Source organism: Dama dama, chromosome 11 (assembly GCF_033118175.1).
Source record: "Dama dama isolate Ldn47 chromosome 11, ASM3311817v1, whole genome shotgun sequence".
Classification (NCBI taxonomy): domain Eukaryota; kingdom Metazoa; phylum Chordata; class Mammalia; order Artiodactyla; family Cervidae; genus Dama; species Dama dama.
The window spans coordinates 42817052-43105409 of NC_083691.1; the positions used below are offsets into that span (position 1 = coordinate 42817052).

The following is a 288358-nucleotide window of genomic DNA, read 5'->3' on the forward strand; positions in this document are numbered from 1 at the left end:
AACAATAGACATTTATTTCTAGCAGTTATGAGATCTGGGAAGTCCCAGATCAAGGTGCTGGTAGATTGAGTTCCTGGTGAGAGCCTTCTTCCTGGCCTACAGACAGCCACCTTCTCACTGTATCCTCACATGATGGAGAGACAGTGGTATCGCACACTCTTCCTCTTCTAATAAGGGCACTCTTCCCATCATGGGGATTTCACCCTCACAACCTCATTCAAACTTAATTACCCCCCCCCCCCAAATTCCCACCTCCAAATACCATCACAATGGGGGATGAAGGCTTCAACATATGCATTTGGGTGGGGGGGCCACAAACATTTATTCCCTAACAGATAGCTTTCCAGTTGCTAGTTCCACATGTTTTCTTGGTTATGTCCACTAACTCATTCTCCACAGAATGATCAAACTGGTCTTTTAAAAACATGTTTGTGTCATCCCTTTCCACAGAGTCCTGTAAAAATTTATAATCAAGTTCAAATTCTACCATGACCTATAACTCCCTGAGTGGTCTGACTTAGGCCTACTTTGGCCTTTTCACTGTTCCTTCTGCTTACCTAGCTGCTTCATGTCCTGGAGTTTCTTTCTGTTGGCTATTTCCACTGCCTGTGAGCCGTCCACCACTATTGTTCCACTACCACTATTCCCTTTCCTTGGCCAATTCCTATTTATTTTTCAGTTTAAACGCTGCTTCCATGGGCAAGGATTCCTTGTTCACCCACCTTAAATTACACTCACCTTTACAAGCTCTCACAGCTTCTTTTCTTTTCCATGACAATGTATCCCACCTGTTCTTGGACAGTTCTGTAATGCTTTGTTGAATGTCTCTTTTCTGTATTCCCTCTTCAACCCACCCCAGATTGTGAGTGCTTTGAGAGCATGAACTGAATCAGTCTTGTTTACCGTTAGCATCTAGGACCCAGAAATATGTTTGATAAATATACACTGAGTCTGAATGGATGTTTTGTCTATTGGAAAAGTAGGATTAGGGGTTAACCTAAAAGGGGGTTAGGGAGTGTCGGTATACGAAAATTTTCCCTATCTCTTCATTCTAATAAGAGATTTAGAATCAGAATATTTCCTTCACACTAACAGGGATCATGATTTTGACAAAAATTAACCTCATTCTGAGGAAAAGTACTGAGATAGCCTCTAGCGTACTGGGGCAAAAGGCAGGCAGCTCAGGCAGGCAGTAAAGAATTTCCCTCTGATGCCATTAACTAGAGAGATGTGCTGACCACCTGGAATAGAAGCAGTGCCCACTGGCATGCATCAGCAAGCCAGTTTAATCATAATGACAGAGCCACTAGACAAGCTTTTTGTTTGCTCACTGATTTGATATATGCTTGTTTTAGGGATCTGTGGGGAAAAAAACTATCACCAGTCTGACTTTCAATTTGTGATAGCCACAAAAATACTTATTTGGTAAATGGGACCTGTATGCTCTCTTTACCATTTCTTTTGCTATGTATACTGAACTGTAAAATAAAGTTGGGATAAACATCAGTTCAGTTCAGTCACTCAGTCATTTCTGACTCATTGCGACCCCATGAACTGCAGCACACCAGGCTTCCCTGTACATCACCAACTCCCAGAGCCTATTCAAACTCATGTCCATCGAGTCAGTGATGCCATTCAACCATCTCATCCTCGTCGTCCCCTTCTCCTCCTGCCTTCAATCTTTCCCAGCATCAGGGTCTTTTCCAATGAGTTGGTTCTTTGCATCAGATGACCAACATATTGGAGTTTCAGCTTCAGCATCAGTCCTTCCAATGAATATTCAGGACTGATTTCCTTTAGGATGGACTGGTTGGATCTCCTTGCAGTCCAAGGGACTCTCAAAAATCTTCTCCAGTATCACAGTTCAAAAGCATCAGTTCTTCAGTGCTCAGCTTTCTTTATAGTCCAACTCTCACATCCATACATGACTACTAGAAAAACCATAGCTTTGACTAGACAGATCTTTGTTGGTAAAGTGATGCCTCTGCTTTTTAATATGCTGTCTAGGTTGGTCATAGCTTTTCTTTCAAAGAGCAAGCATCTTTTAATTTCGTGGCTACAGTCACCATCTGCAGTGATTTTGGAGCCCAAGAAAATAAAGTCTCTCACTGTTTCCATTGTTTCCCCATCTATTTGCCACGAAGTGATGGGACCAGATGCCATGATCTTAGTTTTCTGAATGTTGAGCTTTAAGCCAACTTTTTCACTCTCCTCTTTCACTTTCATCAAGAGGCTCTTTAGTTCTTCTTCACTTTCTGCCATAAGGGTGGTGTCATCTGCATATCTGAAGTTATTGATATTTCTCCTGGCAATCTTGATTCCAACTTGTGCTTCATCCAGCCCAGCATTTCACATGATGTACTCTGCATATAAGTTAAATAAGCAGGGTGACAATATACACAGCCTTGATGTACTCCTTTCCTGATTTGGAACCAGTCTGTTATTACATGTTCTAAGTGTTGCTCTTGACCTGCATACAGATTTCTTCAGGAGGCAGGTAAGGTGGTCTGGTATTCCATCTCTTTAAGAATTTTCCACAGTTTATTGTGATCCACACAGTCAAAAGCTTTGGCATAGGCAATAAAGCAGAAATAGATGTTTTTCTGGAACTCTCTTGCTTTTTTGATGATCCAGCAGATGTTGGCAATTTGATCTCTGGTTCCTCTGCCTTTTCTAAATCCAGCTTGAACATCTGAAAGTTCATGGTTCATGTATTGTTGAAGCCTGGCTTGGAGAATTTTGAGTATCTGCTAGTGTGTGAGACGAGTGCAATTGTGCATTAGTTTGAACATTCTTTGGCATTGCCTTTCTTAGGGATTGGAATGAAAACTGACCTTTTCCAGTCCTGTGGCCACTGCTGAGGGAGTCATGAAGGAGGAGAAGTTTCCCTCCTTCATGGAGAGGAGACCCTCTCATAGGTGGGTTTGTGGGGGAGTTTTGGAATCTCAGAAGGCAGCATAACTGGGAGAAAAAAAAAAAAAAAACTCCCACAGAATACACACCTGATCGCAACTGCCGGAAGAGAACTTTCCATTAAAGGCTCTAACCTAACAACCTAAGGTGCAGCCTGGCCCACTCACAGAACAAAGGATTGAGCAAATACCAAAAGACAGCTACCCTGCTCTCAAATACCAAAAGAGACCCTCCCTGCCCCAGAGGCAGAGAAGCAGGCTTTCGACAGCCAGAGCCTGAAGGCAAGGGGCTGCTACAATCTCAGCCCCAGAAAGGGCATCTTCCACCAAACTGTGAGCAGGCTCCCAGCTGCTAACCACATTTTCATGAGATCCTGGATGGTTGACATCCACCAGGAGGGTCTCGGCCTGAGATCAGCTCTTCAGAGGAGACATATGGCACATCTGAGATAGTGCTCTTGTGGCACAACCAGGAAACCAAGCGGCCAGGACTGGGGAGGTGATTAAGAAACATAGCCCACCTGGAACAGTGCTCACCAAGCACCTGGTCGCCTGAGCTGCTCAGACCTGAGAAGGGCACAAAATGCACACCCAACCCACAGAGACTGAGGCAGAACTGTGTCTGAGTGTCTCCTGTGGAGGTACGGGTTAGCAGTGGCCTGCCACAGGGGCTCTGGGTGTAGCAGACCTGGGTTTGGCACAGGCCCTCTTGGATGAGGTCGCCATTAACCCCACCATAGAATCACCAGAACTTACACAGGACTGGGGAAATAGACTCTTGGAGGGCACAAACAAAACCTTATGTGCACCAAGACCCAGGAGAAAGGAGGAGTGAGCCCACAAGAGACTGACCCAGACATGCCCATGAGCATCCAGGAGTCCCTGGCGGAGGCATGGGCCGGTGGTGGCCTGCTGCAGGGCTGGAGACACTGAGTGCGGCAGTGCATGCCTGGGGCCTTTAGAAGGTGGTCGCCATTATCTTCATTACCTCCACCAGAGTTTGGTCTCAGGTCAAGCAATGGGAGGGAACCCAGCCCTGCCTATCAACAGAAAATTGGATTCAAGATTTACTGAACATGGCCCCACCCATCAGCTCAAGACCCAGTTTCCCCCTCAGTCTCTCTCATCAGGAAGCTTCCATAAGCCTCTTATCCTTATCCATCAGAGGGCACACAGAATGAAAACCACAATCAGAGAAAACTAACCAAACTGATCACATGGACCACAGTCTTGTCTAGCTCAATGAAACTATGAGCCATGCCATGTAGGGCTACCCAAGACAGATGGGTCATCACAGAGAGTTCTGACAAAACGTGGTCCACTGGAGAAGGGAATGGCAAACCACTTCAGTATTCTTGCTTTGAGAACCCCATGAACAGTATGAAAAGGGATAAACTTAGAAGAGTGGAAATAGGCTTCTTCTTTATAAAGGAGGAATACACAAAAATAAGCTACACGTTTTGTAAAATGCTTCATTCTTACAACAAAATATGGGAACAGTTTCTTGGATTTGTGAACTGGTCTAGGAGTATGATTCTCGCTTAGGGTGCGAGAGGTCCCAGGTTCAAATCCCAAATGAGCCCACCTTTGTTTGGACTTCGCTGGCGGCTCAGACGGTAAAGCATCTGCCTACAATGTGGGAGAGCCAGGTTCGACCCCTGGGTCAGGAAGATTCCCCTGGAGAAGGAAATGGCAACCCAATCCAGTACCCTTGCCTGGAAAATCCCATGGATGGAGGAGCCTGGTAGGCTACAGTTCATGGGGTCACAAAGAGTTGGACACAACTGAGCGATTTCATTTAAAGAATACCTAAAATATTAAATTCATCTCATTGATTATTTCCTAAGTTATTAGACATCTATTACCAAGCAAAATCTTCTCTACATGTTTCTTTTCTTACAAGTAATGAGAACCTTCAAATTCCATACTTTAGAGAAAGTCTTAGCTTTTCTTTGGAGAAGGGGAATCTGCTATTTTTTGGATTCAAATAATAAGTAATTCCACTTAACACAATTCTTTGCTTTTCAGTAGTTTGTTGCTGTAGCATTCCAACGTGACAATATAATATGGGACAAAGGGCATGGGACAGAAAGTGGAAGTCCTTAAACCTGGTTTCTGATTGGAAACCAGCTCCTGCCACTAACATGTTATTTGTCTCAGCCCTTTGGACCTCCATTTCCTCATCTGCAAGCGAAAAGCCTCTTCTGTCCAAAAGTCATCAATTTCAATGATTTTTTTTTTTTTTAGTTTTTCATTTTTTTCATTTTACATAGCTCCCTAAAAGTTAATAAATAAAAGTATGGAAGGAGAAAATACTGTTTTAAATCTAAAATGAGATTTTTGGAAATAAGACTTCTAGATTGAAATAAAATTCTGACTGAGAACTTGGTAACACTCAGGAATTCACACAAATAGAAAGAATAAGGCAAGAAGAAAACACAGATATTTTACTTCCTGGTAGATGGGAACCAAAATGACCAGACAGTTGCATGAGAACAAAATGTATTTTGGTATCCAGGGAAAATCCATTATATAATTGCAATCTATTGTTATACTAATCTTTTACTTTGGATTATGTTGTGAGATTGTCCTGTTTTTATGATACCAAGTGGGGTTTTTTGGTCTCTGTTTATTTTGCTTCCAAAATATTTCCTGTTTGATTTTTTTTTCTCTGTTTAAAACTATTACATTGTGGTATAAGAATTTGTATTCCTGCTGCTGAGGGGGTTCTTTCTGAGTGATGGCTGGTATTGAGTCATGTACCCAGTTGAAGTAGAAGGCGGTTCTTGAAGCAATCCATTGAGAGGCCAACCATGGCTTCTGTTTCTCTGAAAAATGTATGGTTTCTAAATCACCCATAATTTTTCCTTGAAAAGTCTTAAAGAAATTTCTCCTTAACCTAGGAAACTTTTAAGTGAAAAACTTTTTTTTTTCTTATAAATGTTTATCCATTCTTTCTTTTCACTATAGAATTGCATATTTAAAAAATTATTCCATATAATTATTACTTAAAATACTCCAATTGTAAAATAAGGCAAGACTGTCATTATCTAATAAATTAATAGTGACTTACAAATATCCTGAGCCTTATAACATATCAGTTGCTGCTGCTGCTGCTTCTAAGTTGCTTCAGTTGTGTCTGACTCTGTGCGAACCCATAGACGGCAGCCCACCAGGTTCCTCCGTCCCTGGGATTCTCCAGGCAAGAATACTGGAGTGGGTTGCCATTTCCTTCTCCAATGCATGTATGCATGCTAAGTAGCTTCAGCTGTGTCCGACTCTGTGTGACCCTATGGACAGCAGCTCACCAGGCTCCTCTGTCCACAGGATTCTCCAGGCAAGAATACTGGAATGAGGTGCCATTTCCTTCTCCAAACATATCAGTGGCAAGCCTTGAAAAAACATTTGATTAATTGGTTACAAATTCTGCTTAATGTATGGAAAAAAGTGGTTTATAAGCACTAGTCTGCCTTTATCTTCTGTTCATTATTTCAACAAGTATTTATTGAACTCTCAACTAGCACCAGGCATTGTTCCAGGTATGGGGAGGGGTAAAGTGATAAGCAAAACAGATAAAACTCTCTGTCGTCATGGGGGAAGATAATAAATAAGTAAAATATATGGGTGGGTTATATGATAATAAAGACTAAGGAGAAAAAGTGGAAAAACACATAGGGCATGGTGTTGCAATAAGAGATATGGGTGTCATAGACTGTCTCACTGAGAAGGTAAGATCTGAATAAAGACCTAAAGGAGGTGAGCAAATTAACCATTTGGATATCTGGGGGAAAAGATATCCAGGCAGATGGAAGAGTAAGTGTAAATGCTCTGAGGCAGGGTAATGCCTGGCATCCCAGGAACAGTGAGGAGCCCAATATGACTAGAGCAGAGTGGGAAATGGGGGGAGCAGGAGGAGATAAAGTTAGAGAGCTAAGAGTGGGATGAGATCAACTAGGAGCTTGTCAGGACTTTATCTTTTACTGTGAATAAGATAGAGCCACTGTTCTAAGCAGAGGAATGACATGACATGACCTGATTTAAGTTTTAGCAAGGTCAAACTTGGAAGAAAAGTTATGACTAACCTAGACAACATATTAAAAAGCAGAGACATCACTTTGCCAACAGAGGTCCATCTAGTCAAAGCTATGGTTTTTCCAGTAGTCATGTATGGATGTGAGAGTTGGACCACAAAGAAAGCTGAGCGCTGAAAATTGATGGGTTTGAACTATGGAGTTGGAGAAGACTCTTGAGAGTCCCTTGGACTGCAAAGAGATCCAACCAGTCCATCCTAAAGGAAATCAGTCCTGAATATTCATGGGAAGGACTGATGCTGAAGTTGAAGCTCCAATAATTTGGCCATCTGATGTGAAGAACCGACTCATTTGAAAAGACCCTGATGCTGGGAAAGATTGAAGGTGGGAGGAGAAGGGGACGACAGAGGATGAGATGGTTGGATGGCATCACCAACTCAATGGATATGAGTTTGAGTAAGCTCCTGGAGTTGGTGATGGACAGGGAGGCACGGTGTGCTGCAGTCCATGGGGCCACAAAGAGTCAGACACAACTGAGCGACTGAACTGAACTGAACTCAAGGTCAAACTGATTATTATGTTGACAATAAGCTGGTGGGGGACAAAGGCTAGGAGACTTTTGCAGTAATCCAGGCAAGTAGGATCATTGCACTACATAACTCCAAGAAGCATCATTCACCTGTTATGCCTGTGAATGGTGCTTCCTGTAATTAGCAGCATATAGCACAACAGCTGTAGTTTGTGGCCCATAGGCAAGATGGCTTGGACCAGGGTGGATGCAATGTGAGTGGTGAGAAGTGTTCAGTCAAGATATATTTTGAAGATAGAACTAATAGGATTTTTTGACATGGTAGATGTGGAATATGAAAGAATCAAGTATGATTTCAAGGTCATCCATTAATTTCATCAATTATTATTATTCATTAAACTAAATGCCATTTACTAAGGGGGAATAATTCATATTTATTTTTTAATTCAACAAACATTTATTGAAAGTCTACTTTGTAGTACATTGTTCTAGATTCTGTAGGATATTTGAAAAGTACAACAGCAGCAACAACAGAAAATCCTGTCCTGGAGACTTTTATAACTAGTTTGTTACACAAAGCCTCCATAGAGAAAAGAACCAGTACTGAATAGAGCAACATAAGAAAAAAAAATATTATAATGGGATGGATTAGATACTATATATATAACTACTTCTCTAGGGAAATGGTCCAATTTGAAAATAATTTTACATTTGTCAGGATATGGCCATATTTTTTATTGCTATATTCTACTGGGGCTTCCCTGGTGGTTCAAACAGTAAAGAATCTGCCTGCAATGCAGGAAACCTGGGTTCAACCCCTGGGTTGGGAAGATCCCCTGGAGAAGGAAATGGCAACCCACTCCAGTATTCTTGCCTGGAAAATTCCATGGACAGAGGTGCCTGGTGGGTTACAGTCCATTGGGTTGCAGAGTCAGACACAACTGAGCAAGTTTCACTTTCATTGCTACATTGCTATTCAACAATTTACTAACTATTTTCTGATATTAAAGGACTCATGTGTTTCCTGTTCCAAATGCAAATAGATATGCTCTATGGTTGACTCCTGCTCCAGGAGGAAGTATAATATATAAAAGACTTCATGTCTGAGGTAGGAATTATCTGTTTCACATGCCCTTCTCTTGTTGATGTCTTAGATTACATTCCTCACAGGTTGGTTGAGAATTCACAGTCTTACCTTGGCCCCTAGTTCCTACTTGTCCAATTTCTGACTTGCAAATTTTCATACTTCTGACCACCTATCTTTCTTGTAGCCCTTTGGTTTACAAGCAGTTCTGAGATCTTTTGACTTTTCATGCCTTACTTCACCCACTTCATTCATAGTCAAGTCTTGCTGCTTCCTGTTCTGTGGTTTTCATTAACACAGCTTTCCTAATAAGGATGAGATAGTAAAGATTATAATAATGGGTAGGATATCTAACGTTTTCAAGTACTGACTATGGGCTAGCCACTATGTGATGCTATTTAAATATATTTTAAATATACTTAAGGAGGTCTGTGAAGTGGGTACTATCATTATTACAATAAGGACCTGAGCTTTAGAGAGCTTAACATGCCTGAAGTAACTCAGCCAGAAAGTGGCAGAGCTAAGATGCAAACTCCAAGTGCATGAAGACTACTATGTAAACATGTCCTTCTGTACCACATGCATATTTAATATGATTCGGGGCGGGCGGGAGGAAGCCAGTCCCAACAAAGTTCTCTAAAATCTCAAAGCCTCCATGTTTAATAATTATCTTTCTAATATCATGGATTTATCCATTTTAAATTTTGCTTAGTTGAAGTTAGGAGATAACATTTTGCAATATAGTCCTATTTTTAAAGGTATTGATACTAGAGTTAGTTTTGTATGCCCCTAAACACAGGTACAGATTTTATTTTCTTGGGCTCCAAAATCACTGTGGATGGTGACTGTAGCCATGAAATTAAAAGATGCTTGCTCCTTGGAAGGAAAGCTATGACAAACCTAGACAGTGTTATTAAAAAGCAGAAACATCACTTTGCCAACAAAGGTCTGTATAGTCAAAGCTATGGTTTTTCTAGTAGTCATGTATGGATGTGAGAGTTGGATCATAAGGAAGGTTGAGCACTGAAGAATTGATGCTTTTGAATTATGGTGCTGGAGAAAACTCTTCAGAGTCTCTTGGACAGCAAGGAGATCCAACCAGTCCATCCTAAAGGAAATTAGTCCTGAATATTCATTGGAAGGACTAATGCTGAAGCTGAAACTCCAATACTTTGGCCACCTGACGCAAAGAGCCAACTTGCTGGAAAAGACCTTGATGCTGGGAAAGACTGAAGGCAAAAGGAGAAGAGGGTGGCAGAGGATGAGATGGTTAGATAGCATCACTGATTCACTGGACATGAACTGGAGCAAACTCAGGGAGACAGTGAAGGACAGGGAAGCCTGGAGTGCTGCTGTCCATGGAGTCGCAAAGAATTGGACATGACTTTGTGACTGAACAACAGCAACAAACACAGATACACACACACACACACACACACACACACACACACACACACTCTGAACATAGGCTAACAAAGTAGCAACTGAAAGTAGAAATAACAATGGGAACTTCTAGTAGACCAAGTTCAAAATTTAAAAAAGGAGGGAAGAGGAAGAAAACTAGCAAGTGTGTTTTGAGTCTTTCATGTTATCAGTTACTGTGTTAAAATGCTCATTTAATCCTTACGACTTTATTATTATCCTCACTTTACTCAGGAGAAAAATAGAAACAAACAAACAAAAAAAACGAAAAATAAACTGCCAAGAAAATATTACTCCTAACTGGCAGATGAAGAAATAAAGGATGAGAAACTGAGATCAAAATCACATAAAGTGTCAAAGCAGAGCTGAAAACCCAGACTTAAATTACAAATTGTTGAATTAATCACTGCAGGTGGTAGACAGATTCCAGGGTAGCCCCATGATTCCCACTTCCTGATGGTCACAACTTTGTGTAATCCCCTCTTTTTGAGTGTAAGCAAAACTTGTGACTTGCTTCTAACCCATAAAACATGGTGAAGATAGAATATCATCATGGTGAAGATAGAATATGATGCTAGGTGACTCTCTTTAGAGAGTTTAGAGACCCTCCTTGCTGGTTGGATGAAGTAATCAGCTATAGTGAGAAAACCTATATGGCAGGGAATTGCAAGAGGCCTCTTAGGAGCTGAGGGCAGTCCCCAGCCTGCAAGAAACTATGATTCTCATACAATCGCAAGAAAAGTAATTCTGCCAACAACATGTATCACCTTGGAAGCAGATTCTTCCCCCAGTCAAAGCTCCAAATGAGAACACAGCCTGACTGATATTTTGATTGCACTCTTATGAGACCATGAGCACCAGACTAAGCTAGGCTGTGCCCAGACTCCTGATTCACAGAAACTATAACATAATAAGTATGTGTTATTTTAAACTACTAACTTTGTGGTAATTTGTACACAGTAACAGAAGACTAATATACCATGCTACCTTGGTTTTCCCTATCTTGGAGCACAGTAAATTCTTAGTAAATGGTAGTTGCTATTTTTATGGTAATCAAATGAAAATTGGAATATCAGCATGAAAGATAAATGTAACAGGGCAGTTTAACAGAGTTAAATAATAGTTTCCAAAGTAATCAAGCAGCTGACTTAGAAGATACAAGCAATGATGATATATTGAAAAATTATGAGTCCCAACAATTATTGAGTGTATTATTATCACATGAGCTATCATAAGAGTTCTGTTGCTTATCCACACATTTAGTTTTAACATCTTATACCATACTCAAAGTAAACTGGAAAGTTTTCCAATAGTCCCACATTAGATATGAAGAGATATTAAAACATAGTTTCAAGTTTTATCATGCTATAAATTGTGACTTTAAAACACTGTTACATCTTAGAATAGCTGAAACATGATGGATCAAATAATTCAGGGCATTGGATAAAAAAATAAAGCCTTGATGAAATTACTACCAGCATAATACTTTTAGTGCTTGAATGCATGTTGACTTTGTACCAATGGTAATTTATATTCATAGAAAAACACACAATGTAATTATACACATTTAGGGGCTTCCTAGGTGGCACGGTAGTAAAGAATCCACCTGCCAATGCAGGAGACACAAGAGACCAAGAGACGCAGGTTTGATCCTTGGGTTGGGAGATCCCCTGGACTAGGAAATGGCAACCTACTCCAGTATTCGTGCCTGGAGAATTCTACACAGGCACAGAGGATCCTGGTGGGCTACAGTCCATGGTGTAGCAAATAGTTGGACATGACTGAGTGACAGCATGCACACAAGTATGAGCTATAGAGTAAGTTAGAAAACTTGAATGGGTTTCCATTTGATAGGTTTAAGGTTTGCTGTTTAGAAAAAGAGCTTCCCAGGTGGCTCAGTGGTAAAGAATCTGCCCCAATGCAGGAACCTGGTGGGCTACAGTCCATGGGGTCGCAGAGTCGGACGTGACTGAGTGTGCACACACATTGTAGAGAAAAGAGGGGCTGGTGCTCATATCTAACTAAACTGAAAAATTATTTTTCTGATTGTTCCTACAACTATGTTCCCTTCCCCTTCTGTATTTATATTGGCATATGAAAGTATAGTTTCTGTCAAGTCATTAAACATGGTATTCACTGGTTGAGAAACATGTTAGTCTCACAATTGCCCCATACACAAATACGTGCTGAACATATAGCAAACATAACAGGCCTTTCATAGGTGTTGCAGCATTAGAAAATTTGCCCGTTCTCCACCTAATGAGAATATCTGACCCTGGGGACTATCACCATTCACAATTCTCAACAGGTTTAATAAAGATAATGCCAGATACACTGTTAGTAATAGGGTAGCTAAATATCACCTTGATATTTGCTTCATTTGAGGGCAATAATGGTTTGTATCAGTTTTTCTTAATTTTCTGTGATCTGTGCTTTCTGGAAATTAATATTAATTACATACCTTTACACATTTGTTTTCAACTTGGCTTTTCTTTTTAATACTGCAATGATTTAAGGGATAACAAGTGAACGTATTAATCTGAAATATACCTACTTCTAAATTAAATTCCTTATCCAGTTAATAGTCTTTTGTTATGTTTTTGGCAAACCTGATTATCAGCATTTAGTTTTAGATTTAGATTCATGATTACGAACTGTTCTGTGGATTAGTGAAAATAAAACCATGCTGGATCCCTGAAAGAACTAAGTGCAATACTCAACATGTATTTTCTTCCTATGGTTTGTTATCTACAAATGGATGATGAGGAAAGCAAACCTGTGTGTCTTGTGCTACTGTCTGAGAGATACTTCATAGCTATTCTCTAACCCAAGTGCCAACTACGGCAACTTGGAATCTTTTTTGGAGCAAGGCCGGGTATAAGTGCAAGTATTTTTTAAAAGGCCAAACCACTGGGTATAAGGCAGCTTTGAACTACCGTTGGTTTCCTGATGTGGTTTCAAAATATAGGAACCTGTTGCATCCATTTCATAGTATAATCTATGAACTGATTCTAAATTTAAAGTGAATTATTTTCCTTTCTGGCCTTTGGTGAAATTTGGTGAGTCCTTCCTTGTGTAATGTATGTAATGTGTGTAATGTAAACTCATCTGGTTTTATCCAGGATTTAGGAGGGTTTCTTTATTATTTTTATAGCTAAATTTAGTTCATATTGGAGATTATTGTTCTCATTCTCATTACAAAACTGTAGAAAATTGAATTTAGAACAATATAAAGTTAAGAATTTCCTCTCAACTATTTTTGTTGCTTTCTTCTCTATTGTCCTTCCCCTCCCCCAACTTTAGCTCTTTAGTGGGTAAAATACTATTTCACAAAGAGTTATGTTTGCAGTTTTCAAAATGACTTCTTAGAAGTGAAATTGAAAACTTTTTTTTCAGTTTCCAACGGTAAGAGTTACATTTTCATTTTTGATTTGATAAAACACACAGAACACACTATGTGATAAAATAAGCATTCAAAAGGCCCTTTTCTCTCTTTTAAAAAGTATCCTAACACATTCTCTTTCTTGTGGATTCTATTAACTGGATTAAGATCACCAGCCCTCCAAAACCAGGCTAAATTGGGTAACTGTTGAGAATCATAGTGAGGAGGTATTAATAATACACACATACACTCTTCAAGTATTTCAGTCAAAGAGCTGGAAGAACTGATTTCACGGCTAGAGAAGTGTGATGGGTACCTGAGAGAAGGCCTGCAACTAGGGCAAAACCTGGGATTTGGTGGGAGAAGGCCTCCATAGGGAGCGCACTGTTTCGAGTCCAGTGGATTGTTGGGGAGGGGGTGACCTTAAACCTTTCAAAGGACACTTAACCGGGAAACTCTGAACAGCCTTCACTTTAAAAGGGGTGAAAGGAGAGGTGGAAATATTGTGGAAGTACCTACTTTAATAGGTGCTGGGTGACTGAGGGATGTTTGGTGTCTGTTGGTCTAGGGGTTGGGCGAGGGCCACCCTGAGGGGTCGCATACCGACCCGGGAAGGCGGCGAGCGGCACCTGGCTGCAGCCGAGAGCACCTGGGGGTGGGGGAGGGGTCGCAGGGAAAAGTCGAGTTCAGCTTGGGTTTCTGTATCTGCCTGGGGGTTATTAGAGATTAGAGGAGGCGCCGAGCAGCCGCGCGGGGTATTCCCCGCTCCGGGGTAACGCCGGCGGCGCCCGCGCCAGGCCCGGCCCTCTCCCGAGACGGCAAGCGCTCCCCCCGGCCCGGGCCGCGGCCTCCCGCCCCGGTGGAGCCGCGCGGTGGATTGTGGGCTGGGGGCTGCGGAGGCCTCGCGGCGGCCTCCGGCGCTGTCTCCCCGGACCTAGCCAGACCGAGGCGGGCGGGCGGGGTGAGGAGAAGCAGTAGAGCGGGGAGCAGAATCGCTAGGGGTAGTGGTCGCGGCGCGGCGGCGGCGGCGGCGGCGGCGGCTCCTCTGGAGGCCGGGGATGTGGGAGAGGCGGTGGCAGCAGCGGCGGAGGCGGCGCTGCGGACCCGGGGGAAACTGCTGGCTGACAGGACACCCGGGAGAGACGTGAAGGAGCCGCCGCTGCCGCCTCTCACCCCCGAGCGGAGCTGGGCTCCAGAGGGCGGCCCTGTGCTCCCCCGGCCGACGGGCCAGCCGGCGCGGGTCGGGGGCGGGAAGCCGGGCTCGGGCCCAGCCGGGCTCCGGGCGGCGGCGGCCGCGGAGCGGCAGCCTCGGCGCGACGTGGAGGCTTGGAGGCGGCGGCGATGCACTAGGCCTCGCTCTGGGGCGGCTGCCCGGGACCCGCAGGTAGGTGTCGGGCCGGCCCCACGCGGCCCCCAGCGTTTCGCGGCCCACCCTCGCCCCGACTTCCCGCGGAGGGAGGACCGAGACCCCACCCCCTCTGTCTCCTCCCAGGCCCGAGCCGGCGGAGTTTCGGTCACAACTGACCAGCGCCGAAGCTTCCATTCCTCCCGGCCAGCACCTCCTCCTCTTCCTTCTCAATCTCCCGCCGGGATCCGGGCCGGCAGCTGTACTCTTCTCCCCTAGCCGGCGGCTGCGACGCCGCTCTCGCCCCTCTCGCCCCTCTCGCCCCTCTTGGGATTTCGGCTGTGGAACTTCCACCACCCTTCTTAGACGCTACCCCCAAACTTTCCCTTTCTTTTTCTAGCCGGGCCCTTAAGCCGCTTTTTGATCCTACTGGAATAATTTAAATTTAAAAAGTCATTTTTCTTCCTGGAGATGGCCAGCCCAGAAAATAACTCGGTGTTTTGCAGTTTGGCAGTTTAGCTCGCAGTCATTTTGCTCAATAATTAATTTTCTTCAGTTATACGTCTTTCCGTCTCTGCATTGATCAGGCCTTGCCTGCCCTCCTGTCGTTGACAGGGGAACTTTTGCCTGCCCATTACAATTAACACTTGGCCTGTTCGTGTGCTCAGTTTGGGATGGTATTTTTAGAATTTTGGCTGACCCGGGTTGCAGTTTGTTTTTAAGAGTTCCCCATTAACTAGCTTTATTTTGGTCTTTATTGAGGCTTTCTTCACTTTCGAAGAATTCAGTTGGAATGTTTTTGTGTTTTGTTTTTAATTGGTTCTGTGTCTGATTTGTCAAACCCCAGGGCAGTCTTAATAGTAAATGCTTTAAAATGGCAAGTGATGTCATGATAGTGTACTGAGAAATGTTACTGTGGTAACTTAAATTGCAGATTTTGACGGACATTCAGGTTGACTTTTATATCTGATGAAGTGTTCTATTTGGAAAAGTAGCTTGAAGAGCCTTAATGACTTGTAAGATGGAATGATGGGATTTGTTTGATTGCAGTCAGATTCTGATTTCCTTGAAATAGGTATTATTGATTGTTCATCGTTGTCATCATTGCTTATGATAGGTTTTGGTAAAAATCAATGTGTGCAAATTTTGGGTGCTTGATAGTTGTGGTCTAAGGGATTAGATGTTTGCGATTTTATTGTGATTTGGCTATTTTAAAATGATAATCTGTTAATTTCAGAATTATTGTGTTATCAGGACAGATATTACAACCTGAGGATCACTTTTAAAAGAAGTTAAAAATATCTCTGTGGTTTTCTTTATAGTGAGTGCACTACAACAAAACTATAAAGACTGTCCCTGTTTCGTTGTCAATGATGATATTAATATATTTTGGTCTTAGAGAGGTTTTGTTACCCTAACATTTGGCTTTCTGAAATGTTTTTCATTGCGTTTAAGGTATCCAAAGTTTATTAGGAAAAGATGATTAAATTTGTATTTGTTTATTTTCTGGAAAAGTTAATTTCTGGATAGGTATTAAGTTTTTATGTCAATTAAAATCAAATCTTACACAACTCTTGAAATGGGAAACTTTGCAGAATTTGTTCTTAATGACATTCTTTTTGTATCAATAAGAGTTAATTAAAATTCTTTTTCTGCTTTAAGCTTTTTACAAACTATTGAGTAAACTGCACTTACTTAAAGTATTAAATTCACCCATTTTTAGGTTATTTACATAGTTGTGCAACCATTACCATAATCTAATTTTAGAACATTTTCATCACCCCAAAAAGAAACCTCTGCCCATTAGCAGTTACTCCTCATTCTCACCACTCCACCCTACCCCCGGACCTAGGCAACCACTAATCTACTTTCCATCTCAATATTTGCCTGTTATGGTTCACTCATATATACAGTATCACTCCCTGAAAAGTTTTTCTTTTAAAATTAATTTCCATATTTAAAATAGTTTAAGTCAGGAAATAATCAACTGATCACTGGTATTAAAAAGTGATATTTTAAACAGTTGCCATCCTGTTTGATTGTATTCATCATAGATTACTACTGGAGAAAGAAAAAAGTTAGCATGAATGACTTCAGTGATCTGAGGGAGGTGGTTTAGTCAGCTGGGAATCAGTAGGTAAAAGTTGAAGGAGTGTTTTTGCCATTGGATGTTAGAGTTGAAAAGATCTTAAAGGTCATCTGCATACTTTCTACTTCCTTCACAAATAGATGGCAGGAACCAGATGAGGAAATCTGGAGTGGAAGCTTGAATCTCTAGGACACATGACTCAAGAACCACAGTGTGACCATGTAAAGCAAGAAATGGGGATTTGCAAGTTAGAACTGTTAAGATCTTATGTGTATATAAGTATGTACGTATATATGGATGTATGTATTTGACATTTTACTAGCAGAGTAGTGAGAGAACTGGACATTTCCATATCTTTGGGATGGAGGGAGGAAGGGGACAATACATGTGATTCATGTTACAAAATCCTATAAAAGGCTTTAAACTAAAGGAGGATGGCATATACATTATTTAGGTATCTTTTTGTACTGTTACCATCTTAATTTTTAAAAAATCCATATTTTAGAAACACAATTTAAAAAAAATTAGACAGGGCTGGTTGGAGTTCTCCTGTTTCAAGACCTAGGGCCCTAACTTTTAAATCAGAGGGGCAGTTTTGCCCTCCAAGGGATATTTGGAAATGTCCAGAGACATTTTTTCTTGTCACAACTGAGGGTTGGGTGCTGTTGGCTTCTATCCAGGAATGTTGCTAAATATCCTATAATGTGCATGACATATCCTACTCCACCCTGCCCCCCTCAACCTACTGACACACACAACAAAGAATTATCCGACCCTAAATATCAGTAATGTTCTAAATCTGTGGTTTGCATGATTCTGGAAAGGGCCTGAGCTAATGTTCCTGACTTCCATCAGATGGGAAAATATTCTCTGGGCATTGTTTGGTGGGTAAGATTAAACTTTAGGTCCTCTGGCAATTCTCTCTTTTTGCAGGAGGAGGCAGTGAGGGGAAAATCTGTGACATAATGCAGATATCTTTTTAGTTTGCTTAGTAGTCTTCAAATCTGAAGTAAAAGAATTGATTTCTTTCTGAAAATGGCAGCCTTATTTTATTGCAGATTTGAGCTATTATGTTTTGACTTGTTCATTACTGGTACATAGGTTTTTGAATTGAAAATAAATAGTATTTTCTTTACTTAGATAATTTTTTTTCTGGTAGCTTCAACTGCCAAGAAGAGAAGTAAGCTGTGTTTTAATTAATTAATAATGTATATTATGATGCAGAAAAATTCAAAGCTTACTCATGAATCTCATCTTTTTTTTCTTATTGGCCCCACTTTAAAAAAAAAAGTATTTCTTATTGGTTGTGCTTGTCTTGATTGCTGCATGCAGGCTTTCTCTAGTTGCAGTGAGCAGTTCTACTCTTCATTGTGGTTCTCAGGCTTTTCATTGCAATGGCTTCTCTTATTGTGGAGCATAGGCTCTAGGCGAACAGGCTTCAGTAGTTGCAGAATATGGGCTCATTAGTTGTGGAGCATGGGCTTAGTTGCCCCAACGGCATGTGGGACTGGACCAGGGATGGAACTGGTGACCCCTGCATTGGCAGGCAGTTTCTTTACCACAGTGAGAGTGAAAGTGAAAGTGTTAGTCATAAGTCTTGTCTGACTCTTTGCGACCCGGTGGACTGTAGCCTGCCAGGCTTCTGTGTCCATGGGATTCTGCTGGCAAGAATACTAGAGTGGATAGCCATTCCCTTCTCCAGGGTTCTTCCGGACTTAGGGCTCGAACCTGGATCTCCTGCATTGCAGGTAGGTTCTTTAACGTCTGAGCCACTGGGGAAGCCCCCTTTGCCACAGTACCACCAGGGAAGTCCTAGGCCTCACTTTTGACTCTTATTTAATTTCTTTATAGCAAGCTTAATTTGGTGATGAAAGGAGATTGAAAAGTTGGAATCACTTCTGTTATTTACCAACCTTATGACTTTATTAGATAAATTACTCAATCTTTCTGAGCCTTAGTTGTCTCATATATAAGGTAGGAATAGTGATAATTTTTGTGTTTTAAAGTTATTGTGAGAATTAAATGAGGTAATGTGTTAAGATGCTATGTCAGCTATAAAATACTATATGAGTTAGTTACTGTACCTGAAACTAATATAATGTTATATGTTAATTATGTTTCAATTAATTTAAAAAAGTTACTTGTTTCAGAAGATTCAAATTAGAAAGGGATATAGATGGTGCTGAAGCAGGAATATAGAAAGCAAGGCAGAGAAGTAACTGCTGAAAACGTCTTTAGGGAGAAGAGAGTTCTAAAAATATATTGATAACAAACTAGTGAAAGAACTAGTCAGTTCAGTTCAGTCACAGTTGTGTCTGACTCTTGGCAAGCCCATGGACTGCAGCTCGCCAGGCTTCCCTGTCCATTACCTACTCCCTGAGTTTGCTCAGACCCATGTCCATCGATTTGGTGATGCTATCCAACCATCTCATCCTCTGTCATCCCCTTCTCTTCCTGCTTTCAGTCTTTCCCAGCATCAGGGTCTTTGCCAAAGAGTCAGTTCTTCACATCAGGTGGCCAAAATATTGGCACTAGTATTATCACCATAATTTGAAGCTCTTTCACCTAGGGGCAGACTGACTTCCTTCAGGTGATACCTGAGGGTATCACCATAATATAAAACAGATTATTAAAATGGTGAAATTGAGTTATCAAGGAAAGATTACCTTGTTTTCAAAATATGCTGTTTGAAAAGCCATTAAAAATGTATGATTTAAGAATTAAAAATTTCAGAAGTGCCTTATACAAAAAGTTTTGACCTTACCAAGAGTAAACAATAGTTATCCTGGATCATTTCCCTTATTGGGAATAATTCCTTCTGCCTTCATTTATTATTCGTGCCTTTCTTTTTTCTAGAAGAATTTTTCTACCACTGGTAATTGCTCTTCACATGTGAGGATTTAATTGAAGACATAGGGGTTTTAAACCTATCCACTATTTGTAAAATCTCATTTATTTCTAGATTTGTTTCTTTATTATTTTTCAACATCCTTTTGTATACAATAAAGAGATGTTTTGATTTTTCTATATGTTTAGTAATCCATGTTGTACATTTAGAGTTGGATTAACTGAAATACTTGAAATAGATGGGAGAAATGTAATCTTAGAATTTTGTTAAACTGGTCAGTTTTCCTTCACAATCATACAAAAGTAAAACTGAAGATGAAACAGTGTTCCAGCTATCCAGTGAGATTTTTTTGGACAGCATGAGGGTAGAATGGTTGGAGACAGTATTCAAAATAAGTCACGTTGTGGTATTGGTAGGATTTTTAAAAAAGTATGGTGAACTTTAATGGCAACCCATTTCAGTATTCTTGCCTGGAAAATCCCATGGATAGAAGAGCCTGGCAGGCTACAGTCCATGGGGTCGCAAAGAGTCGGACACGACTGAGCGATTTCGCTCTCAATTTCACTTCATGGTGAACTTAAAAAATAATCAGATTGTAGGGACTTCCCTGGTGGTCTAGTGGTTAGAATTCCAGGCTTTCACTGCTGTGACCCAGGTTAAGTTGTTGGGGAACTGAGATCCTGCAAGCCACAGCTGGCGTGGCCAAAAAAAAAAATCAGATTGTAGAAAGTGGGGGTAAATTTTCATGTCATAAATGCTACTGATTTGAATAATTTATGTTCAATTAGTTAGCTTTTTGATTAAAACTAAGTTCAGAGATTGGGTGTTTGTATATGAATATTCTAATACATCATGTTTTATAATGTTTTTCTCCTATGGAGTGAATAATTTTGAAATCATATTAGTTATCAATAAAGTTTGTGACCTGGTTTGTTTTGTTTTGTTTTTCAGTTTGGCTAAATAAAATGCTAAGCTATAGCAGTGTCAGTTGGAATGGAGAGCAAGGACTGGATTTGTGATTAAGAGTGGAGTGCATAGGACAGTTAAAGTTGGTGTAGAAATTGAAGAATGTAGAGAGGTCAAAGAGTTAAGTTGGCCCTATTTGTCTTTAGCTTGGCAAGCTACATCAGTTCAGTTCAGTTGCTCAGTCGTGTCCGACTCTTTGCGACCCCATGAACCACAGCATGCCAGGCCTCCCTGTCCATCACCACCTCCCGGAGTCCACCCAAACCCTTGTGCATCGAGTTGGTGATGCCATCCAACCGTCTCATCCTCTGTCGTCCCCTTCTCCTCCTGCCCTCAGTCTTTCCCACCATCAGGGTCTTTTCCAATGAGTCAGCTCTTCGCATCATGTGGCCAAAGTATTGGAGTTTCAACTTCAACATTAGTCCTTCCAATGAATACCCAGGACTGATCTCCTTTAGGATGGACTGGTTGAATCTCCTTGCAGTCCAAGGGACTCTCAAGAGTCTTCTCCAACACCACAGTTCAAAACCATCAATTCGGCGCTCAGCTTTCTTTATAGTCCAACTCTCACATCCATACATGACCACTGGAAAAACCATAGCCTTGACTAGACGGACCTTTGTTGGCAAAGTAATGTCTCTGCTTTTTAATATGCTGTCTAGGTTGGTCATAACTTTGCTTCCAAGGAGTAAGCGTCTTTTAATTTCATTGCTGCAATCACCATCTGCAGTGATTTTGGTAAGCTACATAGATGGTGTTATTTACTGAGCTAGATAGAGAAGGAAGGTAGAGAAGGTTGGATAAAGATAGTGAATTTAAGTTTTGGATATCTTGAATTTTAGGTGTCTCTGAGACTTGCGGGTAAAGATAAACCCAGTAAGCAGTTACAAATTTGGGTATGGAATGCTCACAAGCAGTTAGAAATAGAGAAAGATATAAAATCCATCCAGTTTTCTCCATCTTCTCTACTATTATCTGAGTTTAGGCTGTTGTCATCTCTTACTATTTCTCTCACTAACTATTCCTATTTCATCTCTTTTAGTCTTCTCTCCAGTCCATTCTCAGTGTTACAATCAGTGATCTTTCTTAGGGAAAATTTGATTATATCATTCCTCAGTTTATTTCTGTGATTTTCTTTTATCCTATTGATGAAACTCATATTCCTTATTGCTTTAGCAGATTTATAAATTCATTTAAGTTCTTTTCCCAATTTATCTCTCTAGGCCAGTGACTCTCCACAACTCCCTGCTCCCCTTAAATAAACAGATTGAATTACTTGTGGTTTCTGACACTTGGCTCTCTCTTCCCTCCAAACCCTTGTACTTATTATTCCCTGTTCCTTAAGGGTTCTCCTTATCACACTCTTTCTCCCCTTCATCTAACTGACTCATTTCTGCTTATCTTCAGTTTTTAGTAAGCCTTCGTTGGTCCATTGATTCATATTATTATTACTGAAAAGTTTTAAACTCACAAAAAAGTCAAAAGAATAGTAGAATGAACACACACACCTTTTGCCAAACCTGGTAACAGGATATGGATATTACAGTGCTTCATTCTTAATACTTAAGCGTGTATCTCCCAGTTACAGAGAATGTCCCTGTAATGTCTCTTATATAACCACAATACGATCATGATACCTAATAATATCAACAATTGCTCAATAACATTATTCAACATATAGTCCATACTTAAATTCTCCGATTTGTTCCAAAATTCTTTACAGATTTTTTTCTCCCTTTAGTGCAAGATTCAGTCAAGTGTCATGTGTTGCATTTGGCTTCTATGTCTCTTTAGTTTTTCTCAGTCTGGACTAGTCTCATTGTCTCCCTTTCTTGGGTTTAGCATTTGAAAAGTAGAGGTGTTTGTCCTCAGGTATATTGCATATTCTGAATTAGTCTTTTTTTTTTTTTATTCAATTCTGGTAGAATATTCCTGATGATAATATAAAACAGGTGATATATATATATATATATATATATATATATATATATATATATATATATATATATATATATATATATATATATACACCTATCACTTTATCATATTAGGAGACACCTAATACCAGGCTGTCCTCTGTTGGTGACTCCAGCTTAATCACTTGGTAAGCACTGACAGATCTCTACTATTTAATACATGATTGACTTTGTGCTATTTTGTGGCCATGTAAATATCATGTTCCTAACAATCTTTTAAACTTATGGTTTTAGCATCCCCATTAATCACCTTTGCTTGAATCAGCCATTGCATTGGAGAATTATAAATAGTGATATTTCTATTTTTTCATTCTGTCTATATTTATTATCTTTGCTGACTTTTGAGAGCAGTGAGAGCAGGAAGGCTGAATATTAGCAACTGCATTTAGAAATCAAGGCATTTCTCACCTTTTCTAGAGCCAAGTAAGTGGTGAAGATGAAAGGTGGATTGCTAAGGAGGTAGACAAGAAAGAGAATAGAGGTTTGCCAGTGAAGAGATAAGACAAGTTAGCTTGAATAGATAGAGCTGAAGGAAAGAACTTTAGTACTTGACTTTTTATTTTTTAATGAATTGGTGAAATTGACAATAGGAGAGTCAGGAAATAATTCATAGAACAAGGTCTTGGAGTGGAGAAAGATGAGATCAAGAACAGCAGGTTGGGGGATTAGCTCTGGAAAAGAGCAGACATCTTATAATGTACTCAGAAGGTTTAGGAGTTGTGTATAGGTGAGAATTAGGTATATTAGGGTATGAATGGAAGAAGTCATATCTGAGGGCCTTATTTTATTGATATGTGGTAGATAGTTACTTTTTGAGCATGAGATTGGAGGTAAGCTAGGGAACATGAAAGTAATGAAATTTGTTATAAATACTGTGGGAATTGGGAAAGAGAAGTGCTTGAGGATAAAGAAGTGAAAGGACTGCTGAGCAGAGCCTCATTTGAGATTGGAACTCATAAATATATAATCTGCATGTTTTACATACATTTTCTCTGACAGTATTCTGCAGCCAGAAACAAAAGCAAAGACAGATTGTACTGAAGATGGATGAGCAAGGAGAAAATTAAACATGTTATTGACCATGAGATCCAAGCTAAGTAGAGAAGCTTGTAAGTCAGAACTGGTCTAAGAGACCCAAACAGTGGGGAGAGGTATAGAGGTAATACCAAGCAGTAATTCATTAAAATGCTATTTCATTGTTGGTTTGGGGTTATAGTACTAATGAACTTCATAGTTACAGTTACGTACTTTATACCTCAAACTAACATTTAAATATTTTCATTCTTGAATCACTTACTGACTCACTGCAGATGAGTTTCTAGCTATTTTGCTTTTTTTTCTCTCTAAAAATTTTTTTTAACAGCATCATCTTTATTATGTTTTATAGAGTACATACTTGTTTAGATTATTTGAAGAACCTTCCCTTCACGGACCTAGATGAAATATATAGTTTATTAAAAAAGATAGACTTAACACTAGATTATTTTTACTGTAGAAAAAAGGCAGGGTAACCCAAACAATGGATAAAGCCTAGTGTCATTTTTGTCCTTCTTGAGAATACATTAATATGTAATTTTCTTTTAGCAACTACTTTCAAGGTAGGGTAGATTATATAGATTTTGTTTTAATTTTACTGTTTTTTTAGATATGTCAATAAGTGTCTACTGATTTACATATTTAAGATATTTGTATTCTCCAGTAACTTTGAATGAGTGATTTTAGGATTTGTTACTCTTTGGCTAAGACACCAGGAATAGAATACCATGTTCTTATCTGATTCACTCTGACAAAATTTCACTAGTAATACAGTAATATCAATGCTCTAAAGGAGTAGAATAAAGCATCCAAATTATATTTTGTTTACATTCAACTTTTTACATGTTAGAGACAGATTTTTCACAGTACAGTTATATCATTCAGTTCCAGGCTTATGAACCTTAATTTCAGTGACTATTATAGTATGTTTTTTTAGCATATTGTGTGATAGATGCTGGGGAAAAAAGACATTATTTTTATTTTTAATAACATCTAGATTTTTAAAATGTATTTATGCTGTATTTTGAGGATATTTGTAATTTTATTCCTAATAAGAATGTCACACATTTAATGTTACTTATTTCATAGCTATTTAAGAATATGTAAATTTAATATTATAATATTTAAAAATATTATAATATTTATATTTCTTATCCTTCCAGACAAGATTCTCTCTTATTGTTCCTTTTTGTCACTAAATCAAAAGTAAATAAGGAACTTAAGGAAACACATGTATTTAGAATTTCCTGCAAGGCAGAGGGTCTCATAAATGTCAAATGGGAATGTAAGGAAAAAGCAAATTAGATTAGCGTAACTCTGTTCTTATTTTCTGTGTTTCTTTAGGTTCAACTTGATTTCCCTCAATTTAGAAACACTGATATATGCAAGAAAAAAAAATACTTTAATGTCCAACCAAAGATAGATTTGAAAAAAATTATTAGAGATTATTTTTTAATCATAGTAAATTTAAAATATCTCAAATATGTAGTATTCTAAGAAACACTTGGCTCAACACTTTTGGAATTTTAAGAGCCAATTTCTGGCTAGTGGTGTAGTTAAGCTTCTTTCCTTCAGCTAGAACCAAAATAATATACTTCTCTACTATGTAAGATTTATCATCTGACAGAGTCTGGTTTAATCATAATTTTTAAAGTAGCTCAGTTATAAAATATTATATATCATATATATTATTGCTTACAGTGATCTCAATAATGAAGCTAACTATTAAGCATAAAGATTTGAGCTTTCAAAAAATACTAGCAAATTAATGCTGTCATATAAATAAGTACTTGTCTTCTCATGTTGGTGACCCATTGTAGCATATTTATCCCTCATTGCCGCTCAGGAATTACCCTTTTGCTAAGAAAAATGGTAAATTATACTAATGAAAATGTATAGTGTCTTTTTCTTTAAGTAATAGTTTTCTACCCATTTCAGTCTTATAAAATTATTTGAACCTAAAACTGCCCTAAAAAAAATCCTTAAAAAATTATCAAAGATATTAATTATTGTTGCCATTTATTTTTAATATAAGTGGACTTAAATAATAATTGTTCTTCTAAATAATTGGATCGGTGATTGATGAGAAAAAGAAGACAGAAAAGTAAAGCACTGGGTGCCTGACATGGATGGGAGGCAAAGTGAAAAACTTAGATTTGTTTTTTTTTATTTTCTTTCCAGAGAGCTAATGTGCTTTGGGGACAGAGATATGGAATTTCGAATCAGAAGATCTGAGTGCAAATCACATCTTCACAACTAACTAGCTAAATGGTGTGAAGCCAAGTTACTCTTGAACTTGTTTCTTTATCACAGAGTAGGGATCACTGTTTCATTCATTTATGGATTCATTCAGAAATGTTTTTCTTAGAAGGTTGTTAGTAGGACCAGCAAAATCACATAAATGAAACTAAGCAATTATGTACCATATAGTGTTTAGTAATTATTATTGTTATTATTATTGTTTTTCTGTTGCTTCCCTCTCCCTTGCCATCCTTTATTTCATGGATAACATATTTTCATTGCCCTTTTGATCTTAGGACTTCAGATAATTTTCAGAACTTGTGGTGGGAGTGAGGCAGTCCAGGTTCACCCAAGTCCCAGCTGATCTCCCTGCACATGATGAATAAGGGTATTAGGCAGGAGAGTAGTATGGAAGGCAACTTTTCTGGATCAGCTTGCTAATTTTTTTACTGTTGCTTGATAAAGTCCTGTTTTTCTCAAAGTGGGGCATAGCCCAAGGTGCCTCATAGTCTCTGGGTATAACTATTCAGTATCTTTTCTGCTTCCTCCTCTCCATCCATCCCATTCCATCCCCCGGAGAATCTAATTCTTCCTTCTCTCTCATCTCCTTTTTCCACCATTTTTTCTTATTTCTTTTAATCTCACCCCCAGTTGATTTCTTGCTGTTTGCCTATAAATGTGCTCAGGTCTCCCATGGCCTAAAAAATTCTTGCTCAACTCTTAATTGCTTTTCTTTCATCACCAAAACTATGTTGATATTGTTGCATTGTTACTTCATCATTTACTTAACCTCTTGTGGTATGGCTTCTGCCCCAAACATTGTCCTAAAACTTCTAATCCAGTTTCCTTTCTGAAGTTTAAAAACCTCCTTGACCTCTCTCTCTGCAGCATGTTAACACTACTGTTCATACTTTCCTTCTGGATCATTCTCCCTTGGCTTCTGTAGGATGATTTTTCTGACTGCTTTCTTCCTTACCTTTTATGTATATTTGCCCCACTCCTTGCTCTGAGTTCTCATTAGCTCTCTTTTTCGGCACTTTCTTCCTTTGTAATGTTACTGTCCTGTGACTAGAATTATTTATTATTCCTGTAATGTGATTGAACTAGGAATGGTGATGCAAAATTCAGGGAAGCAGGATTCTGTTTACTACAAGAGATAATTTTTTTTCCTAAAGTAATTATAGTTGCTTTATAGTAATAATCTGCTTCTGAAGCAGTCACTTCATTACTGACAGTTTTCAAATGGAGGCAGAGAGACCCCGAGTAGAAAGGATTCATATATTGATAAACAGTTGATACAGATGATCTTTTAAAGTCTCGTCCAACTGTCTCATCCACTCCACTTTCATGGACTGAATTTTGACCATTATTAAGTGTCTTCCAAAAATAGTTTTTCTAGCTTCTGTGCCTCATCATCCCTCTTCTTTCTCACAAACAGTTTTGCTTTTATTTTTTCAAAAATTGCTAAAGTTTCATCATTATTTTCCACTACTCTCTTTTTCTTCCCTTTGACTGGCATGGCTTTGAGGACCACTGTTGCTTTGACCACTTTTCTGATAGTAAATTCTATCTGCCTATATTGGTTTGCTTCCTCCACCTCAAACTAGAGGCACTGAAGCAATGGAGGAAGTTTAGAATTCTAAACTTTAATTTTAAAACTTTGTATGGCACAGTCCAAATGTTAAGGCTTAAGATGTTTATAATGATAAATAGTAGTAGTGCAATTATTTGTTGAATGTCTACCATGTGCCAAGATTTACATAGATTATGTAAGTTATATTTCATTTAAATGTTACAACATTGCTACGAGGAAGACACTGTTGCTGTTGTATTTTACAAATGAGGAAACTGAGAGCAAGGTAAGAAAGTTGTCAAAGGTCACACTACTAATAAATGATAGAGATCTAACTCACTTTATGGTCAGTTTTCTTAACCAATATATTATACTGTGTTACAGGAAAGATAAAAATCTAGAATCAAATTTTAGGATGTCAGGTAATGTTATACAAACAAGGTAACGTATTTTTGACTTAGGTTTTTAGATTGTTGGAACATGAACTTATAAGAAACATTATTAGTGGCTTGTTCGTGCTTACCTCTTTTTCCATTATAGTCATTCATTTGTTCATTCATTCATTGAACATTCATCCGTGCTAGGTGTGGTATAGAAAGATGAATGAAACAAGTATAATTTTATGATGTAGTGAGAAAGACAGGAAATAAGCAGGTAAATAATCAGTTACAATTTGAGAAAGTACTATAAAGATCACAAACCATAAGGCTGGTAGTAGAGAGTAACCAGGATATGTGTGTTGGACGGGGGATAAGGTAAGAGGAGGAAGTACTTAAATACTGTGGTCAGGAAAAACCTGTTATTTACCATCATTAACATTTTGTCATATACCTTTTCATACATTATATATAGCTATATAAAGTTTTTATATCAAAATGAGATTGTACTATGTATTCTGTTTTGTAATCTTATAATTGAGTCTCTTGAAACAATAATCATTGTATGTTAATTTCCTCACCTATTTCACTCCAACCTCTGCATTCTGCTTCCACCCCCACTATTGGACTTGACATTGCTTCCCAATGTGATGCGGTTACTTCCTAACTGCCAAATGTAAAGGAGGTTTTTTCCCTTAGTATTAATATTTTATTTGTGAGTTCTGAGCTGATTTTTCTTCCCTTTTTTCTTCTGCCTTCTTTGATATTCCTTCTCTTCTTTATCACAAGTTTTTCTTTATATCTTTCTTTCTTCAGAAATGTTGTTGGAGTCCTCTTAGATACTATACTTGGCTCTCTTTACTAATACTCTTCTGGAATGATGTGTCATCAATTCAACACTAGTGTCTTAAGTCTATAACGGCTCACCACAGTCTTGTGGATTAAGTCTAAACTCCATTGTCAGATTGCATGCAGCTTAAGGAATATTCATTTTTTATCTAAAGAAAAAAAAAGTGGACTTTTACTAATATTTGTTATGAAGTTTGATACCAACATCTTCAATCAGTCCACATGTTTATTTATCAGATAGTCACATTATATTGATAAATGAGTAAGCTCAAGGGATTAACAGTAGTTTCCTTCACTTAGTTTATCCTTGTGATGCCTTTTATGAGTAGTTAATTAGGTTTACAAATTATGTTATATAGTTTTAAATAAACCAACTCTTACAAAATGTTCAATAACTCCTATAGAGAAGTCACATCTTGGATAAATACTAATAATGGAACCACAGTAAATAACAAAGCACAGAGTTGGATTCTCCTACTCTTAATACAAGCTTTTCCATAGCCATATATTAAAAGTACAAAAGAGCTGTCAAACTCAAGAATATGTTATGTATGTTTTTATTAACAAGAAGAAAAAGCATTTATTAACAAGAAGAAATTAGCAAACTTGCTAATTTTTTTTTCTTTTTCAGAAGTGGCATGTGACTTGACAGTAATATGTAACCAGACAGAATGAAATACACAGACACAGACAGGCAGACATATTAAATCTGTCCCCACAGGCTATTTTTGTTTGTTTTTAAATAAAAAAAGTTTTATATATAAAATTTTATATGTAAAGTATAGTGAAAAATAGAGTAGTTGATTTTTTAGAAACACTCAAGCTATTGTAAATCTGTTTTAAAAATGGATGTTTAAAAAAAAAATGGATGTTTGGAAATCTTCCGTCATTGTCGTATTTTGTTAAATGATGATCTCTTTAAAAGTCCAGAGTGGAGTTTTCTTCCTTGTTTTAAAAATCTCAAAATAGAGAGTTTAGACAGTGTGATCAGTGATTTCTTCCATTTGGTTCTACATCCATATGTGAGATACTTCCCCCTGCCCCAATAACAAGCATTAAAAGCCAGGTATAAAAATAAGTTGAACTCAGAGCCAAACCTTTGAATCACCATTTCATGAAGTTTAAATCAAGATTTTTAATAATAATGAATCACAGTGAAATCACATTACTATCTATTAAAAATAGAGTAAAAAGTTACTTTTTTGCCAGCAATTAACAGATTATTTTAAATGTTTTTCCTCTCTTAAAAAATTTCCATTTAGCATAATTTTATATTGTATGCATTAATATAATGCATGCTGTACCCTATATAATTTATAAATGATGATTTTTTAAAAGTTTTTTTAACTGATGGGCTATAGGATCAAAAAAGTTTGTAAATTGCTGATATAGATCATAAGTATCCCAGATCAAAGGAAGGCTAGTTTTCTCAGGGTTATTGTTGTTGTTTAGTCACTAAGTCGTATCCAACTCTTTTCGTGACCTCATGGACTATATAGCCCACCTGTTTTCTCTGTCTATGAGGTTTCCCAGGCAAGAATACTAGAGTGGGTTGCCATTTCCTTCTCCAAGGTATCTTCCCGACCAAGGGATTGAACTCGCTTCTCTGGCACTGGCAGACAGATTCTTTACCACTGAATCACCATGGAAGCCCTCTGAGGGTTAATAGCCATTAAAAAAGATTTATAGTGGAGGTAGATGTAAGGCTGAAGCTGAACTTTTGCTGTTTAATAATAGCATTGTTCCTGATTAATGAAGCGTCATAGTTAATCTTGTGTGTCAGTTTGACTGAGCTAAAGGATACCCATATTGATGGTAAAACATTATTTCCAAGTGTGTCTTTGAGGGTGTTCTGGAAGAAATTAGCACTTGATTCAGTGGACTGAGTAAAGATACCTGCCTTTGCCAGTGTGGGCGGGCATCATCATTTAATCCTTTGAGGGCCTGAATAAAACGGAAAGGCAAAGGAGGGTGAATTTGTTCTTTCCTCTTGAGCTGGGATGTTTATCTTCTCTGGCCCTCACACATCTGAGTTCTTGGTTCATGGCCTTTGGACTCGGGTCCTAATGCCAGTGGCCTCCTGGATTTCAGGCCTTTGACCTCAGACTGAATTATACCTTTGGCTTTCATGGTTCTCTAGTTTGCAGAAATCAGTGGTGGGACTTCTCTTGCCCTCCATATCAGGTTGGTGAGCCAATTCCTTGAATAACTATCTTGTAAATATCCTATTGAGTCTGTTTCTCTGGAGACCCTGACTAATATATACACAGTAATAAGTTTTCATAGGAAAACATTTGGAAAATTCCCAAAAGCACAAATGAATAAAAATTTCTTGTAACTTTGTGTTTGGAGGTAACCATTTTTAAAATTGTGGTATATGTCTGTGCATTTTTTTTGGAAATGCGTATGCTTATTTTAAATTAGAAAATTGGGATCATACTGACATACTACTTTATTTATTTATTTCATTTATTTTTATTAGTTGGAGGCTAATTACTTCACAACATTGCAGTGGGTTTTGTCATACATTGACATGCATCAGCCATGGAGTTACATGTATTCCCCATCCTGATCCCCCCTCCCACCTCCCTCTCCACCCGATTCCTCTGGGTCTTCCCAGTGCACCAGGCCTGAGCACTTGTCTCATGCATCCCACCTGGGCTGGTGATCTGTTTCACTATAGATAATATACATGCTGTTCTTTCGAAACATCCCACCCTCGCCTTCTCCCACAGAGTCCAAAAGTCTGTTCTGTACATCTGTGTCTCTTTTTCTGTTTTGCATATAGGGTTATCATTACCATCTTTCTAAATTCCATATATATGTGTTAGTATGCTGTAATGTTCTTTATCTTTCTGGCTTACTTCACTCTGTTTAATGGGCTCCAGTTTCATCCATCTCATTAGGACTGGTTCAAATGAATTCTTTTTAACGGCTGAGTAATATTCCATGGTGTATATATACCAATATGAAGCAACTGACATACTACTTTAAAACCTGTTTCCACTTAACAATATATGTTAAACATTTTTATGTCATTCAGTATTTTGCAATTCTATTAGACTTTTTTTAAATTGTAAAAATATGTGTAACATAACATTTACCATCTTAATAATTTTTAGGTATGCAGTTCAGTAGTGTTAAGTATATTCATGTTGTTGTGGAGCCAATCTCCAGAACTTTTTCATCTTGCAAAACTGAAACACTATAACATATTAAACAACTCTTTATTTTCCCACCCTGGCCCTTGACAACCACATACTTTCTGTCTCAGTGAATTTCACTGTTTCTATACTCTGTGTAAGTGGAATCATACAGCATTTATCTTTTTGTGATTGGCTTATTTCACTTCGCATAGTGTTGTCAAGGTTCATCCACGCTATAGCAAACATCAGAATTTCTTTTTTAAGGCTGAATAATAATAAAACATAGTATAATAATAGTATATATAATATACTATATATAGAATATACTAGTGTTTATATACTTATATATAAGTATTATATAATTAAATATATAATTATACTATTTATAATTATACATATAATATAATTATAGTATAATAATACTCAATGAACTGACTTGATAGACATGAGTTTGAGTGAACTCCGGGTGTTGGTGATGGACAGGGAGGCCTGGTGTGCTGCAGTCTATGGGGTCGCAAAGAGTCAGACACGACTGAGCAACTGAACTGAACTGAATAATACTCTATTATGTATATATATCACATTTGTTTATCCATTCATCTGTCAGTAAAAACTTGGGTTGCTTCCACCTCTTGGCTATTATGAATAATGTTGCAGTTACATGAGTATACAAATAACTCCTCAAGATACTGCTTTCTGTTCTTCTGGGGATATACATAGAAGTGGAATTGCTTTATCATATGGTAGTTCTATTTTTACTGTTGAAGGAATTGCCTTGCTGTTTTCTGAAATGGCTGCACCATTTTTCTTCCTACCGACAGTGCATGAGGCTTCTAGTACCTCCACATCCTTGCCAACACTTTTTGTTGTTTGATTGGTTGGTTTTCTTTTTCTTGGATAGTAACCATCCCAATGGATGTAAAGTTTGCAATCCTATTTTTAATGATAGTGTAATCCACTGGTTGTACTGTAGCTTATTAAATAACCAGTTTCTTCTTATTTAGGAGTTTGGTTGTTTCAACTTTTTTGCTTTTGAAAATAATGTTGAGATTATTTTTGTTCATATTTTAGAATGTGTGTATATTTTTCTTAACATATGTAATCTAGAAATGAAATTTGAAATGAACTTTGAAGGGAGAAGAGGCAATGAATAGGTAGAAAGATGGTATGAATATTCCAGGAAGGCATAGCCTTAACAAAGACAAGGAAGCCTTAGTAGCCTGATGGATTAAAGCGACATTTAGACCACCCTATCTAGAACAGAGATTATCCATGGGTAATAGGAAATAAGGGTAGAAAGGAAGGTAAGCATCAGGTTGTGGGATTCCTTGAGTACCAACTTGTAGAGCTTGGCATTTGTTTGGAAAATAATAAATAATTTTAAAGGTTTTTGATCTGAAGTATGGCAGAATGAAAACATTCTAGAAGGTTAATCCTGAAGCAATGTGCACAATGGTTTAAACTGGAAGCAGAGAGACCAATTAGAGGACCACAGTATGATAGAAGGTCAGTAGAGGGCAAGCAAGTTTAGATTTTATAAAGTAGGGTATATTATAAAGTAGAGTAATCACTTTTGAAAAATAGAAGGGAAGTAAAATGATTAATTAGTATATCTGTGTTAACCACTTTGGTGAAATGTTTTGTATACATTGAAATGGTAGAGGGGAAAAAAAAGTCTGGCTATTGCTTTACCTGTAATAGGCAATTCCATAGATGGTTCAGAGTTGGCTGTGAGTGATTTTGTAATATCAATGTTCTCTCTAAGCAGCTATTACTTTAATATAGAAGCAAGGGAGATTTTTGCATAGTACCTGGGTAATGCATCTGGTAAATGTTTCTCTGTCTCAGCTTCCTTCTCATTCAGCTTTTAAGGAATTCCAGATTCTGTGTATGGTATTACTCTTCTACAACATTAAAACCTAATTGAAATTTATTTATTTTTCTTCCATTTTTGAAGTTGTACAACAATGCCATCTTCAGGGCAGATTAGCAATTACAAATTTAATGTTTTTCTTTCTCTCTGATACTTATATTTCACATTATTTATTTAATGTTTAAAAAATATGAAAAGTTTCTTTCCCCTAACTTTTTATTGTGAAAACTAAAAAACACAGAAAAGTGAAAGAATAGAACATGCTATAATCATATGTACTTGACTTAAACCATTTTTAACCTTTTTGCCATTTTATCTGTGTGTATTTTTTTACTGAATCATTTGAAAATAAGTTGTAGGTGACATATTTCACTCCTGAATACTGTAGTGTTCATGTCCTGAATATAGGATAATTTTCCCATAATTTCAATATCATTAATCCACCTAAGAAAATTAATAGTAATTCCAAAATCTCCTACAACATCCAGTCCACATTCAAAATTCTCCAGTTGTTCCTATAGTGTATTAGAGCAGAATTTTTTTGAGCCAGCCTCCAATCAAGGCTCACAATTGCCTTTAGTTGTCTTTATTTTAATATAGAATACTTGCCCACCTTTCAAAAATGACATTGATCTAAATGTCCAGGCTAGTTTTCTTTTAGATTATCTCATAGTCTCAGTTTGTTTCCCCATGTTTGTTCTAAATCCCAATATCCTATTTCCATCTATTTTCTTAGACTGGAAGGTAGGTGTAGAGCAAAAGTACTTAAACTGCAGTTCACATATTCTTTAGGGTCTGTGAATAGAATTCAGGGAGTCTAAATTTTGGATGGGGAAAAAATTACATCTTTATTTTAATTCAGTGGTTCTCAACTGGGGTGATTTGTCCTCTCACCTCTCTTTCCCCACATAGGAATGTTTGGCTGTGTCTGAAGACATTTTAGTTGTCACAGCTGAGTGGAAGGCTGCTATTGGAATCAAGTGGATAGAGACTAGGGACGCATCTAAAGATCCTACAATGTACAGGGGGAGAACCCCCAACATCAAAGAATTATGTAAATCAAAATGTCAGTGTGAATGGTGCCATGGTTGAGAAACCCTGCTTTAACTGAATTTTAGCATTTCCTTTAATTGTGAATGTAAGAAACCCCCCTGCTGCTGCTGCTAAGTCACTTCAGTCATGTCCGACTCTGTGCGACCCCATAGACGGCAGCCCACCAGGCTACCCCGTCCCTGGGATTCTCCAGGCAAGAACACTGGAGTGGGTTGCTATTTCCTTCTCCAGTGCGTGAAAGTGAAAAGTGAAAGTGAAGTCGCTCAGTCGTGTCTGACTCTTAGCAACCTCATGGACTGCAGCCTACCAGGCTCCTCCATCCATGGGATTTTCCAGGCAAGAGTACTGGAGTGGGGTGCCATTGCCTTCTCCGAAGAAACCCCTCACATGGATATTAATGCTACCTATAACTTTGTTACCATGTGAAATTTCACATATTTTCATATCATATTAAATCGTTGCAAGGATCTCAAAATATTTATGCTCATTTATTGCTTAAGAATTAGATGTTGTTGTTGTAGTTCAATCACTAGGTCATGTCTGACTCTGCGACCCCATGGACTGTAGCACATCAGGCTCCTCTGTCTTCCACTGTCTTCTGGAATTTGCTCAAATTCATATCTGTTAAGTTGACGATGCTATCTAACCATCTCATTCTCTGCTGCCCTCTTCTCCTACCCTTAATCTTTCCCAGCCTCAGGGTCTTTTCCATTGAGTCAGCTCTTCACATCATGTGGCAAAGTATTGGAGCTTCATCTTCAGCAACAGTCCTTCCAGTGAATAGTCACGATTGATTTCCCCAGTCAGTCCTAAAGGAATTAGATAGATTTGCATAATCAAAAAGCAAAAATAGAGGCAGTTCAAGAGGGTGGAGTAGAAGGACATACACTCATTTCCTCCTGTGAGAGAGCACTGAAATCGCAACTAGCTATTGACAAACCATCAACAAGATGATGCCGGATCCTATTTAAAAAAGATATCCCACATTCAAAGACCCAGGAAAAAAAATAAATAAAAAAATAAACAGAAGAAAACCCCAAAATTATTACTGTATTATAATTTTAAAAGATATTTTGATAGCTATATTTAAGTGTAATTTTGTAATCTTACGTATTTTATGTATTGTAGACATCATTCTGCTAGGGTTCTATAGACTTCACCAGAGTGCTGAAGGAATCCACAGAACAAAGAGTCTTGACCCTTAGTCTAGAGGGTTGATTCGATTGGGTTAAACATTTTTGGTGAGAGTACTTCATAGGTGATGATATTTATCTCATACTGTCATTTCATGAATAACATAATATCAAATTGTCTTACTATTATGAATGATGCCAAGTTTGATGACTTGGTTAATTAAGGTGGTGACAGCCAGATTTTTCCATTTAGAGATACATTTTCCCCTTTGCATTGCAAGATCATCTGTTAAGGGGATATTAATTCTTAGTTATTAGGTGAATTTTCTGTTTTTGAGCAGCCTTTCACCTAATAGCTTTAGCGTACATTGATGATTTTTACATTGGGGTTTACAAAATGTTGATTTTCTGTTTCAGTCATTTCTTCATACTTACTGGCATTCCTCTGTAAAGAAGAGACTTCCTTTACCTATCCCACCCCACCCCTCTTCCTCATTGCTCTTCCTCCAAGTATCATGATAGATTCATTTTTTGTTTGTTCAATATGTTACACTCAGTTAGGGTTGTTTGTTTGTTTAGAGTTCTCAACTTGTCATAAATGTGACCAGTGGGAGCCCTTTTAACTTGATCCTTGGTCCTTTTGATAAATCCTACTGGTCTTAGAGGATTTCCTTGCTTTCTGACACAAGAGTTCTCATGATCGACTTGTTCTTTCTATGCTCCAGGTTTGGAGTCAACTATTTCTTTAAAGAATCATTATTTCTTCATAGGGAATGGTGTTTAGAAACCAGGGTCTGAGCACTTAGTGTGCTCACTGCTTCTGGCCCTTTTTAATAGAACATCTTAACTAAACTTCTAGCATAAAAAGATAATTTGATCTTTATCTTTCTGGCTTACTTCACTCTGTATAGTGGGCTCCAGTTTCATCCATCTCATTAGAACTGATTCAAATGAATTCTTTTTAATGGCTGAGTAATATTCCATGGTGTATATGTACCACAGCTTCCTTATCCATTCGTCTGCTGATGGGCATCTAGGTTGCTTGCTGCGATGAATTTAGAAAGATGGTAGTGATAACCCTATATGCAAAACAGAAAAAGAGACACAGATGTACAGAACAGACTTTGGGATTCTGTGGGAGAAGGCGAGGGTGGGATGTTTCGAGAGAACAGCATCAAAACATGTATATTGTTTAGGGTGAAACAGATCACCAGCCCAGGTGGAATGCATGAGACAAGTGCTCAGGCCTGGTGCACTGGGAAGACCCAGAGGGATCGGGTAGAGAGGGAGGTGGGAGGGGGAATCGGGATGGGGAATACATTTAAATCCATGGCTGATTCATGTCAATATATGACAAAAACCACTACAATATTGTAAAGTAATTAGCCTCCAACTAATAAAGATAAATGAAAAAAAAAAAGATAATTTGAATTACAGGAAAGAAAATCAAATGTTTTTGACTTATTCATCCTTACAGTTTCTTGCTTTTGAAATAATGAGCCTGTTTATTCCTTTCTTTATTAGCCCAGACCTATGCTTTTATCTGTTTACTGAAGGATTATTGTTAATTGTCTAATGTTTCTCTCTTCTCATCTGTCCTACATAACACCCATTTCATTCTTCGGTAGAATGTTATATACTGCCTATGTGGCAGGAACTGTATTAGGCGTGTAGAATACACAGGAAAATGGAAACATCAAGTTCACAGTCTAGTAGGAAAGATCTATATGAAAACCAAAATTTCAGTATGATTGGTGCAAAATAGAAATGCATAAACAGTGATTAAGTGTAAGAAATCAAAGAAGGCTTTAATAGAAGATATTTGAATATGGTATTGATGTAATTAGGATTACCATGTGAAGAAGGGTAGATCTATTTATAGATTCTCATTGTTTGGTGACCACTGGTTAAGTGCCCAGTTTGCATCTAGGTGGCAGTTACAAGTGCAAGTGTTATTAATAGAAATCAGGAGTTGCCTGCATTTAGTGCTGAGAGCTTTCCTTTTTCATGTATTCTGTGGTTTTTGTTTGTTTGTTTTTCTGAGTAGACTATTCTTAGCTTACATTAAAACTTTCTTACTATGATGCCTCATCATTTCTGTTCTTTAGCCTTTCAGTGAAAGATTATTTCTTTGAAAGATTATTCTCCTGAAATTGTTTGGTTTAGAGTCCATGTAGGTGTACTGTATTTGTTTATACATCCATGCTTTTTGAATAAATCCAGTGTGTTTTATTACCAATGATTGCATGTATTAAATGTCTGTATCATACTTGTTATGTGGTTATTAATACAAAGTTTGGTTCTTACTGTGTCTTAATAAAAACAGGGTGGTGAGAGGATTTGAGAGATGGTTAAAAATTGGGGCTCACTCAAGTAAATAGTACTCTGATTTTACATAATCTCTTTATAGCTAGAGATTGTCCCTCTTTTCATAGGAATTAGGAAGGATGTAGGGGAAAAAACCCCCAGAAACTTGTGTATGTTAACCAATTCAAAAACTTTAAGAGTAAATAAGATATCTTTATTTCTCCACCCAGGAGTCAGAAGTAACTTATAGGATCTAGAAATGTTTTTTTAAGTCCCCATCTTCCCAGGTATTTCTAGATCCCTAAGATGGCAATTAGACTTTCTTTTCACTGTAAAAACAATGTGATGGTAAATAGAATACATTGAAATGGTAATGTGCTATTGTTGGAATCAATGTTTAATTTATCTGACATCAAGCAATGGGTGTTTGACATAAATACATTTTCTATGTATTTGTAGCCTACATCTTTAAGTGTCAAAACATGTTTATTTTAGCTGTTTTATTTGTTGAAAGTAACAAAAATGTTAAACAGACTTAATGTTACATTTACAATTGTCTTTACCAAACACTTAATGTATGGGATTCTTTGTTATCACTGTTTCCTATCTTTTGGATATTTCTTTTCTCTTAAACATACAAATGCTTTTATACAGAAGTAACAGTGGTCATGTATGGATGTGAGAATTGGAACTGTGAAGAAAGCTGAGGGCCAAAAAATTGATGCTTTTGAACTGTGGTGTTGGAGAAGACTCTTGAGAGTCCCTTGGACTGCAAGGAGATCCAACCAGTCCGCCCTAGAAGAGATCAGTCCTGGGTATTCATTGGAAGGACTGATGCTGAAGCTGAAACTCCAGTACTTTGGCCACCTCATGCGAAGAGTTGACTCATTGGAAAAGACCCTGATGCTAGGAGGGATTGGGGGCAGGAGGAGAAGGGGATGACAGAGGATGAGATGGCTGGATGGCATCACAGCTTACTCAAGTAAGCTCTGGGAGTTGGTGATGGATAGGGAGGCCTGGCGTGCTGCGATTCATGGGGTCGCAAAGAGTCAGACACGACTGAGCGACTCAACTGAACAGAACTGTATACCTAATGTTCAGTTCAGTTCAGTCGCTCGGTCGTATCCAACTCTTTGCGACCCCATGGACTGCAGCGCACCAGGCTTCCCTGTCCATCACCAATTCCTGGAACCTACTCAAACTCATGTCCATCGCCTCAGTGATGCCATACAACCATCTCATCCCCTGTCATCCCCTTCTCCTCCTGCCTTCAATCTTTCCCAGCATCAGGGTCTTTTCCAATGAGTCAGTTCTTTGCATTAGGTAGCCAAAGTATTGGAGTTTCAGCTTCAGCATCAGTCCTTCCAATGAATATTCAGGACTGATTTCCTTTAGGATTGACTGGTTGGATCTCCTTGCAAAACGGTATAAATGCAATGGGCCAGTGGTGCCTTTCAAATCAAGACCCTGATTAATTTTCCCAGATATTTTCATCATCATACTCTTTTCCCCCTAAACTTCTAATGGCTCCTGTAGTCTGGCCATATTGTCTTTGTGTGTGTGTGTAAATATGGTTTACTTGTCAGTACTTTTGGTAGCATTTTTGTCAGCAAACATTTGTCTCTAGCCAAGTCAGTTTCCATACAGTCTTATGATTATTTCATGTCTCTCAACCTTTGTTCACGCTGTTTTTGCTTTCTGTTCAGGAACTTTGAGGAAATTATTTATCTCTGTTCTTTTCTTAGCAGCTTGTTTCTACTAGTCTCAGGAAATAGCATAATTGAATGTGTTTCCTTGTGTTAGCAGGACTGAAACAGGTATCCTGGGATGTCTGGGATATGTAATTTTAAACTTACTATGAAACTACAGAGGAGTTAGAGTGGATAACTTTTTTTGTCACCAGTCTTACCCTTATATCGCTGCTTTTTATATCTTACTCTTGTTTTTCTATTCACTTCATTTCCTGAATTGACTTTGCAAAAAACTTGTTAAACCACATGTATTTTTATAAACTACCTAGTCCTTCTGGGCCTTGCTATACTTATCTCTAGTACTGGGAAACTTAGACAAGGTGATCTCTTAAGTGCCTTTTCAAATAAAGGCTTCTGATTATTTTCATTTATTTATTCCTTCATTAAAAATATTTATCAAATGCCTAGTGTTTGGTTCATATGATCAGCAATGTAACAGTTTCTACTGTCCGATAATAAAATAATACATATTCTTCATTATCCAGGTTATGTATCGCTTCATTTGTAAAGTCCTACCTGACGTTGTAGCCTTTATTATGTTGTCTTCCCCACAAATTCTTTCTGTACTTTTTAAAAAGTGTAGACATAGATTAACTTGTGTTTTGTTTAAGGATTTGATTATTTTGATTACCTAAAATAATTGTGAGTACCTTGAAGAATGATACTTCTTTTATAAACATTTAATATAGTGACTGTCACATAGTAATTGTAATCATAATGATTACTGACATTTGTGAACACTAACTTTGAGGTAGGCATTGTTTTAAATGCTTTACATACATCTGGTCCTTTAATTCTTACAAAATGTTTATGAGATGAATGCTTTTCATCTCCATTTTTACAGATGAAGTAAAGCATACAAAGGTTAAGTAAATTTCCTCAAGGTTATATTGCTGGTAAGTGAAGCTGGAATATGAGTTCAGTCAGATTTCAAAACTCCATGCATTTACCCATTTTGCTGTAATGCTGAATTATATACTTGTTGACTGAATGGACTGTTTTTAATTTTAATATATATTGGTTACAGTTTTGGTATCTAGTTTCACTTTGGATAAAAGGCTAAGGATATTGCACTTTGAGGAGAATATTTTTTAAACAAGGACCAATAACTTTCCTAGCAAACTAAATATAATGAATGACTCCCACAATTAATAGTATTCAAATTATGTGCTTACACCTTGATGGATTTTAAATAGTCTGTTTTGAAAGAAAATTTATGACATGCATAATACTTTTAGGTGAATTATGATTTGTATTGTGTCTTGATTATTGTTTGTTGCTCATTTTCAGTTGAGTGGTGATTTTATGCAATGGCTTCAAGCCACAGTTCTTCACCAGTGCCTCAAGGAAGCAGCAGTGATGTTTTCTTTAAAAAAGAGGTAGACCCGACAAAACACGTTCGACCTGTGCAGTCACTGCCAGATGTGTGTCCCAAGGAACCCACAGGTAATGCTTTTCTTTTTTTTAAGGAATTTTATTGAGAATTTGTTTTATCTTTAAATGAATAGTTAGATTCCATATACTTAAAAGAGTAAATGTGAAAACTAGGATGACATATAACTTGGAAATAAATTGATTGGGAAATTGGAATATAGTTCTTTTTATATGTTTCCATAAAAGAAGTCACTTAGAGAAATTGAAAAAAAAAATTGAAGACGAGGGTACAGATTGAAAGCTCTTCAGTTAAACGTAGTACAGTTAGTCCTCATTATTTGCAGAGTCTACATTTGCAAATTTACCTAATTCCTAAATCTTAGTTGTAACCCTCAAATCACTATTTGTGGCACTTTCGTGGTCATTTGCAGATGTGCACAAAGGAGTGAAAAATTTGAATTGCCTGATGTACACGTTCCCACCTGAAATTGAACAAAGCAGCACTCTGCCTTCTTTCAGCCTTTAAGCTGTAAACACATGTCCCTTTTGTGGTCTGTTTAGTGCCACACTTTTTTGTATTCTTGCTCATGATTTTGCTATTCAAAATGGTTTCCAAACATAGCACTGAAGTGCTTTCTAGTGATTCTACGCACAGGAGGGCTACATGAGGGAAATATGTTGTGTAAGATTTATTCAGGTATAAGTAACCATGAGTACAGTGTTAAAGACTGAACAATATATATTAAATAAGGTGTCTTTAAACAGAAACACACACAAAATAAGATTATATGTTGATTGGATGATGAAAGTTCCAGAGATTTGTAGGAGCATAACCCAGTATTATGCATAACCCTATTTAGAAGTGAAGAAGAACTAAAGAGCCTCTGGATGAAAGTGAAAGAGGCAAGTGAAAAAGTTGGCTTAAAGCTCAACATTCAGAAAACAAAGATCCTGGCCTCTGGTCCCATCACTTCATGGCAAATAGATGGGGAAACAGTGGAAACAATGACAGACTTTATTTTGGGGGGCTCCAAAAATCACTGCAGATGGTGATTGCAGCCATGAAATTAAAAGACGCTTACTCCTTGAAAGAAAAGTTATGACGAACCTAGACAACCTAGACAGCATATTAAAAAGCAGAGACAGAGGTCCATTTAGTCAAGGCTGTGGTTTTTCGAGTAGTCATGAATGGATGTGAGAGTTGGACTATAAAGAAAGCTGAGCGCTGAAGAATTGATGCTTTTGAACTGTGGTGTTGGAGAAGACTCTTGAGAGTCCCTTGGACTACAAGGAGATCCAACCAGTGCATCCTAAAGGAGATCAGTCCTGAACATTCATTGGAAGGACTGACGTTGAAGCTGAAACTCCAATACTTTGGCCACCTGATGCGAAGAGCTGACTCATTGGAAAAGACCCTGATGCTGGGAAAGATTGAAGGAGAGAGGAGAAGGGGACGACAGAGGATGAGATGGTTGGATGGCATCACTGACTCAATGGACATGAGTTTGAGTAGACTCTGGGAGTTGGTGATGGACAGGGAGACCTGGCATGCTGCAGTCCACGGGGTCACAAGGAGTCGGACACAACTGAGTGACTGAACTGAACTGAACTGAACCTTGTATATCCCATGGGGACAAAGGTTCATTATTTGCTTATTATGTGTTCTAGTGACTTTATAGAACATACCGAGTAACGAGAACCAACTGCATGTTTTTCTTTCCTCTATGGTTAATGTTACAGCAGCATTTCAGTTGTTTAATTATAAGCTGAAAAAAAGGATATTGGAACCAGGTCTGCCATAAAACAAAAGAGAAATATGCCTACCCATGAAAAAATCTGGAGTAATAAAGAATAGAAGATATACAATAGAAGGTAGAAGAGTTTTGATGTTGAAAAATGTTTTTATTTTGAAAAAAAAATTTCCTTAATTGTACATTAAAGAAAGAGATAATGAAAGACTTTCTTCACCCCACTGTTCAATTATAACCCTCAAATTTTGTATATCTGTTATCTTGTACATTTTTTTCGTCCCCTTTGGCAGTTGATATTGAAAGCTGACAGTTAAGACAATTGCTATAGAAGGGAGAGTTTAGTTGCTTTGTATAACCTAAACATCTGTTTTTCTAGAATGTACTTTCAAACATAAAACTTACTTTACAAAGTTCTCTTGTTTACTTTTTGCAGGTGATTCAAATAGTTTATGTGTTGCCCCATCTCTAGTTACAGATCAACATAGATGGACTATATATCATTCCAAAGTAAATCTCCCAGCAGCATTAAATGATCCTAGATTAGCAAAAAGAGAATCTGACTTCTTCACAAAAACATGGGGATTGGACTTTGTGGACACTGAAGTCATACCTTCATTCTACCTCCCACAGATCAGCAAGGAACATTTTACAGTATATCAACAGGAAATCTCTCAGGTAATATCTAATCTTGAAGTAATAGGTCAAAAGTGAAAGAAACGTTTCTTGTTTGATTTATTCTGACAGGTGTGAGGTGGTATCTCACTGTGGTTTTAATTTGCTTTTCCCTGATGATTACTGATGTGAACATCTTTTCATGTGTCTGTTGACCATTTGTGTGTCTTCTTCACATGGCCCCTGTGGGGTTGTGACTCAGGCAGTGGCTACGGGCCTACTGGAGGGGTGGCGCTGAGTCCCCGTGTGGCTGTCTGCTCAACCTGGGGTGGGCTCAGGGCTGCGTTCCCAGTGCTAATAGACTAGAGGGAGGATTCCAAAATGGTGCTTACCAGCACTGGTGTCATTGCAGTACGGCATGCTCCCAAAATGTCTGCTCCCATTATCTCCATTCCCTGGAGGCATCCCAGTTGCCTCTTGCCTCTTCCAAGTTTATCCAATGGGTTTCAAGCAAACTCCTTTCAGATAGCTGTCTATGGCTGTGTTGGGTCTTTGTTGAGGCATTCGGGATCTTCCTTTGCAGTACGTGGACACTTCAGGGAGGCACGCAGGCTTGAGCTTCTCTTTAGTTGTGGGTGGGTGCCAGAGTGTGGGGGTTTCAGTAGTTGCAGCTCACAGGCTTAGGTGCTCCAAGGCATATGGGATCTTAGTTCCTCCACAGGGATTGAACCCATGTTCCCTGCATTAGAAGGCAGATTCTTAACCATTGGGCCACCAGGGAAGTCCCCCGAAAGTTGTTTTCTTCATTGATTTCTGTTATAAAAATAAGGGTTTTTTTAATTGACTTTCCCACTTCATTCCAAGTTTATGGAGATTTTGCTATAACTGTATAAAATGGGTAAGTATATAGACATTCATTTATCTAAGTGATATTTGGTTTATTAAGCATACTTGTTACTTGTATTTAAGAGGCTAGTGATTTCATATTAGAAAATTTTAGAACTTATTTGGTATATTCTGATATTCTGTTGTTAAATATTTTAATGCTTTGAATACTTATATTGCCACATAGCATTGATAACATTTGTCTTTTTAATAGAGAGAGAAGATTCATGAGAGATGCAAGAATATTTGTCCCCCTAAAGATACCTTTGACAGAACTCTCTTACATACTCATGGTAAGAATATGTGCTGTTTGTAGCACAGAATCTTAATTTGGGGACCTTGTTAACTGTAATATCTTAATTTTTATTTCTAGCAAAACTTGTGTAGCCTACAATCATAATCTTTTGTAAAACATAATCTTTTGTAAATCTTTTGTTAAAAAGAAAAACCATGGATCTGATGGTAGTGTTATCCTTCAGTTCAACAAATACTTATTTAATATTCAGATGCTTTGTACTTTGCTTGTTACCTAAAAATACATGTGGATAGTAAATTTATAGGCGATGATAAAACTGGAGGCAAGAATACAGTTGAAGGCTATTGCCATAATACAACTGAGGAATCATGTGTCCCTAATAGCAGTTATAATGAAGATGGAGAGGAAATCAGATCTTTAAGATATGCCTCAGAAATGGAGACACAAGTTTTGGTTGTCAGTTGTTCGTTAGTAATGGAGCAAGATGGTTAAAGGATGATTCCCAGATTTTTTACTTGGACAGCTGGCTAGGTGAGAGGTACAGTTTGGTGAGAGAGGTAATACTGGAAGAGGAGGAATTCTGGAGGAGATGGAGGGTGGTTTAATTGAAGTTTTGCAAGGAAGGAGAAGTCTGGTATATAACCCAAAACTCAGCAAAGAAATCTAGGCTGGAGGTAGCAAGTATGATAGATGTTATCATAGACCACATGCTGGCCAATAGAATGGTAGTTGAATCCAAGGGCCTAGGTGGGATCACCTAGGAAGATGTGAGTAGTAAGGAGAAAAGAACTAATGATAGAACACTAGAAAGCTGTCACATTTAAATGGCAGTAGAAAATGAGGTACTTGGAGACTAAAAAGTAGTAGTCAGAGAGTAGGAGAGTCAGCCAAGAGAGAGTTCCACCTTAGAAATAAAAGATAGCTAGAATTTCAAAGAAATGTGAATGATTAGTCCACAGTGTCAGAATACTTCAGGGATAGAGCAGGTTGGCACACTGAGATGTCTCTATGGATTTGGCAATTTGGGAGATCTTAGGGAGAACATGTAGACTGGAGTAGTGGTTACAGAAACGTCAATACTGTGTGCTAAGGAGCAAGTATAAAAGTAAGAAGTGGAGACTGCCAGTGTGAATGTGTCTTGAAGATCTGAGATGTAAAGTTTTGACTAGAGGGAACAGAATCCCTCTAGTTTGTTTCTACAAGTAGTTGTGGTAGGAGGATGTTTTTGCAAGGCCAGGATTAGATGAGGCAAGAGAGATGTTTCCATAATCCCGAGAGTGAGTGCTTCCTGAAATTTTGCACCTGAGATTCTCCTTTGCCTTAGTCTACTCTAGGCCCAGGGTTTTATCTTTTCATCGTCATCTTTTTTTTTTTTTTTTTTGATGGAAGAGAACTGAGCATGTTTGTATACCAAGAGGAAAGGGCTTCTAAAGGTTAAAAGTATGGAGAGGCAGGGTAGTTGATGAAGTGAGCTCAGAGAAGAGGCAGAAGGGGATGGAGTCCAAGTACAGAAAGCTTAGTTTGGAAAGGAGGGCGCCTTATCTTGAGATCTGATTGGTGAGACAAAGGAGGTTCATTTTCAAGAAGCTTGTAGATGATACAAATTAAGATGTCTAAGAAGAAAACTAATATGGTATTAAAAAAAACTTTGATCAAAGAAATTCTGGATGGGATGGTGAATATTTTGAACAATAAAAAGAGTATTTCTATAAGATAGTACCAAGCTTTCTGTGTCCATTTTAAAAAGATTTGAAATATATTTAGTTGTTTTATTGCTACTATACAATTGATAAAAATTATTTGAAACATGTCTTATTCAGCACTTTGCCTACTGCTAGACATAAGGAAGTGTTTATTTATTGAAGAAAGAAACTTAAGTGGTTATTTAGTTGTGACCTAGTATAGTGTTGAATCTGTCAAAATATATTTTATGGAAATAAAGTGAAAACAAGTTTTAAAAAATCATATTTTTCCTTTTCTTTTTAAAAATAGATAAATCCAGGACAGATCTGGAGCAAGTACCTAAGGTAACAAAGCTTGAAAAATGAGAATACAGCTTTTTAATATTTGATCTTTAATTTTGTCTTGAAAGAAACCCTCATTGGGCTGTTTTCTGACACTTTGACCACTTTGATTTTTCTGGGACTTTGTTGCATCACTTGATTCGCTCTCTTTTCCATTATCAGTATCTTCTTTATCACCAAAACCTACAAATACGTTTAAATCTCTTCATTAAAAAAAAAATATTTGATCTTAATGCATCCTCAGTTACTCAGTTGTATCTAACTCTTTGCAATCCCATGGACTGTAGTCTGCCAGGCTCCTCTGTGGGATTTTTCAGGCAAGAATACTGGAGCGGGTTGCCATTTCCTCCTCCAGGGGATCTTCCAGCCCAGAGACTGAACCCACATCTCCTGCATCTCCTTCATTGGCAGGCCGATTCTTTACCACTAAGCCACCTGGGAAGCCCCCATTGATCTTATTACCCCACCAAATTATTAGAGATATTTCTTTGTATGAAAATTTGTGTAGAGGCGTGTAATAGATGAATGTGTTTTTGTTTTCTGGGGAAAGAGTCCATTGCATTCATCAGATTCTCAAAGGTCTATGATAATTGCTTTTTAGGGTGAGAAGAGACAGAAAGATGAAAGAAACAGGAAAGGGCAGTCATGTTTAAAGTTCTTTGATTTCTACAAAACAAAATTCAAACTCTTGTCATTTAAGGCCCTTAATTATTTGTTTCCTTCATAGTCATACTCTTAACTTTTGCCTGCTAATCTTAGACATTCTTTATTTTTTATTTTTTACACATTTTTTACTTCAAACTTTTTTGCTGGCTCCATGCTTTATTTGCACTGTTCCTTTAGCCTGAAAGACTTTTACCTCTCCGTATCTAATCTTGTATAGTTTCTTGCTTAAATGGCAACTTGTATGAATACATTTCTCCCAAATGAAGATCATTAGACCCTTTGCCAAACTCTAATAGCATTTTATCTAGATCCCTACTGTCCCTTTTAAGACATTTGTCACTCTTTTCCTTATAAAATATTTATGTATATGTTTTATCACATCTCTGTGGCAAAAAGATCCTTGAAATTAGGATCTCTGTAATAATCTAGCTTTGTTTCCACCTTAGTGCCTAGCATAAGAATAAATCATAATCATAAACATGTATTGAATTAATCAATCCTTTTAGTTATACTAGAGGGATTAGAAAGTATACTCATGTCCCTAGTTCCTAGGGAGGAACATGAGTTCCTAGGGAAATTTCCTAATCATCAGTCAGTTCAGTTCAGTTGCTCAGTTGTGTCCGACTCTTTGCAGCCCCATGGGCTGCAGCACGCGAGGCTTCCCTGTCCATCACCAACTCCTGGAGCTTGCTCAAACTCATGTCCATTGAGTTGGTGATGCCATCCAACCATATCATCCTCTGTTTTCTCCTTCTCTTCCTGCCTTCAATCTTTTCCCAATCATATTCATACTAATTTTGGATATGGGTCATATGAATCAGTAAATATAGTAAAATACAGAAATTAATTAAGAAATTAATTGATTAAAACATGTTTCAAGCCTTATTCTGTGTGCTGGAATACAAAGATTAATAATCTGTAAATCCAGTCTTACAGAAACATATCGTCTCTGGGGAGAGATGTAGATATTAAGTAATATTTATGAAGTATGAGATAAATAAGTATACATGGTATACTTGTGTTTAGAAAAGTGAAAGTAAAAGTCACTGAGTCATGTCTGACTCTTTGCGGCCCCATGGACTGTATAGTCCATAGAATTCTCTAGGCCAGAATACTGGAGTGGGTAGCCTTTCCCTTCTCCAGGGGATCTTCCCAACCCAGAGATCAAACCCAGGTCTCCCGCATTGCAGGTGGATTCTTTACCAGCTGAGCCACAAGGGAAGCCCCTTGTGTTCAGAGATGGGGTTAAGTAAATTTTGTAAAGTATGAGGTAAATAAAGCTCTTTATACCTTTCTAAGAGAGTGTGGTCTGTCAGTCATGGGAATTCACTGAGAAATTTAAAAAGAGAATTTGATTATAATAGTTACAGTTGCCTTTTAATGGTAAATCTGACAGTAGTATAGAGCATAGATTAGGGAAGGATATCAGTAAGTAGCCATTTGCTGTAATCCAGAGATAGATTTTTGTATACATAGCTTGTTATTACTGCTTTTTTCTGTATATGTCTGAGATTCAAGTTAATTATTTTAGTGAAGGGGATATTAGATGTAAAGAAAATGTTTATCTAATTGAGGGAAATGCATTTTTTTATTAGATTTTTATGAAACCAGATTTTGCCTTGGACGATTCCTTAACTTTTAATTCAGTTTTACCATGGTCTCATTTTAATACTGCTGGTGGAAAAGGAAATCGTGATGCAGCTTCCTCAAAGTTGCTACAAGAAAAGGTAATTTTTATTTTTTCCATGTAGAAAACTATTTTAATTAAATGATACAATTGGGTTGGCCAAAAAATTCATTCAGATTTTTTGTAATATCATACAGAAAAACCTGAATGAATATTTTGGCCAACCCAATGTTTGTGTGTTTTCATATTAGTTACTTAGTAGGCACTAATTCCTTTAATTTCATCTTTATTGTTACTGAAAATCTGAACCCTTTAAATCTTAACTGATAAAGTAAACAGTATTTTGTTTCAATGCAGTATACCAGTTGTGCTGTTGAAAAGGAAAAGCTCATTGTTTGAGTGCTTCTTATCTGAATCAGCAGTTGACAGAAATTCAGATGAAAGGATGTAGTAGATAATGCAATTGTTTTACATTTATTCCAAACAATATATTGGCTAATTTTGTATTCTTTATGACTTAAATCACAGAAAATGAGCTTTTCCTAAGAAACTATTTTTCCTCCTTTACACATAGTAATGATTATTTTGAAGCAAAAATATCATAGTTAAAAATTACAGTGTTCATTTAGCTTTGCAAAGCCTAGCCTTTTGCATGTCTGCAGTTTTTCAAAATTTTATAATGGTCTATATTTGAGAAGTCAACACCTGAAAGTCATTTAAAATGTAAAACTTTAAACAGAACTCACATATCAAGACTCTTAAAACTGGAATAGGAAGTAAAGACCTTTGATCTCTGTTCTTTCCTAGCACTCAATTTAGAACATTCCTGAAACTGACTGTGGTTCCTAAACTGAGATGAAGCATTCTGTTGTAGTCTAATGACAGCTCTTGGCAGTCTGAAAGCTTGTCTCATGTGAGCTATTCAATAAGTTGGGTCTAGTCCTCTTCAACTGAAGAAAGGGAGAGGAGAAGAAATGTGAGGAAAGAATTATGAGTATGCCTTCCTCATAGTTGAAAATGAGTCCCCCCCCCCCTTTTTTTTTGGGCAACATTTTCATCTATGAAATGGTTTTCCTTGAGTAAAAATAAATTCATAAATCTTAGGAGAAGGATAGATTTATGGACATAGGCTCACTCCCAGACTGCTTTTTTACATTCCAAGTATATCTCCTTGTATACCTTAAAAGAGAAAAACAACAGAAGCCAATAAAAATTTCATCAATCTATACAAATACTTTTATGAATACTTTAAAAAATTGTTCCTTTTATAGAATTTTAATAGGAAATGAATTATGAAAATATTATGTCTTTGAAAAGAATATATCAATGGAATATTGATAAATTGCAAAAATCTTTGAAACTCAAATGAAACACTTTTCTCATGCTAAATGTTAGAGTGACTAATGGAATTTTTTTTTTTTGTTTGGTAAGTTGCAAAATCAGCTTTGTTACTTTTACATTTTGTTTCCTTCTCACTCTGCTCTATTCTTAGAAAAGGAATGGAAAACAGGATTCCAAGACAGGATTCAGACTCACTATATGATTGATGATACTTCTTTTATCTTGCTAGCTTTAAAGAGGGGATGCTAGCAAGGATTAGAGAAATTTATATCTTATTGTAGTTCTGCTATCCAAAGTTGTGTTCTGCAATGAGATTAACGAGTTTGGTTTAGAATGTAAATCATTGCACTGCTTCCTTCATTAAGGAAGTCTTTCTATGAAAAATTCTAGCAAAGTTCCTTATTTCGTCATGGACCTCTGAACGGTTCGCAAACTGGCAGCAGCGTATGAACTGCATCCCGAGTAGCACTGTCCTAAAGGAGTTCCTTGTTCTCTGTTTCCTGAAAATTGAGTTACTTTAGCTTGTGATGTACCTAAGTACTTTCATCCCTAATTGCTTTTTAGGTAAATAAATGAGCAGTCATTGAAGATAAAAAGAACAACAGCAAGAGAGTATAAATCAAGAGATTTAAACTATAAAGGAATGTCTTGTTTGTAACCTATTTATGAATAGACTGTTGAAGGAGTCTTATTGGAGATATGCATCATCCTGCATAGTTTTAAGGAAACAAGCTTGGTGACCAAATAATCTCCTAATTTTATGAGTCCTAAATGTAGAAAACCCATTAACCCTTTAACTGTGAATTCTTCTGAGATGTTCAGAGACAATTCTTAAAGTTTAAGCTATGGGTTGAAGACTCTAAAAGTAAAAAAGTGGGAGAGAAATAGAAAGATAATGTAGCCAAAAAAAGACATATGCAGTTTTGAAGGAAGAAAAGACAACTCAAGTTTTAGGAGTCCATATTTGAAATTAGAAAGCATTTTTAATATATGTTACTCTAGGAATTAATTTTGATCGTGTTACCAATAAAATATATATGAATTAATTGTTTTAGGCATCTATCAATCATTTAAGAGGAAAGCACATTGGAAATAACCTGGATTTTACAAATTGATAAAAGAATAATTGCTGAAATGTAAAATAAACAGCCCTGAAAAAAAAAGATCCAAATGAATTCTGGTACATTCTACAATTGGTGACTTGATCGCCAGTCTTTCATGAATTCTGTAGTGTTTTGAGGCAGCATGGTGCAGTAGAAAGAACTTCAGTTTTTGAGTTAGACAAACTTGAGCTTAAATTTCAGTTTTTCTGCTTACTAATTATGTGACTTTATTCAAGTAATTTAATGTTTCTGAGCCTTAGTATCTTCATCTGTAAAAGAAAATAATAATAAAACCTGTATTCTAAGACTGTTAAATTAGTAAATTATATATATATATATGTATATATATATATAAAATACCAGTGCCTGATGCATAGAAGGAAGCAGTCAATAAATGATAACCTATAACTATCTTTCAGTCAGATAAATGACTTGATATTGGTGATAGTGATGATGTGTAGAGGTAAAGGAAATCAATCTTCTCTCTCTCAGATCTTGGAACTTCTGAAACTAGGTTATACTCTGAGGTGACTGTGGGGTACTTTTACTTTCTAGAAAGTAGTTGGTGTTTAGAGGGCAGTAATGGCAGGAGCAGAGGAAGAAGGTAAATCACCTTCTATGATTTTGTCTTACATTTATTAATCTTTGGGCTCTACCTTTCATCGCCTTTCTATTTTGTGTGCCTAGTATCAAGCATCATATAATCTAATGGTTCACAAAATGGGATTTAAAATACATGTGGAAATATTGTATCATTTTCAGAAAACATTTGGATAGTTAAGGTATACTTATAATTCTGTGATTTTTTTTTTCTTTCCTCTTAAGCTGAGCCATTATCTGGATATTGTGGAAGTAAACATTGCTCACCAGATCTCTCTACGTTCAGAAGCATTTTTTCATGCAATGACCTCTCAACATGAATTGCAGGACTACCTCAAGAAAACTTCCCAGGCTGTAAAAATGCTTCGAGATAAAATTGCACAGATTGATAAAGTAATGTGTGAAGGATCACTACACATTTTAAGACTGGCACTTACCAGAAATAATTGTGTTAAAGTATATAATAAACTGAAATTAATGGCCACTGTACACCAGACTCAGCCTACAGTACAGGTGTTGTTATCTACTTCTGAATTTGTTGGAGCATTGGACTTAATAGCAACAACACAAGAGGTTCTACAGCAGGAACTTCAGGGCATTCATAGCTTCCGGTATGTCCATTAAGTAAGCCATTAGAAATAATGTTAAATTTTCAAAGGATAAATTTTAGTGTGTAATGAAAACTGAAAAAGTATGAATGTATTTAGAGTTACGTGGGTATTTTTTCTTCTAGATTGACCTGTTTAATATTATCATTCTGAAATTTTAGTCTTACTAAAATAAAAAAAAAATCATAAGGACCAATATTTACAGAGATATTTAAATCAGTTCAGTTTATTTGCTCAGTTGTGTCCGACTCCTTGCGACCCCATGAACCACAGCACACCAGGCCTCCCTGTCTATCACCAACTCCCAGAGTTTACCCAAACTCACATCCATTGAGTCGGTGATGCCATCCAACCATCTCATCCTCTGTCGTCCCCTTCTCCTCCCACCTTCAATCTTTCCCAGCATCAGGGTCTTTTCCAGTGAGTCAGCTGTTCGCATCAGGTGGCCAAAATATTGGAGTTTGAGCTTCAACATCTGTCCTTCCAAAGAACACCCAGGACTGATCTCCTTTAGGATGCACTGGTTGGCTCTCCTTGGAGTCCAAGGGACTCTCAAGAGTCTTCTCCAACACCACAGTTCAAAAGCATCGATTCTTCGATGCTCAGCTTTCTTTATAGTCCAATTCTCACATCCATACATGACTACTGGAAAAACCATAGCCTTGACTAGACAGACCTTTGTTGGCAAAGTAATGTCTCTGCTTTTTAATATGCTTTTTAAGTTGGTCATGACTTTCCTTCCAAAGAGTAAGTGTCTTTTAATTTCATGGCTGCAGTCACCATCTGCAGTGATTTTGGAGCCCCCAAACATAAAGTCAGACACTGTTTCCACTGTTTCACCATCTATTTGCCATGAAGTGATGGGACCAGATGCCATGATCTTTGTTTCCTGAATGTTGAGCTTTAAGCCAACTTTTTCACTCTCCTCTTTCACTTTCATCAAGAGGCTCTTTAGTTCTTCTTCACTTTCTGCTATAAGGGTGGTGTCTTCTGCATATCTGAGGTTATTGATATTTCTCCCAGCAATCTTGATTCCAGCTTGTGCTTCCTCCAGCCCAGCATTTCTTATGATGTACTCTGCATATAAGTTAAATAAGCAGGGTGACAATAAACAGCTTTGATGTACTCCTTTTCCTATTTGGAAACAGTTGTTCCATGTCCAGTTCTAACTGTTGCTTCCTGACCTGCATACAGGTTTCTCAAGAGGCAGGTCAGGTGGTCTGATGAACTATGGACGGAGGTTCGTGACATTGTACAGGAGACGGGGATCAAGACCATCCCCAAGAAAAAGAAATGCAAAAAAGCAAAATGACTGTCTGAGGAGGCCTTGCAAATAGCTGTGAAAAGAAGAGAAGCGAAAAGCAAAGGAGAAAAGGAAAGATATACCCATTTGAATGCAGAGTTCCAAAGAATAGCAAGGAGAGACAGGCAAGCCTTCCTCAGTGATCAATGCAAAGAAATAGAGGAAAGCAGTAGAATGGGAAAGACTAGGGATCTCTTCAAGAAAATTAGAGATACCAAGGAAACATTTCATGCAAAGATGGGCTCAATAAAGGACAGAGGACAGAAATGGTGTGGACCTAACAGAAGCAGAAGATATTAAGAAGAGGTGGCAAGAATACACAGAGCTGTACAAAAAAGATCTTCATGACCCAGATAATCACGATGGTGTGATCACTTACCTAGAGCCAGACATCCTGGAATGTGAAGTCAAGTGGGCCTTAGGAAGCATCACTATGGACAAAGCTAGTGGAGGTGATGGAATTCCAGTTGAGCTATTTCAAATCCTGAAAGATGATGCTGTGAAAGTGCTGCACTCAATATGTCAGCACATTTGGAAAACTCAACAGTGGCCACAGGACTGGAAAAGGTCAGTTTTCATTCCAATCCCAAAGAATGCTCAAACTACCACACAATTGTACTCATCTCACACTCTGGTAAAGTAATGCTCAAAATTCTCCAAGCCAGGCTTCAGCAATACATGAACCGTGAACTTCCAGATGTTCAAGCTGGTTTTAGAAAAAGCAGAGGAACCAGAGATCAAATTACCAACATCCGCTGGATCATTGAAAAAGCAAGAGAGTTCCAGAAAAACATCTATTTCTGGTTTATTGACTCTGCCAAAACCTTCGACTGTGTAGATCACAATAAACTGTGGAAAATTCTGAAAGAGATATTTGGATAAAGAAGTAAAATTAAATTCTCTAGTAGATAAAATTGATAAAGGGCCAGTCACAACTTTGATAACATTTTGAAAATGTTGAAACGGCTTTATGTCAAAGTAGCGAAAGTAGAGAAAGGAATACCACTTCATTTTAAAAGCTATTGAATAAGTTTTGAATTTGATAATTATTGAAATTCATTTCTCTTTTGCAGTCTATCACATTGCAAAAAATTTCACATGATGATGGAAGAGACCAAATGTCTTTTGAGGCTCTATTTTGAAAATACCTTTAAAATTAGGGTTTTAGTTATTTTATGTGTGATCATGTCAAATGATCAGATCAGACCAGTTGTAAGACATCAAAATTTCTTAATAAATTCTGAAAAACTTCAGAATGTATTATGTTACAGAGCACATCTTCCATTAAACCTCTCTGTAGTCACTCCGTAGTAAAAGATTTAGAAGGGTTTTCCAGCAGGTAGAACTTCAACAAGGACTTTGCAGGCCTGCTTAACTGAATGAAATCTTCAATATGGGCTTTCTTGGTGGCTTAGCTGGTAAAGAATCCGCCTGCAGTGCAGGAGACCATGGTTTGATTCCTGGGAGGGATAGGCTACCTACTCCAGTATTCTTGGGCTTCCCTGATGTCTCAGACGGTAAAGAATCTGCCTGCAATGTGGGAGACCTGGGTTCGATCCCTGGGTTGGGAAGACCCCCTGGAGAAGGGAACGGCTACCCACTCCAGTATTCTGACCTGGAGAATTCCATGGACAGAGGTGCCTGGCAGGCTAAAGTCCATGGTGTCAGAGTCAGACACGACTGAGCGACTTTCACTTTATCTTAAATATAAAATTATTTTAATTGAATTATAAGTTCTTACTAAGAGTATGTAATTGGAATATTTATTTAGAAAGCACTTTAAAAAAATTGGCCCAAATTTAATTATGCAAGTGAATGATTGATTCATTTATTTTAGAAATGGTAATTGATCATCTGTTACATGAGAGACACCTGGCAGAATACTGGGACTATAGCCATGAACATAGCAGAGTTGCTTCCTGCTCTATTTCTGCAATTTATTTGTCAGTAGGGATACAGAAATTGCGATGTAGTTATGATACAGCGCAGTACAGTATGATGATGAATGTACAGATTGCTATGGAGTTTAACCTTAGGGGAAAAACCTTCTTCAGACATTTATGTTTACAGAAGTTTGGATTACAAATCTCTTTGAAAATCTATTTTAAGCTGTGGTTGGACCTTCTTTCCATAAAAATATACCTGTACATAAAATTTTACCATCAATTTTGGGTGGTTGGTAGTCCTTTGGAGTCTACTTTGATTTTCTCAGCATGGGAACCCAGGGTGACGAAATGGTTTTTAGTTTACCCTTTACCTCTGAAATTTTAAATATTTCTCTTTTAAATGTGTGCATGGAATATATTTTTTAAATAAAAATTTTGTCAGTATTTTAGCAAAATGGACTTCTGTAATAACAGAAGCTGTTTTTCACTTGTCACTACTATATAATTAAAATGTTGATGAATATTAGCAACTGATTCTACAAAGTAGAATGCTTTATCCTCTGAACAGAGAAATAGAAACAGAGATTAAATGCTTGCCTGCTGAAAAGCGCAAATTCTGAAACTATTCTAATTTTTACTCCAAAGGTCATGCAGTTTATTTCATTTTCTTGACTCATTAGTTTATGCCCAATAATATTGATTAAGAGTATAGTTATCCAAAGCCATCTGGAAAATGTTTAAGAACAAGGTTGAATATTTATTCCTAGTAGATTATGATTTATTGGAAGGTGAAGTGAAAATTTTATAATCTTGTAATCATCTTGAGCTGGAATGCAAAGAAGAGTTTACCTTATTTTCTGGCTCACTTTTTTTGTTTGTATCTTAACTCAGAGGACAAAATGTTCTTCATGAAAAAGGGCATATAATTTTTTAAAGACTTTCAAATATTCTAGTTGTCTACCTTTTGCTCATGTATCTTTCTAATATTTTTTAGGACGTGCACATTTATAAAGAGCATTTATTCTTCACATAAAATATATATGAAAATATATTTGATCCTTGATATATTGCAGATTTCATGTAGAAAAGATTGAGTTATGTTGAAATTCAGGGGTATAATGTCATTTGCTGTGTCTTATTGTAAAGGTTTATGTAGAACCTCTTCTCAGTTTTCACCATTGTTAGTTTTTTTTGTTACTGCTTACTGCCACCACCACTATAAAATCCAAGAACATTTTTTGAATACTTTGGTATTCTGTACAAGATACTATGCTAAGAATATTGTATGTATTGATATTATTTGACCCCACTCGCCACTCCAGAAAACCCCTCTGAGATGGTCTTGCCTCATTTTAATAGATAAGAAAGATAAAGCATTGAAAATCTTAGATAACTTGTTGCAAGTTATACAAATAACTTGCTCCAAGTCATAGAGCACATTATAAAACAGTAGAGTCAAAATTCAGTCAAGATCTCATTGGGCCCAAGAGTTATGTATACTTTTTAATATATTTCTTTGAGGTTTTATAGGATTTCAAATAGATCACTCTGAACATCAGTGCTAATTTTCTGGTGCAGGAGGTGTTAACCTGTGGGCAATTTACAGATTTGCTGAGCGAGAAACCTACCATAGTAATAGATTTTAGGATAAAAATTAATGCAACTAGTTTTTCTACTTGTTTGCCTTCTTCTTTGTCTTTTTGAAAGAAAAGGTGGAAACCATTCAGAGTTAATTACAGGTTCCAGTTTACTGTAATATGATTCTATTGATCAGAGAGGCCACCTTAGGATTCCACTTAAGGGATTTTTATTGTTGGAAGTATTAAAAGGTATTTAATATCTTGTTTGCTCCTGATATGGTCTTCCATAATTTAGTTTTTCAAAACAGTATAATATGAAAACATCCACATTTTAGGCTCTGAGATGAAGTCAAAACAACAATTTTTCTGCTATTTGATGAAAATAGTATTACTGTTGGGTTTATTGATATGTAAGTTTCTCTGATAAAAGCAGCACAAAGTCATTGTTGTGAACCCACAGCTTAGAAGAGTTGAATTCATGTACAAATTGAGGCATATTAAAGCAGCAAGTATTAGAATCGTCAGATATATGGACCTGTGTATGTTTTTAGAAAGCTGTTTTTAGTTATTGTCATTCAGTATATGTCGTTCGCCGCTCTTATTACTGCACGTGGTTATTAGGGTGGTGTTGCTTTTGTTGTTCAGTTGTGTTCAACCCTGTGATCTCACGGACTGCGTCATGCCAGGCTCCTCTGTCTTCCACTGTCGCCTGGAGTTTGCTCAGATTCATGTCCATTAAGTTGGTGATGCTATCTAACCATCTCATCCTCTGCTGCCCACTTCTCGTACTTTTAAAATGAACTGTTAATGGATCTATCTATTAAATATTTTTGGTAAGGTTAATTAGTTCAGTGTAATTGCATCTATTGTTAAAGTAGTCAAAAATATTGTAAACAGAGCAAAGACGAAAAGGTGAATCTTATAAAACCTTATAACTCTAGAAGTTTTGTTTAAGGATTCACTTAAATCTTTTAATATATGTTATCTGATACCTGTGAGTACATAATAAATATTATTTGATAGTAGTATTGAAATTAATATCTGTTCTTTATCAGACTTTAAAATTACTTTAAGATGCATAGAAATGAAAGTACTCAGTTATTTTCAATAGTATCTGAGGTTGAATAGAACCTGACCTTTAAATTATTATGCTGACTATTGCTAGATACAGTCCTGTGGACTTCCTACCATAATTATTTGTTAGGATATGCTGAGGACTGCTTATACCTGAAGGTAACACATATTTGAGTGGTAACTTCTAGTCAACATTAAAAAGGAATTTATGATATTTATAAAAATTAATTGAGAACCAAGCATTGTTAAAGTTCTTTGTGGATTTATATCCTACCCTATTACTGCTTTTTAAAAAGCTTGTTGAAAACTGAACATATACAAAAATAGAGGAAATTATATGAAGAGAGTTGTATGAAGCTGGGTAAACTGCATATCACCTGTGAATTATCAACTCGAGACCAACTTTGTTTTCTCCATATTCCTCCCCCTAATTCTTGGATTATTTTGAAACAAATCCAAAATATCGTTTCATTTCATCCATAAGTATTTCATTATGTATCTTTGAAAGATAAGGATCTTTAAAAACATAATGCTAATATCATTTATAGTTTCAAATAGCTAGTCAGTGTTCAAATTTTCCTACTTCTCAAAATTCTTTTCATTGTTTGTTGAAATAGGTTCTAAATATAACTATATATTACAATTGGTTGACATATTTCAAGGGTTTCTTGATATATTGTTCTCCATTTCTCATTTTTCCCCTTTCAAAATATTTATTGAAGAAATTAAATTATCTTTGTAGTGCTTCTCACAGTCTGGATTTTGCCAACTTCATCCACATGCTTATTAGCAGGTTTCCTTTTGCCTATATTTTCTATAAACGTGTAGTTAGATTTAAAGGCTTGATCAGGTTTAAGTTTTTCTTAGAGATCATATATCTGGTTGTCTCTTTTTATGATATTAGCAACCATTTGATGATCATTGCCTAGATTTATCATCTCATTGTGGGTTGCAAGTCATGATATTCTAATTTTCAACTTCCTTATTCATTTATTAATGGAATATTTCTGTAAAGCCATATTTCTCCATAATAATTATTTGGTAATTCTGAAGGACAGTTCTTACAAGGATAGGCAAGATAAATTCTAGGTTCTTTTCCTTTATCTGGTAGTTTTTGAAATAATGAATTGAAAATCTAGCATCTTCCAAGTGTTTTATAAGCACATGGTTTTATATGTGTTTGAAGTGTTACTTTTTTATCTTTTTTAAAACTTTATTTATTGGCTGTGCTGAGTCTTTGTTACTGAGTGGGCTTTCTCTAGTTGTGAGTGGGTACTGCTCTTCATTGTGGTATGTGAGCTTCTCATTGCGGTGACTTCTCTTTTGAAGCACAGGATCTAGGACTCATGGGCTTCAGTAGCTGTTGCTCCCAGGCTCTAGAGCACAGGCTCATAGTTGTGGCTTATGGGCTTAGTTCCTCTGTGGCCTGTGGGATCCTCCTGGATCAGGGATTAAACCCGTGTCTCCTGCATTGGGAGAAGGGTCCTTTACCACTTGAGACACCAAGGAAGCCCCAAGTTTTTTGCTTTTAGAAATTTTCAGTGGTATTCATTTTGTTCTTTTATAGGAACCTCCTCAAATCCTTTTGATTCTTTGAGTAGTTGTTGATGGTTTTCTTACTTCATGTTATGACGGGATATTCATGTTACACTTTTTCTGTTCCAGGTTTGCAAATTGCCATTTCTCTAAGGAGCCCTAGTTTCTTTTAGTAGGAAATGGTACTTAGAAATTATAGTCTAGGTGTTCCTTGTAGCAAGGTGTTCCTTGCTATACCTTTGGTCAAAGGCTGATTGGTCATGATCTCCAAGCCTTTTTAGTGGGTAGAGCTAGAAAATAAAATATCCTTTTTAAAGAAAACATAGGAGTTTGTTCCAGGAATGTTCCAGGATAGTTCCACTGTATACTGATAAATTTAGGACTGTAGAGTTTTTATTTCTTCAATTTTGCATATATATTTACCTTTCCAGCAGGCTGAAAACTGTGCTTCCTAATGACACCAACATAATTACTCATTTGTTTTATCCAACAATATATATAGAATTGGGCTTCCCAGGTGATGCTAGTGGTAAAGAACCTGCCTGCCAATGTAGGAGATGTAAGAAGCGCAGGTTTGATCCCTGAGTTGGGAAGATCCCCTGGAGGAGGGCATGGCAACCCACTCTGGTATTCTTGCCTGGATAATCCCATGGACAGAGGAGCCTGGAGGGCTACGGTCCATAGGGTCGCAGAGCCGGACATGACTGAAGTGACTTAGCACACACATACATTGAGTGCTGTCAGAACTAACAATATTATTACTACAAACACATAGGATTTCTTTTTCTTTTTCTTAAGGTGTTTCCCTTGTGGGATGATTGGATAAATTGCTGTGTTTTAAAGTCACTTGAAATAATTTCCTCTTTTGTAGATTTGCCTCTAGTTTGATACATAGTTAAATTCATTTATTTCATTTGCTTTTGATATTTAAGGGTTGCTGTTTTTAGGTATAACAGTGTTTTACAACTATGTTAAGTTACATGGTTACATGGTTCCAAAGTCAACACTATGAAAAAGAAGATAATTGAGAGAAATTTAACTTCTGACTTGATCCCCTTCCTCTCTATCTACTCCTGTTAGTCATCATTTTAAAAAGTTTTAGTTTATATTTATCCATCTATCTGTCCTTCATCTTAGATAAGTGATTGCATACTGTACATAGTTTTCTCCACCTTACTGTTTTTACCTTACGTATACCCTGTAGATCATGCTATAGTACACATTCTCAATGGAGAATATCACCTCAGGGAGGGGAAATTGGTTCTTGAAGGGTGAAAAAAAAGTCTTGAATTTTACAATGGTTTGTTGTGCTCCAAAGGCCATGGTACCTAAACGGATATACAGTATATCTGTGATATTAAAATTTCATGGGGGATGATTAGGAATAAAAATGTCTAAAAGGATGTTTTGGGGAGGCAGTAATGACAAAAAGGTTGAGAAACTACTCTGTAGCAGTATATAGTATATTAATTGCAGGTTAATAGGGTCTTGCACGGAGAAGGCAATGCAACCCACTCCAGTACTCTTGCTTGGAAAATCCCATGGACGGAGGAGCCTGGTAGTCTGCAGTCCATGGGGTTGCAAAGAGTTGGGACATGACTGAGCGACTTCACTTTTACTTTTCACTTTCATGCATTGGAGGAGGAAATGGCAACCCACTCCAGTGTTCTTGCCTTGAGAATCCCTGGGACGGTGGAGCCTGGTAGGCTGCCGTCTATGGGGTCGCACAGAGTCGGACACAACTGAAGTGACTTAGTAGCAGCAGCAGCAGCAGGGTCTTGCAGATTGTATTTAGCAGATATATAGTGTCTGTTATGATATAACTAGCCTTCTGTTCATCAGCATTTAGGTTGTTTCCATTCCTTTGCCATTATCAACAGTGATGCAATGAATGTACATTCTTTTGTATTTTTACCTATGTATTTTTGAGACAGATTCTGAAAGTGAGATTCTTAGGTCAAAAGCTAATTGCCTATGTAATTTTGCAATACACTGTCAAATTCCTTTTATGGTAGTATTTTAGTTGATATTAGTGGATATGTTATAAATTAGTTCATTATGAGATGTCACCATTTATGAGAACCTTATTAGACTTCTAATTAGCTGTAAGAAATATAATTTTCATATTATAAAATGCAAATTTATATTATTTCACTTATAATACTTTTCCAAATTATCACTATACTACTTACCATATGTTGTTCATAAATGAAAAGCAATGGATCTGTCTAAAAGGCTACATGCTTTAGACTAGTTTTTTTTTTTTATTAGTTGGAGGCCAATCACTTCACAACATTTCAGTGGGTTTTGTCATACATTGATATGAATCAGCCATGGATTTACACGTATTCCCCATCCCGATCCCCGCTCCCACCTCCCTCTCCACCCGATTCCTCTGGGTCTTCCCAGTGCACCAGGCCTGAGCACTTGTCTCATGCATCCCACCTGGGCTGGTGATCTGTTTCACCATAGATAGTATACATGCTGTTCTTTTGAAATATCCCACCCTCACATTCTCCCACAGAGTTCAAAAGTCTGTTCTGTATTTCTGTGTCTCTTTTTCTGTTTTGCATATAGGGTTATTGTTACCATCTTTCTAAATTCCATATATATGTGTTAGTATGCTGTAATGTTCTTTATCTTTCTGGCTTACTTCACTCTGTATAAGGGGCTCCAGCTTCATCCATCTCATTAGGACTGGTTCAAATGAATTCTTTTTAATGGCTGAGTAATATTCCATGGTGTATATGTACCACAGCTTCCTTATCCATTCATCTGCTGATGGACATCTAGGTTGCTTCCATGTCCTGGCTATTATAAACAGTGCTGCGATGAACATTGGGGTGCACGTGTCTCTTTCAGATCTGGTTTCCTCAGTGTGTATGCCTAGAAGTGGGATTGCTGGGTCATATGGCAGTTCTATTTCCAGTTTTTTAAGAAATCTCCACACTGTTTTCCATAGCGGCTGTACTAGTTTGCATTCGCACCAACAGTGTAAGAGGGTTCCCTTTTCTCCACACCCTCTCCAGCATCCATTGCTTGTAGACTTTTGGATAGCAGCCATCCTGACTGGCGTGTAATGGTACTTCATTGTGGTTTTGATCTGCATTTCTCTAATAATGAGTGATGTTGAGCATCTTTTCATGTGTTTGTTAGCCATCTGTATGTCTTCTTTGGAGAAATGTCTGTTTTAGACTAGTTTTTTTAAATGTGCTGTATCTATCTGGTCAGGGTCAGGACAGTAGCTAATGTAGAGTTTGTTTTTCAAGTAAATGTAGCATAAGATTTTAAAATGTCTTTTATTTAATTATAAATGTTTAAATTTAAGAGAAATTTCACTTAAGTTTTGAAATGCTCTGTACCAATTAGACTACCTGGTTTTTTTCAACCCATTGTTTTCATGAAACTATTCAATTGTATGGCAAAAACCCCTTTGGATATGAAGATATTCATCCTTAGTTCCCTTCAGAGCAGGGATTAACTACATGGAACCCTTCTTGTCATTTGGACCATATGTGTTTTTCCCAAGGAAAAGGTTCCACATTTTTTTAGTAATACTTCCCCTTATCACCCCCAGAACTCTGCTGAAGTTAGAGCCCCTCTCACTTAAACCCTAACTAGGATCTGCAAATATTAAAGAGATAGGTTAAAAAGGAACATTATATTTTATGAGAACAAGTTCCAGGGATAGATTGTAGCTCAGTATTTTTATTTTTTCATTTTTGTATTCTGATGACTTTCAGTTTAATGGCCTGAGGGATATTGCACAGTAACTCAAACTGATTGTGACAGAGATTAATCGAATCAGTCTCTCCTTATAGTTCTTCAGATATTTATATGTACCCAGAACAGGGCCTGGTACACAGTGCGCTTGTATTTATTGCATAAATAAATGACTGAAGAGCTACTGACATTTATATTCAGTAAGTGGTTAATGAGGAAAGGACTTTAGAATAGCTGATTATTTTGTCTGTGCAAAGAGGACTGAAAGAAACATCATGAAGTTTTGTAGAACCAGGTTTCCTATAGCATAATTAACTGTTTGGAGGTTAAAGATATAAAGGGAAAAATAGAATTTGGGAGACAATGTGAAACTGTCACAGTTATTTTTGTTAAGTTAAAAGACTTCATTTTATTAAAATGTCACCTTCTTGCACAAGTACTATCAGCTAGAAACATATTGCTGCCTAGTTGATCCCTTGATTGTGGAGTAAATTTGGGTTTTTAGTAAATGTAGGTAACATTTCCCTCTTCCTTTGTAGGCATTTGGGATCACAGCTTTGTGAATTAGAAAAACTGATAGATAAAATGATGATTGCAGAATTTTCTACTTATTCTCACAGTGACTTAAATAGACCATTGGAAGATGACTGTCAAATTTTAGAAGAGGTATGTCCTTTGAATTCTATAATGAAATTGATCTCATTGCTTAGTGTTATTTCCTAACAGCCTTAGTATAGAACATTCTTCTTAGGTTATAGTGGGCAAAAATATCTTCAGTATCAATCTGTGTGAGACCTATGAAATCTTTCACTATGTGACTTTAGAAAGCACCATACTTTTTTATTAACCTTTGAAATTAGAGAATAAATAATTTTACAGCTTAATTAGAAATGGAAATTAAAATAAAGTCTTTATATAGCTTATAACCCAAGTTCCAAATGTGGATATAGGATGATTAACTTTATATCCTTGTGTATGCATGTAGTGGAGTATGTCTTATATAAAAAGTGATTGTTATTGTATGGTATTTTACCTGTCATTCACATTCACTGAGCACCTGTTAGGAACATGTTTTATGCATGTGCATGCACAAATGCATTATATTTGGTAATTTATCTGGTAACTTCTTAATGCTGATTATTGCCAAGAACTATTAATAGTAAAGAATCCAAAAAGCCCTAATAGCAGCCTAATCAGTTAAAGAGATTTTTGTGTTAGCAGTTAATTTACACAAATAATCCAGGTCATCATTCCAGTGTTGTAGACCACTAATTTAAAAGCACAGGGCTTATAGAGTATTTATTCGTCATCAGGGTTTGAGAAGAATACTTTCTAGCTTCTTATTGAAACTAGACTAAAATATATTGTTCTGCCCCCAAACCAGCTTTATTTGATCTACTGTAGTAGGATGGGATTTGCCTGTTTTAGAATAATGACTGCAAAAATCTGATGACAAGATTGCTTTGGAAAGGGGGTTTTAAGGCTTCTAGGAAATACCATATGCAATATAGAGATTTCAGGGTTAAACAGTTGATTATTTCTACTTCTAAGTGTCCGTGAGATTATTTTGTACTTAAATTGTAACATTGTATACCCTTTTGTTTTAATAGGAAAGACTAATCTCTCTTGTATTTGGACTTTTAAAACAAAGAAAACTTAATTTTTTAGAAATATATAGTGAAGAAATGATTATTACAGCAAAGAATATCATTAAACAGGTAATTGTACTTTTTTATTTTATAAATTTTGGTCTAGACTCTTTTGGGAAGTTTATTTTTACATGATCAATATATGCAGTATCATAATATTTTCTCATTTATTTAAAAATTTTAAATATAGAAAACTAGAACAAAGAAAAATATAGCCCAGCTAGTCAAAAAGATTATCCCTTGAGTGTTTAAAAGTGTAAGTTGTTACTAGTGTTTTTCATTGGTGCTGTCATACTGTATATGTAATTTTGAATTGTACAAATATTTCAGTTTGAATCATAACATAAACATTTCCTCATAAGCCTTCAGAAAGATCGCTTTTAAAGGTTATATAAAATTCCATCAACATCCTGTTACTTAAACCTGTTTAACCTTTCCTCTTTGTTACATATTTAGGTCATTTTCTGTATGGTAGTATAAAGATCACTGTGACAAACAACTTTGGTATAAAGTTTTGTTTAGTTTTTCCATATTTAAGACTGTTTTTTTTTAATAACTGATTCCTGAAGTAGAATTGTTGGTTAGAGAGTGTAGAGTATTCTTAAATTGTTTGATGCATGAAGTTGAATTGCTTTTTTTTTTTTTACTAAAAAAGAGTTTACCAATAGTTTATACTTTCACCAGCATTTCTTTGTATCCTGAGCTCTTAGAAATTATCATTGTAAACTAAAATCTATTGGGTTTTTTTTTAGTATTCTCTGATTTTTGTTTTGATTTTTCAAATAAATCTCATTCACTGAACTTTAGTTTTTCTGTATTTGAGAAAGAACAATTTTGAATGTATTTGTTAGGCTTAACTGATCATCATCATTAGGTTAAATGTACATTTTTTAGTTTTTAGTGTTTAAATAAAACAAGAACTAAATATACACATATCTTATGACTTAGCATTTCTATTTCTAGGTAAGGTAATTTACCCATCAGAAATTTGTACATAGACCACCAAAACAGCAGAAGCATTTCATGGCAGCATATTTGTAATAAAAAAAAAAAAACCCTGGAAAAACCCAAATTTTTTCATCAGTAGGAAAGGTAAATAAAATTGTAGCATATTTACATCACTGAATACTATAACAGCAATGAGAATGAATAATTACGTGGAACAAACAAGATGGATATTCACATACATAATGTGGAGCCAAGGAAGCCAGACATAGAAGAGTACACACTGTATATTCCACTGACCTAAAAATTCAAACATGGGCCAACTTAGTCCCTAACAAATTAGTCAATGTTAGAAATCAGGATAGTAATGTCTTTGGGGAGGAAGTAGTGACAGGAGGGGAACAAGAGAAGGGATAACTGGTAATGTTCAATTTCATAATCTGAGTTCTGTTTAAATAGGTGTATTCCCCTTCTAAAATAAATATTGAGCTATAAATATAATTTGTTCAGTTTTCTGTATGTATATTTTAAACAGTTTTTAAAAACTGCTGTGTTTTAATTGCTAGACTTCTTCTAAGTCTGAACATTTATTTTTTTAAAACTTGAAACTTTTGCATGTATTACGAGGAAATGTGACCTCCAAAGTGAATTTCTTTTGGAATTTTAGTATGAGGCTTAAACCATGTTCCTAAGAATTATAGCTCTATGGGGATTTTTTGTGTGCATGTGTTGTGTGTTTGTTTATGTGTGTAACTGAACAGTTTTAAGTGGTAGGAAATTTTAATTAGTACAGTTTAAGCATTCCCTGGAATAATTATTTAATAGGGTAAGGGTACTGCTGGAATTTGTAAGAGACAAAAGAGAGGTTTGGTAAAATGATTATCATAGTCATTGAGGCACTTATTAATAAACAAATGAACATGTAGTACTTACAATTCTAAAGATGTTAATCAAATTTTTTTCCTTAAATTTTGCAGTGTGTGATTAATAAAGTTTCACAAATAGAAGATATAGACACAGATGTTGTTTTGAAGTAAGTATAAATATTAAGTTGGGGTTACCAGTCAGGGAAATGATAATACATTAGAATAAGGAGGATTTAGTTAAGGAATTATTTGCTAAAGTGTGGGCAGAGTACAGGAAAATCACAAGTGATAGTGCAGTACCTTTAAGGGACGAAGAGAGCCATTAATAGAATTCAGAAGGAGAAAACAATGTAAGTAGTTAGAATAATCTTGTAGTAATTGAATTGATGTTCAGTGGAGGGAGCCAGTCATCCTGAGGTAACCACTCCAGGGCAGAGACGGCACTTTCAGCACCTCTCCCCCTTTCAGCCTTTTGCAAGGGCTCCTCACTGGCCAAGTCCACAGGTCAGCCTCCCAGGGCTGAGAGAGGGTGGAGACGTACATAAATATGGAGGGTGGAAATTGAGGAAGAACAGTGCTAAATTTGTTTAGCCATATAATTAAAACGCAGTTAGCTTTGAGAAGTTTGAATGCATGACTTAGAATTGCCCATGTCTGTAATTTTTTGTTTTCCCTTGAAATTCCTATTCTGATACTTTGAGAAAAATAGTGATAAGTATTTTATGACTATGAGTTTCTTGTTCATATACATATATAAATTTTATTAACTGCTCTAAGATATGAATAGTAATATGGACAACTGTAAATCTTCTCTGGGCTAAGTTCATAGAATGAGAATTGTGGAGTTTTAATTTATACACTTACCTAAGCTCAGGTTCAGAATTAGTTGAAGCAATCCTAATAAAGCAAGGATCACTAGTAGTTGGAAAAATTAAATTATTGAACCTTTGCTAAAGGTCCTATATACATGGAGAGTCAGTTTTTAATTTTTTTCTTCCATATGGAATTTTCTTAACTTAGAGAACATCCTATATCTCAAATATATAGGAGTACCTTTGAGAATAAAGTCCTAAGTGTAGCATCATTAATTAAACATTTAGAGTAATAAGTTATTACAGTGCTCTGAAATATCTTTATGGAATTCTGTTTTTTATTTTAAAAATTGATTGATGTCAGCTATAAAAATATTGGCTATACTTTTATGTATTACACTAATATAATATTTGGTGTATATATGTAAAAACATTATAGATCTAAATATTGGCTAATACATAGCATTTTTTTATTCACTGTGCATTGTCCTGAGTACTTATTGACTCAATGCTCACATCTACCATATGTGGTAGCTTCTATCACTTTTTCCATATGGGCTTCCCTGGTGGCTCAGTGGTAAAGAATTTGCCTGTAATGCAAGAGACGTGAATTCAATCCCTGGGTTGGGAAGATACCCTGGAGAAGGAAATGGCAACCCACTCCAGTATTCTTGCCTGGAAAATCCCCATGGACAGAGGAGCCTGGCAGGCTGTCGTCCATGGGGTTGGAAAAGAGTTGGACATGACTGAGAGACTTTCACTCACTAAGTCACTTGGCCAGAGTCACACAACTAGTTAAGTGGCAGGGCTGGATCTTGAACCAAGACACTGTGGCTCAAGAGCCCATACTCTTAGCCACTGTGCCATGTTACCCTTCATATATAGAAAAGTACTTTTAGTTTGTAGTTAGAAAGATAGGTTATTACGTTTTTTAGGGGAGCTGTTTCTCATTTTTATTCCAGCATGTCTTTTCCACATTTAACCTAGTTTATTTCTCTATCCCTTTACATTGAATGATCATAAGGCATGTTCACGTGGAATTAATACATGATAAAGATGTCTTAGAGATGTTTAAAAAAGGAGTTGTTTAGTAATTGACTTCATCTCTATTGTATAATTCGAGGTTAAATTGCATTATATTCTTATGTTACTAGATAGTATTCAGTGTAGTTTCCTCCAACTTGTAGATAACATCATACTGGCCCCAAGACAGTCATTATTTTTGTTTGAATTTTTTTCTAGGCTTGCAGATCAGATGAGAATGTTGAATTTTCCTCAGTGGTTTGATTTACTAACAGATATTTTCTCCAAGTTTACAATTTTCCTACAGAGAGTTAAGGTAAGCTTATGTGATTTATCAGTTTGTCCAGAATATTCCTAAAATTGTTGGCTTTCTAGACACAAAAATTTGAATAAAACAAAATTTTTTATTTTTGAAATTTTTCTAAAGGAGCTTTGTTTTAAATAAGATTTGAAGTGCTTCAGAGTATTTGGATAACTTTTTTTTTATAATTCTGGATGATTTATTTCATTTTAAAAAGAAATATGCTTACTTGGCATTAAATATTATACAGTAATATTTCCTTTTGTGATTTTGTGATGCTTGAATCTATCTAGATTATCTATAGTTAAAATATTGTGAAACTCAAAAATCTATCCCATAACACTTAATTTTTCTAGGAATTTAATATTAATATTATGCTGATACCATAATATTTTTAACGTATGGTTCATATTTACATTATTTCACTAATGTTCTTTATTGCAGATTTTTATTTCATTTTTAAACCTGGGATCCAATCATGTATCATGCATTACATTTAATTACTTTGTGGTCAAGCCAGTTAATTTTAATCCAATCATTATAAGGAAAAGAACTCATGTCACACAGCATTTTTCAGAAGAAAAGATGTCATAGACTCTAATATATGTTTGTTGGGATTACCAACATGTTATTACTTTTTTAGTAAGACAGTCCTTAGGAATTACTGAATATAAGAGGCTGTTAGCGAAATGTGATATTCTTTGAATTATCAGGTGTCAATATTGCGTTTATGTTCTAGTCAAGATCCCTGGCACCTCCTGAATTTCATATTAAAAATGATCCGGGGTACTTAGGTATTTATCTATAAAATGACTTTCTTATTAAAATTGGGATGATGCTCTACATCACATATACAAACTTTCTGGTTGAAATGGGAAAAGTTTTTATAAAATGTGATTCATTGCATTTAATTTAGACTCCTGCCAAAATGTTGATCTTATCTATTGATAGTGATAGATATCAAACCTGTATCTGTGAATTGTACAGTATAAGGCCATGTTTTCACTTTTTCTTACATTCCCACCATGACTTCATCACACACTTCTGGATATATAGAACTCCTACATTGCATAGTTGGAGTTGGCCAACTTTTTGCCAGTAATTTTTAAAATAGCCATCTTACTTTTAGATTCTATATCAGTTAAACTAAGCCAAATTACTATTTGATGTATGTGCTATATGAAAACAGTGATTTGTCCTAATTGTAGCTTCTCATTTTCACATTTAGGCCACTTAAACTAATATTGTTGTAAAACATCTTTGAAGATGATGGTTGATTTTTAAATACAGTAGTTTTTCTTTGGAAAAGTTTGTGATTCATTGTAGGGCATGATTTCACTGAAACATAATATTAGAAACTTCGTCTTTAATGAAGATTTTTAAATAACTACAAATTGGAAAGAACTCTGATGTCTAGCATAGAAATAGTAAAATTAGTTATGCCTAGTATACTCACTAGCACAGAATGTCATGCAGGCAAAGATTTTTAATGATTGAAGAAAATGCATACGTTATAACATTAAGTGAAGAAGCAAGACAGAGACCTATTTATGTAGTATGCTCTTAGCTGTTAAAAACATTTTGGTTTTTTTTTTTTTTTTAATCTCTTCATCTGCATAGACCAAAGATAGCTTGTCTTTTTGTGGTTATCTTTAGATGGTAGAATTATGTGTAATTTAAACTTGTTATTCATTCTTTTCTTTTTTCCCTAAGTTTTCTACAAAAAGAGTCATTACATTTTTGTAATTGAAGTATAGCTGACTTACAGTGTTGTATTAGTTTCTGGTATACAGAAAAGTGATTCAGTTATTCAGTTACATGTATTTGTTTCATAGTCTTTTCCATGATAGTTTATTACAGGATGTTGAATATAGTTCCCTGTGCTATACAGTAGGACCATTGTTTACCTGTTTTATATAGTTCGTATCTGCTAATCCCAAACTCCTAATTTATCCACCCCCTGCCCTGCCCTTTCCCCTTTGGTAACCATAAGTTTGTTTTCTACAAAGGGCATGGGACAGAAAGTGGAAGTCCTTAAACCTGGTTTCTGATTGGAAACCAGCTCCTGCCACTAACATGTTATTTGTCTCAGCCCTTTGGACCTCCATTTCCTCATCTGCAAGCGAAAAGCCTCTTCTGTCCAAAAGTCATCAATTTCAATGATTTTTTTTTTTTTTAGTTTTTCATTTTTTTCATTTTACATAGCTCCCTAAAAGTTAATAAATAAAAGTATGGAAGGAGAAAATACTGTTTTAAATCTAAAATGAGATTTTTGGAAATAAGACTTCTAGATTGAAATAAAATTCTGACTGAGAACTTGGTAACACTCAGGAATTCACACAAATAGAAAGAATAAGGCAAGAAGAAAACACAGATATTTTACTTCCTGGTAGATGGGAACCAAAATGACCAGACAGTTGCATGAGAACAAAATGTATTTTGGTATCCAGGGAAAATCCATTATATAATTGCAATCTATTGTTATACTAATCTTTTACTTTGGATTATGTTGTGAGATTGTCCTGTTTTTATGATACCAAGTGGGGTTTTTTGGTCTCTGTTTATTTTGCTTCCAAAATATTTCCTGTTTGATTTTTTTTTCTCTGTTTAAAACTATTACATTGTGGTATAAGAATTTGTATTCCTGCTGCTGAGGGGGTTCTTTCTGAGTGATGGCTGGTATTGAGTCATGTACCCAGTTGAAGTAGAAGGCGGTTCTTGAAGCAATCCATTGAGAGGCCAACCATGGCTTCTGTTTCTCTGAAAAATGTATGGTTTCTAAATCACCCATAATTTTTCCTTGAAAAGTCTTAAAGAAATTTCTCCTTAACCTAGGAAACTTTTAAGTGAAAAACTTTTTTTTTTCTTATAAATGTTTATCCATTCTTTCTTTTCACTATAGAATTGCATATTTAAAAAATTATTCCATATAATTATTACTTAAAATACTCCAATTGTAAAATAAGGCAAGACTGTCATTATCTAATAAATTAATAGTGACTTACAAATATCCTGAGCCTTATAACATATCAGTTGCTGCTGCTGCTGCTTCTAAGTTGCTTCAGTTGTGTCTGACTCTGTGCGAACCCATAGACGGCAGCCCACCAGGTTCCTCCGTCCCTGGGATTCTCCAGGCAAGAATACTGGAGTGGGTTGCCATTTCCTTCTCCAATGCATGTATGCATGCTAAGTAGCTTCAGCTGTGTCCGACTCTGTGTGACCCTATGGACAGCAGCTCACCAGGCTCCTCTGTCCACAGGATTCTCCAGGCAAGAATACTGGAATGAGGTGCCATTTCCTTCTCCAAACATATCAGTGGCAAGCCTTGAAAAAACATTTGATTAATTGGTTACAAATTCTGCTTAATGTATGGAAAAAAGTGGTTTATAAGCACTAGTCTGCCTTTATCTTCTGTTCATTATTTCAACAAGTATTTATTGAACTCTCAACTAGCACCAGGCATTGTTCCAGGTATGGGGAGGGGTAAAGTGATAAGCAAAACAGATAAAACTCTCTGTCGTCATGGGGGAAGATAATAAATAAGTAAAATATATGGGTGGGTTATATGATAATAAAGACTAAGGAGAAAAAGTGGAAAAACACATAGGGCATGGTGTTGCAATAAGAGATATGGGTGTCATAGACTGTCTCACTGAGAAGGTAAGATCTGAATAAAGACCTAAAGGAGGTGAGCAAATTAACCATTTGGATATCTGGGGGAAAAGATATCCAGGCAGATGGAAGAGTAAGTGTAAATGCTCTGAGGCAGGGTAATGCCTGGCATCCCAGGAACAGTGAGGAGCCCAATATGACTAGAGCAGAGTGGGAAATGGGGGGAGCAGGAGGAGATAAAGTTAGAGAGCTAAGAGTGGGATGAGATCAACTAGGAGCTTGTCAGGACTTTATCTTTTACTGTGAATAAGATAGAGCCACTGTTCTAAGCAGAGGAATGACATGACATGACCTGATTTAAGTTTTAGCAAGGTCAAACTTGGAAGAAAAGTTATGACTAACCTAGACAACATATTAAAAAGCAGAGACATCACTTTGCCAACAGAGGTCCATCTAGTCAAAGCTATGGTTTTTCCAGTAGTCATGTATGGATGTGAGAGTTGGACCACAAAGAAAGCTGAGCGCTGAAAATTGATGGGTTTGAACTATGGAGTTGGAGAAGACTCTTGAGAGTCCCTTGGACTGCAAAGAGATCCAACCAGTCCATCCTAAAGGAAATCAGTCCTGAATATTCATGGGAAGGACTGATGCTGAAGTTGAAGCTCCAATAATTTGGCCATCTGATGTGAAGAACCGACTCATTTGAAAAGACCCTGATGCTGGGAAAGATTGAAGGTGGGAGGAGAAGGGGACGACAGAGGATGAGATGGTTGGATGGCATCACCAACTCAATGGATATGAGTTTGAGTAAGCTCCTGGAGTTGGTGATGGACAGGGAGGCACGGTGTGCTGCAGTCCATGGGGCCACAAAGAGTCAGACACAACTGAGCGACTGAACTGAACTGAACTCAAGGTCAAACTGATTATTATGTTGACAATAAGCTGGTGGGGGACAAAGGCTAGGAGACTTTTGCAGTAATCCAGGCAAGTAGGATCATTGCACTACATAACTCCAAGAAGCATCATTCACCTGTTATGCCTGTGAATGGTGCTTCCTGTAATTAGCAGCATATAGCACAACAGCTGTAGTTTGTGGCCCATAGGCAAGATGGCTTGGACCAGGGTGGATGCAATGTGAGTGGTGAGAAGTGTTCAGTCAAGATATATTTTGAAGATAGAACTAATAGGATTTTTTGACATGGTAGATGTGGAATATGAAAGAATCAAGTATGATTTCAAGGTCATCCATTAATTTCATCAATTATTATTATTCATTAAACTAAATGCCATTTACTAAGGGGGAATAATTCATATTTATTTTTTAATTCAACAAACATTTATTGAAAGTCTACTTTGTAGTACATTGTTCTAGATTCTGTAGGATATTTGAAAAGTACAACAGCAGCAACAACAGAAAATCCTGTCCTGGAGACTTTTATAACTAGTTTGTTACACAAAGCCTCCATAGAGAAAAGAACCAGTACTGAATAGAGCAACATAAGAAAAAAAAATATTATAATGGGATGGATTAGATACTATATATATAACTACTTCTCTAGGGAAATGGTCCAATTTGAAAATAATTTTACATTTGTCAGGATATGGCCATATTTTTTATTGCTATATTCTACTGGGGCTTCCCTGGTGGTTCAAACAGTAAAGAATCTGCCTGCAATGCAGGAAACCTGGGTTCAACCCCTGGGTTGGGAAGATCCCCTGGAGAAGGAAATGGCAACCCACTCCAGTATTCTTGCCTGGAAAATTCCATGGACAGAGGTGCCTGGTGGGTTACAGTCCATTGGGTTGCAGAGTCAGACACAACTGAGCAAGTTTCACTTTCATTGCTACATTGCTATTCAACAATTTACTAACTATTTTCTGATATTAAAGGACTCATGTGTTTCCTGTTCCAAATGCAAATAGATATGCTCTATGGTTGACTCCTGCTCCAGGAGGAAGTATAATATATAAAAGACTTCATGTCTGAGGTAGGAATTATCTGTTTCACATGCCCTTCTCTTGTTGATGTCTTAGATTACATTCCTCACAGGTTGGTTGAGAATTCACAGTCTTACCTTGGCCCCTAGTTCCTACTTGTCCAATTTCTGACTTGCAAATTTTCATACTTCTGACCACCTATCTTTCTTGTAGCCCTTTGGTTTACAAGCAGTTCTGAGATCTTTTGACTTTTCATGCCTTACTTCACCCACTTCATTCATAGTCAAGTCTTGCTGCTTCCTGTTCTGTGGTTTTCATTAACACAGCTTTCCTAATAAGGATGAGATAGTAAAGATTATAATAATGGGTAGGATATCTAACGTTTTCAAGTACTGACTATGGGCTAGCCACTATGTGATGCTATTTAAATATATTTTAAATATACTTAAGGAGGTCTGTGAAGTGGGTACTATCATTATTACAATAAGGACCTGAGCTTTAGAGAGCTTAACATGCCTGAAGTAACTCAGCCAGAAAGTGGCAGAGCTAAGATGCAAACTCCAAGTGCATGAAGACTACTATGTAAACATGTCCTTCTGTACCACATGCATATTTAATATGATTCGGGGCGGGCGGGAGGAAGCCAGTCCCAACAAAGTTCTCTAAAATCTCAAAGCCTCCATGTTTAATAATTATCTTTCTAATATCATGGATTTATCCATTTTAAATTTTGCTTAGTTGAAGTTAGGAGATAACATTTTGCAATATAGTCCTATTTTTAAAGGTATTGATACTAGAGTTAGTTTTGTATGCCCCTAAACACAGGTACAGATTTTATTTTCTTGGGCTCCAAAATCACTGTGGATGGTGACTGTAGCCATGAAATTAAAAGATGCTTGCTCCTTGGAAGGAAAGCTATGACAAACCTAGACAGTGTTATTAAAAAGCAGAAACATCACTTTGCCAACAAAGGTCTGTATAGTCAAAGCTATGGTTTTTCTAGTAGTCATGTATGGATGTGAGAGTTGGATCATAAGGAAGGTTGAGCACTGAAGAATTGATGCTTTTGAATTATGGTGCTGGAGAAAACTCTTCAGAGTCTCTTGGACAGCAAGGAGATCCAACCAGTCCATCCTAAAGGAAATTAGTCCTGAATATTCATTGGAAGGACTAATGCTGAAGCTGAAACTCCAATACTTTGGCCACCTGACGCAAAGAGCCAACTTGCTGGAAAAGACCTTGATGCTGGGAAAGACTGAAGGCAAAAGGAGAAGAGGGTGGCAGAGGATGAGATGGTTAGATAGCATCACTGATTCACTGGACATGAACTGGAGCAAACTCAGGGAGACAGTGAAGGACAGGGAAGCCTGGAGTGCTGCTGTCCATGGAGTCGCAAAGAATTGGACATGACTTTGTGACTGAACAACAGCAACAAACACAGATACACACACACACACACACACACACACACACACACACACACTCTGAACATAGGCTAACAAAGTAGCAACTGAAAGTAGAAATAACAATGGGAACTTCTAGTAGACCAAGTTCAAAATTTAAAAAAGGAGGGAAGAGGAAGAAAACTAGCAAGTGTGTTTTGAGTCTTTCATGTTATCAGTTACTGTGTTAAAATGCTCATTTAATCCTTACGACTTTATTATTATCCTCACTTTACTCAGGAGAAAAATAGAAACAAACAAACAAAAAAAACGAAAAATAAACTGCCAAGAAAATATTACTCCTAACTGGCAGATGAAGAAATAAAGGATGAGAAACTGAGATCAAAATCACATAAAGTGTCAAAGCAGAGCTGAAAACCCAGACTTAAATTACAAATTGTTGAATTAATCACTGCAGGTGGTAGACAGATTCCAGGGTAGCCCCATGATTCCCACTTCCTGATGGTCACAACTTTGTGTAATCCCCTCTTTTTGAGTGTAAGCAAAACTTGTGACTTGCTTCTAACCCATAAAACATGGTGAAGATAGAATATCATCATGGTGAAGATAGAATATGATGCTAGGTGACTCTCTTTAGAGAGTTTAGAGACCCTCCTTGCTGGTTGGATGAAGTAATCAGCTATAGTGAGAAAACCTATATGGCAGGGAATTGCAAGAGGCCTCTTAGGAGCTGAGGGCAGTCCCCAGCCTGCAAGAAACTATGATTCTCATACAATCGCAAGAAAAGTAATTCTGCCAACAACATGTATCACCTTGGAAGCAGATTCTTCCCCCAGTCAAAGCTCCAAATGAGAACACAGCCTGACTGATATTTTGATTGCACTCTTATGAGACCATGAGCACCAGACTAAGCTAGGCTGTGCCCAGACTCCTGATTCACAGAAACTATAACATAATAAGTATGTGTTATTTTAAACTACTAACTTTGTGGTAATTTGTACACAGTAACAGAAGACTAATATACCATGCTACCTTGGTTTTCCCTATCTTGGAGCACAGTAAATTCTTAGTAAATGGTAGTTGCTATTTTTATGGTAATCAAATGAAAATTGGAATATCAGCATGAAAGATAAATGTAACAGGGCAGTTTAACAGAGTTAAATAATAGTTTCCAAAGTAATCAAGCAGCTGACTTAGAAGATACAAGCAATGATGATATATTGAAAAATTATGAGTCCCAACAATTATTGAGTGTATTATTATCACATGAGCTATCATAAGAGTTCTGTTGCTTATCCACACATTTAGTTTTAACATCTTATACCATACTCAAAGTAAACTGGAAAGTTTTCCAATAGTCCCACATTAGATATGAAGAGATATTAAAACATAGTTTCAAGTTTTATCATGCTATAAATTGTGACTTTAAAACACTGTTACATCTTAGAATAGCTGAAACATGATGGATCAAATAATTCAGGGCATTGGATAAAAAAATAAAGCCTTGATGAAATTACTACCAGCATAATACTTTTAGTGCTTGAATGCATGTTGACTTTGTACCAATGGTAATTTATATTCATAGAAAAACACACAATGTAATTATACACATTTAGGGGCTTCCTAGGTGGCACGGTAGTAAAGAATCCACCTGCCAATGCAGGAGACACAAGAGACCAAGAGACGCAGGTTTGATCCTTGGGTTGGGAGATCCCCTGGACTAGGAAATGGCAACCTACTCCAGTATTCGTGCCTGGAGAATTCTACACAGGCACAGAGGATCCTGGTGGGCTACAGTCCATGGTGTAGCAAATAGTTGGACATGACTGAGTGACAGCATGCACACAAGTATGAGCTATAGAGTAAGTTAGAAAACTTGAATGGGTTTCCATTTGATAGGTTTAAGGTTTGCTGTTTAGAAAAAGAGCTTCCCAGGTGGCTCAGTGGTAAAGAATCTGCCCCAATGCAGGAACCTGGTGGGCTACAGTCCATGGGGTCGCAGAGTCGGACGTGACTGAGTGTGCACACACATTGTAGAGAAAAGAGGGGCTGGTGCTCATATCTAACTAAACTGAAAAATTATTTTTCTGATTGTTCCTACAACTATGTTCCCTTCCCCTTCTGTATTTATATTGGCATATGAAAGTATAGTTTCTGTCAAGTCATTAAACATGGTATTCACTGGTTGAGAAACATGTTAGTCTCACAATTGCCCCATACACAAATACGTGCTGAACATATAGCAAACATAACAGGCCTTTCATAGGTGTTGCAGCATTAGAAAATTTGCCCGTTCTCCACCTAATGAGAATATCTGACCCTGGGGACTATCACCATTCACAATTCTCAACAGGTTTAATAAAGATAATGCCAGATACACTGTTAGTAATAGGGTAGCTAAATATCACCTTGATATTTGCTTCATTTGAGGGCAATAATGGTTTGTATCAGTTTTTCTTAATTTTCTGTGATCTGTGCTTTCTGGAAATTAATATTAATTACATACCTTTACACATTTGTTTTCAACTTGGCTTTTCTTTTTAATACTGCAATGATTTAAGGGATAACAAGTGAACGTATTAATCTGAAATATACCTACTTCTAAATTAAATTCCTTATCCAGTTAATAGTCTTTTGTTATGTTTTTGGCAAACCTGATTATCAGCATTTAGTTTTAGATTTAGATTCATGATTACGAACTGTTCTGTGGATTAGTGAAAATAAAACCATGCTGGATCCCTGAAAGAACTAAGTGCAATACTCAACATGTATTTTCTTCCTATGGTTTGTTATCTACAAATGGATGATGAGGAAAGCAAACCTGTGTGTCTTGTGCTACTGTCTGAGAGATACTTCATAGCTATTCTCTAACCCAAGTGCCAACTACGGCAACTTGGAATCTTTTTTGGAGCAAGGCCGGGTATAAGTGCAAGTATTTTTTAAAAGGCCAAACCACTGGGTATAAGGCAGCTTTGAACTACCGTTGGTTTCCTGATGTGGTTTCAAAATATAGGAACCTGTTGCATCCATTTCATAGTATAATCTATGAACTGATTCTAAATTTAAAGTGAATTATTTTCCTTTCTGGCCTTTGGTGAAATTTGGTGAGTCCTTCCTTGTGTAATGTATGTAATGTGTGTAATGTAAACTCATCTGGTTTTATCCAGGATTTAGGAGGGTTTCTTTATTATTTTTATAGCTAAATTTAGTTCATATTGGAGATTATTGTTCTCATTCTCATTACAAAACTGTAGAAAATTGAATTTAGAACAATATAAAGTTAAGAATTTCCTCTCAACTATTTTTGTTGCTTTCTTCTCTATTGTCCTTCCCCTCCCCCAACTTTAGCTCTTTAGTGGGTAAAATACTATTTCACAAAGAGTTATGTTTGCAGTTTTCAAAATGACTTCTTAGAAGTGAAATTGAAAACTTTTTTTTCAGTTTCCAACGGTAAGAGTTACATTTTCATTTTTGATTTGATAAAACACACAGAACACACTATGTGATAAAATAAGCATTCAAAAGGCCCTTTTCTCTCTTTTAAAAAGTATCCTAACACATTCTCTTTCTTGTGGATTCTATTAACTGGATTAAGATCACCAGCCCTCCAAAACCAGGCTAAATTGGGTAACTGTTGAGAATCATAGTGAGGAGGTATTAATAATACACACATACACTCTTCAAGTATTTCAGTCAAAGAGCTGGAAGAACTGATTTCACGGCTAGAGAAGTGTGATGGGTACCTGAGAGAAGGCCTGCAACTAGGGCAAAACCTGGGATTTGGTGGGAGAAGGCCTCCATAGGGAGCGCACTGTTTCGAGTCCAGTGGATTGTTGGGGAGGGGGTGACCTTAAACCTTTCAAAGGACACTTAACCGGGAAACTCTGAACAGCCTTCACTTTAAAAGGGGTGAAAGGAGAGGTGGAAATATTGTGGAAGTACCTACTTTAATAGGTGCTGGGTGACTGAGGGATGTTTGGTGTCTGTTGGTCTAGGGGTTGGGCGAGGGCCACCCTGAGGGGTCGCATACCGACCCGGGAAGGCGGCGAGCGGCACCTGGCTGCAGCCGAGAGCACCTGGGGGTGGGGGAGGGGTCGCAGGGAAAAGTCGAGTTCAGCTTGGGTTTCTGTCTCTGCCTGGGGGTTATTAGAGATTAGAGGAGGCGCCGAGCAGCCGCGCGGGGTATTCCCCGCTCCGGGGTAACGCCGGCGGCGCCCGCGCCAGGCCCGGCCCTCTCCCGAGACGGCAAGCGCTCCCCCCGGCCCGGGCCGCGGCCTCCCGCCCCGGTGGAGCCGCGCGGTGGATTGTGGGCTGGGGGCTGCGGAGGCCTCGCGGCGGCCTCCGGCGCTGTCTCCCCGGACCTAGCCAGACCGAGGCGGGCGGGCGGGGTGAGGAGAAGCAGTAGAGCGGGGAGCAGAATCGCTAGGGGTAGTGGTCGCGGCGCGGCGGCGGCGGCGGCGGCGGCGGCTCCTCTGGAGGCCGGGGATGTGGGAGAGGCGGTGGCAGCAGCGGCGGAGGCGGCGCTGCGGACCCGGGGGAAACTGCTGGCTGACAGGACACCCGGGAGAGACGTGAAGGAGCCGCCGCTGCCGCCTCTCACCCCCGAGCGGAGCTGGGCTCCAGAGGGCGGCCCTGTGCTCCCCCGGCCGACGGGCCAGCCGGCGCGGGTCGGGGGCGGGAAGCCGGGCTCGGGCCCAGCCGGGCTCCGGGCGGCGGCGGCCGCGGAGCGGCAGCCTCGGCGCGACGTGGAGGCTTGGAGGCGGCGGCGATGCACTAGGCCTCGCTCTGGGGCGGCTGCCCGGGACCCGCAGGTAGGTGTCGGGCCGGCCCCACGCGGCCCCCAGCGTTTCGCGGCCCACCCTCGCCCCGACTTCCCGCGGAGGGAGGACCGAGACCCCACCCCCTCTGTCTCCTCCCAGGCCCGAGCCGGCGGAGTTTCGGTCACAACTGACCAGCGCCGAAGCTTCCATTCCTCCCGGCCAGCACCTCCTCCTCTTCCTTCTCAATCTCCCGCCGGGATCCGGGCCGGCAGCTGTACTCTTCTCCCCTAGCCGGCGGCTGCGACGCCGCTCTCGCCCCTCTCGCCCCTCTCGCCCCTCTTGGGATTTCGGCTGTGGAACTTCCACCACCCTTCTTAGACGCTACCCCCAAACTTTCCCTTTCTTTTTCTAGCCGGGCCCTTAAGCCGCTTTTTGATCCTACTGGAATAATTTAAATTTAAAAAGTCATTTTTCTTCCTGGAGATGGCCAGCCCAGAAAATAACTCGGTGTTTTGCAGTTTGGCAGTTTAGCTCGCAGTCATTTTGCTCAATAATTAATTTTCTTCAGTTATACGTCTTTCCGTCTCTGCATTGATCAGGCCTTGCCTGCCCTCCTGTCGTTGACAGGGGAACTTTTGCCTGCCCATTACAATTAACACTTGGCCTGTTCGTGTGCTCAGTTTGGGATGGTATTTTTAGAATTTTGGCTGACCCGGGTTGCAGTTTGTTTTTAAGAGTTCCCCATTAACTAGCTTTATTTTGGTCTTTATTGAGGCTTTCTTCACTTTCGAAGAATTCAGTTGGAATGTTTTTGTGTTTTGTTTTTAATTGGTTCTGTGTCTGATTTGTCAAACCCCAGGGCAGTCTTAATAGTAAATGCTTTAAAATGGCAAGTGATGTCATGATAGTGTACTGAGAAATGTTACTGTGGTAACTTAAATTGCAGATTTTGACGGACATTCAGGTTGACTTTTATATCTGATGAAGTGTTCTATTTGGAAAAGTAGCTTGAAGAGCCTTAATGACTTGTAAGATGGAATGATGGGATTTGTTTGATTGCAGTCAGATTCTGATTTCCTTGAAATAGGTATTATTGATTGTTCATCGTTGTCATCATTGCTTATGATAGGTTTTGGTAAAAATCAATGTGTGCAAATTTTGGGTGCTTGATAGTTGTGGTCTAAGGGATTAGATGTTTGCGATTTTATTGTGATTTGGCTATTTTAAAATGATAATCTGTTAATTTCAGAATTATTGTGTTATCAGGACAGATATTACAACCTGAGGATCACTTTTAAAAGAAGTTAAAAATATCTCTGTGGTTTTCTTTATAGTGAGTGCACTACAACAAAACTATAAAGACTGTCCCTGTTTCGTTGTCAATGATGATATTAATATATTTTGGTCTTAGAGAGGTTTTGTTACCCTAACATTTGGCTTTCTGAAATGTTTTTCATTGCGTTTAAGGTATCCAAAGTTTATTAGGAAAAGATGATTAAATTTGTATTTGTTTATTTTCTGGAAAAGTTAATTTCTGGATAGGTATTAAGTTTTTATGTCAATTAAAATCAAATCTTACACAACTCTTGAAATGGGAAACTTTGCAGAATTTGTTCTTAATGACATTCTTTTTGTATCAATAAGAGTTAATTAAAATTCTTTTTCTGCTTTAAGCTTTTTACAAACTATTGAGTAAACTGCACTTACTTAAAGTATTAAATTCACCCATTTTTAGGTTATTTACATAGTTGTGCAACCATTACCATAATCTAATTTTAGAACATTTTCATCACCCCAAAAAGAAACCTCTGCCCATTAGCAGTTACTCCTCATTCTCACCACTCCACCCTACCCCCGGACCTAGGCAACCACTAATCTACTTTCCATCTCAATATTTGCCTGTTATGGTTCACTCATATATACAGTATCACTCCCTGAAAAGTTTTTCTTTTAAAATTAATTTCCATATTTAAAATAGTTTAAGTCAGGAAATAATCAACTGATCACTGGTATTAAAAAGTGATATTTTAAACAGTTGCCATCCTGTTTGATTGTATTCATCATAGATTACTACTGGAGAAAGAAAAAAGTTAGCATGAATGACTTCAGTGATCTGAGGGAGGTGGTTTAGTCAGCTGGGAATCAGTAGGTAAAAGTTGAAGGAGTGTTTTTGCCATTGGATGTTAGAGTTGAAAAGATCTTAAAGGTCATCTGCATACTTTCTACTTCCTTCACAAATAGATGGCAGGAACCAGATGAGGAAATCTGGAGTGGAAGCTTGAATCTCTAGGACACATGACTCAAGAACCACAGTGTGACCATGTAAAGCAAGAAATGGGGATTTGCAAGTTAGAACTGTTAAGATCTTATGTGTATATAAGTATGTACGTATATATGGATGTATGTATTTGACATTTTACTAGCAGAGTAGTGAGAGAACTGGACATTTCCATATCTTTGGGATGGAGGGAGGAAGGGGACAATACATGTGATTCATGTTACAAAATCCTATAAAAGGCTTTAAACTAAAGGAGGATGGCATATACATTATTTAGGTATCTTTTTGTACTGTTACCATCTTAATTTTTAAAAAATCCATATTTTAGAAACACAATTTAAAAAAAATTAGACAGGGCTGGTTGGAGTTCTCCTGTTTCAAGACCTAGGGCCCTAACTTTTAAATCAGAGGGGCAGTTTTGCCCTCCAAGGGATATTTGGAAATGTCCAGAGACATTTTTTCTTGTCACAACTGAGGGTTGGGTGCTGTTGGCTTCTATCCAGGAATGTTGCTAAATATCCTATAATGTGCATGACATATCCTACTCCACCCTGCCCCCCTCAACCTACTGACACACACAACAAAGAATTATCCGACCCTAAATATCAGTAATGTTCTAAATCTGTGGTTTGCATGATTCTGGAAAGGGCCTGAGCTAATGTTCCTGACTTCCATCAGATGGGAAAATATTCTCTGGGCATTGTTTGGTGGGTAAGATTAAACTTTAGGTCCTCTGGCAATTCTCTCTTTTTGCAGGAGGAGGCAGTGAGGGGAAAATCTGTGACATAATGCAGATATCTTTTTAGTTTGCTTAGTAGTCTTCAAATCTGAAGTAAAAGAATTGATTTCTTTCTGAAAATGGCAGCCTTATTTTATTGCAGATTTGAGCTATTATGTTTTGACTTGTTCATTACTGGTACATAGGTTTTTGAATTGAAAATAAATAGTATTTTCTTTACTTAGATAATTTTTTTTCTGGTAGCTTCAACTGCCAAGAAGAGAAGTAAGCTGTGTTTTAATTAATTAATAATGTATATTATGATGCAGAAAAATTCAAAGCTTACTCATGAATCTCATCTTTTTTTTCTTATTGGCCCCACTTTAAAAAAAAAAGTATTTCTTATTGGTTGTGCTTGTCTTGATTGCTGCATGCAGGCTTTCTCTAGTTGCAGTGAGCAGTTCTACTCTTCATTGTGGTTCTCAGGCTTTTCATTGCAATGGCTTCTCTTATTGTGGAGCATAGGCTCTAGGCGAACAGGCTTCAGTAGTTGCAGAATATGGGCTCATTAGTTGTGGAGCATGGGCTTAGTTGCCCCAACGGCATGTGGGACTGGACCAGGGATGGAACTGGTGACCCCTGCATTGGCAGGCAGTTTCTTTACCACAGTGAGAGTGAAAGTGAAAGTGTTAGTCATAAGTCTTGTCTGACTCTTTGCGACCCGGTGGACTGTAGCCTGCCAGGCTTCTGTGTCCATGGGATTCTGCTGGCAAGAATACTAGAGTGGATAGCCATTCCCTTCTCCAGGGTTCTTCCGGACTTAGGGCTCGAACCTGGATCTCCTGCATTGCAGGTAGGTTCTTTAACGTCTGAGCCACTGGGGAAGCCCCCTTTGCCACAGTACCACCAGGGAAGTCCTAGGCCTCACTTTTGACTCTTATTTAATTTCTTTATAGCAAGCTTAATTTGGTGATGAAAGGAGATTGAAAAGTTGGAATCACTTCTGTTATTTACCAACCTTATGACTTTATTAGATAAATTACTCAATCTTTCTGAGCCTTAGTTGTCTCATATATAAGGTAGGAATAGTGATAATTTTTGTGTTTTAAAGTTATTGTGAGAATTAAATGAGGTAATGTGTTAAGATGCTATGTCAGCTATAAAATACTATATGAGTTAGTTACTGTACCTGAAACTAATATAATGTTATATGTTAATTATGTTTCAATTAATTTAAAAAAGTTACTTGTTTCAGAAGATTCAAATTAGAAAGGGATATAGATGGTGCTGAAGCAGGAATATAGAAAGCAAGGCAGAGAAGTAACTGCTGAAAACGTCTTTAGGGAGAAGAGAGTTCTAAAAATATATTGATAACAAACTAGTGAAAGAACTAGTCAGTTCAGTTCAGTCACAGTTGTGTCTGACTCTTGGCAAGCCCATGGACTGCAGCTCGCCAGGCTTCCCTGTCCATTACCTACTCCCTGAGTTTGCTCAGACCCATGTCCATCGATTTGGTGATGCTATCCAACCATCTCATCCTCTGTCATCCCCTTCTCTTCCTGCTTTCAGTCTTTCCCAGCATCAGGGTCTTTGCCAAAGAGTCAGTTCTTCACATCAGGTGGCCAAAATATTGGCACTAGTATTATCACCATAATTTGAAGCTCTTTCACCTAGGGGCAGACTGACTTCCTTCAGGTGATACCTGAGGGTATCACCATAATATAAAACAGATTATTAAAATGGTGAAATTGAGTTATCAAGGAAAGATTACCTTGTTTTCAAAATATGCTGTTTGAAAAGCCATTAAAAATGTATGATTTAAGAATTAAAAATTTCAGAAGTGCCTTATACAAAAAGTTTTGACCTTACCAAGAGTAAACAATAGTTATCCTGGATCATTTCCCTTATTGGGAATAATTCCTTCTGCCTTCATTTATTATTCGTGCCTTTCTTTTTTCTAGAAGAATTTTTCTACCACTGGTAATTGCTCTTCACATGTGAGGATTTAATTGAAGACATAGGGGTTTTAAACCTATCCACTATTTGTAAAATCTCATTTATTTCTAGATTTGTTTCTTTATTATTTTTCAACATCCTTTTGTATACAATAAAGAGATGTTTTGATTTTTCTATATGTTTAGTAATCCATGTTGTACATTTAGAGTTGGATTAACTGAAATACTTGAAATAGATGGGAGAAATGTAATCTTAGAATTTTGTTAAACTGGTCAGTTTTCCTTCACAATCATACAAAAGTAAAACTGAAGATGAAACAGTGTTCCAGCTATCCAGTGAGATTTTTTTGGACAGCATGAGGGTAGAATGGTTGGAGACAGTATTCAAAATAAGTCACGTTGTGGTATTGGTAGGATTTTTAAAAAAGTATGGTGAACTTTAATGGCAACCCATTTCAGTATTCTTGCCTGGAAAATCCCATGGATAGAAGAGCCTGGCAGGCTACAGTCCATGGGGTCGCAAAGAGTCGGACACGACTGAGCGATTTCGCTCTCAATTTCACTTCATGGTGAACTTAAAAAATAATCAGATTGTAGGGACTTCCCTGGTGGTCTAGTGGTTAGAATTCCAGGCTTTCACTGCTGTGACCCAGGTTAAGTTGTTGGGGAACTGAGATCCTGCAAGCCACAGCTGGCGTGGCCAAAAAAAAAAATCAGATTGTAGAAAGTGGGGGTAAATTTTCATGTCATAAATGCTACTGATTTGAATAATTTATGTTCAATTAGTTAGCTTTTTGATTAAAACTAAGTTCAGAGATTGGGTGTTTGTATATGAATATTCTAATACATCATGTTTTATAATGTTTTTCTCCTATGGAGTGAATAATTTTGAAATCATATTAGTTATCAATAAAGTTTGTGACCTGGTTTGTTTTGTTTTGTTTTTCAGTTTGGCTAAATAAAATGCTAAGCTATAGCAGTGTCAGTTGGAATGGAGAGCAAGGACTGGATTTGTGATTAAGAGTGGAGTGCATAGGACAGTTAAAGTTGGTGTAGAAATTGAAGAATGTAGAGAGGTCAAAGAGTTAAGTTGGCCCTATTTGTCTTTAGCTTGGCAAGCTACATCAGTTCAGTTCAGTTGCTCAGTCGTGTCCGACTCTTTGCGACCCCATGAACCACAGCATGCCAGGCCTCCCTGTCCATCACCACCTCCCGGAGTCCACCCAAACCCTTGTGCATCGAGTTGGTGATGCCATCCAACCGTCTCATCCTCTGTCGTCCCCTTCTCCTCCTGCCCTCAGTCTTTCCCACCATCAGGGTCTTTTCCAATGAGTCAGCTCTTCGCATCATGTGGCCAAAGTATTGGAGTTTCAACTTCAACATTAGTCCTTCCAATGAATACCCAGGACTGATCTCCTTTAGGATGGACTGGTTGAATCTCCTTGCAGTCCAAGGGACTCTCAAGAGTCTTCTCCAACACCACAGTTCAAAACCATCAATTCGGCGCTCAGCTTTCTTTATAGTCCAACTCTCACATCCATACATGACCACTGGAAAAACCATAGCCTTGACTAGACGGACCTTTGTTGGCAAAGTAATGTCTCTGCTTTTTAATATGCTGTCTAGGTTGGTCATAACTTTGCTTCCAAGGAGTAAGCGTCTTTTAATTTCATTGCTGCAATCACCATCTGCAGTGATTTTGGTAAGCTACATAGATGGTGTTATTTACTGAGCTAGATAGAGAAGGAAGGTAGAGAAGGTTGGATAAAGATAGTGAATTTAAGTTTTGGATATCTTGAATTTTAGGTGTCTCTGAGACTTGCGGGTAAAGATAAACCCAGTAAGCAGTTACAAATTTGGGTATGGAATGCTCACAAGCAGTTAGAAATAGAGAAAGATATAAAATCCATCCAGTTTTCTCCATCTTCTCTACTATTATCTGAGTTTAGGCTGTTGTCATCTCTTACTATTTCTCTCACTAACTATTCCTATTTCATCTCTTTTAGTCTTCTCTCCAGTCCATTCTCAGTGTTACAATCAGTGATCTTTCTTAGGGAAAATTTGATTATATCATTCCTCAGTTTATTTCTGTGATTTTCTTTTATCCTATTGATGAAACTCATATTCCTTATTGCTTTAGCAGATTTATAAATTCATTTAAGTTCTTTTCCCAATTTATCTCTCTAGGCCAGTGACTCTCCACAACTCCCTGCTCCCCTTAAATAAACAGATTGAATTACTTGTGGTTTCTGACACTTGGCTCTCTCTTCCCTCCAAACCCTTGTACTTATTATTCCCTGTTCCTTAAGGGTTCTCCTTATCACACTCTTTCTCCCCTTCATCTAACTGACTCATTTCTGCTTATCTTCAGTTTTTAGTAAGCCTTCGTTGGTCCATTGATTCATATTATTATTACTGAAAAGTTTTAAACTCACAAAAAAGTCAAAAGAATAGTAGAATGAACACACACACCTTTTGCCAAACCTGGTAACAGGATATGGATATTACAGTGCTTCATTCTTAATACTTAAGCGTGTATCTCCCAGTTACAGAGAATGTCCCTGTAATGTCTCTTATATAACCACAATACGATCATGATACCTAATAATATCAACAATTGCTCAATAACATTATTCAACATATAGTCCATACTTAAATTCTCCGATTTGTTCCAAAATTCTTTACAGATTTTTTTCTCCCTTTAGTGCAAGATTCAGTCAAGTGTCATGTGTTGCATTTGGCTTCTATGTCTCTTTAGTTTTTCTCAGTCTGGACTAGTCTCATTGTCTCCCTTTCTTGGGTTTAGCATTTGAAAAGTAGAGGTGTTTGTCCTCAGGTATATTGCATATTCTGAATTAGTCTTTTTTTTTTTTTAATTCAATTCTGGTAGAATATTCCTGATGATAATATAAAACAGGTGATATATATATATATATATATATATATATATATATATATATACCTATCACTTTATCATATTAGGAGACACCTAATACCAGGCTGTCCTCTGTTGGTGACTCCAGCTTAATCACTTGGTAAGCACTGACAGATCTCTACTATTTAATACATGATTGACTTTGTGCTATTTTGTGGCCATGTAAATATCATGTTCCTAACAATCTTTTAAACTTATGGTTTTAGCATCCCCATTAATCACCTTTGCTTGAATCAGCCATTGCATTGGAGAATTATAAATAGTGATATTTCTATTTTTTCATTCTGTCTATATTTATTATCTTTGCTGACTTTTGAGAGCAGTGAGAGCAGGAAGGCTGAATATTAGCAACTGCATTTAGAAATCAAGGCATTTCTCACCTTTTCTAGAGCCAAGTAAGTGGTGAAGATGAAAGGTGGATTGCTAAGGAGGTAGACAAGAAAGAGAATAGAGGTTTGCCAGTGAAGAGATAAGACAAGTTAGCTTGAATAGATAGAGCTGAAGGAAAGAACTTTAGTACTTGACTTTTTATTTTTTAATGAATTGGTGAAATTGACAATAGGAGAGTCAGGAAATAATTCATAGAACAAGGTCTTGGAGTGGAGAAAGATGAGATCAAGAACAGCAGGTTGGGGGATTAGCTCTGGAAAAGAGCAGACATCTTATAATGTACTCAGAAGGTTTAGGAGTTGTGTATAGGTGAGAATTAGGTATATTAGGGTATGAATGGAAGAAGTCATATCTGAGGGCCTTATTTTATTGATATGTGGTAGATAGTTACTTTTTGAGCATGAGATTGGAGGTAAGCTAGGGAACATGAAAGTAATGAAATTTGTTATAAATACTGTGGGAATTGGGAAAGAGAAGTGCTTGAGGATAAAGAAGTGAAAGGACTGCTGAGCAGAGCCTCATTTGAGATTGGAACTCATAAATATATAATCTGCATGTTTTACATACATTTTCTCTGACAGTATTCTGCAGCCAGAAACAAAAGCAAAGACAGATTGTACTGAAGATGGATGAGCAAGGAGAAAATTAAACATGTTATTGACCATGAGATCCAAGCTAAGTAGAGAAGCTTGTAAGTCAGAACTGGTCTAAGAGACCCAAACAGTGGGGAGAGGTATAGAGGTAATACCAAGCAGTAATTCATTAAAATGCTATTTCATTGTTGGTTTGGGGTTATAGTACTAATGAACTTCATAGTTACAGTTACGTACTTTATACCTCAAACTAACATTTAAATATTTTCATTCTTGAATCACTTACTGACTCACTGCAGATGAGTTTCTAGCTATTTTGCTTTTTTTTCTCTCTAAAAATTTTTTTTAACAGCATCATCTTTATTATGTTTTATAGAGTACATACTTGTTTAGATTATTTGAAGAACCTTCCCTTCACGGACCTAGATGAAATATATAGTTTATTAAAAAAGATAGACTTAACACTAGATTATTTTTACTGTAGAAAAAAGGCAGGGTAACCCAAACAATGGATAAAGCCTAGTGTCATTTTTGTCCTTCTTGAGAATACATTAATATGTAATTTTCTTTTAGCAACTACTTTCAAGGTAGGGTAGATTATATAGATTTTGTTTTAATTTTACTGTTTTTTTAGATATGTCAATAAGTGTCTACTGATTTACATATTTAAGATATTTGTATTCTCCAGTAACTTTGAATGAGTGATTTTAGGATTTGTTACTCTTTGGCTAAGACACCAGGAATAGAATACCATGTTCTTATCTGATTCACTCTGACAAAATTTCACTAGTAATACAGTAATATCAATGCTCTAAAGGAGTAGAATAAAGCATCCAAATTATATTTTGTTTACATTCAACTTTTTACATGTTAGAGACAGATTTTTCACAGTACAGTTATATCATTCAGTTCCAGGCTTATGAACCTTAATTTCAGTGACTATTATAGTATGTTTTTTTAGCATATTGTGTGATAGATGCTGGGGAAAAAAGACATTATTTTTATTTTTAATAACATCTAGATTTTTAAAATGTATTTATGCTGTATTTTGAGGATATTTGTAATTTTATTCCTAATAAGAATGTCACACATTTAATGTTACTTATTTCATAGCTATTTAAGAATATGTAAATTTAATATTATAATATTTAAAAATATTATAATATTTATATTTCTTATCCTTCCAGACAAGATTCTCTCTTATTGTTCCTTTTTGTCACTAAATCAAAAGTAAATAAGGAACTTAAGGAAACACATGTATTTAGAATTTCCTGCAAGGCAGAGGGTCTCATAAATGTCAAATGGGAATGTAAGGAAAAAGCAAATTAGATTAGCGTAACTCTGTTCTTATTTTCTGTGTTTCTTTAGGTTCAACTTGATTTCCCTCAATTTAGAAACACTGATATATGCAAGAAAAAAAAATACTTTAATGTCCAACCAAAGATAGATTTGAAAAAAATTATTAGAGATTATTTTTTAATCATAGTAAATTTAAAATATCTCAAATATGTAGTATTCTAAGAAACACTTGGCTCAACACTTTTGGAATTTTAAGAGCCAATTTCTGGCTAGTGGTGTAGTTAAGCTTCTTTCCTTCAGCTAGAACCAAAATAATATACTTCTCTACTATGTAAGATTTATCATCTGACAGAGTCTGGTTTAATCATAATTTTTAAAGTAGCTCAGTTATAAAATATTATATATCATATATATTATTGCTTACAGTGATCTCAATAATGAAGCTAACTATTAAGCATAAAGATTTGAGCTTTCAAAAAATACTAGCAAATTAATGCTGTCATATAAATAAGTACTTGTCTTCTCATGTTGGTGACCCATTGTAGCATATTTATCCCTCATTGCCGCTCAGGAATTACCCTTTTGCTAAGAAAAATGGTAAATTATACTAATGAAAATGTATAGTGTCTTTTTCTTTAAGTAATAGTTTTCTACCCATTTCAGTCTTATAAAATTATTTGAACCTAAAACTGCCCTAAAAAAAATCCTTAAAAAATTATCAAAGATATTAATTATTGTTGCCATTTATTTTTAATATAAGTGGACTTAAATAATAATTGTTCTTCTAAATAATTGGATCGGTGATTGATGAGAAAAAGAAGACAGAAAAGTAAAGCACTGGGTGCCTGACATGGATGGGAGGCAAAGTGAAAAACTTAGATTTGTTTTTTTTTATTTTCTTTCCAGAGAGCTAATGTGCTTTGGGGACAGAGATATGGAATTTCGAATCAGAAGATCTGAGTGCAAATCACATCTTCACAACTAACTAGCTAAATGGTGTGAAGCCAAGTTACTCTTGAACTTGTTTCTTTATCACAGAGTAGGGATCACTGTTTCATTCATTTATGGATTCATTCAGAAATGTTTTTCTTAGAAGGTTGTTAGTAGGACCAGCAAAATCACATAAATGAAACTAAGCAATTATGTACCATATAGTGTTTAGTAATTATTATTGTTATTATTATTGTTTTTCTGTTGCTTCCCTCTCCCTTGCCATCCTTTATTTCATGGATAACATATTTTCATTGCCCTTTTGATCTTAGGACTTCAGATAATTTTCAGAACTTGTGGTGGGAGTGAGGCAGTCCAGGTTCACCCAAGTCCCAGCTGATCTCCCTGCACATGATGAATAAGGGTATTAGGCAGGAGAGTAGTATGGAAGGCAACTTTTCTGGATCAGCTTGCTAATTTTTTTACTGTTGCTTGATAAAGTCCTGTTTTTCTCAAAGTGGGGCATAGCCCAAGGTGCCTCATAGTCTCTGGGTATAACTATTCAGTATCTTTTCTGCTTCCTCCTCTCCATCCATCCCATTCCATCCCCCGGAGAATCTAATTCTTCCTTCTCTCTCATCTCCTTTTTCCACCATTTTTTCTTATTTCTTTTAATCTCACCCCCAGTTGATTTCTTGCTGTTTGCCTATAAATGTGCTCAGGTCTCCCATGGCCTAAAAAATTCTTGCTCAACTCTTAATTGCTTTTCTTTCATCACCAAAACTATGTTGATATTGTTGCATTGTTACTTCATCATTTACTTAACCTCTTGTGGTATGGCTTCTGCCCCAAACATTGTCCTAAAACTTCTAATCCAGTTTCCTTTCTGAAGTTTAAAAACCTCCTTGACCTCTCTCTCTGCAGCATGTTAACACTACTGTTCATACTTTCCTTCTGGATCATTCTCCCTTGGCTTCTGTAGGATGATTTTTCTGACTGCTTTCTTCCTTACCTTTTATGTATATTTGCCCCACTCCTTGCTCTGAGTTCTCATTAGCTCTCTTTTTCGGCACTTTCTTCCTTTGTAATGTTACTGTCCTGTGACTAGAATTATTTATTATTCCTGTAATGTGATTGAACTAGGAATGGTGATGCAAAATTCAGGGAAGCAGGATTCTGTTTACTACAAGAGATAATTTTTTTTCCTAAAGTAATTATAGTTGCTTTATAGTAATAATCTGCTTCTGAAGCAGTCACTTCATTACTGACAGTTTTCAAATGGAGGCAGAGAGACCCCGAGTAGAAAGGATTCATATATTGATAAACAGTTGATACAGATGATCTTTTAAAGTCTCGTCCAACTGTCTCATCCACTCCACTTTCATGGACTGAATTTTGACCATTATTAAGTGTCTTCCAAAAATAGTTTTTCTAGCTTCTGTGCCTCATCATCCCTCTTCTTTCTCACAAACAGTTTTGCTTTTATTTTTTCAAAAATTGCTAAAGTTTCATCATTATTTTCCACTACTCTCTTTTTCTTCCCTTTGACTGGCATGGCTTTGAGGACCACTGTTGCTTTGACCACTTTTCTGATAGTAAATTCTATCTGCCTATATTGGTTTGCTTCCTCCACCTCAAACTAGAGGCACTGAAGCAATGGAGGAAGTTTAGAATTCTAAACTTTAATTTTAAAACTTTGTATGGCACAGTCCAAATGTTAAGGCTTAAGATGTTTATAATGATAAATAGTAGTAGTGCAATTATTTGTTGAATGTCTACCATGTGCCAAGATTTACATAGATTATGTAAGTTATATTTCATTTAAATGTTACAACATTGCTACGAGGAAGACACTGTTGCTGTTGTATTTTACAAATGAGGAAACTGAGAGCAAGGTAAGAAAGTTGTCAAAGGTCACACTACTAATAAATGATAGAGATCTAACTCACTTTATGGTCAGTTTTCTTAACCAATATATTATACTGTGTTACAGGAAAGATAAAAATCTAGAATCAAATTTTAGGATGTCAGGTAATGTTATACAAACAAGGTAACGTATTTTTGACTTAGGTTTTTAGATTGTTGGAACATGAACTTATAAGAAACATTATTAGTGGCTTGTTCGTGCTTACCTCTTTTTCCATTATAGTCATTCATTTGTTCATTCATTCATTGAACATTCATCCGTGCTAGGTGTGGTATAGAAAGATGAATGAAACAAGTATAATTTTATGATGTAGTGAGAAAGACAGGAAATAAGCAGGTAAATAATCAGTTACAATTTGAGAAAGTACTATAAAGATCACAAACCATAAGGCTGGTAGTAGAGAGTAACCAGGATATGTGTGTTGGACGGGGGATAAGGTAAGAGGAGGAAGTACTTAAATACTGTGGTCAGGAAAAACCTGTTATTTACCATCATTAACATTTTGTCATATACCTTTTCATACATTATATATAGCTATATAAAGTTTTTATATCAAAATGAGATTGTACTATGTATTCTGTTTTGTAATCTTATAATTGAGTCTCTTGAAACAATAATCATTGTATGTTAATTTCCTCACCTATTTCACTCCAACCTCTGCATTCTGCTTCCACCCCCACTATTGGACTTGACATTGCTTCCCAATGTGATGCGGTTACTTCCTAACTGCCAAATGTAAAGGAGGTTTTTTCCCTTAGTATTAATATTTTATTTGTGAGTTCTGAGCTGATTTTTCTTCCCTTTTTTCTTCTGCCTTCTTTGATATTCCTTCTCTTCTTTATCACAAGTTTTTCTTTATATCTTTCTTTCTTCAGAAATGTTGTTGGAGTCCTCTTAGATACTATACTTGGCTCTCTTTACTAATACTCTTCTGGAATGATGTGTCATCAATTCAACACTAGTGTCTTAAGTCTATAACGGCTCACCACAGTCTTGTGGATTAAGTCTAAACTCCATTGTCAGATTGCATGCAGCTTAAGGAATATTCATTTTTTATCTAAAGAAAAAAAAAGTGGACTTTTACTAATATTTGTTATGAAGTTTGATACCAACATCTTCAATCAGTCCACATGTTTATTTATCAGATAGTCACATTATATTGATAAATGAGTAAGCTCAAGGGATTAACAGTAGTTTCCTTCACTTAGTTTATCCTTGTGATGCCTTTTATGAGTAGTTAATTAGGTTTACAAATTATGTTATATAGTTTTAAATAAACCAACTCTTACAAAATGTTCAATAACTCCTATAGAGAAGTCACATCTTGGATAAATACTAATAATGGAACCACAGTAAATAACAAAGCACAGAGTTGGATTCTCCTACTCTTAATACAAGCTTTTCCATAGCCATATATTAAAAGTACAAAAGAGCTGTCAAACTCAAGAATATGTTATGTATGTTTTTATTAACAAGAAGAAAAAGCATTTATTAACAAGAAGAAATTAGCAAACTTGCTAATTTTTTTTTCTTTTTCAGAAGTGGCATGTGACTTGACAGTAATATGTAACCAGACAGAATGAAATACACAGACACAGACAGGCAGACATATTAAATCTGTCCCCACAGGCTATTTTTGTTTGTTTTTAAATAAAAAAAGTTTTATATATAAAATTTTATATGTAAAGTATAGTGAAAAATAGAGTAGTTGATTTTTTAGAAACACTCAAGCTATTGTAAATCTGTTTTAAAAATGGATGTTTAAAAAAAAAATGGATGTTTGGAAATCTTCCGTCATTGTCGTATTTTGTTAAATGATGATCTCTTTAAAAGTCCAGAGTGGAGTTTTCTTCCTTGTTTTAAAAATCTCAAAATAGAGAGTTTAGACAGTGTGATCAGTGATTTCTTCCATTTGGTTCTACATCCATATGTGAGATACTTCCCCCTGCCCCAATAACAAGCATTAAAAGCCAGGTATAAAAATAAGTTGAACTCAGAGCCAAACCTTTGAATCACCATTTCATGAAGTTTAAATCAAGATTTTTAATAATAATGAATCACAGTGAAATCACATTACTATCTATTAAAAATAGAGTAAAAAGTTACTTTTTTGCCAGCAATTAACAGATTATTTTAAATGTTTTTCCTCTCTTAAAAAATTTCCATTTAGCATAATTTTATATTGTATGCATTAATATAATGCATGCTGTACCCTATATAATTTATAAATGATGATTTTTTAAAAGTTTTTTTAACTGATGGGCTATAGGATCAAAAAAGTTTGTAAATTGCTGATATAGATCATAAGTATCCCAGATCAAAGGAAGGCTAGTTTTCTCAGGGTTATTGTTGTTGTTTAGTCACTAAGTCGTATCCAACTCTTTTCGTGACCTCATGGACTATATAGCCCACCTGTTTTCTCTGTCTATGAGGTTTCCCAGGCAAGAATACTAGAGTGGGTTGCCATTTCCTTCTCCAAGGTATCTTCCCGACCAAGGGATTGAACTCGCTTCTCTGGCACTGGCAGACAGATTCTTTACCACTGAATCACCATGGAAGCCCTCTGAGGGTTAATAGCCATTAAAAAAGATTTATAGTGGAGGTAGATGTAAGGCTGAAGCTGAACTTTTGCTGTTTAATAATAGCATTGTTCCTGATTAATGAAGCGTCATAGTTAATCTTGTGTGTCAGTTTGACTGAGCTAAAGGATACCCATATTGATGGTAAAACATTATTTCCAAGTGTGTCTTTGAGGGTGTTCTGGAAGAAATTAGCACTTGATTCAGTGGACTGAGTAAAGATACCTGCCTTTGCCAGTGTGGGCGGGCATCATCATTTAATCCTTTGAGGGCCTGAATAAAACGGAAAGGCAAAGGAGGGTGAATTTGTTCTTTCCTCTTGAGCTGGGATGTTTATCTTCTCTGGCCCTCACACATCTGAGTTCTTGGTTCATGGCCTTTGGACTCGGGTCCTAATGCCAGTGGCCTCCTGGATTTCAGGCCTTTGACCTCAGACTGAATTATACCTTTGGCTTTCATGGTTCTCTAGTTTGCAGAAATCAGTGGTGGGACTTCTCTTGCCCTCCATATCAGGTTGGTGAGCCAATTCCTTGAATAACTATCTTGTAAATATCCTATTGAGTCTGTTTCTCTGGAGACCCTGACTAATATATACACAGTAATAAGTTTTCATAGGAAAACATTTGGAAAATTCCCAAAAGCACAAATGAATAAAAATTTCTTGTAACTTTGTGTTTGGAGGTAACCATTTTTAAAATTGTGGTATATGTCTGTGCATTTTTTTTGGAAATGCGTATGCTTATTTTAAATTAGAAAATTGGGATCATACTGACATACTACTTTATTTATTTATTTCATTTATTTTTATTAGTTGGAGGCTAATTACTTCACAACATTGCAGTGGGTTTTGTCATACATTGACATGCATCAGCCATGGAGTTACATGTATTCCCCATCCCGATCCCCCCTCCCACCTCCCTCTCCACCCGATTCCTCTGGGTCTTCCCAGTGCACCAGGCCTGAGCACTTGTCTCATGCATCCCACCTGGGCTGGTGATCTGTTTCACTATAGATAATATACATGCTGTTCTTTCGAAACATCCCACCCTCGCCTTCTCCCACAGAGTCCAAAAGTCTGTTCTGTACATCTGTGTCTCTTTTTCTGTTTTGCATATAGGGTTATCATTACCATCTTTCTAAATTCCATATATATGTGTTAGTATGCTGTAATGTTCTTTATCTTTCTGGCTTACTTCACTCTGTTTAATGGGCTCCAGTTTCATCCATCTCATTAGGACTGGTTCAAATGAATTCTTTTTAACGGCTGAGTAATATTCCATGGTGTATATATACCAATATGAAGCAACTGACATACTACTTTAAAACCTGTTTCCACTTAACAATATATGTTAAACATTTTTATGTCATTCAGTATTTTGCAATTCTATTAGACTTTTTTTAAATTGTAAAAATATGTGTAACATAACATTTACCATCTTAATAATTTTTAGGTATGCAGTTCAGTAGTGTTAAGTATATTCATGTTGTTGTGGAGCCAATCTCCAGAACTTTTTCATCTTGCAAAACTGAAACACTATAACATATTAAACAACTCTTTATTTTCCCACCCTGGCCCTTGACAACCACATACTTTCTGTCTCAGTGAATTTCACTGTTTCTATACTCTGTGTAAGTGGAATCATACAGCATTTATCTTTTTGTGATTGGCTTATTTCACTTCGCATAGTGTTGTCAAGGTTCATCCACGCTATAGCAAACATCAGAATTTCTTTTTTAAGGCTGAATAATAATAAAACATAGTATAATAATAGTATATATAATATACTATATATAGAATATACTAGTGTTTATATACTTATATATAAGTATTATATAATTAAATATATAATTATACTATTTATAATTATACATATAATATAATTATAGTATAATAATACTCAATGAACTGACTTGATAGACATGAGTTTGAGTGAACTCCGGGTGTTGGTGATGGACAGGGAGGCCTGGTGTGCTGCAGTCTATGGGGTCGCAAAGAGTCAGACACGACTGAGCAACTGAACTGAACTGAATAATACTCTATTATGTATATATATCACATTTGTTTATCCATTCATCTGTCAGTAAAAACTTGGGTTGCTTCCACCTCTTGGCTATTATGAATAATGTTGCAGTTACATGAGTATACAAATAACTCCTCAAGATACTGCTTTCTGTTCTTCTGGGGATATACATAGAAGTGGAATTGCTTTATCATATGGTAGTTCTATTTTTACTGTTGAAGGAATTGCCTTGCTGTTTTCTGAAATGGCTGCACCATTTTTCTTCCTACCGACAGTGCATGAGGCTTCTAGTACCTCCACATCCTTGCCAACACTTTTTGTTGTTTGATTGGTTGGTTTTCTTTTTCTTGGATAGTAACCATCCCAATGGATGTAAAGTTTGCAATCCTATTTTTAATGATAGTGTAATCCACTGGTTGTACTGTAGCTTATTAAATAACCAGTTTCTTCTTATTTAGGAGTTTGGTTGTTTCAACTTTTTTGCTTTTGAAAATAATGTTGAGATTATTTTTGTTCATATTTTAGAATGTGTGTATATTTTTCTTAACATATGTAATCTAGAAATGAAATTTGAAATGAACTTTGAAGGGAGAAGAGGCAATGAATAGGTAGAAAGATGGTATGAATATTCCAGGAAGGCATAGCCTTAACAAAGACAAGGAAGCCTTAGTAGCCTGATGGATTAAAGCGACATTTAGACCACCCTATCTAGAACAGAGATTATCCATGGGTAATAGGAAATAAGGGTAGAAAGGAAGGTAAGCATCAGGTTGTGGGATTCCTTGAGTACCAACTTGTAGAGCTTGGCATTTGTTTGGAAAATAATAAATAATTTTAAAGGTTTTTGATCTGAAGTATGGCAGAATGAAAACATTCTAGAAGGTTAATCCTGAAGCAATGTGCACAATGGTTTAAACTGGAAGCAGAGAGACCAATTAGAGGACCACAGTATGATAGAAGGTCAGTAGAGGGCAAGCAAGTTTAGATTTTATAAAGTAGGGTATATTATAAAGTAGAGTAATCACTTTTGAAAAATAGAAGGGAAGTAAAATGATTAATTAGTATATCTGTGTTAACCACTTTGGTGAAATGTTTTGTATACATTGAAATGGTAGAGGGGAAAAAAAAGTCTGGCTATTGCTTTACCTGTAATAGGCAATTCCATAGATGGTTCAGAGTTGGCTGTGAGTGATTTTGTAATATCAATGTTCTCTCTAAGCAGCTATTACTTTAATATAGAAGCAAGGGAGATTTTTGCATAGTACCTGGGTAATGCATCTGGTAAATGTTTCTCTGTCTCAGCTTCCTTCTCATTCAGCTTTTAAGGAATTCCAGATTCTGTGTATGGTATTACTCTTCTACAACATTAAAACCTAATTGAAATTTATTTATTTTTCTTCCATTTTTGAAGTTGTACAACAATGCCATCTTCAGGGCAGATTAGCAATTACAAATTTAATGTTTTTCTTTCTCTCTGATACTTATATTTCACATTATTTATTTAATGTTTAAAAAATATGAAAAGTTTCTTTCCCCTAACTTTTTATTGTGAAAACTAAAAAACACAGAAAAGTGAAAGAATAGAACATGCTATAATCATATGTACTTGACTTAAACCATTTTTAACCTTTTTGCCATTTTATCTGTGTGTATTTTTTTACTGAATCATTTGAAAATAAGTTGTAGGTGACATATTTCACTCCTGAATACTGTAGTGTTCATGTCCTGAATATAGGATAATTTTCCCATAATTTCAATATCATTAATCCACCTAAGAAAATTAATAGTAATTCCAAAATCTCCTACAACATCCAGTCCACATTCAAAATTCTCCAGTTGTTCCTATAGTGTATTAGAGCAGAATTTTTTTGAGCCAGCCTCCAATCAAGGCTCACAATTGCCTTTAGTTGTCTTTATTTTAATATAGAATACTTGCCCACCTTTCAAAAATGACATTGATCTAAATGTCCAGGCTAGTTTTCTTTTAGATTATCTCATAGTCTCAGTTTGTTTCCCCATGTTTGTTCTAAATCCCAATATCCTATTTCCATCTATTTTCTTAGACTGGAAGGTAGGTGTAGAGCAAAAGTACTTAAACTGCAGTTCACATATTCTTTAGGGTCTGTGAATAGAATTCAGGGAGTCTAAATTTTGGATGGGGAAAAAATTACATCTTTATTTTAATTCAGTGGTTCTCAACTGGGGTGATTTGTCCTCTCACCTCTCTTTCCCCACATAGGAATGTTTGGCTGTGTCTGAAGACATTTTAGTTGTCACAGCTGAGTGGAAGGCTGCTATTGGAATCAAGTGGATAGAGACTAGGGACGCATCTAAAGATCCTACAATGTACAGGGGGAGAACCCCCAACATCAAAGAATTATGTAAATCAAAATGTCAGTGTGAATGGTGCCATGGTTGAGAAACCCTGCTTTAACTGAATTTTAGCATTTCCTTTAATTGTGAATGTAAGAAACCCCCCTGCTGCTGCTGCTAAGTCACTTCAGTCATGTCCGACTCTGTGCGACCCCATAGACGGCAGCCCACCAGGCTACCCCGTCCCTGGGATTCTCCAGGCAAGAACACTGGAGTGGGTTGCTATTTCCTTCTCCAGTGCGTGAAAGTGAAAAGTGAAAGTGAAGTCGCTCAGTCGTGTCTGACTCTTAGCAACCTCATGGACTGCAGCCTACCAGGCTCCTCCATCCATGGGATTTTCCAGGCAAGAGTACTGGAGTGGGGTGCCATTGCCTTCTCCGAAGAAACCCCTCACATGGATATTAATGCTACCTATAACTTTGTTACCATGTGAAATTTCACATATTTTCATATCATATTAAATCGTTGCAAGGATCTCAAAATATTTATGCTCATTTATTGCTTAAGAATTAGATGTTGTTGTTGTAGTTCAATCACTAGGTCATGTCTGACTCTGCGACCCCATGGACTGTAGCACATCAGGCTCCTCTGTCTTCCACTGTCTTCTGGAATTTGCTCAAATTCATATCTGTTAAGTTGACGATGCTATCTAACCATCTCATTCTCTGCTGCCCTCTTCTCCTACCCTTAATCTTTCCCAGCCTCAGGGTCTTTTCCATTGAGTCAGCTCTTCACATCATGTGGCAAAGTATTGGAGCTTCATCTTCAGCAACAGTCCTTCCAGTGAATAGTCACGATTGATTTCCCCAGTCAGTCCTAAAGGAATTAGATAGATTTGCATAATCAAAAAGCAAAAATAGAGGCAGTTCAAGAGGGTGGAGTAGAAGGACATACACTCATTTCCTCCTGTGAGAGAGCACTGAAATCGCAACTAGCTATTGACAAACCATCAACAAGATGATGCCGGATCCTATTTAAAAAAGATATCCCACATTCAAAGACCCAGGAAAAAAAATAAATAAAAAAATAAACAGAAGAAAACCCCAAAATTATTACTGTATTATAATTTTAAAAGATATTTTGATAGCTATATTTAAGTGTAATTTTGTAATCTTACGTATTTTATGTATTGTAGACATCATTCTGCTAGGGTTCTATAGACTTCACCAGAGTGCTGAAGGAATCCACAGAACAAAGAGTCTTGACCCTTAGTCTAGAGGGTTGATTCGATTGGGTTAAACATTTTTGGTGAGAGTACTTCATAGGTGATGATATTTATCTCATACTGTCATTTCATGAATAACATAATATCAAATTGTCTTACTATTATGAATGATGCCAAGTTTGATGACTTGGTTAATTAAGGTGGTGACAGCCAGATTTTTCCATTTAGAGATACATTTTCCCCTTTGCATTGCAAGATCATCTGTTAAGGGGATATTAATTCTTAGTTATTAGGTGAATTTTCTGTTTTTGAGCAGCCTTTCACCTAATAGCTTTAGCGTACATTGATGATTTTTACATTGGGGTTTACAAAATGTTGATTTTCTGTTTCAGTCATTTCTTCATACTTACTGGCATTCCTCTGTAAAGAAGAGACTTCCTTTACCTATCCCACCCCACCCCTCTTCCTCATTGCTCTTCCTCCAAGTATCATGATAGATTCATTTTTTGTTTGTTCAATATGTTACACTCAGTTAGGGTTGTTTGTTTGTTTAGAGTTCTCAACTTGTCATAAATGTGACCAGTGGGAGCCCTTTTAACTTGATCCTTGGTCCTTTTGATAAATCCTACTGGTCTTAGAGGATTTCCTTGCTTTCTGACACAAGAGTTCTCATGATCGACTTGTTCTTTCTATGCTCCAGGTTTGGAGTCAACTATTTCTTTAAAGAATCATTATTTCTTCATAGGGAATGGTGTTTAGAAACCAGGGTCTGAGCACTTAGTGTGCTCACTGCTTCTGGCCCTTTTTAATAGAACATCTTAACTAAACTTCTAGCATAAAAAGATAATTTGATCTTTATCTTTCTGGCTTACTTCACTCTGTATAGTGGGCTCCAGTTTCATCCATCTCATTAGAACTGATTCAAATGAATTCTTTTTAATGGCTGAGTAATATTCCATGGTGTATATGTACCACAGCTTCCTTATCCATTCGTCTGCTGATGGGCATCTAGGTTGCTTGCTGCGATGAATTTAGAAAGATGGTAGTGATAACCCTATATGCAAAACAGAAAAAGAGACACAGATGTACAGAACAGACTTTGGGATTCTGTGGGAGAAGGCGAGGGTGGGATGTTTCGAGAGAACAGCATCAAAACATGTATATTGTTTAGGGTGAAACAGATCACCAGCCCAGGTGGAATGCATGAGACAAGTGCTCAGGCCTGGTGCACTGGGAAGACCCAGAGGGATCGGGTAGAGAGGGAGGTGGGAGGGGGAATCGGGATGGGGAATACATTTAAATCCATGGCTGATTCATGTCAATATATGACAAAAACCACTACAATATTGTAAAGTAATTAGCCTCCAACTAATAAAGATAAATGAAAAAAAAAAAGATAATTTGAATTACAGGAAAGAAAATCAAATGTTTTTGACTTATTCATCCTTACAGTTTCTTGCTTTTGAAATAATGAGCCTGTTTATTCCTTTCTTTATTAGCCCAGACCTATGCTTTTATCTGTTTACTGAAGGATTATTGTTAATTGTCTAATGTTTCTCTCTTCTCATCTGTCCTACATAACACCCATTTCATTCTTCGGTAGAATGTTATATACTGCCTATGTGGCAGGAACTGTATTAGGCGTGTAGAATACACAGGAAAATGGAAACATCAAGTTCACAGTCTAGTAGGAAAGATCTATATGAAAACCAAAATTTCAGTATGATTGGTGCAAAATAGAAATGCATAAACAGTGATTAAGTGTAAGAAATCAAAGAAGGCTTTAATAGAAGATATTTGAATATGGTATTGATGTAATTAGGATTACCATGTGAAGAAGGGTAGATCTATTTATAGATTCTCATTGTTTGGTGACCACTGGTTAAGTGCCCAGTTTGCATCTAGGTGGCAGTTACAAGTGCAAGTGTTATTAATAGAAATCAGGAGTTGCCTGCATTTAGTGCTGAGAGCTTTCCTTTTTCATGTATTCTGTGGTTTTTGTTTGTTTGTTTTTCTGAGTAGACTATTCTTAGCTTACATTAAAACTTTCTTACTATGATGCCTCATCATTTCTGTTCTTTAGCCTTTCAGTGAAAGATTATTTCTTTGAAAGATTATTCTCCTGAAATTGTTTGGTTTAGAGTCCATGTAGGTGTACTGTATTTGTTTATACATCCATGCTTTTTGAATAAATCCAGTGTGTTTTATTACCAATGATTGCATGTATTAAATGTCTGTATCATACTTGTTATGTGGTTATTAATACAAAGTTTGGTTCTTACTGTGTCTTAATAAAAACAGGGTGGTGAGAGGATTTGAGAGATGGTTAAAAATTGGGGCTCACTCAAGTAAATAGTACTCTGATTTTACATAATCTCTTTATAGCTAGAGATTGTCCCTCTTTTCATAGGAATTAGGAAGGATGTAGGGGAAAAAACCCCCAGAAACTTGTGTATGTTAACCAATTCAAAAACTTTAAGAGTAAATAAGATATCTTTATTTCTCCACCCAGGAGTCAGAAGTAACTTATAGGATCTAGAAATGTTTTTTTAAGTCCCCATCTTCCCAGGTATTTCTAGATCCCTAAGATGGCAATTAGACTTTCTTTTCACTGTAAAAACAATGTGATGGTAAATAGAATACATTGAAATGGTAATGTGCTATTGTTGGAATCAATGTTTAATTTATCTGACATCAAGCAATGGGTGTTTGACATAAATACATTTTCTATGTATTTGTAGCCTACATCTTTAAGTGTCAAAACATGTTTATTTTAGCTGTTTTATTTGTTGAAAGTAACAAAAATGTTAAACAGACTTAATGTTACATTTACAATTGTCTTTACCAAACACTTAATGTATGGGATTCTTTGTTATCACTGTTTCCTATCTTTTGGATATTTCTTTTCTCTTAAACATACAAATGCTTTTATACAGAAGTAACAGTGGTCATGTATGGATGTGAGAATTGGAACTGTGAAGAAAGCTGAGGGCCAAAAAATTGATGCTTTTGAACTGTGGTGTTGGAGAAGACTCTTGAGAGTCCCTTGGACTGCAAGGAGATCCAACCAGTCCGCCCTAGAAGAGATCAGTCCTGGGTATTCATTGGAAGGACTGATGCTGAAGCTGAAACTCCAGTACTTTGGCCACCTCATGCGAAGAGTTGACTCATTGGAAAAGACCCTGATGCTAGGAGGGATTGGGGGCAGGAGGAGAAGGGGATGACAGAGGATGAGATGGCTGGATGGCATCACAGCTTACTCAAGTAAGCTCTGGGAGTTGGTGATGGATAGGGAGGCCTGGCGTGCTGCGATTCATGGGGTCGCAAAGAGTCAGACACGACTGAGCGACTCAACTGAACAGAACTGTATACCTAATGTTCAGTTCAGTTCAGTCGCTCGGTCGTATCCAACTCTTTGCGACCCCATGGACTGCAGCGCACCAGGCTTCCCTGTCCATCACCAATTCCTGGAACCTACTCAAACTCATGTCCATCGCCTCAGTGATGCCATACAACCATCTCATCCCCTGTCATCCCCTTCTCCTCCTGCCTTCAATCTTTCCCAGCATCAGGGTCTTTTCCAATGAGTCAGTTCTTTGCATTAGGTAGCCAAAGTATTGGAGTTTCAGCTTCAGCATCAGTCCTTCCAATGAATATTCAGGACTGATTTCCTTTAGGATTGACTGGTTGGATCTCCTTGCAAAACGGTATAAATGCAATGGGCCAGTGGTGCCTTTCAAATCAAGACCCTGATTAATTTTCCCAGATATTTTCATCATCATACTCTTTTCCCCCTAAACTTCTAATGGCTCCTGTAGTCTGGCCATATTGTCTTTGTGTGTGTGTGTAAATATGGTTTACTTGTCAGTACTTTTGGTAGCATTTTTGTCAGCAAACATTTGTCTCTAGCCAAGTCAGTTTCCATACAGTCTTATGATTATTTCATGTCTCTCAACCTTTGTTCACGCTGTTTTTGCTTTCTGTTCAGGAACTTTGAGGAAATTATTTATCTCTGTTCTTTTCTTAGCAGCTTGTTTCTACTAGTCTCAGGAAATAGCATAATTGAATGTGTTTCCTTGTGTTAGCAGGACTGAAACAGGTATCCTGGGATGTCTGGGATATGTAATTTTAAACTTACTATGAAACTACAGAGGAGTTAGAGTGGATAACTTTTTTTGTCACCAGTCTTACCCTTATATCGCTGCTTTTTATATCTTACTCTTGTTTTTCTATTCACTTCATTTCCTGAATTGACTTTGCAAAAAACTTGTTAAACCACATGTATTTTTATAAACTACCTAGTCCTTCTGGGCCTTGCTATACTTATCTCTAGTACTGGGAAACTTAGACAAGGTGATCTCTTAAGTGCCTTTTCAAATAAAGGCTTCTGATTATTTTCATTTATTTATTCCTTCATTAAAAATATTTATCAAATGCCTAGTGTTTGGTTCATATGATCAGCAATGTAACAGTTTCTACTGTCCGATAATAAAATAATACATATTCTTCATTATCCAGGTTATGTATCGCTTCATTTGTAAAGTCCTACCTGACGTTGTAGCCTTTATTATGTTGTCTTCCCCACAAATTCTTTCTGTACTTTTTAAAAAGTGTAGACATAGATTAACTTGTGTTTTGTTTAAGGATTTGATTATTTTGATTACCTAAAATAATTGTGAGTACCTTGAAGAATGATACTTCTTTTATAAACATTTAATATAGTGACTGTCACATAGTAATTGTAATCATAATGATTACTGACATTTGTGAACACTAACTTTGAGGTAGGCATTGTTTTAAATGCTTTACATACATCTGGTCCTTTAATTCTTACAAAATGTTTATGAGATGAATGCTTTTCATCTCCATTTTTACAGATGAAGTAAAGCATACAAAGGTTAAGTAAATTTCCTCAAGGTTATATTGCTGGTAAGTGAAGCTGGAATATGAGTTCAGTCAGATTTCAAAACTCCATGCATTTACCCATTTTGCTGTAATGCTGAATTATATACTTGTTGACTGAATGGACTGTTTTTAATTTTAATATATATTGGTTACAGTTTTGGTATCTAGTTTCACTTTGGATAAAAGGCTAAGGATATTGCACTTTGAGGAGAATATTTTTTAAACAAGGACCAATAACTTTCCTAGCAAACTAAATATAATGAATGACTCCCACAATTAATAGTATTCAAATTATGTGCTTACACCTTGATGGATTTTAAATAGTCTGTTTTGAAAGAAAATTTATGACATGCATAATACTTTTAGGTGAATTATGATTTGTATTGTGTCTTGATTATTGTTTGTTGCTCATTTTCAGTTGAGTGGTGATTTTATGCAATGGCTTCAAGCCACAGTTCTTCACCAGTGCCTCAAGGAAGCAGCAGTGATGTTTTCTTTAAAAAAGAGGTAGACCCGACAAAACACGTTCGACCTGTGCAGTCACTGCCAGATGTGTGTCCCAAGGAACCCACAGGTAATGCTTTTCTTTTTTTTAAGGAATTTTATTGAGAATTTGTTTTATCTTTAAATGAATAGTTAGATTCCATATACTTAAAAGAGTAAATGTGAAAACTAGGATGACATATAACTTGGAAATAAATTGATTGGGAAATTGGAATATAGTTCTTTTTATATGTTTCCATAAAAGAAGTCACTTAGAGAAATTGAAAAAAAAAATTGAAGACGAGGGTACAGATTGAAAGCTCTTCAGTTAAACGTAGTACAGTTAGTCCTCATTATTTGCAGAGTCTACATTTGCAAATTTACCTAATTCCTAAATCTTAGTTGTAACCCTCAAATCACTATTTGTGGCACTTTCGTGGTCATTTGCAGATGTGCACAAAGGAGTGAAAAATTTGAATTGCCTGATGTACACGTTCCCACCTGAAATTGAACAAAGCAGCACTCTGCCTTCTTTCAGCCTTTAAGCTGTAAACACATGTCCCTTTTGTGGTCTGTTTAGTGCCACACTTTTTTGTATTCTTGCTCATGATTTTGCTATTCAAAATGGTTTCCAAACATAGCACTGAAGTGCTTTCTAGTGATTCTACGCACAGGAGGGCTACATGAGGGAAATATGTTGTGTAAGATTTATTCAGGTATAAGTAACCATGAGTACAGTGTTAAAGACTGAACAATATATATTAAATAAGGTGTCTTTAAACAGAAACACACACAAAATAAGATTATATGTTGATTGGATGATGAAAGTTCCAGAGATTTGTAGGAGCATAACCCAGTATTATGCATAACCCTATTTAGAAGTGAAGAAGAACTAAAGAGCCTCTGGATGAAAGTGAAAGAGGCAAGTGAAAAAGTTGGCTTAAAGCTCAACATTCAGAAAACAAAGATCCTGGCCTCTGGTCCCATCACTTCATGGCAAATAGATGGGGAAACAGTGGAAACAATGACAGACTTTATTTTGGGGGGCTCCAAAAATCACTGCAGATGGTGATTGCAGCCATGAAATTAAAAGACGCTTACTCCTTGAAAGAAAAGTTATGACGAACCTAGACAACCTAGACAGCATATTAAAAAGCAGAGACAGAGGTCCATTTAGTCAAGGCTGTGGTTTTTCGAGTAGTCATGAATGGATGTGAGAGTTGGACTATAAAGAAAGCTGAGCGCTGAAGAATTGATGCTTTTGAACTGTGGTGTTGGAGAAGACTCTTGAGAGTCCCTTGGACTACAAGGAGATCCAACCAGTGCATCCTAAAGGAGATCAGTCCTGAACATTCATTGGAAGGACTGACGTTGAAGCTGAAACTCCAATACTTTGGCCACCTGATGCGAAGAGCTGACTCATTGGAAAAGACCCTGATGCTGGGAAAGATTGAAGGAGAGAGGAGAAGGGGACGACAGAGGATGAGATGGTTGGATGGCATCACTGACTCAATGGACATGAGTTTGAGTAGACTCTGGGAGTTGGTGATGGACAGGGAGACCTGGCATGCTGCAGTCCACGGGGTCACAAGGAGTCGGACACAACTGAGTGACTGAACTGAACTGAACTGAACCTTGTATATCCCATGGGGACAAAGGTTCATTATTTGCTTATTATGTGTTCTAGTGACTTTATAGAACATACCGAGTAACGAGAACCAACTGCATGTTTTTCTTTCCTCTATGGTTAATGTTACAGCAGCATTTCAGTTGTTTAATTATAAGCTGAAAAAAAGGATATTGGAACCAGGTCTGCCATAAAACAAAAGAGAAATATGCCTACCCATGAAAAAATCTGGAGTAATAAAGAATAGAAGATATACAATAGAAGGTAGAAGAGTTTTGATGTTGAAAAATGTTTTTATTTTGAAAAAAAAATTTCCTTAATTGTACATTAAAGAAAGAGATAATGAAAGACTTTCTTCACCCCACTGTTCAATTATAACCCTCAAATTTTGTATATCTGTTATCTTGTACATTTTTTTCGTCCCCTTTGGCAGTTGATATTGAAAGCTGACAGTTAAGACAATTGCTATAGAAGGGAGAGTTTAGTTGCTTTGTATAACCTAAACATCTGTTTTTCTAGAATGTACTTTCAAACATAAAACTTACTTTACAAAGTTCTCTTGTTTACTTTTTGCAGGTGATTCAAATAGTTTATGTGTTGCCCCATCTCTAGTTACAGATCAACATAGATGGACTATATATCATTCCAAAGTAAATCTCCCAGCAGCATTAAATGATCCTAGATTAGCAAAAAGAGAATCTGACTTCTTCACAAAAACATGGGGATTGGACTTTGTGGACACTGAAGTCATACCTTCATTCTACCTCCCACAGATCAGCAAGGAACATTTTACAGTATATCAACAGGAAATCTCTCAGGTAATATCTAATCTTGAAGTAATAGGTCAAAAGTGAAAGAAACGTTTCTTGTTTGATTTATTCTGACAGGTGTGAGGTGGTATCTCACTGTGGTTTTAATTTGCTTTTCCCTGATGATTACTGATGTGAACATCTTTTCATGTGTCTGTTGACCATTTGTGTGTCTTCTTCACATGGCCCCTGTGGGGTTGTGACTCAGGCAGTGGCTACGGGCCTACTGGAGGGGTGGCGCTGAGTCCCCGTGTGGCTGTCTGCTCAACCTGGGGTGGGCTCAGGGCTGCGTTCCCAGTGCTAATAGACTAGAGGGAGGATTCCAAAATGGTGCTTACCAGCACTGGTGTCATTGCAGTACGGCATGCTCCCAAAATGTCTGCTCCCATTATCTCCATTCCCTGGAGGCATCCCAGTTGCCTCTTGCCTCTTCCAAGTTTATCCAATGGGTTTCAAGCAAACTCCTTTCAGATAGCTGTCTATGGCTGTGTTGGGTCTTTGTTGAGGCATTCGGGATCTTCCTTTGCAGTACGTGGACACTTCAGGGAGGCACGCAGGCTTGAGCTTCTCTTTAGTTGTGGGTGGGTGCCAGAGTGTGGGGGTTTCAGTAGTTGCAGCTCACAGGCTTAGGTGCTCCAAGGCATATGGGATCTTAGTTCCTCCACAGGGATTGAACCCATGTTCCCTGCATTAGAAGGCAGATTCTTAACCATTGGGCCACCAGGGAAGTCCCCCGAAAGTTGTTTTCTTCATTGATTTCTGTTATAAAAATAAGGGTTTTTTTAATTGACTTTCCCACTTCATTCCAAGTTTATGGAGATTTTGCTATAACTGTATAAAATGGGTAAGTATATAGACATTCATTTATCTAAGTGATATTTGGTTTATTAAGCATACTTGTTACTTGTATTTAAGAGGCTAGTGATTTCATATTAGAAAATTTTAGAACTTATTTGGTATATTCTGATATTCTGTTGTTAAATATTTTAATGCTTTGAATACTTATATTGCCACATAGCATTGATAACATTTGTCTTTTTAATAGAGAGAGAAGATTCATGAGAGATGCAAGAATATTTGTCCCCCTAAAGATACCTTTGACAGAACTCTCTTACATACTCATGGTAAGAATATGTGCTGTTTGTAGCACAGAATCTTAATTTGGGGACCTTGTTAACTGTAATATCTTAATTTTTATTTCTAGCAAAACTTGTGTAGCCTACAATCATAATCTTTTGTAAAACATAATCTTTTGTAAATCTTTTGTTAAAAAGAAAAACCATGGATCTGATGGTAGTGTTATCCTTCAGTTCAACAAATACTTATTTAATATTCAGATGCTTTGTACTTTGCTTGTTACCTAAAAATACATGTGGATAGTAAATTTATAGGCGATGATAAAACTGGAGGCAAGAATACAGTTGAAGGCTATTGCCATAATACAACTGAGGAATCATGTGTCCCTAATAGCAGTTATAATGAAGATGGAGAGGAAATCAGATCTTTAAGATATGCCTCAGAAATGGAGACACAAGTTTTGGTTGTCAGTTGTTCGTTAGTAATGGAGCAAGATGGTTAAAGGATGATTCCCAGATTTTTTACTTGGACAGCTGGCTAGGTGAGAGGTACAGTTTGGTGAGAGAGGTAATACTGGAAGAGGAGGAATTCTGGAGGAGATGGAGGGTGGTTTAATTGAAGTTTTGCAAGGAAGGAGAAGTCTGGTATATAACCCAAAACTCAGCAAAGAAATCTAGGCTGGAGGTAGCAAGTATGATAGATGTTATCATAGACCACATGCTGGCCAATAGAATGGTAGTTGAATCCAAGGGCCTAGGTGGGATCACCTAGGAAGATGTGAGTAGTAAGGAGAAAAGAACTAATGATAGAACACTAGAAAGCTGTCACATTTAAATGGCAGTAGAAAATGAGGTACTTGGAGACTAAAAAGTAGTAGTCAGAGAGTAGGAGAGTCAGCCAAGAGAGAGTTCCACCTTAGAAATAAAAGATAGCTAGAATTTCAAAGAAATGTGAATGATTAGTCCACAGTGTCAGAATACTTCAGGGATAGAGCAGGTTGGCACACTGAGATGTCTCTATGGATTTGGCAATTTGGGAGATCTTAGGGAGAACATGTAGACTGGAGTAGTGGTTACAGAAACGTCAATACTGTGTGCTAAGGAGCAAGTATAAAAGTAAGAAGTGGAGACTGCCAGTGTGAATGTGTCTTGAAGATCTGAGATGTAAAGTTTTGACTAGAGGGAACAGAATCCCTCTAGTTTGTTTCTACAAGTAGTTGTGGTAGGAGGATGTTTTTGCAAGGCCAGGATTAGATGAGGCAAGAGAGATGTTTCCATAATCCCGAGAGTGAGTGCTTCCTGAAATTTTGCACCTGAGATTCTCCTTTGCCTTAGTCTACTCTAGGCCCAGGGTTTTATCTTTTCATCGTCATCTTTTTTTTTTTTTTTTTTGATGGAAGAGAACTGAGCATGTTTGTATACCAAGAGGAAAGGGCTTCTAAAGGTTAAAAGTATGGAGAGGCAGGGTAGTTGATGAAGTGAGCTCAGAGAAGAGGCAGAAGGGGATGGAGTCCAAGTACAGAAAGCTTAGTTTGGAAAGGAGGGCGCCTTATCTTGAGATCTGATTGGTGAGACAAAGGAGGTTCATTTTCAAGAAGCTTGTAGATGATACAAATTAAGATGTCTAAGAAGAAAACTAATATGGTATTAAAAAAAACTTTGATCAAAGAAATTCTGGATGGGATGGTGAATATTTTGAACAATAAAAAGAGTATTTCTATAAGATAGTACCAAGCTTTCTGTGTCCATTTTAAAAAGATTTGAAATATATTTAGTTGTTTTATTGCTACTATACAATTGATAAAAATTATTTGAAACATGTCTTATTCAGCACTTTGCCTACTGCTAGACATAAGGAAGTGTTTATTTATTGAAGAAAGAAACTTAAGTGGTTATTTAGTTGTGACCTAGTATAGTGTTGAATCTGTCAAAATATATTTTATGGAAATAAAGTGAAAACAAGTTTTAAAAAATCATATTTTTCCTTTTCTTTTTAAAAATAGATAAATCCAGGACAGATCTGGAGCAAGTACCTAAGGTAACAAAGCTTGAAAAATGAGAATACAGCTTTTTAATATTTGATCTTTAATTTTGTCTTGAAAGAAACCCTCATTGGGCTGTTTTCTGACACTTTGACCACTTTGATTTTTCTGGGACTTTGTTGCATCACTTGATTCGCTCTCTTTTCCATTATCAGTATCTTCTTTATCACCAAAACCTACAAATACGTTTAAATCTCTTCATTAAAAAAAAAATATTTGATCTTAATGCATCCTCAGTTACTCAGTTGTATCTAACTCTTTGCAATCCCATGGACTGTAGTCTGCCAGGCTCCTCTGTGGGATTTTTCAGGCAAGAATACTGGAGCGGGTTGCCATTTCCTCCTCCAGGGGATCTTCCAGCCCAGAGACTGAACCCACATCTCCTGCATCTCCTTCATTGGCAGGCCGATTCTTTACCACTAAGCCACCTGGGAAGCCCCCATTGATCTTATTACCCCACCAAATTATTAGAGATATTTCTTTGTATGAAAATTTGTGTAGAGGCGTGTAATAGATGAATGTGTTTTTGTTTTCTGGGGAAAGAGTCCATTGCATTCATCAGATTCTCAAAGGTCTATGATAATTGCTTTTTAGGGTGAGAAGAGACAGAAAGATGAAAGAAACAGGAAAGGGCAGTCATGTTTAAAGTTCTTTGATTTCTACAAAACAAAATTCAAACTCTTGTCATTTAAGGCCCTTAATTATTTGTTTCCTTCATAGTCATACTCTTAACTTTTGCCTGCTAATCTTAGACATTCTTTATTTTTTATTTTTTACACATTTTTTACTTCAAACTTTTTTGCTGGCTCCATGCTTTATTTGCACTGTTCCTTTAGCCTGAAAGACTTTTACCTCTCCGTATCTAATCTTGTATAGTTTCTTGCTTAAATGGCAACTTGTATGAATACATTTCTCCCAAATGAAGATCATTAGACCCTTTGCCAAACTCTAATAGCATTTTATCTAGATCCCTACTGTCCCTTTTAAGACATTTGTCACTCTTTTCCTTATAAAATATTTATGTATATGTTTTATCACATCTCTGTGGCAAAAAGATCCTTGAAATTAGGATCTCTGTAATAATCTAGCTTTGTTTCCACCTTAGTGCCTAGCATAAGAATAAATCATAATCATAAACATGTATTGAATTAATCAATCCTTTTAGTTATACTAGAGGGATTAGAAAGTATACTCATGTCCCTAGTTCCTAGGGAGGAACATGAGTTCCTAGGGAAATTTCCTAATCATCAGTCAGTTCAGTTCAGTTGCTCAGTTGTGTCCGACTCTTTGCAGCCCCATGGGCTGCAGCACGCGAGGCTTCCCTGTCCATCACCAACTCCTGGAGCTTGCTCAAACTCATGTCCATTGAGTTGGTGATGCCATCCAACCATATCATCCTCTGTTTTCTCCTTCTCTTCCTGCCTTCAATCTTTTCCCAATCATATTCATACTAATTTTGGATATGGGTCATATGAATCAGTAAATATAGTAAAATACAGAAATTAATTAAGAAATTAATTGATTAAAACATGTTTCAAGCCTTATTCTGTGTGCTGGAATACAAAGATTAATAATCTGTAAATCCAGTCTTACAGAAACATATCGTCTCTGGGGAGAGATGTAGATATTAAGTAATATTTATGAAGTATGAGATAAATAAGTATACATGGTATACTTGTGTTTAGAAAAGTGAAAGTAAAAGTCACTGAGTCATGTCTGACTCTTTGCGGCCCCATGGACTGTATAGTCCATAGAATTCTCTAGGCCAGAATACTGGAGTGGGTAGCCTTTCCCTTCTCCAGGGGATCTTCCCAACCCAGAGATCAAACCCAGGTCTCCCGCATTGCAGGTGGATTCTTTACCAGCTGAGCCACAAGGGAAGCCCCTTGTGTTCAGAGATGGGGTTAAGTAAATTTTGTAAAGTATGAGGTAAATAAAGCTCTTTATACCTTTCTAAGAGAGTGTGGTCTGTCAGTCATGGGAATTCACTGAGAAATTTAAAAAGAGAATTTGATTATAATAGTTACAGTTGCCTTTTAATGGTAAATCTGACAGTAGTATAGAGCATAGATTAGGGAAGGATATCAGTAAGTAGCCATTTGCTGTAATCCAGAGATAGATTTTTGTATACATAGCTTGTTATTACTGCTTTTTTCTGTATATGTCTGAGATTCAAGTTAATTATTTTAGTGAAGGGGATATTAGATGTAAAGAAAATGTTTATCTAATTGAGGGAAATGCATTTTTTTATTAGATTTTTATGAAACCAGATTTTGCCTTGGACGATTCCTTAACTTTTAATTCAGTTTTACCATGGTCTCATTTTAATACTGCTGGTGGAAAAGGAAATCGTGATGCAGCTTCCTCAAAGTTGCTACAAGAAAAGGTAATTTTTATTTTTTCCATGTAGAAAACTATTTTAATTAAATGATACAATTGGGTTGGCCAAAAAATTCATTCAGATTTTTTGTAATATCATACAGAAAAACCTGAATGAATATTTTGGCCAACCCAATGTTTGTGTGTTTTCATATTAGTTACTTAGTAGGCACTAATTCCTTTAATTTCATCTTTATTGTTACTGAAAATCTGAACCCTTTAAATCTTAACTGATAAAGTAAACAGTATTTTGTTTCAATGCAGTATACCAGTTGTGCTGTTGAAAAGGAAAAGCTCATTGTTTGAGTGCTTCTTATCTGAATCAGCAGTTGACAGAAATTCAGATGAAAGGATGTAGTAGATAATGCAATTGTTTTACATTTATTCCAAACAATATATTGGCTAATTTTGTATTCTTTATGACTTAAATCACAGAAAATGAGCTTTTCCTAAGAAACTATTTTTCCTCCTTTACACATAGTAATGATTATTTTGAAGCAAAAATATCATAGTTAAAAATTACAGTGTTCATTTAGCTTTGCAAAGCCTAGCCTTTTGCATGTCTGCAGTTTTTCAAAATTTTATAATGGTCTATATTTGAGAAGTCAACACCTGAAAGTCATTTAAAATGTAAAACTTTAAACAGAACTCACATATCAAGACTCTTAAAACTGGAATAGGAAGTAAAGACCTTTGATCTCTGTTCTTTCCTAGCACTCAATTTAGAACATTCCTGAAACTGACTGTGGTTCCTAAACTGAGATGAAGCATTCTGTTGTAGTCTAATGACAGCTCTTGGCAGTCTGAAAGCTTGTCTCATGTGAGCTATTCAATAAGTTGGGTCTAGTCCTCTTCAACTGAAGAAAGGGAGAGGAGAAGAAATGTGAGGAAAGAATTATGAGTATGCCTTCCTCATAGTTGAAAATGAGTCCCCCCCCCCCTTTTTTTTTGGGCAACATTTTCATCTATGAAATGGTTTTCCTTGAGTAAAAATAAATTCATAAATCTTAGGAGAAGGATAGATTTATGGACATAGGCTCACTCCCAGACTGCTTTTTTACATTCCAAGTATATCTCCTTGTATACCTTAAAAGAGAAAAACAACAGAAGCCAATAAAAATTTCATCAATCTATACAAATACTTTTATGAATACTTTAAAAAATTGTTCCTTTTATAGAATTTTAATAGGAAATGAATTATGAAAATATTATGTCTTTGAAAAGAATATATCAATGGAATATTGATAAATTGCAAAAATCTTTGAAACTCAAATGAAACACTTTTCTCATGCTAAATGTTAGAGTGACTAATGGAATTTTTTTTTTTTGTTTGGTAAGTTGCAAAATCAGCTTTGTTACTTTTACATTTTGTTTCCTTCTCACTCTGCTCTATTCTTAGAAAAGGAATGGAAAACAGGATTCCAAGACAGGATTCAGACTCACTATATGATTGATGATACTTCTTTTATCTTGCTAGCTTTAAAGAGGGGATGCTAGCAAGGATTAGAGAAATTTATATCTTATTGTAGTTCTGCTATCCAAAGTTGTGTTCTGCAATGAGATTAACGAGTTTGGTTTAGAATGTAAATCATTGCACTGCTTCCTTCATTAAGGAAGTCTTTCTATGAAAAATTCTAGCAAAGTTCCTTATTTCGTCATGGACCTCTGAACGGTTCGCAAACTGGCAGCAGCGTATGAACTGCATCCCGAGTAGCACTGTCCTAAAGGAGTTCCTTGTTCTCTGTTTCCTGAAAATTGAGTTACTTTAGCTTGTGATGTACCTAAGTACTTTCATCCCTAATTGCTTTTTAGGTAAATAAATGAGCAGTCATTGAAGATAAAAAGAACAACAGCAAGAGAGTATAAATCAAGAGATTTAAACTATAAAGGAATGTCTTGTTTGTAACCTATTTATGAATAGACTGTTGAAGGAGTCTTATTGGAGATATGCATCATCCTGCATAGTTTTAAGGAAACAAGCTTGGTGACCAAATAATCTCCTAATTTTATGAGTCCTAAATGTAGAAAACCCATTAACCCTTTAACTGTGAATTCTTCTGAGATGTTCAGAGACAATTCTTAAAGTTTAAGCTATGGGTTGAAGACTCTAAAAGTAAAAAAGTGGGAGAGAAATAGAAAGATAATGTAGCCAAAAAAAGACATATGCAGTTTTGAAGGAAGAAAAGACAACTCAAGTTTTAGGAGTCCATATTTGAAATTAGAAAGCATTTTTAATATATGTTACTCTAGGAATTAATTTTGATCGTGTTACCAATAAAATATATATGAATTAATTGTTTTAGGCATCTATCAATCATTTAAGAGGAAAGCACATTGGAAATAACCTGGATTTTACAAATTGATAAAAGAATAATTGCTGAAATGTAAAATAAACAGCCCTGAAAAAAAAAGATCCAAATGAATTCTGGTACATTCTACAATTGGTGACTTGATCGCCAGTCTTTCATGAATTCTGTAGTGTTTTGAGGCAGCATGGTGCAGTAGAAAGAACTTCAGTTTTTGAGTTAGACAAACTTGAGCTTAAATTTCAGTTTTTCTGCTTACTAATTATGTGACTTTATTCAAGTAATTTAATGTTTCTGAGCCTTAGTATCTTCATCTGTAAAAGAAAATAATAATAAAACCTGTATTCTAAGACTGTTAAATTAGTAAATTATATATATATATATGTATATATATATATAAAATACCAGTGCCTGATGCATAGAAGGAAGCAGTCAATAAATGATAACCTATAACTATCTTTCAGTCAGATAAATGACTTGATATTGGTGATAGTGATGATGTGTAGAGGTAAAGGAAATCAATCTTCTCTCTCTCAGATCTTGGAACTTCTGAAACTAGGTTATACTCTGAGGTGACTGTGGGGTACTTTTACTTTCTAGAAAGTAGTTGGTGTTTAGAGGGCAGTAATGGCAGGAGCAGAGGAAGAAGGTAAATCACCTTCTATGATTTTGTCTTACATTTATTAATCTTTGGGCTCTACCTTTCATCGCCTTTCTATTTTGTGTGCCTAGTATCAAGCATCATATAATCTAATGGTTCACAAAATGGGATTTAAAATACATGTGGAAATATTGTATCATTTTCAGAAAACATTTGGATAGTTAAGGTATACTTATAATTCTGTGATTTTTTTTTTCTTTCCTCTTAAGCTGAGCCATTATCTGGATATTGTGGAAGTAAACATTGCTCACCAGATCTCTCTACGTTCAGAAGCATTTTTTCATGCAATGACCTCTCAACATGAATTGCAGGACTACCTCAAGAAAACTTCCCAGGCTGTAAAAATGCTTCGAGATAAAATTGCACAGATTGATAAAGTAATGTGTGAAGGATCACTACACATTTTAAGACTGGCACTTACCAGAAATAATTGTGTTAAAGTATATAATAAACTGAAATTAATGGCCACTGTACACCAGACTCAGCCTACAGTACAGGTGTTGTTATCTACTTCTGAATTTGTTGGAGCATTGGACTTAATAGCAACAACACAAGAGGTTCTACAGCAGGAACTTCAGGGCATTCATAGCTTCCGGTATGTCCATTAAGTAAGCCATTAGAAATAATGTTAAATTTTCAAAGGATAAATTTTAGTGTGTAATGAAAACTGAAAAAGTATGAATGTATTTAGAGTTACGTGGGTATTTTTTCTTCTAGATTGACCTGTTTAATATTATCATTCTGAAATTTTAGTCTTACTAAAATAAAAAAAAAATCATAAGGACCAATATTTACAGAGATATTTAAATCAGTTCAGTTTATTTGCTCAGTTGTGTCCGACTCCTTGCGACCCCATGAACCACAGCACACCAGGCCTCCCTGTCTATCACCAACTCCCAGAGTTTACCCAAACTCACATCCATTGAGTCGGTGATGCCATCCAACCATCTCATCCTCTGTCGTCCCCTTCTCCTCCCACCTTCAATCTTTCCCAGCATCAGGGTCTTTTCCAGTGAGTCAGCTGTTCGCATCAGGTGGCCAAAATATTGGAGTTTGAGCTTCAACATCTGTCCTTCCAAAGAACACCCAGGACTGATCTCCTTTAGGATGCACTGGTTGGCTCTCCTTGGAGTCCAAGGGACTCTCAAGAGTCTTCTCCAACACCACAGTTCAAAAGCATCGATTCTTCGATGCTCAGCTTTCTTTATAGTCCAATTCTCACATCCATACATGACTACTGGAAAAACCATAGCCTTGACTAGACAGACCTTTGTTGGCAAAGTAATGTCTCTGCTTTTTAATATGCTTTTTAAGTTGGTCATGACTTTCCTTCCAAAGAGTAAGTGTCTTTTAATTTCATGGCTGCAGTCACCATCTGCAGTGATTTTGGAGCCCCCAAACATAAAGTCAGACACTGTTTCCACTGTTTCACCATCTATTTGCCATGAAGTGATGGGACCAGATGCCATGATCTTTGTTTCCTGAATGTTGAGCTTTAAGCCAACTTTTTCACTCTCCTCTTTCACTTTCATCAAGAGGCTCTTTAGTTCTTCTTCACTTTCTGCTATAAGGGTGGTGTCTTCTGCATATCTGAGGTTATTGATATTTCTCCCAGCAATCTTGATTCCAGCTTGTGCTTCCTCCAGCCCAGCATTTCTTATGATGTACTCTGCATATAAGTTAAATAAGCAGGGTGACAATAAACAGCTTTGATGTACTCCTTTTCCTATTTGGAAACAGTTGTTCCATGTCCAGTTCTAACTGTTGCTTCCTGACCTGCATACAGGTTTCTCAAGAGGCAGGTCAGGTGGTCTGATGAACTATGGACGGAGGTTCGTGACATTGTACAGGAGACGGGGATCAAGACCATCCCCAAGAAAAAGAAATGCAAAAAAGCAAAATGACTGTCTGAGGAGGCCTTGCAAATAGCTGTGAAAAGAAGAGAAGCGAAAAGCAAAGGAGAAAAGGAAAGATATACCCATTTGAATGCAGAGTTCCAAAGAATAGCAAGGAGAGACAGGCAAGCCTTCCTCAGTGATCAATGCAAAGAAATAGAGGAAAGCAGTAGAATGGGAAAGACTAGGGATCTCTTCAAGAAAATTAGAGATACCAAGGAAACATTTCATGCAAAGATGGGCTCAATAAAGGACAGAGGACAGAAATGGTGTGGACCTAACAGAAGCAGAAGATATTAAGAAGAGGTGGCAAGAATACACAGAGCTGTACAAAAAAGATCTTCATGACCCAGATAATCACGATGGTGTGATCACTTACCTAGAGCCAGACATCCTGGAATGTGAAGTCAAGTGGGCCTTAGGAAGCATCACTATGGACAAAGCTAGTGGAGGTGATGGAATTCCAGTTGAGCTATTTCAAATCCTGAAAGATGATGCTGTGAAAGTGCTGCACTCAATATGTCAGCACATTTGGAAAACTCAACAGTGGCCACAGGACTGGAAAAGGTCAGTTTTCATTCCAATCCCAAAGAATGCTCAAACTACCACACAATTGTACTCATCTCACACTCTGGTAAAGTAATGCTCAAAATTCTCCAAGCCAGGCTTCAGCAATACATGAACCGTGAACTTCCAGATGTTCAAGCTGGTTTTAGAAAAAGCAGAGGAACCAGAGATCAAATTACCAACATCCGCTGGATCATTGAAAAAGCAAGAGAGTTCCAGAAAAACATCTATTTCTGGTTTATTGACTCTGCCAAAACCTTCGACTGTGTAGATCACAATAAACTGTGGAAAATTCTGAAAGAGATATTTGGATAAAGAAGTAAAATTAAATTCTCTAGTAGATAAAATTGATAAAGGGCCAGTCACAACTTTGATAACATTTTGAAAATGTTGAAACGGCTTTATGTCAAAGTAGCGAAAGTAGAGAAAGGAATACCACTTCATTTTAAAAGCTATTGAATAAGTTTTGAATTTGATAATTATTGAAATTCATTTCTCTTTTGCAGTCTATCACATTGCAAAAAATTTCACATGATGATGGAAGAGACCAAATGTCTTTTGAGGCTCTATTTTGAAAATACCTTTAAAATTAGGGTTTTAGTTATTTTATGTGTGATCATGTCAAATGATCAGATCAGACCAGTTGTAAGACATCAAAATTTCTTAATAAATTCTGAAAAACTTCAGAATGTATTATGTTACAGAGCACATCTTCCATTAAACCTCTCTGTAGTCACTCCGTAGTAAAAGATTTAGAAGGGTTTTCCAGCAGGTAGAACTTCAACAAGGACTTTGCAGGCCTGCTTAACTGAATGAAATCTTCAATATGGGCTTTCTTGGTGGCTTAGCTGGTAAAGAATCCGCCTGCAGTGCAGGAGACCATGGTTTGATTCCTGGGAGGGATAGGCTACCTACTCCAGTATTCTTGGGCTTCCCTGATGTCTCAGACGGTAAAGAATCTGCCTGCAATGTGGGAGACCTGGGTTCGATCCCTGGGTTGGGAAGACCCCCTGGAGAAGGGAACGGCTACCCACTCCAGTATTCTGACCTGGAGAATTCCATGGACAGAGGTGCCTGGCAGGCTAAAGTCCATGGTGTCAGAGTCAGACACGACTGAGCGACTTTCACTTTATCTTAAATATAAAATTATTTTAATTGAATTATAAGTTCTTACTAAGAGTATGTAATTGGAATATTTATTTAGAAAGCACTTTAAAAAAATTGGCCCAAATTTAATTATGCAAGTGAATGATTGATTCATTTATTTTAGAAATGGTAATTGATCATCTGTTACATGAGAGACACCTGGCAGAATACTGGGACTATAGCCATGAACATAGCAGAGTTGCTTCCTGCTCTATTTCTGCAATTTATTTGTCAGTAGGGATACAGAAATTGCGATGTAGTTATGATACAGCGCAGTACAGTATGATGATGAATGTACAGATTGCTATGGAGTTTAACCTTAGGGGAAAAACCTTCTTCAGACATTTATGTTTACAGAAGTTTGGATTACAAATCTCTTTGAAAATCTATTTTAAGCTGTGGTTGGACCTTCTTTCCATAAAAATATACCTGTACATAAAATTTTACCATCAATTTTGGGTGGTTGGTAGTCCTTTGGAGTCTACTTTGATTTTCTCAGCATGGGAACCCAGGGTGACGAAATGGTTTTTAGTTTACCCTTTACCTCTGAAATTTTAAATATTTCTCTTTTAAATGTGTGCATGGAATATATTTTTTAAATAAAAATTTTGTCAGTATTTTAGCAAAATGGACTTCTGTAATAACAGAAGCTGTTTTTCACTTGTCACTACTATATAATTAAAATGTTGATGAATATTAGCAACTGATTCTACAAAGTAGAATGCTTTATCCTCTGAACAGAGAAATAGAAACAGAGATTAAATGCTTGCCTGCTGAAAAGCGCAAATTCTGAAACTATTCTAATTTTTACTCCAAAGGTCATGCAGTTTATTTCATTTTCTTGACTCATTAGTTTATGCCCAATAATATTGATTAAGAGTATAGTTATCCAAAGCCATCTGGAAAATGTTTAAGAACAAGGTTGAATATTTATTCCTAGTAGATTATGATTTATTGGAAGGTGAAGTGAAAATTTTATAATCTTGTAATCATCTTGAGCTGGAATGCAAAGAAGAGTTTACCTTATTTTCTGGCTCACTTTTTTTGTTTGTATCTTAACTCAGAGGACAAAATGTTCTTCATGAAAAAGGGCATATAATTTTTTAAAGACTTTCAAATATTCTAGTTGTCTACCTTTTGCTCATGTATCTTTCTAATATTTTTTAGGACGTGCACATTTATAAAGAGCATTTATTCTTCACATAAAATATATATGAAAATATATTTGATCCTTGATATATTGCAGATTTCATGTAGAAAAGATTGAGTTATGTTGAAATTCAGGGGTATAATGTCATTTGCTGTGTCTTATTGTAAAGGTTTATGTAGAACCTCTTCTCAGTTTTCACCATTGTTAGTTTTTTTTGTTACTGCTTACTGCCACCACCACTATAAAATCCAAGAACATTTTTTGAATACTTTGGTATTCTGTACAAGATACTATGCTAAGAATATTGTATGTATTGATATTATTTGACCCCACTCGCCACTCCAGAAAACCCCTCTGAGATGGTCTTGCCTCATTTTAATAGATAAGAAAGATAAAGCATTGAAAATCTTAGATAACTTGTTGCAAGTTATACAAATAACTTGCTCCAAGTCATAGAGCACATTATAAAACAGTAGAGTCAAAATTCAGTCAAGATCTCATTGGGCCCAAGAGTTATGTATACTTTTTAATATATTTCTTTGAGGTTTTATAGGATTTCAAATAGATCACTCTGAACATCAGTGCTAATTTTCTGGTGCAGGAGGTGTTAACCTGTGGGCAATTTACAGATTTGCTGAGCGAGAAACCTACCATAGTAATAGATTTTAGGATAAAAATTAATGCAACTAGTTTTTCTACTTGTTTGCCTTCTTCTTTGTCTTTTTGAAAGAAAAGGTGGAAACCATTCAGAGTTAATTACAGGTTCCAGTTTACTGTAATATGATTCTATTGATCAGAGAGGCCACCTTAGGATTCCACTTAAGGGATTTTTATTGTTGGAAGTATTAAAAGGTATTTAATATCTTGTTTGCTCCTGATATGGTCTTCCATAATTTAGTTTTTCAAAACAGTATAATATGAAAACATCCACATTTTAGGCTCTGAGATGAAGTCAAAACAACAATTTTTCTGCTATTTGATGAAAATAGTATTACTGTTGGGTTTATTGATATGTAAGTTTCTCTGATAAAAGCAGCACAAAGTCATTGTTGTGAACCCACAGCTTAGAAGAGTTGAATTCATGTACAAATTGAGGCATATTAAAGCAGCAAGTATTAGAATCGTCAGATATATGGACCTGTGTATGTTTTTAGAAAGCTGTTTTTAGTTATTGTCATTCAGTATATGTCGTTCGCCGCTCTTATTACTGCACGTGGTTATTAGGGTGGTGTTGCTTTTGTTGTTCAGTTGTGTTCAACCCTGTGATCTCACGGACTGCGTCATGCCAGGCTCCTCTGTCTTCCACTGTCGCCTGGAGTTTGCTCAGATTCATGTCCATTAAGTTGGTGATGCTATCTAACCATCTCATCCTCTGCTGCCCACTTCTCGTACTTTTAAAATGAACTGTTAATGGATCTATCTATTAAATATTTTTGGTAAGGTTAATTAGTTCAGTGTAATTGCATCTATTGTTAAAGTAGTCAAAAATATTGTAAACAGAGCAAAGACGAAAAGGTGAATCTTATAAAACCTTATAACTCTAGAAGTTTTGTTTAAGGATTCACTTAAATCTTTTAATATATGTTATCTGATACCTGTGAGTACATAATAAATATTATTTGATAGTAGTATTGAAATTAATATCTGTTCTTTATCAGACTTTAAAATTACTTTAAGATGCATAGAAATGAAAGTACTCAGTTATTTTCAATAGTATCTGAGGTTGAATAGAACCTGACCTTTAAATTATTATGCTGACTATTGCTAGATACAGTCCTGTGGACTTCCTACCATAATTATTTGTTAGGATATGCTGAGGACTGCTTATACCTGAAGGTAACACATATTTGAGTGGTAACTTCTAGTCAACATTAAAAAGGAATTTATGATATTTATAAAAATTAATTGAGAACCAAGCATTGTTAAAGTTCTTTGTGGATTTATATCCTACCCTATTACTGCTTTTTAAAAAGCTTGTTGAAAACTGAACATATACAAAAATAGAGGAAATTATATGAAGAGAGTTGTATGAAGCTGGGTAAACTGCATATCACCTGTGAATTATCAACTCGAGACCAACTTTGTTTTCTCCATATTCCTCCCCCTAATTCTTGGATTATTTTGAAACAAATCCAAAATATCGTTTCATTTCATCCATAAGTATTTCATTATGTATCTTTGAAAGATAAGGATCTTTAAAAACATAATGCTAATATCATTTATAGTTTCAAATAGCTAGTCAGTGTTCAAATTTTCCTACTTCTCAAAATTCTTTTCATTGTTTGTTGAAATAGGTTCTAAATATAACTATATATTACAATTGGTTGACATATTTCAAGGGTTTCTTGATATATTGTTCTCCATTTCTCATTTTTCCCCTTTCAAAATATTTATTGAAGAAATTAAATTATCTTTGTAGTGCTTCTCACAGTCTGGATTTTGCCAACTTCATCCACATGCTTATTAGCAGGTTTCCTTTTGCCTATATTTTCTATAAACGTGTAGTTAGATTTAAAGGCTTGATCAGGTTTAAGTTTTTCTTAGAGATCATATATCTGGTTGTCTCTTTTTATGATATTAGCAACCATTTGATGATCATTGCCTAGATTTATCATCTCATTGTGGGTTGCAAGTCATGATATTCTAATTTTCAACTTCCTTATTCATTTATTAATGGAATATTTCTGTAAAGCCATATTTCTCCATAATAATTATTTGGTAATTCTGAAGGACAGTTCTTACAAGGATAGGCAAGATAAATTCTAGGTTCTTTTCCTTTATCTGGTAGTTTTTGAAATAATGAATTGAAAATCTAGCATCTTCCAAGTGTTTTATAAGCACATGGTTTTATATGTGTTTGAAGTGTTACTTTTTTATCTTTTTTAAAACTTTATTTATTGGCTGTGCTGAGTCTTTGTTACTGAGTGGGCTTTCTCTAGTTGTGAGTGGGTACTGCTCTTCATTGTGGTATGTGAGCTTCTCATTGCGGTGACTTCTCTTTTGAAGCACAGGATCTAGGACTCATGGGCTTCAGTAGCTGTTGCTCCCAGGCTCTAGAGCACAGGCTCATAGTTGTGGCTTATGGGCTTAGTTCCTCTGTGGCCTGTGGGATCCTCCTGGATCAGGGATTAAACCCGTGTCTCCTGCATTGGGAGAAGGGTCCTTTACCACTTGAGACACCAAGGAAGCCCCAAGTTTTTTGCTTTTAGAAATTTTCATTGGTATTCATTTTGTTCTTTTATAGGAACCTCCTCAAATCCTTTTGATTCTTTGAGTAGTTGTTGATGGTTTTCTTACTTCATGTTATGACGGGATATTCATGTTACACTTTTTCTGTTCCAGGTTTGCAAATTGCCATTTCTCTAAGGAGCCCTAGTTTCTTTTAGTAGGAAATGGTACTTAGAAATTATAGTCTAGGTGTTCCTTGTAGCAAGGTGTTCCTTGCTATACCTTTGGTCAAAGGCTGATTGGTCATGATCTCCAAGCCTTTTTAGTGGGTAGAGCTAGAAAATAAAATATCCTTTTTAAAGAAAACATAGGAGTTTGTTCCAGGAATGTTCCAGGATAGTTCCACTGTATACTGATAAATTTAGGACTGTAGAGTTTTTATTTCTTCAATTTTGCATATATATTTACCTTTCCAGCAGGCTGAAAACTGTGCTTCCTAATGACACCAACATAATTACTCATTTGTTTTATCCAACAATATATATAGAATTGGGCTTCCCAGGTGATGCTAGTGGTAAAGAACCTGCCTGCCAATGTAGGAGATGTAAGAAGCGCAGGTTTGATCCCTGAGTTGGGAAGATCCCCTGGAGGAGGGCATGGCAACCCACTCTGGTATTCTTGCCTGGATAATCCCATGGACAGAGGAGCCTGGAGGGCTACGGTCCATAGGGTCGCAGAGCCGGACATGACTGAAGTGACTTAGCACACACATACATTGAGTGCTGTCAGAACTAACAATATTATTACTACAAACACATAGGATTTCTTTTTCTTTTTCTTAAGGTGTTTCCCTTGTGGGATGATTGGATAAATTGCTGTGTTTTAAAGTCACTTGAAATAATTTCCTCTTTTGTAGATTTGCCTCTAGTTTGATACATAGTTAAATTCATTTATTTCATTTGCTTTTGATATTTAAGGGTTGCTGTTTTTAGGTATAACAGTGTTTTACAACTATGTTAAGTTACATGGTTACATGGTTCCAAAGTCAACACTATGAAAAAGAAGATAATTGAGAGAAATTTAACTTCTGACTTGATCCCCTTCCTCTCTATCTACTCCTGTTAGTCATCATTTTAAAAAGTTTTAGTTTATATTTATCCATCTATCTGTCCTTCATCTTAGATAAGTGATTGCATACTGTACATAGTTTTCTCCACCTTACTGTTTTTACCTTACGTATACCCTGTAGATCATGCTATAGTACACATTCTCAATGGAGAATATCACCTCAGGGAGGGGAAATTGGTTCTTGAAGGGTGAAAAAAAAGTCTTGAATTTTACAATGGTTTGTTGTGCTCCAAAGGCCATGGTACCTAAACGGATATACAGTATATCTGTGATATTAAAATTTCATGGGGGATGATTAGGAATAAAAATGTCTAAAAGGATGTTTTGGGGAGGCAGTAATGACAAAAAGGTTGAGAAACTACTCTGTAGCAGTATATAGTATATTAATTGCAGGTTAATAGGGTCTTGCACGGAGAAGGCAATGCAACCCACTCCAGTACTCTTGCTTGGAAAATCCCATGGACGGAGGAGCCTGGTAGTCTGCAGTCCATGGGGTTGCAAAGAGTTGGGACATGACTGAGCGACTTCACTTTTACTTTTCACTTTCATGCATTGGAGGAGGAAATGGCAACCCACTCCAGTGTTCTTGCCTTGAGAATCCCTGGGACGGTGGAGCCTGGTAGGCTGCCGTCTATGGGGTCGCACAGAGTCGGACACAACTGAAGTGACTTAGTAGCAGCAGCAGCAGCAGGGTCTTGCAGATTGTATTTAGCAGATATATAGTGTCTGTTATGATATAACTAGCCTTCTGTTCATCAGCATTTAGGTTGTTTCCATTCCTTTGCCATTATCAACAGTGATGCAATGAATGTACATTCTTTTGTATTTTTACCTATGTATTTTTGAGACAGATTCTGAAAGTGAGATTCTTAGGTCAAAAGCTAATTGCCTATGTAATTTTGCAATACACTGTCAAATTCCTTTTATGGTAGTATTTTAGTTGATATTAGTGGATATGTTATAAATTAGTTCATTATGAGATGTCACCATTTATGAGAACCTTATTAGACTTCTAATTAGCTGTAAGAAATATAATTTTCATATTATAAAATGCAAATTTATATTATTTCACTTATAATACTTTTCCAAATTATCACTATACTACTTACCATATGTTGTTCATAAATGAAAAGCAATGGATCTGTCTAAAAGGCTACATGCTTTAGACTAGTTTTTTTTTTTTATTAGTTGGAGGCCAATCACTTCACAACATTTCAGTGGGTTTTGTCATACATTGATATGAATCAGCCATGGATTTACACGTATTCCCCATCCCGATCCCCGCTCCCACCTCCCTCTCCACCCGATTCCTCTGGGTCTTCCCAGTGCACCAGGCCTGAGCACTTGTCTCATGCATCCCACCTGGGCTGGTGATCTGTTTCACCATAGATAGTATACATGCTGTTCTTTTGAAATATCCCACCCTCACATTCTCCCACAGAGTTCAAAAGTCTGTTCTGTATTTCTGTGTCTCTTTTTCTGTTTTGCATATAGGGTTATTGTTACCATCTTTCTAAATTCCATATATATGTGTTAGTATGCTGTAATGTTCTTTATCTTTCTGGCTTACTTCACTCTGTATAAGGGGCTCCAGCTTCATCCATCTCATTAGGACTGGTTCAAATGAATTCTTTTTAATGGCTGAGTAATATTCCATGGTGTATATGTACCACAGCTTCCTTATCCATTCATCTGCTGATGGACATCTAGGTTGCTTCCATGTCCTGGCTATTATAAACAGTGCTGCGATGAACATTGGGGTGCACGTGTCTCTTTCAGATCTGGTTTCCTCAGTGTGTATGCCTAGAAGTGGGATTGCTGGGTCATATGGCAGTTCTATTTCCAGTTTTTTAAGAAATCTCCACACTGTTTTCCATAGCGGCTGTACTAGTTTGCATTCGCACCAACAGTGTAAGAGGGTTCCCTTTTCTCCACACCCTCTCCAGCATCCATTGCTTGTAGACTTTTGGATAGCAGCCATCCTGACTGGCGTGTAATGGTACTTCATTGTGGTTTTGATCTGCATTTCTCTAATAATGAGTGATGTTGAGCATCTTTTCATGTGTTTGTTAGCCATCTGTATGTCTTCTTTGGAGAAATGTCTGTTTTAGACTAGTTTTTTTAAATGTGCTGTATCTATCTGGTCAGGGTCAGGACAGTAGCTAATGTAGAGTTTGTTTTTCAAGTAAATGTAGCATAAGATTTTAAAATGTCTTTTATTTAATTATAAATGTTTAAATTTAAGAGAAATTTCACTTAAGTTTTGAAATGCTCTGTACCAATTAGACTACCTGGTTTTTTTCAACCCATTGTTTTCATGAAACTATTCAATTGTATGGCAAAAACCCCTTTGGATATGAAGATATTCATCCTTAGTTCCCTTCAGAGCAGGGATTAACTACATGGAACCCTTCTTGTCATTTGGACCATATGTGTTTTTCCCAAGGAAAAGGTTCCACATTTTTTTAGTAATACTTCCCCTTATCACCCCCAGAACTCTGCTGAAGTTAGAGCCCCTCTCACTTAAACCCTAACTAGGATCTGCAAATATTAAAGAGATAGGTTAAAAAGGAACATTATATTTTATGAGAACAAGTTCCAGGGATAGATTGTAGCTCAGTATTTTTATTTTTTCATTTTTGTATTCTGATGACTTTCAGTTTAATGGCCTGAGGGATATTGCACAGTAACTCAAACTGATTGTGACAGAGATTAATCGAATCAGTCTCTCCTTATAGTTCTTCAGATATTTATATGTACCCAGAACAGGGCCTGGTACACAGTGCGCTTGTATTTATTGCATAAATAAATGACTGAAGAGCTACTGACATTTATATTCAGTAAGTGGTTAATGAGGAAAGGACTTTAGAATAGCTGATTATTTTGTCTGTGCAAAGAGGACTGAAAGAAACATCATGAAGTTTTGTAGAACCAGGTTTCCTATAGCATAATTAACTGTTTGGAGGTTAAAGATATAAAGGGAAAAATAGAATTTGGGAGACAATGTGAAACTGTCACAGTTATTTTTGTTAAGTTAAAAGACTTCATTTTATTAAAATGTCACCTTCTTGCACAAGTACTATCAGCTAGAAACATATTGCTGCCTAGTTGATCCCTTGATTGTGGAGTAAATTTGGGTTTTTAGTAAATGTAGGTAACATTTCCCTCTTCCTTTGTAGGCATTTGGGATCACAGCTTTGTGAATTAGAAAAACTGATAGATAAAATGATGATTGCAGAATTTTCTACTTATTCTCACAGTGACTTAAATAGACCATTGGAAGATGACTGTCAAATTTTAGAAGAGGTATGTCCTTTGAATTCTATAATGAAATTGATCTCATTGCTTAGTGTTATTTCCTAACAGCCTTAGTATAGAACATTCTTCTTAGGTTATAGTGGGCAAAAATATCTTCAGTATCAATCTGTGTGAGACCTATGAAATCTTTCACTATGTGACTTTAGAAAGCACCATACTTTTTTATTAACCTTTGAAATTAGAGAATAAATAATTTTACAGCTTAATTAGAAATGGAAATTAAAATAAAGTCTTTATATAGCTTATAACCCAAGTTCCAAATGTGGATATAGGATGATTAACTTTATATCCTTGTGTATGCATGTAGTGGAGTATGTCTTATATAAAAAGTGATTGTTATTGTATGGTATTTTACCTGTCATTCACATTCACTGAGCACCTGTTAGGAACATGTTTTATGCATGTGCATGCACAAATGCATTATATTTGGTAATTTATCTGGTAACTTCTTAATGCTGATTATTGCCAAGAACTATTAATAGTAAAGAATCCAAAAAGCCCTAATAGCAGCCTAATCAGTTAAAGAGATTTTTGTGTTAGCAGTTAATTTACACAAATAATCCAGGTCATCATTCCAGTGTTGTAGACCACTAATTTAAAAGCACAGGGCTTATAGAGTATTTATTCGTCATCAGGGTTTGAGAAGAATACTTTCTAGCTTCTTATTGAAACTAGACTAAAATATATTGTTCTGCCCCCAAACCAGCTTTATTTGATCTACTGTAGTAGGATGGGATTTGCCTGTTTTAGAATAATGACTGCAAAAATCTGATGACAAGATTGCTTTGGAAAGGGGGTTTTAAGGCTTCTAGGAAATACCATATGCAATATAGAGATTTCAGGGTTAAACAGTTGATTATTTCTACTTCTAAGTGTCCGTGAGATTATTTTGTACTTAAATTGTAACATTGTATACCCTTTTGTTTTAATAGGAAAGACTAATCTCTCTTGTATTTGGACTTTTAAAACAAAGAAAACTTAATTTTTTAGAAATATATAGTGAAGAAATGATTATTACAGCAAAGAATATCATTAAACAGGTAATTGTACTTTTTTATTTTATAAATTTTGGTCTAGACTCTTTTGGGAAGTTTATTTTTACATGATCAATATATGCAGTATCATAATATTTTCTCATTTATTTAAAAATTTTAAATATAGAAAACTAGAACAAAGAAAAATATAGCCCAGCTAGTCAAAAAGATTATCCCTTGAGTGTTTAAAAGTGTAAGTTGTTACTAGTGTTTTTCATTGGTGCTGTCATACTGTATATGTAATTTTGAATTGTACAAATATTTCAGTTTGAATCATAACATAAACATTTCCTCATAAGCCTTCAGAAAGATCGCTTTTAAAGGTTATATAAAATTCCATCAACATCCTGTTACTTAAACCTGTTTAACCTTTCCTCTTTGTTACATATTTAGGTCATTTTCTGTATGGTAGTATAAAGATCACTGTGACAAACAACTTTGGTATAAAGTTTTGTTTAGTTTTTCCATATTTAAGACTGTTTTTTTTTAATAACTGATTCCTGAAGTAGAATTGTTGGTTAGAGAGTGTAGAGTATTCTTAAATTGTTTGATGCATGAAGTTGAATTGCTTTTTTTTTTTTTACTAAAAAAGAGTTTACCAATAGTTTATACTTTCACCAGCATTTCTTTGTATCCTGAGCTCTTAGAAATTATCATTGTAAACTAAAATCTATTGGGTTTTTTTTTAGTATTCTCTGATTTTTGTTTTGATTTTTCAAATAAATCTCATTCACTGAACTTTAGTTTTTCTGTATTTGAGAAAGAACAATTTTGAATGTATTTGTTAGGCTTAACTGATCATCATCATTAGGTTAAATGTACATTTTTTAGTTTTTAGTGTTTAAATAAAACAAGAACTAAATATACACATATCTTATGACTTAGCATTTCTATTTCTAGGTAAGGTAATTTACCCATCAGAAATTTGTACATAGACCACCAAAACAGCAGAAGCATTTCATGGCAGCATATTTGTAATAAAAAAAAAAAAACCCTGGAAAAACCCAAATTTTTTCATCAGTAGGAAAGGTAAATAAAATTGTAGCATATTTACATCACTGAATACTATAACAGCAATGAGAATGAATAATTACGTGGAACAAACAAGATGGATATTCACATACATAATGTGGAGCCAAGGAAGCCAGACATAGAAGAGTACACACTGTATATTCCACTGACCTAAAAATTCAAACATGGGCCAACTTAGTCCCTAACAAATTAGTCAATGTTAGAAATCAGGATAGTAATGTCTTTGGGGAGGAAGTAGTGACAGGAGGGGAACAAGAGAAGGGATAACTGGTAATGTTCAATTTCATAATCTGAGTTCTGTTTAAATAGGTGTATTCCCCTTCTAAAATAAATATTAAGCTATAAATATAATTTGTTCAGTTTTCTGTATGTATATTTTAAACAGTTTTTAAAAACTGCTGTGTTTTAATTGCTAGACTTCTTCTAAGTCTGAACATTTATTTTTTTAAAACTTGAAACTTTTGCATGTATTACGAGGAAATGTGACCTCCAAAGTGAATTTCTTTTGGAATTTTAGTATGAGGCTTAAACCATGTTCCTAAGAATTATAGCTCTATGGGGATTTTTTGTGTGCATGTGTTGTGTGTTTGTTTATGTGTGTAACTGAACAGTTTTAAGTGGTAGGAAATTTTAATTAGTACAGTTTAAGCATTCCCTGGAATAATTATTTAATAGGGTAAGGGTACTGCTGGAATTTGTAAGAGACAAAAGAGAGGTTTGGTAAAATGATTATCATAGTCATTGAGGCACTTATTAATAAACAAATGAACATGTAGTACTTACAATTCTAAAGATGTTAATCAAATTTTTTTCCTTAAATTTTGCAGTGTGTGATTAATAAAGTTTCACAAATAGAAGATATAGACACAGATGTTGTTTTGAAGTAAGTATAAATATTAAGTTGGGGTTACCAGTCAGGGAAATGATAATACATTAGAATAAGGAGGATTTAGTTAAGGAATTATTTGCTAAAGTGTGGGCAGAGTACAGGAAAATCACAAGTGATAGTGCAGTACCTTTAAGGGACGAAGAGAGCCATTAATAGAATTCAGAAGGAGAAAACAATGTAAGTAGTTAGAATAATCTTGTAGTAATTGAATTGATGTTCAGTGGAGGGAGCCAGTCATCCTGAGGTAACCACTCCAGGGCAGAGACGGCACTTTCAGCACCTCTCCCCCTTTCAGCCTTTTGCAAGGGCTCCTCACTGGCCAAGTCCACAGGTCAGCCTCCCAGGGCTGAGAGAGGGTGGAGACGTACATAAATATGGAGGGTGGAAATTGAGGAAGAACAGTGCTAAATTTGTTTAGCCATATAATTAAAACGCAGTTAGCTTTGAGAAGTTTGAATGCATGACTTAGAATTGCCCATGTCTGTAATTTTTTGTTTTCCCTTGAAATTCCTATTCTGATACTTTGAGAAAAATAGTGATAAGTATTTTATGACTATGAGTTTCTTGTTCATATACATATATAAATTTTATTAACTGCTCTAAGATATGAATAGTAATATGGACAACTGTAAATCTTCTCTGGGCTAAGTTCATAGAATGAGAATTGTGGAGTTTTAATTTATACACTTACCTAAGCTCAGGTTCAGAATTAGTTGAAGCAATCCTAATAAAGCAAGGATCACTAGTAGTTGGAAAAATTAAATTATTGAACCTTTGCTAAAGGTCCTATATACATGGAGAGTCAGTTTTTAATTTTTTTCTTCCATATGGAATTTTCTTAACTTAGAGAACATCCTATATCTCAAATATATAGGAGTACCTTTGAGAATAAAGTCCTAAGTGTAGCATCATTAATTAAACATTTAGAGTAATAAGTTATTACAGTGCTCTGAAATATCTTTATGGAATTCTGTTTTTTATTTTAAAAATTGATTGATGTCAGCTATAAAAATATTGGCTATACTTTTATGTATTACACTAATATAATATTTGGTGTATATATGTAAAAACATTATAGATCTAAATATTGGCTAATACATAGCATTTTTTTATTCACTGTGCATTGTCCTGAGTACTTATTGACTCAATGCTCACATCTACCATATGTGGTAGCTTCTATCACTTTTTCCATATGGGCTTCCCTGGTGGCTCAGTGGTAAAGAATTTGCCTGTAATGCAAGAGACGTGAATTCAATCCCTGGGTTGGGAAGATACCCTGGAGAAGGAAATGGCAACCCACTCCAGTATTCTTGCCTGGAAAATCCCCATGGACAGAGGAGCCTGGCAGGCTGTCGTCCATGGGGTTGGAAAAGAGTTGGACATGACTGAGAGACTTTCACTCACTAAGTCACTTGGCCAGAGTCACACAACTAGTTAAGTGGCAGGGCTGGATCTTGAACCAAGACACTGTGGCTCAAGAGCCCATACTCTTAGCCACTGTGCCATGTTACCCTTCATATATAGAAAAGTACTTTTAGTTTGTAGTTAGAAAGATAGGTTATTACGTTTTTTAGGGGAGCTGTTTCTCATTTTTATTCCAGCATGTCTTTTCCACATTTAACCTAGTTTATTTCTCTATCCCTTTACATTGAATGATCATAAGGCATGTTCACGTGGAATTAATACATGATAAAGATGTCTTAGAGATGTTTAAAAAAGGAGTTGTTTAGTAATTGACTTCATCTCTATTGTATAATTCGAGGTTAAATTGCATTATATTCTTATGTTACTAGATAGTATTCAGTGTAGTTTCCTCCAACTTGTAGATAACATCATACTGGCCCCAAGACAGTCATTATTTTTGTTTGAATTTTTTTCTAGGCTTGCAGATCAGATGAGAATGTTGAATTTTCCTCAGTGGTTTGATTTACTAACAGATATTTTCTCCAAGTTTACAATTTTCCTACAGAGAGTTAAGGTAAGCTTATGTGATTTATCAGTTTGTCCAGAATATTCCTAAAATTGTTGGCTTTCTAGACACAAAAATTTGAATAAAACAAAATTTTTTATTTTTGAAATTTTTCTAAAGGAGCTTTGTTTTAAATAAGATTTGAAGTGCTTCAGAGTATTTGGATAACTTTTTTTTTATAATTCTGGATGATTTATTTCATTTTAAAAAGAAATATGCTTACTTGGCATTAAATATTATACAGTAATATTTCCTTTTGTGATTTTGTGATGCTTGAATCTATCTAGATTATCTATAGTTAAAATATTGTGAAACTCAAAAATCTATCCCATAACACTTAATTTTTCTAGGAATTTAATATTAATATTATGCTGATACCATAATATTTTTAACGTATGGTTCATATTTACATTATTTCACTAATGTTCTTTATTGCAGATTTTTATTTCATTTTTAAACCTGGGATCCAATCATGTATCATGCATTACATTTAATTACTTTGTGGTCAAGCCAGTTAATTTTAATCCAATCATTATAAGGAAAAGAACTCATGTCACACAGCATTTTTCAGAAGAAAAGATGTCATAGACTCTAATATATGTTTGTTGGGATTACCAACATGTTATTACTTTTTTAGTAAGACAGTCCTTAGGAATTACTGAATATAAGAGGCTGTTAGCGAAATGTGATATTCTTTGAATTATCAGGTGTCAATATTGCGTTTATGTTCTAGTCAAGATCCCTGGCACCTCCTGAATTTCATATTAAAAATGATCCGGGGTACTTAGGTATTTATCTATAAAATGACTTTCTTATTAAAATTGGGATGATGCTCTACATCACATATACAAACTTTCTGGTTGAAATGGGAAAAGTTTTTATAAAATGTGATTCATTGCATTTAATTTAGACTCCTGCCAAAATGTTGATCTTATCTATTGATAGTGATAGATATCAAACCTGTATCTGTGAATTGTACAGTATAAGGCCATGTTTTCACTTTTTCTTACATTCCCACCATGACTTCATCACACACTTCTGGATATATAGAACTCCTACATTGCATAGTTGGAGTTGGCCAACTTTTTGCCAGTAATTTTTAAAATAGCCATCTTACTTTTAGATTCTATATCAGTTAAACTAAGCCAAATTACTATTTGATGTATGTGCTATATGAAAACAGTGATTTGTCCTAATTGTAGCTTCTCATTTTCACATTTAGGCCACTTAAACTAATATTGTTGTAAAACATCTTTGAAGATGATGGTTGATTTTTAAATACAGTAGTTTTTCTTTGGAAAAGTTTGTGATTCATTGTAGGGCATGATTTCACTGAAACATAATATTAGAAACTTCGTCTTTAATGAAGATTTTTAAATAACTACAAATTGGAAAGAACTCTGATGTCTAGCATAGAAATAGTAAAATTAGTTATGCCTAGTATACTCACTAGCACAGAATGTCATGCAGGCAAAGATTTTTAATGATTGAAGAAAATGCATACGTTATAACATTAAGTGAAGAAGCAAGACAGAGACCTATTTATGTAGTATGCTCTTAGCTGTTAAAAACATTTTGGTTTTTTTTTTTTTTTTAATCTCTTCATCTGCATAGACCAAAGATAGCTTGTCTTTTTGTGGTTATCTTTAGATGGTAGAATTATGTGTAATTTAAACTTGTTATTCATTCTTTTCTTTTTTCCCTAAGTTTTCTACAAAAAGAGTCATTACATTTTTGTAATTGAAGTATAGCTGACTTACAGTGTTGTATTAGTTTCTGGTATACAGAAAAGTGATTCAGTTATTCAGTTACATGTATTTGTTTCATAGTCTTTTCCATGATAGTTTATTACAGGATGTTGAATATAGTTCCCTGTGCTATACAGTAGGACCATTGTTTACCTGTTTTATATAGTTCGTATCTGCTAATCCCAAACTCCTAATTTATCCACCCCCTGCCCTGCCCTTTCCCCTTTGGTAACCATAAGTTTGTTTTCTACGTCTGTGAGTCTATTTCTTTTTTGTAAATGAGTTCATTTGTATCTCTCTTTTTTTTTGGATTCTACCTATAAGTGACATCGTGTGGTATGTGGTATTGTCTTTCTGTATCTAACTTAACTTCACTTAGTATGATAATTTCTGGATCTATTCATGTTGCTGCATGGATGGATGGCATTTTTCATTCTTTTTATGGCTGAATAATATTCCATTGTGTATATTTACCACATCTTTTTACCCATTTATCTGTCAGTGGACATTTCCATGTCTTGGCTATTGTAAATAGTACTGCTATAAATATTGGGTTGCATACATCTTTTCTAATTAGAGTTTTCTCCAGATATATGCCCAGGAGAGGGATCACTGGATCACATGATAACTCTATTTTTAGTTTTTTAAGGAACTTCCATACTGTTTTCCATAGTTTCTGCACAAATTACATTCCCAACAGTGGTGTCAGAAGGAACCTTTTTCTCCACATCCTCTCCAGCATTATTTGTATACTTTTTGAAGACGACCATTCTGATCAGTGTGAGGTGATACCTCATTGTGGTTATGGATAGTATTTCTCTAATAATTAGCAGTATCAAGCAACTTTTCATGTGCCTTTTGGCTGTCCGTGTGTCTTCTTGGAGAACTGTCTGGATCCATTCATTTTTTGATTTGGTGTTTTTTTTTGACCTATATAAACTGTTTGTGTATTTTGGAAATTAATTCCTTGTAGGTCACATCATTTTCAAATATTTTCTCCCAGTCTTTTCATTTTGTTTGTGGTTTCCTTTGCTGTGCAAAAGCTTTTAAGTTTAATTAGGTCCTATTTGTTTATTATTGTTTTTATTTCTATAACTCTAGGTGTCAGCTCCACAAAAATATTGCTGCAATTTATGTCAAAGAGCATTCTGCCTGTGTTTTCCTCTAGGAGTTTTATAGTATCCGGTCTTACATTTAGTTCTTTAATCAATTTTGAGTTTATTTTTATAGATGGTGTTAGAGAGTGTTCTGATTTCATTCTTTCACATGTAGCTTGTTTTGCCAGTACCACTTGTTGAAGAGACTGTCTTTTCTCCATTGTATATTCTTATTTCTTTATTGTAGATTAATTGACCACAAGTTTGTATGTTTATTTGGGGGCATTAATTGTATTTTGAATTTTTATTAGAATTTTTGTTTCTTGTTTATACCCCATAGTTTAGAATGATTTGTATAGCTGAAAAAGAAAATAATCCTTAAATGAAGCTTGACAGTCTTTTCAAGAAATTTTTAACTCTTAGATTTTCAACTTGTTACATAGACAGTTCTGGACTATAATTTTAGAGACTTAATCAATATGGTTACCAGATTATTTCGTTCATTATTCTCAAGATTGGAAAAATTTATTTTAGTTGTTCTGGTATTTAAACATGAACTTAACTATAAATTGATGCAATAGGAAAGTTCAGAAAGTAAATCATGTACCTACTTTTTTTTTAAAATGTATTTATTAGGTAGTTACTTTGTGCCAGGCACTATTCTGAGCACTTTATTTTTATTATTAATATTTTGAAATTTTTTATTGGAGTATAGTTGCTTTACCCTACTGTTGAATCTATTATGTATTGTGAAATCTTCTGGGGTTCTTAAACAAGCATGATTCCAGACTTGGAAAAAAAATAATCACACACCTTTAAAACTTGTAGATATGGTGAAAACAGTGAAGAAGAACCCCTAAGAGAACAGCTAATACACTGTATATAGAAAATTTATTGTATTAGCTAAGATGTTGTCTGTTAAAAGTGGCAAAATGTTCGAATCAAACTAATTTAAACAATAAAAGAAATGTATTGACTTGAGGAACTTAAATTAGTCCAAAAACTATAGACTTCTGTTTTGGTGTGGTCATCGTTTTCTTGATTAGTTTCACTGTTTTATTTCATTTCTACCTCCTCTTTTTTGACTTCACTTTTAAAGTAACTAACCTAATTGTAGCAAAATGTCTATATATAACAAGTTTCAAGTCTTCCACATTTGTATACTATACCTCCTAGAACAAGATTTTTTCTTCTTCAGTCATCCAATGAAAGTCCTTAGTTTTAATCCATTGGGCTAATTTAGGTCACATACCCAGTCACTGTGGTCAAAAAATGCTATGCACTGGTTGGTTTGGGTCTGGATTTTCTTCTCATTTCTAGTCCTGTGACAGGAGGCTGGGAGCATAGTCGGTGGCTACGCAGGGCTGAGCCTGCTCCGGAAGGTGGACTGAGTTTGCACAGCCGTGCTCCTGTGGGGGAGGTGCAGATTCATTGCTGGGGGAGAGAAAGACTATGTTTAACTTTTTTTTTAATGAGAAAATTTTTTTAGAAAGAAAATCACCAAGAGAGAAGAGATAAGGAAGAAGACAGGCAGAAATGAAGATGGGAGAGGTAGCATATTAAAGATTAAGACAGCAGTAAGGATTAAAAGCAGCAATGGAATAGTGTAGCAGGGAGCAGGTTTGTGACAATAGAGAAGTTACTGATGAGCGGAGAAGATACGCAGTATTCATAGACTCGAAGGCTCAGAATCTCTGTCTAATACTGTATGTATTCACTTAGAGTACATTTAGTCCCAAATAAACAGGAAACACAGAGTGTTTTAAACAAGGGGATTTATTAGTTCATATAACTAAAAAAAATCCATAGGTGGGTCAACCTTTAGGTAGAAGCTGATAATATTATCAAGCCTTAGTTTTGTTCCCCTGTTTTTCTCTCAGTCTGTCTTCTATGTATCTTCTTTAGCTTTAAGCTCAGGTGGTTCGTTTGCTGATTGGCCCACCTTAGACCCTTATCCTATCTTTGGAGACTTACATTTGGAGTCTGCTTCCCTAGAACCATGTAGATCCTGAAAAAGAAATCAAGAATTTTGAGAAAGGGACAGCTAGTTATGAGAGTTCAACCTTAAATGTTAAAGTAGGAATATAGCTCCTTATTTCTTAGTAGTCCATGAAGACATTAATTTACATAAATTTACTCTTGATTTATCTACCTTTCAGTATTTATTAAATTCCTCCTCCATGCACAGTACTTATTGTTCTAGGCAGTAGGATACAGTATCTCATGGAGCTAACACTGTAGTGGAAAGAGACCTAGAACTAAAGAACTAAAAGATAGCAATAACTGATATTTTTTAAAAACTGATTAATGGGATAGGATTACTGGTAGGAGTTAGAGGAGGCTTCTTTGAGGAAGTGACATTTGTGCAAGAACCTTAGTGATGAAAAGGAAACATGTATGTAAACATCAAGGTGAAGAGCATTCCCGGCAGAGGAAACAACAAAGGTACTGAGATGGAAACAGTGAAATTTAAAAGAATAGGAATGAGTGAGAAAAGATGTGAGATGAGGAGAAATGGATATAAAAGTAGATATGGTAAGGAATAGGGATTGTGTTTTCTTTTTAAGTAAGCACATCAGTGAATATGATCCTCTGGTAGGCAACTTATATTAAATATAGCCTATTTAAGAAGTGAGAGAAATATGCACTGTATTTTAGGGAGATCGCTATTTACAAAATTAATTTATAAGTATAGCCCTATGCCTAAACTTTAGGGAACCCATCTCTTCAGCAGTTCTTTTTTCACCAGTCACTTTTATTGTGTAATTGAAGATAGAAATTCTGATATGCATGACCTTGACTTATTTGTAAAATGCTCAAACATACACACACAGTTCACTTTTGAAACCTTGGGTACAAAATATTTTATATCAATTAAAAATGTATCCTGCTTTCTTCTAGGCAACCTTAAATATCATTCATAGTGTTGTTCTCTCAGTTCTTGACAAAAACCAAAGGACTAGAGAATTGGAAGAGATTTCACAACAGAAAAATGCTGCAAAAGATAATTCACTAGACACAGAAGTGGCTTATTTAATCCATGAAGGCATGTTTATAAGTGATGCATTCAGTGAGAGTGAACTAACACCTATAGCCATAGATACTACCTCTCAAAGAAATGCATCTCCAAATAGTGAGCCCTGCAGCAGTGATTCTGTATCTGAACCAGAATGTACTACTGATTCTTCATCCAGCAAAGAGCTGATATCATCATCTGTTACTCCAGGAGCTGTGGATATTATGTGAGTATGGTGACTGTTGCCAGATTAACAAGACTTTGAGTCATCTTATTAATGGTTTAAATAAAACTGATTCTTCAGTTTATTGAAAAACCATGTATACTTTGGTCTTTTGGAATTTAACAAAAATAAATAAATTTTATGAAACATATATATTTTTGAAAATTTATGGAAGGTAAGGAGGTGTGTTTTGGAAATAATTGAGAATTATAGAATTTTAAGTCTAGAAAGAAACGATTTAATTAAATGCCCCCAATTTGGAGAGTTTAGATGGCTTATTTAAAGTTATTAGTGGCAGAACCTGTCCTGGAACTCAGGTCAGTATTTCCTTGGTTATGTTTCTTTCTTTTACTGTATCACCTTTGTATTTTGTATGTATAGTAAAGATGTATTTGGTTTACAGTTTTCAGTTGTTCAAAGGCATGAGTTTCCAAGTGGGTCACACTGTCTTTTTAATATTACTTTTTAAAACTTATTTTGAAATAATTTCAGATTTACAGAAAAGTTGCCAGAGTTATTTTTTTAAAAAAGCCTCTAGTATATCCTTCACCTGGCTTCCCCAGTTAAGTCTATATCACATTGCCCTCTTTCTCCCCTTCTCTCTTTTCATCTCTCCTTTGTCTCTCATGTTAAAATTTTTACTGAGTCATTTGACAGTAGATTTCAGACTTGATGTCCCAAATACTTCAGCATATATTTCCTAAATACAATAACACTTTCTAACAACTGCAATATCCTAGTGGAAATCAAGAGAACACTAATACATTATTACCATCTAATCCATACACCCCATTAAGTGTTTTGAATAGAACAAAAGCAAAATAAAGCCAATACAATCTTTTTGGTGCAAGAACATCATTTATATTTTGTAATTATTAAGAGTAATAGCAACTCAGTATTTTTGTTCATTTTGATATAAGTCAGATTATGGCCTAGGAGCTTATAAAGGTTGCAGTTATAGTGCAGAGTCAACTATAACATCTCCTCTCCCTCTATCAATCAAGCAAACCCTGAACTACCTATAAATAAAAATATTTTTTTCTCTGTTTAGGCTTATATTTTCACATATATTGGTTACGGTTCAGTCTAAAACTGCTGTTAAAAGAGATGTTAAAACATTTATAGTTTAAGCAATGTATTAATAGAAATTTTGTTTCTCACCTGTAACCGTTAAAGAGATAGGACATTTTTTCCAGAGCTGAGAACGTAAATCCACCATCTCATTTTGTGGCTTCTACCTGTGCCTTAGGAGGCTGCTCCAATTTTTTCATCTCATTTCCATCTGTAGTAGCAAGAAGGAGAGGACAAAGGCTGAGACTCTTTACTTTTTTGTTTTGACATTTTAGTTGAAATGTAATGCATATATAGGGGAATGCACCAGTTATAACGTTAATTCAGCTCAATTTATTGTAACAAAATGAACATGCTGGTGTAATCACCACCCAAGAGACAGGCATTACCAGCTCTTTTGAAGCACCCTATTGCCACTGTGCTTTCACTTTTTCCCAAAGGAAACCATTAAAACTATTGATTTTTCCAGGTTTTGAACTTTTATATAAATGGAACCATTGAATTATGGCCTTTAGTCTCTGATTTCTTTTATTTCCCATTATATTTGTGATATTTTTCTAAATTGTTGCCTATAGCAGTAGTTTATTTGTATATAGATGTTCCACTTTCTGACTGCACAACAGTGTATTTATCATTCTGCTGTTGATGAAGTTTGGATTATTTTCAGTTTGTTGTGACTATTCTTGTAGATGTCTTTGGTGTACATGTCATAAATACTTCTGTTGACTATATACCTAAGAATGAATAAGTATGTGAATAGTCAATTTAACTAAAGCCAAATAGGTCCTCAAAGTGATTATACTCCTTTACAGTCCTGTCAGTTGTGTGGAAGCATTCCTGTCTCTCCACATCTTCATTCAGCTTGGTGTTGTCAGTCTTTCACATGTCAGTGAAACATTTTGGTATGTCACAGGTATAATACTTGAAATTTTTCTTTCCCTGATGATTGGTAAGAGGACACTTTTCATATATTTACTGGCTGTTTGAATATCCTCTTGTGAAGTGCCTATAAATCCTTTGCCCACTTCTCTCTTGGGTTGCCTTTTATTTCTTACTGATTATGGGAGTTCTTTATGTAGTCTCAACACAGCCCTTTGTCAGTTGGTCCATGATGCAAATACCTTCTCCCACTCTGTGGGTTGGCTTTTCACTTTTTTATTGGGGTCTTTTGTGAACAAGAGTTCTTAACTTTAATATAATCTTATGATTCATTCTTTCCTTTAATGGTTTATGTTTTTTGTGTGTGTCCTATTGAAGAAAATCTTTCACTACCGTAAGACTTTGATGATATTCTCTTGCTTTTTTCTGGAAGATTTGTTGATGTCCCTTGCACATTTAGATCCACAATGTATCTGAATTGATTTTTGTGTGTTGTGTGAAGTTATTTTCTTTTTTCCCATGTAGATATCTTTTTGACCTCACACCATTTATTGAAAAGACTGTCTTACCCATTGCTATATAGTACTCCTCTTGCCTTAAATTAAATATTCATATAGAAATGAGTCTGTTTCTAGACTGTTTTGTTCAGTTGTCTTTCTTCACACCAGTACCATTTTATATTAGTTATGATATCTTTTTAATTAACCTTAATATCTGATAATTTCTCCTACCTTTTATTGTTCTCCCAAGATGCCTTAGATGTTACAAATTTGTATATATTTTAGCTTTGTTAGCTCTCTTGTTATTATCACATAAACTTGTCCATATTTTTCCTTTCTATTTAAGAGCACAATTCAGAATTTGCAATCCCACATTCTAGTGGCTAGAATATTTTCACATGTCTATATCTAGCTGTAAGAGAGGCTTGAGAAATAGTGTACAGCTTGTTGGCTATTTGATAGCTAAAACGGTTACCGTGGCAGAAGAGAGAAGAGATATTAAAAGATAGCTGGAAAATGTGCCTGTACTATTTGAGATTCCTTTAAATCAAATGCAGTCTCAGATTTTAACCCACCCCTCCCACCTCCATTGTGGCTCTCTATGCACTTTAGAGCTTCTCTGGCTTTCCACAATGACATGCTCCCATAGCATGATTACAGAGCATCTATAAATTGCTCCTTCTATGTTTCATAGGTACATAAATGTCTGGAACCACCCACTTTCCATTGCCAAAGGGGCAATGGATTGATGGAATGTATTTATACATTTAACCCTAACTAGTTCTTCCCTGTGTCAAGTGTTTTTGCAGTGTGTAATTGTGTCACAGATACAGTACATGCAGAAATGATGTCTGATTTTTGTATCTTTGTTAGTGGTAGATTTTCTTTGTTTTCTTACATTATCAAAATAACCTACAGCTTTATACGTTTATTGCAATGTAAATACGGGCACAAAAGAGTAAATAATCTCCCAGGCAGAAAATGGGAAATAAAAAATAATGGATAGGATTAGAAAGTAGTATAGATTTTTTAAGCTTTTTTATTTTAAATTGTGGTTAAAAAAACACATGCAGTTTATCATCCTAGCCATTTCTAAGTGCACAGTTCAGTAGTGGTAAATGTATTGACATAGTTGTACAACCAATCCCGAGGAAAGCTTTCCTTCCAAGGAGTAAGTGTCTTTTAATTTCATGGCTGCAGTCATCACCTGCAGTGATTTTGAGCTGCCACTGTTTCCACTGTTTCCCCATCTATTTCCCATGAAGTAATGGGACCAGAGATGCCATGATCTTGGTTTTCTGAATGTTGAGCTTTAAGCCAACTTTTTCACTTTCCTCTTTCACTTTCATCAAGAGGCTTTTTAGTTCCTCTTCACTTTCTGCCATAGCTTAGCAGGTTAGAAATAGAATTAGACTAATTCTGGGTTCTAGTCTCACGCTTTCAACCTTGTGACCTTGGGTAGATCACTTAAACTTTCAAGATTTAGTATCCTCATCTGTTAAGTAGGAGTTTGTCTGCCTCAGTGTGTGAGAACCAAGTAAGATACTGTATCTGAAAGTGTTTTAAAAATATTGATCCCTGTATTATTTTAAGCACTAGTAAATAAACTTAATGACATAACTTTAAAGGATAGCAGGTAACAGCTTTCTTCAATGCCTTAACCAAGTGGTTTGCCTCAAATTAATAGACATCACATCCTCTTTGAAATGTCTTTGAAAGTTGTTGTCATTCTTTGGTCACTAAGTCGTGTCTGACTCTCTTACAACCCCATGGGCAGTAGCCTGTCAGGCTTCTCTGTCCAAGTTATTTCCCAGGTGAGGATACTGGAGTGGGTTGACATTTCCTTCTCCATGGGATCTTCCCAAGCCAGGGAACAAGCCCATGTCTCCTGCATTGATAGACAGATTCTTTACTGCTGAGCCACCAGGTAGAAAAATTATGCTAAGGCACTTCACTTTAACACTAAGCTGAATTTTTGGCACAAAATCCGTGGTCTTTATACATGCTCTAGGGTGGCAGGAAATGCATAAAAAGACAAAAAGTCTTTACATTTCTTCCTCAAAATTGGAATAAATGCATATTATATATACTCCTATTTAATTTTAAGTTCCTTAAGAAAACATATTCCCTCCAGTGTCTAGGACTTAAATACAATAAGTGCTCAAGAAATACTAGTTCAGTTGATCTGTTAATTCATAATTAGAATTCATAACTTATAATTCATAATTATAAATAAAAAGCAGGCCTGTTTGTTCCTTCCTTCCATTTCTTTCCTCTTCCTTCCACTATGTCATCCTGGGCAACCTGTGCACAGCCTGCCATAGATACGACCTTGTACCTAATGTTTTGTTTTGTTTATTTTTTGCTATAGTTTTTGCAGAATTTCCAGTCAGAGTCTGAATTAAGTATTAAAAATGCTACAACAGAGAGAGAAGATTATTCAAAATTAGGGAGAAATTTATTTGTACCATCTGAACTTGCTTATATGATGCCCTGCCACAAAATTAAAACTGTGTGATACATCAAAACAGAATTTTCCCTTAAATGCAAATTTTACAGCTTTTTGTTTTTTATTGGTATGTCATCTGTGGAGATCAGTGTGTTTACAACTTTTCTTGACTTAATCTCTTTTTGTCATTTTCAGGGTCAATGAAGATGTGAAATTAACTGACTTAGAGCTAGGAAAGCTGGCAAATAATATCCAGGAGTTATTATATAGTGCCTCAGATATATGCCATGATCGAGCCGTCAAATTTCTCATGTCAAGAGCTAAGGTTATTTGTTTTGATAAAGTTTATGTATTTTTTACATAGTAAAATTACTTTGAAAATCTAGAATATATCCTTGCTTGTATCCCTATATTCTGCATAATGCATATTATATTTTTAACACTTAATAAGGTACTGGTGTGGTCTATTAGGGAGGTGTTGAAATGCAAAATAATCCAAATAAAAGAAATAGTAAAACTTAAGCTTGATTTTCAAATAAATGATTAAAAGACAACTCAATAATTATTTGAAATTAATGTACTATTTTTATACATATATATGTGTATTATTAACCAAATAATTTATTAAGAAAATTAGTTGTTCTCCAGTATTATGAAAATTGTGTAGTACGACCTGAATTTATTTGAGTTAGTTTATCTTAAAGGGATCAGAATAAAATTTAGACATCTTAAACTTTTAATGCTTGATTTCTGGGACTAAAGTATTGGGAAATTTCATTAAAAATTATCTTAAAATAATTTTTAGGAATTAGTATAAGTATTATAAAATAATTAATATTAATGTTGTTTAAGTTGGTTTTATAGCTATTCCATATTTTGTATTATACTAACTCATGAATATTATGTTATCCTTAAAATTTAGGATGGTTTTCTTGAGAAGCTAAATTCCACGGAATTCATATCACTTTCCAGATTAATGGAAACATTCATTTTAGAAACTGAACAGATATGTGGAAGGAAAAGCATGTCATTACTTGGAGCACTTCAGAGCCAAGCAAATAAATTTGTAAATAGGTTTCATGAAGAGAGAAAAACCAAACTCAGGTATTATTACCATGTCCATTCTGCTCATTTTTCCCCCTTTACTTTATAAAACACAGTTATATTTAAAAGAGGAAACTTCATTGATTGGCCAGTTAAAACCCCTGACAGTTGTTTTTCTTTTAAATTATAGACATTGTGTAATTAAATCACCATTTCTTGGCTATTGAAAGTGGAGTTAGAATGTTTATTTCTGTGAAAGTACTTATCCTGGTAGACTGACTTTTGCTTTCCCACTCAAAGTGAAGTTAATTATGTTTTACCATTCTTCTTGACTAGGCTAAGAGATATAAAAAGGGAAATATTTCCTGAAACTATTTGTACTATTTATGATTGACCTCAGTTTATTAAGCTGTTCAGCACTTTTTTAAAAGTCTCACGTACTAGCAACAGCTAATGACCATTACTGTATAGAAAGTCAAATGCCTTGTATTGCATGGGCTCTACTTGAATTTCACTAAGATACATGTAGTCTTAATTATATAAGTCTTAAGTACTCACTTTTCTTTTCACCCTAGGAGATAGGGTTGAAATATTGTTAAAGTTTATCTTTCTTTTTACTTTTGAATAGCCTTCTCTTAGACAATGAACGCTGGAAGCAAGCTGATGTTCCTGCAGAATTTCAGGATCTTGTTGATTCTATATCAGATGGAAAGATTGCTTTACCTGAAAAAAAATCAGGGGGTATGTGTACTCTTTCACACATTGTTTCAATTTTATATTGTTTGTTCATTTTGTAAGAGTGCTTAATATTTTTTTAATTGATAGTACCTGTTGGAAACCTTAGAACTCATATTCCCAGCTTAGTTAGTAAGTAGTTGACTTGAAAAGTATTTGGCAATTTATAATACTTTTAAAGACTTACTGAATATTAACCATATTCCAAACATTGGACCAAGCGCTTTACGTGCATTTATTCTCCCAACAACCTATGATAAAGATACTATTATTACCTTGTTTAATATTGAGGAGGCATGAGGCTTCCAGGAGTTAAGGAATTTGGTACAAATGAAGATCTGTGATTTGAAACCAACTTTATATAACTTTATAGCTGTGTTCTTAACCACTGTATTATATAGTTTAGAGAATATGTATTATACTGGTAAACTTATATGTTTCAGATATTGAGACATAGGTAAGAGGTATAATTTTATTTTAAAAGGGCTAAGTCTAATGAAAAATATATTTATTAGCAATCATAAATAATGTAGTAGTGATATGATAGAGAAAACCAAAATGTAAAGAACCATAGAAAAAGATACCTAATTACAATTTTGAAAATACAAAATAAAGAAAAAGAAAACTATGAAGGAGACTACAAAGGAAAGGCAGGGAGGCAGGACAATCTAGAAGACAAAAGTTAAAAAATAAGAGTTTCAAGAAGAAAATTGTCATTGGTATTAAATATCAATCAGGTTTCTTATGAAAGATACACAATGACTAGAAATATTTTTGTATATCAGGTTAAGTGTAATACCAGGATGCATTGTAGTTATGAAGTTATTGAATGTTTTTAATGAAGGAGGCAGTTGCACTTTCAGTTTTTATGCATTTAATGAAAGTTTAATATTTTTACATAGAAATATTTTTAAATTGTATACTGTACCATAAAATGCAGCTGTATTGCAAGAGAAAGACTGATAGGGACCACTTGTTTGACACACAGGAGATCATTTGCAGTCTTTTTAATTCAGTGGAGTGATAGAGCCAGATTGTAGTTCATTGCTGAGTAATTCAAAAGGTAAGGAAGGGTAGACAAGTGTAAGGCTACCTTTTCAAACAGGCATTTCAAGTTTGGCTCTGAAGGGAAAGTAAATGATGGAGTGGCAGCTAGAGACACAAGAGCTATTAGAAAGACTATTACCTTTAAATTCGCTTAGGGAATTGAGAGAAGAGTTTTAAGATAAGAGAAACTGAATTATATTTTTATGCTTAATAGAAAGAGGAAGAAGGTTGATTTAAAATAAAAGTGACATAAAGTGATTGTAGGGGTAGGACCCCTGGAATTGAATCCACGGTTCAAGAGAGGGGCTCCCTCTGCCCACTGTAATGAGAGGGGGTGAGGAACAGGTGAAAATTAGAGTAATTCAAATATAGTAGAGGGAGAAATTGAAGAAATCGAGTAAATTTCTGTTGTTTAGTGACCATTTTTAGTAGATAACAGTGTCGGGTGGTGGTCACAATTTTTAAATTGATTGTATGATATTAGCAAAGCAAAAGTGTTTATGTGGAAAAGACTGAAAGAAAAATAAGACACTCTGATCATCCTAAATCACAAACTTAAAATTATAGGACCTATTACCCATCTGTTCTTTCAAGCTGTATTTGATTGACTTTCCACTGTGTGAGGTGTTATGCTAGATGACTGAGACATGTCTTATCCCTAGAGAGCTCATACTCTTGGAGTTTACTATCCTGAACACATTCCAATTTTGAATTAAAATCATAACTCTAAAAGTGATTTAATTTATCATGTGTTTTCCCCACAGAGTGAACTATTTATTTTCACTTCCTCTTTGTAGGATATGGACAGTAGAAAGTTTCTCTTACAAACCCTGCTCTTTTATTTTTCTCTGACCAGGAAGAAAGTATATGCTATTAGAAATTCATTAATATTTTACTAGTTCATGCAAAGTTAAGGATCCTGGGTTATATTCATTCACCTATCATCCATTTATTGAGTTACTAACTACTTAGCAAGGCATTGGGGAGATGAAGTTTAATGGATAGCAGTAAATGTTAATTTAGTGCTTACCCAATGCTAGACAGTTTGTTCTAAGCACTTTAGATTGTTATCTCATTTACAGGTCCATGAGCTGTAGTATTCCCATTTAACAGATATGAAAACTAAGGCACAAAGAGGTTAAGCAACATTCCTAAGGTTACATGGCTAGAAAGTGGTAGAGCTGGGATCCAACTGCAGGCAGACTGATGTTAGGGCCCTTTTTTAAGTACTGTGCTAAGTCACTTCTCTGCAGTATTGAGTGTTGGTTAAGATACAACCCCAGTCCTCAAGAAACTTTAATCTGACATATAGAGTGAATTATGATTAGAAATTATATCACACTGAATTTCTTTACTTGAAAGAAATGAGGATGTAGATATTTAATGTCTTAGAACAAAGGGGCTTGAAACTTACAGAATCATTATGACTTACTTGCCCATGGTACTCTGTTTAATTGGCAGATTCAAGAGAGTAATTCAGTCCACTGTTCTTTTCACTTCAACATACTGAATTTTGTTTATTAATGATAAAAAATACCATGTGCTGAAAATAAAGTAACTTTTGGATAAAGATCATAAAAAATAAATATATAATCTCTCCACTGAATTTAGGTATTAACTTGTATTCTAAAGATTATAATAAAGAAAACCAGTTGAAATGCTAGTTATGCCTTTCCAGACTAATAACACTCTTCTTTTACTTCTTATCAGTCATCTGCCATGTACCAGACCTAAAGGATAGACAGTTTGTAAGCATTATCTCTTTCACTGACAACTACACTTAAAGATAGATATCGTTGTCTATGTTTAATGGATACAGATACCAAGACTCAAAAGAAGTAATTGGTTCGAAGTCATTTATCCAATATTTGGTGATACTGGAACTCAAATTCAGATTTCTCCGATTCCAAATCCAATATACTTTACTAACTTTGTGCTAAATTGTTTTCCAAGAAGTAGATTTATTTGCAAAAATGAGGTCGTTCCAGGCCTTAGATAGGAACTTTTTCAGTTTTCTTCCTAGTTTAAATTTTTTATAAAGTATTTTGTTTCATCTTATACCCATGTCTCTTTATTTGCTTTAACTCTCTAGCTACAGAAGATAGAAAACCAGCTGAAGTTCTTACTGTCGAGGGGCAACAATATGCTGTTGTTGGGTGAGTGACACATTTTTCTTTATTAGTTGAGTCAAGTATTTAAAACATAGGTCTTCTAGTTACCCTTTGATGTGAACTGGAAATTTTAGATTAACAATTGTAAATCTTACAAAGAATTTTAAATAAATTTTATGGATTACTTTTTATTTTGTAGTATTCTGTATCCATTAGAGACTCTACTGGCTAAATAAAAAAGGGGTTGGTTGATTTTTCTCATACAACAAGAACTTTGAGGTACATCCAAGGGTGCCACAGTGGCTCTCTGATGTAAATGTGTCAAGCTCTTTCTCTCTTTTTTTCCTGCAACTTTCTTGGTGTGCAATATGCAACATATTGAAGTTGTGAGCTCTGGAGTCAAACTGCTTAGGTTTGAATCTCAGCAACTCTGTTACTTTGTGACTTGGGGCAAGTTACTCTGTGTACCTCAGTTTCTTTTTTGTAAAACAAAATGTGGGAAATAGTACTTACTGTACTTAGAATTATTGTGAAACAGGTAATTCCTGTAAAGCATCTTGCACAGTTCTAGTTCACCTAACAAGAAGTTGATAGCTATTGGTAGTTATTTCCATTACCATCATTTGTCATTAGGTCTTTTATTCTTTTACCAATAACAGTATTTCAAATTCAGGTTAACTAAGAAAAATATAAATCCCAGTGTTGCTTGTCTAGGACTGTATGCCTTTTATTAATAGATACTTAAGATAATATCTTCATATACTTTAGTAACACTTAATAATTTAGGTATTTTCATATATATGATCTCATTTGATCTCTCCAACCACACTATGAAATAGACATTTCAGGTATTATTGTTCCCTTTCTATGGTTAACAGACTTGGAGCTTAGAAGCTTAAGTATTTAATATAAAATTACCCACATGGAGCCAGAATTAGAATCAAAATCTAGCTCCCATTATCTATACCAGAATTCTTTTTCACTGTTCTTCTTCGTTTCTTGTCACTAAATGAGTCTTTTCTGAAATATCCATCCCCTCCAGGAAGAATGAATGATCCTCCCCTTGTAACTCTGTGTGCCTCTATCATGGCTCTTTCTGCAGTGTATTAGAGTTATTTATTTGTGTATGTATCTCCCTGGTTATTATCTGAATCCTCAAAGATGGGGATCATTTACTATTTTAATTTTTCTTGGTACCTAATAAGCACTCAATTAGTGTGAATAGAATTTATGCTTTTTCTCTTATTCTCCAAAACTCCAAAGTACAACCATTGTAAGCTAAAGCTTCCATTCCTTTCTTTTCTGGAATTCTTTTCCATTTCTGGTAGGACAAAACTTTTTTCAACCTCACTGTAATCTTAGTCCTTCAATCTAATTGTCATTTCTTTCCTTAATTACCCATTGCAATTGGCCCTCTATATCTGCGGGTTCTGCATCCCACTAACCAGCATGTAGAACCCATGGATATAGAGGGAAGACTTTACTATGCCATTTTACATAAAGGATTTGAGCATGCATGGGTTTTGGTATTCACGTGGTATCCTGGAACTAGTCCCCTGTGGCTACTGAGGAAGGACTGTGTTTTGTTACTCTTCCCTTACTTAATGGAAATGGTCCCCTCTGGCTGTCTGTCTTTCTTGCTTTTTAAGCCAAAGAGACTACTGCCAAAATGCTGAACTCTCTGGCTAAAAGGGCAGTATTGTATATTCAGTGAGAAGATTACAAAAGATAACAATGGACTCCTGCCCAGTAAAGCAGACTCTAAGATTATGCATAGAGAGTAATGTATGGTCTAACAATTTAAGCTGTTATAAAGGCTAGATACTCTCCTCCTTGAGGCACTGCTCTCTCTCTTTCAGACTTTTATAACATTATTTTACACGGATCACTCATTTCTCAGAATCTCATTGAATTTAGATGTCCTGTAATGAATGGCTGTTTCCCTCTTAATTTCAACCTTATTTAACCTCCCAGTAGTGTCTCTTTTCAGCTTGTGGCATATCTTGCTAATGAGCTGATAACTTTCTCAACTTTGGAAAACCTTTTGTGACTTACCAATAAGCTTCTTAGGAGATATATTGTTCTCAGAAGCCACAATTTCTCTTTTATCTCACTAAGAAAATCTAGACTAGGCCCTTCCTTAATTCAACATTTATGATAACCTGCTATATAATCAGAAACACTGTTTAAACTTTTTTCAGTGTTGGCCAAGGATTTTTAAATTGACCAAGGAATGGGATACCTGCCTTACTGAAGAGACTTACTTATTGCAAGTGTCCACAGAGAGTGATGTGCTCATAGCACAAAATTTAAGGAAGTACCCTTTCTCAGTGTCATGAAAGTGCATGCCCTGCAGTTGCACAACCTTGAAACTGAGTGCCTCCTTAATTTTACACCCTAGAGGTTTTCTGTTACCTTACCCTAGTCCCTACTTGCTCTACTTATGGGTAAAACACATCACTGAACAGTTGCCAAGATCATTATTGATTTTTGTATGCGAAATCAGTTAGATTTTTCTTGAGTGCCTACTTGTTCATCTCTCTCTCTCTCTTTTTTTTTTTTGGTAGAACTGTATTGCTATTGATAAGAATTATCCTTGAATATTGCCAGTGTGTGGATAATATCCCATCTGTTACTACTGACATGCTCACTCGTCTGTCAGACTTATTGAAGGTATGTATGATTTCACTCTTACGGAAAAATAGTTGGAAGAAGTAATACATTAGGGTGTGAGTAATCTTCCAACTCTTAGACATTTCAAGGTCATGGTATCTTTAAGACATTAATTTTGTGACATTTGGCTGTGGTTGATTCACAACATGTTATTTCAAGGCCACCTGCTTCCTTCTCACTCAACATTTAGTGATTCCTCATTACACCCATAGAGTTGTTAATGACATTGGAGACAGGAGATGATTTGTTCGTTAGGTGCTGAACATGACTGAGGCCACTTAGGTCAAAAAACCTGGACTGGTTTCAAATGTGCATGGAAGGAATTCACTGAACTTTACAAAATTCATCTCACTAAGGTTAGAGATTTTTCTTTAAATCATTCTTTCAGAACCATTGATGTGAAGTGAAACTGTGGTCATAGTTTTATTCAGCCATTTCATATTAACAGATATTTTAAACTGCTAGATAGAGAAAAGGCTTTATTTTTTCAAATACCTAATCTATCAATTAATTCTATCCCAAAGTTGTCATATTTTAGTACAGAAAGATTTTGTTATCCTTTTGAAAATAGGACTATCCAATTACAATGACTAAAACAATGAGTTTTATGAATGCAAATTCAAGATTAATTTTTGAACAACTGATTTTTAGAATTTCTCAACTTTTTTCCTACCAGACTGTAAATACAGTTATTGGGAAACACCCTTTTTTTTTTTCTGTCATTACATAAACAAACCCTAATTGCTCCTACTAGAAAAATTCATTTTGTTCTTGAGTAGGAGGAAAGAGGAATGTATTATTAGAATTATCACATTGCCAGCATATAAAGTGTAGTTTTTAATAAATTGTTGTTTTTTTCTCTTCCTTCCTTTGTTAGTACTTCAATTCAAGAAGTTGCCAGTTAGTTCTTGGAGCTGGTGCACTGCAAGTTGTTGGACTAAAAACAATAACTACAAAAAATCTGGGTATGGATTCTTGCATTTAATTTACATGCTGAGGCATTTCAGTGATGTCACTATACTTAGGTTTTTATTATATGTGGTGTTTTTGTGCCTCTAACCAAAGGCTCTAAAAGTAGCAGTTCTACTTTACTTTTTTTATGTATTACCATAATTGAAAAATAACTTCTGGAGAAATGTTACAAGGAATTTTTAGTCTAATAAATGTAAGCTATTAGAAGTTACACTACTGTTAAAAAATGTTAAAATATAATATGTATTAAGTACATAAGTGTGTATGGGGTAAAAGGTATCAATGTCATGAGAATCAGTTGTTGTCTTAGCTTCTTTATGCCATTCTACCCACAACTTGAGTCCATTGGGAAAATTAGCATAATTCATTACATCACTCAGTACCAAATGATTTTCTTAAACAAAACGAAATATGTTGCTTTCTGTCACTGTGTTTTCCATTTATGTAATAAACGTGGGTCTGTAGAAATTGATTTTTTACATAATTTGATCAGTAATTGAAGTCAGCTAATACCTTTTCTTCCTCCATGATATGTCCATCTCCTGGATCTTCAGCTCTTTCTTCACGCTGTTTGCAGTTAATTGTGCACTACATTCCTGTGATCCGGGCTCATTTTGAAGCTCGACTGCAACCTAAGCAATACAGTATGCTTAGGCATTTTGATCATATCACTAAGGTACCTTTTCATGTGTTTTCTACTGGAGTTTCATAAATTTAACTCCTTAATTGTTAAGTATTTTAGATGTTTCCCAGGTCTTTAATGTACAATGTTATTTCTCATTATAGGACTACCATGACCACATAGCTGAAATATCAGCTAAGCTTGTAGCGATAATGGATAGCTTATTTGACAAGCTGTTATCTAAGGTAATGATTTATGGAAATTATTAAGTTTTGCTTAAAAGCATTGTGACTTTTCACAGTTAGTTCTAACAAGTCAAAATTCTTCAGGCTTTAGGGAAAAACTCAAATGTTCAGATCACCCAAATAGTTGATCTTCATTTCCTAAGGGATTTGAGGATAGGGATGAGGGAAGATGATTTCAAAGATGAGAGAGACCCTTTATAGAAGTAATTTTATATTAGCTGCATTGAAAATTGTGTATCTTCTTCAAAACATATTTTAGTTGGAAAGACTTACAGAGATAGAATTGAGAAAATAAAGATCAAAGTAGGGAAAAAATTAAATTATTTGTGACAAAGTGTGTTACTTTATTTTTTAGGCTAAAAAATAGAGCCTGAGGTGCTGGGTTATTTCCATCATAGATATTCCGTTTCAGTATTTGTTTCTTATTTGCTTCCCATTCTAAATAGGTCATGAAAATGCGCACTGTTTTCTGAAGAATTCTTAATTACACGGGGACAGTATCTTCAGAAAAATGTCACTTAATCAGGCCTAGTCACTTTTGCCCTATCTCTCACTCTTTACTTTCCGTAAAATATTCAGTACATGTTTTAGAGAGAAAGCAGAAATCTCATAACTTGAGAGTTTGAAGCTTTGTTTAGTTTATACTTTTGCCCCAGAACATTTTTAGAGTAATCTTATAAAGCAAGGCACTTTGATATGCTTTTCCTTCTACTTGGATCCTTCAAATTCTGAGATGGCAAGAGCAGTAGACACATAAAAATTATAAAAAGACAAGATAAAGTGGTGCCTATTAATACACAAATCTTTGAAATTGACAGTGAGAGAGGAGTGATTAGAAAATAAGATTGAGTTTGTTTAATGTTTAGTTCTCAAACATTTTGGTCATAGGATCCCCTTTACATTCTTAAAAATAATTGAGGACCCCCAAATAGCTTTTGTTTATGCAGATACAGCTATCAGTGAGTACCATATTAGAAATTAAAACTAAAAAAATTTAAAACTCATCTAGAAAAATGATACTGATGAACCACCTGTTTGCAGGGCAATAATAGAGACACAGATGTAGAGAATGGATTTGACACAGTGGGGAAAAGAGAGGGTGGGGTGAATTGAGAGTAGCATTGAAATATATACATTACCATTTGTGAAATAGATAGTTGGTAGGAAGTTGCTATATAGCAGAGGGAGCTCAGCTTGGTGGTCTGTGACGACCTGGGAAGGGTGGGACAGGGGTGTCGGGGGAGGCTCAGGAGGAAGGGGATATATGTATGTAGATGGCTGATTCATGTTGTTATATGGCAGAAATTAGCATGACATTGTGGAGAAATTATCCTCCAAATAAAATTTTTTTAAAAAAGAATACATAAACACACTCGACTAGACTTCAGAATCACATCACACGTCACCTAAAAGTTTCCAATATTCAATCATGAGAGTCTGAAAGTTAATTATATTAATCTTACTATTACTATGAACATGGTTTTTGCCTCACATATTCCCTGAAAGAGCTTCTGACTCCCAGGAATCTCCAGACTGCACTTTGAGTAACTCTGGCATAGTTAGTAGATAACATATATGCTTTATGCTTCTCCTTTAAGAAACTTAAGGAATTTACAGTTGTGTGCAGACATACCTATATTATGCCCTCTAAATTTCTAGTTTTGTGTGGAGAAAAATTATTGTTTAGAAATTCTCCCATTTTCTTCATGGTTGTGAAATGCAGGCTAAATTCAAAAGCAGTTCCATTCCACCAGTTTCCTTTTTGATATATGACATTCTTCTGTGTACCAAAAGTCAATGAATAATGTATGTAACTACCCTAAGAAGTTTACCATCTAACACAGCAGAGGACTTAACACCTAACAATGTAGAGTAAAGTGAAAGTGAAAGTGTTAGTCATTCAGTTGAGTTCAAATCTTTGCGACCCCATGAACTGCAGCCTGCCAGGCTCTTCTGTCCATGGAATTCTACAGGCAAGAATACTGGAGTGGGTTGCCATTTCCTACTTCAGGGGATCTTCCTGACCCAGATCTTCTGCATTGCAGGAAGATTCTTTACCATCTGAGCCACCAGGGTGATAATGTAGAGTAAGGTAAATGTTAAATAGTGAGACTAATAATGAGCTGGGGAATAGAATGAAGCAAATCCAAAAAATGCTGGTACTCTAAAACCTTTACTTTATTCTATCAAGTCATCCAGAGTTTTTTAACAAGAATTGGGATTATGGCTAGACTTTTTCCTATAACAGTTTATTGCATTCTTTTTGGTAAAGAAATAATGTATGAACTTCCCATATATTTATCACCTGTATTTAACCATCATTAACATTTTTCTTTTTCTGTTAAAATATTTTGTAGTTAATTTGAGGCCCTGTAATATTTCATCCCTAAGTACTTAAGAATATATTTCTAAAAACTTAGGGAGGGATACTTTTTTATATATGACTATATATCATGTCTATATCAAACCAGCAAAATTAACAATAATTCCTTATTATCATCTAATACTTATTCCTATTTGAAACTTACCAATTGTCCTAAGATGTCGTTTTACAATAATTTTTTTGAACAAAAGCTTTTACATGATCTACATATTGTATTTGGTAATTATGCCTCTTAAGTCTTTTATAAACTGCAAACACCTCTCTCCCCATTTTGTATGTCTTTTTTTAATGTTAAGAATGTGCCTAGACGTTTGCAACTTTGTGTTTTCTTTACTGTCATCCCCACTGATGACTTTTCCTGTTCCCCTGACATGTTACATTTCCCTCAGTCATTCCCTGTATAGTACTCAGTCATGTCCAACTGTTTGCAACCCCATGACTCAAGTCTACCAGGCTCCTCTGTCCTCAGGGATTCCCCAGGCAAGAATACTGGAGTGGGTTGCGACGCCCTGATCAAGTCGCTCAGTCATGTCCAACTCTTTGTGACCCCATGGACTATACAATCCATGAAATTCTCTAGGCGAGAATACAGGAGTGAGTAGACGTTCTGTTCTCCAGAGGATCTTCCCAACCCAGGAATTGAGCCCAGGTCCCCCACATTGCAGGAGGATTCTTTACCAGCTGAGCCACAAGGGAAGCCCTGTATCCCTGTATATCAAGTCTATATACCACTCCTGCTCTACTTGCTTCCATGGGTTTCCCAGGAGTTTGGTCCAGTTTTTAATTCATTCCAAAATAGCAGAGTGTTTGATTTGGGTTAGTCTCTCAATTTTTAGCTTTTCATTTTCTTACCTGGAATTTTAATTTGGGGAAAGAGGAATAGCATAGTAATAAAATATAGGTTGATTCTAAGAAACTAAGAAGTAAGGGTACCTTTCCTTGGGCAGAATAAAACATTAACATCTGATGATACTACTGGCTAGACTAATGTTCCAGCCACTATTAATTCATGTTGAGTTAAATTGTGTTAGATTAACAGAGATACGCAAAAGTGAAGAAACCTTTTATCTGGTCCTCAAATAGTAAAATATATAGTAGGATAATTATATCAGTAACTATTACAGGAGGTAGATTATATAAAGTATCATAATAAAGTAAGGAAATAATTCAGTGCTGTTGAAGCTTTTAATGTTTTGAAAGACATGGTTGTCAACTGGGGAATGAGGTCTGGGAAAGCTTTATGGATGAGGCATGGATATAAATTTTGCTTTTCACGATTAGAGTGGGCTTCCCTGGTGGCTTGGTGGTAAAGAATCCACTTGCTGATGCAGGAGACACAGGTTCAGTCCCTGGGTTGGGAAGATCCCCTGGAGAAGGAGACGGCAACTGATTGCAGTATTCTTGCCCAGGAAATCCCGTGGACAGAGGAACCTGGCAGGCTACAGATGGTTGCAAAAGAGTCGGACATGACTTAGCGACTAAACAACAACCATTAGAGCAGATTAAGTTGAGGCAAAGAGATACACTGAGGTTAACAGTGTGAGCAGACATGTTGATTGGAATCATAAGAAGCAAGTTTAGTGTCAGGTTTTGGAGTTAGGTAGACCTAAGTTCAAATTCCATGTTTGTCATGCATGAGCCACTGAAGAACCTTCGGCAAATTCTTAATTTATTTAGGCCTCAGTTTCTATCTCTAAATGGGGATAATAATAAAAATCTCATAAAGATTTAGTGAGGATTTATGAGATAATATATGTGGAGCACTTTTCTTTTTATCACATCTTTGTATCTGACTAGAGCCAGTTCCAGTAAACATTGACTGCTAATGCCTTTGCTGTTGTTTTCAATAATAACAAAAGTAAGTAATTCCATGTAACTAATGTATTAGGGTGGGTAAGCCTAAGAGTAGAGTGGGAGATATGTTGGAAAGATAGTAGAGGTGGGTCACTGGTAGTCAAAGTATTTGTGTAAATACTTTGAATATATTGATGGTGGCATAGAAATGTAAAAAATTTTTTTTTCTTTTCCATTTATTTTTATTAGTTGGAGGCTAATTACTTTACAATATTGTAGTGGGTTTTGCCATACATTGACATGAGTCAGCCATGGATTTACATGTGTTCCCCATCCCGATCCCCGCTCCCACCTCCCTCTCCACCCGATCCCTCTGGGTCTTCCCAGTGCACCAGCCCCAAGCACTTGTCTCATGCATCCCACCTGGGCTGGTGATCTGTTTCACCCTTGATAATATACAGGTTTTGATGCTGTTCTCTCAAAACATCCCACCCTCGCCTTCTCCCACAGAGTCCAAAAGTCTGTTCTGTACATCTGTGTCTCTTTTTCTGTTTTGCATATAGGGTTATTGTTACCATCTTTCTAAATTCCATATATATGCATTAGTATACTGTATTGGTCTTTATCTTTCTGGCTTACTTCACTCTGTATAAGGGGCTCCAGCTTCATCCATCTCATTAGAATTGATTCAAATGAATTCTTTTTAACAGCTGAGTAATATTCCATGGTATATATGTACCACAGCTTCCTTATCCATTCGTCTGCTGATGGGCGTCTAGGTTGCTTTCATGTCCTGGCTATTATAAACAGTGCTGCGATGAACATTGGGGTGCACGTGTCTCTTTCAGATCTGGTTTCCTCAGTGTGTATGCCCAGAAGTGGGATTGCTGGGTCATATGGCAGTTCTATTTCCAGTTTTTTAAGAAATCTCCACACTGTTTTCCATAGTGGCTGTACTAGTTTGCATTCCCACCAACAGTGTAAGAGGGTTCCCTTTTCTCCACACCCTCTCCAGCATTTATTGCTTGTAGACTTTTGGATAGCAGCCATCCTGACTGGCGTGTAATGGTACCTCATTGTGGTTTTGATTTGCATTTCTCTGATAATGAGTAATGTGGAGCATCTTTTCATGTGTTTGTTAGCCATCTGTATGTCTTATATGCAGAAATGTCTGTTTAGTTCTTTGGCCCATTTTTTGATTGGGTCATTTATTTTTCTGGAATTGAGCTTCAGGAGTTGCTTGTATCTTTTTGAGATTAATCCTTTGTTGCTTCGTTTGCTATTATTTTCTCCCAATCTGAGGGCTGTCTTTTCACCTTGCTTATAGTTTCCTTTGTTGTGCAAAAGCTTTTAAGTTTCATTAGGTCCCATTTGTTTATTTTTGCTTTTATTTCCAGTATTCTGGGAGGTGGGTCATAGAGGATCCCGCTGTGTCAGAGAGTGTTTTGCCTATGTTCTCCTCTAGGAGTTTTATAGTTTCTGGTCTTACATTTAGATCTTTAATCCATTTTGAGTTTATTTTTGTGTATGGTGTTAGAAAGTGTTCTAGTTTCATTCTTTTACAAGTGGTTGACCAGTTTTCCCAGCACCACTTGTTAAAGAGGTTGTCTTTTTTCCATTGTATATCCTTGCCTCCTTTGTTAAAGATAAGGTGTCCATAAGTTCGTGGATTTATCTCTGGGCTTTCTATTCTGTTCCATTGATCTATATTTCTGTCTTTGTGCCAGTACCATACTGTCTTGATGACTGTGGCTCTGTAGTATAGTCTGAAGTCAGGCAGGTTGATTCCTCCAGTTCCATTCTTCTTTCTCAAGATTACTTTGGCTGTTCGAGGTTTTTTGTATTTCCATACAAATTGTGAAATTATTTGTTCTAGTTCTATGAAAAATACTGTTGGTAGCTTGATAGGGATTGCATTGAATCTATAGATTGCTTTGGGTAGAATATCCATTTTGACACTATTGATTCTTCCAATCCATGAGCATGGTATGTTTCTCCATCTGTTTGTGTCCTCTTTGATTTCTTTCATCAGTGTTTTATAGTTTTCTATATATAGGTCTTTTGTTTCTTTAGGTAGATATATTCCTAAGTATTTTATTCTTTTTGTTGCAATGGTGAATGGTATTGTTTCCTTAATTTCTCTTTCTGTTTTTTCATTGTTAGTATATAGGAAGGCAAGGGATTTCTGTGTGTTAATTTTATATCCTGCAACTTTACTATATTCATTGATTAGCTCTAGTAATTTTCTGGTAGAGTCTTTAGGGTTTTCTATGTAGAGGATCATGTCATCTGCAAACAGTGAGAGTTTCACTTCTTCTTTTCCTATCTGGATTCCTTTTACTTCTTTTTCTGCTCTGATTGCTGTGGCCAAAACTTCCAACACTATGTTGAATAGTAGTGGTGAGAGTGGGCACCCTTGTCTTGTTCCTGATTTCAGGGGAAATGCTTTCAATTTTTCACCATTGAGGGTGATACTTGCTGTGGGTTTGTCATATATAGCTTTTATTATGTTGAGGTATGTTCCTTCTATTCCTGCTTTCTGGAGAGTTTTAATCATGAATGGGTGTTGAATTTTGTCAAAGGCTTTCTCTGCATCTATTGAGATAATCATATGGTTTTTATCTTTCAATTTGTTAATGTGGTGTATTACATTGATTGATTTGCGGATATTAAAGAATCCTTGCATTCCTGGGATAAAGCCCACTTGGTCGTGGTGTATGATTTTTTTAATATGTTGTTGGATTCTGTTTGTTAGAATTTTGTTAAGGATTTTTGCATCTATGTTCATCAGTGATATTGGCCTGTAGTTTTCTTTTTTTGTGGCATCTTTGTCTGGTTTTGGAATTAGGGTGATGGTGGCCTCATAGAATGAGTTTGGAAGTTTACCTTCCTCTGCAATTTTCTGGAAGAGTTTGAGTAAGATAGGTGTTAGCTCTTCTCTAAATTTTTGGTAGAATTCAGCTGTGAAGCCATCTGGTCCTGGGCTTTTGTTTGCTGGAAGATTTTTGATTACAGTTTCGATTTCCTTGCTTGTGATGGGTCTGTTAAGATCTTCTATTTCTTCCTGGTTCAGTTTTGGAAGGTTATACTTTTCTAAGAATTTGTCCATTTCATCCAAGTTGTCCATTTTATTGGCATAGAGCTGCTGGTAGTAGTCTCTTATGATCCTTTGTATTTCAGTGTTGTCTGTTGTGATCTCTCCATTTTCATTTCTAATTTTGTTAATTTGGTTCTTCTCTCTTTGCTTCTTAATGAGTCTTGCTAATGGTTTGTCAATTTTGTTTATTTTTTTCAAAAAACCAGCTTTTAGCCTTGTTGATTTTTGCTATGGTCTCTTTAGTTTCTTTTGCATTTATTTCTGCCCTGATTTTTAAGATTTCTTTCCTTCTGCTAACCCTGGGGTTCTTCATTTCTGCCTTCTCTAGTTGCTTTAGGTGTAGAGTTAGGTTATTTATTTGACTTTTTTCTTGTTTCTTGAGGTAAGCCTGTAATGTTATGAACCTTCCCCTTAGCACTGCTTTTACAGTGTCCCATAGGTTCTCTGTTTTCATTTTCATTCGTTTCTATGCATATTTTGATTTCTTTTTTGATTTCTTCTATGATTTGTTGGTTATTCAGAAGCGTGTTATTTAGCCTCCATATGTTTCAATTTTTAATAATGTTTTTTTCCTGTAATTGAGATCTAATCTTACTGCACTGTGGTCAGAAAAGATGACTAGAATGATTTCAACTTTTTTGAATTTCCCATGGCTAGAGTTATGGCCCAGGATGTGATCTATTCTGGAGAAGGTTCCGTGTGCTCTTGAGAAAAAGGTGAAATTGATTGTTTTGTGGTGAAATGTCCTTTAGATATCAGTTAGGTCTAGCTGGTCCATTGTGTCATTTGAAGTTTGTGTTTCCTTGTTAATTTTCTGTTTAGTTGATCTGTCCATAGTTGTGAGTGGGGTATTGAAGTCTCCCACTATTATTGTGTTACTATTAATTTCCTCTTTCATACTTGTTACCGTTTGCGTTACATTTTGCGGTGCTCCTATGTTGGGTGCATATATATTTATCATTGTTATATCTTCTTCTTGGATTGATCCCTTGATAATTATGTAGTGTCCTTCTTTGTCTCTTTTCATAGCCTTTATTTTAAAGTCTATTTTATCTGATATGAGTATTGTGACTCCTGCTTTCTTTTGGTCTCCGTTTGCGTGACATATTTTTTTCCAGCCCTTCACTTTCAGTCTGTATGTGTCCCTTGTTTTGAGGTGGGTCTCTTGTAGACAGCGTATATAGGGGTCTTGTTTTTGTATCCATTCAGCCAGTCTTTGTCTTCTGGTTGGGGCATTCAACCCATTTACATTTAAGGTAATTATTGATAGGTATGGTCCCATTGCCATTTACTTTGTTGTTTTGGGTTCACGTTTATACAACCTTTATGTGTTTCCTGTCTAGAGAAGATCCTTTAGCATTTGTTGAAGAGCTGGTTCGGTGGTGCTGAATTCTCTCAGCTTTTGCTTATCTGTAAAGCTTTTGAATTCTCCTTCATATCTGAATGAGATCCTTGCTGGGTACTTAATCTAGGTTGTAGGTTATTCTCTTTCATTACTTTAAGTATGTCCTGCCATTCCCTTCTGGCCTGAAGGGTTTCTATTGATTGATCAGCTGTTATCCTTATGGGAATCCCTTTGTGTGTTATTTGTTGTTTCTCCCTTGCTGCTTTTAATATTTTTTCTTTGTGTTTGATCTTTGTTAATTTGATTAATATGTGTCTTGTAGAGTTTCACCTTGGGTTTATCCTGTTTGGGACTCTCTGGGTTTCTTGGACCTGTGTAACTATTTCCTTCCCCTATTTAGGGAAGTTTTCAGCTATTATCTCCTCAAGTATTTTCTCATGGCCTTTCTTTTTGTCTTCTTCGTCTGGGACTCCTATGATTCGAATGTTGGGGCATTTCACATTGTCCCAGAGGTCCCTGAGCTTGTCCTCATTTCTTTTGATTCTTTTTTCTTTTTTCCTCTCTGCCTCATTTATTTCCACCATTTTATCTTCTACCTCACTTACCCTATCTTCTGTCTCTGTCATTCTACTCTTGGTTCCCTCCAGAGTGTTTTTGATCTCATTTATTGCATTATTCATTTTTAATTGACTCCTTTTTATTTCTCCTAGGTCCTTATTAAACATTTCTTGCATCTTCTCAATCTTTGTCTCCAGGCTATTTATCTGTAACTCCATTTTGTTTTCAAGATTTTGGATCATTTTTATTATCATTATTCTAAATTCTTTTTCAGGTAGATTCCCTATCTCCTCCTCTTTTGTTTGACTTGGTGGGCATTTTTCATGTTCCTGTACCTGTTGGGTATTTCTCTGCCTTTTCCTCTTGTTTAGATTGCTGTGTCTGGAGTGGGCTTTCTGTATTCTGGTGGTCTGTGGTTCCTTTTTATTGTGGAGGTTTCACCCAGTGGGTGGGGTTGGATGATTGGCTTGTCAAGTTTTCCTGGTTAGGGAAGCTTGCATTGGTGTTCTGGTGCGTGGAACTGGATTTCTTCTCTCTGGAGTGCAATGGAGTGTCCAGTAGTGAGTTTTGAGATGGGTCTATGTGTTAGGTGTGACTTTGGGCAGCCTGTATGTTGATGTTCAGGGCTATGTTCCTGCATTGCTGGAGAATTTACGTGGTATGTCTTGCTCTGGAACTTATTGGCTCTTGGGTAGTGGTTGGTTTCAGTGTAGGTATGGAGGCTTTTGGATGGTCTCTTATTACTTAATGTTCCCTGTAGTCAGGAGTTTTCTGGTGTTCTCAGGTTTTGGGCTTAAATCTCCTGCCTCTGGATTTCAGGCTTGTACTTCCAGTAGTCTCAAGACTTCTCCAACTATACAGCACTGATAATAGAACTTCTAGGTTAATGGTGAAAAGATTCTCCACCATGAGGGACACAGAGAGGTTCACAGAGTTACATGAAGAAGAGGAGAGGGAGGAGGGAGATAGAGATGAGCAGGAGGAGAAAAAGGGGGACTCAAGAGGAGAGAGAGAGATCTACGCAGTTCTGTGTTCCCAAAGTGTTCTCCGTAGCCCAGACACCCACAGAGATTCACAGGATTGGATTGGGAAGAGAAGGGGGAGGGAGGAAATAGAGGTGATCTGAGGGAGAAAACGGAGAGTCAGAAGTGGAAGAGAGTAATCAACACACTCCTGAGTAAAAATGGGTACTGAAGATTGGATTCTTAAATGTCCAATATTGATATCAAAGACTGAAAAACAAACATTAAAAATCTAGAGTAGAGGTTAGACTCTTAAAAATACAACATTAAAAACAAAAACACAAAAAATTTTAGAAATATATATGAAGTTCAGTTTAAAAATAGGGCCTCTTTTTTTTTTTGCAAGGTTATAGTGAAATGAAATTGAAAATTAAGGAGTAGTAGAGGAGTAATAGAGGACTTTAAAAGAAAAGAGAAAAAAAATTTTTTTTCTAATTAAAAAAATAGTAAAAATATATGAAAATGAATATGAAAGTTAAGGAGTAATGGAGGAGTAATAGGGAATTTTAAAAGAAAGTAAATGAGAAAAAATTTAAAAAAAATTTTTTTTTCTTTTTAATTAAAAAAGTAAAAGTAAAAATATATCTAGGAATTTCTCTGGAGCTGTTGCGGTCAGTGTGGGTTTGGTTCAGTTTCAGACAGCTGCTCGTTCCAGCTTACACCTCTCGATATCTATAGGCCCCTTCCGGTGTAGTCGTTGCAGCGGTCACTTCTGAAGCGGTTCCCTTTGTTTATTTGGCTTCTGTTTGCTGGTCTGTTCAGTGTCTAATTTCCGCCCTGACACAGGCGGGTGGAGGTGGTCTCTTGTTTATGTTTGCTTGTTCATTTGTACTGCGATGAGGGAGGGGCGCTGCAGACAAATGTCACTGGCCTGTGTGGGGAGCACTCGCAGTGTTCCGGCCACACTGGGTTTGCCCCCGCTCACGGGTGTGTGCTCTCCCTGTCTACACTGCTCAGGCTCCCGGCTGCTCTATATGGAGCGGGCCCTGCGTTGCGTGCGGTTGCAGTTTTCGGGTTCTCTACAAAAGCGCGGACTCGGTTGGGCCTGCGTTTTGTGCCTTCCCCGGTCCTCGAGCAGCTCAGGCAGCCAGGAACTTGACGGGCGCACTCTCCTCGGGTGCAACGTGCCTTATCCCCTCCGCGGTCCCAGCCTCAGTTTCCCCGCGCTGGTCAGGTGCGCCTTGTGACTGATTTCGGGAGCTGGCCTCTAGCCGCGACCTTCCCGGCGGATGTCGACCGTCCAGAACCTCAGGAAGTCTTTGGTTAGAGACTGGAAGCGTGTTGGCAGTTTGGTAGGGGGTGCCTTCTCTGGGGCCGAGTTTGCCCCTTTCCCCTCCCCCCTGCCTCCTGCCTCCTGCGGGGGATGGGCCGGTCCGCAACTGGCTAGCTCTCCTCTGGAATTGCTCAGTCCCTTTGTTCTGTGAACGGCCGGTTAATTTTCTCTCTCTCTCTTGCTGTCCCACAGTTTAAGTTGGTATCTCTCGTTAGCTCCCTCCGATTGCCCTCAGGGCATTCGGGCCCTAAGCAATGCCTCCTGCTCCTCTCCGTTCAGCCCCCACTTGCTGGTGGCGGATGCAGGTGTCTGAGGTACTTTTCTGCTGGGAGTTGCTTTTAGGCATGTAATCTGTGGGTTTTATTTATTTTTCCTCCCAGTTAGGTTGCCCTCCGCGGTTCGAAAACTTCCCCCAGACCCGCCAATGCTAGGGTTTCCTGGTGTTTGGAAACTTCCTCTATTACGACTCCCTTCACAGGACGGGTCTCTGTCCCTAGCTCTTTTGTCTCTCTTTTCATCTTTTATATTTTGTCCTACCTCCTTTCTAAGACGATGGGCTGCTTTTCTGGGGCCTGATGTCTCCTGCTAGCGGTCAGAAGTTGTTTTGTGAAGTTTGCTCAGCGTTCAGATGTTCTTTCGATGAATTTGTAGGGGAGAAAGTGGTCTCCTCATCCTATTCCTCCGCCATCTTAGCTCCTCCTCTGCCAGAAATGTAAAACTTTATGGTGACTTTATTAAAAAAAACTGCCAAATGATTTTCTGAAATGACTATACAGTTTCGTGATGTATAAGACTTCTGGATACTCTTTGTCTTCACCAGCTCTTTATGTTGTCTCTGTTTTAACATTAGTCTTCTAGTGGGTCTGCATTGAGTGATATCTCATTGTGGTTTTAATTTCTGTAATGACTAGTATGTTGAGTATCTTTTCATGTGTTGGTTTGTCATCCACACTTTATCTCTGGCAGTATTTTGGTTGTTACAGTTTTGTGTGGGATGGTACTAGTCATTAGTGAGGAGAGACTGATGCTGCTGAATATCCTGCAATACCCAGGATGGCCCCCACAACAAAAAATTTTCTAGCTCAAAATAGTAACTAATGTGTAAAATAATTTGAAAGTATAATTGGTGAGACTTAGTCACTGATTCAATACAAGGAAAACAAAGAAAAGAAGGAGTTAAAAACTTAAGTTGGAGATTTCAAGTCTGTGTGACCAGGAGGATGGTAATATTGGTAATAGTAATTGAAACAGGTAAGAGAGCAGGTTTGGGAAAGCTCATGGTAAGCTCAAATGTGGATTGGAGTATGTAATGAATGTAATAAAGGGGAGCATGTAATAAAGTGGTTCATAACTAGAGGTATATTAGAAGTCATGGGATTGAACAACACTGACAAGAACAAAGTGAGGAAGATAAGAGAGGATTAATATTAAAGTTGCTTTGCACTTGGGAGACAGGACCTGGAAGAGGGAAGGTTAGGAGGAAGGAACTGGGAAAGCATTGTCCTGCACCAGGATGACGTTTCCAGTGGGATGTTGTGTGAAATACTGCAGAGAAATGAGGAAGGGGAACTAAAAGAGTTATTAAATTTGGAAATTAGGACCTCTTTAGTAATTTTTTTCCAGAGAGAAATTTCAGAAGATTGTTTATGGTAGAGGGAAGATTGTTTGGATGGTGGCAAGAACCAAAGTTTAAAGGTTGAGAATAAAAAAGTACAGTATCAAGATTAAATGATTGAAGCCATGTATGGTAAAAGTCATACAGAAAGAATACTATTTTGAGGGAAAGCAGTGATGAATGAAAGTTTTGAGGGGTATACTAGTTTACTGGGGCTGCCATAACATTCCCACAGAGTAAGGGGCTTAGAACAAGAAGTGCATTGTCTTGTAGTATTTGGAGGATAGAAATCCCGAATAAAAGTGTCCCCAGAACATGCTTCCTCTGAAGGCTCTAACAGAGAAAACTTCCTTGCCTCTTTCTAGCTTCAGGTGCTTGCTGTCAGTTGTTGGCATTCCTTGACTTGTAGATCCATCACTTCAGTCCCTGCCTCTGTCTTCACATGACCATCTTCCCTCTGTGTGTTTCTATGTCTAAGTGTCCCTCTCCTTTCTTTTATAAAAATACCAGTCAGTGGATTTAGGGCCCACTCGAATCCAGTATTACCTTAGGATGCTCCAAGTGGACATGAATCTTGGGGGGATATAATTCAACCCAGGACATGGGGGTAATTAAGATAAGGGGATTTTGCCATTGTGAGATTATTTCATACCCACTAGGATGGCTAAAATAAGGACAGTAACAAGTATTGGAGAGAATATGGAGAAATTGGAACCCTCATACATTGCTGGGTGGAATTGTAAAGTGGTACAGCCACTTTGGAAAACATTTTGCATTTCCTCAAAAGGTTGAACATGGAGTTACCATATGACCCAGTAATTCTACTTCAAGAGAATTGATAACATCTGTCTACACAGAAATTTGTACATGAATGTTCATAAAGTTATTATTCATAATAGCCAAAAAGTAGAAATGGCCCAAATGTCTATTAACTGATGACTGGATTAACTATGATTTATTCATGCAATGGAATATCATACAGCCATAAAAGGATGACGTATTTGATGCAACATGGACGAACCTTTGAAAGCATGCCAAGTGAAAGAAGCCAGTCACAAAAGCGATATGCTATATGATTCCATTAGTGATTAGTGGTTGCCAGGAACTGAGGAGAAGGAGGAATGGGGAGTGCCTGCTAATGGATATGGGGTTTCTTTTTGGGTTGATGGAAGTGTTTGTAAATTAGTGGTGATGGTTGTATAGCTATGAGTTTACTAAAAAGCAGTTAATTGTACACTTTAAAGGGGTGAATTTTATGGTATACAAATTATATCTTAGAGCTGTTAATAAAAAAAGAAAAGGGGATATTTGATTTACTGTAGGCTGAAGAGAGACAAATCGTTGAGGGGTCACAAGGTTGCTTGGTCCAGTCACATGATAACTTTTACATGGTTCTACTACCACGGTGTATTGGAACTCATCATTTTAATAAACTATGTAAGATTAGTGCATCTAAAATATAGTTATTTGGCCCAAATTTGTCTTAAAAATGAAAATGATGTATAATTTAAACTGTGAACTCTATAATATGGGCCAAAATGTGATTATCTCAATCATACCAGTGTACTGTTCCAGATATAAGAATAATAAATGAATTTACCTAATTAAAAAATTTTAGTATAGATACTTGAAAATTAGGATAAACATGATTACAATATTGACCCACCTATGAAAGAGAAAGAACATTTTAGTTCTACCAGTTATATTGATTTAAGATATGACCACTTTGAACACATTCTTAAAATCATGTTTAAAAAACAAACTTAATTTGAAGGGCCTACTTTAATGATTCATTATTCTATATTGAGCCAGAATAGTAGCTAATATTTTTGAGTACTTCCTTTGTATCACACACAGTTTTGAGTTCTTATGAACCATCTTCTAAAATCCTCAGGAAAAGCCCTTTGAGATATAGAGAAATATCTCACCTAATACAGAGAAGTAACTCACCCAGTCTCACATAGCTAAGAATTTTAAGAGTTGGAATTTGAATGCAAGCAGTCCATCTTTAGGGCTTCCCAGGTTGCGCCATGGTAAAGAATCTGCCTATCAATGCAGGAGACACAAGAGATGCAAGTTCTGTGTCTGAGTTGAGATCCCCTGGAGTAAGGAATGGTAACCCACTGCAGTATTCTGGCCTGGAATATTCCATGGACAAAGGAGCCTGGCGGGCTACAGTCCATGGGGTCGCAAAGAGTCAGACCATGACTGAGTAACACATCACACGCCCATCTTAAGAAGGGAAGCAGTCTGTGTTCTTAGCCACTAAATTATGCTGGCTGTCTCAAAGTAGATTAGAATTTTTGATGAAAAATTTTTAAGATTTGCATGAGTAGCACAGAATATAGTTGAAGTGTAAGCTTCAACTCTATCAGAGTTAGATGTGTAAGGGCAGAAAATAATATGTTTTAGGGAACAGTGGGGATAGTATACATTACAGAGGACATGAATATAATTCTCATTATTTTTCCCTGCCAGTATGAAGTGAAAGCTCCCGTTCCTTCTGCCTGTTTCAGGAATATTTGTAAGCAAATGGCAAAAATGCATGAAGCTATATTTGATCTCCTTCCTGAAGAACAAACGCAAGTGAGTAGTAATTCCTAAAACTATTATATATAACATAATATGCATGCAGAATTGAAGTGTTTTTATGTACTTTTGACACATGTAAGCTTAGTTCATGTTACAATATGATCATTATTATTTTTTCCCAGTTGTTATATTGACTTGTGGAACATGGATAGAAATTTCTGATTTCAGAACCCTCCTTGCCCCGACAGGCTAGAGCAGTGGTAGCTTTGCTCTGTGGTCAGCCATTCTAAAAAGCAGATTTTCATTTGTCCTTTGGGTCATCAGAGGTCCCAGATTCTACCAACATCATTTATTACATTATTAGTTTGAAAATCAGGGTTATTTAGCATTTATCAATGAATAGTAGAATAAGTTATACAGTGATTATAATCCAAATTGGATAGGGAAGGAATTACTGATGGACTTAATAACTTAATAACTCAATCAGTATACCTTAATGTTTGTTAGGTCAGCATAAATGGTGTGTAGTAGGCACAAATCAGGAAAAATAGCAAAATGGGTAGTCTTTAGCATCTCTTACCTATGAAGTATCCATCCTCTGCCTCTACTGTTTTCCCTACACTATCATCAGTGTTTTCTCCACTTTTCCACGACATTCCTACCCCTGACTTTCCTCAATTCCTTTTCCTAGTAGTACTTTAAAGGTTCCAGTACTTCTTTTTTTTCAGTCTTCTTTATCCACCTTAGTTTGTTCCCTTTATACCAGGTGATCTCATTCAAACCTAGTTGTATTTAGGGTCGGGAAGATCCCCTGGAGGAGGGCATGGCAACCCACTCCAGTATTCTTGCCTGGAAAATCCCATGGACAGAGGCACCTGGAGGACTGCAGTCCACGGGGACACGACTAAAGTGACTTAACAAACACACAGTGTTATAATTAATACAAGCCTAGTTGTTACGTGACTAATGATCTTAGCTTTCACTGGAGTTTTTGCTCTTCAGACACATTTCTTGTTTCAGTTTGTCTCTGATTGGGCATCGATACTTGGGAGCAAAGTGTAGGTTTTGTAGTGTCTCTTCCCCACTTTTGCTTCTGCTGGTCTCCTTTTCCACACCACCTTGAACTTCCATCTTACACTAGCTATTACCATCTTCTCATGTTTTCCTCGGTTTTCATTCATCATACTAACTTTATGAATACATATTATCCACCATCTTTGGGGCTCACTGAGGACTTAGGAGGAGCTTTGAGATATGGAGCACCCACTAGGGTCTCTCTTTTCCTTTCTCAGTCTTCCTAGTCAAACCATCCTTTTCATTCCACATGCAAGATCCCTCACCTCTGACATTCTGACCTTCTGAATTTGCCCTCTGAGTTCTAATTCTGGAGCAAGACTTAGCCAGGTCAGTGAGCTGAATACACAGGTATTTCATGTATTTTTATCTGCATCTTCATTTAAAGTGAACTCTTTTCAAACCTGGGCACAAAGTATAGATTTTATGTAATCACTGTCATTCGAGTACCAGTGACTCCATAAAACTTTTCCATAGATGACTTTATATATTTTTGTCATTGAAAATATATTTCACAAAATTGTTTCCATAGATTAGTTTTGTATAATTTCAGGTCAGGCATTTCCCAAAGAAGTACTGGGCCATTGCATTAAAAATTTGCAAATGGAGCAATAAAATACTTCCAAGTAATTTAGAAGGGTAACAGTAGCCTTCCTTTACCATTGTGACTTTTTTCTCTGTCAGGTTCCTAGTTAATTGCAGAATTCTCCATCTTTTCTCTATTCTTTTTACCTGTGTGGTTCATCCCATTTACATAGTCCAGAAGACTTTTAAGGGGCAGAAAGGCAGTAGTAAATCGTATCACTAAAAGGAGTACTGCTAAAAAGGGCAAAAGAGCTTTTATCCAACTAAGCAGAAAAACTATACTGAAATAGTAATTCCATACTTTCAGAGGAGCATTTTAAAAGTATATGCCAAAGCAAAAAATTTTCTCCAAATAATACTAATTACTTATGTCTTCTGTGTCAGTAGAGCTTTAAGAAACTTAGTTTTGTTTCTTTTTCAGATGTTATTTTTAAGAATTAATGCAAGTTACAAACTCCACTTGAAAAAGCAGTTATCTCACTTAAATGTGATAAATGATGGAGGACCTCAAAATGGGTATGTTTTCAACATATTTTTACCACATACTCTGATATTGAGTTGTTTGATTAGTTTTTCTTCATTATGCTGTCCTTTACCACTATAATCTTGCCAGGGCCCCATAGTTGTAAAATCAGCAATCTTTTGCCTTTTGTTTTTTTTTGCCTCTGTGGAGGTGCTGTATCTCTATATCTATCTGTCTGTTTATGTTAAAGTGTTTTATAAATGGTCAATTAGTTAACTGCCCTTATATGTCTACTTTGAGGCAGTGTGCATTAGTAGCACCTCCTTAGGTCACCCAGTAGTCTTCAGCTGTCCAGACAAAACTTAAAGTCCTACTTTGTACCTGTATGACCATGACAAAATCACTTAAACTCTGTGCCTTATGTATGAAATGAGAGTGTTAAAATCTCTTCAATTCCTCCACCGGGTTACAAAAAATAATGTGTATATATTTTCTTGTAAGCCACTGAACAAATTTTATGTATTATTGGTGAAATAAAATGACATATAAAACATAAGATTTAGAATCAGAAAACTTGGGTTAAGTTTGGCCACTTACTAGCTCTGTAACTGAGCAAGTCACTTAATCTCTCTGAGCCTTAATATTTCTTATATTGGGAATGATAAAAAGTTCTGTCACAGAATTTTTGTTAAGAGCAATGTAGGTTAGAATATGAATTTAAAGATTATATAAAATACAAGGCACTGATTATATAAGTTACACCTTAGTATGATTTCTGTACTTTGTTACCTGTTCATGGATTTTTAGAAATGGAATATTTTTTTCCCCATTAAAGGCATTTCAGGCTTAAATTTCAAACTTACAGGGACAAACGTAAAAACCATATTTTGGAATCAGAAGTTGGTTTTGCCCTTAAAAAAAAAAAAAAAGAAGTATGTTTGACCCTTGAACAAGGTAGGGAAGGGAGTTAGGTGTGCTGCCCTCTAGCAGTTAAAAAATTCGAGAATAACTTAAGGACCTGGCCCTCCATATACAGGGTTTCTCTGTATCCACAATTCCACATCCACAGATTCAACCAACTGCAGATCATATAATGCTCTAATATTTCCTATTTTTAAAATATGGACCCACGCAGTTAAAACCTGTGATGTTGGAGAATACAGTAAATTGATTTTGCAGAAAACTATTTATAAGCTTCAAACTGCTGAATTTGTTCGCCAGGCTGGATTTAAGAGGTTTATGCAAAAATCTGATTTTCTTTTGATTATTACCTGTTTCTTCTTTTTTTAAAGAATTTTTTTTCAAAAATTTCAAAGCCACAGAAAAGTTTAATGACAGTATAATGAATACCAAATATCTCTCAGACACTATTCAAAGAAACCTAATACTATTTTAAAGTCCCATTCCTCTCATACATTCCTACTTTAATTCCCATAACCAAATCTTGCTAGTTGGTTGTTTTCAGACCAGTAGATCTGAAGCACCCAAATTAATTCATCACCTGTTATTTTCTTTGTTAATATAACTATTTAGGGATTGGCACCTTCAAAATCTTCATTGTCTCACACTTTTAAAGACAGTAATACTTAGTAAGTCAAATATGTCTTTGAGTGATTCCTTGAAGGATAGAATTTCCTAAGAACTTACCTCTAGACTCTAGCCAAAGACAGGAATTTTTTTTTCCTGAAATGGCTCTAAAATTTTACTTTCTCCAAGTTGAAATTGGGACATAACATAAAATCAAACATTTCACAGTTAAAAATTCAGTGGCCCTTAGTACCTTCACAACACCACCTCTGTGCAACCACCAGCTTTGTCTAGTTCCAAACATTTTATAGAATGAAGCAGAGCAGAGGCTAATAGAGTTCTGCCAAGAGAACGCACTGGTCATAGCAAACACCCTCTTCTAACAACACAAGAGAAGACTCTACACATGGACATCACCAGATGGTCAACACCGAAATCAGATTGATTATATTCTTTGCAGTCAAAGATGGAGATGCTCTATAGAGTCAGCAAAAACAAGACCGGGAGCTGACTGTGGCTTAGATCATGAACTCCTTATTGCCAAATTCAGACTTAAATTGAAGAAAGTAGGGAAAACCACTAGACCATTCAGGTATGACCTAAATCAAATCCCTAATGATTATACAGAGGAAGTGAGAAATAGATTTTAGGGACTAGATCTGATGGACAAAGTGCCTGATGAACTATGGATGGAGGTTCATGACATTGTACAGGAGACAGGGAGCAAGACCATCCCCAAGAAAAAGAAATGCAAAAAAGCAAAATTGCTGTCTGAGGAGCCTTACAAATAGCTGTGAAAAGAAGAGAAGCCAAAAGCAAAGGAGAAGGAAAGATATACCCTTTTGAATGCAGAGTTCCAGAGTTCCAAAGAATAGCAAGGATAAGAAAGCCTTCCTCAGCGATCAATGCAAAGAAATAGAGGAAAACAACAGAATGGGAAAGACTAGAGATGTCTTCAAGAAAATTAGAAATACCAAAGGAACATTTCATGCAAAGATGGGCTCAATAATAGGACAGAAATGGTATGGACCTAACAGAAGCAGAAGATATTAAGAACAGGTGGCAAGAATACACAGAAGAACTGTACAAAAAAGATCTTCACAACCCAGATAATCACGATGGTGTGATCACTCACCTAGAGCCAGACATCCTGGAATGTGAAGTCAAGTGGGCCTTAGGAAGCATCACTATGAACAAAGCTAGTGGAGGTGATGAAGTTCCAGTTGAGCTATTTCAAATCCTAAAAGATGATGCTGTCAAAGTGCTGCATTTGATATGCCAGCAAATTTGTAAAACTGAGCAGTGGCCACAGGACTGGAAAAGGTCAGTTTTCATTCCAATCCCTAAGAAAGGCAATCCCAAAGAATGCTCAAACTACTGCACAATTGTACTCATCTCACACACTATCAAAGTAATGCTCAAAATTCTCCAAGCCAGGCTTCAGCAATACGTGAACTGTGAACTTCTAGATGTTCAAGCTGGTTTTAGAAAAGGCTGAGGAACCAGAGATCAAATTGCCAAAATCCGTTGGATCATCGAAAAACCAAGAGAGTTCCAGAAAAACATCTATTTCTGGTTTATTGACTATGCCAAAGCTTTTGACTGTGTGGATCACAATAAGCTGTGGAAAATTCTGAAGGAGATGGGAACACCAGACCACCTGACCTGCCTCTTGAGAAACCTGTATGCAGGTCAGGAAGCAACAGTTAGAACTGGACATGGAACAACAGACTGGTTCCAAATAGGAAAAGGAGTACGTCAAGGCTGTATATTGTCACCCTGCTTATTTAACTCATATGCAGAGTACATCATGAGAAACGCTGGGCTGGAAGAAGCACAAGCTGGAATCAAGATTGCCGGGAGAAATATCAATAACCTCAGATATGCAGATAACACCACCCTTATGGCAGAAAGTGAAGAGGAACTAAAAAGCCTCTTGATGAAAGTGAAAGGGGAGCGTGAAAGGTTGGCTTAAAGCTCGACATTCAGGAAACAAAGATCATGGCATCAGGTCCTATCACTTCATGGCAAGTAGATGAAGAAACAGTGGAAACAGTGGCAGACTTTATTTTTTTTGGCTCCAAAATCACTGCAGATGGTGACTGCAGCCATAAAATGGACACTTGCTCCTTGGAAGAAAAGTTGTGACCAACCTAGCCAGCATATTAAAAAGCAGAGACATTACTTTGTCAGCAAAGGTCTGTCTAGTCAAGGCTATGGTTTTTCCAGTAGTCATGTATGGATGTGAGAGTTGGACTATAAAGAAAGCTGAGTGCCAAAGAATTGATGCTTTTGTCCAACACGGAGAAGGCTCTTGAGCATCCCTTTGACAGGTAGGAGATCCAACCAGTTCATCCTAAAGGAAATCAGTCCTGAATGTTCATTGGAAGGACTGATGATAAGGCTGAAACTCCAGTACTTTGGCCACTTGATGCAAAGTACTGACTCATTTCAAAAAACCCTGATGCTGGGAAGGATTGAAGGCGAGAGGAGAAGGGGATGACAGAGGGTGAGATGGTTGGATGGCATCACTGACTCAATGGACATGGGTTTGAGCAAGCTCCAGAGTTGGTGATGGACAGGGAGGCCTGGTGTGCTGCAGTCCATGGGGTCGCAAAGAGTTGGACACAGCTGAGCAACTGAACTGAACTGAAACATTTTACTACCCCAAGAGGAAATCCCAGGCCCGTTAAGTGTGCATGCTTATGTCTGACTCTGCGATCTTATGGACTGGAGCCTGGTACCCTCCTCCAGGGGATCTTTCCTACCCAGGGATCGAACCTGCGTCTTTTATGTCGCCTGCATTTGCAGGTGGGTTTTTTACCACCAGCACCACCTCGGAAACCCCATTAGGCAGTGTTGCCTTCCTTCTCCCCAGCAACCACACGTGTTCTTTTTAATGTGATTTTCTTTTTCTCTATTTTAATACATTTTTAAAATACAGAGACATATGGAGAATATTTGTATTCCTGTTACTTAGAATTGATCAGTATTAACATTTTTCATTTTCACTTGAAAACAAAGTTCAGCATTGTTTTTAAATTGGCATTCCAAACAAAGCTTGACCCTTGACCCTTATCTCCAGTCCTTTTCTCTTTTTCCCAGCCCTTCTGCAGTGTTTCTAGTAAATCTGGTCTATATCCTTCAAGTTATTCTGATTTATTTACCTCTTTATCTCAGGAAAAATGTGGAGCTGCTTTATGAATTTAGTTACATGATATTTTGTACATATGCTGCTTGCTTTTTCTGTTATTTTACTTATGCTGATATATAAAAATCATCCATTTTTAATTGCTTTATTGTATTCTTCCACATGAATCAACCATATTTAATGTATCCATTTCACCTAGTGATTGATTTTAGGTGATTTTTTTCCCTTACAATCATGCCACAGTGAAGATCTTCCCTTATACATGTCTAATGATGTGATCTTTTCTTTAGGGTGCGTATCTAGAAGTGAATCAGATGTACATTTTCAGTCCACTAGGATTTGCCAGAATGCTCTCCAAAGTGACTGTGCAAAGTTTACATTCCCTTTTATTCCACATCTTGCCAGCATTTGCTGTTACATTTTTTAATTGTTGCCAGTCTAATGGATACAATGGTCTTTTGTTTTGATTTGCATTTCCTAGTGTTTGTCTTTACATATTTGTCATTCAGGTGTTCTCATCTGTGACTTTTCATATTCTTTGCCCATTTTTTATCTGGGTATTATTTTTTTCTTGCTGATTTTAGATTTTTGCATATGCCTTCAAATTAATCCTTCATTGGCTACAAATATTGCACATATTTGCTTTTTTGTCCTTTTAGCAAACAAAAATTCTCAACTTTGATGTACAGCATATACTTTCTATGTACTTTCTTCTATAGACTATAAATAGTTGTGTTTGTTAAACATAACTTGATCTTTTAAAATGGAGATTTATGTTAATTTTAATTTTTAATGTGGGAAACTTGCCTTAAAAAGACTTTGTTCTTTTCTGAGCCTCTGCTGTTAGTTTCAGAGATCCTATTATTACAGAAAACATAATTTACTCTCTTTATGAATTTTAAAGCACTCGGAACCAGAAGTTTCAAACAAAAATATGGTTGTAACTAAATTCTGCCATGTGACAAGAGCTGAAACCTTAAGCACCTAAGTACAATGGTATCTATGACTCTAGTACATAAAAATATCCTTGCCGTCTGGTAGTCCAGCAATCCAGACCTTACATGCTCTTTAAAATATCAAAGCTGCATTTCCTCTTTCTTTATAAAATACTAAATCAGGATCTATTTTTTTTCTTTGTGGGCCACATCTGTCAACGTATACGTCTCATCAGACTGGTCCCTATTTCTTGTGTGTGGAGCTATGATATTTATCTGAGCCTTCTTTCCAGGAGTGTTTTTTCAAGGATAAGCATTAATGTGACAGCTAAATACTCAAAAGTGTAATTCTTGGCTTTTTGTCACGTATTGTTATATTGTCAGTATCAAGTTTTGTATCCAGTAGTACTTACACATGAGTACCAGCCTTCATTTAACTTTTTAAGATGGCACTCAGGAAACCTTGTCTTTCTTTTCCTTGAGTTCACTAGTCACATACACGTATACTCTAGTGACAACTGATCCAAAAAAAAAAAAAAAAGTTTACACCATTATTTTTCTGTTTCATATTGTTTTAAGATAAATTTATTTGTGAAACTGACTCCAATCTTTTGAAAACACTATTGAAAGAGACAGCATTAAATGATCTAACTATATGATAGTAGGAATCCTGCCAAGAGAAATATATTGACATTTGGTCCCTAGGGCATCCAGATTTTAAATCACAGTCAGTCTAGAAGCTAGGATAGGTCTTTTACTTTGTGAGCACAGCTACTTTATTTGAAATGAAAGCATGAGATTAAAAATAATTTTCTCTCCAATGTTTAGGTTGGTCACAGCAGATGTAGCTTTTTACACTGGAAATCTTCAAGCCTTAAAAGGCCTTAAAGATTTGGACCTAAATATGGCCGAGATATGGGAACAGAAAAGGTGATGACTGGAAAACTGGGCAGTTCATCTGACCAGGGGATGTGTGTTTATGATGGAAACATGGACGCCTGTGACTGAAGAACTGAATCTGGAGCCCACCATGAACCGGGATTGGGGAAGGGGAAAAGGAGTGTGTCAGTGTTGGGAAACTGGGATTCAGTGGGATCTACAAGGAATGCCATCTGTGTGCTTCCTTCAGTGAGGAGTAACTGATCAGGTGTCTATAACATTTTTCATTCTCTCTGGAAACAGACTCAGGTTTCTTTGGACCAAATCCAAAAGAACACATAGCTGTAACACAGCTGTAGTTGACTAGAATGCTCTGTATACTTTATATTAAAAAATGCTTTGCATTTCTTCCAGTGCAATGAAATTCATACGGTGTCCCACTTTATTTAATGATGGTACAATTTAAAATATTAAAATCTTACTCAACCTCTGTAGAAAGTTTTCTCTATGAAAGTAAAGCTGTTTGAAAATTATTTTTTTACAGATCTTTCTATAAAAAATAAACATCTTTTGATTGCTTGGATTTAGGAATTCAGTTTTTGTTTTAGTGACCAATGTTAAGTTTCAGGCTTTGTGTGTTGCAAATTTAATCTTTTTATCACCGCTGTATGTCAGCTGCGTAAAAGCCTTCCAGAATAGTCTAAATACTTGAAAGGCTGATCACAAGTAATAATAAAAGAGTAAGATTTTGGTGTTTATTTATGCAACTATTAATTTAAATACTTATCAGATGTGGTATATGAAAGCCTGCAGTTTAACAGCTGTATTTTTATAAAAGTATCTATGAAGGGTTGGGGTGTTTTTTTCCTTTTTATTTTTAGAGGCAAGAATACATTTTCATATATTCTGCCTAATCTTAAGTTCTCATTTTAACATTTAGATAATGTTGAAGTATGCCCCCCCCTTGGGCTCTTGTTTGTAAGTTACTTTCAGTGTGTATATGAACAAAGACCAGGGATAGATAGAACTTTTAAAGTATAGGCTGCTGTGTTGGGGCCAGAAATATAAGGTGATGAGTAAATTATTTAAATTAAAGACTTTTATAATACCTACCTTCAAAATTAGAATTAAATGAAAGTGCCTGTGCCTCACTTCACACCAGGAATCTTGCCTAACCCTGTCAGAGTGCCTAACCTTGTGGTGATTATGTACAATGAAATAGTCTTATTTTGTGCTCTTTGGTTTCCTAAAAGGAAAGCCTGTTTTCTTTCCTTTATCCTTATTACAGAGGTATGTCATTGGTTCTTAAACTGTCTGTCTAAAATAAAGCTGTAAAACATTATCAGACTTTAAAAGACAACTTTTTTTAATAGTATACAGTAAATTTTAAAGAAAATAAGCAACTTACTCAAAAACAAGCATGGAAGAACTGAAAAATGTAATTGATTCTTAGAGAAAAGCCAAAATTCAAACTACCAGCAGACCTGGATTTGGAAGGTTTATTCAAGAACATTTTCAGTGACAGCAAAGCAGCTTCAAGAAATGAAGCTTCAAGGAAAGGGAACTTTTTATAAAGTTATACCCTCACCCCGCTATACTAGAGAACAAGGGTGTGAGAGAAATGCGCTACCTCTGCCCACCCCACCCCCTTCAGCTGGGAAAAGAAATACCACTTTGTTTCAGTAAATGGAGAGTCTGTGGAAAGCATGGCAGGCATCCCAGTTTCAAAACTAGTTGAAAGATATACCTTCAAGTTTAATTCCTATGGAAATAATGATGTGGTTAATTCTCAGAAATGTAAAAACTGGATTTGTTAGTTAACTGGCCAGCGAGCACTTAAATATTCCAGGAGCAAATCTTTCAACTGATAGAGTAACTGTTTGTCAAGAGTAAACCAAAATTTTTCTTCAGCATTTCATAAAGTTAGCATTGAAAAGTATGAGTGTACACATGTATTGCTTCACAGCTTTATTTTTGAAATCACAAGCAGTTCAAAATGACCATCATTGAGGCCTCTGTTAAAAGATTTTCCAGCAGAGCTGCCCCAGTTTTAAGATTAAACAATATTGCACTTTCAGATGAATTAACTTTCAGGATCTTCTTCAAAAAAGAAAAGTATTGCTTCCATCTGTGCTTTTCTTAGACTAAAAGCATACTGCAGAAAACTCTACTTTAAAAATTAACACTGCAGGGTACAGTAACATAGAACAGTACCTGCCTATTTTATAATCTTAGAGGAACTTTTCATTGTAAGAAACTGTTCAGCCCATAATTAGTATAAAGTGTGTACAGTATTTTTCATTTCAGTGGTCCAAGATACGTAGGTTCCCAGATACAATCTTGTTCTCTAATACTGCTCCAGGTGGGATGTCAATTCGGTCACCGTGATTTGCGATGATGATAACCGTTCCCTAAGTGACAGAAAAAACAAGAGTAATTGCAACGGCAAGCTGAAATGCAGTTGATTTTCCTACAGTTATCAAGTTTATGTAGAACTTCACTTACAATGGAGTAAGCGTATTTATAAACAACATGAAATACGAAAAACAAATGGCCTGTTAAGGAAAACTGTAATTTGTCCTGTCACAACCCTGGCAGTAGTTCTGGTACCATCTCTGATAAGGAGGCAAGGAGTCTAGAAGTGGGAAGTGGACCCAGTGCCACAGCATGACTGGCCCTTTCAAAGAACTACTTGCAAGGCCGCCAGCATTATCTACCTTCAGAAACTACAAGGTGCTTGGTTTTTATCTACATACAGGTTTGTGTTTTTTTTTTTAAAGAAGAGTTTAATGATTCATATTTCATGTCTTAAGTAAAATTATTTAGATAAGGCAGTATCAGCAATAATTATAAATAAATATATCTATATATCTTTTTGTTTTTTTAAGATCTTTAAGTCACTTTAATAAGAACACATGAACTCTAGGTATAGAACTTTAAAAAAATACTTGATTAGGAAAAAACTGTTGTATCTTTGGTTCTGAACTTGAATACTCATACCCATAGTCCTTCCTATTTCTTATGCTAGGCTGGAATGATACTCAAAGTACCCAAGCACTGTAGTAATGTGAATGAACATCTTCATACTGATGACATTTTACTTTTAACAGGAATAGATTATAATCAGTATAAATGGAGTTGTTATTTTTTTCTACTTTCAAATAGTCATCTTTAGTGAATGCTAATTTATCAGTGATTCGATTTTAAAGACTGTCATATTTCAATAAAATAGTACCAATTCAATTATTTAATAGTGTTTGCTTTCCATTTGAATGCTATGTTCCACAAAATTCCTATACACAACAATTATGATTATATTTTAACTATGTTGTATATCTATGGACGACAGTATTAATACTAAATACTGTAGTAAGCTATTTCATTTTGAAAATGCATATCTTATAAGCAATTGGTACAGACTAAGAAGTATTCCTTAAAATAAAGGTAAATTTAGGACTAGATGATGAAACCTGTCTTATAAAACTATAAGAACTATAATTTTCATCATAACACACCTTTAATGAAACATTCTTGCCAAATGTCACATCTCCTGAAACTGTGAGGTGATCCAGTTCAAGCATATCTGGTATACTTTCAAATCTTCTTAGATAATCCTGAACCTGAAAGAAAAAGGGAAACATAAAAATTGTTTCAAAAGTGGGTTAAAAGAAAAAGAGGGATTAAATTAACAAGGAAGTTTACCTGAACTGTAAAACATTCTGTTTATGGCCAAGCTCAGGCCTTTTATGGGAAGAACCCTGTTTATTAAGGACTCACTGTGTGAGTAGTGAGTTTATATATCCTGTGTAGGAGAGACCAGGAGGTAAACTTTGTCCCCACAATCAAGTGTTTACACTACAGCTAAGTAGATTAGACATTAAAATAGTAATAATAAAAAGATAACCACCATGCTAAGAGCCAGGTGAGTGGTTCATATAATCTGGAGTTAGTTGGAAAAGAGTTCATCACGGTTTGAAGCAAGCTAGACTGGAGCTGGGCTTTATGACATGGGTAGGATTAAGAAGAAATGGAAGAACAACAGCACAAAGTATCAAGATCACTATCTTTGCCTCTTACTTCCTTAGATTTACTGGCACTAGAAATTGTTGTGTATGGCCTTGTTTCCTATTTCGCTGAGAAACACAGAAGCAACAGGAAAATTTACACTGGCCTCTACCACCACCACCCACTTGCTCTGGAGCCCATTACCTGTCCCTCCTAGTTCTGAGGTCGGACCATTTCTATTCCAATGGAAGGCTAACCCTTCTTATGGTTACTGCCCAAAGATACTGTGAAGCAATGCTCCTTTCTCCCTCTTCTGTGTTGCTTCCCTCTTGATTCTGTCAATTCCCATCAATGTATAGAACATGCTATAAATTCTCCCAACTTAAAAACAGAACTCTAAAATCTTATATCCCTTTCTACCTATAGATTCATTTTTATGTTTTTCTTTAAGGAAAAACTCTTGAATACATTTTCTCATTCAGTATCTTCAATTTCTCTTCTGTTCTCTCTTAAATCCATGCCAGTCAGGCCCCAAAACCTCTAATACTATTAAAGCTAATTGTGAGTTCTCACTCATCTTACTTGAGTTGGCAACAGCACTTGACTACAAATGATCAGTTCCTCTCTCGTGAAACATTTTCTTCATTTGGCTTTCAGGCCACACACAGTCATGGTTTTCTACCCAGTTCTTCATCTGCACCTCCGCAGGCACCTGTGCTGCTTCCTCCACCATATCCGCATCCTCTAGCCTTGGCGTTCCTCAGGGCTCAGTTCTTGACTCCCTACCCCGTCGTTAACTGACTCAGTGATCCTTATGGTTTTAAATATCCAGTTATAAACTGACAACTCTCCAATTTACCTTGTTTCTAGATTTTTCCTCTGAGCTCCAGACTCATATATTCAGCTTCTCCATTTGAAGGTCCAAGTACACTATCTCCAAAATTTAACTGTCCATTCTGCTCCCCCTAAACCTGCTCTATCCAAGCCTTCCACACCCTCAGTAAAAGACAGCTCCACATTTCCAGTCACACAGGCCAAAAACCTTAGAGCCATCCGTACTCTTCTCTTTCACCCTCCTACCTAGTAAATCCTGTAGGTACAACTTACAAAATATTTCATAATGTTAACATTTTTCACTATTTCCCCTGTAGCCACCCTGCTCCAAGCCAGAATTCCAGTGACAGCCTATTCCCTGGTCTCCGTGATTCTACCCTTGCTCACCAGATTGGTCACTTCACCCCTCAGTTGACATTCTCCAATGGCTTCTCACCCTTGAGAAGAAAAAGGCAACACTCCAAATACCCAATTACAAGGTTCTACACAATCTGGCCTGTTACATCTCTGATCAACTATCTCCCACCCCCCATTGCTCACTTGCTCACTGTGCTTTAGGAACCCTAAAACATGTTCTTCCTCAGAGCAACTAGCCATTGCCCTCTCAACCCCTGTTCTCAACCTGAGACAGCCTAAAGTTCTTATCTCTTGCAGGGTATGGAAGAGACTAGGAAGGGTGGGAGGCAGGAAGGGAAGATGAGGTTAGGTGGAAAATGGTTAGTAATTCCATCTCAGGATCTGGGAAGATGGCGGGTCCGTGTAGCACCACGATTTTCCCAGCCCGAGCAGGCAGATTAGGGAGGCACCAAAGACAGGGAGACTTCTAAAATGCATGATGCTGTCCTGGAAATTCCAACCCGGCCACAGAACCCAGAATCAGCCCATGACTTTGTCAGGGCAGTGCACACATCCAAGCCACAAGCAGGACTAGAGTAGACTTGGATGGCACAGGCCACACAAAGGCTAACCCTGTCACTTCATTAACCTCACAGCATTTTATGTGATTAGATTTTTTTGGATTCCACTTACCATATTCCTCCTGCCTAGAATGCTTTTTGCCCCAGATACCTGCATGGTATAAACTTCTCAGGCCACCCGATGTAAAATGTCACCACCACCACCACGTCCACACATTCCCTACTCCTTTACTTAGCATTTACCACCTCTTGGCATATTATACCTTTGACTTACTTGCTTCTTACCCCACTAGAATATCCAGGAAGGCTAAGATTTTTGTCTGTTTTATTTATTGCTAAATACCTAGAACACTGCCTTGTGCATGGCAGAGGCTCAATAAATTTTGTTAAACCAGAATTAACATACTCTCACCGATGAAAGCAGTAATGGTCTTAGACAAGACATAATATCTTAAAATGTGAACATTCTTTACTGCTCTATATAGCAAGCAGTTAAAAAATGAGTTACACCTTCATCTTCTATGGTTGATTTCCTTTAAAAGACATCAGAGTTGGAAGAATATAATAGATTAGCATCAGACTCCAATTCACACGTGTATCCTATCTTTCTAATTACACATTAAGAAATACAAATTCACATGTATATCATATTTATAATTACATACCTTTGTAAAAGAACTGCCTAATTTAACCAAGGGCACTGTAGGAAATTCCCGCTTTTCACTCATTGTCAAAGATCCTGCATTAAGGCTATAGAGGTTTGACATCACAAGCAAGAGATCTGATGTGGTTTTGACAGGCAGAAAGCGGCTTCTAGGAACATTAATACCTAGAGAGTTCTCAAAACTTTTAATGGCAGCCCCTACTGCAGTTTCTAACTGAATGACATTCAGGCCTCCATCCAAAGTCTGTAAGAAAGGGAGCAGGAGAGAAAAACAGGTTTTAGTAACTTGGTTCTATATGGGATAGTTATTTGGCGAGTGGTTTCAGAGATCCACTGAAGGAAACAGAATTTTGAGAGCTGATATCTCTGAAGCACTGATAGGTGCTTATATATATGTAATCTTTTTCAGCATCATAACTCTCTTGTTCAGTAACATTTCCATTTTACAATAAAGAGCTGAAGGTTCAGAAAACCCATGCAGATGCCTGTGGCCAAGAGGCCTCTAAGTACCAGAGCATAAAGGTTGAGGTAGATCCTCTACTTGGGCCCCAGTGCTCTTGCCGCTACCATGGCCCAGGGTCAAGTAAGGACACTATGGATTGCTTGGCAAACTAAGGGATGGGTGTCAACTCTGAAAGAGAGGGCCAGGAACCGAAGAACCTAACTAGGCCAAAAGGAGTGACCCATGGACTAGACGGGCCAGAGGCAGTGGACAGTGAGTCTGTGTGTGGTGTTCTGTGTGTGGAACCAGGGAGCCCAATGGGCTGCAACTTTGGCTTACCTTTGGATTTACAATGATTTCCATGTCAATAGCATTCTGCTCCTGCAGTCTTTTAACTGCAGCAAGAGAGATCCATAGGTTGTTTGTGTTAAATATTTTGAATTTTGATACAGATTTGAACTCATCAACATGTGCTTTTGGCACTTGAGCAATTTCCACCAGTCTCAGTTTGCCTTCATACTGAGTGAGTGTCCCACCCTAGAAAGGCAGAGAAGAGTGAGTGCTTCCACACCGCTCCCAATTATAACCAAACCACGTTGTTTACAGTCTATGAATGATACAGAAAAGACACTGATGACAAAATCCCCCAGAATAAAAGGCAATGGCAGTGATTCAATCTGGGATACAAAGTAACACATGTATGAAAGTGGAACCAAAGAAAATAATTCAGGTTGTCAGTTGTTTTATACTCCCTCTTGTCCATAATAAAAGTCCTGGGGGTACATTAGCGCTCTCCTCACTTTCCAAACACCTGCTGCAGAAACAGACATTCCTCTTATTCTCACCAAACGACCAATCCTACCACCTCAGACCCTGCTCTGACTACCTGTGGGATGAGGGGAGTAACGTTAAGACAGAGGCACAAGTGGAAGAGAAGAGACTTCAGAGTGGCTTTAGCCTAGAGGCCCTGAGGTGCAGGAAAAGGGGAATGTTCACTAATATGTGAGGGGGACATTTGCAAGAGAAATAGAACCCAGCCCAAGGACCAGCCATATATCACACACTGCCCACTTTTCTTACTCCCTGAAGCTAAGTGGAAAACCTTGTGTACTATTCGATCAAAGGCCAAATATCACCACTAAACATGCAAAATGAAAAAAACTAATTTTTATTTTGTATAAAACTTTTTTTGTTTTGTAACAAAAGGTATTACAGTGATAAAATATATGCAGAGAGAAATACATACTGTAGAAATAGAAGTAAACTTTCATTAAAAGAACAATTAAAAACACTTAAGCATCCAACTAGAAGAATATTAATGGTTGGAACAAACAGTGTTTTCACATGTTTCCAATAATCCTATAAATATGTGTGGAATTGTTTTTTAGTTAAAATTGCCCATATAGATTGTTTGAAAAAGAAAAATGATTTTACTACTATTAAATCTGGATGTATATACACACTGTTATATCAGATAGAACTTAAGGTACTCTAGAACACTATCTCACTCTAGCTTACAGTGATGTTATCCAGTTTCTAAACTTAGAAACTTTTCAATAAAGAATTGCAACTATGAAATGTGAAGATGTAAATCCCCAAAGTGCTTCTTCAGTATTTACCTTTACATCTGCACGGGTTTTGTTTGTGACTTCCATGACAAATTCACAAGGTTTTCCATTGGGTGGGTTCATGAGATGATTAAGAATATAAAGATCCACTGTGGCGCCCAGATTATCTATGTTGGACACAAAAATATACTCCTTGCCTTCTCCTATAAAGGTGTCCAGCAAACCAGAGTTGTAGAAACTGGCATAAATATCTCCATGACCCGGAGGATACCAAGCTTCTGTATTTTCCCCTGAGTATGATACATTCTTTGCTACAGGCAGTAAAGATTCTTTATTAATCCTTGGGTACCTTAAGAAAACAAAATTTCTTTTTCAGTATCAACTCTGTAGAGTATTCCAGATCTTCAAGTAAAACAATGCATGTCAAGTTAAATAAAATTTCCCTCCTTTTCAATCCATCATAGTAATTTAATCATAAGTGAATCCATTTAAGAAAATCTCTCATTATCTGTGTTGACCAAAAAACCAGCTTCCTACATAGTGATATTTACTGTGGAAAAAAAAAAAAAAAAAATTATTCCATGGTCATTCAGATGGGAAGACACCCCATATTTTTAAGATATTCATATGTTTTATGACTCTTCAAAAGGAAAAACGTATTAAGTAAATTTTCTCAAACTTATTTGGTGGTGGGGTTGTTCTTTTCCTTGAAAAAAAAAGGAAATGCTCTCCATTTGGGAAATGCTGTTCATTCTTACCAACAGATATATTCAGCGGTGGTTCTCTTCCTTTCCCAGAAAATCAACAGCAGGTTGGTACTCAGGGATGTCTGCTTCTTACCACTCTTGAGAACCAAAATCTCAGGCAAATTCTCTTTTAAGAAATTCAAGTTACATAACCACAGGGTGACTATAACTGCCACATATCTATTAACTAATGTTTAGCCTTTAAAGGCATTAAACACCTGTAGACAGTCTGGCACATGTACATCTTGAGGCTGCTCTGATTAAACAAAACAAAGAAGTCCTTCTTTCCCAGAAGTAACATCCCCCAGAGTTAATTTTTTTACTCCTTGTACCTGCTTTGATTAAATGTGTAGATTTTCACACGACAGTGATTATACTTCTGTAGTATTTTTTTGGTATCTTCATCCGTGTTAAAAGAGTTCATCAGAACAAGAGGAACATCAGTATCATAGGTTTTGTTCAAGTGCTAGGGAAGAAAACAACAATCAGGTCACTCAGACTTACTATTCTTTTGTTTCAAAGTATAAAATTAGCTCTCAGTGGTTGATCACAAAATGTTCATATCATCTATAATAGCAAAATATATAGATTTGAAATAAACTATAACTAGCATCTTTACCATGTACTTGCTTATTAAATCACAATCCTATGAGACAGAAACTACTGTCTGCATTTTATGGATGGCTAAACTGAGGCCCAGAGAAGCGGTAGGTCAGTGGAAGAACCAGGACACCCCTCCCAACCCCCACAGTCCAACTCTGGGGCTGTGTGCCCAGCCACAGTGCCCTGTGGCTTCACTGGATGGGTAAACACAGACTAAGTATTTACTCTATGTCCAAAGTACTGTGGGGATGAAAGTACAAATGTTACAAAGACATCTCCCTATTCTCAGGATTCATGTTAAAGACTGTGAATAATACCTTAACTAATATCCTTTCTATCTTTAGGAAGAGCTAAAAGGCAACACAAGGTGAGAAGAAAATACAATCTTAGAAGTCAGACTGCCCCGTGTTCCCTGTTTGATTCTGTACTTACTAACCAGCTAGGGAGGCCTGGGCATAAATCAACCTCTCTGTGCCTTGGTTTCCTCATCTGCAAAATGGTGATGATAACAGTGCTTATCTTACAGAGTTGTTGAGAGGAACAAATGAGTCAATTCATGTAAAGAGCTCAGAATGATACTTAGTAAGTACTGGATAAATGCTAGCTGCTGCTACTGCTATTATAATGATTGCTGGCACCGTATGAGAAACTAGGGATATAGAGATGAAAAAGACAGGGGCCACTGCTCTTTAAGAGCTTATGGTCTATGATTAAGGACTTTATGGTCTATGTAAAAGAGAAGTTAGTGACAATTCTTAGCATCCATGGTGCCCACCCAGATACGTGAAATTCTCCCCAGCCTCCAAAAGGGGGCTAATAAAGTCAGATCATCCCAGCTCTGATGAAGGCTACCCCTAGAGAGAAGGAGGGGAGAGAGGCAGCGAGATCAAAGGAGAATTCGAAGAGATTCAGAGATTTGCACCACAAATGCTATTTAAAGATCAAAAGCTCTCACATCACCCTAAGGATTTGCTTTTAGGAACACCAAACCTTTTTTTAACACACTAATAAAGAGAATAAAGATAGCATGCTCCTTGACTAGCTCAAATCCGCATCTATTATTTTCTAAGGTAACATTTACAGTAACCTGAAAACTGAAGATCATTTTGGTAGCTCATGAGAAAGGCTCAATGCTCCTACTCACTTCAATTTGCTGAACGGTCAGATCCAGAAAGGTATTCTCGTTCCTCACGCCAATCAGACTCTTTGGGCCTTTACAGCCCATGCTGGTTCCCAAACCGCCATTGAGTTTCACCACCACCAGCTTGTTCAGCACAGAAGATATATTATCAGGTAAGCCCCTGGCCTTTATCTTCTCATAGGGCTGAATCTGAAAAATTTTTTTAAATTGTTAAGAGGTTAAACCAAATCAGCACCAAGGTTACTTCCATGCTTCCTTGAAGAGGTTTGCTTTTTCTGTAGAGTTTCAGCTACATTTTCTTTAATATCCAGGGCCCTTCTGATTCAAAATTAAGTTCTTATCAGCAACTTCCCTTGCACACAGGAGCATTTACAGTACCATGGAGCACAAGAGGGGAAAAGTTATAGTCTACAAATATTTTGACTGGCTGGTGAGAACATCCTTCTCTTGGACTACCTTCAAAAGCACTGAATTCTCAGTGTGCATCAACATAGCAAACAGGATGCACAAACTCATTCACATCTGTAAATGTTTCTGGTGTACCATGAGTCTACTTAGGTTCTGGAGAAGTATATAAATGATCACACAGTTCTGGGTAACATACTCCATGCAATTCCTGGAGACAGTGCCAAATACTCAAAGCAAGCTAACAATACCTGCCCTGTTATGGTTTACAAGGGTGTGATTTTTTGCAATCTGAAAGTTTTTTGTTTTTTTTTCAACAAAAGCAAGCTTGCCTGAAAGAAAATGAGCTGTGTAAACAGTAAAACAAGTTTGAAATGAACACAGAGGCTTCATCTTCAATTTCTTCCTCACAGGAAAGGAACAATGACAGTGGAAGCTCAAATTCTTCTGTTAGGAGAGGCACAAACAAGTCTAAACATCTTACAACAAGAACAGAGCTTTTAAAAAGATCACAGTATATTTTCTATCCATCTACAGAACATTTGTTGTTACTTTTCTTTTATGAAATAGGTTATCAAATGTACTCTTTAGTTACATCACAGTGGAGGATAGATAATACTTAAGGGGAATGAAGAAATAAAACCAGAACTCTTTCATCCTGCAAAACTGGACCTATATTCATTATAAAACAACTCCCCACTCCCTCCTTTCCACCTTTCTACTTTCTATTTCCATGAGTCTCGCTACTCCAGGTGGCTCAGACATGGAATCACAATGGACTTGTCTTTTGTGACTGACTTATTTCACTTAGCACAATGTCCTCAAGGTTTAATTAGCATTCTTTTTTTTTAAAGTGACTTATATGTTTCAAGAGATTCCAAATTAATGCAGATTTTTCCAGACAAATGCTTTCATTTAATAAAGTTGATATCTGTGTATGCAGATCTGAGAGAAGGGGAGACTGATACAAACAAATGGAATGCAGGTTGACAGATTCTATGGCAAATTGAGCCTTATGTAACTTTTTTATTCCATTTGTAGGTATTAAAATTGAATAGAATACATGTTCTGAAGTCTTAGTTTAGTGAATCAGAAAATGGATTCTCTTCATTTGAATTTAAGGAACAGAATACACTCAACTTTGAATTAAAAGATTGAAAGAATGAAAAATAATACTACAAGTGTAACCATGGTTCTAAAAGTATAAGTCTGAGAAAATGTTGCTCTTTCAAATACAGGTGATAACAGTACAGAATGGCAGGGCTTAGGGCTGCAGACACTACTCAACATCTGAGTTGTGAATTTTCCATTATTTCTTAGGAATGGGCAGCCTGTCATTTCAAGGCAGAAACTTTACAAAAATGTAAACAATGTAAAAAGAAATTTCTTCGTATTTAGGTATGAAGTCAAAAGATCAACAGGATAGCATTTTTCACCATTTTTGTCACCCTCCAGACACAGTGCTAAATGCAGCTGAGGAACTGAAATTTTAATTTTATTTAATATTTATGTAAATCAACACACATGGCTAGCAGTGTGTGCAGTTCTAGATGGCCTGTTATAAAATATCAACCAAACAATCAGAATTATGTGCCAGTTTGTTTTAGTAAAACTCTGCCAAAATCCTTTTTTTGTTCAATATAACCTTTTTTCTTTTTAACTTCAATGACACTGACTCATATCATCTGTGCAGATGAATTAAAAAGCAAATGTCAACCTTGGAGCCTTAAAGTTTCACCAGGAGAGGAAAAAACCCCAATATCACATATATTCATGACAAAACATCTTTGATCCACATATGATAAAGAATATAAAGTATTTAGAGAAAAAAAAAGTTTTCTTCACATTAATCAAACTTCAAAACATGCATTTTACTAGAATGCTTTAAGAAGACAGTTCCTTATGACTACGTCTATGGAGGCTAAACAAATTTTTTCTTGTATCCCCCAAACTTATTCTATATATAATGGTGATCATGTACCCTCCTTTAGTCTCTATATAATGGTGATCAAAGGTCTCAGCCTCACAATGATTTTAACACTAGGCCATCTGCCTTCACCCAAAAGGTATATTAAATACACTTTGGTCTTGATTCAATTTTCCCAAGATTGGTATCTTGAGAACTTCAGTTTAAATTTAAAATGTACTTCTGAATGACCTTTCAAATATCTGGGGTGAAATAAAATAAGCTGATCCAAGAACAATATTAAATTCCAAAAGTGAGCTAATGAAGACTTTTGGGCCCAGGTGCAGGCAACTCCCAAGTAGAAACTTCTTTATCATTTAGGTGGGAGCCCAGAATTCTCTGTGGAGTGCCTTATTTAGAACCTTGGACCCCAAGTTAAGTGGGCAGGGAGTCACTCAACGCCTACAAATGTCAAGGAACCATGGTTCTTTAGGTGGTGCTTTCAGTAATACCTACTTGTCTTGCTATAATATAGCAGCTAATTAAATACAGGCCTCACTGAAGAACCGACTGTTAACAAGAAAAGGACTATGGAGAGAAAGGGAAGAAGTCACAAGGTGTGAAGGAACAACATACAGCCAGGAGGAAGATGTCCAGTCATCAAGTCAGCATTGCTATTTGAAGCCTCCACTTTCACTTACATTTCAGCTTAAATCCACCCGACTCCACACACAGACAGACACAAACACACAGAAAGGCACCAGTCATGCATGGAAGTAAGCCAAGACAGTTTTGGTCTACAGCTTACTGCAGTTTAAATTAGGTGGCAAGCTCAGCTTTCATCACATAAATCACCCCATATACCAATACAAGTTCTCTCTGTTGGTGATGCTGTCCACACCCGCCACCAGGGACCTCACCAAGCGGTCCCACAGAGAGCTTGGTTTATTTCTAGAGCCAAAAGGACCTGTGTTAGAAGACCGCTTGGCAACAGCTGAAGTTATGCTGGACACACCTAGCTAGTCACAGGGACATTTTTAGATCTGTCCTCCACCTCCCTCCTCTGAGCTCCCCCAGGAGAATGCACAGACATCCACTCAGGCAAATATGGATGGGGTTGGGAGATGACAGGGAGTACCACGCACTGCTGGATACAGCCTAGATGTTATTCTAAGTCACTTCAGTCAGTCACCAGTACTCCCCAGATGGCGTTAGTGGTAAAGAACCCGCCTGCCAATGCAGGAGAAGTAAGAGACACGAGTTCAATCCTTGGGTGGGGAAGATACTCTGGAGGAGGGCATGGCAACCCACTGCAGTATTCTTGCCTGGAGAATCCCATGAGCAGAGCAGCCTGGTGGGCGGGCTACAGTGCAAAGGGTCACAGTCAGACAGGACTGAAATGACTTAGCACGCACAGTGCTATCTCTGTGCTTTCAAGCCTGATCACCGTGTTTCTCTTTCTCCAAGACATGAATGGAATTCAGTGTTCTACGAAGACCTCTGTGGCATTGTAAATATACAGCAGGGCAACCTCTACAGGTAAGGTGGGGCAAACCTCAGGAGGCTCCCTGCAAAATGTACAGGGGAGACAAAGCCACTCATGTTCTCCTCTCACTGGGAGAAAACAATGTGTCAAATACTCAACTTCCTCTGCGGAATGAACAAAGAAAGTAGTTGTGAAATTATGAAAAATCATAATTTAAATAACATTCTTCCCTCTAGAATGTAATCTAGTTTTTCTGCAGAAACTGAAATATTTTTTAAAAGATCTTTTAAAAAACTTGTCTACTATGACCTGTACCTTGCCAAGTCTGTTCACAACTTAAGTTTCCAGTTAGAAGAAAAGCTGAATTCATTACACAGTCATGGAGACACACTGTTCCCATTAGCAATAGTATAACCCAGTTCTTGGTAACATATTCGTGCTATTCATGGAGACACTGCCAAATACCCAAAACAAGCTAACAGTACCTGCCCTGTTATGGTTCACAAGGCTATGATTATTGAGAAAGTTTTTTTTTTTTCCCCAACAAAAGCAAATTTTCCGAGAAGAAAATGAGCTATGAAAACAGTAAAACAAGTTTGAAATGACATTCCATATGTACAGGAAGTGTTCCAAGAACATCCGCGAATTCCCCAAACCCTCACTGCACAGCCTCTGCGTACCAAGGCCTGTGCTAGTGCTCTCTCACTGGGTCTCTTCATTTCACATTTCTAAAGCTAACAACCAAAATCTGGGCCATGTGTACGCTCCAGCCAATTACCTAGACCAGAGACTTGTTTTCTTGTTCAGGAAAAGCTGACAAATCACATACATTATCACATGATCCACCAGCAGACTTGCCAACACCTTGTCAGCCACCGAGATAAAGCACAGCTCCTATTCACAGGGTGAGCAAAACCATCCCCTACAACAGCGCCCTCGACTGTCTGCCTCCAGAACGGATCCTCAGGACCTTCCTGCAGCACCACCTCTGTTGCTTCCCCTTCCTTCTGGTCACAAAATAGCTGTCCCCTGCCCCAAAGTAATCTCTCTACTAGTGCCCACCTAAGATTCCCACTTCATCAATCTCCCAGCCTCAGAGCCAGCCTTTCCCTATCTATTCCTTTCCATAGACATGAACATACTCAAGTATTTTACATCTAAAAAACAAAGAAAATAGCAAAGCACACACTCACCCCTTTCTGTCCTTTTTTCTCCATCTTCTTAAAGTCAAAGCTCCTTTAAAAAGCTGCTGCGCTCACCTCTACTTCCTCACCTCACCTCTTTTTCACTCACTCACCTGCTGCAATCTTGTTTTCTCCATAGTTCAGTGAACCGCTCTCACCAAGGTCATTAGCATCCTCCTCCTTGCTAAATCTGGTCAATAAGAACAATGTTTCTCTTAAACTTGAGCTCTCAGCTGCATTTGAGACAACTGACCACTCCCTAGACCTTGAAATGCTCTCTTCTTGACTTCTGAAACGCCACATTCTATTTTCCCTCTCTTTCTGCCTGTTCCTTTTCAAGTTCCTTCTAAGCAGACTTCCTCTTTCTGGAAATCTGCTCCTGCCTCTGTGGCACCAGGACATACTCAACTGCCAAGCCAAGAGCCTGCTCGCACCTGACCAACGACCGAGGCCCGTCAGCCTCAGGAAACTGTCTCTCTTGCCACGGCTGCCATCCCACCTACCTCTCATCAATGCAGTGACCTCCGATCACCTTAAATCCCTCCACCTTAGAGAGGTGGAGGTGGAGGTCACCTTAACCCCCACCTTGCAGGTGGTGATCTTTTGGAAAAGAGAATTTGAAGATGTTTCTCTCCTGATTACATCATTCACAAAACAAAGCAATAACACAGCATAGCAGAGATTATTAGCTGCCTACCTCAATGTCATTCTCCCCCACCCATTTTGGAACCCTGATTTTCAGCTGGGCACACCACCACCCCAAATAAAAGACCACATGCCCAGCTTTGCGTGGAGCTATTTGTGCCAAAGTCCTGGTCACAGAGATTAACTGGAAGTGAGCTGAACGATTCCCAGGAAGTCTCTGTGAAAAGGCAGGGGACAACATGCCCTTCCTCCTCCTTCCTGCTGTGTGGAACAAAGACGCGGTGACTAGAGTTCATTCAGGCAGCCACCGGGGACCGTAAGGAGATGTGCTGAGGATGGCAGAGGGGCAAGACAATGCATGCGAAGTGCTAAGCAAAGTGTACAGCCCACAGGAAGAATACAGGTGCCGGCTGGGCTAGCACTGCATCACCAATTCAGATACATTCTCCACCCACCTCACGGTTTATCATTTCTGAAACCAGGATGAATCACACAGCCAGTGCGATCTTATCAATTGTTGGCACTTTTCCCCTTTCCCAGCGGTACATAAAAGGTACACCTTATAATCAGTGGCACAAATTTCATAAATATGATATTGAATCTCTCTTTCTGCTCCAAGTCACCAACCAGCTTAGCAATCTCCCAGGTATGGGTTCCACCTCATCACTCTCCAGCTATGTGTAGCCTGAGGATAGTTTCAAGACAAGGGTCAACAAACTATAGCCTGTGGGACAGCTGGACCTACGGCCTGTTTTCACAGAGAGTTACTGGAAGGCAGCTGCTCCTGTAAGTTTACACAGCGTCTATGGCCGATTTCACGGTACGGTGGCTGAGGTGGACAGCTGTGACAGGGACTGCACAGCCTAAAACATTCACCATCTGGTCCTTTACAGAAAAGCTCTGCCAAACCCTGGTTTAAGACAGTCTGCCGTAGTGATAAAAACCCAAGTTTTGATAACATGTCTGCCTGTTCAAACTCTGCTCCTCCTAAGCCTCCGTGCTGGCTCAGGACTTCTCAGAATGGCCAGGGAGCTGAAGCCGCCACGGGCGATGGCGGCCTGTGGCGCCAACGGCACAGCCACAGAACAATCCCCCGGGGTTTTTTCACCTCCTCATATTCAGCCAGGAAAGCCAAACCAAGGATCTGTAGTTGGTAGCAGAACTCTGGCAACTTTCAAAACAACAGAAGGAAAACCTAAGATTAAAGAGACTTTTACCTACTCACATAAGGGTCGAATTCATAGAGACAGAAAGCAGAATGGTGGTTGCCACAGGCTTGGGGGAAGGGGAAAGGGGAAGTGGTGTTTTTTTTTTTTTTTGGAAGTGGTGTTTAATGGGTACAGAGTTTTGGTTTTGCAAGCTGAAAAAGTTCTGGAGACTGCACAACAAGGGGAATATATTTAACCCTACTGAAGTGCACACTTAAAAATGGTCAAGATGGCAGACTTTGTTATGAGTATTTTACCACAATTAGAACTTTTTAAAAAGTCAGTCTTCTGTGTGCATGTACATGTGCAGCTATACATATACACTCTGTCAAGGCGTCAGAGAATCACAGAACAAAATCACTTTTTGTTACCCTCATACGACGACCAGGAGTGAATCTGACAAAGCCCTCACTTCCTGCTTCAGGTACTACCAGCTGCTATCAGTAATTATTACACTGTCTCCCAATTTGTCTGTCTGGTGCTCCGTACCTGTTAATGACTGTAAACTCCAGGGAGGCAGTACCAGCCGTATGATACCCCTTTACCGTATCCATCACCTTTAACTATGTGTCATGCTCATTAGTAGCACTCATTTGTTGAGTAGATAAGTGAGTAAATGAATGGAGCAAAGAGAGCTGTTACTAAATGAAATCTATTCCCTGGAACTTATTTCTTATCTTATTAAATACTAAGTGTCAAACAACAGTGGTGTCATCATTAATTAGAAAGCTGATTAACAAAACAACCATTATTTTAATTTTTAAAAAGTACTGAATTAGAATACATCACATACAATGTTCATAAGGAAAACCTAAATCTAAAATTATGCTCTGCATAGAAGATAATTTTTATAAGCCATAATTTAGTGTCATAATTAAAAAAGATCCCTCTATGATAAAGAAACAAATAGAATGATCACATACTAAAATTATTAGCTGAGCCTGGAAAGTACATTTCCTAAGAAAGTTATTTTGTCTTTTTCTACTTATAAACTATCAAAACACAGGACAAACTATCAAATCAAGTATGTATTTTAATTTTGCTAGATATTAATTCCTAAATCTTTTGAGTCTTTTAAATTAATTTTAATTATTCTAAAGTATATGTCAAAGAGACCTACAGACAGGAAAACATGAGGGTAATTTTTTCAGTAATAGAAGAAAACCAGCTGTCCTGTTCATACTCTGAGTCTACACATATCCAAAAGCAAAAATCTGTAACAGAGAGCAAGTAAACAGGTCCTTTCAAAGAATAAATCAGAAGTCTTGGCAACAACACTGTTTTCTAAACAGTTATACTCATCAGGACCAAACCAACAATTCACATACATACAATATCCTTCACTACAATCTGCTACCTCAGTTACTAAAGTCGACTTTAGCAAAAATCTCAGAAAGAACCAGGAGCCAGATTCATAAAAATCACTTATTTTCCTCTTAAGTCTCATATTGCCCTCTCGGGGGAGCCAAACTTGAATGCTGGGCCTTTTTGTTATATAAATGTAAGGATCACAGCAACTCAAATCCAATAACCAACAACTAATACAAATAAGGCAAAGGAAAAAAATCAACCTAAATATCAAATAAAAATTTTAAAACATTTTTCATCTCAACTGGCAAACAGTTTTAAAAATAATAATACTTAATGCTTTAATAAATGTAGCAAGGCTGACAATAAAATAGCTTGTAGGTCTCTACCAAACGCTAGTTCAGAGAGGCCTTTCTCTTTTCTGCCTGTTCCAGCTACGACATCACCTCTACCCCCTCACTCCCGGTACCCTTACCTTTCTTTTTTCATGTCACTTATCACTACCTGAAATTACATTTCATATCTTTTACTGTCTACACCTCTACTAGAGGTCTCTAGATACTAGAAACTAGATGAAGGCAGGGCTTTATTAGTACGGTTCTCTACTAATACACAGTTGGCACTCAAAATACAGCTCAAAATTAATGTGAAGAGGAATACAAACTGGAAAGCAATTTGAAATGCCTAACCAGAAACTTAAAATAAGTTTATAGCCTCTGAACACAAAACCACTTCTGAGTATTTATTATTAGAAATAATTCTGAGATGCAAGGATTTACATATAAGTATATTCACTACAGGGTTCTTATAACGGCAAAAAAGTAAGAGTAACCTACATGTCCAACTATAGGAGACTCTCCAGAAGGACCACATGCACTGACACACTTGTACAAACTTCCAGCTCCCACACTTCTGACAAGTGTTTCTACTAATACATTTCCTTCAAGTGGTGAGTTAGAGTCATTATCTTATTTCTGACCATTAAAAAATTAAGAAAAAACATTTGATTTCCAAAGTTTTGCCATGCCCAATGACAAGTGACCAAAGAATCCTATAATGGTCATCAGCTATCCTTCCTATTTTCACCTAAGCTTTGATAATACAATGCCAAGAACATTTTACAAAGCCTCCCCTGCTCACTAAACCTTACACCCCACAATGAACACACAAATCCTTGAAATACCTAAACATCCACACAGTATAAGAATGAGAGCCCAATTCTTTTAATAGCTACCATAGTCCTCTGAAACAAGGCCAATCCTTCTTATCGATCTTGAGTTTAGTAGATACAAAATCCATAAATATGGATGGACTTGCCAGTTAAAGACAATTCTACATATGCCCTAGGGCTTTCACTATGTGGATCTTCAATGTAACTCATAGAACAGTACAGTTAATCATTTTCATAATGGAGAGCATTAGTTTTTTAGCCACTGGAGCACAGACCTCCTGTAATCCAGAAAGTTAAAGAATTTCCTAAATTTTATCTCTGCAATCAGGAAAAATCACTAGAAACAGATGAACTTTATTATAACAAAAATTGCAAACTACCAATCCATTTGACACAAGAGAATTACAGGCATGGAAATTATGGTTTACTTACTTGGAATATTTTGCAAAAACTAAGAAACATAGAAAGAATTATTCATGATCATAAATAAAATATATGTCAAATGTAAAATACTGATTAAATATACTGATAAAAATATATTCATAATCAAAGACAAAGAATATTTAACTATGAAAGTTATAGAATTTTAAAAAGAAATACCATCTGTAACCTTAATACAATTCTGTTGTTTTCACTGTGTCCAGGATAGCACCTGGCATCTAAGAGGTATTTAGTAAATACTTGCTGAATGTAAACATTTACTCAATTCAGGTCAGTCGCTCAGTCGTGTCCGACTCTTTGTGACTCCATGGACTGCAGCACATCAGGCTTCCCTATCCATCACCAACTCTCAGAGCTTGCTCAAACTCATGTCCATTGAGCTGGTGATGCCATCCAACCATCTCATCCTCTGTTGTTCCCTTCTCCTCCTGCCTTCAATCTTTTCCAGAAAACATTTATTGAGTAAATGCAAATACTTTACATGCAGTCTCAATAACAGTCATTAAAATCTTACTTTTATTATGTCTACTTTTTATGAGTGAGGAGACTGAGACTTAGAGCAGCTAAATAACCTGCTGAACGTTATGTGGCTCAGAAGTAATGAAGCTGGGATTCAAAACTCTCGTCTGTATTCTTGACCTCACTGCCCTTACAGTAAAACTGGAAAAAATAAAACAGTCCACTGAAGGCAGAATGAACTCAGTATGCATCTTGAGGTGGTTTTGTAATGGTGGAATGTATTAATGACTGACACTGAGCATGAGGTAATTTCTCACATACCCACTGACTAAGTATATGACTAAGAATATTATAGCTCAATAGCATGAGATTAGAGACTTTCAGAGGCTTCTACCAGTAAGTCACTTGGCAGTCACCCTGCCTGCCAATCTAGGAGTCACAGCAGACGTGGATTCTCTCTCTGGTTCAGGAAGATCCCCTGGAGGAGGAAATGGCAACCCACTCCAGTATTCCTGCCTGGAGAATCCCATGGACTGATGAACCTGGAGGGCTACCGTCGTGGGGTTGCAAAGAGTAGGACATGACTGAGCAACTGAGCATGCATGCAGAGACTTTTAAAGTATAAAAAATTGCTCAATACATATCATTAATGTATAGAAACTAAACTGCAAGAAGTCACTGGCCCTTATAAAGGGTGTTGAAAAAACAAAAACGAAACAGGAAAAATAAGAAGCAGTCACTTCTTCAGTGGTGACCAAGAACTACAAGAAATCGTTAATTTCCAATACAATTCAGAGTGAGCGAGCCACTCATCATTTACCTCCTAAAAATACATTTCAGCTATCCTGCTGAACAAGGCTAAGAACCTCTCACCTCCTGTATTTTCCAGCATCTTCTTAGCTCAGCCTAATGGATCCCCTCCAAATTGACAATGAATTGCAGACATGGTCCCTACTTACCTTGTCTAGTCTCAGTTCTAATGTTACCTCTTCATCTCTGACTTCCTTAGGAATTTCCAACTCCTTGACTGCTCTTTTCCTGCTACACTTGTACCAGAAACCCATCTATCCAAAATACTCTAGGACAGGTAGGCAGTTAATTTAAAAAACAAGTTCAACCACGGAACGATGAAAAAGTTTTAGATAATTAAATTACTTTAGCTTTTTTTTTTTTTTCTCTTGCAACCCCATGGACCATATCCATCAGACTCCTCTGTCCACGGGATTTCCCAGGCAAGAATACTGGAGTGGGTTGCCATTTCCTTCTCCTACTTTAGCTTTTTTACAAAAAATAATACAATCATTCACAAAGATCTTTTCCTTTGGTATGATATAAATCTGCTGACCAGAGCTGTCAACTTATGTAACCACACCAATAATATACCATCTGTGATTTCCAGTTTCATTTCTTCAAAGTGGACTAAAAACTTAGTCAACTGTGAAATAATCTGCATGCAGAAGAATCATTCTAAACTAATTTTCCCAATCTTTCATACTTATCATATCCACCTAACTACCTTTTTTCTTTTAGGCTACTCATCTTTATCCAATTTTCTCAAAGCATTCAACTCAATTTCCATGAAAATTAACTTTTTTAAGCCCATTTCATTGGTGTACATAAAATTAATTATATCATTACAAAAATATAACTAGTATTAACAACTTTGGGAACAAATTTGGTGAACAAACTACTCCATTTCGTAAGACAGAACTTACAAAGAATAGATCCAAGCATTCACAGAAAGTGGTGAACACCAGCTAATCTCTCTAGGACCAGAAGCTAGTTAGTGAACTGTCTCTGAAACTACCCTCATAGCTTTTGTACTATAACCACATCCTTGTGTAAACTGAGAATTCCCCACTAAACCAAAAATTCAAAAAATGCATGCCTGTGTTGTTGATACCTTTAACCCTCCAGGCAGCTGCACAGAGCCTGAGGCAGCAAGAGCCCTCCTCCTAGCTAAACAGACTCTCACAATTACCAGATTCGTTTTCTGTGTATGTCATTACATGGGAAAGGTTGGGAAGCACTGCACAAAGTCGTAAGCTATTTAAGGGAAGTGACTTTATTTTTGCATTCCCAATAATTAAAATAGTGGACATTTGATAAATTCGTAGAATAAAAGTAATAAGTAAAAGAGACCCTTCATAGCCTCCCACAGTGACTACAGGTAAACAAAAGACTTCAGCCAGGAAGACAGACGTGACCATTGACCTTAGCATGGGTCAGGACAGCAACAAGGGGAAATGAGCCTTTATAATAATCTTATTTACTTACACATTTCTAAGTTTTTTCTCTCCCACCAGAATGAAGCTCCAGTGAGTGTTGGGCCCTTGTCTGTCTTGTTCACTTGTATGAGAAAATGCTTACCACTCAGTAGCCATGTAGCCATTTAATAAATACTTGTTAAATGTGTTGCTGTTAGAATTTCAAAGTGAGGAATTTGAAGCTCTAAGGGAAGAGATAGACCCTACTCAACAGTTCTGCTCAAGGAAAGGGAGTAATGATAGAAAAGCCACGCTTTAAAGGCTTTCAAGTTCCTTTCAAAACATGGATGCCAACTGGTGACTGCTCTATAACATACCAGGGTGGTTAAGAGCTTGTGCTCAGGCAGATCTGGGCCTAAATTCTGTTTCTGCCCCTTACTTCTGTTTCTGCCTCTTACTTAATAGCTAAGTAAACCACTCAGTCTTGGAATTTTCTATTGTGAAACAGAGATAACAGTGAGCTCCTACAATCATTTGAAGATCTTATAAGAAAATGCACATGAGGACAATGCTTGGCACATTACTGTAAAACAGATGTCTGGTGTTATTGCTATTATTACTGTTGTTGATAAGCACACAAAGTATACCACATTCTGTGCACTAGGGATGAAGAGAGGACTGCACTCCTTGAAGAGCTCCATTATCATTACTAAGGGATACCAAAGAACCAGGGCTTTGGAGTCTGTCACCTGGTTCGTATCATGGATTCCTTTCGTTCAGACAAGTCACTAACTCTGAATGTCAGTTTCCTGTTTTTAAAACGAGCATAGTAATAGCATCTATCTTCCAGGTCTGTTATGAATATTAAATGAGATCATGAACACAAAGGATTCACTACTTCTGACATAACATGTACCCTAACATGACACTAAGCATTAACTATAGAATATACAGCTATGCAGACATAGGTTTTTAGAAGGTTTTTAATAAAAAAAATGCTTAAAGCTTTGCTTCATTAAAAAATGAAAACTTCTAGAATGGTGTTTGTTTCATGCTCTTTTGAAATAATAGAAAACTTTCCAATTTCCCAAGGGCTTTAGGACGGTATACAATGAAGACACTTTTCTTCCACAAGCCTATCTATAAGAAGAAATCTTTTGGCTTATTTCCAAGATGGATGGCTTATTTCCATCTTTTTCCATATTTAGTTCAGTCATAGGTACCCCTCAGGCATTTCCATGTGTTTTCTCAGCTATCTTTTTTCCCTGAGCATGGAATAAACATTCCATCAGCATTTTCAGCAATTATTCTGTGCTTCTCCTGACTCAGCAGGAAGTTTAAGAATGGGATATGGGTAACAAAACTCAGTTTGGACAGCTAGGTAATGTTTCCAGTTAAAAACACTGAATCTTTGCAATTTTTCTATAAATCAAACTAAAATTTTAATCTAAAATTAAAAGTTTAAACACATACTATAAATTGTTAACTTATAATTCTCATGTGTTTACCTACCTATATAGCATTTTGTTTCTTACTTGATACTTTTGCCTCTCAAAGTCCCATACTTACTGCTCTCCCATTAAAAAATGAAGTAACTTCCAAAATGCCAGAGATTTAAAATCACAATACTCTTATTACAACTGTATACTTTAAACCTCATAAACTAGAGATGAGATGACAGTAAAAGAACTGACAGAAAACCTAAATGACAAAACATTAAACAGAGTGATTACAGATGGCAATGATCCTACAAAGGAGGAAGTTAACTGTGAAGAAAAGGTGCCAGCCGCTCCCTAAACCTCACTATAATCTAGATTTTTTTAAAAGACACTCTGGGAAGTTCAAAGGCTTTAAGGTATTTTTTTACGTGCTAAAGGCAGAAGTAATATATTATAGACAGTAAAAAAATTCAAGCATTACAAACAGATATATGTTCATTATCCTTTTAGAGAAGCAAGCTGAAATCATAAAATTAGCCAACCTTGTGAAACATCTGGCCCATGTCTTTATCAGCTAAGCTGGTAGGTTTGAAAGAACATTCCACTTCAGTATGGATTAGAAAGGACAAAGGCGGATGATCAGAGAGTTGGAAAGGAATTCTAACAGAAGAATCTGTTTATGTGATGAGCACTAGCTCTTTACTAAAATCACCTTTCCCATATAAGTCAACTCTCGTGTTAGTCTAATTGTGGACAAAAGATGCTTCCAAATAACTGTGACAATCCTAAATTTCCTAAAAAGTAAAACTGAAGCCTCTAACATCAAATACTATTTATGCTGTGTACTAGCTTTAAACTCTAGGACTTCTCTGTAGTTCAAATGGTAAAAATCTGCCTGCGATGCAGGAGACCAGGGTTCGATCCCTGGGTTGGGAAGATCCTCTGGAGAAGGGAATGGCAATCCACTCCAGCATTCTTGCCTGGAGAATTCCATGGACAGAGGAGCCTGGCAGGCTACAGTCCGTGGAGTCACTAAGAGTCAGACACGACTGAGCCACTAACACACACACAGCTTTAAACTCTAAGGTACTAAATAGCAGTGTGATTAAAGTGTTTAAAGCAGTGTACATTGTTAATTATATAATTCACACTGTTGGAGCAGCCCTGGAGAAGTGAAGGTGGGGCAGGGAGGAAAGGCCAGAGGCTATTAAAAGAAAGTTTTATGAAAGATTAAAGAGCAGGTGTAGGAGGAGGACAAAGGCCTGATATAAAACTGAGGGTGGAGGCTAGGCTGACCTTCTTCTTAAAGAAATCTAAATGAAGAAAAAGTCAAGTCTTTAGGAAGGCATATTTGTTTAGCATATGTGTTTAAGGGAAGATGCAAAGTGGAAATCAAGCCCTGCAAGGGTTTAAAAGGAAGCATATTTTAAAGCTGAGGAAGGACGTTGCTGGGGATACTGGAAAAGATCTATATCTTGATTGTGATGGTAGTTACATGACTGTATGCATTTGTAAACTCAGAAAACTTACACTAAAAAGAATAAATTTTACTATATGTAAATTATACCCCAATCAACCTGACAGTAAAAAAAGTTATTAACTAAAATGATGATTAACCTTTATAAAGTTTATCACAATGTAAATAACAAAAACAAGAATAAGCATCTTTTGTTTACTTGAACTTATTTTTAACTGAAATACAGTTGATTTACAATGGTCTGTCAGTTTCAAGTGTACAGCAAAGTGTTTCAGTCATATGTAAATTTTATTTGTTTTATATATATTATATATATATGTCATATGTATTTTCTATTCTTTTCCATTAAAGGTTATTACAAGATACCGAATATAGTTCTTTGTGATATATAGTAGGACTTTATTTACCTATTGTACATATACTAGTGAGTATCTGTTAATCTCAAACTCCTAATTTATCCATCCCACCCATTCTTTCCTCCTTGGTAACCATGTTTTTTTCCTATGTCTGTGTATGTCTGTTTTGTAGACAAGTTCATTTGTATTTTTTTAGATCCCACATATATGTGATATCATATGATATTTGCCTTTCTATGTCTTACTTCACTGAGTATGATAATCTCTAGGTCTATTCATGTTACTGCAAATGGTATTACTTCATTCTTTTCTATGGCTGAGTAATATTCCACTGTGTGTGTGTGTGTGTGTGTGTGTGTGTGTGTGTGTGTGTGTGTGTCTGTGTCTGTGTCTGTGTCTGTGTCTGTGTGTATCTGTGTATACCATATCTCTATTCACTTCTCTGTCAATGGACACTTAGGTTGTTTACATGTCTTGAATATTATGAACAGTGCTGCTATGAACATTGGGATGCCAAGCTACCTTTTCAAATTACAGTTTTCTAAGGATATATGCCTAGGAATGGGATTGCTTGATCATATGGTAACTCTGGTGGCTCGGTGGTAAAGAATCCACCTGTCAAGCAGGGGGCATGGGTTCAATCCCTGGATTGGGAAGATCCCCTGAAGAAGGAAATGGCAACCCACTCCAATATTCTTGCCTGAAAACTCCCATGGACAGAGGAACCTGGCGGGCTACAGTCCATGGGGTTGCAAAAGAGTTGGACACAACTCGGTCACTAAGCAACAACAAAAACAACGTGGTAATTCTATTTTTAGTTTTTTAAGAAACCTTCATACTGTTCTCCGTAGTGGCTGTACCAGTTGACATTCCCACCAAAGTGTAGGAGGGTTTCCTTTTTCCACATCCTCTCCAGCAATTATTATTTGCAGACTTTTTGTTGATGGCCATTCTGACCATTGTGAGGTGATACCTCATTGTAGTTTTGATTTGCAATTCTCTGATAAACAGCATTGTTGAACATCTTTTCAAGTGCCTGTTATCTGTATGTCTTCTTTGGCGAAATCTCTGTTTAGATCTTCTGCCCAGTTTTTGATTGGGTTGTTTGTTTAATATTGAGCCATATGAGCTGTTTGTATATTTTGCAAATTAATCCCTTGCCAGTCACATTGTTTGCAACTATTTTCTCCCATTTTGAAACCTTCTTACATGGAAACTTGCTGTTTGGTTGATGGGTTTCCTTTCCTATGCAAAAGCTTTTCAGTTTAATTAGGTCCTGTTTGTTTATTTTTGCTTTTAGAACAGCATCTTTTAACTATTTGGGATGTTTTACAATGTTGAAAAATCTAACCAAACTCTTTGAGGTATATAATGAAGCATGGTTTTGAAATTCCATTCCCATCTTTCACCATTAGTGTCTCTCTTACATGGAAACTTTAGTTTCTGACATTTCTCCCATGTGACCCAGTGGCTGGGGTTCTCAGCCAGAGACAGGAGCTGCAATGTCAGGCAAAGAGACTCAGCATATGGCTTTCTCAGGGTCTTTCTTCCTGTTCTAGACATGGAGAAACAGACACATCTACCATATGCTCCACAACTAGAACACAAACTACATGCTATAAGCTTATTTATTTCTGGACTCCTATTATGCTCAAAGCTTTTTTCCCTTTGAATATCCTCCCATCCTCAGAGAAATCTTGCCTCATGGTTACCCCAAGAGTCTACCTTAACGCCAGGAAGTCTTTCCTGAGCTCCCATGCCAGTTAGAAGCTTCCATAGCACCCTATGGACTGCTTCTCATGCTGTTTCATAGGTAGCTGTTTCTGGATCCATTTCCTCTTACAAACTCAAGGCCAAAATGCTGAAGAAGGACCAAAAGTTTATTCTTTTGTAGTCCCAGCATCCAGCTAGTTCCTGGCAGAGAGGAAGCACCCAAAAAACGTTTCTTGAGTAATATCCTAAAACAGTACTTCTATCCACTTCGAAAAAAATGAACATTTAAATACAGTTTTACCTATACATTCAAGAAATCTACCTAGGGCCTATAATCCCTGCAGAGACTTCCTGGGGTCAATGCCAGGTGTAAACTTATTCCAGTCTCATTGTGGCTCTACAATGGGATAAGCAGAGTCAATTGTCCACACTTGATTTAGAATAAGTAAAAGGAATCAGTAAAATATCCCCAAGGAATTACAGAGCAGAAAGGATTAAGGGTAGGTATGGGCCACTCATCTTATATTTTATAAAAATTCTCCTAGTACCAATCTTGCAGGTTCAGGGTTGTCCTATACTAAATAAAAATAATAAAAATTCCCTCACATTGTACACAGATGAAGATGTGGGATACAAGAACCTCACAGATGTATTTCTCTCATCTGATTATAAGACACAAAATGTTTACATAAAAGCTATACTTGGAGAGTATAATAATAAAATGATCTATATTAGGCCTTGCAATACATAAGCCAAGGTCCAAAAAGATTCTCTGGGGCATTGGGGAGTGGGGAAGGTTCAAAGAAGTGGTGCTACTACCTATATTCATGCTATGATTTTCCCAAGGAACTTGATTTTGTGGGATGTAACCATTCCCAACTATAAAGAGTGGTTAGAGACCCTGGTCTACTACTATTACCTAGAGTCTCTCAAAGTCCATCATAGGATGGATGTTAAAGTGGCCACATATTTACTATTTAACTATTTCTAAAGTGAAATAACTCAACATTCAAAAAATGAAGATCATGGCATCCAGTCCCATCACTTCATGGCAAATAGATGGAAGAATAATGGAAACAGTGACAGATTTTATTTATTTGGGCTCCAAAATCACTGCAGATGGTGACTGCAGCCGTGAAATTAAATGACGCCTGCTCCTTGGAAGACAAGCTATGACCAACCTAGACAGCATATTAAAAAGCAGAGACATCACTGTGCTGACAAAGGTCCATCTAGTCAAAGCTATGGTTTTTCCAGTAGTCATGTATGGATGTGAGAGGTGGACCGTAAAGAAGGCTGAGCACCAAAGAATTGATGCTTTAAAATTGTGGTGTCAGAGAAGACTCTTAAGAGTCCCTTGGACATGCAAGGAGATCAAACTAGTCAATCTTAAAGGAAATTAATCCTGACTATTCATTGGAAGGACTGACGCTGAAACTAAAACTCCAATACTTTGGCCACCTGATGTGAAGAAAAGACTCACTGGAAAACACCCTGATGCTGGGAAAGATTGAAGGCAGGAAGAGAAGGGAACAACAGAAGATGAGATGGTTGGATGGCATCACCAACTTGACGGACATGGGTTTGAGCAAGCTCGGGGAGTTGGTGATGGACAGGGAAGCCTGCCATGTTGCAGTCCATGGGTTCGCAAAGAGTTGGACACGACTGAGTAACTGAACTGAACTGAAATAATAAATAAATAACCAGAACAGAAGGAAGATTCATAGGCCTGTGGTCAGCCTCCTTAGCCACAACCCCTTCCTGAAATAAATTTCCTGTTTATAAAGGCATGTGAAGGAAGATAGTTCTGGGAAAATTAAAAGACTACTGAATTCATTTTGGAATCAAAAGGTAGGAAATCAAGAGTTTTAGCAATATTTGCTAAATTAGTATCAATGTATTAGTTTATATAAATAATTCTATATATTACCATTTTAAAATTTTACATCAAGATAAGGATGAGGCTCTTTCCACCTGTGTCCCCAGGACCATTTCCTTAAATGTCACTACCTATGTTCTTTTTGTGGAATATGTGTACATTCAGGATCTCATATTATTTTTACACACACACAAAACAAGTCACTAATGGCTTTGCCATGAGCTACTGCCAACAACTGGGAAATCTTCACCATGTTCAAAGCAAACCATCCTATGTCACATCATGGCAGATCCTTGGCCAAATTGCCTCCAGTAAGTCTTTCAAAATAGATGTGCAAACGTTAGCTGTAGAATATACTGTGATTCACCATCCAAAAAACAAATAAGAAAATCTGTATTTTTACTCTGTACACGGACACTGTAACTTTCTCAGAATGTCTTATTATTTAAACATACATGTTCACATTTTAATGATATTGTAGTGATAAGACTAAGAAAAGCTCTCAGTTAATTTGTAGAACAAGACGAACAAAAAAATCTTTCGAAGCTAAATACCACAAGATATTATATTTTCCACACCAATTCTCTGACTTGATCAAACAAAAAGAGTTGACCCTAATATAACTCCTCCCCATGCACAAGTACACTCTCACCCTTTTGAGGGCTTTAAAACAAGAACAATGACAATCATAAATCAACCGGGGGGATTCTGTGTTCCTATCTAAATGAAAAAGCCTTTAGAGAGTATTTTTCACATAAATGACAATGTACTCCATTATCATCAGAGGTCATGGCCAGTCAAGTGTAACAGGTCTTAAGCTGTGATTCCAAAGAACTTGTCAGGCCCAAAACCTCCTGGAGTAGGCTCCGTGTCTTCCCGTTTCTTTTTTTCTATTTCCCATCCCTCTCCATCCTCAACATGTAAGCTTAAACATTGTTTGGCCAAGAACAAGATCCTCTCACAGACTCTCTAGAGAGCACTGTGCACGGTGATGGTCCCTCCTTGCTAGTCTAAACATTACCCTTCACATGCTTTTTAAAAACTTTCCTTTCCTTAAGCAGCTAAGTATCAAGATAGTCTTGATTACTACATTCATTTAGTTAACACTCACAAAATGGGAGCAGAGCATTATCCATGGCATAATTCCATAAATTGCATTCTTCCTCTTAGCATAAGTCAATAAAATATGGACTCAATAGTCTTTTCAAAAAACATGTATGTCAGAGAACAGATTAGTGGTTGCCAAAGGGGAGGAGGGAATGAAATGGGTGACAGGGATCCAGAAGTACAAACTTTCAGTTATAAAATAAATAAATCATGGGGATGCAAAGAAAAACATGGAGAATACAGTCAAAAACATTGTATTAACTCGGTATGGTGACAGATCGTAACTAGACTTATACTGGTAATCATTTAGTGATGCATATAAATGTTAAATTAAATCACTATGTTGTATATCTGAAAGTACTAAAATGTATGTCAATTATACTTCTCTCTCTCTCTCCACACACACACACACACACACACACACACACACACACTCACTGACAGAGCTAAAATGCAGTATTCAACCAAGTAAGCAAGAGTGAGTACGTAAAAGTTGACAACATAAAATGTCAATGTCTCTCTGTAAGTATAATCTCCAATCTACTATTTATGAAAAAAGCAGTCTTATCTACAATGTTATTATCTGAATTGAGAAAGGCATTTGAGTCTATACTCGAATGTGCTGGATCTCGTCTGATCTCGGAAGACAAGCTGGGTTGGGCCTGGTTAGTACTTGGATGGGAGAAAGGCATTTGAGGTCAGTTTTCTGGGACCAAAGAACTAAGGAAAACTACTGAAGATCTTCTAAAAATAAATATACTAAAATAGGGTCAACAAACTTTTTCCATAAAGAATCAGAAAGGAAATATTTTGGGTTTTGTAAGCTGTATGGTCTTGATTACAAGTATTTAATTCTGCCATTGAAGTATTACAGCATTGTAATAGCCACAGACAATATGTAAAGAGTAAGTGTGGTTGTGTTCTGATAAAACTTTATGTACAAAACAAGGTGGCCAACTCTACTAAAAAATATAGATCCTCTGTTGTAATAATGTTTTTGTGCACACCTTTGTTGCAAGCATGACATGAGAAATATCACTCTAAATGGCTATTCTCCCACAATATTTTCTTTTCAGTTAAGAGCGTAAAGTATTACCTTCATTTAAAAAATAAAAACCTGTGTATACTATATAATGTTATTTTGAAAGGAAAATTGATCTCTATATAAACTCTATGAGCAGAGAGAAAAAAGCTGAGGGGGGAGGGGAAAAGGGATGGTGCTGGAGGAGAATACGGGAAGCAAAGTGAATGAATATTAACCTACAATTTCTATTCTCAGAACTATTTGCAAAAGCTGGTAGTTAACATAGAGTATATAAGACACACTTGTGCCCTCAAGAAACTCATGACATAGTTAAAAGAGCAAACTTGTTTTTTCCCTCTGCATTTCAAAACTGTAAACATTACAGGCATATGGGATTGTAAGCATTTCTTTTTAAAAATCTAGGTTTTATAAATAAAGACATATTTTTAATGGAGATTTACATTTTTATAAACAAAAAGAGAAAAGACTTCATTAAATCATATTATACCCAGAATTCTATTTTCTATTCTTTTTTTTTTTTTCTATATCAACTTAGTATCTCTATCAGTAACCATGGTTCACTGTGGGGGCATAGCCTCCTGAAAGGATCTGTTGATGGCGTGGTGTTTGGAATAGTGGTGCTGAACTGGAAAAGGCCCTAGGTGGTTCTGATTCCTCTACTTGCTTCCTCCCCCACCCTCCAATCCCCACTCCAAGAAATCCTACTTATATCATAATCTCTCAAAATGCACAAAGGCAGCTTTCTCTATTGGCAAAGCAGAATCTTGAATCATAAAATATACTGAAAGTAACAAATTTTGGGGTCTTCCTTCAAGGTAGACTCTATCATCAAAAGGCTAAGTTTGTCTAAGGAGAAAAAGAAAATCCCAAGTCGGCAAGAATTAAGAATAAAACCACATCTTTATCCCCAGGTATGTCATTAATCAGAAAAGTGAGGCTGTATCAATGAGGAATAAATTTCAAGCAAAAATATTAAGTATTTAAAGTGGAAAAATACATAATGTCTAAATTTTTTATTGTAATTTTAGGCCTGCTCCCAAACATTCTCTTTTTTAATATGACTGAATTTACAACTAGATCCTTTTTAAAATTATATAACCTATCCAGAAGATTGTTCTAATTTTTTCAAGAGAAAATATGATTAATTCTATGACTTAAAAACAAAAAAATAAATCACAGTATATTACTAGAGCAAAGAAAATCAAAGACTAAAATATAAGACCCTAAAAAAGAAAAAAAGCATGCTGTAATTGACAAGCACTACAGACAAGAGAAATTTTAACATCAAAAATGAGAGACTTCTCTAGGTGAACTCTTAGGTAGGAGTTTTTTTTTTTTTTTTTTTACCATGAGCATGTAATTCATAATTTTTAAAAGTTTAATAACTAAAAGACATTAAAGAGGTACTCTTTACCAGTAAACTATATTTAAGATTTTCTCATTTGAAAAAATATGAAAAACTCCATTAGCTTAATCCACCAGATATGGTATATAAGAAAATGTGTGCATGCTTAGTCGTGTCTGACTCTTGCAACCCCATGAATTGTAGCCCTCCAGGCTCCTCTGCCCACGGAATTTTCTAGGCAAGAATACTGAAGTGGGTTGCCATTTCCTTCTACTGGCGATCTTCTCGACCCAGGAATCAAACCTGAGTCTCTTGCATTGGCAGCCAGATTCTTTACCACTGTGCCAGCTGGGACACGCTACACAAATGAACACATGCAGTTATATTCCAATAAAGCTTTACCAACACAAGCAGTGGTATAGCCTTCAGACAGTAGTTTACCAAACTCCTGCTCAAAACAAACCTGTTTTTAAACCAATATTAGATTATCTCTTATTACATAACAGATAAACTATCTACATACAATTATTGCACTCCATCAAGTCTTTTCTACGTTTAGTGAAAAGTGCCACAAGCAGCAGTGGTCAAAATTGCTGGAAAGGAAAGAAGAGTCAATGTGTTAACCTAATCTGTCCCTGAAATAATCTCTTTGTTTAGATCAATCATTTACCTCAGGCTACATGGTCTCTTGCCCTCAAAGACTAGTAGGAAGACAACACACACATAAAACCTCTACTACTGATTAGGCCAGCTAAGTACCACAGTATGACAGAAATAACTACAAACTCCGCAAAATGTTTCATGGTTTAACATGTTTCCATATGTTTCTGAATAGTCTCAAAACAACCCTATAAAGTACAGAAAACACTTGGTATCATTCTCATTTTATATAAAGCTCAAAGCTGTAGAGCTAGGACTAGAACCTCTGAGACTATTGTACTACCTCTCTTCAGAGCAGCTTTCTTCAAGGGGGCTGATGACAGAAGAGGAAGCATTTAGACTGAGCCTCAAAGAATGAGTAGGACTAACAGGTGAAGAGCCCATAGTGTTCCAAGGAAACAACATACACAAAAGACTAGAAGCAGGGAAATCCTATGTGTGTGAAGGGAATGTTAGGCTGGTTCAAGAAAAGCAGGGAAGGGAAATACAGTTAGAAATATGGATTGAAAGCATGGGAAGAGCTCTGAGTAGCTGACTTCATGTCTGTACATGACCCTAAGGACAATGAGAAATTAGATGGGTTGGAGAAAGAAGGAAGAGAACATAATGAAGCTCTTATCGTGTGTCTGAACAAAAGAACTGCCTCATACTAAATGATGTTAAGTTATGACGTAGTGTTATAGGGAGAATAGATTTTCCTAAGTGCTCTGCAGGACAGGCTGGATGAGTCTAACAACGGAAAGTGGCAGAAGGCTATCTCTGTAGTTTCAAAGTCTGAAGTGGTGGTTCTCACAGGTACCTTATAGTACCCCACCCCCAAAAGTGACATCAGTGTTCTAAATTACCTTATATTTTCCTACATTTTATCTAAAACTTACCGAATCTTCCGGAGGTCTCTGGATTTTTCCCCAATCCACAGAAGGTCCCTTTTCTTGCAAAAATCTGTGAAATAGCTTCCGAAATCCATCAAGGTCTTTTTTAGTGTGCTATGAGAACAGAAGTCATTGTTATAGCTAACAGAATGCTTGGTATTTAATGAAGATAGACATATACTGTACATTTAAAATATCTTTCAGAGAAATTCTTACAGCTTTAAAACATGGAGTACAGCAGAGCCTTTTTTACACTCCAATTTAAAACTAAAGAGGAAGAAAGCTAATAGAAACCATACTTAAAGGAATACAAGCAATCTCCCCATCTCCCACCAGGATCATGTAATCTGAATACCATTTGGTCTACTGGAATTCCGACTGGTTCTCTACATTTACTCACCAATATAGTTCTCTACTTTCTTTAAGTGCAAATTAATCTTCACCAAAAGAACAAGAAAGAACAAAAAACAGCTAACCTCAAAACACTAAGTACAAATTTAAATTTGAAAATGAAAAGGATAATCTATTGATTTATAAGTAGAAAAGTAAACACTTGCCTTTTCTGGGAAACCTCTATCATAGCTGTCAGAGTAGCCCAGTTCTGTTAGAACAGGCTCTTTGGAAAAGACATCCAGGATATAAGGTTGATAAATTAACTTCTCACAATTTTAAATGAACACTTATCCATTTTTTCCACCCAATGATATCAAAACACGGAAAAATAAATTGTAACTTTGTTATGATTCTAACTTTAGAAACTTACCGGAATTTAAAATATTAAAAAGAAGGGTTTTATACTGAGCAAATACTGAAAATCCTTAATTATTAAGCAATCTTAATTATTAAAATATATCATTACATTTTGTAATTATTTCAGGCTAGATGATCAGTGGTAGCAATAACAACTCAGCATGTAGATGGATGAAAGCAAAAACATAGTGTAGGGTCCTTACTTCAAATTCATGTGATGGTGCTGTGGTGAGTATCTTCTCTAGTTCCTTCTTCACAGATAATTCTAGTTCTTGTCGAATGACTTCTTGGAACTGAGAAGCACCATCCTGAGACATTGCCTTGCTGAGATCTAAAACAAAAATGTAAAAAACACAAACTGAGAACTGACAGCCATTCAAAAAGCTGGTAAACCACAACCAACTTATTTCTGTTGTCCCAGTTAAATGCAAAGGGCTCGATTCTTTGGTCCCATCAACCTCCAGGAGGATTTTAGCACTGTCAACTGCTTATGACTTGATAATCATACTGGCTCAAATTTGACTATCCAGTATATCTATATGCTTTTTGAATGTATCTAAAATACTAAAAGATGAAGCAGGTGGAAGTAAAAGGATTAATCTTCATTTGAGCATATATTAAATTGTCCCATCTCTATTAATGTTTCTGTCCTAGCCATCAAAGCTGGAGACAAATGAGAACGTTCAGAATAACATTCAGTTCAGTTCAGTCACTCAGTCTTGTCCGACTCTTTGTGACCCCATGGACTTCAGCACACCAGGCCTCCCTGTCCATCACCAACTCCCAGAGTTTACTCAAACTCATGTCCATTGAGTCGGTGATGCCATCCAACCAGCTCATCCTCTGTTGTCCCCTTCTTCTCCCACCTTCAATCTTTCCCAGCATCAGGGTCTTCTCAAAGGAGTTAGTTCTTTGCATCAGGTGGCCAAAGAATTGGAGTTTCAGCTTCAACATCAGTCCTTCCAATGAACACCCAGGACTGATCTCCTTTAGGATGGACTGGTTGGATCTCTTTGCAGTCCAAGGGACTCTCAAGACTCTTCTCCAACACCATAGTTAAAAAGCATCAATTCTTTAGCGCTCAGCTTTCTTTATAGTCCAACTCTCACGTCCATACATGACTACTGGAAAAACCATAGCCTGACTAGATGGATCTTTGTTGACAAAGTAATGTCTCTGCTTTTTAATATGCTGTCTAGGTTGGACATAACTTTCCTTCCAAGGAGTAAGCATCTTTTAATTTCAAAACTGCAGTCACCATTTGCAGTGATTTTGGAGCCCCCCAAAATGAAGTCTGCCACTGTTTCCACTGTTTCCCCATCTATTTGCCATGAAGTGATGGGACTGGATGACATGATCTTAGTTTTCTGAATGTTGAGCTTTAAGCTAATTTTTTCACTCTCATCAAGAGGCTCTTTAGTTCTCCTCCACCTTCTTCCATAAGGGTGGTGTCATCTGCATATCTGAAGTTACTGATATTTCTCCCAGAAATCTTGATTCCAGCTTGTGTTTCTTTCAGCCCAGCATTTCTCATGATGTACTCTGCATATAAGTTAAATAAGCATGGTGACAATATACAGCCTTGATGTATTCCTTTCCCAACTTGGAACCAGTCTGTTGTTCCATGTCCAGTTCTAACTGTTGTTTCCTGACCTGCATACAGATTTCTCAAGAGGCAGGTCAGGTGGCCTGGCCTTCCCATCTCTTTTAGAATTTTCCACAGTTTGTTGTGATCCACACAGGCGAAGGCTTTGGCATTGTCAGTAAACCAGAAATAGATGTTTTTTTGGAACTCTCTAGCTTTTTCGATGATCCAAAGGATGTTGGCAATTTGATCTCTGGGTCCTCTGTCTTTTCTAAATCCAGCCTGAACATCTGGAAGTTCACAGTTCACGTATTGCTGAAGCCTGGCTTGGAGAATTTTGAGCATTATTTTGCTAGTGTGTGAGATGAGTGCAATAGTGTGCTAGTGTGAGCATTCTTTGGCATTGCCTTTCTTAGTGATTGGAATGAAAACAGACCTTTTCCAGTCCTGTGGCCACTGCTCAGTTTTCCAAATTTGCTGACATATTGAGTGCAGCACTTTCACAGCATCATCTTTCAGGATTTGAAATAGCTCAACTGGAATTCCATCACCTCCACTAGCTTTGTTTATAGTGATGCTTCCTAAGGCCCACTTGACTTCACATTCCATGATGTCTGGTTCTAGGTGAGTGATCACACCATCGTGATTATCTGGGTCATGAAGATCTCTTTTGTACAGTTCTTCTGTGTATTCTTGCCACCTCTTCTTAATATCTTCTGCTTCTGTTAGGTCCATACCATTTCTGTCCTTTATTGAGTCCATCTTTGCATGACATGTTCCACTGGTAACATTAATAAGGGCATATTTTGTGGAATATGTCCTTATGGAACTGCTGCCTCATAAGAGAGCTGAAGGGTTTGGCAACTGAAACAAAAGACTCCTTCCTCCAGGCCAGATGAAAATTTAAGGATTCCTTTCCATTTCAGAAGAGGGGTCACTTCAGTTTATATTCTTCCCTAAAGAAGAACTCTTGAGAAATACTGGCAATTCCAAAGTACCTCCACTTGCCTGGCATAAAAATTTTCATTTTAAAAGAAGGGCACAGGGCTGCCTCCCTGTTTCTAGCTCCTAACTAAACTTCTGTGCTTATCTGTGTCGGACTAGACTATCAGGACTGTTGGCATAGCCAGGCACCTCTGTAACAGATGGATCTCACCAAAGGTGACAGAAATGTCTGTTAGGTAAAAACAAACAAAAATAGAAAAATACAGAAAAAGGAAACAACCCAGACCCAAGTACCTTGGCAGAAAGATACTAACACAGGCTGTTTTACATACTTCATTATCTAGACAGAAATTCTGTCTACTTCTTATAAAATAAGGAAGAGATTATTGTTCACGTCCCCCATCTTCAACACCTAACTCAATCTTATAAATGTGTTTTGAAGCCACATTTCATTGATAGCTAGTCAGTTCTACAAACGTTGGTTAATTTAGAAAAATCATGTATCAGTAATAGCTAAAAACACTCCAACAAGCCATAAATTCCTTAATTTGTTATCTGAGCAGAAGGAAAAACATAGACAAAATTAAAGGCAAGATAATCAATATTTTAAAGATAGTTTTGAGAGCAGAAATTAAATTACCATTAACAATTAGTAAATATTTAACTCCTGAGGTGATTTAATGCAGACAGCTTCTCCCAAATACTGAAAAATGTTAACAAATGAGATATTTATCATAGCTCTTCCAAAAAAAGTTTATACACAATTTCTACCATGTTAAAATCTTAAAAAAAAAAAAAAAAAAGAATTTGGTGAAAGCAAACAATCCAGTCCTAAAATAGTATATTTTAACTGTGCTCTTTCTAAAGGCTAAGTTTATGGACTCCAGTAAAACTACCAAAATGACTCAAACTGTGGTTCATAAATAACTTACATGTGAGCTAAGAAACATCATAAGAAACACACACGGTTATGTTCCATAAACAAAGATATGTTTCAACTAGTAATTTGCAATTTGATTATAATCTATAAAAATGATAATAATGAATAAGCACTGGTACACTTTTTTTTGCACATAAAGAGTTTAAGTGTTTTAAGGATAGGATAAAGTCACTTAATTATAAAAATTACTTACAGAATTAACAAATTGATACTGTCTATACAGATCTATACAGATCTATACTGTCTTACAAATGCAGAGAACAGGTAACCATCTACATGTTGTAGAAAGTAAAATTAAAAATGAATTAAAACTTGAAAGATGAAGTAATTTACCAATTTTAAAATGCATACACAAAGACCTCTGAACTTATAGACTGAACCAATGATGGAAAATACAAAAAGTGCAGCATTTCTAAAGAAGCAGACATTTCTACCATAATTATTTTCTGTTAAAACAATTTTTCCTGTTCTGTCTTTGGAGCACCTTTTTTCCCCCTAAGACAATCATCTTAAGAATGTTTTCAGGCACTACAATTTGTAACAATCAAAAAACAGTCTTCTAATGGGTCCACAGTATTCAAGAGATTAAAGCCCAATGCACTTCGAGAGTTCAGCACTACTATCACTGTGCCAGATAACTAAAAACCCCTACAGAGCATTTTAAACTTGAGTTAATGTGACATCAACCACACATGTTATCCTCTGGCTAACTTAGCTGTAATTTAAAATTTGTCACAGGTTAAGTACCCCACTAACTCCCATATTAAATAAAAAGTGATTTGGAAGAAAAATTTACTAAATATAAAACCTCTAAAGAACACATATATCATTTGATTCTATGTCACAGACTGATTAAAACAGATCAAGAAGTTACTATAAAACAATTTTAAAAGTTAAGTTTTTTGTTAGACTCAAAAACATCTACAAGACTCTGCTTTGTTGAAGTTAGATCCTGAAGGCCAGCCTGCATAGTCACATTCCTCCAAATAATGATGGAAACATTTAACTTACTTTATATTTTGGGCAAATGCCAAAAGTGACATAAAATTAAATTTAACTACAAAGTCTGAGCTGTTTGAGACATGAGAAAAGCCCAGAAAACAGAAAAAAAAAAAAAGACCAGAACACCACACCAAACTTTAGAGACTCATCCTGCCTAACAATAGAGTATCAACGTATGTGATTTAAGATAAAAAACACACAGAACCTGTGTTACTATTCTCCCTTCCAAGCCTAGCAAAGAAAGACTGGAAAGCCTCACATTTAATAATAAATAAATACTTAAAAAAAAATACTACATGTGATCTTTGCCAGCTGCAGTAGGTCCAACCTTTAGGAACAGATTCAAAGAAACCCAAACACAAGACTCAAACTTGAGTTGTGACAAACATTCCAAATCTTATTCCTCCTGTTCATTCGATATGGCACCAAAAGCAAATAAAGAACAATCTGCATTCCTTCTACCCCTCTACAAATCTGAACAGCTTTTACAATAGAAGAACCAACAAGCTCATTACCTCTTCCACCTCTTTTCACTGCTGTTTCCTTCCCTTTCTCCTGTGTGAGGTACTACTACAAAGTTCTGATTTTAAGTGATTTAAGAAAGGGCTTTCAATGAATAAAGAATTTTCAAGAATAAGGAAGTATGTTTAATCAAGAAGAATGTCTGTTCTTAAGCACCTGGCACAGACTAAGAAGCACAGCACTAGAACCCATTTCCCTTTGCAGTGACCTCTTTCACCCATTGCTGAATTCTTTAAGAAAGATTTGGAGTTCCTGGTAGGAAAAGAAGTATAAAACTTAGAAGCTTTCTTGGACCTAACATTCTCAAGTTACACTTCTGGCAATGGCAGCTGTGTTTCTAATGGAAGGTCAATTAAAGAGTCCACTGACTAATACAAACTAGAACCTCCTAAGATGTTTTGTCCCTCCTCACTTCCTAAGAATAGAAAATTGATCCCCCTCCACTTTAGATAGAGAGCATTTTAGGGACAAAACACTTCATTACCTCACTCATAAAATCAAGACATTTTTAGAGATGAGAGAGAGCATTTAATCTACCCTCAACATTTTACAAACGAGGAAACTGAGGTTGAAAAGTTAAATGACCTATCAAGGTCACAGAGCAGACTAGCTGAAAAGAAAGTCAGTTTATTTTGAGTCCAATTCCACTATAGTGAGATAGAAATATTCTGCTCATTTCTTCCAACCAGTCTGGCTCTCTCTAATCTTTGGCACAAAATCCCTAAGTAACATTCTCCTTCAAAAGCATTTCTATCAGAATGTCTTACTACAGGAAGCTCACATCAAACTGGGTTTACAAGTATTGTCTTAGTTGACTTAATGACAATTTAGCCAACTGAGGACAGAACAGGCAGTAGCTTTTTAGAAGCCTTTCCGCTATCTCAATTTCCTAACTTTTCTCTGTTCATGAGTACTAAGGTTTCAACATCATGCACTTTCCCCTATCCAAGTGGTGCCAAAAAAGCGGGGAAGGGAGGAAAAGGGGAGGAGGAAAGCAACAGAACTGATAAGTATGAAATATTCAATCAAACAAATGATTGTTTTTGTTTCTTAATTCTGTTATTTCATTTTATCCATTTCAGCAACTAAGAAGTACACATAATACCATTCCGCTGACATTCTGATACTGACATAGACAAAACAACTTCACATTTCAAAGCAGAAAGCTAGCTTCACAGGGAGCAGGCCAGAGAACACCAAGAGCAAGGAAGGTGAGGAGCTCTCCCTCCCAGGCCACCTCCTATCACTCAGATCTAATTAGTCCTAACCTTCCTTGAAAAGCAAAAGGAGAGGTACCCAAAGTCATAGAACTAGCGCGCTCACTTAAACCAGGAAATGACCTGCGATCCAAATAAGCATGAAACTCTAAGAATGCAGTGGCAACCAGAAATAAGCATGAATAAAGCTGAGGATGGGCTTCCTACGTGGCGCTAGTATTAAAGAACCCACTTGTCAATACAATTTAGACACAAGAGACATGGGTTTGATCTCTGGGTTGGGAAGATCCCCTGGAGGAGGGCATGGTAACCCACTCCAGTATTCTTGCCTGGAAAATCCCATGGACAGAGGACCCTGGCAGGCTACAGTCCATGGGGTCATACAAAGTCGGACACGACTGAAGCGACTTACCATGCATGCACAAAGCTGAGGATATATGCTGACTAGATTTATGCCCTATTAAAGCTAACCAGCCTCTCCTGGGCTCTTACTGCAGTCCTTTAAACTCAGCTGTCTGTGAATATTCCTCCTAAAAAAACTCTTCTTTTGTGGATTCAGCTACCCAGTATTATACTACATCATCTCCTATCTCTTATTATAACCATGCCTCAATTTCCGTAACTGGCTCCTCCTTTCTTCTCCTACTCTGGGTTTCTAAAGATTCTGTTCCCAGACTATTTCCCCCCTCATCTGTTCCCTTACTGATAACTCCCAAATACATGCCTCTCATCCTGATCTTTTTTCCTGAGCTCCAGGTTAACATTCCCTAACACCTTCTAGACCTTTTGCACCTGTATACCCCATTGGGTACCTCAAACTCAACATGTCCAAAACCAAACTCATCACCTAAACTAAATTCATCTTCCTGCCTCGGCCCTCCACAGCATTGACATTCTGCTAGTCACTGGTAGGTGACCTAGAAACCTCAGTCACAGTTGGCTCGTCCTTCCTTTTTCTTCACATTACATCCAAATCCAATACCAAACTTAACTGAATCACTACCATTCCATTCACTGCTTTTAATTCCTACTGCTGCGACCTTAATTTCACTCTCCTGATCATGATGACAATAGTCTTCTAACTAGTCAACCCATCTGTCACTCTAATCTGGTGATACCAGGCAGAATGGATTTGTTCCCCTAAAAACTGCAACTCTAATTATATCACTTCTCTTCTCCATTTGGTGGGATTTTCACTTGATGGAAAAGAAATACAAATTCTCAAGCCAGGCACATCTTAAAAAGCCAAGCTGAAGTACTTTTTTTGAGTAGCCAAAACTAATGAAAGTGCTCAAGAAGAAAGTCTAAAGGTTCCAAGTTCCTGTTTCAATAGTATTTCTAAAACCTTAATATGCATACAGATCACCTGGAGGGCTTGTTAAAACATAGATTTCTGGGCAAGTTTCCAGAGATTCTGATTCTGGGTCTAGTGTGAGGAGAATTTGCATTTCTAATAACTGAATGCTGCTACTATTGCCTTGAGTAGCTCTGATACAGATTATACTCCAATTATCTGAACATGTTTGTAGCAGCCATGCATGTCAATGGTCTTCCTACCCCAATGCTATTCTGGTCATCTACTCTCTGTTTCAAGGCCTTCAAAGGTGGCACTAGGCCCAGACTGGCTGAAAGCCTTCCCAAGGACTGGTTTAAATGTAAAACATAAAGTGATTCTGGCCAGTGAGCCTCAAAGATATAATTTGCCAAAGGACTTTGGATAAAGGCATTCCTCATTGAAAGAACAGAAACCTTAGAAAAATGAGTATGTGTCTACCCCTCACCCTGGGTTTCTTCTGATATTTAGTGACACTGAAGAAAGCTGACCCAAGAATGAGGCAAACATACTTAAAAGGACAGAAGAAAGGAAAGACTGATGCTATTTTTGTACAGAATTAAACAACTCTGGAACATCCCACTTCAAGTCTCTCATTTTTTTTTTTAAGCCAACTGAGTTGGTATTTTTCTGCTGTATAAAATTAAAACCATCCTAACTATTGTAAGACTGTTCCAAAACACATATCTCAAGTGTCATTCAACACTTTTAGAGAAGGGTGGGCAGAAATGAGGAGGAAAAAATAGAAATTAAAGGCCCAGTTGTGAATTCCAAAATCGTAAGAATCATCCCAACAACTGGGAAAGCTCTCTGATCTCTCAGCCCCTCAAAGCTTAAACTCTGTGTGACCTGAACAGCATCTGCTATTGTCGGGGGTGGCACTCCTAGAGTTCTAGGTAGTAAGTAGCTTCTGAACATTCAAAAAGTTCTCCCTTTCTACCCCAACTCTGCTACGTGGAGGTTTTAATCTGTACTGTATCAGACATGTATCAAAAAACCCCAAAACTAATTCTTTGCTGAGATGTATGTCTGTAGCATTGTAGTGGTTTGAATAGCCAATAATATATCATTTGTCAGAGTTTAGTTTAAATGTAACCTCTTCCTAGAAATCTTTCTAAACTAAGCACAGTTGCCCATAATGTTTTCATGTGGTAGATCCTTGAACCTCCCCTTTAAGATATCATATTTTCTAGATTTATTAAATGTATAACTTACCCAGTAACATCCAAGAATATATCATATGTATTTTGTTCACCTCTGTAATCCCAATGTAGTCTTAAAACAGAGCTAGAAACATAGCAGATTCTCAAGTAATGTTTATTAAATCAGTGAGTAAGAGTCTATTATGATACAACTATGTCTGGGTATAAAGATGTTAGGGTCCAGTCCAGTGGAGGTAGTACCTGGTAAGGTCAAAGAGATAGTGTTCAAGAGCCATGATTTCTGGTTATGGAGAAGGGCTAAGAATAGTATGGCCAATGTCTTGAATACCTGAAGTCCCTAAGGTTTCTCAAGTAGAGGCTGACTTATCAGGCAGTTTCAGGGATGTGGTCAAAGAAATTTCAAACTTGTAGGCCTAGACAAAATGATCCTTAAATGTTTTTCAATCTTTATTATTGTGTATAAATGTCACTGTAATGTTTTCACTAACTTTAGAGATTAAACAAAAGTGGGTAACATATATATTTTAATTTAGCTTAATTCAGGAAAAATACGGAAAAATAAAGTCCATGTCATTCAATCATAAAGAAAAATCAATTAATTGGTTTTATATAATTTTATGTGATCTTTTAGTATTAAAAGTATTGTATTTTAGATTTTAATCTTTTAGTATTTAATCTTTAATCATTTTATATTATAAACTATGACTGTTTACATTTGCAAAGATTTTTAAATGACTCAGCCATGTATATCCTAACACTTGCACAGATAAAAGCCATATGAATGCTATAAATGAGGTTTTAACAAAAATTAAAAGGTACCAACCAGGCTTTTGAGAACTGTTCTAGCACCAGATATGCAGAGCTACTTGATTATCAACATTTTTATTAATCATGCATTGCTTGCTTAAAATTTTTTTAACTGTTAGAATTTATACATAAACCAGATTTCTCATTAATAATTACATTTAACCTTGCTCTCATACAATACAGTAGCTCTTAAAACTAAACAAACAAACAAACAAAAAACCACACAGCAACTAAAAATCAAAAGAAAAACCCAGAAAATATCATTTCTGGACAACAGAACATTCAGGAGAGATGTGCCAACTAGTTAAATAACATCACTTGGCATCAAGTTTTATGGCTGGTAAGGGGCCTATCACACCCATTTATTGAGAGGACAGTAAAGGGATACAGTACAAAACCACCATAAAGGACTAAAAAATGATTTGATAGGCTTGCTCTATAATTTGATATATGTACATTTAGATAAAAATTTTAACCTTGGAAAGGCTTTAAGGTTAGTTCAGTTCAGTTGCTCAGTTGTGTCCAACTCTTTGCGACTCCATGAACTGCAGCATGCCAGGCCTCCCTGTCCATCACCAACTCTGGAGTTTACCCAAATTCATGTCCATTGAGTCGGTGATGCCATCCAACTATCTCATCCAACCAACTTATCCTCTGTCGTCCCCTTCTCCTCCAGCCCTCAATCTTTCCTAGCATCAGGGTCTGTTCAAATGAGTCAGCTCTTCGCATCAGGTGGCCAAAGTACTGGAGTTTCAGCTTCACCATCAGTCATTCTAATGAACACCCAAGACTGATCTCCTTTAGGATGGACTGGTTGGATCTCCTCGCAGTCCAAGGGACTCTCTCAAGAGTCTTCAACACCACACCCATCAAAAGCATCAATTCTTTGGTGCTCAGCTTTCTTTATAGTCCAATTCTCACATCCATACATGACTACTGGAAAAACCATAGCCCTGACTAAATGGACCTTTGTTGACAAAGTAATGTCTCTGCTTTTTAATATGCTATCTAGGTTGGTCATAACTTTTCTTCCAAGCAGTAAGCGTCTTTTAATTTCATGGCTGTAATCACCATTTGCAGTGATGTTGGAGCCCCCCAAAATAAAGTCAGCCACTGTTTCCACTGTTTCCCCATCTATTTGCCATGAAGTGATGGGACCAGATGCCATGATCTTAGTTTTCTGAATGTTGAGCTTTAAGCCAACTTTTTCACTCTCCTCTTTCACTTTCATCAAGAGGCTCTTTAGTCCTCCTTCACTTTCTGCCATAAGGGTGGTGTCATCTGCATATCTGAGGTTATTGATACTTCTCCCGGCAATCTTGATTCCAGCTTGGGCTTCCTCCAGCCCAGTGTTTCTCATGATGTACTCTGCATATAAGTTAAATAAGCATGGTGAAAATATACAGCCTTGATGTATACCTTTTCCTATTTGGAATCAGTCTATTGTTTCATGTCCAGTTCTAACTGTTGCTTCCTGACCTGCATAAAGGTTTCTCAAGAGGCAGGTCAGGTGGTCTAGTAGTCGCATCTCTTTAAGAATTTTCCACAGTTTATTGTGATCCACACAGTCAAAGGCTTTGGCATAGTCAATAAACCAGAAATAGATGTTTTTCTGGAACTCTCTTGCTTTTTCGATGATCCAAAGGATGTTGGCAATCTGATCTCTGATTCGTCTGCCTTTTCTAAAACCAGCTTGAACATCTGGAAGTTCACGGTTCACATATTGCTGAATCCTGGCTTGGAGAATTTTGAGCATTACTTTACTAGCATGTGAGATGAGTGCAATTGTGCTCTAATTTGAGGATTCTTTGGCATTGCCTTTCTTAGGGATTGGAATGAAAACGGACCTTTTCCAGTCCTGTGGCCACTGCTGAGTTTTACAAATTTGCTGACATATTGAGTGCAGCACTTTCACAGCATCGTCTTTTAGGATTTGAAATAGCTGAACTGGATGAGTCTAATTCCCTTGAAGATGAAATAGGGTCCTAGAGATGCTGATTTGCCAAAGGACACAGTGGCAGTGACAAGCAGGAATCCCAACCCTGCTGCCTGGTGCCCTGCTTCTCCTTCCTGGAAGAAGTTCTTCCCTTTCTCTGTTACAGTGCGTTTGTTAACGTGGCTTGCCACCTCCAGGTTGTATGCCACCAAATCTTAGGGAAAACTGGTAAAAGTTCAAATCTCTCTATTAAGTGAGGTTACTGCATAAGGTGAAAAATGAAAAACTACACATCAGAATAAACATTCTCTTGTGCTCTTCAACTTTTCCTTCTATATTGTTTATTTTCTGGGCAGTAAAAAATTGAAGAAAGCTTTTATGTACTCTATAAATATTTTATTACCAGGACTAAGCATTTTACCGTTGGCATAAATGAACCCGCAAATGAACCCACAGTGCAGAGCTGTGTTACTCTGTTTTCCTGCACTCTTTGGCAGTTTTAAAATTCTAGGTAGGGTTATAACATAAATGAAAATCACATCAGCCTTTGCCAGGGCAACAACCAGAGAGAAACACAAACTTCAATTACCTTTGTGGCCAAAGAGCAAGTAGAACCATTGTTAAACGGAGTGTCCCCCAGAATAGCATTTTTTACAATCTGAAGACTAACAATTAAACAGTAGACTGAGCATAATGAATATGTACATGAATATAACAAATAGTGGTTTTGTTTTTTTTAAGATACAAGTTAAAAAATCACAGAGAAGCATGGAACTCTCTTGATTTATACAGAAAAACTAACAAGCATCTAGTAAGGTTTGGAAAACAAAACATTTTGCTGTTTATATAAGTAACTAAGATGACAACAGTCAATTTCTCCGTGGCTCTCAAAAACAATCCTTAATTGTCAAAATGGTTTTGGGGGCACAGTCAATTTCATTCGGCAATGACGGAGAAAAACAATGGGACTGTTGGCAGAGGCAGAATTTGAGTCCTAGACAATTACTGTGCAACAAACTAAAGGAGATGCCTGCATCACCAGTCGAGAGAACTGGGAAACAGATTTCAAATGGAGCATTATCCCCCTTTTCACACATAAACCCAACCAAAAAACACATAAAGTTTAATTTTCTTTCAATAGTTTAGCAACCCAACTTGCAAAGAATTTAGTAAGCTATTAATAGAAAGATGCATGCCTGGTGGTAGAAATTTAGAGATCTAAGACATATGGTTTCAATTAATAGTCACTGTGCCTGGGATAAGCCATCAAATTAGCCAAAACCAAGATGTCCAAAATTCAAATACCATTACACCAAGTTCAAACCATGATAGTTCAGAAATGAAACTGTAGGCTGTGACAAAAGGACACAGTCTAGAAAGCTAAGCTTCTACAGAGATCCCAAGCAATCAAAAGAGTGGAAAGTGAATCACATTTTCACATTCATTAAATCCCAAATTTTCAGAGGATCTCCCCCACAATTTTATTCTAATATCACTGGGATTTTCTCCACCAGCATAAATTCTGGATATGAGGATGAATCATGTTACACAAGGTTAATACAGCCAATTCTTAATTATTCATATTTACAGATAATCCAGAGTTAAACTTTCAAATACTTGCTTATACTAACTTTTCCGAAATGGAGAGATCCAACTTTGGGAACTCCTAATACCTGCACTTTCAGAAAAAGTACCAAATTCAACTTGGTGGGAGCTGGAAAATTACAGCATATTATTTTTGACTTAGAACATTTTTATTACAAGGCCAACTAATGTTCCTCAAACAAATAAGTATCTTTTAATCAAAATCATTACAATTCACAAGTTACTAGAATTTTCTATGGAGAAAAATAAATACAGAGAGTATGGGAAGTGAGTATGAACTGTGAAAGTGAACTATTAGTATATCACGAGAAAACTGTGACATAATATTACAAAATTAACAGTTTGTAACTGGGCCACCAGGGAAGCCCAAGAATACTGGAGTGGGAAGCCTATCCCTTCTCCAGGGGATCTTCCAGCCCTAGGAAATCAAACCGGGGTATCCTACATTGCAGGCGGATTCTTTATCAACTGAACTACCAGGGAAGCCTCAATATTCCAAAATTAACATTGCAATTTCCTTTTAAAGTTATTTTTCAATTTATCTTCAGAATATGAAAATGGCACTTCCAAGAAGTATACCAGTTAATATTTCTTATTTCTCTAATGTTCAGTTTCTTTTCTTCATGAGTGCTCAGCTCAGTCGTGTCTATACGGACTGTAGCCCCCCAGGCTCCTTGGTCCATGGGATCTTCAAGGCAAGAATACTAGAGGGGGTTGCCACTTCCCCCTCTAGGGGATCTTCCTGACCCATGGATCAAACTTGTGTCTCCTGAACTGGCAGGTGGATTCTTTACCACTGAGCCACCTGGTAGACTCTTACAAGTGAAAATCATCCATTTTACTGCAAGAAAGACCCAGTTATCAAAATCACCCATTTTCCTGGAACAAAGATGATCTGACCAAGATCAACATTAGAAAACAAAGAGTTTTCATTAGTACAACTCTTTGAATTTCTTTTAATTTTTCATATATAACTGTGACTATGAATTTAACTAAATCCTCTTTCTCGAGCAACATAATGAACGCTAAGCTACATCTTTAAAAATGAGAAGTGTGCCTTAATCATTGCTTTGCCATCTCTAGTCTTGCCTCAAATCCATGCCACAACCTCCCTGGGCTGAAAACATCCTAGTCATCTAAATAATCAGCTACAGGCTAAATTTGGTCTCAGGATTTGAGAAGAACCAGGTCTAGGCCTGACCTCTACAACCAAGCCCCAGAATGCTTCTCACCCTGATGTTCATCTGAGACCCCTCCTGTTATAATTAGTTCAACTAATCTTCCCTGGCTAGTTGCCACTAACCAAACAAGAATCACCAAACTAAAGACACGAAAAGAGAATTCTAACAAATGGAAAAGCTGACAGGCCTCAAATACTTTTGAAGTGACACAGAGGCACTCAAATGGCTTCCCCTGAAATAGAAGGAAGGACTTCAATTTAAGAATATTAAGGGACATTTTTATATAATTCAGATAGATTAAGTTTTTTTTTCTTTTAAGTTCCTCTAGGGACTTTCCTGATGGCCCAGTGGTTAAGGCTCTGCACTTCCACTCCAGGAGCATGGGTTTGACTCCTGCTTGGGGAACTATGACCTGCATGCGGCACAGCCAAAAAAAAATTTTTTAATTAAAAAAAAAAAAAAAAAAGAAAGAAATGTTTCAAAGTTCCTCTAAATTACAGTATAAGTACATAACACAGCCTTAGTTGGTTAGATGACAATAGGCCCAGCACCATTTATAATTTTTAAATCATGTATGAAGATTGCTATAGCTCTCAGATCTTTTGGGAAGCCAAATTCCAAATGGCACCCATTGACACACCTGGCAAAAGTCCTAGCTGCTGATGAACCAGCAGGTCACAGGAGGAGGTGTCACCTCCAACTACGACAAGTAGTGAAGTGAAGTTGCTCAGTCGTGTCCGACTCTTTGTGATCCCGTGGACTGTAGCCCACCAGGCTCCTCCATCCATGGGATTCTCCAGGCAAGAATACTGGAGTGGCTTGCCATTTCCTTCTCCAGGGAATCTTCCCAACCCAGGGATTGAACCCAGGTCTCCCGCATTGCAGGCAAACGCTTTAACCTCTGAGCCACCAGGGAAGCATTATTTAGTACTCAATCAAATAGTAGTCACATTTATTTGGAATAATTGAGGACCCTGCAACAACCCCTGGGATGGAGAAAACTAGCAAATGGAGATGTAATTTTACGGGCAGACAGAAGGTGACATGAGGGCAGAATACACCAACTAGGGAATTAAGCCAGAGATCCAATAAACAATCCTCCTATGGGAAGGAATCTTAAGTGCCTGAGGAACACAGACTTGAGAGATGCCCAAAATGAGTTAAATCTTCTTTTGGCTGAGTATTACATATACTGAGAATTCTCCTATCTACTGACATTAAAGATTTTTATTACTTAAAAATTTCTACCTAATAACTTACAGTCAAAGTGCTTAAGAATGGAGATACTTAGCATTCTTTTAACGCACAAAGCCTAGATTTGAGACAAGAGATTCAAGCCAAGTGTAGCAACCCCAGATTTCAGAACATTTAAATATACGTGCACACAACACACAGGTATAATACCCAGATCTGTGCCCATCACAAGGGATACAAGAGAAATCCCAATATAGCATATTAAAAGAGCTCAAAATTTTGTTGTTGACTGGACTGAAACAAAAACTGTCACCAATTATGTATTCACATCATTGTTCAAGCTTCCCCCTCCAACTCCATACTTAAAAAATATATGTATCAGCAAGTTGCTGAAGGCCTGAACACGAAAACTGGAATAGGAAAATAAAGAACTGTCATAGGTGACTTGTTCTGCTTCTGTTGGTGACATGTGGTTATATTTATGGTGGCAATGCTATCCAAAAAGCCATCATCGTTTTAAGAAAGGAAAGGAAAGTTTACTGCCCATCAAAATGCAGTTACATAATTCGTCTCATTTCAGCTTCTCAAAAACCCTGTGGCATAAATGTTAATACCCAATGTTTATATAAGTACTAATAGAAATGAAGATTCAGAAAAGTTATGTGTCTATGATCACCTATCAGTAACAGGATTCTAACCTAGGTTCATCCCTTTTACCTTTCTCAGCAATTATGTTAGAGGTGTTATTAATAAACTACAACCAAATGTGGGCTAAACTACTAAAAAAGTACACGAAAAGTGCTGCGTTTCTCATCCGTCATCTGTGACAGGTTCTTTCAGAGCATCCACCACTTCAAGCCACTGTATTTCCCCCAGGGATATAATATTATCTTTGCCCACAGGGAACTAACAGTCTAGTTGGAGAAAGGAGCCATTGTTCCTTATAAGGTTTTAACTTAGGAGGCAACAAAAGGCACTGGAATGGACAAGGGTTTAGACACATTTATATATGAATTTCAGTGCTTACTAGCTTTGGATAAGATACTTAAATTTCGTCACCTGTAAATATACTACTACCTCTCAGCGTTCTTGTGAAGCTTAAATGAGACAACATATGAAAACAGCTTAGGGGCCTAATATTTGCCCATTCCTTTCCTTATGAAGTGCTACAAGCTAAGTGTCAATGCACAGAAATATCAATAAGTACTACAGCAAAGATCAATTTCATCTACTACCAAAAAATTCAAAAACAAAAATCCCAACCCTTTTACTTAAAAAACTGATATGTGGAGACAACAGATTTATGTGCCAATAACGTTTATCACTTAGCAGCAACAGAGTTAATACACAGAGAATTTACACTTGAAGTACAAATTTAAACAATGATAAACAGGAGCAAAATCATGTTAATTTTTTTTCAGAGGGGAGAGATGTGTCATCTTTTTGTGAAAAACTGTCAAATTTAAAAATGAAAACTAACATTTAGAGCAAAATTGGATGGCAAGTAAATGCAGTGTTGGATTGAATCATGGAAAGTCTAAGTCTGTAGTTGAGTTAATAGTAACGTTACTGGTGATAATTTCTTAGTTTTGACATATGTGAGACTTTTTTACAAATCTAAAGGTATCCCAAGATAAAACATTTATTAAAAAAGAAAAAGTGGATGACAAGAGAAAGGAATAACAATATACCCAGGTATTGCCACTTACTATCTCCTGAAAGCAGTTAGTTAGCCATTAACAGCAAAATATTTGACACCAGTCAATGTGCAGCACCCCATCTGTAAGCTGCTCTAAACCGTAACAACAAGGAACATCTGGAGTTTAATAATATTCTCAATTTTTCAAAAGAAGTGACTTGTCCACTTCTCTCTAGCATATTATTCCAATACTGGCTTTCTGGTAATTAAATGTTATCATTACAAAAACAAGCAAACTTCTGACAGTTACCTCTACTTTCTATTCTTGACTAAGACATTTGCTCAGTCTGAACATAAGGAAGCATCCTTCATCACATATAAAACATAATATGAATTTAGAAGTTTAATGACAAGTGACATTTCTGAGCTTAGTGCTAAAGGCAGATAAGAATCCCATCTGTTTTCAAAATAATGCAGGCAGTCAAAGTCTCTTATTTTATTATACAAAACTCAAGAGTTAATAAAGTGATGTAAAACAGATTATGACATTTTTATGCCCAGGGCCAAATGATGGCCATTATTGACACAATTTTTTTAAAGTACATCTGCATTTACTGAGAGCCACATTAAGTGGTTGTGAACTTTACTAGCTGTGTTTTCAGCAAGATGGCTGAAGCTTTCACACTCTTGGGTCCTCAAAAAAAAGATTTTCTTGCATACAGAGAAGGCAAATCCCATGCTACAAACTGATGACAGAAGTTTAAGGTAGTACCAATTTCAAAGCGTACACACACACACACACACACACACACACACACACACACACAACATACTGCTTAATTCAGTTGAGAGGCATTCTTTAAGCCTTTTTCAAACACACATGTATTTGTGTAGAATTTAGAGAGCAATTCGCTAATTTCTAAGAAACCGTAATAATCTTTACAGATTTCAAAGGAGAGGGGAAAAAAAACCAACAAACAGCAATGCAGCAAAGTCATTTCTTCTGCTGAAATGACCTCCAGCTTCTACGAGCTACTCCCTGTTTCGCAATAAATGAATCTGAGACTCAGACCACGTACACACAAACGGAGAAGCTGAGAACACTAAAGCTTTCCCAACCGTCCTGGCTAAACCCACCTGCCTTTCCTCAACCCTCTCAGTTCCCCTTCCCGTCCGCACCCAGAGTTACCTCGACTTCGACCACGAAAAGAGAACAGGGATCAATAAGAAGTCAAAATCCTGTTTTATCATCATTTACAGACACTATCCCGAGGAGCCAGGGTGCTACTAACCTGATTTCAGGGAGGCAGAACTAATGCAGCACAGTACAAGGGTATAAATTATACGTTATCTGAAACGCCAACCCAGCAGCTCAAGACAGCTCAAATGTCAATTTAACGAAAAGGGTTTCGCAAATAGTATCTCAAATGAACATTTCCACTTCCAAACCACCCACCCATCTCTCCACTGCCGGTCCCCAAGTTCGGTACTGCTAGAGCAACCCGGGAGCTAAGAAGAAGCGTATCTTACCTTGTACAAATCTCGACATTTTAGGGCTTTATTAAAATACACTGGCTTACAAATATAAATATATTTAAACGTCTAGAGGAGTCAATGCTATAGAGGTCTTTCTTCCACTCCTGCTTTAACAAATGACGAATTCTTTCTTCTCTTCCTATGTTTGGCCACTTAAGAGTATGTACTCAAAAAACTAAAACTGCCTCCAAAAAAAAAAAAAAAACAACTTAACCCCCTTCCCCACTTTCAAAAGACAGAAACTTGGTGCGACTGAGTCTGCTTGGAACTCCAGCCTACACTGCACCCCTGACACAAATGAGGGCCAGCTGGAGGCTCCCGGAAAAGGTAAAATCACAAGAACTTAAATTTCATCAATGAAAGAGGCGGATCTAGAGCGGCTTCACCGCCCCCGAGTCCCCACGCCCTCGGCGCTGGACGGCCGCAGGCACAGGCGGGCCGCACCCCTACATCCCCTCCCCTTGCTGCCTTCCGGCCTCAGGACGGTTCCCGGGGAAACTCGGGTCAACAGCGGTCCCCACCCCAGCAGGGATCGGGAGGAGGGGGAGGCCTGCAGAGGGGGGCGAGGCAGTCCTTTCTACCCGCTCAGAAACATCCCGGGACTTGGAGGCGCTAAGAATTCGGCGTGCCATCTGGAGGCGGTCCGGGCCTCCAGACGCCAGGCTCCCGGCTGCAAGCTGCCGCGGCTTTTTCCCGGGAGGGGCCGAAAGCTACAGAGCCCCTCCCCCGCAGCGGACACCAGGGGGCCACCCGCGAGGGGAGAACACGTGTGCAGCCCCGAATCCGAGAGACAGGAGTCAGCCCCAGCCCTCACACATTCTAGTTTCTCTTGGCCAAGCCCCAAATTCGGCCTCCGGGGCCAAAGTGCAGGTTGAGTACACGGGCTTTACAAGCCTCAGAAAGGGCAACACACTCGCCCTTAGAGCGGTGAGAAGCCAGCCCCGGCCCCTCCCCAAACCGCCACCGAGACCCACCTTCCTCCTCTTCCTTTAGCAGCTGGGAAACTGGGGGCGTTTGTGGCGCCCCTGGAAGAAGACTCGCAGGCTGAGAGAATGTCACCTCTGAGGCACCCTTCTCTCTCCCTCTCTCCCCTCACAAATGCACACCTCGAGCCCCTCGCCAGTGGTCACGGCCCAGCAGAACGTTTGCAGACCCCCTCCGTCCACCTAGCTGCGGGATTCCGACATCCAAAGCCCCCACTTTCTCCTAAGCACCTCCCCTCCCCCTCCATTTGGAGCAGCCCCTTCAATGCGGAAATGTCCCCACCGCGCAGACAGACAGGAGCAGCCTCCAGTCAGGAGCCGAGGCGGGTTCAGGGCCTGGCCAATGAGACGCACGGAGGTGGCAGGGGGTGGGGCGTCTGCGGCCTGAGGCAGTCCAGCGGAGCCGAAGCTGGGATGGGAGCCGCACGTTCTGTGGCTGAGCGAGGAGTGTTTCACCACTACAACTCCCAGCCTTCCACAGATACTTTAGCAAGAGAGAGAACCTGAAGCACGATTGGTTATTTTCGTGCTACTTAAAAATGTTTCCGCTTACCAGAGATTGAAGATAGTTATGTACCCTGCGGATAGAGCCAGATCGCCGCCCCGCCCCCAAAAGCAACTACCCAGAGACACCCCAGGCCCTTCTCAGTAAACACAAACTGTTCTCACACAGCTGGGGTCTGGAGGGTTAGGGAATAAGCAGTTGGATGTGTGGTACTTAAAACAGGAGGAGAAATGTAGGGCATCGAAGAAAATGCCAAGTGAAGGCTCTCACACCAGAACTACCACTCCGGTTGCTATTCCTACAGAGATTTTCGCTGTGCTAGACGGTTTACTTTTCTGATAAAAGGGGAAATGGCTTAGGTTACCCATCACGAGATGCTTACCTTTTGGTAGACTCTTGAAGTCCTCAAGGAAAGAGGATTTTAAAAGCTGGAACGTTTGCAGTGACTCGGGGACTGCAAGAGGGCCCGCCCAACGCCGCTAAATCACACCTGGTATTGCCAACCCCACCTGCCTGTATGACCCAGTGCGCCGGTCGTTGGGTGTATCTCAGACTTTACAAGTCATGACAACCCGCCTGCATTGGGACAAGTGAATTGTCAGCGCTATCTTAAGGTGCCTTCTATAAATCAAGTCATTCTAGAAGAGTTTGAGGCATTGGACAACACTAATCAACCAAGGTAAGCGAGAGTTTTTAAATGACTCATTCTATAAACAAACTATTCTTTTTAGTGCTGCATATTCCTATGGGAATGTTACTGAAGTAACATAGAAAAGGCCAGTGATTCATTTGTCATACTGGAGAATGATAACCCTTGATATTATATTTCTTCTGTGAAATCCAAAAAGATCACATCCAAAAACCTCTCAGCTGTAAAAGTAATTTCTCCAAATAAAACCAAAGAAGTGTGTAGAATCCAAATGTCTACACTTTAATAAAAGCCTTTATGTACAGTAGAGGAATTTTTCCAGCACTAGGTAAGCAGTATTTATCCATCACTGTCAACACCAAAATAAAATACTACCAAAAAATCAGAGCCCCATAGCGTTGCTTAGCTGAAAGATAATAAAGTTGAAAAGTGGTGAAGAGTCTTTAATTATGGAGATTTTATTGTAAGAAGGATGATCAGTTGTTTTCTACCTACCAAAAGATTAAGGGAGAGGAAGTGAGTTTTAATTGCAGCAAGAGTTTTCGGTAAAATCTAAGAATGACATCTTGGTTTATGAGTGATTATATATTAAGATATAGTATCAAAGGATGTTGTACACTTGCTGCCTCAAGAAATCTCTAAAAAGAAACTGCCTGTCTTCAGTGGTTAAGTCGTATCAATTGAGAGGCTGGCTCTTAAAGAAGTAAAACTCTAGAAGCTGTATTCCCAAATATTATTTCAAATCAGTTCAGTTCAGTCGCTCAGTCATGTTTGACTCTTGGCGACCCCATGGACTGCAGCACGCCAGGCTTCCCTGTCCATTACCAACTCCCAGAGTTTACTCAAATTCATGTCCATTGAGTTGGTGATGCCATCCAACCATCTCATCCTCTGTCATCCCCTTCTCCTCCCACCTTCAGTCTTTCCCAGCACCAGGGTCTTCTCAAATGAGTCAGTTCTTCGCATCAGGTGGCCAAAGGCGTTTCAGCTTCACAATCAGTCCTTCTAATGAATATTCAGGACTGATTTCCTTTAGGATGAACTGGTTGAATCTCCTCGCAGTCCAAGGGACTCTTGAGAGTCTTCACCAACACCACAGTTCAAAAACATCAATTCTTCTGCTCTCAGCTTTCTTTATAGTCCAACTCTCACATCCATACATGACTACTGGAAAAACCATAGCCTTGACTAGATGGACCTTTGTTGGCAAAGTAATGTCTCTGCTTTTTAATATGCTATCTAGGTTGGTCATAACTTTTCTTCCAAGGAGCAAGCATCTTTTAATTTCATGGCTGCAGTCACCATCTGCAGTGATTTTGGAGCCCCCAAAAGTAAAGTTTGTCACTGTTTCCACTGTTTCCCCATCTATTTGCCATGAAGTGATGGGACCAGATGCCATGATCTTAGTTTTCTGAGTGTTGAGTTTTAAGCCAACTTTTTCACTCTCCTCTTCCACTTTCATCAAGAGGCTCTTTGGTTCTTCTTCACTTTCTGTGATAAGGGTGGTGTCATCTGCATATCTGAGGTTATTGATATTTCTTCCCACAATCTTGATTCCAGCTTGTGCTTCATCCAGCCCAGCGTTTCTCATGATGTACTCTGCATATGAGTTAAATAAGCAGAGTGACAGTATACAGCCTTGATGTACTCCTTTGCCAACAACAGAACCAGTCTGTTGTTCCATGTCCAGTTCTAACTGTTGCTTCCTGACCTGCATACAGATTTCTCAAGAGGCAGGTTAGGTGGTCTGGTATTCCCATCTCTCTCAGAATTTTCCACAGTTTTTTGTGATCCACCCAGTCAAAGACTTTGGCATAATCAATAAAGCAGAAGTGGATGTTTTTCTGAAACTCTGTTGCTTTTTCAATGATCCAAAGGATGTTAGGAATCTGATCTCTGGTTCCTCGGCCTTTTCTAAAACCAGCTTGAACATCTGGAAGTTCACAGTTCACGTACTGTTGAAGCCTGACTTGGAGAATTTTGAGTGTTACTTTGCTAGCATGCGAGATGAGTGCAATTGTGCAGTAGTTTGAGCATTCTTTGGCATTGCCTTTCTTTGGGATTGGAATGAAAACTGACCTTTTCCAGTCCAGTGGCCACTGCTGAGTTTTCCAAATTTACTGGCGTATTGAGAGCAGCACTTTTACAGTATCATCTTTTAGGATTTGAAATAGCTCAAATGAAATTCATAGTGCCCTATAAAATGGAATTTCTGTATACACTGCTTTAAGTTTAAATTCTGAACCTCCAAACATTTTGTAAAAGAGCCTCTTACTCCCTTAGAACCTCTAGAAACAATCTCACTTGGCAGACCACATGGCATTAAAGGGAAAATATCATGGCTGTGGAGAAGTTTCAAGTCTTCTTAGAAGGCTATTGTCTATTTCTGAAATATATTTACGTATTTTAATGCCTGAAATGTCATTTTGTGTGTGTATGTATGTTTGTGTGTGATCTTTTTTTTCATAATACACTACTGTGGAATTTTCGTTTAGGGTCCATGACACTGATAATCTGTAAAATTAGGTATTTGTAATGTAAATGGATAGATTTACAGATGAAACTTTTGCAGAAATTTAGGTGTGTGTGTGGGGAGCGGGGGCAGAATCTAAAGGAAGAAGAAAATGGTGACCTGGGAAGCAGTGTGTGTACATACAGGGATGAGTTGAAATGAGATTAACTGTAAACTAAAAAGAATGCTGGAAGCCGATTTTTCAGTGCTACTATATACTACCATCCAAGGATGATATAAATTCTGCTTATAATTTTCTCATTCTTTCTTCTACTCCTGAGTAGAAACTTGAGAAAATTCAGTTTAATTTATCCAGTTCTATGTCCTGGGATATATAACAACCTTGTATCTTTTTCTTTAGACAGGAACATTCTATCAACACAAGGAAACAATGGCCACTGCCTTATTTCTAAGCATCCCTTTTTTGGTGCCTATTTAGATTTAATGCTTGACATAGTATCTGGTGCATAGCAAGGACTCTATAAATATATTCTTTGTGACCAGTCTAGTGCCACTAAATCTTTTCAACTTGCAGTGTTGTATCCTAGTCTCTACCCTTTGAGAACTGTAAATAAGATTACATTTTTAACTTAAATTTAGAGGTAAAGAATTTTTAAGTTTCAGTTATTTCCACCTAGAATGTGAACTTGGGCCAACGTAAAAGAGTAATAGCAGAAAATGCACCATCCTGATGACTTGACAGTAAGCTTTCCTAACTACCCACCATGAGCATTATCTAATATGGGGTGGTTTAGAAGTTGCTAAAGTATGAAATTAGTGTACAGATCAGCAATGTGTGTGGTCTTTTAATTCTTTTCTTGTTTATCCTGCCCCCATTCCCCACACACAAGAAAATAAAGCAGTGCAGTTTTGGAGAACACGTCCAAGGCATGAAAATTTCTACGTCATGCCCAAAGTGTTTAGCCAAGAGACCAAGCAGCAATTACACACTAAACTGTTGCCCATGCTCAACATTGGCACCCATCTATATTCATCTAAATCCTGGGCCACCCACTGAAAGAAGAAAAAGGGGACTACTGTTAATTAGTCAGAAGTTGCCAGTTATTGACTAGACATAGCAGTACGGCATTTTACTTGAGTCAAAAGGTGACCAAATAGGGTTAACTGGAAAACGATATCAAGTAATATCTGTGAAACAGACTACTAATGAATGTGTAGTTTAAGAAATGAATGATGTTTCCAAATACTTGAGGAAGAGAAAAACTTCATTCTTTCCTGTTGCCAACACCCTGTTTTTAATGAGTCAGGAAGTTTCCTAAAACAAGTTGTGAATTTCAATTATAACATATCCTTCCGTTTATTCATAGTATGATTTTAAAAATTACATTTGAAGGTTATATAACTTTATATCACAACAATATTGCTTTATATCACAGCAATTATTTCAAATAAGATATTTTTAAAAACAGGGTTTTTCACATTATCTAAAGAGTTGATAAACCAATCTTCTGAGTAGTCTTAAAAGTCACCAGGCTTGCAAAAATGCAGTTTAACCACAACATGCATTATCTTGTTCATGCTTATCGATAATTTCCTTCCTGGTTCTCCTTTGAAAGTTGCATAGAAGTCAGGTCTTTTCTATGTTGTCTCCTGTTACTCTTATTCTACATGTTGTCCAGAGGAGAATGTTGGTGACAAATGGTGATGCCCATAAATTGTTAAATCTCACTTCTATGCCAAACTGCTTATAACCCCTTGATTATAGAGGCAGAATGAACAGGCCCAGGAATAACTGTAAAGAATAGTCTGTATTCACTCAGAGTTTCTAATAAACATAGATTGTTGTATAGTCATATTTCAGAAATATGAAAAAAACTCACTAAGGAATAACACATCTCTTACTAAACTTATAAGATAAAATAAACCTTATACTCCTTTACTAAGGTGACATATACATAAGTGATAAAATTACTTATTGACTTTGAAATCCTCAAAAAGAACTGGTAAATAGAAAAGTATTCAGTTTAATCCTATTTTTCTTCCTCTTTTAAACATATTAAAGATTCCCCACTGTGCATTCCATCAAACATCTTTTGATGGCTTTCCAAACATCTCTGCCTCTGGTCTAGCTTATTAAATTTCCTGCCAGTGCCACCACTGGGAAGGAAAGGATAAAGAATTTCTGTTCCCTAACTTAGGCTCAGGGAATTTATTTTAAGCATTCACACTCACCACCCTAACTAAATATTAAAGAAAAGATCCTCAGGACTGTTCTTTGGATGGAGCTTAAATAACTGGGTAACTGTGCCATTAAAATGGGTAATGATTAGCAAACAAAAACGGTTTTTTTCCCTTCTTAGAAAGAAAAGGAGTAGGACTGCATATTAGAGAAAAGACCATGGGAAAAAATGTGATATACTGATGTTAAGTTCTGATATCATTTTTGATTGAACTTTTTAAAAACTTTTCAATAATGATGCACATCTTTTAAAAAAAACAAAACTAATGAATACCAAAATGCCTATAATGAATAGTAGTTCTCTCCTGCTCTGCCTTTCTTTATTCCAATCCTGTTACCCAAGGCGACCATTATTCTTCCGACAGTTACCTCAGTTATACCTGATTGTTATTTTTAAGTGCTTATTTTGCTATTTCTTTGGTTTCTGGATTTTTGTTATTGTACATTTTGACTTCTTGTTATAATAGATATGGACTTTGCTTATGTATACCATGGACATTCTTTCCTCCATTGTTTTAGTCTCCTAAACTTTGTAGAACTATATTTCCCAATCTTTTCCTCATCGTAAGACAGAGAGAAAATGGTATTTGTATGGTATCCTATGGTAACCTGAAGGGAATTTGTAAATATCTATAGTGGATTTGCTGAAAAATTAACTGCTTTTTAAATATATATAAAATAATGAAAATAAAAATAAATGTAAAGTAATATGAAAAATATTAACTATTAAATTTGTAAAAAAAAAAAACCTGAGATAGTGAAGGACAGGGGAGCCTGGCATGCTGCAGTCCATGGGGTTGCAAAGAATCGGACATGGCTGAGCAACTGAACTGAGATGAAATCTTCACATATTTGAATGAGAAATTTGAACTTCTGTGCCTGAACATATTATTTTAAAATCAAGTTTTATGCCTGAAATAGCTCTACATAGGTTCTGATAAAGACTTTCAACTGTTAATCTCTTCAAATTCTTGAGAGTCACTGTAGTAGGCTGGAAAATGCCTCCCAATATATCCAGTTCTTAATCCCCGGGATGTATGAATATTATCCTGTATGGTAACAGGGACTTCAAAAATTGAACTAATTAATGGATTTTCATGTGGAGAGATTATCCTGGTTTATTTGGGTAGGTCCTAAATGTAATCACAAGTGTCCTTAATAAATGTTTACAGAGGGAGATTCGAAGACAGAGAAGAAAAAACGATGTGATGATGGAAGCAGAGAGAGAAAAGATGATGTGATTCAAAGCCATGAGCTAAAGAATGAAGATGGCCACCATAAGCTGGAAAAGGCAAAGAAATGTTTGTCCCTTAGAGCCTCCTGTAAGGTTGTGTGGCCCCTCTTGCATCATGATTTCAGCCCAGAGAAATCCATTTCAACTTCCAGAACTGTAAGGGAATAAATATATGTTGTTATAAACCACCTGGACTGTGGTAATTTGTTTCAGCAGCCATAGGAAACGAATGCAGTCACCATTCATGAGGAACATTACACAAATACATGGTAAAAAAAAAAAAAAAGAAAATTTAAACCTTTTCTTTTGCAACCGTTCAAAAATATATAATGGTTGATATTCTATTCAAAGAAATCTGACAGCTTTTTTTAAATCTACGAACACAATCTTATGATAAGGTAAATGGATTTTTGAATCCAACTGAAGTTTTTTCTAGCAAGTATTTTAAAATAATGTCGAGGGTTTAATTTGTAAAACACATGTGTGTTGTTGGATCAGTCAGGTTGCAACTACTTTGGATGACATTAAGAGGGCACATCAGCTGCAAACAATCAGAAGAATCTGATGTCTGTGAAGTCAGAGTTTCGGAGCCATCAGAGGTGCACCACCCTGGAGCTCCACTCTGGTGGCAATGTGCTGAGTACAGCCAAGGACGTATTCTGCCATCTGGACATCTACTTCAGCAGCCAACTGCTGAGCATACTACTATTCACCTTGGATAAGAGGCCTCTGGAACCACTAGACATTTCTTATCACCCATTCCACCTCTGTTTTCTTTGGGCCATCTTCTGATAAAGCCTGTGAGCAGCTGGAGGCAGCCAATCCAGGGGGTCACAATTGCCTGTCCCAGGCCTGAAAGGCTTAATATCGTGCCTCAGAGCTATAAGCCATTCAAAACATAAAATTAGAAAATTCTGGTTTGTATTACTCCTCCCACAACTGCTGTGTAGTATGCCAAGAAAATGAGAATTTGGAGCAGAGAGCAGTGCTAGGAGAGAGAGGCTATTCTCAGTTATCAGTGACTTTCAAAAAGAATGTTACAGAGAAAACAGTAGAGGTTGACAAACCTACTGAAGTTCTGGCTTTGCATGGACAAATTAAAAACAGATTATTCAAATAATAGAAATAAATTTATTGAAGAACTACTGTCTGAATTTGGAACATCACAGACAGATTCAGAGATTTAAGTTGTTTGATATGTAAGCTTTCTTAACACAAATCAGCATTGGATAGAGAACAGATAAAGACACAAATGGAGTAACAGGATAAGGAAAGAAAAAAGGATCTAACTAGACCATAACTTTCCTCAAGTCGTGTTAGCTTGAGGGCTTTTGCCAGTTTCCTAGTGAAAAGAAATAAAACAATAATAATTATTTGAAATTTTCATGTGTATGTGTATATATGTTGGTATACATGCATATTTCCATATGTTTGTTTATAATTTATATATTTTCTTATTCCAAAAAGAATTTGAGGCCAAGACACACATATTCTTGATTAAGTTCATTGCTTAGTAAACTGCAATAAATGTAATTCGTTCTGAAGTGGAAATTCACTTTCATCATTCTCATCTAATCCTTCTTGTCATCTGTAGATAGCCATGTTAAAGAAGTCCTTTAGGCATTATTTTTTCAATGGCTTTTTCTCATTACAGTGAACCCAAATGATAACAGTCCAGATTCTAGGGTTCAGAGATATTTAGGAAGTAAATGGGCTTCATTATTGTATATTAGGTATACTAGATTAGGTATGTTATACATTAGAGTTGACCTTTGAATAACGTGGTGGTGGCAGGGGAAGAGGCGTTGACCCTACCTACACAGTGGAAAATCGAACTACTGCTGTTTCTGTCTCAAAAACAAAGGAATTGATAAATGATTCACCCAAGGGTAGGAAGCTACAACAATTTAGTTAGAATTTAGACTGAATCTCTAGTTCTTAGGATTCCACCTATTGTGATCTCTAATTGAACACAAACTCTCCCCCACACTTAAAGATCTATAAAATGAAAATTAAGGTACTATGTTGAGAAAAATCTGTGTATAAGTGGACCTTTCCAATTCAAACTCCTGTTCAAGGATCAACTGTACATGATCAGTCTCTAAAGCCGTAAACACTGAAGTCCCTTTAGAGGAATCCCTACAAAATATGTACCATTATCCAAGGGTTTGTTTGTTTTATTAGTATTTTTTTCTGTTGCAGGGTCTATAACAGTATTGATTTCTAGGGAGGCAGAAGAGTGTATTGGAAAAAGCAGACTTTAGAAAATAGCCTGTTTTTTATTTTTCGTCTGCCACTTAGAACTTGAAAACCCTGGATAAATTACTTGGTTAACTTTATTAGCCTTGGTTTCCTCACTGAAAGATGAGAATAACAACTAATATCCTGTGCCTCCTACAGTTATCATAAAAATCATCTTGGTCGGTGTTGGCAGGATAATGATTTCAACTGATGGTTTCCTGTATTGTTTGACATAAATTAATGTCGTATGTGTTATAGTACTTGACTGTTTAGTTCAGTTCAGTCACTCAGTTGTGTCCAACTCTTTACAACCCCATGGACTGCAGCATGCCAGGCTACCCTGTCTATCTCAACTCCCAGAGCTTGCTCAAACTTATGTCCATCGAATCGGTGATGTCATCCAACCATCTCATCCTCTGTCATCCTGTTCTCCTCCTGCCTTCAATCTTTCCCAGCATCAAGGTCTTTTCTAATGAGTCAGTTCTTGACTGTAATTACTTATTAAATATTTGTTTTTCCCTCCACAGACTGTAAGCTCCTTGAGAACAAGGACCATATCTATCTTGTATCCCCATAGCATGTCATAGTCTTTGGCACATAATAGCCACTCAAAAGAAACTTGTTGAATAAGTTATCAAACGAGATATTTATGAATGAATTTTAAAAGCAGTGGAGTGCTATACAGGTCCACATTAGAGTTTTCCCATAATTTCTTTAGGAAACATATTTGGGATGGCAAATAGTCGACTTATAATTTTACTTTCAGAATACTAAACGAGGCATTTCAAAACAAGTTTGTTGTAATAGAATATTTGCAAGGCTGGTCATAATTCTTCCTACCTCTGTGCCCTGCTCCTTTCCAACATCACTTCACCACTCCTGTCATTAAGAGGTAGAATCTTTCCTCCTTACCTTGAGCCTGGGTGGTCTGGTGACTTTCTTTGATCAATAGAATGAGGCCAAAGTGATGTTGTGTGACATTCAAGCCTTAGCCGTAAGAAACTTTTCAGTGGTTCATCTCCTCTGTTGGAATGCTGCCCTGAGATCACTATGTGAAGAAGCCCATCCTAGCTTACTGGAAAATGACAGCCCACCTGAGGTGGAAGAGTAGTTAAATTACAATAGGTATGTTTAAAATCAGTATAAGAGGATACTATCAGTCATTAAAAGATGTGGTGGTTGTATATATGCTGACATGGAAAAATATTCCTTTTATCTTAAGTGGGGAGAAAAGTCCAATTTCATATCCCAATTAAGTCTCCTTTACCCACCCCTCCCACCCTGTTCCCCCCATTACTTTTGCTCAGTCTTTACCTGTGGCTCTAGGAACTTGCAGTAGAGGGAGAAACATGGTCTGCATTTTCTTTCCTCTTCCACTCTCCTTCTGGTCGTAGTTCCTCAGAAGCTGAGAGACTGGAGGGAAAATGTGGAAGAGTGATAAGTATCTTTTTAGTTCACTGGTTTGCAATTACAGTTCTTTGTTAGTTGCTACTGCTTTAGTTCTATATGGCAAAGGTGTAAATACTCGCTTTCTAATGCAGCATTTATAAGATTTGTGAGAACAGGAGGAGGGTGCTTGCAATGTCTTCCAGCTATGCAGTTCCCTGACCTGGGAGATCTGGTGCAAACTTGACTTCTTTACCCTACCTCAGCTCTTATAATTTGTAACACACCCACAGACTGTGCTTTAAGGATTCTCTTACCCAAAGACTGCTCTCTTAGGTGGAACATTAGCAGAATGACTTTAATCCTGCTTCCTTCCAAGGAGTCTGTTGGCTAATGAGAAAATCCTACTTCCTTGCCACACCAAATAGTCTGATAATACACTTCTCCTTTGCTTCCTAGTTTCCACTCTGTCATCTCTTTCTTTTCTCCTTTCTCCACTTAAAGTAGCACAGGACAGATCAACAGGAAGGCTCCCTAATACTGATGAACCTACTTCCAGGGCAGGAATAGAGACACAGACATAGAGAATGGACCTGTGGACACAGTGGGGGAAGGAGAAGGTAAGACAAATTGAGAGAGTGGCATTGACATATGTACACTACCTTTTTAAAAATGAATAGCTAGTAGGAAGCTGCTGTGTAACCCAGACTGCCCAGTGCTCTGTGATGACCGAGAGGGGTAAGATGGTGGGGAGGCAGTGAGAGGGAGGCTCTAGAAGGAAGGGATATATACTTATGGCTGATTTGTGCTGTCGTATGGCAGAAACCAATACAACATTGAAAAGCAGTTATCTTCCAATTAAAAATTATAAGAAAAATAGCAACCTAAAAAATATCCAACAAGTTGAGGTTGATGTTGGTCTTCCCTACTTGTGAGAAGTGATTTTTCAGTCTTTATACCTCCCCTGGTTTGGGAAGTAGGAAACCCACTTCCCTGCTCCCCATGGAAAAGGTCCTGTACTCTGGCCTACAACAGTGCTGACAATTTCTATTTTCATTATCCTTCCTCAGTCTTCTAGTCATAGAGACTGGGGCTAGGTGGGGAAGGACTGGAATTGGAAGCAGCAAAGCTCCAGTTATTGAAGCTTTCTCTTTAAAATGAAAGATACTCAACACCTCTGTGCTCAGCTTGACATATCACCGACTCTGGGGCAATGTGGTAAATCCTACTCATATCCTGTGATGTGTCAAAAAAAGTTTTCGGGTAACAGAAAAATTCAAGGGGTGGAAATAATTAAATAAAATGTGGAGGAAAACAGTTTCCAGATGAAGTGTGTTCATGAAAACATAACTGGACAACTTAAACCATTTTATTTTTCACCTTCTTATGAAATTTCCAAGCATGGTTTCATTTGTTCATTCATCCAACAAATATTCATTGAACACCTACATGAATCAGATACTAGTAGGCCATGAGTTTATGATAGCAAACTTGATAGAGAAGTTCCTGACCTAAGCGAGGGTGACAGACTATAAACAAGTAAATAAAATAATAATTAGTTAAATACTGTAGGTTGAATGAAAAGCTGTGAAGGAAATAAATAGAGTGCTGTGATCCAGAGTAAGAAGGAGCATTAATATGGTAAGGTGGTCAAGAAAAGCCTCTCTGAGGGCGTTTAAGCTGCTGCCTGTAGGGGCTCAAATATAATCAATATGGTGCTCTCCAGAAAGGTACCTTTTCCTAATTACAAAGAATCCGTGTGTGGGTTAACGTGGAGGCTCTGAACATTTAAGCCAAAACCAGAAGGATAAAAAGGAGTCAAGTCAGTCATGTAAAGACCTGAGGGAAAAAGTACTCCAGATAGAATATCAAATTACAGAGGCTCTGAGGTAGAAAGAGCACTGTGTGTTCTAGGAGATGACAGGAAGCTGGATTGAGGAAATAAGAGTGGCACGAGGTGAGAGATGCATCTGGAGAAGTAGAAAGGAATCAGACATTCAGGGCAGCTGTATAGGTTTTGGATTTTATCCTCTCCTTCATTTAAAGCAAGAGACTGACATGATCTGGTTTACATTTTTTAAAGACAATAGAGCTATATTTTGAAGGTAGAAATAACAGGAATTAACAATGAACTGGATGAAGGTAGAATTGGATGAGGAGGGAGGAGTCATAGGGAGTGAATTAAAAGGGAAGAGTCGAAAGTGGCAGTTCATATCATAGCACCAGGTTTTGAGATGGTCAAGACTGAGGGGGATTCAGATTCAAAGAGAGAAAATTCTATTTGGTCATGTTCAGTTTGAAATGCCTAGGAGACATAAGGAGATGCCAAGTAGATGTTTTAAAGTTGTGAATCTGGAGGTCAAAAAGAAGTCTAGCCCGCCTATATAAAGTTAGGAATTGTCAGCAGATAGTTTTTAAAGCTCGAGGACTAATATAGGGGAGAAGACATATAGAATAGAAAAGAAGGTACAGGAACTACAGCATTTAGAATCACATTAGAAAAAGGTGGTGTTAGTGGTAAAGAACCTGCCTGCCAATGCAGGAGACCCATGAGGCTCGGGTTCAATCCCTGGGTCAGGAAGATCCCCTGGACAAGGGAATGGCAGTTCACTCCAATATTCATGCCTGGAGAGTCCCATAGACACAGAGGAACCTTGTGGGGTCACAAAGCATTGGACAAAGACTGAACAACTAACAAACAAGCAAAAGCAAAAGCAAGAGTAGCCAGTTATTTAAGAAAACCAGCCTAGTATGCATTATAGAGCCCAGCGAGGAGAGTATCAGAAAAGGCCAATTATGAAAGTTTAATTAAACTGAGTACAGAAAAGAGAGCCAAATTGAGATTGTTACTTTTATAGGAGTGATAGGGAGATTGAAATAGATTGAAGTTTGCCATTTATCTTAGCAATGCTAATTATAAGAAGGCAGTGGAACTTCGAAGTTCTGAGAGAAATTAATTCTGAACCTAGAATCCTATAGACAGACAAAGCATTGACGGATGAGGGCAAATGAGGGAATTTTAAACTATTTTTTGACCTCTCATGTACCTTTTCAGAAAAAAAAAAAGAAACATGGGAAGCTGGTAATAGGATCTGCTCTATGAATGCAATAAAAAGGTATTTCAGTGCAAATATTTAGACTTCCAAGGTGATCAGTAGTAATAAGAATGAAAAATAAGAAGGATCTCAGAAGAACATCTTTAAGAAAAAAGTAGATTCATTTTATACAATAGCATGTCTAAAAAACCTTAATAATTTTAATGAGAGTGCATGTTTTTCCTGTCATCAACTAAAAAAAAAAAAAAAAGACAATTAAAATCTTTAGTAAAGGCAAAAAATTGTGTAACTCATGGTCCAAATATGAAACTAAGATGTGACAGGATTATGAGTAATCAATGGAAAAGAGAATCTGTTTGACATTGCCACCTAGAACATTCTCCTTCAATAAGCATAAATTTAATAATATGATTTACATCTGTCTTTTTACAAGTCTGTTTATACAATTGATTCAGCAGTGAATAAGATTTGCAAAATTGATTGTAATATTGAAAAAAAATCACTTTTAAAAATAAGTTGAAGGACAAAATACAAAAGACAATTATCCTAACACAGTAAATATTATAATTATTGACTATGTAAAAGTAGGGGTATACCTAATGGAAGTTGGGAAGTGGAGGGAAGTGAAAGGATGCAAATGCACTAATCTTACATAATGGAGGAATTAAGAGACATTTTTTAATGTGTGGATGAAAACTTTCTAACGGTAGATCAAGAAATAAAGGTTTAACCAACCAATCAAAAAACGGGCCAAAGAACTAAGCAGACATTTCTCCAAAGAAGACATTCAGATGGCTAACAAACACATGAAAAGATGCTCAATATCACTCATTGTCAGAGAAATGCAAATCAAAACCACAATGAGGTATCATCTCATGCTGATCAGAATGGCTGCTATCCAAAAATCTACAAACTATAAATGCTGGAAATGGTGTGGAGAAAAGGGAACCCTCTCACACTGTTGGTGGGAATGCAAACTAGTACAGCCAGTGTGGAGATTCCATAAAAAACTGGAAATAGAAATGCCATGTGACCCAGCAATCCCACTGTTGGGTATACACACCAAGGAAACCAGAATTGAAAGAGACACATGATGAACACCCCAGTGTTCATCGCAGCACTGTTTATAATAGCCAGGACATGGAAGCAACCTAGATGTCCATCAGCAGGTGAATGGATAAGAAAGCTGTGGTACATATACACAATGGAATATTACTCAGCCATTAAAAAGAATACATTTGAATCAGTTCTAATGAGGTGGATAAAACTGGAGCCTATTATACAGAGTGAAGTGAGTCAGAAAGAAAAACACCAGTACAGTACACTAACGCATATATATGGAATTTAGAAAGATGGTAATGATAACCCTATATGCGGGACAGCGAAAGAGACACAGATGTATAGAACAGTCTATTGGACTCTGTGGGAGAAGGCGAGGGTGGGATGATCTAAGAGAATAGCATTGAAACGTATATTATCATATGTGAAACAGACCGCCAGTCCAGGTTCGATGCATGAGACAGGGTGCTCAGGGCTGGTGCACTGGGATGATCCAGAGGGATGGGATGTGGAGGGAGGTAGGAAGGGGATTCAGGATGGGAAACACATGCACACCCATGGCGGATCCATGTCAGTGTATGGCAAAAACCACCACAATGTTGTAAAGTAATTAGCCTTTAAATAATTAAAATAAATAAATTAAATAAATAAATATAAATAAATAAAATAATTAAATTTAAATTAATAAAATTTTAAAAATTAAAATAAATTAATAAAAAAGAAATAGAGGTTTAAATATATTTAAAGCAATTAACTAAGAAATAGAACTTAATGTACTGTAAAAAAAATTGCAAAGATGAGACTAGGGAAAGAAAAATGGAGGCTGATGTAATTAAACTAAGCTCTTATTGTTCTTTTTTGAAGTGTGGAATCAATTTTTAAAAAGTCAGGAATTGAATCTAAATGCAGTATGTGTGTATTATTTTCAAGGATAGAGGTATCTATCAGAAGTACTAAAAAACAGTTTCACTATTCTATCTTTAGAGTAGTGGTTTTCAAACTGTGGGAGTGAATCAAGTGGCTACAATCTACATTAGAAGGGCAAAAAAGAAAAAGTATGAGCAAATTAAAATTCGTGAAACTTTTATCATCTGTGTGTGTGTATGTGTGTATGTGAGTGTAAAATGTATTTCCTACTTGGGTCCTGGTAAAAAAAGTAATCCAGGAAGTAGAACTAAGTTGTGGACAGTAGTTGGGCTACATTTTTATCTTTTATTTTTCTACTGCATGTATTTGAATTTTTAACGTGCCTGTATTAATTTTATAATAATTAAGAATATGTATCTGTTTTTTAATACATTAAAAAATTCATAAGATCATGTGGTATATTTCCTAACAAAAGCAAATTTTAGGCAATTTTCTTAAGAAACAAAATGACTGGCAGTCTTACCATCACTTAGCAAGAAAGGAAAAATAACAGCAAGTTTTAAAGATTACTTAAGGCTCAAGAGAGGGAAGCCTGGGGCAGGGCCAAGAATTTAAGACTTTAGGAGTGGATTAGTTGGACATGACTGCAGCGACTTAGCATGCGTGCACTGGAAAGGCACCCACCTTCCAAGGAAGGAAATGGCAACCCACTCCAGTATTCTTGCCTGGAGAATCCCAGGGATGGAAGAGCCTGGTGGGCTGCCGTCTATGGGGTCGCACAGAGTCGGACACGACTGAAACAACTTAGCAGCAGCAGCCAGCAAGTGGCTTAAAGAAATAATAGAAGTTTAACTATCACTTTCAGGATATGACCCAATACTAAGAATGACCTTGAATCAACAAATAATTTTACCTTATTGTGTCTATGTAATGTTTCATCTATCAGTGAACAATATAATTGCTTGCATTTCTGTGGTGACTTTCAACTTTCCTTAGTTTGCATCAAATATGATACAATTTTAGAGTACCTGTTTGCCCAGATCCTCGCTTTTCTAAAAGCTTCTACTCCATTGGGGTGAGATCTCTGTGGTCATGTGCAATTTGTGACCTACCACCTAGCCATAAAAGTGTTGGTCACTCAGTCAGTCATGTCTGACTCTTTGCAACCCTGGGAAGTGCAGCCCACCAGGCTCCCCTGTCCATGAAATTCTTCAGGCAAAAATACTGGAGTCAGTAGCCATTCCCTTTTCCAAGAGATCTTCCCCAGGGATCAAACCCAGGTCTCCTGTGTTGCAGGTAGGTTCTTTACCATTTGAGCTATAAGGGCTTCCCTGGTAGCCTGCAAAGAGTTGGACACGACTGAGCAACTAAGCAGAGCACACACCTAGCCATAACTACTTTGACCAAGGAGACTCCTGACCTAATCTGTACTAGTCAGACTTTCTCTCCTAGGAATTTAGAATTAGAACTGAGAAATCGTGGTCATTTTGTATTGATCCCCTGGGGAATAAGGATATCATTCTGGGACAGCCATATGTGGTCCATACACATAGATACCCGCTCTTCCCATGCCTTCATGTTCACACTTCCTTTGTCACCTTGCTCACTCCTTGCACTTTGCAGTGTTAGATACCCGAGATTCTGTCATGTACCTCTTGGGATACAGAGTTGATATGCATTGGAGATCAGGTCTGTGTACTTTGAGTACTGTTTTCCTATTAGGACCAATCTTAAAGGAGTTTATTCCAGAGAGCCGGGACACAGAGGCATCAATAAGAAAACGGCACCAGAGGTAACTGACAAGTCTATATTGTACCCAAGGAGCAGAGATGATATTAGCTGAAAGGCTGATTTCCATCTTCCCTGTTGCCTCTGCTGGGGCTCTTGTGGTTGATAAGCTGAGGTAAGATTCCGTTATATGGTTGATCAGCTAACTCTGTGGATCCCCTGCCTTTGCTTTGTTGTTGTTTAGTTGCTAAGTCGTGCCTGACTGTTTTGCAACTTCATGGACTGTAGCCTGCCAGGCTTCTCTGTTTGTGGGATTTTCCAGGGAAGAATACAGGCGTGGGTTGCCATTTCCTCTTCCGGAGGATCTTCCCGACCCAGGGATTGAACTCATCTCCTGCATTGCAGGTGAATTCTTTACCGCTGAGCCACCGGGGAAGCATCCCTGCCTTTGCTGGGGCCCTTAACACCTGAGATGACCATATATCTGATTTACTTGGGACCTAGTTTCCCCATAGCCCTAATACAATTATTAGTGCTCTTTCATTCCTAAAAAGATCCTGGTTTGGATGATAAGTCATATGGCCACCTACTCTTGATCATAAGAGCTGTCTGGCACTCTGGTAGAACCAAAGCCTTAGTCTCTTCACTCCTATTCACTGTTGAATACCTCTGCTGGAAAAGCCTCCAAGCCTCCATTCTCCCCATGTCAGGTCTTTCAGCTGCCACTTTGAAGCTATAAGTTTGAGAGGCAAAGAGGTTGGGTAGTCATTTTTCTCCTTGTCCTAGAAACCACCCCCCTCTCCCCCCAAAACAGGCTAAAACCATTAAAATGCTAGATCTAGAGGCTAAGTTACCTCCTCCTTTCCATATACTTCCTCTTATCGTTCTTGTCCTGCTATTCACTTGTACATTCTTTTTTCTTTCTTTTTATTTTTTTGTTCTTTAATATTTGGCTGTGCTGGGTCTTCATTGCAGTGGCTGCAGGCTTCCCTGTTTGTGGCTTGCAGGCTCCAGAGTGCACGGGCTTAGGATTTGGAGTGTGCGGGCTTCTCTCTAGTTGTGGTGCTCAAGCTTAGTTGCCCTGCAGCCTGCAGGATCTTAGTTCCCCTACCAGAGACTGAACCTGTGTCCCCTCCATTGGAAGGTGGATTCTTAACCTCTGAACAACCAAGGAAGTCCCCTTCCTTTCTTTTTTAAAAAACTCTTCCTGTTGGTTGGGATTTTTGCAGAGTTGATTTTGAGGAAAGGCATTTTGACGAATGATTCTCCACTGAGTTGGAATTTTTTTCCTGAGGTGTTTTTAACCCAAAGTGATGTGATATAGATATTAAAACCATGCTAAAGGCTTAGTTTTGTGCATTATCTATGTAGCACCAGGTACATTTGGAATAAAAGTTTGACTCTTTCAAGTGTATGGGTTGGCCCTGTGAAGAGTTTTCAGGTATCGTAGTTTTTCAGGTATGTGGGCAGTTGGCTGTAGAGTATCTTTGATGCCATGTAATGTCATCATTGAAGAAGTTTAAGAGACCTGGATTAAAGGCCTGATTTCACCCGTCTTGTGATCTTAGGCCACTGATGTTCTGCCCCTGTGGAATCATGCAGTTTTATTGCTGAAAAGAACTAATGATCATCTAACTGAATCCCTTTAGTTTTACATGTAAGAGCATAAAGGAGTAAAGAGGTAAAATGATTAGCCCAGTAGCTCACAACTAGTAAGCAGTACAAGCAAGATTAAGATCTGGGTCTTATGATGTGGTCCCTCAGTAGGGAAAACATGAGGTTCTGCATTTATAAAGGACTTCCTCAAAGTGGCTTACTCCACCACTACATTTTATCTGCAGTTTTATTGTCTCTGGGGCTTCCCTGGTAGCTTGGATGGTTAAGCGTCTGCCTACATTGTGGGAGACCCGGGTTCGATCCCTGGGTTGGGAAGATCCCCTGGAGAAGGAAATGGCAACCCACTCCAGTATTCATGCCTGGAAAATCCCATGGACCGAGGAGCCTGGTTGTCTACAGTCCGTGGAATCGCAAAGAGTCAGACACGACTGAGCGACTTCTCTTCACTTCTTCACATACACAGAAAAGAATTCAGCTACCTTAAAAGGAGAGAATAAAGCGCAGATGAAAGACTATTAACTCATTAAGTCAACAAATACTTATGAAGTGCCTACTGTTCTAGGTACTATTCTAGATACTAGGGATATAGCGGTGAATAAATCTGAGTCTGTGCCCTTGTGGGTATATATTCTTGGGAGAGGGAGGCAGGTGATGAACAAATAAATATTTTTTAAAATGTCAAGTAGTAAAAGGTTCTGTGAAGAAAAATAGAGAGTAAGAGAAGAAAGTTTGACATTGGGATCAGGGAAGGCCTTTCTGAGGAATTGAGCAGAGACTTGAACCAAAATTGCAGCAGCAAGCCAAAAATATACCTGGAGGAAATTGTTTCCAAGCTGCAGTTCTAGGACACACAAAAACTTTGAGCTGGGAACATTCTTGGGAAATTTAAGAGATACAGTGGCAGGATGAAAGAAAAAAAAATTCTACACCTAGATAAAAAGCATCTACACCTAGATTTTAAAAGCATCCAAAGAGAAAAGATAGATTCAGTTCAGTCGCTCAGTTGTGTTTGACTCTTTGCGACCCCACTGGACTATGGCACACCAGGCCTCCCTGTCCATCACCAACTCTCAGAGTTCACTCAAACTCATGTCCATTGAGTCGGTGATGCCATCCAACCATCTCATCCTCTGTCGTCCCCTTCTCCTCCTGCCCTCAATCTTTCCCAGCATCAGGGTCTTTTCAAATGAGTCAGCTCTTCACATCAGGTGGCCCAAGTATTGGAGTTTCAGCTTCAGCATCAATCCTTCCAATGAATATTCAGGACCAATTTCCTTTAGGATTGACTGGTTGGATCTCCTTGCTGTCAGTTGTTAAATAAATAGGTTAAAGATGTCCTCTGTGTATTAGTCCTTATGTTGTTTACTTATTCACAGCATGCTAGGACCATTATTTCAAATCTACCAATGTCAAACTCAAATTTTTATATTTTTATTTATATAAAAACAATGATAATAATTACTCATCAGGGAATAGAAAAATTAAGATAGTGCCGAAAAAATTGATGCTTTTGAACTGTGGTGTTGGAGAAGACTCTTGAGAGTCCATTGGACTGCAAGGAGATTCAACCAGTCCATCCTAAAGGAGATCAGTCCTGGGTGTTCATTGGAGGACTGATGCTGAAGCTGAAACTCCAATACTTTGGCCACCTCATGTGAAGAGTTGACTCATTGGAAAAGACCCTGATGCTGGGAGGGATTGGGGGCAGGAGGAGAAGGGGACCACAAAGGATGAGATGGCTGGATGGCATCACCAATTCGATGGACATGAGTTTGAGTAAACTCCGGGAGTTTGTGATGGACAGGGAGGCCTGGCGTGCTGCGATTCATGGGGTTGCAAAGAGTCAGACACGTCTGAACGACTGAACTGAACTGAACTGAAAATACTGATGGTAGTAACATGTATAATGGGACAGAGTGAACATATTAATAGGAGAACTAGTCTAGGTCTTTGTTTTATTCATAATCAAAGTATATATATTTATCAATTTTAGACTCTATAAATGTTCATATTAAAGATATAACTAAAGGATATATGTAGAATTTACTACTCCTAAATATAATACAAAGTAAGGTAAATACAGTTTATTTAATGCAATAGATAGCAGCAAGAGAAAAAAAACAGTTTTTTAAAGTAAAAAGAGCTTATTTAACTTTTAAAGAGAAAAGCATGAAAGAAAGTAAGAAATAAATCCAAACGTATCAGTAAATGGACTCAATTCACCAATTTAAAATTAGACGTTATCAGATTGAATATAAAAAAATACATATATATATATATAAATGTACCTGAATTGAATTTACAGGACCTATGTCTAATGCGAAGATAGAAATACTTAAGTAAGTAAAAGAAGAAGTTCTACAGTAAGGCAGGAGGAAAAAAAGTCAAAGGATTGGAAGGAAATTAATAAAACGGTCATTATTTGCAGATGATATGATTGTCTACATAAAAGAATCCAACAGTCTGCTGACAAATCATTAGACTTAATCAGAGAATTTGTCAAAATGTCCGATACAAGGTTTATATACAAAATTTAAATGCATTTTATGTACAACTAGGAAAAATAATATTTTAAGAGATAATTTTTGTAATCGCAAGAAAAAATATAACATCCTTTGGATATTAGGCAAGGCTTTATAGGGAAAATTATAAAACTTTAATGACAACAAATATATTGAGAAATATAAACATATCATTGGCTAGAAAGATAATACTGTGAAGAAGACAAGTCTTTCAAAATTGATCTATCCAAATTTTGATTGAAATTTTAGATGAATTTCTTTAACTTTACAAGTTTGAGAAAATTTATATGAAAAATCAAAGACCCAAAAATAGCCAAGATATTCCTCAAGAATAACTAGGGAAGATTTGCTGTATTACATATCGATATTTCTTATAAATGTATATTAAGTAAAACATACTGACAATGGCCCAGCAATAAAAAATTGACCAGTGGAACTATAATAGAGTCAAGAAACTGATCAATACATATATGGTAACTTGATTTATGCCAGGTGGATAGTATAGATGACTGAAGAAGGATGAACGTCAATAAAGAGTGATAGGTTTTTAACTACTTACCTTCAATATTCTTGTTAAATGAGATCATAAATGTCTACATTGTTTAAACTACTGTTAGATTTTTCTATTACTTGTAGCCCAAAGAATTCCTGATACAGGTCCTAGCATCCTTTGGTCTCTGATATATATCAAAGTCCTAGTGTCCTTTGGTCAAGGACACATGATTAAAATAGTGCAGTCAAAGTGGATCCTGGGACTTGTTAAGGAATGACAGGGAAGAGACTATGCTGCTTCTACTAAATTTGAATCTGAGTGAATATGTGCCTGAAGTTTCTGGGGACTACCACGTGGAACCCGAGAGGGAAGCCAACACAGGGGAAGGGAGAGTGAGGGATGAAGAAGCTGAGTTTTGATTACAAGAGTTTGAACCTTTTAACTTAGTGACCCAGATAACAACGATGTTATAGCCACTCACCTAGAGCCAGACATCTTGGAATGTGAAGTCAAGTGGGCCTTAGAAAGCATAACCAAGAACAAAGCTAGTGCAGTTATGAAATTCCAGCCAAGTTATTTCAAATCCTAAAAGATGATGCTGTTAAAGTGCTGCTCTCAACATGCCAGCAAATTTGGAAAACTCAGCAGTGGCCACAGGACTGGAAAAGTTCAGTTTTCATCCCATTCAGAAAGAAGGGGAATGCCAAGAAATGTTCAAACTACCACACAATTGCACTTGTTTTGCATGCTAGCAGGGTAATGCTCAAAATCCTTCAAGCTAGGCTTCACAGTATGTGAACTGAGAACTTCCAGATGTACAAGCTGGACTCAGAAAAGGCAGAGGAACCAGAGATCAAATTGCTGGCATGCCAACATTGTATCAGAAAAAGCAAGAGAATTCCAGAAAAACATCCACTTCTGGTTCATTGACTATGCTAGTGCCTTTGATTGTGTAGATCATAAGAAACTGGAAAATTCTTAAAGAAATGGGAATGCTGTCTTTTCACCTTACTTATAGTTTCCTTTGTAGTGCAAAAGCTTTTAAGTTTCATTAGGTCCCATTTGTTTAGTTTTGGCCTCAGATTGGGAGAAAATAATAGCAAACGAAGCAACAGACAAAGGATTAACCTCAAAAATATACAAGCAACTCCTGCAGCTCAATTCCAGAAAAATAAATGACCCAATCAAAAAATGGGCCAAAGAACTAAACAGACATTTCTCCAAAGAAGACATACAGATGGCTAACAAACACATGAAAAGATGCTCAACATCACTCATTATCAGAGAAATGCAAATCAAAACCACAATGAGGTACCATTACACGCCAGTCAGGATGGCTGCTATCCAAAAGTCTACAAGCAATAAATGCTGGAGAGGGTGTGGCGAAAAGGGAACCCTCTTACACTGTTGGTGGGAATGCAAACTAGTACAGCCGCTATGGAAAACAGTGTGGAGATTTCTTAAAAAACTGGAAATAGAACTGCCATATGACCCAGCAATCCCACTTCTGGGCATACACACTGAGGAAACCAGATCTGAAAGAGACACGTGCACCCCAATGTTCATCGCAGCACTGTTTATAATAGCCAGGACATGGAAGCAACCTAGATGCCCATCAGCAGATGAATGGATAAGGAAGCTGTGGTATATATACACCATGGAATATTACTCAGCCATTAAAAAGAATTCATTTGAACCAGTCCTAATGAGATGGATGAAGCTGGAGCCCATTATACAGAGTGAAGTAAGCCAGAAAGATAAAGAACATTACAGCATACTGACACATGTATATGGAATTTAGAAAGGTGATAACGATAACCCTATATACAGAACAGAAAAAGAGACACAGAAATACAGAACAGACTTTTGAACTCTGTGGGAGAAGGCGAGGGTGGGATATTTCAAAAGAACAGCATGTATACTATCTATGGTGAAACAGATCACCAGCCCAGGTGGGATGCACGAGACAAGTGCTCCGGCCTGGTGCACTGGGAAGACCCAGAGGAATCGGGTGGAGAGGGAGGTGGGAGGGGGGATCGGGATTGGGAATACATGTAAATCCATGGCTGATTCATATCAATGTATGACAAAACCCACTGGAAAAAAAAATAATAATAATAATAAAAAACCTTGCTTATTTTACCCATCAGAAAAAAAAAAAAGAAATGGGAATGCCAAACTACCTTACCTGCCTCATGAAAAACCTGTGTGCAGGACAAGAAGCAACAGTTAGAACTGGACATGAAACAGTGGACTGGTTCCAAATTGGGAAAGGAGTACATCAAGGCTGTATATTGTCACCCTGCTTATTTAACTTATATGCAGAGTACATCATGTGAAATGCCAGGCTGGATGAAGCACAAACTGGAATCAAGATTGCCAGGAAAAACATCGATAACCTCAGGTATGCAGATGATACCACTCTAATGGCAGAAAGTAAAGAGGAACTAGAGAGCATCTTGATGAAGGTGGAAGAGGAGAGTGAAAGCTGGCTTAAAACTCAACATTAAAAAATTAAGATCATGGCATCCAGACCCATCACTTCATGGCAAATAGATGGGGAAACAAAGGAACCAATGACAGATTTTATTTTCTTGGGCTCAAAAATTATTGTGGAGAGTGACTGCATCCTTGAAATTAAAAGACACTGCTTGGAAGAAAAGCTATGACAAACCCAGACATCATATTTAAAAGCAGAAATATCACTTTGCTGGCAAAGGTCCATATAGTCAGAGCTATGGTTTTTCCAATAGTCATGTTTGGGCATGAGAGTTGGACCATAAAGAAGGTTGAGCACTGAAGAATTGATGCTTCTGAACTGTGGTGCTGGAGAAAACTCTTGAGAGTCCCTTGGACAGCAAGGAGATCAAACCAGTCAATCCTAAAGGAAATGTTCACTGGAAAGACTGATGCTGAAACTCCAATACTTTGGCCACCTGATGCAAATAACTGACTCATTGGCGGGAGGAGAAGGGGGCAACAATGGTTGAGATGGTTGAATGGCATTACCGACAATGAACATGAGTTTGAGCAAACTCCGGCAGATAGTGAAGGACAGGGAAGCTTGGCATGCTGCAGTTCATGGGGTCACAAAGAGTTGGACACAATTGAGTGACTGACCAGTAACAACAACTGAGACCCACCTTCTCCTGTCTCCTATTATGTAAAAAAAATTTATGTTAAAAATAATTGTATGTAAAAAACTAATTACATAATTAGATTTTTCAATTATGTAAGCCAATACATTTTTAAAAATGTAAGTCATTTTAAGTTGAATTGTCTGTCTTATGCAACTGAAAGGATCTAATTAGAAATGGCAAAAACTCAGCTCACTTTCTCAAAAAGCTTATCATCGAAACCATGATCTTACACTGAGTTTTAAAATGTTGCTTACTGAAGCTGAATGTGACTAATAAAGCTAATGTATAACCAAAATGCAGTTGAGACTACAAGAGTAGTAATTAGTTTGAAACATTTGGGTCATAGTAATATTTACATTTTCTGAAAATTCTAAGAAAGAACAAAAGACTCTTCCATCATGTTTTATTCAATAAAACCAAAGCTGAAGTGTTGAGAAGGATCTATGATATAAGGTCAGAAGGCAAGCTTAATTTTGTTTGCCATGTAATAAAGGTGCATGGGATTGTAGAAAATAAACTCTTGCCTCATTCTCTGTGGAAACAATTTTTACAAATATGTACTTATAAACGCCTTTTAAATTTCAGGTATTTTGTTAACTAGTTTTGCTAGGATGACTTACAAAGGAGAAGGAGAAGAAAGTCTGAAAGTCATGAGACACAAGAGACTGTATTTGTGTTTTTAGAGGATTTTTCAAAATAAAAGAGATCTTAAAGCCAAATAAATACCAAATGGATTCATGACAAAGAAAATGTCTACAATAGTAGTTCTCAAAACTAATTTTAGCATTGGAACTTTTTTCCAAATGAAATCTTACAGAGAATTTCAATATGTAAATTAGACAAATGTATTTGTTACTATAGGTTTTTTAATGTAACTGTATAACATCTGCTTGTTAAGGAGAAGGGGAAGGATACTACCTTTAGTGTGTTTGTTGAACAAACTAAAAATTTAAAATCAAGAGTTATGGATGATAGTTCCCATCTTTTATCATCATCAGGATTTAGTTTATTTCTCTATTTATTTTAGCTATACAGGAGTAGATAGACATTTGCAAATAGTAATTTTAGTATACTTTTGAATTAAACTGACTCAGAAGCCTGAGAAAGGAATGGTAGATTTTCCAAAATTTTATTTCAAAGTTAAACCATTAAGCATGTCTACTATTGGAACTAATTATCTTATATATAAAGGTTAGAAAAGACAGAACTAAAAGTTACAAGGGTTGCATAAAATACTTATAATAGGATACAATATTATGACATAACACTTGCTTACTTGTTAGTCTGTTGTTTTTGTTGCATAATTGGCTGTTTTGCCTCAACAGAGAATTTGCCAAATGATGTGTCTGAACATTTAACTGTTTTTTAACTGAGCATGATGCATGTATGTTATGGATTTGTGCTCATTTGTATAATTTTATGTCAGTAAATTTGCTGATATGTCTTAATTTAAAAAAATTAATAGAAATGCAAAACAATAATTTTCAAATTAATCTTCATTTATGAGAAATTTAAGTGAGCACACAATACATTGATGAGGAAACACAAGGACTGCTCACAGATATTTCAGTTCTCTTCCTGGGTGTTGGTAAGGTTGCTCTTCCTGGCCCACTTTGGAACTGGCTGTTGCCATGAAATGTGAAATGTGAGCAGCAGTAATACTTCTGGCAGCACTTCTGGGCAGATGTTTTAAGTGTCCCTGCACAGTTCTTCATGTCTCCTTTCCTCTGCCACAGTGATCAAAGAAGCACACACATGAAGAGTCTCTATCAGCCTGGGTTCCTTAATGATAATGAACAGAATCCCCTGCTAGCCTGATCTGAACTTGTATAAAGTCACAAACTATGGATCAGCCGAAGCAGCCAGTTAGCAGAGAGGGGAGAGTGGGACAGACTTGCAGAGAGAATCTGAGATGCTGTGAGAGAGTGATGAGAGGGAGCAGCAGATCCCTAGAATTTCTTTGGTTCCATGTGCTTTCTTTGTCCCACGGGTTCTAACACGAAACCCTGTATAATCCTATGGAGCTTGACTTGAACAGGACTCCTGATACAACAACGAGCTAAATAAAACATGTGTTTTGGCATAACAAGATGTCCTCAAAATGCACATGCTGAATCAAAAGGTATGGGCATTTTAATATTGAATGCCAAGTGTCACCCACTAGCAAGGATGAGAATGGCCCTTGCATAATACAGTAGTCTTGACCATCCTGGATGTGCACACTAAAAAACAAAGCAAAGGGAGGAAAAAAGCTTTACTAATAGGTCCAAAAAAAGTTAAATCTATTAATCAGCATTTTTTAAATTAGTGAGGCTGACTTTTCCAAATGTTTCTAAGCCATTCCTTTTGTAATTAAAATAATTTCTCTTGCTAATTAATTTATTAGAATCAAAGTTTTCTTACAGGTGTACGTGAGTTTTCTGTATAGCAATACTTATACATATTTTCCCAATTTGGTTTAGCTTTCATAATTTTTATGTTGGTGGTTTATGTCAATTTTTAACCTTTGTGTAGGTTATTTTCCTTTACTAAGTGGCATATTATCCAGTACTTTGTTAGCATCTCCTATGACTGTTTATTGTATAAAATTATTCTGCCTACTTTTGTGTGCTATGTAAATTTACATCTTTTATACGTAACTATTATTATTATTTCCCATATTTTTCCTTTTAAAGATCAAACTGATTGGGTCACAAACCTCAAATCTTATTTTTACTTTTGTAAATAAAATATCTAATTATTTTACTGCACATCCCAGCAATCATACCTCCTCTGCCTTTACATGAAGATGGTTCAAATTTTAATTTTCTGTTAATTATAAGGCTGCTAAAAATGATTTTACTGACCACCAAAGAAATACACCTGAACTTTACCCCTGAACTTCACCCCTGAACTTCATACCTAATGTGTGTGTGTGTGTGTTTTCTGAAACTCGTTATTTTGAATTTGAGGCCGATGGGTAGGGCCTTCAGTTTCAGTTCATTTCCAGCAGTTGTTCCATTTTATATAACTGCTGAAAACAGTTTAAGGCTACAGGCAAATCAAACATTTGGAAACAATGGTGGGCAGCATTCTGTCTCCTGAGAAACGTTGTGATCTAATCCTAACTTGACTTTTGTCCAGGTAGTTCACTATGATTCAGTCTCTGTCCTCTGATTGTGCAGTTGTTGCCAGAACACAAACCCTCATCTAACTCTGCTGCTTGCAAAGCTCCCAGTCACCTGCGGGTAAAGTCAAAACTCCTTAGAACAGAAGAAGAACCTTTCACCATCTGGCCCCCCTACATTTTTATCTTCAGTTGCACCCCTCTTTAAAATGAGCACAGAAGCTGCAGCTATACAGAGGTGCTTGTCAGTCTCAACAAATTATTTCCCATATTGCAGCTCTTGCACTTGTTATCCTTCCTGTTTAAAATGTCCTGCTCTTCTCTTCCCTCCCCACCCCAATTCTTAGCATCCTTCAAATGCTGACTCAAAGTTCACATCCATAGTGACAACTCCAAGTTCAGACTGCCTGACAGTCAGTCACCCCTTTCTCTAGATACTAGACAATTACTATCAAGTGGGGGAGAGAGATGTGGAAACAAATAATCAAACACAGGTTAAAAAAAAACATGAACTCCTTAAGGACAAAGACCTCATCATTTTTTCACCTCTCTGTCCCCTGCATCTACCAGTCACACAACAAATAAATGTTGAATTGAATTTAACTGAATCATGTGTAATGATTTAATAATTGCATTTTACCTTTAAGAATATCCACTATGTGGTTTCCTAAAATTATAGATTCATAATTTGACCTTAAAAAACAAACTAAATAATGGTTGCTAAAATTTTACATATGTTTGTATTATGATTTTTAATAGATTTCAGCTAAATGTATATATTGTTATTTTTTAAATTATGTAGTGTTGCTTTTTTACTTTAAGGTGGTCTGTATAATTCATAGAACCTATGTAAATGTCTCAAGGTAATTTTAAAGTGTATAAAACATATAAAGAAATGATATTAAAGTTGATATTTGATACTTTCTTTGCAAACATCCACCTGAAAAAAGTTAAAGTCATAGCAATAATGGTGGTGATGGTGGTTTAGTCGCTAAGTCTTGTCTGACTCTTGCAACCCCATGGACTGAAGTACTTCAGGTTCCAACATAGGATTTTCACTGGTGACTGACGTTTGTTTGAGTGCTCTTAATGTCCCAGGTGCTATGCTTTTTTGTCTCCTTTATTTCTCACAGGAGTTTCTGGGAAGAAGATGATTTGAACACATTTTCCTGACCCTGCCCCCTCTCCTTCTTTCCTTCCTCTAATTCCTTACTGTAGCAACTTAGCAGCTAAGAGCAGCAAACCTTTGCTTGTAATGTATGTTTCTGAGGACATTCATAGGAGAGGGTAGATACTGGACAAATGAGGTCAGTAACTGGGGAAAGCCAACACTCTTTGGGAAAAACAGGGCTACACAAGTGAATGGAATAATTTTCCTTCCAGTGTCTGAGAAAAGTGTTTCTCTCTCCCTCGTATTTGGAGAGCCTGAGAATAAAGTATAGAATATTAGAGTAGAGGTTCTCAAAAGCTTGTCCCTGGACTTGTAGCAATGACATCATCTGGGAACTTCTTAGACTTGTTAGCAATGTAAATTCTGGGGCCTCACTGCTATAAATCAGAAACTGTGGGAATGTGGCCCAAGAAGCTGTGTTTTAATAAGACCTCCAAGAAATTGTGATGCATGTCTTCAAGTTTAAGAACCATAGAACTGTAAGAGCAGACAGCTTAATATCCCCACCTGCTGGAAACCTCAACCAGCTGACCTAGAAAGGTGCTGAGGAACTCCTCTCCATGAGTAGGATGTGGGAACTTGCAACGTATTTAAATAAACAATGAATTGAGGGAGATTTATCCAGCTGAGCAACCAGAGAGGGTAGCTCCTCTAAGACAGAAAGTAACTTAAATATAAATAACAGTTCTGTTAGCTCCCTTAATAGGAATCAGGGCTTAGGTTAAATAACTGTTCAAGGTCATACCACTAGTGAGTAACAGAACCACAGTTTGAACTCAGGTCCCCTCCTTACCTTCTGTATATAAATTCTAATTATATATACTTCAACTGTTTCTGTAGGATTTATACTTTTTAAAACTTTGTTTTAAACTGTGATCTAACATACATACAGCAGCCCCTTTATGGCTCTCTTCTCCCTGGCGGTAACCACAATCTTGACTCTTATAATCCTTTTTTATTTATTAAACCATGTCTATAAGCATTCTCAAACAACATAGTTGGGTTTTTTCCTGCCTTGAACTTCTTATGAAAAGAATCATACTGTTTATATCCTTATGTGTCTGCTTCTTTTGCTCAACATCATATTTGGGATATTCATCCATATTGGCAAATGTAGCCATGGTTTATTTTCATTGCTATGTAGTTTTCATTTATTAGGGTGAATAATAAACATTTTATTTATTCTGGAATCCCTCATTTCTTCATTCCCATTGTCACTCTCCTACTTCAGACATTCATTAAATGATTCCTTATTAAGTTATCCCAGTGGTCCCTAACCTCCTCATTTTTTCCCCCATTTCTTTCTTCTTCATTTCATTCAGGCTTTCCCCAACTACTGCCAGAGGATTCTTCTGAAAGTCAACACTGATCATGTACTCCTGTTAAACAAAGTTGTAGTAAGAGAGGAAGAAGAAAGGCTGGGAGGTAGGCAGTGACACATTTTTGGTTTTTATTCTGAAGACAATGAAAAGCCGTATCTGGCAATGGTTTTGACTTTCTAAGCTCAAAAACTCTTATTCGAGAGTTCCTAGATCATAGGATTAGACTACTTTGGTACCTATGCCTGCAGGAGTCCGAGCAAGTTGGCTGCTGCTGCTGCTGCTGCTAAGTCACTTCAGTCGTGTCCAACTCTGTGCAACCCCATAGACGGCAGCCCACCAGGCTCCCCCGTCCCTGGGATTCTCCAGGCAAAAACACTGGAGTGGGTTGCCGTTTTCCTTCTCTAGTGCATGAAAGTGAAAAGTGAAAGTGAACTCGCTCAGTCATGTCCGACTCTTAGCGACCCCATGGACTGCAGCCTGCCAAGCTCCTCCATCCATGGGATTTTCCAGGTAAGAGTACTGGAGTGGGGTGCCATTGCCTTCTCCGAGCAAGTTGGCTCAGTCAGTCAATTCAGTTGCTCAGTCGTGTCCGACTCTTTGCGACCTATGAATCGCAGCACGCCAGGCCTCCCTGTCCATCACCAACTCCCGGAGTTTACTCAAACTCATGCCCATCGAATCAGTGATGCCATCCAGCCATCTTATCCTCTGTCGTCCCCTTCTGCTCCTGCCCTCAGTCTTTCCCAGCATCAGGGTCTGTTCAAATGAGTTAGCTCTTCACATCAGGTGGCCAGAGTATTGGAGTTTCAGCTCCAGCATCATTCCTTCCAATGAACACCCAGGACTGATCTCCTTTAGGATGGACTGGTTGGATCTCCTTGCAGTCCAATGGACCCTCAAGAGTCTTCTCCAACACCATAGTTCAAAAGCATCAATTTTTCAGTGGTCAGCTTTCTTCCCAGTCCAGCTCTCACATCTATACATGACCACTGGGAAAATCATAGCCTTGACTAGACGGACCTTTGTTGGCAAAGTAATGTCTCTGCTTTTTAATATGCTATCTAGGTTGGTCATAACTTTCCTTCCAAGGAGTAAGTGTCTTTTAATTTCATGGCTGTAGTGACCATCTGCAGTGATTTTGGAGCCCCAAAAAATGAAGTCTGACACTGTTTCCACTGTCTCCCCATCTGTTTTCCATGAAGTGATGGGACCAGATGCCATGATCTTAGTTTTCTGAATGTTAAGCTTTAAGCCAACTTTTTCACTCTCCTCTTTCACTTTCATCAAGAGGCTTTTTAGTTCCTCTTCACTTTCTGCCATAAGGGTAGTGTCATCTGCATATCTGAGGTTATTGATATTTCTCCTGGCAATCTTGATTCCATCTTGTGCTTCTTCCAGCCCAGCGTTTCTCATGATGTACTCTGCATATAAGTTAAATAAGCAGGGTGACAATATACAGCCTTGACCTACTCCTTTTCCTATTTGGAACCAGTCTGTTGTTCCATGTCCAGTTCTAACTGTTGCTTCCTGACCTGCATACAGGTTTCTCAAGAGGCAGGTCAGGTGGTCTGGTAGTCCCATCTCTTTCAGAATTTTCCAGAGTTTATTCTGATCCACACAGTCGAAGGCTTTGGCGTAGTCAATAAAGCAGAAATAGATGTTTTTCTGGAACTCTCTTGCTTTTTTGATGATCCAGCGGATACTGGCAATTTGATCTCTGGTTCCTCGGCCTTTTCTAAAACCAGCTTGAACATCTGGAAGTTCTCGGTTCACGTATTGCTGAAGCCTGGCTTGGAGAATTTTGAGCATTACTTTACTAGCGTGTGAGATGAGTGCAATTGTGTGGTAGTTTGAGCATTCTTTGGCATTGCCTTTCTTAGGGATTGGAACAAAAACGGACCTTTTCCAGTCCTGTGGCCACTGCTGAGTTTTCCAAATTTGCTGGCATATTGAGTGCAGTACTTTCACAGCATCATCTTTCAGGATTTGAAACAGCTCAACTGGAATTCCATCACATCCACTAGCTTTGTTCGTAGTGATGCTTTCTAAGGCCCACTTGACTTCACATTCCAGGATGTCTGGCTCTAGGTGAGTGATCACACCATTGTGATTATCTGGGTCGTGAAGATCTTTTTTGTACAGTTCTTCTGTGTATTCTTGCCACCTTTTCTTAATATCTTCTGCTTCTGTTAGGTCCACACCATTTCTGTCCTTTTTTGCCCATTTTTGCATGAAATGTTCCCTTGGTATCTCTAATTTTCTTGAAGAGATCTCTAGTCTTTTCCCATTCTGTTGTTTTCCTCTATTTCTTTGCATTGATCGCTGAGGAAGGCTTTCTTGTCTCTCCTGGCTATTCTTTGGAACTCTGCATTCAAATGGGAATATCTTTCCTTTTCTCCTTTGCTTTTTGCTTCTCTTCCTTTCACAGCTATTTGTAAGGCCTCCTCAGACAACCATTTTGCCTTTTGGCATTTCTTTTCCATGGGTATGGTCTTGATCCCTGTTGGCTAGGCCCTCCTTAATCGTTGCCCACAGCCCCTTCAGCTGCTGACTAAGTTCACATAGCCTTGGTTCCATCTGTTGCCAATTCTTTCATTTCTCTGTAACTAACTGTTAAATTCTGTAGTAGATGTCCCGAACCTCTGGGCCATGGACTGGTACCTCCCATAAGATCAGCAGCAGAATTAAATTAGAAATGAAGTGCTCAATAAATGTAATGTATTTGAATTATCCTGAAACCGTCCCCCCCATCCATAGTCCATGGAAAAATTATCTTCCATGAAATTGATCCCTGATGCCAAAAAGGTTGGGAACTGCTGTTCTATAGGGGAGGCAAACTTTTACCCACTTAGGATTCTTTTTGGATGACTGAGAAATTGACATTAAACAGATCAACAGGAGAAAAGCATACCAATTTATTTAATGCAAGTTTTATATGAAATGGAGCCTTCATAAAGATTGAAGACCCAAAGAAATGGCACAACCTATGTGCTTTTATATTTGTGAACAAAGAGAGCATGTATAGAAAAGTGACTATGTAGGGGGTACTAAAGGCAGATAAGGATTATTTTAACAAGGACTGTTTGTATAGAAGTTTCTTGGTTTTAACTTATAGGTCTTGATGAGAATGTTACATCCCTTCTAGTATAGGGAAGACGTCTTTCATATAGGAATTTCATCTTCTGCTTTTAAGAAAAACAAGGAAATATCAGTGTTTTTCTTGTTTTTCAAGTGTCTTTAACTCAAAATAGTTAATATATCAAAGAAGCATAGCAGTGGCATGCTCTGAACTCCTTCACTTTCTAACATGCCTGACAGGTGGGACCATATAAATTAATGCATATATATACATACACACACACACACACACAATTTTATCCATGTATCCACTGACTTTTGAACAGTACAATAGTGAACTATTTTGTTGTTCATGGCTTTCGTTCAGTCACTAAGTTGTGTTCAACTCTGCTACCCCATGGACTGCAGCACACTAGGCTTCCCTGTCCTTCATTATCTCCCAGAATTTGCTCAAATTCATGTCCATTGAGTCAGTGATGCTATCGAACCATGTCATCCTCTCTTGCCCCCTTCTCCTTTTGCCTTCAATCTCTCCCAGCATCAGAGTCTTTTCAAATGAATCGGCTCTTCACTTCATGTGATGATGTTGGGAAGTCCAAAGTGTTGGAACTTCAGCATCAGTCCCTCCAATGAATATTCAGGATTAATTTCCTTTAGGATTGATTGGTTTGATCTTCTTGCTGTCCAAGGGATTCTCAAGAGTCTTCTTCAGCACCACAATTTGAATGCATCAGTTTTTCAATGCCCAACCTTCTTTATGGTCCAGCTCTCACATCTGTACATGACTACTGGAAAAACTGTAGCTTTGACTATATGGGCCTTTGTTGGCAAAGTGATATCTCTGCTTTTCACTATGCTGTCTAGACTTGTCATAGCTTTAAAATGAACAATTAATTTGCTGAAAAATGGCAAATTAAAGAAAAATGGACTAATACACTAAGAATTATAAGATATAGCTCAAAATTTCACCTAAATGGGTAAAGACATTTCAAGCTTAATAACAAACATCACTAATTCATACCTTTGAGCGTAATTGGAATTACAGAATATTAGGGCCTCCTTGAGGAGGTCATGCCAACACACTCCAGTATTCTTGCCTGGAGAATACCCAAGGACAGAGGGGTTTGGCGGACTTCAGTCCTCTGGGTCACAAAGAGTCAGGCACGACTGAGTGACTAAGCACAGGGCCTCCATAGTTATAGGCATGGTTATAATCTATAGTTTTAGTGCAGGAGTTGGCAGACTTTTTCTCTAAGGGGCTCAACAATAAGAATGTTCATCTTTGTCGGCCCTATAGTCTCTGTCAAAACTATTCAACTCTGACTTTGTAGAGTGAAAGCAGTCATAGGTAATGCATAAACAATTGAGCCTGGCTGTGTTCCAGTAAAATTGTATTGGCAGCAGGTCAAGTTTGGCTCAGAGGTTCTAGTTTGCCAACCTCTGCCTTAGTGTAAAATTTCAGTTATTGTTTGGTTGTTTTGTTCTTTTCTCAGTATTTTAAACTGAGATCTAATTTATGTTGAATAAAATATAGCAGCTCTTGAGTGTACTTTTTGATGAGTTTTTGACAAATGTGTTCACCTATGTGATCACCATCCTAATAACGATGCAGAACATTTCTGTGCCCCCAGAAACTGCCTTCTTGTTCCTTTCCAATCAGTCCCCGCCCTCACCTGAGAGTTTACCCATGCTTCTGATTTCTAGTCCTGTAGAGTCATCTTTCCTGTTCTTGAACTTCATATACATAAAATTGTATAGTGTCTGTATGTTTGACTTCCCTGGTGGCTCAGTGGTAAAGAATCTGCCTGCCAATGCAGGAGACATGGGTTCAACCCCTGTGTTGGGAAGATCCCCTGGAGAAGGATATGGCAACCCACTCCTATATTCTTGCCTGGGAAATCTCATGGACAGAGGAGCCTGGCGGGCTGCAGTCCAAGGGGTTGCAAAAAAGTCTGACATGACTGAGCAACTAAACAACAGTGTCTGACTATATTGCAGACTGTACACTATTTTGACTAATCATACAGTTTGTGAGATTGTGCTTTCTCACTAGTTTGTGAGATTGATTCATCATGTTGTTGAGGCTATCAGTAGTTCATTCTCTTTTGTTGCTCAGTAGTATTGGTGAATGTACAACTTCCTAGGGCTAAAACAGCAGGACTTAAAATGACAGAAATTTATTTTCTCACAGCTCTGGAGGCCACAAGGTGTTGTCAGGGCCATAGTCCCTCCCTCTAAAGACTCTGGGGGTTAATCCTTCCTTGCTTTCTCCAGCTTCTGGTGGCCCAGGTATTCGTTGGCTCATGGCAGCTTAACTCCAGTCTCTGCCCCTGTCTTCACATAACCTTTTCTTCTGTCTTTCTTCTCTTCTGTTTCTTGTATAGACAGTGTCATTTGATTTAGTGCCCATCCTTGTTGAGGATCATCTCATCTCAGGATCCTTAATTATATCTGCAAAGGTCATTTTTGCCAAATAAGGTCACATTCACAGGTTCCCGGTGAACATATCTTTTTGGAAGCCACCATTCAATCCACCACAGTCTCACAGTTTATTTATCCAGTTACCTAATGACAGACACATTAAAAAGTAGAGACATTACTTTGCCAACAAAGGTCTGTCTAGTCAAGGCTATGGTTTTTCTAGTGGTCATGTATGGATGTGAGAGTTGGACTGTAAAGAAAGCTGAGCTCCAAAGAATTGATGCTTTTGAACTGTGGTGTTGGAGAAAACTCTTGAGAGTCCCTTGGACTGCAAGGAGATCCAACCAGTCCATCCTAAAGGAGATCAGTCCTGGGTTTTCATTGGAAGGACTGATGTTGAAGCTGAAACTCCAATACTTTGGTCACCTCATGTGAAGAGTTGACTCATTGGAAAAGACCCTGATGCTGGGAGGGATTGGGGGCAGGAGCAGAAGGGACGACAGAGGATGAGATGGCTGGATGGCATCACCGACTCGATGGACATGAGTTTGAGTAAACTCTCGGAGTTGGTGATGGACAGGGAGGCCTGGCATGCTGTGATTCACGGGGTTGCAAAGAGTCAGAAATGACTGAGTGACTGAACTGAACTGAACTGAATGACAGACACTTGAATTCTTCCTTCTTCCTTTCCTTTCTTCTATTATTAATAAGGCTGCTATGAATATTCTTATCCAAGGCTTTTTGTGGATATGTTTTTAGCCTCACAGTTTTTAAATTCCAATTCTAATTATCTTAATATAAGATATGATTTTCTTTTTAGCAATAATTACCCAGAATGACATTTTAATTGTAATTCTTACAATTTCTGTAAGAATTGATCAACCCGCATACAGCTGACCTAAACATGTTGTATAACCGAAAACTTGGTACTGCCAAGAGGCAAGGTACGGAATTCTAATAAGTATATTCATTTTGTTTCTCAAGATACTGTCAAGAAACAAACAAGTTTCAAATCAGGAAACTGATTTTTATTCCTTAAAGTAATAGAAATACTTGATTAAAGTAAAAAACAAATGCACAGCTTGGCTCCATTCTGTCAGGTCTTTTGATACTTTGCATTGTTGCTTATAGCCATCACCAGTGGCTAAATTGGATACATTTATCTCATTATGGGCCTGACTAATATGGACCATTCCACTCTAAGGGATTTAAATACATCTCCTTCATCAACAAAACCATTCATCTGGGATATTCTACCCTTAGATTCTGGTAGTTAACCTTAACAGAAATACTGGGAAGTGGTTTAGAGGCTTTTTGGATGTGTGTGGCTGGCTGCTACTCTACAACAAAAACATCTTGCAGAAGGCTAACTCTGTCTTTTTCATCTGTATGTTCTCCAACTCCAGGCCTAGCTCAACGCTTATAAATGTTTCCTGACTAAATAATGCCTGTGAATAAAAAATAAGGATGATTCTGATTACTCTTCATAGTAATTTCAATTGATATAAATTTCTTACAAATAGTTTTAATAGATGATTCCTTTTTAAATCTATTGGAAAGCCTTCCAGATTATTGTTTGTTACACTGGTAGTTTTTTTTTCCCATTTATTTTTATTAGTTGGAGGCTAATTACTTTATAATATCCATGGCTGATTCATGTCAATGTATGGCAAAAGCACTGGTATTTTTTGCCTCTTTGCTTCATTTGTTCATCAATACTAAGAACTAGTGATTGGCTACACTATTTGTTTATAAAAGCAATTTAAAACACTACTCAACCCCTGATGAAACTTGACAGGTGTGACAGAGAAAGCATAGAGTTCTCATTATACTCATTAGATAACTTAGAACTGGTCCTGTAAAACGGTTTGGAGTTTTAAAAATAGGAACAAAATTATGTAATATGTTGTCACTACTACCTCAATCTTTTGCAATGTCTATAAATCAAAAAGTTTGCTTAACTTTTTGAAAAATGTAGATAACAGCTCTGCTATTTTGGAGTATAATTACTTTGAAATTTCTGGGTGGATAAACTTGGAATTTTCACTAATCCTAATTTTCCATTTTTACTTTGTTCTGTCCCTTTAATTTTAATAGACCTTTCTCTGAAATCAGATTTGAGAAACGGACTCTGTTGAAATCATAATTTCTTCATTTTGACACAATTGTCCACAGGATGAGGTTTGACAGAAGAGACAGTGAAGACTATGATAAAACAGTCAAACATGAGATAGTGTAATTTATGATGCATATTTTTACAAGATGCATAGGTGCTACTTTCAAAACTGTAATTTCAACCAGGCATTTTGAAGGCATTTCTTATATAGCGTTATTTACCAGATTGTCGTATTATCCAAACCTTTAAACCTCCTCCACTTGTTTGGGAGTATTTTCAGCTACAAATAACAGACTGAAAGATCTTAAGCAAGAGGAGCATGTTTGTCTAACATAACAAAAATCTAGAATAGATGCTTGCTGGCACTGGTTTAGCAGTTTAATGTAAGGGGGCTTGGGTTGGTAGCTCTGTGATTCCATTTGCCTTCTCTTCACAGTCACAAGATGGATGCAAAGCTCTTAACTAGAAAAGACTTCTCTTTGTCAAATAAAGATAGTTCATTGACCATAATGTTGTCACATGACTATCCATAGCTGTAAAGGAGGCTCAGAAAATGAGTGTCTGCTTCACCTCTGTAATGAGAGGGAGGCAAGAGAGAAGGGTTAGGAATGACTTTTGAGTAACCAATCACATCTTGCATATACTATGTGTTCAGTAGTAAACTAGCAAGTTATCCACAGTGTTCAACAGAACTAAATTTCAGATATACACCCATTATCTTTCCTATTAAATTTACATTTTATTTTCCTCATTTGTTCAGAAACCTAATAGAGGTTGTACTACTTTTCAACAAGCATTTGTTAAACATGTGGAATACACTAGTTACTCTGTGACTGGAGAGAGAATTAGGAATGACTAATTCCAAGACTTCATCCATTTACTCAAGAGATATTTACTGACTACCTACTATGTGACATATATTATTTTGGAGTTTTGAAATATATCTGTGAACGAAACAAAAAGCTCTGTCCTTGAGGAAGCGTACATTCTAATAAAGCATATGAACATTTTAATTTAATTTTAAGAAGTGAATTGGATTTTCATAAATACACACAATTGGGAAATGCATTTCATTCAAAGAGAACAGCATGAGCAAATACATGGAAATGTGAATGTATATTCTATTTTGGGAGCATAAAGTAGCTTCATGAAGTGTAGACTACATGGTGAGGGCTGAAAAGGCACTGTCAGGTTTTGCTGGTTATGTCCAGGACAATGTGAATCTTGCCAGATCAAAACTAACATCTCTCACAATTAGTACCAAAGCTTGGAGGTACTACAGACATGAACTTGCTGTGTGTTCCAAATGGTCTCATTATATTTCTTCTGAAACCTGCTGTTACTCCTTTTTTTTCTGGCTTCGTTTAGCCGCTCACCATTTCTTACCTGGGCTATTGCCATTGTCTCCCTACTTTCCACTCTTCTAATGCATCATTTCAGCTACTTTAGACATGATTTTTCCAAGTTTATATAACCTTGAGATCATATTAAAACCAAAGATTAGAAAATGCCTGCCAATTTGGTGAAAGAGGAGATGGAGAAGGGGAGTTGTTAATGTTTGTGTTAGTTTTCTATTGCTGTATAACAAATTACCACAAAATTTAGAGGTTTAAGACAATACACATTTGTTGTTTCACTAACAGGAGTCTGGCACAGTTTAGCTGGATCTTCTGCTTAGAGTTTTACAAGGGTACAAAGAGTTGGCAGGGCTGTGTTCTCAACTGAAGGCTCAACTAGGAAAGTACCTGACTTTCAAACTTGCTCAGGTTGCGGGTAGAATGTATTTGTTTGTGATTATACAACTTAGAGCCCCACTTCATTCTGCCCTCAGCTCTGATAGGCCACCCACAGTTACTTGCCATGTGGACTTTGCCCAAAATGGCTGCTTACTTCATCAAACCAACAAGAAGAGTCTCTTAAAATGAGACATTGCTAGCAAGACAGAGTAGTATATTCATGGGAGTGAAAGCCTTTGCTATAGTATATTTATTATAATCAAGTTACAGATCCTGCCCACACCCACAGGGGCCTGATCTCCAGAAATGTGAACACCAAGAGGTAAAGAACATGAGGAGCCACCTTAAGTCTGTCTGTCACAGTACTCTCATAGTCTTCTCTATTCTTGAGGTCTGCTCAGGGGGCACTGTCTCTGGGAATGACCTTGAAGCTTAGTTTCTATCAAAACAAGTGAAAAATCAAACCACTGAAAGTGTTTGTTAGTGAGTACTTTTTGGAAAATATACGGACACTGCCTTTGGCTATTTTGCTGGCTTCTCTCACTTTGGTCCTACTTCCCCACAGTAAGGAATTCCTTGTTCCCCTGGAAAGCACAGCAGTTCAGCTTTTCCAGTTTTCTACTCACAAATGTGTACAGCCAAATCTCTTCAGGGATCAGCAGAACAGATTTCACGCTTGCTATTTAGAAGGCAGTAGGAATTAAAATAGAAAATCTCTCATTTTTCATGTTATATCCAAATGTGATCCTGTTTTTCCTTTGCTTAAAAAGCCCTTTAAGTGTTCTCTGTTTCTTCACAATAAGCGTAAAAAATATGAAATACACTTAATACCCATATATAATAGGTAACACCCTCCCTTGTCTGGTCCTTTTATAGTTTCTGACCATTTCCCACTTGCACTCCAGTGCCCATGTTTTGAGGAACTATCTCGCAGGCTGATACATGACTCAGGAACTTGACTCACTACAATGATAGTCTATTTCCTCCCCTTCTGTTACTTCTTCCCCTAAATGTCTACTTCTATGTTATTTCCGCTATGAAGCTTTTCCTGTCTGTCTTTCTTTTGTACTCATAGTACCTTATTCACAATGATATTATTAATGTTTATAACACTTCTATAATTTTTTTAATGCCTGTATTTTTTTTTAAATGAAACTGTAAACCTCTTGAAGATGTTGCCCTGTGGGAAGAGAAATACAGGTTAACACAGCAGGAAAGAAGTGATAGCTGGAGTACATGTTTGAAGGTAATTAACATATAAGATGGTATTTGAAATCATGAGAGTAGATGAGGTCATCCAAAAGAGAATAGAAAAGGTCAAATCAAGGCACTATAGAACTTCTAATTAAGATGATCAATGAAGTGTTTAAAATAACCTTGTATTTGCAGCTTCTTGTGGACTTTTTGTTCCGTTTTTTATATTGCTTTTTAAAAAAATTACTTTTTCTCTTTACTAGATTGATTAGACAAATATTGTAGAGTGGTTTGGAGTCTGGCTATAGTCTAAATAAGGTATAGTATACATGAAAAAATTTATTTAAAAAATATTTCTTATGAGGAAATTAAATTTTAAAACTTTAGATAGAAGATTTTATTTTTCATGATTTGGCCAACTTGAACGGGTTTTCAGTATTCTGCCAGTTTCACTTCTCTAAATTCCTGTTCTAAATAACATTTCTATTAAAGATCATAACACGTAAACTCGTATCTTGTGACCTGAGGTATTTTATTGAAATGATGAGCCCTGAATGAATTAAAGATCTTAATGTAAGAGCTAAAAGCCTTTATGTCAGTCCTTGTAGTAATTCAGCAAGGACGTTGAACACTTATCATATGGATATGTTACTTTCCTAGTTGATTTGGTTGCTTTCTAACTGATGGCTTCCATATGATAATTGTGAACTTCATGAGTCTAGAGAAATCATTACCTGAGATTTTATTTTCAAAGTCCTATCATTTATAATTGAATTGCAAGCAAAACTCATCTTCTTAGGTTTAAAGTTCTTTAATATAGAGCAGTTTGGTTTCCAGTATTATTTCCTTCAAAGTAAGTTTGTTGTTAAATTATTCACAATTTGACATGTAAGGTAAATTGTTGAGATAAAACATTGAGAAGAGGAAAAACACTTATGGTGGTTTAAACTTTATTTGTTTTTTTGCTAATATGTTTAACAGAAGTTAGTAAAAGTCTTCTATAGATTATTAAGATATGACATTGATAGATGAGCTCTGCAGGTCAGTAGGTACCGAATATGCTACTGGAGAAGTGCAGAGAAATAGCTCCAGAGGGAATGAAGAGACTGAGCCAAAGTGGAAACAATACCCAGCTGTGGATGTGTCTGGTGGTAGAAGTCTGATGCTGTAAAGAACAATATTACATAGGAACCTGGAAAGTTAGGTCCATGAATCAAGGTAAATTGGGACTGATCATATAGGAGATGGCAAGAGTGAACATCGACATTTCAGGAATCAGTGAACTAAAATGGACCAGAATGGATGAATTTAATTCAGATGACCATTATATCTATTACTGTGGACAAGAATTCTTTAGAAGAAATGGAGTAGCCCTCATAGTCAACAAAAGAGTTTGAAATGCAGTACTTGGGGGCAATCTCAAAAAAGGCAGAATGATCTCTGTTCATTTTCAAGGAAAACCATTCAATATCACAGTAATCCAAGTCTATGCCCCAATCAATAATGCCGAAGAACCTGAAGTTGAATGGTTCCATGAAGACCTTCAAGACCTTCTAGAACTAACGCCAAAAAAAAAAAATGTCCTTTTCATCTTAGGGACCTGGAATGCAAAAGTAGGAAGTCAAGAGATACCTGGAGTAACAGGCAAGTTTGACCTTGGAGTACAAAATGAAGCAGGACAAAGGCTAACAGAGTTTTGCCAAGAGAATGCACTGCTCATAGCAAACACCCTCTTCCAAAAACACAAGAGAAGACTCTACACATGGACATCACCAGATGGCCAGTACCGAAATTAGACTGATTATATTCTTTGCTGCTGAAGATGGAGAAGCTCTATACAGTCAGCAAAAACAATAACAGGAACTGACTGTGGCTCAGATCATGAACTCCTTATTGCAAAAATCAGACTTTTTGAAGCAAGTAGGGAAAACCACTAAGCCATTAAGGTATGGCCTAAATCAAATCCCTTATGATTATGCAGTGGAAGTGACAAATAGATTCAAGGGATTAGATTTGATAAAGTGACTGAAAAACTATGGACAGGGGTTCATGACATTGTATAGTAGGCAGTGATCAAAACCATCCCCAAGAAAAAGAAATGGAAAAAGGCAAAATGGCTGTCTGAGGACTCCTTGCAAATAGCTGAGAAAAGAAGAGAAGCAAAAGGCAAAGGAGAAAAGGAAAGATACCCATTTGATTGCAGAATTCCAAAGAGTAGCAAGGAGAGATAAGAAAGCCTTCCTAAGTGAACAATGCTGAGAAAGAGAGGAAAACAATAGAATGGGAAAGACTAGAGATCTCTCCAAGAAAATAGGGAACATTTCATGCAAAGATGAACACAATAAAGGACAGAAATGGTGTTGACCTAACAGAAGCAGAAGATATCAAGCCAGGCTTCAACAGTACGTGAACTGAGAACTTCCAGATGTTCAAGCTGGATTTAGAAAAGGCAAAAGAGCCAGAGATCAAATTGCCAACATCTGCTGGATCATCAAAAAAGCAAGAAAGTTCCAGAAAAACATCTACTTCTGCTTCATTGACTATGCTGAAGCCTTTGATTGTGTGGATCACAATAAACTGTGGAAAATTCTGAAAGAGATAGGAATACCAGACCACCTGACGTACTTCTGTGATACCTGTATGAAGATCAAGAAGCAACAGTTAGAACTGGACATGGAACAACGAACTGGTTCTGAATTGGGAATGGAGTATGTCAAAGCTGTATATCATCACCCTGCTTATTTAACTTACATGCAGAACACATCATAAGAAATGCCAACTGGATGAACCACAAGGTGGAATCAAGATTGCTGGGAGAAATATCAATAACCTCAAATATGCAGATGACACCACCCTTATGGCAGAGAGTGAAGAGGAACTAAGGAGCCTCTTGATGAAAGTGAAAGAGGAGAGTGAAAAAGTTGGCTTAAAATTCAACATTCAGAAAATGAAGATCATGGCATCCAGTCCCATCACTTTATGGCAAATAGAGAGGGAAACAATGGGAACAATGGCAGACTTTATTTTTTTGGGCTCCAAGATCACTGCAGATGGTGACTGCAGCCATGAAATTAAAAGACCCTTGCTCCTTTGAAGAAAAGTTATGACCAACCTAGACAGCATATTAAAAAGCAGAGACATTACTTTGTTGATAAAGGTCTGTCTAGTCAAAACTATGGTTTTTCCAGTAGTCATGTGTGGATGGGAGAGTTGGACTATACAGAAAGCTGAGTGCTGAAGAATTGATGCTTTTGAACTGTGGTGTTGGAGAAGACTCTTGAGAGTCCCTTGGACAGCGAGCAGATCCAACCAGTCCATCCTAAAGGAAATCAGTCCTGAATATTCATTGAAAAGACTGATGCTGAAGATGAAACTCCAGTACTTTGGCCACCTGATGTGAAGACCTGACTCATTGGGAAAGACCCTGATGCTCGAAAAGATTGAGGACAGGAGGAAAAGGGGATGACAGAGGATGAGATGGTTGGATGGCATCACTGACTCAATGGACATGAGTTTGAGCAAGGTCTTGGAGTTGGTGATGGACAGGTAAGCCTGGCATGCTGCAGTCCATGCGGTCGAAAAGAATTGGACACGACTGAGCAACTGAACTGAACTGTGGTGTTGTATGGCAGAAACCAACACGACTTTGTAAAGTAATTTTCTTCCTATTAAAAAATAAATTAAAAAAAGAAAAATTCCCGTAATTTTCGTTTCAGTGCCAGTTTTTCTCACTCTGCTACCTGTAATTTTCTGGTGATAGAAGAGATGTGAAACTAGGATTGAAAGAAAAATGTGAAATTAAATATGGAAACATGGCATTTAACCATCAGTAATGCTAAATACGTATCTAAAAGTACTGAAATTATGTGGTTTTGTGTTCAATAATTTAAATTCCCAAAGTCTGTATGAAAAATGTCTTATCTACATATACTGAATTTAGAATGTGGCAAGTGAAACTGAGGGAGAGTTCAAGTCTGAACTCTATAACCTCCTCAGTCATATTAAATAGATAAGCTACTAGGAAATGGGTTTTCCCAGCTGGAGTTAGTGGTAAAGAACCTGCCTGTCAATGCAGGAGATACCAGAGACAAGGGTCCTCTAGTTTGGGAAGATCCCTGGGAGGAGGGCACGGCAACTAACTCCAACATTCTTGCCTGCAGAATCCCATGGACAGAGAAACCTGGCAGGCTATGGTCCATAGGGTTGCAAAGAGTTGGACACGACTGAAGTTACTTAGCACTAAGAAATAGGGCTTCCCAGGTGGCACAGTGGTCAAGAATCTACTTGCTGACACAGGAGATGTGGGTTCAATCCCTGTAATCCCCTGGAGTGGGAAATGGCAACCTGCTCCAGTGTTCTTGCCTGGAAACCTCCCACAGGCGGGGGAGCCTGGCAAGCTACAGTCCATGGGGTCTCAGGGAATCGGACATGACTGAGCGCAGCTCTAGGAAATAACACTATTCCCCCTTACTGTCTTCTGTAAACTGACTGTGTCCCAGCAAAATTCACAAGCTGAAGCTTAATCCCCAATATGATGGTGTTTGGAGATGGGGCCTTTGACACAGGTGATTATGTCATGAAGGTCGAGACCTTGTAAATGGGATTAAAATACTTATAAGAGAAACCCAGAAGGGGGAAGAGCTAAGATGGCAGAGGAATAGGACGGGGAGACCACTTTCTCCCCTACAAATTCATCGAAAGAACATTTGAATGCTGAGCAAACTTCACAAAACAACTTCTGACCACTAGCAGAAGACACCAGGCACCCAGAAAAGCAGTCCATCGTCTTCGAAAGGAGGTAGGACAAAATATAAAAGATAAAGAGACAAAAGAGCTAGGGACGGAGACCTGTCCTGGGAAGGGAGTCTTAATAGAGGAAGTTTCCAAACACCAGGAAACTCTCGCACTGGCGCGGCTGGGGGAAGTTTTCGAGTCATGGGGGGTGGAACGGAGAGGAGCGGGCGGCATTGCTTAGGGTAAGGACTGGGCCTGAGTGCCCTGAGGGCAGTTGGAGGGAGCTAATGTGAGATAGCAACTTAAACTGTGGGATAGCAAGAGAGAGAGAGAAAATTAACCGCCCAAACACACTGCCGGCCGTTCGCAGAACAAAGGGACTGAGCAATTCCAGAGAAGAACTAGGCGGCGGCAGACTGGCCCATCCCCCATGGGAGGCAGGAGGCAGGAGGCAGTGGGGAGGGGGAAGGGGGCAAACTCCGCCCCAGAGATGGCATCCCCTACCAAATTGCAAACAGGCTCCCAGTTTCTAACCAAAGACTTCCTGAGATTCTGGATGGTCAACATCCACCGGGAAGGTCGCAGCTAGAGGCCAGCTCCCAAGAACAGACACAAGGCACATGCACCCGACTGGCGCACGCTGAAACTGAGGCTGGGCCCGCGGAGGGGATAAGGCGCACCGCACTCGGGGAGAGTGTGCTCGTCAAGCTCCTGGCTGCCTGAGCTGCTCGGGCCAGGCAAGTCACAAAACCAAGTCCACACTTTTGTGGAATACCCGAAAACTGGAACCGCACGCAACGCAGGGCCTGCTCCCTATAAAGTAGCCGGGAGCCTGAGCAGTGTAGATGGGGAAAGCACACACCCAAGAGCAGAGGCAAACCCAGTGTGGCCAGAACACAGCAAGTGCTCCCCACACAGGCCTGTGACATTTGTCTGCAACACCCCTCCCCGCAGCACGACTGAACAAGCGAACCTGAACAAGAGACCACCTCCACCCGCCTGTGTCAGGGCGGAAATTAGACACTGAAGAGACCGACACACAGAAGCCAAATAAACAAAGGGAACCGCTTCAGAAGTGACCGGTACAACAGATTAAAATCCCTGTAGGTAACACCGACTACACCTATAGAAGGGGCCTATAGATATTGAGAAGTGTAACCTGGAACAAGGAGCTATCTGAAACTGAACCAAACCCACACTGACCGCAACAGCTCCAGAGAAATTCCTAGATATATGTTTACTTTTTTTTTAATTAAAAAAATTTTTTTTCTTTTTTTTAAAATTTTTCTCTTTTATTTTCTTTTAAAGTTACCTATTACTCCTCCATTACTCCTTAACTTTCATTTTCATTTTCATATATCTTTACTATTTTTTTATTAGAAAAAACTTTTTTCGTTTTTATTTTTTCTCTTATTTTCTTTTAAAGTCCTCTATTACTCCTCTATTATTCCTTAATTTTCATTTTCATTTCACTATAACCTTGCCAAAAAAAAAAAAAAAAAAGAAGCGGCCCTATTTTTAAACCGAACTTCATATATACTTCTAAAATTTTTTGTGTTTTTGTTTTTAATATTGTATTTTTTTAATATTGTATTTTTAAGAGTCTAACTTCTACTCTAGATTTTTAATCTTTGTTTTTCAGTATTTGATATCAATATTGGACATTTAAGAATCCAATATTTAGTACCCATTTTTACTCAGGAGTATGTTGATTACTCTCTTCCACTTTTGACTCTCCGTTTTCTCCCTCAGATCACCTCTATTTCCTCCCTCCCCCTTCTCTTCCCAATCCAATTCTGTGAATCTCTGTGGGTGTCTGGGAGAACACTTTGGGAACACAGAACTGCGTAGCTCTGTCTCTCTCCTCTTGAGTCCCCTTTTTCTCCTCCTGCTCATCTCTATTTCCCTCCTCCCTTTCCTTTTCTTCATGTAACTCTGTGAACCTCTCTGGGTGTCCCTCGCAGTGGAGAATCTTTTCACCATTAACCTAGAAGTTTTATTATCAGTGCTGTATAGTTGGAGAAGTCTTGAGACTACTGGAAGAATAAGACTGAAATCCAGAGGCAGGAGACTTAAGCCCAAAACCTGAGAACACCAGAAAACTCCTGACTACAGGGAACATTAAGTAATAAGAGACCATCCAAAAGCCTCCATACCTACACTGAAACCAACGACCATCCAAGAGCCAATAAGTTCCAGAGCAAGACATACCACGCAAATTCTCCAGCAATGCAGGAACATAGACCTGAGCATCAACATACAGGCTGCCCAAAGTCACACCTAACACAGACCCATCTCAAAACTCACTACTGGACACTCCATTGCACTCCAGAGAGAAGAAATCCAGTTCCACGCACCAGAACACCAATGCAAGCTTCCCTAACCAGGACACTTTGACAAGCCAATCATCCAACCCCACCCACTGGGTGAAACCTCCACAATAAAAAGGAACCACAGACCACCAGAATACAGAAAGCCCACTCCAGACACAGCAATCTAAACAAGAGGAAAAGGCAGAGAAATACCCAACAGGTACAGGAACATGAAAAATGCCCAAGTCAAACAAAAGAGGAGGAGATAGGGAATCTACCTGAAAAAGAATTTAGAATAATGATAATAAAAATGATTCAAAATCTTGAAAACAAAATGGAGTTACAGATAAATAGCCTGGAGACAAAGATTGAGAAGATGCAAGAAATGTTTAATAAGGACCTAGGAGAAATAAAAAGGAGTCAATTAAAAATGAATAATGCAATAAATGAGATCAAAAACACTCTGGAGGGAACCAAGAGTAGAATAACGGAGGCAGAAGATAGGATAAGTGAGGTAGAAGATAAAATGGTGGAAATAAATGAAGCAGAGAGGAAAAAAGAATCAAAAGATATGAGGACAACCTCAGGGACATCTGGGACAATGTGAAACACCCCAACATTTGAATCATAGGAGTCCCAGAAGAAGAAGACAGAAAGAAAGGCCATGAGAAAATACTCGAGGAGATAATAGCTGAAAACTTCCCTAAAATGGGGAAGGAAATAGTTACACAGGTCCAAGAAACCCAGAGAGTCCCAAACAGGATAAACCCAAGGTGAAACTCTACAAGACACATATTAATCAAATTAGCAAAGATCAAACACAAAGAACAAATATTAAAAGCAGCAAGGGAGAAACAACAAATAACACACAAAGGGATTCCCATAAGGATAACAGCTGATCTATCAATAGAAACCCTTCAGACCAGAAGGGAATGGTAAGACATACTTAAAGTAATGAAAGAGAATAACCTACAACCTAGATTACTGTACCCAGCAAGGATCTCATTCAGATATGAAGGAGAATTCAAAGGCTTTACAGACAAGCAAAAGCTGAGAGAATTCAGCACCACCAAACCAGCTCTTCAACAAATGTTAAAGGATCTTCTCTAGACAGAAAACACAGAAAGGTTGTATAAACCCAAAACACCAAAGTAAATGGCAATGGGACCATACCTATCAATAATTACCTTAAATGTAAATGGGTTGAATGTCCCAAACAAAAGACAAAGACTGGCTGAATGGATACAAAAACAAGACCCCTATATACGCTGTCTACAAGAGACCCACCTCAAAACAAGGGACACATACAGACTGAAAGTGAAGGGCTGGAAAAAAAATATGTCACGCAAAGGAGACCAAAAGAAAGCAGGAGTCGCAATACTCATATCAGATAAAATAGACTTTAAAATAGAGGCTGTGAAAAGAGACAAAGAAGGATACTACATAATGATCAAAGGATCAATCCAAGAAGAAGATATAACAATTATAAATATATATGCACCCAACATAGGAGCACTGCAATACGTAAGGCAAATGCTAACGAGTATGAAAGAGGAAATTAATAGTAACACAATAATAGTGGGAGACTTTAATACCCCACTCACAACTATGGACAGATCAACTAAACAGAAAATTATCAAGGAAACACAAACTTTAAATGACACAATGGACCAGCTAGACCTAATTGATATCTAAAGGACATTTCACCACAAAACAATCAATTTCACCTTTTTCTCAAGAGCACACGGAACCTTCTCCAGAATAGATCACATCCTGGGCCATAAATCTAGCCTTGGGAAATTAAAAAAAAATTGAAATCATTCCAGTCATCTTTTCTGACCCAGTGCAGTAAGATTAGTCTCAATTGCAGGAAAAAACATTATTAAAAATTCAAACATATGGAGGCTAAATAACACGCTTCTGAATAACCAACAAATCGTAGAAGAAATCAAAAAAGAAATCAAAATATGCATAGAAACGAATGAAAATGAAAACACAACAACCCAAAACCTATGGGACACTGTAAAAGCAGTGCTAAGGGGAAGGTTCATAACATTACAGGCTTACATCAAGAAACAAGAAAAAAGTCAAATAAATAACCTAACTCTACACCTAAAGCAACTAGAGAAGGAAGAAATGAAGAACCCCAGGGTTAGTAGAAGGAAAGCAATCTTAAAAATCAGGGCAGAAATAAATGCAAAAGAAACTAAGGAGACCATAGCATAAATCAACAAAGCTAAAACCTGTTTTTTTTGAAAAAATAAACAAAATTGACAAACCGTTAGCAAGACTCATTAAGAAACAGAGAGAAGAACCAAATTAACAAAATTAGAAATGAAAATGGAGAGATCACAACAGACAACACTGAAATACAAAGGATCATAAGAGACTACTACCAGCAGCTCTATGCCAATAAAATGGACAACTTGGAAGAAATGGACAAATTCTTAGAAACGCATAACTTTCCACAACTGAACCAGAAAGAAATAGAAGACCTTAACAGACCCATCACAAGCAAGGAAATCGAAACTGTAATCAAAAATCTTCCAGCAAACAAAAGCCCAGAACCAGATGGCTTCACAGCTGAATTCTACCAAAAATTTAGAGAAGAGCTAACACCTATCTTACTCAAACTCTTCCAGAAAATTGGAGAAGAAGCTAAACTTCCAAACTCATTCTATGAGGCCACCATCACCCTAATTCCAAAACCAAAGATGCCACAAAAAAAGAAAACTACAGGCCAATATCACTGATGAACATAGATGCAAAAATCCTTAACAAAATTCTGGCAAACAGAATCCAACAACATACTAAAAAAATTATACATCATGACCAAGTGGGCTTTATCCCAGGAATGCAAGGATTCAATCAATGTAATACACCACATTAACAAATTGAAAGATAAAAGCCGTATGATTATCTCAATAGATGCAGAAAAAGCCTCTGACAAAATTCAACATCCATTTATGATTAAAACTCTCCAGAAAGCAGGAATAGAAGGAACATACCTCAACATAATAAAAGCTATATATGACAAGCCCACAGCAAGCATTACCCTCAATGGTGAAAAATTGAAAGCATTTCCCCTAAAATCAGGAACAAGACAAGGGTGCCCACTCTCACCACTACTATCCAACATAGTTTTGGAAGTTTTGGTCACAGCAATCAGAGCAGAAAAAGAAGTAAAAGGAATCCAGATAGGAAAAGAAGAAGTGAAACTCTCTCTGTTTGCAGATGGCATGATCCTCTACATAGAAAACCCTAAAGACTCTACCAGAAAATTACTAGAGCTAATCAACGAATATAGTAAAGTTGCAGGATATAAAATTAACACACAGAAATCCCTTACATTCCTATACACTAACAGTGAGAAAACAGAAAGAGAAATTAAGGAAACAATACTATTCACCATTGCAACAAAAAGAATAAAATACTTAGGAGTATATCTACCTAAAGAAACAAAAGACCTATACATATAAAACTAAAACACTGATGAAAGAAATCAAAGAGGACACAAACAGATGGAGAAATAACCATGTTCATGGATTGGAAGAATCAATATTGTCAAAATGACTATACTACCCAAAGCATCTATAGATTCAATGCAATCCCTATCAAGCTACCAACAGTATTTTTCATAGAACTAGAACAAATAATTTCACAATTTGTATGGAAATACAAAAAACCTCGAATAGCCAAAGTAATCTTGAGAAAGAAGAATGGAGCTGGATGAATCAACCTGCCTGACTTCAGACTATACTACAAAGCCACAGTCATCAAGACAGTATGGTACTGA

The 288358-nt window shown here is 37.1% G+C and overlaps 3 protein-coding genes across 11 annotated transcripts; 2 read left to right on the forward strand and 1 right to left on the reverse strand.

The window, feature by feature from the left end:
• Positions 1-14629: 14629 nt before the first annotated feature.
• LOC133064753 (vacuolar protein sorting-associated protein 54-like) lies at positions 14630-69606 on the forward strand. 4 transcript variants are annotated; one of them, XM_061155197.1, is made up of 11 exons: positions 14630-14744; positions 41213-41368; positions 43481-43722; positions 44759-44837; positions 46793-46827; positions 49086-49217; positions 52387-52772; positions 64411-64537; positions 65482-65589; positions 67443-67498; positions 69386-69602. In XM_061155197.1, the coding sequence occupies exons 2-11, from the start codon at positions 41233-41235 to the stop codon at positions 69522-69524; spliced, it is 1440 nt and encodes a 479-aa protein (XP_061011180.1). In that variant the 5' UTR covers positions 14630-14744; positions 41213-41232; the 3' UTR covers positions 69525-69602. The 4 variants fall into 4 exon arrangements, with proteins under 4 accessions (XP_061011180.1, XP_061011179.1, XP_061011181.1 ...); XM_061155196.1 differs by lacking the exon at positions 14630-14744 and adding an exon at positions 18518-18542 and having other exon boundaries at positions 69386-69603; XM_061155198.1 differs by lacking the exon at positions 14630-14744 and adding an exon at positions 18518-18542 and having other exon boundaries at positions 43517-43722.
• An 11510-nt stretch (positions 69607-81116) lies between these two features.
• Positions 81117-181934, forward strand: LOC133064755 (vacuolar protein sorting-associated protein 54). 3 transcript variants are annotated; one of them, XM_061155200.1, is made up of 23 exons: positions 81117-81231; positions 107667-107822; positions 109935-110176; positions 111213-111291; positions 113247-113281; positions 115540-115671; positions 118841-119226; positions 130865-130991; positions 131936-132043; positions 133897-133952; positions 135840-135936; positions 141674-142014; positions 147106-147235; positions 147833-148014; positions 148583-148695; positions 151829-151892; positions 154415-154520; positions 155398-155485; positions 156047-156168; positions 156279-156359; positions 171925-172032; positions 174059-174153; positions 180542-181934. In XM_061155200.1, the coding sequence occupies exons 2-23, from the start codon at positions 107687-107689 to the stop codon at positions 180645-180647; spliced, it is 2934 nt and encodes a 977-aa protein (XP_061011183.1). In that variant the 5' UTR covers positions 81117-81231; positions 107667-107686; the 3' UTR covers positions 180648-181934. The 3 variants fall into 3 exon arrangements, with proteins under 3 accessions (XP_061011183.1, XP_061011184.1, XP_061011185.1); XM_061155201.1 differs by lacking the exon at positions 81117-81231 and having other exon boundaries at positions 109971-110176; XM_061155202.1 differs by lacking the exon at positions 81117-81231 and having other exon boundaries at positions 110132-110176.
• A 611-nt stretch (positions 181935-182545) lies between these two features.
• On the reverse strand, positions 182546-237184 carry UGP2 (UDP-glucose pyrophosphorylase 2). Of its 4 annotated transcripts, none has more exons than XM_061155206.1 (10): positions 237051-237184; positions 216779-216906; positions 215832-215939; positions 191516-191701; positions 190101-190234; positions 189074-189371; positions 187794-187991; positions 187014-187256; positions 184108-184212; positions 182546-183003 (listed from the first exon to the last, which is right to left on the reverse strand). In XM_061155206.1, exons 2-10 carry the CDS (start codon positions 216890-216892, stop codon positions 182896-182898), a joined length of 1494 nt encoding a protein of 497 aa, XP_061011189.1. In that variant the 5' UTR covers positions 216893-216906; positions 237051-237184; the 3' UTR covers positions 182546-182895. The 4 variants fall into 4 exon arrangements, with proteins under 4 accessions (XP_061011189.1, XP_061011188.1, XP_061011187.1 ...); XM_061155205.1 differs by lacking the exon at positions 237051-237184 and adding an exon at positions 236287-236421; XM_061155204.1 differs by lacking the exon at positions 237051-237184 and adding an exon at positions 236155-236294.
• Positions 237185-288358: the final 51174 nt, after the last annotated feature.

Excerpts from the sequence above, each read along its gene's own strand:
- LOC133064753 (XM_061155197.1), top strand. The coding sequence starts at position 41,233 with ATGGCTTCAAGCCACAGTTCTTCACCAGTGCCTCAAGGAAGCAGCAGT. Across the intron at positions 43,723-44,758 it reads ATCAACAGGAAATCTCTCAG|AGAGAGAAGATTCATGAGAG; the intron begins GTAATATCTAAT and ends TCTTTTTAATAG. Across the intron at positions 46,828-49,085 it reads ATCTGGAGCAAGTACCTAAG|ATTTTTATGAAACCAGATTT; the intron begins GTAACAAAGCTT and ends TTTTTTTATTAG.
- LOC133064755 (XM_061155200.1), top strand. The coding sequence starts at position 107,687 with ATGGCTTCAAGCCACAGTTCTTCACCAGTGCCTCAAGGAAGCAGCAGT. Across the intron at positions 130,992-131,935 it reads ACTGTCAAATTTTAGAAGAG|GAAAGACTAATCTCTCTTGT; the intron begins GTATGTCCTTTG and ends TTGTTTTAATAG. Across the intron at positions 174,154-180,541 it reads GATGGAGGACCTCAAAATGG|GTTGGTCACAGCAGATGTAG; the intron begins GTATGTTTTCAA and ends TCCAATGTTTAG.
- UGP2 (XM_061155203.1), bottom strand. Across the intron at positions 215,940-216,778 it reads CACCATCACATGAATTTGAA|CACACTAAAAAAGACCTTGA; the intron begins GTAAGGACCCTA and ends CTGTTCTCATAG. Across the intron at positions 184,213-187,013 it reads TAGGCAGTTCTTTTACAAAG|GTTCAGGATTATCTAAGAAG; the intron begins GTATGTAATTAT and ends TTTTTCTTTCAG.